At 42.3% G+C, this 288,358-nt stretch overlaps 2 protein-coding genes across 15 annotated transcripts; both read right to left on the bottom strand.

Annotated features, from left to right (window-relative positions):
* Positions 1–58,464: 58,464 nt before the first annotated feature.
* Positions 58,465–84,129, bottom strand: TEX29 (testis expressed 29). 9 transcript variants are annotated; one of them, XM_039503664.1, is made up of 8 exons: positions 83,921–84,129; positions 82,892–82,928; positions 73,899–74,009; positions 66,724–66,793; positions 65,089–65,139; positions 62,672–62,731; positions 60,263–60,402; positions 58,465–59,269 (listed from the first exon to the last, which is right to left on the bottom strand). In XM_039503664.1, the coding sequence occupies exons 1-8, from the start codon at positions 83,936–83,938 to the stop codon at positions 59,238–59,240; spliced, it is 519 nt and encodes a 172-aa protein (XP_039359598.1). In that variant the 5' UTR covers positions 83,939–84,129; the 3' UTR covers positions 58,465–59,237. The 9 variants fall into 9 exon arrangements, 8 of the variants coding, with proteins under 8 accessions (XP_039359598.1, XP_039359590.1, XP_039359567.1 ...); XM_039503656.1 differs by lacking the exon at positions 83,921–84,129 and adding an exon at positions 83,064–83,308; XM_039503633.1 differs by lacking the exon at positions 83,921–84,129 and having other exon boundaries at positions 82,892–83,308.
* A 7,753-nt stretch (positions 84,130–91,882) lies between these two features.
* On the bottom strand, positions 91,883–285,987 carry ARHGEF7 (Rho guanine nucleotide exchange factor 7). Of its 6 annotated transcripts, XM_039533501.1 has the most exons (22): positions 285,404–285,987; positions 259,017–259,103; positions 219,154–219,238; positions 213,485–213,615; positions 206,337–206,538; positions 185,456–185,544; positions 175,087–175,181; positions 174,605–174,700; positions 164,861–164,983; positions 149,654–149,792; positions 148,500–148,559; positions 147,019–147,165; positions 145,298–145,384; positions 137,963–138,041; positions 136,056–136,195; positions 127,790–128,014; positions 125,449–125,542; positions 116,727–116,816; positions 113,459–113,635; positions 100,435–100,534; positions 99,782–99,836; positions 91,883–95,454 (listed from the first exon to the last, which is right to left on the bottom strand). In XM_039533501.1, the coding sequence occupies exons 1-22, from the start codon at positions 285,566–285,568 to the stop codon at positions 95,332–95,334; spliced, it is 2,589 nt and encodes an 862-aa protein (XP_039389435.1). In that variant the 5' UTR covers positions 285,569–285,987; the 3' UTR covers positions 91,883–95,331. The 6 variants fall into 6 exon arrangements, with proteins under 6 accessions (XP_039389435.1, XP_039389394.1, XP_039389426.1 ...); XM_039533460.1 differs by lacking the exon at positions 113,459–113,635 and having other exon boundaries at positions 285,404–285,568; XM_039533492.1 differs by lacking the exons at positions 113,459–113,635; positions 285,404–285,987 and adding an exon at positions 259,189–259,478 and having other exon boundaries at positions 95,332–95,454.
* Positions 285,988–288,358: the final 2,371 nt, after the last annotated feature.

The following is a 288,358-nucleotide window of genomic DNA, read 5'->3' as shown; positions in this document are numbered from 1 at the left end:
AATCAAGAGAAGTATAGGTTGATTTTCAGAGATGCTGAAGTAAATGTAGGGTGACCAGACAGGGGTGGGGGGCAATAGGAGCCTATATAAGAAAAAGAACCCAAAATTGGGACTGTCCCTATAAAATCGGAACATCTGGTCACCCTAAATAAATGGGAGCTTCCAGTTCTCTGAACTTCTAAAAGTCAAGACACTAAGTTCATTGTGCTCACATGTTTTGACACATCAAAATCTCAAATTATATTTTGAGAACAGCCTACCTGTATTTCTATTACAGAATTATTGTGAGCAAAATCCTGAGGCCTAAGCAGGGCTCTTACTCCTACAGAGCAGAGCTCTGTTGCTGGGCTGATTGACAAACAGTCTCTCCAAGGTTGAATCCTGCAGAGCTTTACAAGGGAGACCATGTGGCAGTAATCTCCACGGAGCCAACCGAGGGGGAAATGGGAGGCTTCCAATTAGGCGGTTCAGTCAGAACCTCCTGGTAGGAGGGGTTAGCAGAATTAGGGGGAGCTTTGCACCCCTCAGTGCCCTGATGGAGAGCCCTTGGGGGCCTGATAGACATGACCAACAGCTGCATTTAAGGAAACCTCCCTCCTATTACATCCCCCTTTGCTCCCCTGCAGTAAGTCACAGTCATGAGTTCTACCTCCAGTCACCTTGATGATTACTTGTTTGTACAAACAGACCCTTTGCAGATTTAGTCCCACATGACATATTGTCTAAATCCCAGAGTATGAGCTCTCTGAAGCAGGGACTGTCTTTGTGCTTTTTGACTTGTGACGTTATTGATATAAATTGGGACCATACAGAACATGGGTTGCAACCAAGGTCCTGTAGTGGCACCAAATCTTAGATAAAGGGGGTCATCTAAGGTGTCTAAGACCAGATTATGGGTTGCTGGTTATAATTATGCTGTCTGTATGTCTGTATCATTTTTAGTTGAAGTTATGAATGTTGGCTCTATGCTGTCTGTATTTCAAGTTGGTGCTGTGCTTCTGGGGGAAGCATCCCAGACAAGCTGGTGTTAGCTCTGCTTAGCCTGCTTGATGGCCCATTAAGGACCATCAGCTACACAATTGACCCATGGAGAGAAGGCAGACATGCCTTGTGACTCAGCAAGGTATGCAGAGACTTGTCCATGTGACTTCAGACTCCATTTTGCGGTGATTTTCCACAGTAAGAACAAAGAGGTTCTTACACCTGGAAAAGCCTATATAAGGCTGATGCATCATCTCCATCTTGTCTTCAATCCTGCTTCTTACCTCTGGAAGGACTTTGCTACAACCTGAAGCTCTGCACAAAGGACTGAACGACCCATCCCAGTGGGGGATGTTCCAGAGACTTGATTTGAACCTGCAGTTTACTCCATCACTGCTGCAAGCCTGAACTAAGAACTTTGCCATTACTGTATGTAATTGATTCCATTTAACCAATTCTACCTCTCATCTCTACCTTTTTCCCTTTGTAAATAAACCTTTAGATTTTAGATTCTAAAGGATTGGCAACAGTGTGATTTGTGGGTAGGATCTGATGTGTATATTGACCTGGGTCTGGGGCTTGGTCCTTTGGGATCGAGAGAACCTTTTTCTTTTATTGGGGTGTTGGTTTTCGTAACCATTCATCCCCAGGATGGGTGCACTGGTGGTAATACTGGGAGACTGGAGTGTCTAAGGAAATTGCTTGTGTGACTTGTGGTTAGCCAGTGGGGTGAGACCGAAGTCCCTTTTGTCTGGCTGGTTTGGTTTGCCTTAGAGGTGGAAAAACCCCAGCCTAGGGCTGTGACTGCCCTGTTTGAGCAATTGGTCCTGATTTGGCACTCTCAGTTGGGTCCCGCCAGAACTGCCTCGTCACACTGAAGCAGGGACTGTCTTTGTGTTTTTTGACTGTACGGTGCAGTGGAGCCCTTTATCCCTGTTTTAAAGTCCTTAGGTGCTACTGCAATGGAAATAATTAAGAAATAGGGGCTGTGGCTTTGTGATTACAGAGCAGCTGCTTAGTCTGTGCCCAGTGAGGACCTTATGTCCTTTGATTCCCTTCCTGCACCTCAGGAGCAGAGCTTGGCCAGGTGACAGAGCTGCAACTGAGCTCTGCACCCTCAGAGGAGGGCAGTCCTGATTTGGCCCAGTGGGGTTATTTGCATGTATAAAGTGAGCAGGATTTAGCTTACAACATACATTTGGTACCATATTTGTAGAGTGTGGTCACATTTTAAGTGTTGTCTGGTTTTGAAAGATTCTGTTGGTGTGGCAGTGATACCCTGTGTTTAAAAATGGATGGAAATCTTGAAGTGCAACACAGAGAAAGCAGAATAGTGTTGGCAGAGAGTTGAACAGTGCTACGGAACTGGCCAGATTATAGTATTACTTTTTAAATATACAGTTCCATGAGGTTTACTCCAGTGATCTTCTGCAGTGACCATAGACAGAAATGGTGAAAAATATAGGAACTGGTGGTTATAGGGTGACCAGATAGCAAGTGTAAAAAATCGGGACGGGGTGGGGGTAATAGGTGCCTATATACGAAAAAGCCCTCAAAATCAGGACTGTCCCTATAAAATCAGTACATCTGGTCACCCTAGGTGGTTAGCTGTGACCAGAGTTGTACTATAGTGTACACTGAAAGTGGCATTTATCACTATTCTCCATTGTAGATGCTCCTATGGCCCGTCAGTCCAGCCACGCCCTGATAAATATTCACCCATAAAAATCATGGGTGTTGAATTATCACAGCTACATTGATAGAGCTCATTGGTTATAATTTGCCACCCCAAGGTACAGTTCCTCAATGGTATATGAAGTTTAGCTTTCTTGTGATTGGGAATACATAAATTACCCTATCCATTTTTTTTAAGAATTCTTCATTATTACAAAAAAACACTTTAGGTATTTCAACTTGAAGAATTTGAGAGAACTTACACCATATCTGCTGTTTACTTTTTACTCGTGTCGGGCAGAGAAACAAGACTAGTTTGTTGTGTTAGTTTCATTTTCTGATTCTCAGGCACCATCAGTATACTACAGGGTTTGGTTGCACTTGCAGATATTGCTGGGGAATATTGAATCAATGTTGAATTATTGCCACCATATTTTCAGAGAGGGTTGTACTAAAACACAACAAGTATCAGAGGGGTAGCCGTGTTAAAACACAACAGACATTTTATTTAAAAAAGAAGAAACTCATGAAAACATGTAGTATCAGGTTTAGTAAAATGTCAGTTTCTAATGGTAGGGCATTACTGTAAAATTATCTTTTTCGTGCTAGGATTCTTAGAGTTTGTAAAGTTGTATGACCATTACATTTTTTTTTACTTTTCTTCCCCCTAGTTGAGATATAACTATTGGAAACAAAATTCTAATTCAATATTTTTCTCACAGTAATTCTGTAATAGAAACACAGGTACGCTTTTCTCAAAATGTAATTTGAGATTTTGGTGTGTCTGCCCATTGATTACACTAAGGATTACCTGCGTAAAGGTAGCAGGATTTTCTCCCATGGTATCTCTCTAAATATTACATTTATGGTAAGTATACAGACTATATACTTCCCATATTGTTTAACTTATGGTCTAGAAATCGCTGTGAGGTCCAGCTCATATGGTTACCTCACACCAAACTATAAAAGCTCTACTGGGTGGGCCTCATTAAATAGAATAGCAAGGACAGGGTCAGTGGCTATCACCTCTGCTTTATAAAATCATCCTCATTTCTGGCAGGTGGAATCTAATACTGGATGAGCAGAAGTAGAACAGTCCTGAATTTTGGAGTTGGAAAGAGAACATCAGTACATGCCTTAGAAGAATTAAGAACTTGAATAAATGTAAATCTCCATTTTATTACCAGTACAATCAAAGATAACCCAGTATGCCGGCAAAAAGACTTGCAACAGAAATGTACCCATCCTCCTTCCTTTGAGTTCAAATGTGTCACCTCTATAGCATGACTGGTTTTCACTGGCCCATGGCAATTATAACACTGGTTTACTTCTCCCTGTCATGGAGAGACAACCATTGCCTCAGTTTTCCCCCTTGGTGGTGGTCTTTTCATGACTTGGGGTATGACTCTCTGGCCAAACCCTACAAGAATCCTCTCCCTTTTGGGGTTAAACAAAGAGTCCAAACACAAAACAACCATCAGCCCTTCCCCAGTTCTTCAGCCCTCCCAGGGTTTAATTAATAATCATTTCCCCATCAGGGTTTGTCTTGGTCTCACCCTCCACCCCTCACTGACACAAGGGTAAAAGAGGAGCTTCCCTCCTATCCTGTCTGGAAGCTATACCCTGGACCCCTAAACAAGGACCAGTACCAATGCTGATTCTCCAGCCCACACCAATGCTATATTGCCCCAGAATGTTTCCTTCGTTTGCTTCACCCCTTCCCAGATTCCTTTTAGGCTGCCTCCTCACAGACCTTCTCCACAGCCTATCCTGGGCTATGTATGAGCTTCCCCAGGTCCCCTGGTGGAGAGCCCCACATCAGATCTAGATTCCCCCAGCAAGCAGCTGCTCTCCCTCAGATATCCCTCCACTCCGGAAAATGCTGCCTTTTCTATCTCCCAACAGGGCAGGGCTCTCAGACCGCGGCTTTCTCAGTCATGTGATTTGGGGGAGGGGCAGGGAACCAGGCCCAGGTCAGAGGTAGGACTTGATCCCCTTTAAGGCCCATCTCACCATGTGACAGGAAGACTGAATGTCAATCTCAAATGCACGTCTGACACATCAGCACCACTGCTTCAGTAGAGCCAGGCTAGCACAATAACTTCACCATCAACAGAACAGCCAGTCCTCCTCCCAGTCTGAATCTATCATCAGCCCTCCTCTCTTTCAAGAGTGGGAAGCAATAGATCTTTAACAAAAACAAATATAAAGTATAGTAACAAAAAGGAAAACTTACTTTTAAGATTGATCAAAGGGCACGAGACACTCTCAGATACAAACAGCCCAGTGTAAAATTGTGCTGGAGAGCTATTCTGGGGCTGCTTGCCGCATTCGGTTTGAGGACTGGTACTGGATGAGCCCTCCTCCCCAGAGCTAAACTTGCTATTTTGCCAGCACTTTCCAATTGTGAGGAAAAGCTTTGTGAGGTGCCAACCTACTCTGATAAGGTTCAGGGGCAGGGGTGACCTGTTGTTCCTACCACCAATTTCAAAAGACAATGAAGAGGGGAAGTATGAGGGAAGACGGGGAGAGTTAAGTGTGGGAGATTACAGAGGAGGCAGCAAGGGAAAGGAAGGAATGGGGGAAAAGAGAGAGAGGAAGAGTGATGAAAAGTGGGGATATCATTTCTCCTTCCTTCCTCTCAGTCAGGCAAAAGAATCTCTTTCATATTCCAAACAACAATTCAGGTCCCCACCTCTGTCAGGGTTGTATAACACCATGTAGAAACTCAAATAAATTAAGCAGAATTTACTAACTTTAAAGTGTGTCCACCTGTTTTGCTCTCCCTACTCTAAAAGGCCCCCAGATTTCTGGCCCTCTCCCCTCCAAAATAACACCTCCTTGAGTTTTGTTCCCTGCACTGTGGAAATAGCCAGCAGACTGCATCTCTTTGCTGGGGAAGCTGCCCAACTCCTACACTCTGCAAGAGGTGCATGCAGATCAAGGAGCGCACATTATTCAAATGGCCCCACCAGCTAAGAAAGGAAATCTGCCTGCTGCCAGTCCACCCACCAGAAAAGAGCAACACCTATTCAGGGCACACACAGCAGAGGCTATTCAATCCAGTCCATGCAGAAGAGAGAAGAAAGAGCTTTAGGTCAGTGCCAGTTGGCTAAAAGCATGATGATGACAGTTATCCAGGAAAAGCCCTGATGAGGAGAAATGCATAACTAGAACAAATGTGAGAAACACAAAGAGGAGAAGAAATGAGGTCTAGGGGAAGAAAAAAAGATAAAGATTTTTGTGAACCCAAACTTTTGAGGCGAGGTCAGAGTATATAAATATTTATGCAGTGGATATAGCTAAAAATCTTTCTTTTGCCTTTTTTCCTGGTATCATCAGCCTTACCAAGTATTTCTATACCTGATAGGGACAACAGCTAGAACAAGTAACATCTCTTTAAAAAGAAAATTTCTTAACTGTGCCCACTGTAGTTTGATTAAACAATGACTAATGGGGCACATGGTGACAGACTACAAATAGGAAGGGTGTAAGTCCCAAAGGAGGACACGGAATGATCCTGCATAATAAAAGGTAGTGTAAGTAGAAGTGATGAAATTAAATTAATAAAGAGAAAATACATGCTGAATATCAGGAAATGCTTCCTGACAGTGAGAATTAGTGAACTGTGGCATAATCTCTCAAGGGAATTGCACAAGCTCGTTTCTTAGCACATTTAAAACTACAATGTGCAAAACATTAGTAAATGTACTGAAGCATGGGTGTTATTTCTGGAAGCAGAGACATTTAGAAGAGTCCTTGACTTGGTAACTAAGAGGTTTTTCTTGTCTATAGAGTCCATGATTTACAGATCAGAATTGGGTCACAAACTGACACTGGGAAAGAGACAGCTTTTATTCATGATGAAACATTAGATTGAATAATCTGTAATGCTTCTTGGTCAATGGCACTCAGGATGGAAGTTCAGATATCCCTTGCCTATCCATAAGACTCAAAAGAACATAAGAACAGCCATACTGGGTCAGACCAAAAGTCCATCTAGCCTAGTATCCTGTCTTCCATCAGTGGCCAATGCCAGGTGCCCCAGAGGGAATGAACAGAACAGGTAATCATCAAGTCATCCATCTCTTGTCCCCCATTCCCAGCTTCTGGCAAACAGAGACTAGGGATACCATCTTTTAGTTGCCAACCAGTGAGCTCAAATACTATTTTCAGAAGTATATACACAGAAAGTGTGTCAATTAATGTGATAAGGAAGATGGCCCTTGACCCCAAATATACTGCAAGTAGTTAGGCAGTGCAGAAATACCCAAATCTTAGCAGAGATAGAGGTAAATCTGGAGTGTATGCACATGCTCCACTCTTAAGTCAGAAATCCTGGATTCACTCCCTCTGTATCTATCATAACACTTTAGGGTTTAACCCAGACCAGTAAGGATTTGTGTCTCTATCTGCCTGGCAACTCTCAATGCCTTGAACGCTGTGCTACTGTGACGCTCAGCCCAGACACCAATAGCCACCAGACAGGTAAGCAGGTCACACTCTGGCTTCCACCCCCCAGTTACTTTTTCAGAGTGACCTCAACACTCTCCCCATCCCAAATTTCCCCAAAACCATTTGCCCTGGAGCGTCCAGCCCTCTTCCTTAATATTTACCAAAGTTATGAAATTCATTGCTCCTATAAACAGACAATACACTGCCACCTGTTATCTTAACAGAACTGGTTTATAGTAAAAGTAAAGCAAGTTTGTTTAAGAAAAGGACATAAGATTAAGTAATACCAAGTGTAAGGAATAAAGTCAGAAAGGGTTATGTGCAAATATAAAAATACCCTTCTAAGACTAAAACCTGATTTAATAAATTAGACTCACTTGTTCAAAGAAGGGTTTCTCATTGAGTCTGCTTTCCAGCATGGGTGACCAGACTCTCTTGCCATGATCTTCACAGAGCTCAAAGTGCTCAGTTCCTTTGTTTCTTCAGGTGAAGGATAACTTAGGAGTTCACTCCCCCTCTCTATATAGACCAGTAAACCGCTGAAATGTATTTTCAAGTAAAGTTCCTTTTCTCCTTCTGGGAAGAGACACTATGTGGTCTGGTGAAGACTTTATGTTGGCTCCTCCCCATTGGGTGATAGTTGGGTGGTTACTTCCTCCCCTGGTTAGCTTGATGGCTTTGTTTACCTTTGATGAACAAGCATTTGCAATGTCTCTTGGTTTACCTTGGAGAAACATTTAAGCAGGTGGAATCACATTCCTTTGTCTAGAGTGGGGTTATGCCATGCAACCTTATGTCTTGCCTGGCACACATTTTAAGAACATAATTTCAACACATGTTTATATCTCTTTGTACACACCTCATACATACAACACACAAGAGTATTAATGCTCATTGAGTTATTAGTTCTCCAATGATATATTACATGCCGCCTTTTGGGTATATGTCATAACAACAGTGTGCTAGGTGTAGTGAGTATGTCAGGCCTGACAAGAGCTGCTGACAGTGTAGTGAACCACCAATGGGCCTCTGCATCACAGCTACACAGCAAGGTAAGTAAATAAATAAAACTGAAGGCCTTAAAATGGGAACATTAAACCTTTAGTGAGAGTTAAATGGCAGAAGCCCATACAAAGTCACTGTACAATGTAAAGAAAGACTAGCTCTCAGGGGGAGGAATATTTTAAGACAACAATACGAAAAAAGAAAGCTTGGTTCAAAGGGAGGCTGTGGTAAGTGATTGCTTGAAGTAGATTTAAATTGAAGAAGGTATCTAAGAGACATAGTAAAAGACGATTTCTAAGTGAGGGAAGCATATCTGTTGTACAGCTGCACTGAAGCTACAAATCAAGGATAGTTCCAACTACAGTATTTTTAATACAACATTTTGGACCAATCCATACTTGGATTGTGACTCTGATGTGAAAGAAACTCAGAAGACAAAGTTACTTTCAGTATTTGGACATATTGGTGATATCAGTAAAATGAGGCAGCTATGACTCAGTTATTTGGTTCTTCCTATCATTGCATATTAGGTCTGCTCATTGTTAACATGCTGAGATCAAGAATGTTTGGGTAAATTTATTCAGTGTGGCACTAACACACTCTGTATCCTTCTTTGTATTGTCTGAAAGAATGAGCAGAATTCAGAATTTCTTTTCTACTTATATTTCAAAATAAGGGCTGAAAAGATATTCCCAAACATCATGAGCATTCTGTGTGACAGGATATATTTATATCTACTGTAGTGGCAATGGTAGGGTTTTTTTTTCTTTAAATGAACAAGGAGAATTAAACAGAAATGGAAAAGAAAGCTGATAGCAAAGGTTGAGAGAAACACAAAAGATCTATTGGACAGAATTTCTATTCTTCTCTGTATGGTGCATTAAGTGCATTATAGTAAAAATGAAGGGATTTCTTTCTCTCTCTTTAAAGTCCAACGTTATTGAACTTGAAACCTTTAACTGTGAGCAAAGCTGTGTTTTTCTTTAATACAATTCTGCTATTGATTTCCTCATGCATTTAATCTGAATGATTCTGACAGTTTTTTTAAAAAGACATGACCTTGGTGGAAGATACAATTTTTCTCATAGAAGGAAGGAAACCTAGATAGTCTTGTATGATATGCCATGCAACAGAATATTAAATTATATCCACATAGTAACAAAAAACATGGGGAAAAATCAGAGGGATAATTCCCTTCGATTATCCAGGATAGTAAGCAAACATGTCCCAAACTGCACCATGTCTCCTTACAACCCTCTTCCCACCTCTTGCTCGCCCAGAAACAAGGCTCTTCCCACCTCCGCAGTTCTCCCAGCCCTTTGACAAAGCACTTTGACCATGCCTTCTCATCCAAACCAATTTGTTCCCTCTCCCCAAGCTGCTCACCCAGCTCTTCCCCACTCTAGCTTCCAGCTTGTTTCCTGCATTTGTCCCTTGTAAGTCTTCTCTACACTAGGAAAGTGGTGTATTCTTAATATGTGCTAATATCCTAGTGTAGACAAGGCAAATTATAATGTTAACGTGTTAGTTGGTTGCAGTAAATTCCTAGCATGTGTCTAACGTACCCCCAGGGTACGACCTGAAACTGTGGGAAAACTAGGTCACCTTAACTCTCCAGCCTGGCCTGTCACTTGCAGTGCTGTGTTAGTGACATGCAGCAAACACCTCCAGGTGCTGTGATCATTCAGCGAACAGAATGCAGAGACACATCCATTTAAGTTGTATGAATGCTCTCTAAGACACTCATGAACTATACAGAGAGAGACACCAGCAAACACCCCCAGCTCCCAAGCCTTGCACCCCAGAAAGGTACTGGATTACACTGTTCAAGGCCTTCTCTTGAACCATGCAAGCTCATTAATTAGTTCGCAACTTCATGAAAGGATAATGGACATGCACCAGCCTTTGTAATCTGAGTACATTCCCCAAGCATTTTAGACAAACTCACTGGTAAGGATAAAACATTAAAACAATTTCTTTAACTACAGAAAAATATATTTTAAGTGATTTTAAGTGTTGGGCATAGAGGTCAAAGTTGTTTACATAAGAAATAAAAATAAAACCGCAGTCTAAATTCTAAACTTTATCAGACTAAGACAGATTGGAATCAAACAGTTTCTCACCCCACTGGATGTTTCAGGTAGATTATAGTTCTCAATACATTGGCTGAATCCTTTGTTCAGTCTTGGACCAATCTTCCCAGTTCAAAGTCTTTTCTTCCAAGCATTCTTGTTGCCTTCCGAATGGGAGGTGAGGAGAGGCCCTGGGTTGATGTCACAGACTCCAATTTATACCCCCAATCCATGGGCATGGAAAGATACTGTCTCAAACATGGAATCAGCAATCACATGTTCTATGTCCCCTGCTGAGTCACTGGGTTAAGGAATCCCCATTGTCTATGTGCTTTGTGAGGGGCCCACTAGGAGAGTGAATTCACCTTAATGGACTATCAACACCTGGACAGCGGGCCAATCTTGATGTAAATCTGTCTTGTCAGTGTTAGACTACCTCTACACTACAGCCTATGTCGGCATAATTTATGTCACTCAGTGGTGTGAAAAAACCCACACCTCTGAGCAACATAAGTTATACCAACATAAGCGCTCATGTGCACAGCGCTATGTCAGTGGGAGAGCTTCTCCTGCTGAAATAGCTTCCGCTGCTCTTGGATGTGGTTTTATTATGCCAATGGGAGAGCTCTCTCCAGTTGGCATAGAGCATCTTCCCCAGATGTGCTGCAAGCAGCACAGCTCTATCAGTGCAGGTGAGCTGCTGCAGCACTGGATGTATAGACATGGCCTTAGTTGCTCCTTTGTTGCCACTGAAAGGCTGGCTGTGGGCGTTTCCCACTTACCACATATTGCAGAAATAAACACCTAGCAATACTTCATAACTTCATATACAGTGATAGCACACGCAATCCAACAGGATAGTCATGTTGAACAGATCAAGACTTTTTAAACGATACCTCACAAGGCATATTTTGTACAAAACGTATCATAATCATATCATAGTGGTGAATATAATGGTTCCAGGGTGCTTTTGAGGTACAAAGTGTCACAGTGTGTTAAAACTAGACCTTCCTTTGTCTATGCTATGATTTTAACACACATTAAACATACATTTTTTCTCCTAGTGTAGATATGGCCTACATATGCCACCAGCCAACCCCCTATTACTTGTTAACTCCCAGCTTGTGATGAAGGATTAGCTAGGACTTGCTCCAGGCAAGAGCCCAGACCTGAACTGTATACTGTCATATTCAAACCATCATAACTGAATCCAGTCAAAACAGATTATGCATTGAATATTACAAAGTTCCTTTTTTCCCTACAGACACTGTCTCTGCCATATTTTAGCTCCCTACTACCACCCACTTTGGCATTAGTGTGATTCAAAGGAGGGCAGCTAAAAGTTGTATACACAATTATCTACAAAAAAAAACCCTACTTCAAAAGAATAATAAGTTTGTAAAGTCAAGCAGTCAAAAGTTAGAAAATTAACTTAATTTCGGCATTTTCTAACTGTTAAGTACTTGTCTTTGTAATCCAAGTGTTCTTTTAAGGTAGTTTATTTGTATGTAATTTCCTAATTAAAAAAAAATGATATCAATAGAAATTCCATTATGTGGAACCACATGATCTCCTCTTATGATCATCATCAGAATGGCTGGAACAAACTTTTACCAGCTCTGCTAAAGGAGTAACTGATCAAAGGAATAGGCTTTTATCCTCTATTTGGATCCATGTCTAGAGAAAGATGCACACTTTTTCGCTGACTTACTGAAATATAGGCTAGACCAGTGGTCTCCAAACTTTTTTGATCGCACACCCCATCAGTAAAAAAATTTTGAGCACGCACCCCCACCAAAGCAAAAAAAAAAAAAGTCAGAATCCCGCCCGAACTGTCGAAGCAAAAAAAAAAAAAAAAAAAAAAACACTCCTCCTGGCATGCACTCCCAAGGATCCCACTTTGGAGACCACTGGGCTAGACAGTAGAGGATTGTTGGGAATCAGGAATCCCAGGTTCTACTCATAGGCTTATAGATTTTAAGGCCAGAAGGGACAATCATGATCATCTAGTCTGACCTCCTGTGCAATGCACGCTACAGAACCTCACTCACCCATTCCTGTAATAGACCCATAACGTTTGACTCAGTTACTAAAGTCCTCAAATCATGATGTAAAGACTTCTGGTTACAGCGAATCCACCATTTACATTAGTTTAAACCAGCAAGTGACCCGTGCCCCATGCTGCAGAGGAAGGCCAAAACCCACCAGGGTCTCTGCTGATCTGACCTGAGGAAAAATTCCTTCCCAACCCCAAATATGGTGATCATATTGGACCCTGAAAATGTTGGCAAGTCCCACCAGCCAGACACCTGGGAAAAAATTATCTGTAGTAACTCAGAACCCTTCCCATATAGTGCCCTATCTATGGCAGTTAGGGATATTTGCTACTAGCAATCACAGATGGGCCACATGCCATTGTAGGCAGTCTCATCATACCACCCCCTCCATAAACTTATCAAGCTCAGTCTTGAAACAAGTTAGGTTTTTTTTTTTGCCCCCACTGCACCTCTTGGAAGGCTGTTCCAGAACTTCACTCCTCTGATGGGTAGAAACCTTCTAATTCCAAGTCTAAACTTCCTAATGGCCAGTTTATATCCATATGTTTTTTGTATCAACAGTGGCACTTAACTTAATTAACTCCTCTCCTTCCCTGGTGTTTATCCTTCTGATGTATTTATAGAGAGCAATCATATCTCCCCTCAGTCTTCATTTTGTTAGGCTAAACAAGCCAAGCTCTTTGAGTCTCCTCTTGTAAGGTAGGTTTTCCATTCCTCTGATCATCCACGTAGCCCTACTCTGCACCTGTTCCAGTTTGAAATGATCTTTCTTAAACATGGGAGACCAGAATTGCACACAGTATTCCAGATGAGGTCTCACCAGTGCCTTGGATAACGGTACTAACACTTCCCTGTCTCTGCTGGAAATACCTGATGCATCCTGGGATTGCATTAGCCTTTTTCATGGCTACATCATATTGGTGACTCATAGTCATCTTGTGAGTGGCCTCTGTTACTTCCAACTGATACATTCCCAGTCTATAGAAAAAATTCTTGTTGTTAGTCCCTAAGAACATGACCTAGCACTTTGCACTATTTAATTTCATCCCATTTCTATTACTCCAGTTTTCAAGGTTCTCCAGATGTTCTTCTATGATATTCTGGTACTCCTCAGACTGGAAATACTTTCCAACTTTGTGTCATCTGCAAATTTTATTAGCACACTTTTTGTGCCAAGGTCATGAATGAAAATTTTAAACAACATTAGTCACAAGACCAATCCCTGAGGAACTGCACTAATAAGCTCTCACCAGCCTGAAAGTTCACCTTTCAGTATGACCCAGTTGTAATCTCCCCTTTAACCAGTTTCTTATCCACCTTTCAATTCTCATATTAATCCCCATCTTTTCCAATTTAACTAATAATTTCCCATGTGGAACTGTATCAAATGCCTTATTGAAATCTAGGTAGATTAAATCAGCTGCATTGCCTTTGTCTAAAAAAATCAATTATCTTTACAAAGAAAGAGATCGGGTTGCTCTGGCATGATCTCCTTTTTGTAAAATCCATTTGCTGTTTAACCTCTGCATCCTTAATTACTTTCTCTTTAAAAATTTGTTCCAAGACGTTGCATACAACTGAGGTCAAATTAATGGGCCCGTAGTTTTCTGGATCACTTTTTTTCACTTTCTTAAAAATAGGTACTACATTAGCAATTCTCCAGTCATAGGTTACAACCCCCAAGTTTACAGATTCATTTAAAATCCTTGCTACTGGGCTTGCAATTTCGTGTGCCAGTTTCTTTAATATTCTTGGATGGAGATCATCTGGACCCCTGATTTGGTACCATTAAGCTGTCTGAGTTTGGCTTCAACCTCAGCTATGGTAATTTCTATTTCCTTATCCTCCTTTCCATTAGTCACCCTGCCACTACCCCTAAACTCCTTTATTAAAAACTGAGGCAAAGTATTCATTTAGGTGTTGGGCCATGCCTAGATTATTTTTAATCTCCACCACATCCTCTCAGTTTAGAATCTTTTACTATTTGTTTTAATTTCCTTTGCAAGGTTCAACTTTGCTTGGCTTTTGGCAGTTCTCACTTTTTTCCTGCACTTTCTGATCTCCAAGAGATAGCTTTCCTTGCTGATCCCTCCCATTTTCTATTCCTTGTAGGCTTTCTGCTTTCTCTTCATATCCTGTTTGAGATGCTTGCTCATCCAGTTTGGTCTGCAACCCTTCCCTATGAATTTTTTCCCCTTGCTTGGGATGCAGGCTTGTGATAGCTTCTGCAACCTTGAGTTAAAGTAATTTCAAGCCTCCTCCACATTCAGATTCTTGAGTTCTTCAGTCCAGTCCACTTTCCTAACTAATTCCCTTTATTATTTTCTCTGGTTCTGGGGGGAGTGTGATCTGGTGGTCACAGTCAGCATAGCCAAACATGTAGATCTAGTGCCTTCATTCTGAACAGCACTGAGACTAAATATATGAGATTTGTGTTGGCCATTAGAGACGGTGTTTCATGCTCAGCTCTACCAGAAATGGGTAAGGAGGAATTGGAGAGATATTTGCATGATTTGTACTGCAGAAAAAAACTGCTGGATTATTTGCTTGTCTTGTTCTGATGACTACACTAGTATCCAGAACCGTAACCACAGTATGATCTTTTCTTGTTTGTTTTCCCCAACTGGACTAGGTGGGAGGTCCACTTGTTTTCTTTTGTTTGGGCCTGTGGAAAAAGAAAGCTGCACCATTTCCTTTTCCTTTTCCTTTTGCTGACCAGAACTCTTTTTCTCCTTCTTGGAATCTGGCTTTAAGAGAGCATAATCCCCCAAAATACTAGGGATTACTTTTGTTTCCAATACAAAAAGCTTAAATAGCATCATACCAGAAATATTTTACTGCACCTTGGACCCTCAAAGGTGCTTGTATCTGCAGTGAGACCAAAAGTCAGGCTGACTGCCTCAGCTGTCACAAGCTGGCTACAAGAGGACAGGAGCTAAATCAGCAAAGTTTCTATCGATTTTCTTTAAGGTGGTTCTTTCCATAAATTAACCTGTTTGCAATCCACTCCAATAAAAATACAAGGAAATTCTGCTCCCAGCCTGGACACTCACAGGTCTGGTGAGTGGACATACAGTCATTTACCTGATCAAGTGTGACCCAAGGACTTCTTGATGTCAACTGGCAGAGGGCACATGGGTACAGGGATCACCTGGGTTCACCAACAGTGGTCGTGTGAGGTCCCCATTGAAAGCCTATGTCACACTGGTCATCAGGATCATTACAAGGTATATGTATGGAAAATATGTGAGGAGTTATGTACATATGCTGAAAATTATGTTCTCTAGGCCTTGTAATTAAAGGCAGGTCTCTCAGGGCTGGTCCACACTAGCTCTTTAAATCGAATTTAGCAGCGTTAAATCGAATTAAGCGTGCACCCGTCCACACCAGGAAGCCATTTAATTCGACATAGAGGGCTCCTTAGTTCGACTTCGGTACTCCACCTCGACAAGGGGAGTAGCGCTAAATTCGACATGGCTATGTCAAATTAGGCTAGGTGTGGATGCTAATCGATCTTAGTAGCTCCGGGAGCTATCCCACAGTGCAACACTCTGTTGACGCTCTGGACGCCAGTCGGAGCTTGGATGCTCTGACCAGCCACACAGGAAATGCCCCGGGAAAATTTGAATTCCTTTTCCTGTCTGGACAGTTTGAATCCCATTTCCTGGTTGCTCATCGGGGCGAGCTCAGCAGCACCGGCAACGATGCAGAGCTCTCCAGCAGAGGAGTCCAGGCAATCTCAGACTAGAAAGAGGTCCCCAGCATGGACTGACCGGGAAGTCTCAGATCTGATTGCTGTGTGGGGCGATGAGTCTGTGCTTTCGGAGCTGCGCTCCAGCAAACGGAATGCAAAGACCTTCGAGAAGGTCTCCAAAGCCATGAGAGACAGAGGATACAGCCAGGATGCAATGCACTGCCGCGTGAAAGTCAAGGAGCTGAGACAAGGCTACCAGAAACTCAGAGCGGCAAACGGACGCTCCGGAGCCCAGCCCCAGACATGCCACTTCTACGAGGCACTGCATGCCATTCTCGGTGGGTCTGCCACCACTGCCCCACCAGTGTGCATGGACTCTGAGGATGGGATAGTGTCGACGGACTGTTCCTCGGAGATGTTCGTGGACGGGGAAGATGAGGAGGACGAGGCAGTCGACGGCGCTTTCCCCGACAGCCAGGATCTCTTCCTCACCCTCTCTGAGATCCCCTACCAACCCTCCCCAGACGTTACCACGGACCCTGAATCGGGAGAAGGATCAGTCCGTAAGTGCTTTAAACAAGTTAACATTTATTTATTAAAAGCAGCTAAGACCAACGAGTTAACATTTTTTTAGTAACTAAACAGGGAGAGACATTAGGAGAACAGAAGGTCTACATACAGGGGGATGGAACTTTTATCTTCATAAGAGATCTCCAGGAAACTCTCCTGGAGGTAATCTGAAAGTCTATGCAGGAGGTTCCTTGGCAGAGCTAGCTTATCGTGTGCCCCGAGGTAGCACACTTTGCCGTGCCATGCTATAAGCTGGAACTCCGGGACCATTGCCCTCACGAGCATGGCAGAGTAGGCCCCTGGGTTGTGGTGGCTTTCTTCCAGCATGCGCGCTCTCTCTGCCCGTGAGACTCTCCTCAGGGTGATCTCTCTCACACACTCCTGCATGAAATTAGAGTAATTGGGGTACTATTAGTACTATTGGGAGCGCTTAACTGTTCCTTTGCATAACAAGAAGCCTCACTTAACAGCCACGTGCTGCAGTCTACAGAGTGGCAGCATACAGGGATCTTTCCCAGTGAACAGCCGCGAGGGGGTGCAACAGGGGCCGAGTTTATGCTTTCAGGATTGCCTGCATCAAGAGGACAGAGCTGTACATTCACTTCTATGAATCCAAAAGTGTTTGGCTTACCATGCCTTGCTGCTACACGAATTCTTCTTTCCTGCAAAGGTTCTCTGATCTGCAGCCCAATACACTAGGCAATGAAAGCGCATTCAGAGAAATCGAACTTTCCATTAGTGAGTGCGCATGAGACAGGTGCTGTGCATACTCTTGTTCACGGACACCGAGTAGACTATGTTTCTTTGTTTAAAAAATGTATCATTGTAAGAAATTCACTACCTTTTTGACATCACACAGGTGCAACTGTATCACGACCTGATCCACCATGCCCCTCACAGATGATGGCGCAAACTAGAAGGCGTAAGAAAAAGACAAGGGACGAGATGTTTGCTGAACTTATGGGCTGCTCCAGAGCCGAGGCGGACCAGCAGAGCCAGTGGAGGGAGAACCTCACTCAGCAGCACCGCTCATTCTGCGAACGGGAGGACAGGTGGCGTCAGGAGGACCAGCAGGCGACTCAAACGCTGCTTGGACTAATGAGGGAGCAAACGGACACGCTCAGGCGCCTTGTCGATGTTCTGCAGGACCGCAGGCAGGAAGACAGAGCCCCCCTGCACTGTATCTGCAACCGCCCACCCCCGCCTCAAACTCCAATCCCCCCCTCATCAAAAATAACAAGAAGGAGGGTCACCAGGGGCCGTGAAAACTGTCACTGCACCACAGGACAGTGTTAAATTACCCAAAAGCTATCAGTCACTACATTTTGAAAAGTCCTTCCCTTACTGTGTTGTTGATTATTAAAAGTAGTTTTTTGTTACTTACTTTTTCTGTCATGGTTTTTTATACAACGCTGTGTTAGATGTCTTGGGTGGGTCATTGGGTGGTTGAGGGGGTAGTGTAATGCATAGGACAGTCACCTTTAGCAGGGTACAGAGACGGGGGCTGGATCAGCAGCATGTCACACACACAGTGCAGTCAGAAGGCGGTTAGCTGGTATGGGAGGTGGTTTGCAGGTTTTCTGTCGTTGGGGGGGGGTACGTGCATTTGTAGCGGGGGAGGAGGGTTACAGATGTCATGCAACGGTCCCTGTAATGGACCGCAGAGCCACGCAGCAGAGGAATCTGTATCCGTCCTCCCCTGCAACAAGGCCACATAGCCCCCGCACACAGAGTCCAAAAAAGGAGGGATGGCAGGATCCGTTGAAACAACCAGTCCGGCACTGCTGACCAGTCTGGGAGCGGGAGCATGTCAAACCTCGACTTTAGAGGCGGTCTTTACATGACCACACACCCTACCCAGCACAGTGTGCTTCCCAGTTTCAACCCTTTAACGCAAAGTCATCAATAAAGACACCGTTGTAAAGCTACAGTGGAGCACGTACTTTAATTTTTAAATGTGTGTTAGAAGTTGGGGAAGTGGGGTGGACGGGGTATGTAACTGCAGAGGCTAGTCAACAGTAACTTGGTAAAGAAACAGGGGCAGGTTCAGCTTCTCTGTGAAGAAACTGAACAGTCACAGTTCACGCTGCTCGCTGGTACTTGAAGAATTCCTTGTCGCTGTGCAAGGTGCCTGCATAGGGCGTGACGAGCCAGGGCATTAGCGGGTAGGCTGGGTCCCCTAAGATCAGTATGGGCATCTGCACATCCCAAGCGTTATTTTGTGGTCCGGGAAGAAACTACCTTCCTGCAGGCGTCTAAGCAGACCAGAGTTCCAGAAAACACGCGCGTCATGAACTTTGCCAGGCCACCCGACGTTGATGTTGGTAAAACGTCCCCCATGGTCCACCACTACTCGCAGCACCATTGAAAATTAGCCAAATTTCTCAGCAGCTGACTGCGGAAGAGGTCGACAATAAGTTGCGAGGAGCTGACAGCGGCCACAACTGCAGCGGGATCCGTGCTCGCAGTGCTGTGGCGCCCGCGCTGTCACTGAGAAGAAAAGTGCATGAACAGATTGCCAGCTGGCGCTTTCAGGGAGGGATGCTGGGCGTGATTGACGGTTCAATGATGACAGTTACCCAAAACCACCCTCCACACAATTCCCCCCCCCCCCAGCATGCATTGGTGGGAAATCCCAGCATTCCAATGGGCGGCGGGGAGTGCGGGAACTGTGGGATAGCTTCCCACAGTGCACCGCTTCAAAAGTCGACGCTTCGTCCGTTACTGTGGACTCACACAGTCGAATTAGTGTATTTATTGTGGATACACAACTTCGACTTCATTAGGTCGATTCCAGAAATTCGAATTAAGATGAATCGAAATAGTCTTGTAGTGTAGACGTACCCTAAGGTGTCACAAGTACTCCTGTTCTTTTTGCGGATACAGACTAACACGGCTGCTACTCTGAAACTTCACACTATCTGAATTCCTGTACCAGGCCTGTAAACCAGAATAGGCGTCAACCCACTCATGGGGATAGTATTCCCCTTTCTCCTCACACAATGTGCAGCATGCCCCAATAACATGAGTGGCACTGGGCACAGTGGTGCCCAAACAGGTTTGCAGGGAGCACCATTTTGCCTTCACTCAGCCACTACCATCCTGCAACTGTTCAGTACGTGATTAACCCTTCTTCTATCATGTGCTCTCACATCAGTCTAGGCCTTCAGGAGCCAGGATGTCATGAGTAGGATGTGGGCCGTCTGGCCTAGCAGGTAGATCCAGGAGTCAGGCCTAGTAGTCAATGCAGGAGAAGAACCTGGTAGTTGGAGCAGGAGTTGGGAGTTAGGGGTCAGAACTGGAGCCAAAAACCAGGAGTAGGACAAATGTCAGAACCAGAGTCAAGAATAAGGAGTCTATCCAGAGATCATAATCAGAGTCCGGAATCAGGAGCCAGGCCAAGGGTCAGAGCCAGTGTCAGGAATGAGGAGTCAAGTCAAAGGTCAGAACCATGGAGCTGCCAATCATGTTTTCCGTGAGCAGCACATCCTGTGGTGTTTAGTCTCCCAGGGTTTATAGTGCATGGATCGTGGCTCTGCCATGGCTGCCAGGTGATAGTGTAAGTCGATCTGTAGACCCAGATTCTAGTCCTCTGGATCCTTACATTGGACAGTAGATGATAGGCTGGGTCCCCTAAAATAACCATGGGCACAGAAATCATGTTGGCATCTATATTATTGGGTGAGACTAATATCCAAGTTTATCTAAATTAGAAAATACCAGATCTCTGTAGTACCCTGGTGTCCTGCAAGGTTAGTGTTCGTGACCAAAGCCTGGAATATGAGTTAATACTATCCTTTCAGTTTACATATGCATGTGCATTAAAGCTAGCAGATCATCAGCCTATACTCAATCCATGTCTTGCCACCAGCTGGACAGAGGAGACCAACAGAAGTCTACTCCATGCCAAGCCAGAAATGTTTTACTTTACTGAATTGCTGGGCTAAAAACACTTCCACACAGTGGCCCGGAAAGGGCCGACATTCTCCCACAATACACTGAGAACTAATTCAGAGAGTGGAGCAGCTTAGTGCAGCACTAAGACCTACAGGATGTGCCCCCACAAGTCCTAGCACCTTACAAGGGTGAGTGCAGCACCAGTGTAGGCACAGCAACTCAGGCCTGGCTCTAGTGTGGCTTTCCAGTGTGGATGCTCACTGAGCTAGGCTAACCCAGGCATAGGCGCTGAGTTTTATTTTTCCCCAGGGGTGCTCCACCCCTGCTTTGCCCCAAGGCCCCGCCCCCTTTCTGCCTCCCCAAAGGCCCCGCCCTCACCCCATTTCTTCCTGCCCCCACTCCAACCCCTCCCCGAGGCCCCACCCACCATCGCGCACCACTCTCCGCCCTCCCTCAAGCACCTCTCCCAGCTACCAAACAGCTGTGGCTGGTGAATACTGAGCACCCACTATTTTTTTCCATGGGTGTTCCATGGGTGACTCAGCCCTGGAGTACCCACTGAGTCAGCGCCTATGAGCCCATTTGCCCAGACCCAGGTTTGCTCTGCAGTGAAGACATACCCTAAATGGGAGTGGAGCTCTTCTGAAATTCTGGACCCAAATGTGGCTGCTGAGCACTTAAAATTCTGGCCCTGAGCTCTTTTGAAAAATCTAGCCCTGAGTGCTATGTCAAGTGGGAGGATGTTCCAAGCATATAGCTGGCATGAAAGAACATGAAAAGTGGAAAATAGAAGGGAAATAATAGGAGCAGATGTTTCATTCTTAATTGTACAGAAATAAACAGAAAATAAAAAATAAAAACAAATGTCACTGGGAACAAACTTGTCATCAAAGTAAAATAATTAACAAGCAATTTTCTGGTTGCTGGCTCATTAGGGCTCTGATCCAACACCCACAAGAGGCAATGGGAATGTTTCCATTGTCTTCAGTGCACATTGGATCAGGCAACAGGTGAGCTTTTCTTTAGTTTACTGCCAAGTTTCCAGCTCCAGTGTCTCTGCAAGAAAAGCAAGTAAAAGACAGAGTTTTGCACTCAGATTTCTTAATGCACCAATCAGCCCCAGCTACATCATTTCCCTTAAGTGAAAACAGCCTGCTCTAGGCATTCCCAGTCCCAAAATCAGTTTTTCAGGTCAGGTGGGTTTACTTCAAGAAGAAAATATGAACAATTTCAAACCCCTGTTTAAAAGAGGCTTTTATGTTTCCAACTTCATTCTTACATCTAGCTCCTGACCGTCCCTTAATTTGTCATTATCTTTATCATCATGACTGAAAAGGAAACTAACTCCTCCTCAGGGGAGGAGCTCCTTGCAAACTTCCACCAAACCACCTCATAAGCCCACCTCAAAATCCTTCCTTAAAATTCTCCTTTGCTGTGATACCTACAAAAAACCTGACAGCAGTTAGGTGTCTCCCTAACACGCTGGCCAGTATTATCTCACTGTTACCTTGTGTCTGTATTTACATATTGCCTCTTTTCTTGGCAGGAACCAACTTTTCTCTGTGTTTATGCAGGGTTGAGTGAGGATTACCACATACACAGGACCGAGGCACACAGATACATTCATTCAAACTTTTATTTGAACCAGAAGCATGACCTTGCATTTTACAATTTTTATAAAAGCAATGAATGACAGATATACAGAAAAAAATATTAATCAATCATCTTCTCTTGGGGCATAGGTGGGCTACAATGGGTTCTCCTATGAAGCTCCAAGTATCCCCTTGCATTCTTTCATACTTATACCTTTCCACGTTATCTGACCATCCAAACAACATTAAGCATGGTATCTTATATAACCCATACAATATGCATGTGTAGTCTTCTGTTAACATAATTTTTGCTGCCCACACTTTTTTCAGGTCATCATGTTCTCTTTTCCAATTAGTTTATTTCCATTGCACACTGATTATGCCATCTCCCTCAATATAGGGACTTTCCTGTTTTTCCAAATACAGTGGTTTTTTGTCAGTACCTTTGTGTATTTATTGTACATATTTATTATGAGTATTTATTGTCCTGATTAACTTCCTCTTATCTATGTCCTTCAACACAGTACATTCTCTGACCAAAACATCATCTTTGTCCTACACAGCAGGTCCACCTAAGGACAAATTTAGCAAGTAACACTCAAGGCAAGCAAAGACTAGTCCAGGGGTCAGCAACCTCTGGCACGCGGCTCACCAGGGTAAGCAGCCTGGCATGCCGGGCCAGTTTGTTTACCTGCCGCGTCGGCAGGTTTGGCCGATCGCAGCTCCCACTGGCCGTTGTTCGCCGTCCCAGGCCAGTGGGGGCAGTGGAAAGTGGTGTGGGCTGAGGGATGTGCTGGCCGCGGCTTCCTGAGTCCCCATTGGCCTGGGATAGCGAACCGCGGCCAGTGGGAGCCGCGATTGGCCGAACCTGCCGACGTGGCAGGTAAACAAACTGGCCCGGCCCGCCAGGGTGCTTACCCTGGTGAGCCGCATGCCAGAGGTTGCCAACCACTGGACTAGGCTGAAGCCAGTTAGCTTAGCCAGAGAGGCCAAAGAAAGAGACAGTGCTGCTGCTTAATGAGACCAAGGGGAGTTACGGGCACAGGAGCCCAGTATGATGGGACCAAAACACAGCAGCCTGGTGAGTGTCCAAGCTGGGAGAGCTCTACCAGGGTTGTGACAACCCCACTGTGAAGGCACATTTCATTGGGGCAATCACTGAATCATTGAAGCAATCACATGCTCTACTATGATCACTCCTAGCTGACATTCACATGCAATATGGGTATATTTAATCTAGGGTTTGTGGCTGTGTTTTTCTCATGTTGATCGATTGTCAAAGGATTTGAATTAATTTGTATGATTGTAAATGGTAGTTTGTCCAGGACATAAGTGTTTTACTCTAGAAGGTAGTTCACTTGAGTTAATTGGCAATCAATTAACTCAAGTTAAAACAGGACGGCAATCTCGAGTCTCTGGACATACCCTAAATAGTCTATGTTTTATCACTGGAGTCAAGATAACATCAACTTTTGTCTGAGGGCTTGTCTTCCCTACAGGGATAAGCTAAGTTACACTACTCCAGCTATGTGAATAACGTAGCTGGAGTCGACGTAGCTTAGGTCTGCTTACCCCAGTGTCTTCTTGGAGTGCTCTGGAGTAGCAGAGTCGACTGGAGAGTGCTCTGCCATTAATTTATCGGCTCGTCACTAGACCCGCTGAATCAATCCCTGCAGCATCAATTGCCACAGTGTCTAGTGGAGATCAGCCCTGAGAATAAAACTGTCTTAACCAAATGTAACCCTCAAGCCTATGTTATGGAGAACTGGAAGGTAGATTGCACTGCCTTATAAATTTAAGTTCTTGATGGCAATTCAAATGAAAGATTGTATCTCTTTAATCAGCCATGTCAGAAATGTAGAAATACAGAACTAAAACAGAAATTACCAAGCAGTAAGGTGATTGCCAAAATGAGAGGCACATGTAAAGTTGGTGCCATATTTACTCAGAATAATATCAGGATAATAGTTCTTCCTGAACTCAGGAGAAAACTAAACAGACAGATTTGCCTACAGAACAAGGGCACAGATTATTTTTTTCCCATTGCACAGGTATTTTTTAAATCAGAACATTTCACAAACTATTGGTATTTAATTATTCCTTCATGATAATTTCAAAGTTTTTAAGAACAGAAAAGTAAATTGCCCAACAGGAATTGATGGAACTGTCACTATCAAGAAGGAATATCTCACCTTGTGGCCTGTTCCCAAAGATCTGAATGGTGTGCTTATTAGTATTAATAATAAACAAAAGTAAACACCTCAAATGGATTTTCTCTTTCTTTTTCTCCTAAAATAAAGTACATTCTTTTCTACTACCACACTAATTCAAAGGGCCTGATATTTGCTATAACACGTAGAATGTAATTATGGCATGGTGCATGCCTTTTAGTGACTCTGGGTTTTTTTTGTCCTAAATATATTTCTATAATAGATCTTGGGTAAATTTTTCAAAATCACCTATGTCTCATTTTCATGAGATTTAGGCTTCTCAGTAGATAAATCACTTTTTAAAGCAGGACTTACATTCAAAATCACTTTAGGTTCATTGAAAACAAAATTGCCCCTTGTTTAGTTGCATTTCCTTTTAGGAAATTAAGGGCTCTTCTGTTTCTACAGAAGATTTGTTCTTTTTTGTAATGGGCAATGTTTACTCAAGTGAAATCATTCAGATTTTCAATTTAGACAATGCTACTCTTTTTAATCTGTAGTCCTTTATTGACTGTGTTAGAAGTTCACAATGAGCATAAATACAAGAGTGGAAGCACTGTCGTTCTAGCTTTTTATTTGTGTTCACATAAACCAGCATTTCTTGTCATTTATTGATAGGAATTGCCAACTCAAACAGTCAGAGGATTATTAGACTAGCAACAACTTTTTGCTGTGAGGAATTTGCTAGTTATTCTGTGGATTAAATCACATTGTTGGTGCAGACAAGGCTAGAATAAGCATAGGCATTATATGCCCATACCTAAATCTCCAACTCCCAGAATCATGTGATTAAATCAGAACATCAGTTTTCATTTTTAAAAAGTAAATCTCTAGTCTTCCTGATTGCAAAATCCCTGAAAAGCATGATCTGAATGTGACTGATGCAGGATGTCTGTCTGAGACTGTATATAGCCTGAAACAATAGCTCTGAGACACCCATGCATCGGGGGGGGGGGGGGGGGTAATGCCATAATGTACTGGGCTCTCATGGTGTGCACCACATACAAGTGTTTAAGAAGTGCTCATTGCTGTAGTTGGGTTGAATAATGTTAATAAACAACATAAAAAATGATGGCAAGTTAAAATATTAAAACTGTAATGCTGAGTGTGACCCATAGGAATATAAGAACTGCCATACTGGATCCAACCAATTGTCTATTCAGTCAAAATCCCATCTCTGACCATGATCAGTGCCAGATGCTTCAGAGGAAGTTGTAAAACCCCAGTAATAAATAATTATGCAAAAAGACAATTTTCAAATACGATGTGGCCTCTTCTCCTCTGGATGCCTAATGTTAATGGTTGCTACATATACACATTCATGGAAAAATAGACCCCTGCATCATCAGGCATGTTACTTATGATTAATTAAACATTCAATACAAATATGGTCTTGTGTCTAAAATTTGCAAAAGACTTACTCTGAATTTTTTTAAATATAAGTTTAGATATAAATAATATTATTCCTGTTTTTTTCTGCCACAAACATACTCTCCAAACCTTCTACACTGACTGATTTTCATATCTACATTTTAGCTTTTTCAAATTTTACAAGTTAAACACAGCTTTTTATAGTAATGGGATAAAGAGGAACACACAGTAAAGAGGAGGAAAGAAAATCAGGACACCGAAATTAAACAATTTCTTACAAGAGTCCTTTTAAGTGTGGTTGGAAACACACAGTCATTTCAAAGAAAACAATCAATGAATATGTTCTGACAAGAAGTTATATTTTATAAACCTGATACAAACAGCCACACCTAAAATTCCACATTCAGATGGATTGAATGACTGACTGATTTTTACTGGCATTTTTTCACAGAAAAAGGACAGTTTAATAAAAGTGTATTATTCAGTCAGTGGTACACTAAGATGGATAAAGAGGTGAAAATCACAAACATTTAAATCCAACAAAAGTAAGAAGATAAGAAAAATTGTGAAAGAAAGTATAGGGAATTCATTCTTAAGTGATATCTTTTAGTCTTTTCTGTTGGTGGTCTACTTTAGAGCTAGTCAGAGAAAATAGCATCACACCCAGGAGGAAAAACTACAGTTAATATATAGTCAGTAATAAACTATTTTACCAATCATTGACGAATCAAGAAAAATTTATAATTCTTTATCCTGCACTAGAAAAATTAAAAATAAGTACATGGAAAATTACATCATACTAAGGACCCACTAATCCCCCCCCCCCCCACCAAATATGGAATTGGCTGTTCACTAAGCACTCTTCTTCCTTGTCCCTGTTTAATTTTTTTTTTGGTCCTTAGTTTACAGGCAAGAATAGGCCTTATTGCTTAAATGTTATATATACTAGACTTCAAGTCATGGCTTAGGCCTGGTCTACATCTAAAATTTAGGTCAACCTAGCTACAATACTCAGGGCTGAAAAAAAATGTGTGCCCTGAGCACTGTAGTTAGATTGACATAACCCTTGGTATAGATATGGCTAGGTCAATGGAAGAATTCTTCCTTTCAACCTAGCTACTGCCTCTTGGAGAGGTGGATTAACTACAGTAACAGAAAAACCCTTTCCTTTGTTGTAGAAAGTGTCCACGCTATGATGCTACGGCTGCAGTGTAGACCAGTGGTTCTCAATCTGTGGCCCAATCATAGGGTTGCCAAGTGGCCGGTTTTTTTACCAGAATGTCTGGGTGAAAAGGGACCCTGGCAGCTCATTAAATTAAAGTTTATTAAATTAAAAGTCCGGTCAGTGGTACAGTGGGGCTAAGCCAGGCTCACTGCCTGCCCTGGCTCCATGTAGCTCCTGGAAGTGACCGACATGTCCCTGTGGCCCCGAGGCGTAGGTGCGATCAAGAAAGCTCCATCCACTGCCCCCACAGCTTCCATTGGCTGGGAACCAATGGCCAATGGGAACTGCGGGGCAGCGCGCACCACGCAGAGCTGCGTGGTGGCGCCTCCGCCTCCATCTAAGGGCCAGACATAGTGGCTGCTTCTGGGAGCAGTGCAAAGCCAGGGCAGGCAGGTAGCCTGCCTTAGCCCCACTGCACCGCTGACTGGCGGCCATCTGAGGTAAGTGATGCCTGGCCAGAGCCCGCATCCCAAACCTCCTGCCCCAGGTTGGAACCCTCTTCTGCACCCTAACTCCCTCCCGGAGCCCGCACCCTACACCACCATCCACACCCCAGACTTTCACTGAGAAATGTTGTAAACATACAGATTACTTAAAATGTATTTGGGTCTCATTCTCTCTCTCCTTTCCTAGGACTTTTAATTCCTATAACCAGATCTAATTGGATATGTTTAATGGTTTCATAGATTGAATTATCTGAGTTTCTCATCTATAAAGAGGAGCATACTCATCATACTGGTGTAAGGCTTAGGGTAAGCTGTCAATACCCCCCGCCCCTTCCCATTGCTCTCTTTAAAACATAATTTCTGTTTAAACATATTACTGTTTCATTTAAAATTAAATTATGTTTAAATTTTAACATTTGACGTTTAAATTACGCTGACAGATCAGAGTGCTTGAGTAGCCTGTGAAATGTACTTCGTATGAACTTAGGAGTTTATATTGTTTTCAGAGTGCTTTTAGAAGGGTAGATTTTTCTGTTTTCTGCTTGTTACTTCAGTGCTTTATCACAGAGTACTCACTCATGTAGAGTGGATTTGGAGTGCTGGTTACCTGAACAGCAGATGTTTCATAAATTCTCCCCTCTATACATGCCTTTTTTTTTTTTTGCAAGGATGGTGTCTTGTTAGTTAAACATTCAGCTGTTGCTCAGGAGACTTATTTTACTGTCACAACAAAGTTGGATGCTAGAATTATAGAAATAAAAAAAATCAGCTTTTCTTTTTCTGCTCTTTTCAATTTTTATTTTTTTAAAATATACTGTCATGATAGCTGCTCTTAGAGAAAAAAATAAGGGAAATTCTTCTTTTGTCATAATACAGAGGGGTGTTGTAAACTGAGGTCACTCCCATTACTTCAGCATTTGGCCCTTAATGTTTATGACAATACAATTCTCTTTATGCTAAAGTGGACTCCTTCACTTTTTTAACATAACCTTGTACCAATAAACACAACAGCAGAGTCCTAAAATGTATTGCTACATGTACATACATTTTTGGTGTACTCAGTTTTGCTCTGTATTTTCTTTGTTACAGTAGCTGGAAATAGTAAAGGGGCACCTTTAATTTTTTTTTCCTGTCAGTTCTTGAAATAGAAACAGCTATTGCAAGCTGAATTTATTACCGAAAAGATCAAGGCTAGAGCTAGTCCGAAAATTATTTCAGTCCCATCTCCCCTCACAGAAAACACTGACTTTTCAGGGAAAAAAATCATGGGAGTCATAGAATATACTCCTTGGTCTAACAACTACTCCGAAAATGCACTAGTCTCCCATCTTGATGAGAGGAGGCAGCACACCAGGAGAGTCACATGGCAGCAGTTCATCATGGAAGATTAAGTTCAGTTGGGGAGCAGAGCCTATATACCAGACAGGGGCGGCTCTAGCTATTTCGCTGCTCCAAGCACAGCGGCATGCCGTGGGGGGCGCTGTGCCGGTCGCCGGTCCTGCGGCTCTGGTGGACCTCCCGCAGACGTGCCTGCGGAGAGTCTGCTGGTCCCGCGGCTCCGGTGGACCTGCGGGAGATCCACCGGAGCCGCCTGCCGCCCTCCCAGCTACTGGCAGAGCGCCCCCCGCGGCATGCCGCCCCAAGCACATGCTTGGCGTGCTGGGGCCTGGAGCCACCCCTGAGAGCAGAGTGGGGACATGAGGCATCCAAACTACAACTCTCATAAGGTACTGTGGTGGTATTTCTAACTCTAAATATTTCTGTTTTCAGCTGACATATTTTATTATTTCAACAAAAGATTTTTTTTTTCTGTGGAAAGACATTTTCTGTGAAAAATGCTGGTTAGTTGAAAACCAAAACAGAATTTTGATGGGAAATTTTTGACCACCCCTCATCAAGATTCTATATTCCTCCTAGTTTGGCATCTTGATCTGATGGCTAACAGGCAGTTTGTAGTGATGATGGAGTCCATCTGCTGCAGACCTGTCTAGTTCATGCTGCCATTTTCCTGACTGTTACCATTAATCAGGGCCGGCTCCAGGCACCATCTTATCAAGCAGGTGCTTGGGGATGCAACTCCGGAGCCGGGCAGAACTTTCAGGTATTCGGTGGCAATTTGGCGGAGGGTCCCTCACTCCCGCTCGGAGCAAAGGACCTCCTGCTGAATTGCTGCAGATCGCGATCGTGGCTTTTTTTTCTTTTTTTTTGGCTACTTCGGGTGGCAAAACCTCTGGAGCCGACCCTGCCATCAATAATGACAATTATTAGCTTAATTCTCCACAGGCTCCTGTAGCCATTTGCACCTGTGCAAAACAAACATAAAATGCTACATTAGTAGTGTTATGCTTATGGAATTTTCACGGAGAAGTTAGGGGGGAAAAAACAAATACTCATGCAGAAAGGTTGCTGCATAACACTATTTTATTTCTTAGAATCCAGAAGCCTAACACACAACAACCAAAACCAGAGGAGGCTGCTAACAGAGAAGTATCATTCTACCAAGCGTGTTCCAAGTGGTCTCTTTTTGCAAACTGCCCAAAGAGGACCTAAATAACATGTTTTCCCTCAGAGCCGCCTTGCCTGCCACTGTGACCAGGCAACTCCATGCAGTTTCAAATGATAAGCTTGTAATTTTCACACAGTTTTCAATACACCACAATAGCCTTTTACACTCACTTTGCACTGTTGTAAATGGCGACATGAGTTGCAAGTCAGTGGAGAATCAGGCTCATTATGTCATTTTATATACATAATTACACACTCACAGACAGCTACATGCATGCAACAGACACACACACACACACACTTCTCACAAGGTGTCTGCTGATTTCACGTAACAAATCATAGAAATGTAGGGCTGAAAGGGAGCCTGAGAAACCGCTTAGTCCAGGCCTCTGCACTGAGGCAGGACTTAGTGTTCTTAGACCATCCCTGGCAGGTGTTTCTCCAACTTGTTTTTAAAAACCTCCAATGACGGGAGTTCCACAGCCTCCCTTGGTAACCTATTCCAGTGCTTAACTACCCTTATAGTTAGAACGTTTCTCCTAATATCGAATTTAAATCTCCCGTGCTGCAGATAAAGCCTATTACTTCTCATCTTTCAGTGGACATGGAGAACAATTGATCACCATCATCTTTATAACAGCCGTTAACATATTTGAAGATTGTTATCGGGATCTCCCCCAGGCTTCTTTATCAAGACTAAATGTGCCCAGGTTTTTTAGCCTTTTCTCATGGGGCAGGTTTTCTAAACCTTTTATCATTTTTGTTGAGCTCCTCTGGACTCTCTCCAATTCATCCACATCTTTCCTAAAGTGTGATGCCCAGAACTGGACACACTACTCCAGCTGAGGCCTCACCAGTGCCAAGTAGAGTGGGATGTTTACCTCCCATGTTTTACTTACAGCACTCCTGTTAATATACCCAGAATATCTTTTTTGCAGCTGCATCACATTGCTGACTCATATTAAATTTGGGATCCACTATAATCCCCAGATCCTTTTCAGTAGTACTATTGCTCACCCAGTTATTCCCCATTTTGTAGTTGTGCATTTGATTTTACCTTCCTAAGTGAAGTTCTTTGCACTTTTCTTTATTGAAGTTCATCATGTTGATTTCAGATCCGTTCTCTAATTTGTCAAGATAATTGTGAATTCTAATCCTGTCCTCCAAAGCGCTTGCAATCCCACCTAGGTTGGTGTCTATCACATGCCAGAGTGCAATCCAGAGCAGTGAGAGACTGTGTCACCATCTGCCCCATAACCCTGGGTGCCTTGCAATGCTTTGCTGTTGTAAATCCCACCCTGAGCCACTTACAAACAGCATGCAGGTCATACCCTAAGTGTCTGTGTATAGCCACAGCCCTGGCCCAGCAGCAATAATCCCAGCAGCCTGTCAGCAACATTCCAGTCACAATCTGACATCCACTAGTCTTTGTTAACCCTGCAAGTAGTTTCATACCCCCAGTCTTGAATTTTCCCAAAAACGTGTGTTCTGTACAGTCCAGCCCTTTCTTGGACAGTTCAGATATTAAAGGTCCATTGCCCCTTTAAATTGTCAAAATTCAACAGTTTGCTATTTTAACTGGAGTTACCAAACAGTTCAGTTTAAACACCTCACTGGATTGGTTCAGACAAAAGAAATCAAACAAGTTTACTAACAAAAGAAGATAGGATTTAAGTGTATTCAAGTATCTTGGTGTTAAAGTCAGAAAGGGTTACAAGAGAAATAAAGATAACATGCTTTCTAGAAGCTAAAACTTAACAAGCTAGGCTTGGTTCAAGGTAAAATCCTTACCTCACGTTTCCAGTGACATGGCTGACCAATTTCTCAGATCAGGATCTCTCCCCGAAGTCAAAGGGCTGGTTCCTTGGTCATCTTAGGTGAAAGAAAGAGAGATAGCTTAGGGTTGTCTGTCCCTTTCTCTTATAGTCCTGTTAGCCTTTGAAGTGCATTCTTCTGAGGGTTTCCTTTGTCTCCTGGCATCTCCTCTCCCTGCTTTCTTGAAGACCCTGTGTACTACTTATACTTAAGTGGAGGTAAACACACATTTCTTTGTTCAGGATACTTCTGCCTGGACAGGGCTGTGTGGTTTTGAACATATGCTAAGAACATCTTACAGAGAGATTTCATAACTTTACATATAATGTTGCTACACACATTTCACCAGGATATAATTGACTAGTGAGTTATCTCAAAAGGCATATTCTGTACAAAGATTATTACAGGAGTATATAGGGTGTGAATACAGGGGTGCTTTTGGTCACAATGTCATATGCAGATATTATAAGTATGCTCTCTACTCTATTATCCACTCATTAACGAAAATATTGAATTGTACTAGACCCAGGACTGACCCCTATGGAACCCCACTAGATACATCCTCCCAGTTTGACAGCAAACTGTTGGCAACTACTTTTTGAATATGTTCTTTCAGCCAGTTGTGCACCCATCATATAATAATTGCATCCAGACTACATTTCTCTAGTTTGCTTATGGGAATGTCATGTGGGCATGCATCAAAAGCCTCACTAAAATCAAGATATATCACATCTACTGCTTTCCCCCTCCCCCACATCTACTAGGCCAGTAACCCTGTCAATGAAGGAAATTAGGTTGGTTTGGCATGATTTGTTCTTGAGAAATCCACACTGGCTATACCTTATAACCCTATTATCCTCTAGCGGCTTACAAATTAATTGTTTTAATCAATTGTTTCAGTATCTTTCCAGGTATTGAAGTTATGCAGAATGGTCTATAATTCACTGGGTCCCCTTCGTTCCCCTTTTCAAAGATAGGTACTATGTTTGCCCTTTTCCATTTCCTTTGGGACTGCATCCATCCCCCATGAAATCTCACAGATAATTGCTAATGGTTACAAGATTGCTTTAGCTCCTTCTTTAAGTGCCCTAGCATGAATTTCATCAGACCCTGCTGAATTGAATACATCTAACATCTAAATATTCTTTAATCTGTTTTCCCCTATCTTGGCTTACATTCCTTCCCTCCCCTATTAATTGTGTTGAGTGTCTGGTCACCATTAACCTTTTTAGTGAAGACTGAAGCAAAATGGGCATTAAACCCCTCAGCCTTATTGATGTCACCAGTTATTAGCTCTCCTTCCCCGATAAGTAGAAGACCTACACTTTCCTTCATCTCTCTCTTGCTTCTAATGTATTTAAAAAACCTTTTCTCATTCCCTTTTATGTCCCTTGCTAAGTGTAACTCATTTTGTGCCTTAGCCTTTCTGATTTTGTCCCTACATGTTTGTGCTATTCTTTGTACTCCCCTTTAGCAATTCATCTATGTTTCCATTTTTATAGTATTCCTTTGTTGACTTTCAGGTCATTAAAGAGCTCCTAATGGAGTCCTATTGGCTTCTTGCTTTTCTTCCTCTTTTTCCCCTCACATTAGGATAATTTGCAGTTGCGCCTTTAATATTGTCTCCTTGAGAATCTCCCAGCTCTCCTGAATTCCTTCATCCCTTAGATTTTCTTCCCATGGGACCTTACCTACCAGTTCTCTGAGTTTGTTAACATCTACTTTTTTGAAGTCCATTATACTTATTCTGCTGCTCTAACTCCTTCCTTTCCTTGGAATCATGAAATCTATCATTTTATCATCTCTTTAACTTCAACTGCCTTCCACCTTCAGATTCGCAACTGGTTCCTCCCTGTTGGTCAGAATCAAGTCTAAAATGGCTGTCCCCATGGTTACTTCCTCCACTTCTTGAAACAAAAAGTTGTCCCCAGTACATTCCAAGCACTTACTGGAAATTTTGTGTTTTGTCTTATGACCTTTTCCATCAGATGTCTGGGTAATTAAAGTCCCCCATTATTATCAGGTCTTGTGTTTTGGATATTCTGCTATTTGTTCTAGAAACCCCACCTCTTCCTGATTTTGTGGTCTTTCGTAGATGGTACATCTCATTCCCATACTTTATTGTTATGCTGGTGGGTAGGGGAAAACCTCATTGAAGCTGGTGGGAATCACCACCCCTCTTCATTCAGAATAAATGTAAGAAACAATCAAGCTCTTTTATGGAACCAGAGCGCTGAAACTATAGAAGCTACCACCCAAAACATAGGCACATGACAAGGCTTGAGTAGGAGCTGAACCATGTGGCCCAAGGGGTGTCCCTAGGGACTGGTCTACCAAACTCAGGGGCTGGGGCATTGATTAGTGGAATTGTGTGTCTATGTATGTGAGAGAAGCAGCAGAAACACATAGAAGAACATAGAAGGAGCAAAGGACACAGCCAAAGCAGCCCTGGTAGCATGACCCTGGAAAAAAGCAAAGAGAGCTTTTAGGTAAAGCACAAGCTGAAAGAGACTGAGTTTGTTTGCTCACAGTTCCCTCTCCTGTTGTTTGATTCCTACTGTTTTCAGGGAAACAGGACTTTGTACATTCTTTGTAATTAAACAGGACTGCATCAAAGAAATACCTGACTCCATCATCAATTTCTCCTCCTAACAGAAACAACCCACTAGGCTCAGAAAATTAGCTAACTGCTCAAATAAAAAAGAAGCAAAATTATATGTTGTATGTTTGCACATAGCTTTATTGCTGCCTTCGGGCCATTGCACATTATACTTGCACGCCAGGCTCCTTTTGTAAGTAAAGTTATAGTAAATGTGCTGCCTGTCTGGCTGCCTAAATAAATCACAAACCAGTTTACGTGCATAGACCTGAAAGTACAGTGAGCCATTTCTTTGTAAATTCGACTCCACAAAGGGAACCTGAGAGAGAGGATTTTGTCTAGCAACAACATTCCACTCAATATTCTTACATGAAGGCATGAAGACAAATACTGCATATGAGCTACATAAAGGAAGTATTTAAACTATACATCACTTAAGATCATATACAATCTCTCAAGGTAACATGCAATGCTCGTCGAATTATTTGTTTTGCTGTAGTGCATAAAAGCCAGAGCCCCACTGTGGTCAGCATTGTACATGCAAATTACAAAGAGATGGCCCCTCCCCTTAAGAGCAGACAAACTAAGTAAAAGTAAACTCTTGTCAAAAACGTCTGATTTCTCAGATAAAGTAATATGAAATTAAAATGTACCCTGTGACAATGATTACCTGCAAAGTGGGGCCAATGATACTTCCCTCCTTCGGAAAGCACTTTGAGATCTACAGATGAAGAGCACTATGTATTATCACTGTCATCATCAAGTGGAAAGGTTATGAAGTGAGGCCGCTGCTAAGATGTAAGGAAAGAATGCTATGTGTTGGTCTACTGTAGGTTCTGGGTTCTCTTGCACTGTTGCAATGTTGGAGCAACTGCGGAAGTAAGAAATGAAGTGTACTTTTCCTTCCTGGAAAGGCAGTATCAGTACTGGTCATTGGAGAAACAGGAAATATATTGCAACAAAGAGTCCTGTGGCACCTTATAGACTAACAGCTGTATTGGAGCATAAGTTTTCATGGATGAATACCCACTTCGTCAGATGCATGTAATGGAAATTTCCAGAGGCAGGTATAAATATGCAGGCCAGAATCAGTCTGGAGATAACGAGGTTAGTTCAGTCAGGGAGGATGAGGCCCTCTTCTAGCACTTGAGGTGTGAACACCAAGGGAGGAGAAACTGCTTTTGTAGTTGGCGAGCCATTCACAGTCTTTGTTTAATCCTGAGTTGGTGATGTCAAATTTGCAAATGAACTGAAGCTCAGCAGTTTCTCTTTGAAGTCTGGTCCTGAAGTTTTTTTGCTGTAGGATGGCTACTTTAAAATCTGCTATTGTGTGGCCAGGAAGGTTGAAGTGTTCTCCTACAGGTTTTTGTATATATCCATTCCTAATATCTGACATGTGTCCATTTATCCTTTTATATAGGGACTGTCTAGTTTGGCCGATGTACATGGCAGAGGGGCATTGCTGGCACATGATGGCGTATATAACATTGGTGGACATGCAGGTGAATGAACCAGTGATGTTGTAGCTGATCTGGTTAGGTCCTGGGATGGTGTTGCTGGTATAGATATGTGGACAGAGTTGGCATCAAGGTTTGTTGCATAGATAGGTTCCTGAGTTAGAGTTGCTATGGTGCGGTGCGTGGTTGCTGGTGAGAATATGCTTAAGGTTGGTGGGTTGTCTGTGGGCGAGGACTGGCCTGCCACCCAAGGCCTGTGAAAGTGAGGGATCGTTGTCCAGGATGGGCTGTAGATCACTGATGATGCATTGGAGAGGTTTTAGCTGAGGACTGTAGGTGATGGCCAGTGGGGTTCTGTTGGTTTGTTTCTTGGGCTTGTCTTGCAGCAGGAGGCTTCTGGGTACACGTCTGGCTCTGTTGATTTGTTTCCTTATTTCCTTGAGTGGGTATTGTAGTTAGGAAATATATTGGGTCACACACCACATCCCTAGAGGTGCACAGTTAGATAACTACTAGCTACATGCATTTCCACCACCAGCAGCCATCTAGTGACATAGCAGCATGTCATGGCTAAGGCTATGTTTTAGTCACAGGCATTTTTAGTAAAAGTCATGGACAGGTCATGGACAGTAAACAAAAATTCACAGCCCATGACCTGGCCATGACTTGTACTATATACCCCTGACTAAATCTTGGGGGTGGATAGACAAGGGGTTCCGCAGATGCTCAGGGGGGTGGCCTGGGGGTGCCACAGGTGCTCTGCAGGGAGCAGCCCAGGACCCCCACTGGTGCGGGGAAGGATGTTGGCGGGGCTGAAAGGCTCCTTACCCTAACCCGGGTCCGCGTGGCTCCTTGGAAGCGGTGATATGTGTCTCTCCCTCAGCTCCTAGGCGGTCTGTGCACTGGAACTGTGGGAGAGGAATGTCGCTGCTTCCAGGGAGCTCCCTGAGGTAAGTGCCATCCAGAGCCCTCACCTTCTCCCACACCCCAGCCCTGAGCACCCTCCCACACCCAAACTCCTACTGCTGCTGGGGGGGCGGGGAGGGGAAGGTGGCCTGAGACTTCCCCAGCAGCGGCTGGTGCAGCTGGCCCGAGCTGTTCAGGCAGCCCCCCAGGCCAGCTGCACCGGCCACTGCAGAAGTCACGGAGGTTCTGGAAAATCATGGAATCTGTGACTTCCATGACCTCCATGACAAACTCACAACCTTAGTCATGGCTAGTGTTACACACTGGTTCTGTTCAGAGCTGCAGCAATGTCCGCTCCACTATGTGTATCTCCAGGACAACTTTTCAGGTTGACTATTCTTTTAATGTTAGCGTTTGAAAGTCACCAGACCTAAGCTACAACAAGGATCACTGTATCATGTGACAGTTTACTTCTATCATGACATTTTCATGGCCATTTGAAATGTCACTGAATTAATCTCTCTCTCTCTACTGAGCAGAATTCCATTGGAGCAAATAAAGTGGTAGATAATTGCCTGAAATCAACATCTCCTGTCTCCCTAGAAGATGAGTGTGATGTGGGCAGTCATAGTGAAATCTCCCTACAATTATCTAGCCATCAACCTCCATCTTGACCTGCAGAGAGACCACTCCACCTACAGGAGAGCAGAACAGCAATTCGGTCAGTACCAGTACTGAAACTGGCACTTATTTAGAAAGAAAAAAGAAAAAGTGACGGTGGCTTTCAGAGAGACATTTCTCTGTTCAGAATCAAGCATTTGCTCCATCTAGCCATTTGGCCCCTAGAAGTGTTAAAAGCCTGATTCAGAGCTTTCTTGAACTGATGTAAAGCAGGAATAATTACAATGAACTCACTAGTACAAGGTCAGAATCAGGCCCCATATTAATTGAAATTGGAGTTTAAATGGCCTCCTGTTATTGAGATAAACTTTGTTTTCTGAACAATTCAATACTCAAGAACTAATGTTTATGGATACAAGGTGCTAGCACATTGTTAAAGTTGGCAGTGTGAAGTGTTAGCAGCCTGCACAAGCTGCTATACTACACAATACTCGTCTGGAAGAAGTTTTAGTATGATATCTATAATAGCACCATCTATTATTAAGGTTGCCCAACACTTCCCCTTATAAAATCCTGTTTTCAGTTGCTTGTAGCTTTGCCAGACTTTAATTGACTGGGATGAAGTTTTCCATGCTGGATGTCTGCCTCAGGCTGAATATTTTTGGAAAATTTTGGTCAAAACGATTCAACTGTTTCCTAGATAGAGGAAAGGAGAAAACACATTCTTTTATGCACATTGGAAAATTTCTGGTGACATTTCCTTTGAGAAACAACAACCGGCCCCTTGCAGCATAGACTTATCCTAGGACATGCTGAGCAAGGAGATTGGGATGAAAAGCCTAGGGAGTGGAGACTGGGACTGGGATAACGAGCTGGGGTGGGGAAGAGAAAAGACTGGGACAGGTTGGAGGGGACAAGGAAAAAGGGATCATGCTTGGAGAAGTGAGCACAAGAGTCTGTGACCACTAGAACACACTTCCTTCCAGAGCCTGGAATGGAACCCAGGATTCCAGAGTCTCGCCGTTCTGCCACTGTCAGCAAATATCTGTGAAACCCACTGGCAAAGTGTCTCCTCTGTCTCTAGTGCTGGTCTACGTGGTGGCTGACAATTATTGTTATCAGCTTCTCCACTGACTCAAGTGGCAGAGGTCTGCCCTGTGGATCTACAGGTTCCAACCCTGCTGATTAGCCATGTGGGTCCCAATATGATGTCACATGATGGAATTTCTATTTTTTCAGTTTGCTCTTTTAAAAACTTAGGAAATCTCACACACACAAAAATTTAAAAGAACATTATTAAGGTTGTAAAGTTAACCATTCAGAAGTTAAGACAGTGGCTACTTCTGCAACCTTAATTTGGCCTCCTTATGTGTATGCATTATGATACAGTCTTATAAATGATTGTTTGATAAAGCAAAATAAGTTACTTTTAAAACAAAATACGATGGTCTATACAGGGGTTAGCACTGATTTAACTTAATTTGCGCCGGATTATTTAACCCAATTTGTGCATAGACAAGGCCAGAGCCTGTGGTCAAGATATGTGAGGCTGAAGAGTACAGATTATATTTTGTATGCCTTCTTTACATCCTCATACCCATGTGGATGAAAAACAAAAGGCCTGGAGAGTTGTGTCACCCCATCCGCAAAATGTATAATAAGAATGTTGGCAGTGCAAAAGGCTAGCTAATCTGAAGAAGGTGATCCTGTCCTTCCTGATGATACATCTATAGGTGTTAATGTCGTGTGCATATGTGGGAGGTTGCCCCTTTTCAGCCCAAGCTGCTAGTCAAAGGTTAGCGCCCTGGGAATGTTCCAGGTGAAGTAGAAATTAACAAAGAAGTTTGATGTTTTCTTTGATGCAGTTTTGTGTATTTACAAGCAGTAGTGGTGGAACTAGGGGTGCTGCCACACTACCTGGCTTGAAGTGGGAATAACAAACAACAAATTCATAGTTTCCATTATCAGCACTCCCACTAGAAAAATTGTTCCAGCACCCGTTTGCAAGGCATGTTATTCCAAATGCAGGAGGAACCAAAACCAGGAGATGGCTTCTTTGCTTATTGCCCAAGCTTCTTTCAGCTCTCAACCCTGACCCAGAAATTTCCTCCAGGCTTCTTCCAGGGCTGCTGTTTGGCTTTCTCTCACACACCCCCTACACACACACACACAAACACCAGAACTCCTGGACACATTCACATAACCCCTTTGTCTTAGGTTGGGGCTTGTAACCAATTATGTTAATTGAAGGGTATGTTTGCGCCAATCAATCTCAATGAGGCAGTAACTTAAACCCTAGCAAGGTTTCACCCAGCTCATAACCTGGCAGCTTAACATTAGTTAAGGGAAAAATGCAAACATAGTGTATGGCATCCATTTTAATGGAATTTTCTATCGCTACCTGATAACCACTTACTATAAAAGAGCAATGGTGTTGTGTGCATGTTACTAGGATGGTATAATATCTACGTCAGTTCATTTTAATGCCGTTCCCAGACCTTCCATTGAAGTCCTTGAAAAACGTCCAAATTATGGTTTGTAGTGTCATTCTCTATAGCAGATCCATCAGCTCTGCTCATCTCTGGATAAGGATCTGATCCTGACTGGAAATGAGCATCCTTAAGTCCCAGTGAAGTTAACTACATTCAGTACCTTGCCAGATATATTCCCAAGCGAGGGATATAGACACAACTCCTAATAATGCTAATGGGGTTACACATATACATCTTCCATAGATCAAAATCAGAAGACATAGCCACAAATCAAAATGAGACTAGATACCAAACCATTTGAGATATTCATATTTTAATATGAAGTCCCCTACATAACTCTTACTTTTTTTTTCTCTCCTTCCCAGCTAAATTTGGCATGTACACTGCAGGTCTCTCTCTCTGCCATATATTCTACAGCATTGTCCAGCCACACTGGAAGGAGGACAGGAGACACCAGACGTGGTTTCATTAGGCCACAACTTTATTTCTAAATGTCAGGGAGTACATGACAGATAAAAGTGCACAGTGCAGGTAATTCCATAATAATTTACATATACCAAGGGAGGGGTTGCTGTTAGCCTCCACCCCCTCCTTTTACCCAGACTGGTCCCCAGTCAACCCACTGCTGGGATCTCGCAACACCCCCCCTTGAATGAAGGTTAAAGGGAGCTAAAAAGGAGGGGAGGATTGTCTATCAGTCATACCAGTCAGAGGAGCCCCAAGCCCACTCTGTGTCTGCTCCTTTAAATCCTCTCTCATTCCATTTGATCTGATCACTGTATCCCTTCTCTACAGGGTCCCTGCCTTGTACATCCGCCCCATGCTTACACAATGAGTGGTGACATCATAGTCTACCCCAGTTTTTTTGTGTCTACCTGCAACCAAGCCCCGAACCTACTGTGGGGAAGGCAAAAAAAAAAAAAAAAAAAGAAACCCACCTCACCTTGGCCAATCTGGTGGGGAGGGAAAAAATCCTTCTCAGCCCCCACGAGAAAGGAGCGACAAGCACAATGCCCCCAGCAGATCATGGCCAAACCTGGTATTACACTAATTACATGGGTGGGAGGGTTGGTGTTACTCTACCTGGTCGAGGTAAAAACGGCTTTTCCTGCACCAGCATCAACCTAAATAGTCCCCTCTCTCTCCCAGTCACCTGGGCAGTGGAGGGATGGCTCGGTGTCCCTATGCTGACCTGGTCCGAAGCTGCTACAGCAGGTTATGCTCCAGGTATCTAGCCCTAAAGGGGCCATACACCTTTTCCTACCAGCCAGACAACGCCCCTGCCGCTTAATGTATGGTGAGGTCATTCTACACCTGAGCTGCTTCTTAATTGGTAATGTAATTATCAGCATCATCATATTGCTTCCCACTAAGCATTTTCAACCATTTATCACAATGTTGATCTTTATTTTAAATATAAATCAGGCAATCATTTATGTCTTTTATGGTCTTTGTATTTATTCAAGAATATTTAACTGTAGACAAAAGGTGACTTATTCATTATTCATCCTGAACAAGGCAAGTATGGCAATTTGAAAAGCCTGACATTTGAGCTTTTTGCCAACACTAGCAAAATTATATCCTTCCCATTGTAAATCAATGAAGTAGAATCATTGTGCACAAAAGAATTAAATTGCCTTGTCACTTTAATAAGGCCACCTTATATACAACCTTCAACCAATGCCATTGTGCAGAGAAGGGGTGCATCCTTTGCCTCAGCTGCCTTAGATCTCAGTAGGCTTTCCAATTAAATGAACATCCTTTTAGTCTTTCACTCCACTCCACTCTTCCTCTTTATTGAGAGGCAATGTCAGAATGTCATAGGCATAACTTGCTATCAGTTGCGTGCACACATCAATGCGAATTAACTTCCCCCAACTCGGGCTTTCTTTTGGCAGCCTTTTAACTTGTTTATCAATTCCAAATTATTCCAGAACTCCAAGGAGAGGGATTTTTATTTTAAATCTTCTACTGTTCTTGGATAAAAACTACAAAGAAATAGACATTTGCTGAACAAGAAAACTATACAAATATGAGCATCCTTTGCCTGCAATGTAGATAATGCAAAACAGCAAAGAAGCAACATGCTCAATCAAGCAGAAAACAAGGGGCATGATCCAGAAAGGGAACAACTTTGTATATTGTCACTTCACAGGCTAGGACTCTATTATTATAATCAGACCTATTTTTTTCCATCCCACAGCCTTTGGATGCATTTCACACTGAGAGTGGAAACCTTTAGCCAGCCATTTCCAGTCTCTAATATGACTCTCCAGAACAGCTATTTCATAATTCAACAGCAGGCTGCTGTCTGCCATAATCCTGCTCCTGCCCCCACATCTAATGTATACTGGTGTCTCTACTGACTGAAAGAGCAATTTCAAACTCTATTTTTCCCAATAGGATAAAAAGGAAACTAGCAAAAGAAAGCTGTGTGTTAATAGCCAAACCACACTAACTTGAATAAATCTTTATATTTGAAAAGCATGTACAAAATGTAGTAACATTACAGTTGTTTAGAGTCTCAATATTCCGTCCTGTTTTGATAGTTTACTGAAATATGCACAGTAAAGAAAAAACACACCGGAGTATGGTAACCGGTGACAACAATATTCTTGATGCTGTTAACATTTTGAGTTTTAGTTGGGAAATGTTAATACCAAATGACCCCTTTTTCTGAAGGGTATTTTAAGGAGACCAAGCAATTTTCTGTAATATGGTTACCATAGTGATTGGCCCTTTAAAAAAGACTGGGGGAAAATGGATGTACGTCTGTAATCAACCAGCGACTTCAACAACAAATGGTTTAATACAGTAACACTTTTGATTTAATTTTTTGCAGGAAAGATACTGCGTTTAGAAAGTCAAGCATAAAAAACTATTCATGGGTGGAAAAATAGGACCTCTTTTATAGAAGATTTATGATGAGTTGGAAGGTCTGTTCCTTGAAAAAGATATTTGTCCACAATATCTATCCAGTTTTTTCTTTTTTAGAAACAACTTCATCATATATACTGTAGTGAATGAGCCATGCAGAGAACAAAGCTTGAGATACTTGTGAGATTAAAAGAACTTCTGCCTTTCATGCTGCTCCTCATCGTTGGCCTTTCACAAAGTCTACTTTAAAAATAAAATATTTTTTTTTAAAAACCACCAGTTTAAACATGTGCCTCCATCGGTCTTGCAAATTAGGAGGAAAATTCACAAGCCTACTTACTTAGCGAGGTTCTTGGGTGTCATGACCACGTGGTGTCTAAGTGCCTATATGAGAACCAAAATCTGAGTAGGTTGCTATTACCATTAGGATGTCATTACCCTACCTTGCTGTAAAGAAGAGAATTTTTAAACAGCTAATGGTATTTTACTTGCCATCACAAACATTTTATTCATGAGCCATAAGAATTCTGCAAATGACTTAAATATCACTGAAGAGAATAGACTCCCTGGGCTTGATCCTTCTCCTACTAAGTCCTTGATCCAAAACCATTAAAGTCAACCAGAGTCCTTTCATTGACTTCCCTGGGCTTTTGGTCAGGTTCTCATAATTACTTCATATCAGTGCAACTCCCACTGACTACAATGCAATTACTCCTGATTTGCGCTGATAAAGTCAGAATCAGGCCCTTGCTGATTTGCTTGTACTTCAAACTGAGAGTCACTATGTGTTTAATACCGTTTTCCCTATATGTAATAATGGTTACAATGTGAATCTGAGTTTAAATTAGAGCTGGTTGAAATTTTTTCAAAACTGTTTCCTTTCAGAAAATGCAGTTTCATCAAAATGGAAACATTTGGTGGGAATGTGTAGACTGCAACAAAATTTCCCACAGGAAAAAGTAAAAAATAAATCATTTATCCCAGAGCGAAGGCTGCATTGCTGTCCTTAATCCCCATCATCTTGCACCCCAATTATGGATTTGAGCTATGCATACACTAGAAGAGCCATGAAAGGAAGGGAAACCATAAAGACGAGCTGTTCCTCCCCAATTCTAGCTCCCCTTCAAGCCTGCAGGCATCCTATTCTACATCTCTTCTGTGGCTTTTCCAGCAAAGCACAATTTTGGCGTACGGGTCAAGGATATGATATCTACAGTTGATTCTTTATGACTGTAATGGACTCACAGTTGTGCCTCCCCCTCTGGGTCAGAGGGAAGCCACACCGCCTCACTACGTCACTGGGCTCATGGCCTAGTATCAGGGGGAATCAGCAAATTAGTGGCTAGTGTCCCAAACCTTTTAGCAGGCAGAGCAAATAAGCACTTAGGCAAGGGTGAGCTAGCATGCGGTCTATCGTCCTGGCTTTGGTGGGTGACAGACAAATGCAGGCTTCGTGGCCTATGGTGGGGAGGCTGTCACTGCAGGGGTGGGATGGCAGGGGTAGGGGGACGCAGGTCCACCCGATTCCACCGCGTCCCAGCCCAGGGCCCTAACAGTGGCGGGGTGTCCCATCACTGGGTCAATGGGGATCCTCCCACAATACGCTGACCGGCTGTTAAGCCACCACACCAGCAAACTGAAGTCTGGTTTCCCTGGGCTACTTCCTACCAGAGTTCCAGATCAGGCTCCATAGTCTCAGGATCCTCTGTTTCATCAGGGTACTCAGCCGCCGGCAGTTCCACCAGCTCCTCCCCGGCCTCGGTCCTCCCTGGGTCCAGGGCACCTCCTGGCTCGGCAGCAGAGACGGCAGGCTGTAGCGAGCAAGACACATCTGTCTCCTTCCCTGGCTCCACTCCAACTGAGGTAGGGGCTCCTCCTTTTGTACTTCCTGCCCCACCTCTCAACTTCCGGTGGGAGGGCTGAGCCCAGCCTGACTCCACCCACCCAGGCAGAGAGAGCGGTTCCTCCTACTCTGGCTCAGAGGGAGGCTACACCCCCTCACTACAAAAACCACTGATCTATCTGGGGCCTTACCCATACCCCTTGAAATTATGTCCGCTCTTGTTTGCTAAAACCAAGTAGAAGGAGTACCTGGGGACACAGGCAGCTAAAACATGGGCTCAAATGACCTGCTTTTGCAACATTGATTTATGCCTGTTTCAGACCAAAAGAGGAGGATTCAAAGATAGAGTAGTGTGGTCACAACTGTGGGGGGAAATTATGGTATTAGCCTCAGAATTTTGAATAGCCATTAAGAAGAGTTACAGGGATGAACAGAACAAGATGTTACCAAGTGAGACTGATGTTAAACAACCCTTAAGAAGGAAACAGAGAAGTATGGGGAATAAGGGAAGAAGTAAGAAGTAGTGAGACAGGATTAGGGAAGGGTAGAGATAACCATGATTGACAATCTATGGCCTTTTCTATCTTTGCATTTTCCATTAAATGACTGCCAATTAACACATGCTAACTAATAGAGACACCTCAAAAATATTAGCTCCAGTTGTTTTCAATCAAATAAGAGGTGTTTCTGCATAACTGAAAATTCAAGGCTAGACTAGGTCCTACAGGTCTAAGTGATTCCTAATCAGAATTATATCAAATCGGTTGCTAGGAAATCCCACTGTTTTCTGTTGGATAATCTCTCTTCATCAGGTGACAGAAACACACCTTTTTTGTTAATGCTGAAATTATCACCCCCCATTACCATTGTGATGTTATCTAGGAAGCACATACAATGGACAAGGAACCACATGTGACAGATGCTAGCCATGTCACATGGTACTACTGGAAAATTCCCATATATTACAGTGACAAGGACAGTATAGGAACCTGAATAAAATAGGCCACGTTGATCTCAGCAAGATAAATTTAAAAAAAAAACATTTGCAACTTTGCAGATAATAGTGCATCCATTATATGCCAAAAAGCAATTTAGTTTTTTCTGAAGAGTTTGCTTTCACCAATAGCGAGGATTAGCATGTTGCTAGCTCATCCAGATCAGTCAGTTTCATAAAAACCAAAACACCATTTTTCCCCAAATACCAGCCAATTGCTTGAACATTTGGCCAAACAAAATTGTTATTTTTTAAATCTCAAAGCATCAGTTCATCTTCAAGGCATTAAAGACCAATTTATAATTAGAGTGTTTTATGCTGCCAATGTTGTTGCATTACTTTGACTTTGATCTGATACCACTCTAACTTTGATCTGATAATCTGGTAATTTTATGTCAGGAACATGATAGGATGGTGGAATGTTCTGAGAATGATTACTAAAGTCTGCCTTTATGAAATGAGTATTGATTTTGTGGATTTGTTATCTGCCAGTAAACAAATCCATTAAATCATTTTTACCTTATGAGCTCCAGGTGAGTATTGAAAAGAAATCTAAATTAAATCATCAGGACGTTAAACTCTTTTACTACCATGTAAAATGCATTTCATTTTCCTAAAGGGTTCTTTACACTCAATAGTAAACAACACTCTACACAGATATTCAAGCAGAAACTCAAGGGAAAAGGAAAATTATGGGTGAGATTTTGAGAAGAGAAGTGGCTCTGTTATAAACAGAAGAAATTACAGAATTCTAAATAAATGGGGCAGTCCAAATGAATTCTTGCTTCAGGCCCTCTCTGGAGCTACGACGAGTCACTGGTAGGAATGCCTTGAGTTTGTAGCAACCCTACAGTGCCTTACACATAATTCTGACATTTTACAAGCATTTGGTTGTATCAATAGGTCATAATACTTGAGATGAAGAATTTAGTTTCAGGTCCATTTTAGCCAGCGGCAGCTATCTATAATTTCTTCTCTCCAGCATAAGTGAGTTGGTACAAGAGCTGCAGATGCAACAGTTTAGCCAGTCTCCCTGGCTCAATCCAGTAGCACAAAGTTTCATATTTGTCAATGATTCAAAGCCATCTGCTCCCATCAATAGTGCTCAGCACCATGGTACACATGCTTCAGAATGCACCAGAGCAGCCATAGATGTAAAGCGTGCTGCCCTGATGCAGCAAAGTGTGTGTGTGTGTGTTTTTTAGGGAGAAGGAAGACTGATAACCAAGCTTTCAGGCAACATTTTCTCACTTATGGACAAATTCAGCCTAGTTACACTATTGATTTCAAGTGATTAACTGCATTTAGCTAATAGCGTAGTCACACCCTATCGGTGGTGAGCCCAGGAGATGGGACACACAGGGTGCCAAGTCTACAAGCACAAGCAAGGGGGAAGATACAAAATGAGGCATTACTAGCCTAGTGAAAACCCATGGATAGTTTGGAAAGCCAGGTAGGCAACATATGGACTACATTCCGTGATGGATAAGTAGCTAGTTAAGGTGAAGGAGGATGAGTGTGACATACTCCCACATCTTAGAGTGAGAAAATAGTCAGTGTGCAGCATTTTGTATTTCCTGACGTGTGATAGAGCCAAGATTTTAAGAAAGATGAGCCTAAAGCTAAGCTCCAAAATCATTATTTCTCCTCCCAAGTGGCCTAGCAGATCACATTGATTTGCATGGGAGGTAGTGGGTGCTCCGCACTTATGAAAATCAGGTGACCTACTTAGGAGTGCTAAATATGGGTCTAGGAGCCTAAGTTTAGGCTTTTACTTTTTCAGTATTGGCCTAAGGATTTTGAAGCACAGAAGAGAAAGAGCATTACCCTAGTGTGACCGAGTGCACCTGTAACAGAGCGCACCTGGCCCTCCTGGCTCCTGCCTCTGCTAAGCTCCAATAAAATCACTCTGAGACCCTCGGGTTCTGAAACCACTGGTGTTTTTATTTACAAGTTTGTGCTCCCACCATCTTCTCACTATACAGCATGCACAGCTCTGGGTTCCTTGTGTCTGAATGAAGGAGGGCAAGGCTTTCTCTCTTCTGCACTCCCTCGCTCTCCTCCCCCCGCTGCCTTCTTCCCAGCCTCTTATATAGCCCTGGGCTAATTGGGCTGGCAGCTGGCTCTCATTCCCCAATTGGGGCAGGTTCTTTCCAGCCAGCTCCACTTTATTCACTTAAATGGGGCTGGCATGGCAGGGGGCTGATCCTGCAGCCCTCCTGCTCAGCACCCTGTCACAGCACCCCTGTATTCACACCCTACACACTATTGTAATAATCTTTATGCCTTGGGAGGTATCATTTGTAAACTAGTAACTCACCGATCAATAATATCCTGGTGAAATGTATGTAGCAACATTATATGTAAAGTTTTGAACATACACTGAAATGATGACTGAAATGTGTTTATCAGACCAGTCTGGGGCGTGGGTAAACCAGTTTCTCAAAGACAAAGGACAAGCTGATGCTTCAATGCTTCTAGTCAGGTGTCATCAAAGTTAACTGGCAATCACGTGTCAAGTGGCCATTCTTTGGCAATGGAGCAGGGTAGGAGCAGATCGATCTTCATTCTAACAAACAACAACATGGAACTTCTTTTACCGCAACACTGTGTATCCCCTTCCTCACAGCAGGAAGGAACTTTATCTAAAGGTAACGCTCAGGCAAATGCATTTCAAATGGTGACTGGACTATAAAAGCGAGGGGTAAAAACACCCCAGAATCTCTCCCCCTCTGCCCCCACCCCCAACCTTTCACCTCAGAAAACAAAGGAACAACCCTTTTGGCTTTGAGATAGATCCTGACATGAAGATTTGATTAGCAGTGCTGCTGGGAACTCTTGGTAAGGATTTTACCTTGAACCAAATCTAGTTTGTTAATTTTAGTTACTGGAAAGCCTTTTATCATTATTTCTCTTGTAACCATTTCTGACTTGAATACTGTATACTTTTACTAGCTTAAAATCTCTCTTTTTGTAGTTAAACAAACTTTGTTTTATTTTTTTTAACCAAAACTAATGCAGTGTTGTGTTGAAAATGAACTGTTTGGTAACTCCAACTGAAGTAGCATATTGTTGTAAATTGATCCCTTACAGGGGCAACAGACTTCTAATATCTGAACTGACCAGGAGAGGAGTGGACATTGCAGAACACACATTTGGAGGGGGTGTGGAATTTGAGACTGGGAGTGTGTTGGGGTCACCTTGCAGGTAGTAACCAAGGCTGCTGGAAGCCAGAATGTGGCTGGAGTGTTGCTGACAGGATTCTGAGATCAGAGTTGCTGGACCAGTGCTGCAGCTATCCACAAACACTCGAGGTGTGACCTACATGCTGTTTGGCACCCCAGGTGGGGCGCTACAACAACAAAGCATTGTGAGGCACCCAAGATTTGCAGGGCAGATGGTGACACAACCCCTCACTGGATTGCTCTCCAGAACATGACAACTAGTCCAGCTACAAAGTGATAAAGGCATGAATAAAGATGTTAGCAGAGGCAGAATAAAGGTAAGGACAATTCTGGCTTTGTTACAAAAGTGACAATTAGCAGATTTACAGACAAGGGAGGTTTGAGGGGAAAAGTTTGGGGTCAAGGATAACTGAGATTTCTGACCTTGGCATAGATGATGTGTGAATTAAGGATACTAACAGAGTCAGATACCCAAGACAAATGACTTTTTTTAGAAGGATTTCAGTCATTGAAGTAGGCATTTAAACATAATCTCTTTTCAACAGCCTTGTCAAGGATGAAGAGGAATCTCACACAAAAGTGATACATTCAGAAAAGTGAAAATGGCTCACGAAGGAAGGAAAATATGCAGAAGTAATGCACCTTGAACTGTTGAGAAGAGCTTGGCATGTTACTAAAGATTTCATTATCTACAATAAGTAGGAAGTCAGGGTTAGAAAATTTAAGAGTTGTGAGCATGAACAAAAAAAAGTGGTATGAATATCGCACTATGTATGTGGGCAACTTATTAGGATTTCATGTAGTCTGTGTTTATCACAATACAGATACATTTTTAAAAAGTGGAGGAAAAAGCTGCATCTACTTACTTCAAGCTTCAAAGAAAATGAAAAGATGGATCAATTGGAAGCTTCTTTTCTTTTGTTACGAGTGTGGGTGTCAGTTAGTTATTATTAAAAGTCACTTAAGAATATTGGCAAGAAGGAGAAAGAACAGATTCCTGAAGGAAGTAGGTTGAAAGAGGAGAATGAGGTGGCGAGGCTTGGGAGATAAGAGACAGACTGTTCCAGGCGCAGAGGTCAACACGGGAGCAGGTTTTTTAAAAAGCAAACTGAATAAAACAGAAACTCCATCATGTGGGATTGTATTGACACCTACATGGTCATCAGCAGCGTTGGAACATTTAGATCCACAGTACAGACCTCAGCCTCTTATACAAAAAGAGTAACTGAAAGCAATAGTAAATTGTAATTCTTTGTGGACCAGCACTAGAGAAATATAAGACACTTTGACACTGGGTTTCACACATATTTGCTGACAGCAGAGGAATGGTGAGACTCAGGAATCTGGTGGGAGTGTGTTTTAGTAGCTCAAGACCCCTCAGACCCTTCAAGCCTCTTTCTATCCCAGTCCTGTCTCTTCCTCCTGTCTTCTCTGGCTCCTCATCCCAGTCCCAATCTTCTTGCCCAACTAGTCTCAGTCCACCCTGGCTCTGCATCTGATCCTTTTAGTCTTCCCCTCAGCCCAGTTCCAGTCTCAGTCCCAGCCTCTGAGCTCCTCATCCAATCTCAATCTCCCCTTAATCCATTCCCAATTTAAGTTTACTTGTCCCAGTCTCCTTTCCCATCCAGTCCCAGGTTTTGCCCCCCAGGCCAACTTCCATTCCCAGTCACTCCTGCCTGCACAGGCTTCTTGTCTTCATTTCCCAGTAATTCTCTTTGTCAGCATCAGATTTTTTTTAGGTTACACTGTGGACTTCTCTAGCACCTTCTGAGAATTTCGCAGCACTTTAAAACATTCACAAATTTAAGATTCACTACTCACAAATGCACAAATTGAGCAAAATAAAGATTATGTGATATTCTCTTCCCTTATTCAGGGATGTTTAAAGCGTAGTGTTAATGGCTGAAACACTATTAATCATTCAACAGATAGACCAATACTAATCTAATGTGGGTTTAGTAGTTCCTGATCCTCCTCAGAATCCCCATGGAGGAATAAGAAATAACTCGATTTCAGAATTTTCAAGAAACATTGGCTTATTGACTGAGATTCAAACACAAATGCTAGGACTGGGAGGCAGTCTAGGTGATCCCTAGGGAAACTAAAATCATTGCAGGCTCTCTGAAGTACAGTTTATTTCCCTTCTTCAAAAGGATGCTGTAAGAATCAATGTTTCTGAGTACTTTTCCTCCCCCAAACAAGTGCACAGCGCTACCCAGCGTTATAATTATCAGCTGGTCACTGAACATCTGGTTCACAAACGGCATTTTTGAACAACTCTAATGTGTGGAGAATGCCTGGTAAAACATTTTTAAAAGGAGGCAAACCCCTCATATTCACCTAGCTCTTGTTCAATTGTCAACATGTGTTTTCCAATGTTTTAAACCCCAAGTGCACCTAGTCAAAAACACAGATGGGGAAAAAAAGAGACATTCAACAATAAATACTTGCAAACCAAAGAAAAGAGTGGGGTTTTACTGCTCCCAAAGAACCTTTCTTCTCCATATCATAAAAAATCTGGAAGGAAGAGTAGCTTAGTAGTCAAGACACACGAGTGGGATTCAGTAGCTCTGCCAAAGGCTTCCTGTATGACCTTGCACAAGACACTTACCCTCTCTCAGAGAAATTACGCATCCATAATTCAGGGATAATAATATTTCCCTATATCGTGAGGATAAATTCATTAATGTTTGCAAAATGCTTTGTGAAGCTTGAATAAAAGTCACTTTATAATGTGCCAAGTATCATTACTGTGCCACACTGTTCTGCCGCTCACACATTAAAAATCATGTATTGAATTGAAAGATCAGATTAAAATGAATTTAAGGTAGCCAGAATGTAAGATTTATAAAAGGCAAAAGAAGGTACTCAGTAAAGATAATGATAATGTGTCTGTATAGTTTACTCCTGAGGGAATTCTGCATCAAAAATTAAATTCTATGCCAAAAAAATTAAAAATTCTGAGCACAAAATTTTAAAATTCTGCAAATTTTATTTGTCAAATAAATGTGGAGGCTCCAACATAGTAGTGAGGAGCACAGGCCACTGGCTGAATGGAGGTAGAAGATCACCAGATCCTGACACAGCACAAGGGCCAGGCCTGCCCCAGAAATGCCACAGGGTCTCTGCCCCTCCATGCCAGGTGCACCAGGTGTGGGCAGACAAGCTCAGGCCAGCAGGATCCAAGTAGGATGACCAGACAGCAAGTGTGAAATATCGAGACGGGGGTGGGGGGGCAATAGAAGCCTATCTAAGAAAAAGACCCAAAAATCAGGACTGTCCCTATAAAATTGGGACATCTGGTCACCCTAGATCCAACTATACAGGTGTGGGGTGATAGGGTTCTGTGTGGGACAATCTGGGTGTGGGCAGCTCAGTGGTGGGGGTGGGGGGAATCTGGATGCACAGGGACACATTGGGGGTTCCTGGTGCAGGGGCAATGGGACCCAGGTGATGGTATTTGGGGCTCAGCATGGGAGGGGATGGGTGTGGGGAGACGGGGATCAGCAAGGGGGTCTGGGTGTGGGGGAATGGAGCTCAATGGGGTGGTGGACCATCTGCAAGAGAATGGGGATTGTTGGGTGGGGGTTCTAGTGGCAGGGAATTCAGCGGGGGATGGGCTGGGTCCAGGGGTGGGGGTCCAGATGCAGGTGGGAGGGGCTTCACAGGGGTCTGGATGCAGAGGAGTGGAGTTCAGCAAGGTGTAAGGTCCAGGTGCAAGGGAGGGGGGACTTCTTGGTGAGAGAGACTCCTTGGGGTGGTCCAAGTGCAGGGGGACGGGGCTCAGAGGGGTGGGAGTTTGTGGGGGGCTCAGCAGAAAGTGGGATGGGTGCAGGGATGGGTGTCTGGATGCAGGGGCAGTGGGGCTTGGTAAAAATGGTGGTCTGGATCCGTGGGGAATGGGGCTCAGCAGGGGAGTCTGGGTGCAAGGGGACTCCAGATGCAGGGGGTGAGGCTTGGTGAGGTGGGAGTTCAGGTGGAGGGGCTTCAGTGGGGGGTTCTGGCTGCATGGGAGTGAGGCTCAGCAGTGGGGACAGGGTATGATGGGTCCAGATGCATGGAGTTTGGGCGGACAGAGGAGCAGCTTCCCGTACAGTGACTGACGGATTGGATCACAGAAACCCCCTGGGTGGCAGCTCCCAATATGCCAAGACTACTTCTACCCCTGCTTTCCCTGCCAGCTCAGGACCCCAGCACCCTGTCTTATTGAGCCAGACACTCCCATCTGCTCCAACACAGACCCAGGGTCTGAATTACTTGCCCCAAAGCTGCAGACCTAACTGAAAGCAGCTCACAGAAATGTTCCTGTCTTTAACACTCAGATGCCCAACTCCCAATAGGGTCTAAACCCAAATAAATCCGTTTTACCCTGTATAAAGCTTATACAGGGTAAACTCCTAAATTGTTCGCCCTCTATAACACTGATAGAGAGAGATGCACAGCTGTTTGCTCCCCCAGGTATTAATACATACTCTGAGTTAACTAATAAGTAAAAAGTGATTTTATTAAACACAGAAAGTAGGATTTAAGTGGTTCCAAGTAGTAACAGACAGAACAAAGTAAGTCACCAAGCAAAATAAAATAAAATGCGCAAATCTATGTCTAATCAAACTGAATACAGATAAGATCCTTACCAGTTCCAGGATGCTCCCTTTTACAGACTAATCTCCTTTTAGCCTGGGTCCAGAAATCACTTGCACTCCTTGCACACTGTCCTTTGTTCCAGTTTATTTCAAGTATCCTGGGGGGTGGAGAGTCTGTTACTATTGTATAAGCTTTATACAGGGTAAAATTGATTTATTTGGGTTTAGACCCCATTGGGAGTTGGGCATCTGAGTATTAAAAACAGGAACACTTCTGTTAGCTGCTTTCAGGTAAACCTGCAGCTTTGGGGCAAGTAATTCAGACCCTGGGTCTTTGTTGGAGCAGACGGGCATGTCTGGCTCAGCAAGACAGGGCACTGGGGTCCCAGGCTGGCAGGGAAAGCAGGAGCAGAGGTAGTCTTGGCACATCGGGTGGCAGCTCCCAAGGGGATCCAACCTGTCACAGTAACCCCCTCCACCCATGACTGAGGAGCGACAAGGGCAGGAAGGGTGGGGGCAGAGCTTCCTGCAGTTGGTGGAGGTTTCTGACCCAGCCCAGACCACTCCTTGCAGGGGAAGAGCAAGTCCTGTCCTCCCTCACTCCCAGCCAAGCTGGGACTAGCAGCTGAGCCAAGCGCAGAGTAGGAGTCACCGGCCAGGGCATCCCCAGTCCCATCCCCCTATACCCAGTGATTTACCTGTCTGCTGGCTGCTCTGGGTGCCTGAACCAACATGCCCATGCTGCTGGGGAGGGGTGTGAGATCTGTCTTGTGGCTTCTCTTTGCTTCCCCATCAGTCATTTTTCTGCAGGGAAGCAAAGAAATCTGCAGAGGACATGAATTCTGTGCACACATAGTGGTGCAAAATTTAGTTGTAGCATTTAGCCCTGGATCTCATGGACATTGCTTATCTTAACATGTAGATGCAAAAAATTTTATGAACTAACTGTAGATATCAAGTTTTTCTATACCAGAAAGTAAAGAAACTTTTATATTCAAATAAGCAAAGAGGTATCATGGTGCAATGTATGTATATCACATACAAAAACATGTTAAAAGAATATTAAGATTACAAAGTCAAGCACTCATCTGGAAATGTCAGAGGGTTTCATTCTGGCCCCAGGTGAGCTTGCATTTTGATATGGATTGGCATTTCCCAAACTGACTAGTTCAATAGGAGTTGTGTGTCTAAATCTCCTAGGTCAGCTTTGAAAATCTCAACCCTAGACTTAAATGATATGACTACATGCTATTTTTCTCACAGAACCCCTCAAAAGCATTTATAACATAACGTGACAGACCCAGACCAGTGGGGTACAGGAGTCTGGTAGAGGACAAATATACTGGTCACTGGATGCGTAGTTTTCTGTTCCCTGAGTGACCAGAGCAGGGGCTGCACTAGAGTAATCAGGAACGTGCTAGAACCAATTAAGGCAGACAGGCTGATTAGAACACCTGCAGCCAATCAAGGCAGGCTAATCAGGGCACCTGGGTTTAAAAAGGAGCTCACTTCAGTTTGTGGTGCGCGTGTGAGGAGCTGGGAGCAAGAGGCGCAAGGAGCTGAGAGTGAGAGGGTGTGCTGCTGGAGGACTGAGGAGTACAAGCGTTATCAGACACCAGGAGGAAGGTCCTGTGGTGAGAATAAAGAAGGTGTTTGGAGGAGGCCATGGGGAAGTAGTCCAGGGAGTTGTAGCCATCATGCAGCTGTTACAGGAGGCACTATAGACAGCTGCAATCCACAGGGCCCTGGGCTGGAACCCGGAGTAGAGGGCGGGCCCGGGTTCCCCCCAAACCTCCCAACTCCTGATCAGACACAGGAGGAGTTTACCTGGACTGTGGGTTCCACCAGAGGGGAGGATCTCTGAGGCCAACAAATCCGCCAATAAGCGCAGGACCCACAAAGGTAGAGGAGGAACTTTCCCACAGTAAGCATAAGTTGGAGTCTGAATGATGCAAACTAATGTGTCTAAACTAAAGGCACTGTGGATTTTCTGAACTGATGTTTTCAAGGCTTCTGGTGAGGTTACAGCATAGTTTTTTTAGCAATGGACCAAGATGCTATTAAGATGAGAGGAAGTGTGTATATATAGAACACCCAAAAACTGTTCATGGGTTACACAGAAAGGACAGTGATGTTCAATCACACCTCTTTTGGACATTTTTAGATTGGGAAGGTGTGAACCCCTCAGTGCTAACTGGCAAGGGGATTGTAATAACCTGATCTGGTATGCACATTCTGGTTCACCAAAGTATGTCATAGGAGATATTAAATGAAAGTGAGGATCATGCCAGTCATCAAAATTGTTGTGAAATGTATGTACAGATACTATGTAAGGAGCTGTGTATGTATACTTAAAATGTGTTTTAAAGTCTGTATTAAGGTAGAGGTGACAAATAGGTTTTCTGTCAGACAACAGGCTTTTATTTGCCTATCAGCTGGCATGTAAATTAAGCATTGTACACCAACATAATAGCTGTCATCTACATACAAAATCAACAGGGGTGTGTGAAATCAACAGGAAAGAAGTGGGGGCTTATAAAAAACAACCCACTGTCCAAGAGGTGGACAATGAACTTTGGGGATATAAACGGAAGGCAAGGAGTTACCCTTTACTCTGCACCTAGGAAGTAATCTGGCGGTGTGATTATATTCATGAAAATTGGATCTCCACCAGGCTGAGCTGAAACACTGCAGAGGACATCAGGGTGAGATAAATGTCTTAGTTTAGACAGAAGAATAGCCTACCAAGTTTAGGCTCTAAAAAGTGCACTGTATTATGATTGTTTTATATGTAACTCTTTAGTTTCCATTATCCTCACTTGCTATGTCTTGAATCTTGAATATTTGATAATTCTTTATTGTTGTTGTTTTCCACTATAAATATATCTCAGTTCTGTGGTATTATACAAGGCGCTGATCATGAGTTGAATCATTTAAGCTGGTATGTACATTGTTCCCTGAGGGACAACAGACCCAGTATTTCTGTGACTGTTCAGTGGAGAAGAGGCTGGACACTACTAGGGAATGCTTCAAAGTAAGGGTTGGCATAGCCCAGAAGAGAGTGCTTGTGTGGCTAGCAAGCTGGTAGTGTCAGGGAGTGGACACCCAGTGAAGCACAAACAAGTCTCCCGCTCACTGGAGGGAGCAGTTAACAAGGTGATTCTCAGTCCTGGGTACCCAAAGAACTGTCACAAAAGTACTGGCATATTTCCAAGTAGCATCTTCAGGAGCTTTGGGAGATAACACACACCACCCTCACCTTGGGAATGTCTTTGGCTGTGGACTCTGGGGATATATATATCCAAGTCACAACCTGACCGCTGATGACATTGGACCACTGCCACTAGATCAGCTGGATGCTAAACAACATTTAATATTTGGAATTTTGGATATTCCCTCTCCTTTGCATGTCATTTTTGTACCCACTTTGTTCTTCTTCTTCTTCTTCTTCTTCCCTAACCATGTGTGATGGAACAGATGGGCCCCACCCTGACAACCAGAAGGTTAAGGAGAACCTGTAGATACAGTTGGCCTTGCCCTGCTACACCTGCACCAAAAGGTCAGGTATGGAGAGGGGAGTTAAAAAGACAAGACCTAGCTCACTTCAGGGCTGACCACCAGAGCTGCCCAGAGGGGGAGAGGGACAAAACAGGCAGTTTGCCCTGGGCCCTCCATTTGAGAGGGCCCCCAAACCAAATGGCATTGTGACCTGGCACACTGGGTCGCAGCACCACTCAGGGTTGTCCTGTCCACCCCTCCATCAGGCCAAACCTGAGTGGCACTGAGACACCACGCACCAGGTCACAATGCCTGGGTCAGGAAGCTGGGTCCAGCCCCACAAGACAAGGGTGAGAGCGAGGCAGACTCACTCTCCAACACACACACACACACACACACACACACACACACACACAGAGCCTCCCCTCAGAGGTAATTTTTGGAAGGGTGGGATTCAGTTTCAGATTTAGCCCCAGGTCCCCAAAAACCTCTGTGCAGCCCTGCTGACCAGGAAGGAGAGCAGAGGTCCACTTCTCCTGATGGGAAAGAAGCCTGGTTGCAACACAGAGATTGAGCTAGCTTACCAGGCAAATAAGCCTCTGCCAATAGGGACACCCAGATCCTTGAGACAAGTCCTAGCTAGAAGGGCAGGTTCCCATTGAAGGTTCAGACAACCCTTTTTGAGTTGTGTTTTTAGTTCCTGATTTGCTTTGGACCTTAACAACCTAAAAGGGGTAGGACTAAAGACCAGAGGGCCTCACAGAGAAAGTAACAGACCAGCAGAGACCCGCAACAGGGTGAATCATGCCCTGATAGGCCACAGGGGAGCGCCACAGAGGCAACCCTGTCACTGATTTATTGTAAGCCGTCCTGAGATAATTTATGAATGCTGCATTTTGGCCTGGTTATTGAGATGTTTACTGTATTAATATATTGGTTTATTTCCAATAGGAGGTTGCCTGGAAAAACAGACAGGAAGGGAAAATATGGTTCAAGACATTAACATTTTTGAGTTGTTAAGGGACAATGCAGAACTATTCGTTTTGATGATTTTTGCCTCAGTCTCCAGTCAACTTATAAAACTGATTTTGAGCAGGGAAGGAAAGGTCCATGAATGGCAAGGAACAACTGTAGCAGCATTTAAATAAGCACAAACTCTCAAGAGAGGAGCAGTAGATTCATAGATTTAAAGATTCCAGGGGAACCAGACTGAGACAAAGCTGGGGTGCCTGGAGAACCTAGGCCTGCTTAGGTCACCATCACAGGAAGGCCGGGCTTCAGCTAAGAGATAGACATGCACATGGGCGGTTGTTTTAAAATCCAACTAATAAAATAGACTGTGCTTTGGTTCAATAAGGTTGCCTCATCACTGCGTACCACTGGTCACACACCTAAAGGGAACAACTACAAGGTGCCCAAACTCAGCTGGACCTATGGGGTAACAACCATGGATACATAAGGTACCGTAGCCCGGGGTCTGGCTGAGGAATGGGAGAACTGCAAAATTCTGTCCCAAGATATATGAAGGTATGAAGCCGGGCACCTGAAGGGATGCATTCTGAGGAGGGGCGGGGAAAGATGCAGCTAGTCCTGCAACTATTACACTATCTTTTTGGCTTCTGTCTAAGTCAACTCTGGAAAATATCGAACCTCACAAAGTCATTGCCACGACGAGCACAACAAATTGACTGTTCTCCCCAAGGAAGACTTTTAGTATCAGCAGGAGACTTTTAAAACCCACCTTTTTGCCCTCTGAAAGACTTTGCTGACTGGGAATGAAAACATTTCCAAAATGAAAAAAACACTCATCTCTTGATTTCCATTCATTTTAATAGTGCTTTTTCTCTCTCTACACATGTGTTCCAGGAATACTTAAAAGGATGATTTTTGTAGTAAAATCAGGCCAGAGTCACAGTGCCCCCCAGACCACAGAGAAATTGGTCTAATATTGTAACAGTAAAGTGCAGGTTCTAGTGGGCATCTGACACCGCTGAGCCCAATAGCTCCTAGTTAAGGGCCTGGTCCAAACCCCTCTGAAGTCAACACACAATGACAACCAATTTGGGAAGTTTTGCTTTAAACTCAGGGCCGGTGCTTCCATTAGGCGACCCTAGGAGGTTGCCTAGGGCGCCAGGATTCGGGGGGCGGCATTTTGTGCGCTCCCCACAGGGCTCACGGGAGCTTCCGGTTCCGCTCCTGTCGTGCTGCTGAAGAAGGACCTTATGCCGACGTGCCGTGGAAAACAGTGGCAGGCAATTGAGCAGCTCAATGACTGCCGCTGTCGCCTGCAGCATTTCGGCGGAGGGTCCTTCTTCGGCAGCGCCGCTTCTGGCGCCGCTCCTGTTTAAACTCTTTCATACAGGGACTTACTCCTAATTGACCAAGAAATACTTTCCAAAAGTCTTCCTCCTCTATTGCCAGTTACAACATGTCAAATAAAGTATATAATGAAACATTAAAGAAAATGTATTGTTGTAAAGAATATTTTTTGAGGGCTCTAATGAGTGTTATACAATAAGATGCACTGCGCAAAATGGAGGAATGTACAATACCACAATTCCATATTACCACTGGATCTTTTTTTTCTTATTCCAGTTCTTCCAGTACCATCTTTCATTCATCTTCACCAGCATTTTGACTTTCACCTTATGTAAAAAGATTGCATTGTAAAAATAGCAATAGCCTTATTACTTACTTCAGCTTACAACAGTTAAACATACAGTAGGTAATCGGTTAAAGTCAGCTTGATGCTTATGTAATGCAAGAGTTTAGCCATAGAAGATATACAGCATGGGCAGTGGCAATATGAGCTTCACCACAAATCCCCTTTGAACAGCATGAAAGGACCACCTCTGGGTGAAAGAGGGAAGCTCAGTCTCTGTGTCAGTTCAAATTAAATAATGCTTGACTGGCATGGGAAGCTATGCAAGCGTTGCCCTAGTGACAGCACTGAAAGCTTTGTCGGCACCAAGTTTGACAATGTGTTTTTGTGACAGTCATTTGACTGAGAACATAAACTCATTTCAAGCAGTGAGCAAAAATTGGAATTTCTCAGCTGTTTTATGGTCCTGCAGTGAAAGTTTTAAAAAGAACAGGCCTCCCTCAGGAAAAGATCAAGACACTATGGCACCACAGTAGTGGACTTTGGTATCCGTTGCTGACAATATGGTACCTTGGAGAGCACTACATTAACTTTTTTTAAAATTTTAACAGACACTGCCATAGCCCAGCCAGAGGAAAGTTGGAATGCAACCATGATATTTGTTATGATTTTACAGACTGGGCCAGTTTGGTGATCCAACGGTAATGCTGTGCACTAACCAGGAAACCTGGGTCAGTTCCCAGTTCTGGTCTTTTGCCCTCTAAGCTAATCAGTACTAGAAGTGCTTCAGCGAAAATTAACTTAGTCTGTGCTGTTAGTGGAGAGCTTCTCATTTAAGTGTTTGCAGTGTTACTTGTTTCTCCAACTCTGTTCTCCTACCCTCCTTTCCATTTGCCCAATCTCATGCTTTTACATCAACCTAGCATTCTTCTATACAGCCATTCATTTTACTTTTCAAGCAGCGCTACTGCACAACATGCAAGGAGAGTGTCCAGGTATATCCATTATACTTAGTGTAATAAAAATATGGCCTTACTTTTTGAATCAGCAGAGCTAATTTTTTTTTCATGTAGTTGCTCTTTGTCTTCTTCATTAAAATCAGTAGCAGTGGGATACAGTTCTGGGGTATTTTTCTGTCGACTCATGTTCTTTCTTCTCCTCTTCTCTACCAGGAAGCTAAATGAAATGATTTCCTGATGTAATTGTTATAGCATTGTTAGTTTAACAGCACACTTCAGCCTACATGCAGGGAGAGAAAGGAGCATTGTCTCTTACTTAGGGCATGGGATTTTGAGCCAGGAATGCTGAATTCTAAGGCCTGGTCTACACTACGTGTTTAAACCGATTTTAGGAGCGTTAAACCGATTTAACGCCACACCCGTCCACACTAAGAGGCCCTTAATATCGATATAAAGGGCTCTTTAAACCGGTTTCTGTACTCCTCCCCAACGAGAGGAGTAGCACTAATATCGGTATTACCATATCGGATTAGGGTTAGTGTGGCCACAAATCGACAGTATTGGCCTCCGGGCGGTATCCCACAGTGCACCACTGTGACTGCTCTGGACAGCAATCTGAACTCAGATGCAGTGGCCAGGTAGACAGGAAAAGACCCGCGAACTTTTGAATATCATTTCCTGTTTGCCCAGCGTGGAGCTCCGATCAGCACAGGTGGCGATGCAGTCCCAAATCCAAAAAGAGTTCCAGCATGGACCATACGGATGTGATCGCTGTATGGGCAGACAAATCTGTTCTATCAGAGCTCCGTTACAGAAGACGAAATTCCAAAGCATTTTAAAAAAATCTCCAGACAGAGGCCACAGCAGGGACTCAGCACACTGCTGCGTGACAAGCATAACGGAAAGCCAAAGAATCAAATGGACACTCATGGAGGGAGGGAGGGGGGACTGAGGACTCAAGCTATCCCACAGTTCCTGCAGTCTCCGAAAAGCATTTGCATTCTTGGCTGAGCTCCCAATACCTGTAGGGTCAAACACATTGTCCGGGGTGGTTCAGGGCATAGTTCGTCAATTTACCCCCCACTCCCACCCCCAGAAGGAAAAGGGGAAAAAAATCGTCTCTTGACTCTTTTAAATGTCACCCTATGTGTACTGAATGCTGCTGGTAGACGCGATGCTGTGGCAGTGAACTGTAGCATCCTTGCCCCCCCCCTCCTTGGTGGCTGATGGTACAATATGACTGATATCCATCGTCATCATCAGCCTTGTGGCAGATGGTACAGTACAGAAGGACTGGTATCCGTCCTCATCATCAGCCCATGAGTGCTACTGCTTCCCAGTAGATGGTACAGAACGGCTGGTAACCGTCTTCATCATAGCAACAGGGGGCTGAGCTCTATCAGCCCCCACCCTTCATGTGTAAAGAAAAGATTCTGTTCTGCCTAGACTATCATAGCAGCGGGATGCTGGGCTCCTCTCCCCCACACTGTTTAATGTCCTGTCTGGACTATCATAGCAGCTGGAGGCTGCCTTCTCCTCATTTTATCTCACTAACAAGTCACTGTTTCTTATTCTTGCATTCTTTATTACTTCATCACACAAATTGGGGGACACTGCAACGGTAGCCCAGGAAGGCTGGGGGCGGAGGGAAGCAACAGGTGGGGTTGTTGCAGGGACACCCCCTGTGAATGGCATGCAGCTCATCATTTCTGCGGGATCTGACATGGAGCGGCTGTGATCTCTGGTTCTCTGATACACTGGTTCTCTAGTACACTTGCCCCATACTCTAGGCAGGACTGATTCTATTTTTAGATATCATAAAGGAGGGATTGACTCAGGGAGTCATTCCCATTTTTGTCTTTTGCGCCCCTGGCCAATCTCAGCCAGGGGCACCTATGACAGCAGCAGATGGTACAGCACAGAAGGACTGGTAACCATCATCTCATTGCCAATTTACAATGGCATGGTAGACAGTACAATATGAGTAGTAACCATCTCTGCTATCATGCAAAAGCAAATGAATGCTGCTGTGTAGCGCTGCTGAATCGCCTCTGTCAGCGGCATCTAGTATATATACGGTGACAGTGACAAGAGGCAAAACAGGGTCCATGGTTGCCATGCTATGGCGTCTGCCAGGGCAATCCAGGGAAAAAGGGCGCGAAATGATTGTCTGCCATTGCTTTCCCAGAGAAAGGAGTGACTGACGACATTTACCCAGAACCACCCACGACAATGATTTTTGCCCCATCAGGCACTGGGATCTCAACCCAGAATTCCAAGGGGCAGAGGAGACTGCGGGAACTATGGGATAGCTACGGAATAGCTACCCACAGTGCAACACTCTAGAAATCGATGCTAGCCTCGAACCGTGGACGCACACCACCGAATTAATGTGATTAGTGTGGCCGTGTGCACTCGACTTTATACAATCTGTTTTACTAAACCAGTTTATGTAAAATCTGAATAATCCCGTAGTGTAGACGTACCCTAATTCTTCCTCAGAAACAACTCCCTCTGGGGTCCTGAGCAAGTCATTGTTTCCGGGTCTATAGAGGAGGGAGTATGATTATACTAACCACTCTACTTCACAGGGACGGAAGGAGGATTAGCAATTCATATTTATAGAGTGCTTTGAAGATGAACAGCGCAAAGTATTACCACCACTCTGGGTCAGTGTGGTACTGTACAAGGTGGTACAAGATGAGACTCCTCTCTTTCTGCAACACAACACCCAGGCCTTGAGTCAATGCCCCAGTTCACCTCCCTGTCTTGAGTCTGCCTTCACTGGTAATACAAAACCAGCAACATAACATACATGTCCCTGAGCATGGCTGTCCCCTAGATTCCTCCCTCCAGAAAAGACTCCAGCTACCTTTTATCCCAGTTGGAGTTAATGAATCACATCTGCCACAAGTATTTATCACCAGGACTTCAGCATCTTTAGGCAGGTTTCTAACACTGGCTAAGAGGCTGGACAAAATAATAGCCCTGCCACAAGGGTGTTCTGACTACATGGAGAACACACTCACAGTATGGCTATCACTGAAGGTACGTAAAGATGTATGTTTAGTTTTTATACAAGTGTTTGTAATGGATACAGAAAGATTCCCTCTAGTAATAAGGGAAGAGGGTTCTAGATCAGGGGTAGGCAACCTATGGCACGCGTGCCAAAGGCGGCATGCAAGCTTATTTTCAGTGGCTCTCACACTGCCCGGGTCCTGGCCACCGGTCCAGGGATCTCTGCATTTTAATTTAATTTTAAATGAAGCTTCTTAAACATTTTAAAAACCTTATTTACTTTACATACAACAATAGTTTAGTTATATATTATAGACTTATAGAGAGAGACCTTCTAAAAACGTTAAAATGTATTACTGGCACATGAAACCTTAAATTAGAGTGAATAAATGAAGACTCGGCACAGCACTTCTGAAAGGTTGCCAACTCCTGTTCTAGATGAAGGCAAAGAGGCATTGGTTAGGGCAGTGGTTTTCAAACTTTTTGTCTGGTGACCCAGTTGAAGAAAATTGTTGATGCCCATGTCCCAACGGAGCTGGGGATGAGGGGTTTGGGATGTGGGAGGGGGCTCTGGGTTGGGGGGGGCTCAAGGCTTGGGCAGGGGGGTGGGGTGTGAGGCGGGGGCAAGGTTCTGGGCGGGGGGGCGGGCTCGAGGGTGGGGCTGGGGATGAGGGGTGCAGGAAGGGGCTCTGGGTTTGGGGGGCCCAGAATTCTGGATCATGCTCTAGCTGTTTAAAACTCAAGTGACTGTAACAGACCATCAAATCCAGCCCTCTGTGTTACTATTCCCAGGGCAGAACTTGTATGGAAGAGGGGAAATTTGACAAAAAAAGAAAGCTCTTTGCCATCCACCCACTGAACATGGCAGAGAGTATTTTCCTCAGTATATTCACAGAAAAATCCTCTACTAGAATTTATCAGAGAAGCTATCAAAGGCCTGGTCTACACTGAGGGGGGGGGTCGAACTAAGGTACGCAACTTCAGCTATGCGAATAGCGTAGCTGAAGTCGAACTACCTTAGTTCGAGTTACTTACCCGTCCTCACGGCGCGGGATCGAAGTCCGCGGCTCCCCCGTCGACTCCGCCACCGCCGTTCGCGGTGGTGGAGTTCCGGAGTCGACGGGAGCGCGTTCGGAGTTCGATATATCGCATCTAGATGAGACGCGATATATTGAACTCCAAGAATTCGATTGCTACCCGCCGATCCGGCGGGTAGTGAAGACGTACCCTGAGAGGTTGGCGTTTTCTGAATGAATGGGGGAGAACACCATATAAGGCTCTCAACTGGTTGATGTTTATTTTTCTTGAACATGTGATCAGTCCCTTTAGGTCAGAATTCATGACAATGCCCAGCTGCTCTTAATAGTGAGAAGGCTGTAGATGCCACAGCAGAACAAGGCACTGGGGCAAGAGGAGGGGCCCTTCCTGCAAAAGCATTCCCCAGAACAAATGGAATTACCAAAAGTGTTTCATTATTTTAGATCATTCCATTGTATTTATGTTTCTTCTCTTTCGCTACTTGAGTCCTTAATTGTCTAATTTTCTACCCTTCCAACTTGAGGCACGGAGTGATAATGGTCATATATTTTGCCTTAATGGATCAAATGAACCTTAGGTACCAAATCATATCATTTCCTACACATCAGCTGCATCAGAAATAAATCTAAAAACATCAGGGAGTTGTTTGATTATTTTTTTTTACCCTTCTCTCTTCCCAGATTATAATTAATGAAGCTGCAGGCAATCTGTCAGAAAACCAAGGTTAAGTGAATTGTGCTGATAGAGCAACTAACTATTCAAGGCTGATTTGCTTGAGTAAGCCAAATAATGCAAGTGATACATTTTGATAAGTGATCAGGTTTAACTAAATATTCCAGATGCTTACAAAGCTTTTGATGAGGTGACGGCTGTGTTGAAAATTCTCTTAATGCCCTTTCTAAACAGAAGAAATTGGTTATATGTTACAGACCCTATACACACTATATTTCTAGGTTTTTATGTCAAGTAAACAAGCTTAAAAGTATTGAAGTTTGATGTTACACTTACCTAAGAGGTACAGGGCTCTCTAAATTTAAATTCACAGTTCTTGGAGCACAGCTTTCTCCTTCTCCTCAGCTTTCTATCTAGGAACTCATATGGCCCATATCACCAGAACATCTTAGTCCCTCACAAACATTAGAGAGACATAAATGTCTCCTCACTCCTGTTAGGTAAGGTACAAATGAAGAACTGCACCTGGAGACATTAAGTGACTTGTCACTTGTCACACAACAAGACAATGGTAGTGCTGTGCACAAAACCCTGATCCTCTAAGTCCCAGTCCAGTGTTTTAACCATCCTTTCTCACCCTAAAATGTCAGCCAGCTATAGGCCACTAAACAGGTGGATACTCCAGACAACTCCAACAACCTACACACTTGTTGTAATGAATCAGAAAGTCACCACAGAAAAGGTAAATCAAAAGTAATATTATACAGACCCTAGCCTAAGCCTTCTCTCTAATCTGAGCTGGCCATATGGGACTATTTCTCCTTAGGACCAGTCTACTCAGACTCTGGCTTCATCTCCCCAGAGGCTATTCTCATCTTTCTTATGTACAGGGTGAAATCTAATGAACCATGCCTCCCATAGTGAGTCAGAAGTAATTCACCTGCAGCTCCCAGGAGGCTACCAATATCTTCTGTCAAGATGGAATAAGACAGTCCTGTCATCCTTCTCTTAACTGCGTCAGTTGCAATGATCTCAGGATACCATTTCCCACGGTTCTTGGCATATCTCCCAGAAGCAATAGATTCTGAGAGATTTGAAAAGGCCTCTGGTGCCCGGTAGGACAACTATCTGTCCTATTTCAATACAAACCATTTTTATTACCTTCTGCATTTGCTTGGAATAAGTCTAATCCTAATGAGTATGAGTATGCACATAAGCCAGCTGGAGCACTTCTGTACCTGGACACAAGCTGGTTTTACAAGGAATTGAAATGGATCATAGAATGGTTAATTTCTTTAGGCTTCCTATATTCCTAAAAGCTTAAGTCTTTAAAATAAATGCATACTATGATCACCATCTGGCTTTCTGCTTGTTTGCAGATCTTTGTTCATGTATTCAAGGCTTTTATGTAAAGCACAAAAAAAGAGGGATTTAACCTAGACTTCCTTAATACCACAAGTCTTCTATCATTTCTCTCAATCCCTCCTTCAGTGGTATAGAGTTGTAATCAACCTCTGTCACCCTTTCTTCATGACTGAGAGGAGTTAGTCTCAAAGAATCACCATCAAGCTTACATTGCACATTAAGGTGTTCAAAATAGTTTTGTTGTGATTCATACTATAGATAATTTTTTGAAACACAGTGGTGTTCACTGAACATTCCCTGGGCGACTAACAGTCTTGCCTGTAAATCAAATGCCTCGGCACCTCACAAAATTCCCATGTATTTTGAATCAAGTTATGGGGCTTTTTCATTTAATACTGTCCGAGTCAAAACAATTAAATTGATTTTATAACATCAAAGTACTCACCTGTGGAATACAAATAAAATGAAGGATCCCATGATGAGTAGTATCAAGATGATGAACACTTGCATGTATGCTGAAAAATAATTGCACCTTAGTGTCATCTAAAGCTGTCACAGATTTTTTTCTTCTTCTTTAAAAACTACTTGGGACAGCCTGCAGATTAAATACAGGAACAGCATGGAGAGTTCTGTACTAACTGCATGCACTAATCTTTGAAATAGCAGCAGCTTTTTGCAACCAATATATGCTCTCCTTTGTAAGGTCTAAGACACTCAGCTGGTCTCAGAAGCTACTGTTTGGAGTCTCGATTTTTCTGCTGAGTATTGACGCCATTAAACTAAGAATCCGGATTAGTTTACCTTTTTAAAAGATTATTCTTCACCTCTCTTCTTTGATTTGCAAAGAAGACATGAAAACAACTTCAAAATGCAGCCAATTTCTAAAGGAATTCCCCTTCATACCTTTTCTCAGACATGTAGACGTACAGTAGCCATTGATGGCAATGTGTTTGAACTCCCAAGGTATCACAATAAATGTATATACACTCACCCAGAACAAATTTTTAAGGAAGTAGTTTATTCTGACCAGAACTCTGTTGGAAGTTACAATTATTGTACAATTAAATATTCAAGGGAAAAGTTTTAATTTTGATGAATCAGCATTTTCCAACAAAAAATTTGTTGAAAATGTTCCAATCAGCTCCAATAAGAAGGAGATGTGCCCAGTTCAGCACGTTCTCAAGAGGACCTACGTTGGCAAGGCTTCTATTGAACCCTGATGTTAAAGGTGTCTTGAACCCTGCTGCCCGCACCTCTAGGAAAAAAATCCACAGGGTTATAGTGTACCTGTTGCTACAGGGGAGCATTCATCCCTAGGTCACTGAAAATAAACAGGGAGAAGTAAAAAAGCTATTTTTAACAAAGTACAGACCAAATTATCAGGATGAAGGACTGGAGCAAATACACGTGGGCTGGAGGGAAGGAGGAAGATAAAATCATGTAAAAAACAAACAGCACATAGGGGCAGAGAGTCTTCAAGTGAAAAGAATCTAGAAATGGAAAATTAGGTCAGCTAGTCCATCCCCTGCTGTTAATACAGGATCATCTCCAGCTGTATGTTTACTAGCCTTTTGTCCAGTCTAGATTTAAAGCTACCTAGTAAAAGTGATTCCACCACTTCCGTTATTTCACAGGCTAAACGATGTCACTATCAGAAAGCTTTTCTCAACATGGATCCCAAATGTCCCTTTTCTTAGTTTCGTTCCATTCCATTCCCCCTGTTTATCACACATACTCCCTCTCCGTTTTATTATTGTTAAAATAAAAAAAAATCCTCTCCCTTCTTGGTGGTAAACTTTTCTATAGTATTTTCAGATTCCTCTCACACTTAGTTGTCACTTAGCCAAGCTATTCATATTTAGCTTGCTTAATGGTCCATGGTAAATCAATGCATCTAGTCCCATTAAAAAAGTTCATTATTGCCTCTCTGAATACCTTTGACCATTTTCTGCCATTGTTTGCAGTGCTATTGTAGCCATGTTGGTCCCAGGAGACAAGTGCATGAAGTAATATCTTCTATTAGAACAGCTTTTGTTGGTGGAAGATACAAGCTTTCAAGCTTCACAGGGCTCTTCTTTGGTCCAGGAAAAAGCAATCAGTGTCACAGCTAAATACAAGGTGGGACAGATTGTTAAGCATAAGGGGTTAACATAAATTGCAGAAGATCACTTAAAATGAAGTGCACAATTAACACCTTTGCAGGCATAGGACAAAGGAGGGTTAGTAGGTTACAAATTCTTGTAATGAGCCATACAACCAGTTTCTCTGTTTAGTCCAGAATTTTTAGTATCTAGCAGAGATATGAATTTAAGTTCCAAGACTCATCATTCGAAGGTGTTGTGCAGGTTTTCTTTGAGGACGAGGACTGAGAAATCATATATAGTGATTGCTTTGTGAAAAGTATTTGCTGTTGGGTAATAGGGAATTTTTGTCTTATTTTTCTGTGTGACTGCATTTGAGAATGTAGTGATTGGTTTCAAACACATAGTTGTTGTGGAAATTGATGCACTGGATAAGGTACACCACATGTTTTACAGGTAGATGTAGGACCTATGGATCTGGAAAGGTGTATTCTGGGGTTATTGGTCATTGTAGCAGTGGATCTCTCTCTACAGGTTTTGCATCTATTGTTCTTGTAGGGAACACGTGGAGTTGGTGTGTCTTGGTCTGTGGGGAGCTTGTGTCTGATGACGAGCTTTGGAAAAATTTCTTTCAGGATGGGGTCCCCATCAAGTATGGGTTGTAGTTGTTTGATGATACCCTGTAGGGGTTCCAATGTGGAGTGGTAGGGGTGTGTGGTCAGAGGGAGGTGTATTTCTGTATTGAAGCAGGTTCTTTCAGGGTATTTGGGTGGTCTGGTCCATGATGCAGACCACCACATGTTGTGTAGGACCCATGGATCTTGAAAGGTGTGTTATGAGGGGTGTTGCTATTTGTAGAACTGGAGATACGTCTGCAGGTTTTGCAACTGTTATTCTGGCGGGGTCTGGTGCTGCTTTGAGTTTCTATCCTGATCTGTGAGGAGCTTGTTTCTGGTGATGAAATTGGCATTGGTGGGGGGTTGTGTGAAGACCAGAAAAGAGGGTTCAGGAAAGAGGGCTTCCCAGATGGGGTCCCAATCAATGGGTTATAATTGTTTGATGATCCCCCATATAGGTTCCAGTGTGAAGTGGTAGATGACAATTAGGGTGTGCAGTTGGAGGTGGCTTTTTTAATATATTGAAGCAGGTTCTCTTGAGGTATTTGGGTGGCCCATTTCATGATGCGATCTCCTGCTGTGGTGAAGTGTCTTTGTTTGGTGAAGGCAATTTTTCCTCTTATACTGTAAGCAGAGTCTGAATGAACTCTCCCCTGGCAGCTAGGTGGGGAGGGAGAGAGACTTCAGGAGCAAACTGTATTTATATGAACACACCTACTCTGCGTAAGTATCCAACAGACAGGAGTGTGTAGCTCCAAGTGATCAGCTTTAGCTGGTGTTGAGTTACAGATAACTTTAATACTGAATGCAGGAGTAATGAAATGTTATCTTCATTGTATGACTAAAGAGGAGTAGAACTGTACTGAGCTTGTCCTGATTGAGGTGTCATCCTCAGCAGAAAGGAACTCGCTAAGCCAGGAGCTTGAATCCCAGACCCCTGTGAAAGTAAAAGGAACAGGTGTCCCAGCCAGCAGGTCTGGACTCTCCCTAAGGGTCCCTGATCTGGTTTAACCTGTTCCTCCCAAGTGTTCAAAGACAGAGCTAAATAGGGTTCATTAGAAGCCTTTTGTTATTTTAAGTAATCACTTGTGCTGGGGCAGTGTTTCTGTCCCCCTGCTGACAGCTAAAAATCATGAAGAGATTGACCTACAGAGGTCACAGCAGGGTGGCAGCAGAAGGTGACTGATGGGTGGCTGGTGGGAGTGGCAAGCAGTCAGCTGGTGCGGCTGCCAGGAACAATGGCTGGCAGGGTAGCCAGGCAGCAAGGAACAGCAGTTGGTGAGGCAACCAGCCAGAGCAAGTGCTCAGATGGTGGAGAAAGCCAGGTGCCTTCTTCCCTGGGTGGGAGGTGAACTCACACAGATGCACTTCTGAACCCTGGGTCCTCACTGATCAAGGACAACCACTGTGAGTGGGGTGTGGTGAGGGAGCAGAGTGAGGCACAGAAAAGTTAAATGAGCTAACACAATGCTAGGAATCATTAGGAAAGGGATAGATACTAAACCAGAAAGTATCATAGTGTTCCTACATAAATCCATGGGGTGCCCACACTTTGAATACTGTGTGCAGTTCTGGCTGTCCCCATTTCAAAAAAGATATATTAGAATTAGAAAAAGTACAGAGAAGGACAACAAAAATTATTAGGGGGTATGGATCAGCTTCCATATGAGGAGAGATTAAAAAGACTGGGAGTGTTCATCTTAGAAAAGAGATGACTAAGGGAGGTCTGTAACATCATGAATGGTGTGGAGAAAGTGAACAGGGAAGTGTTATTTACCCTTTTACATAAGACAAGAACCAATGGTCCCCCAATAAAATTAATAGACAGAAATATAAGAAATAAGAAAATACTTCTTGACACAATGCACCGTCCACCTGTGGAACTCATTGTGGAGGCCAAAATTATAACTGGGTGCAAAAATGAATTAGATAAGTTTATGGGGGATAGGTCCTCAATGGCTATTAAATGGTCAGGGATGCAACCCCATGCTCTGGGTGTCCATAAATCCTTGACTCTCAGAAGCTGGAAATGAATGACAGTGTATGGATCACTCAATAATTGCCTTGTTGTGTTCATTCCCTCTGAAGCACCTGCCACCAGCTGCTGTCAGAAGATAAGATACTGGACTAGAAGGCTCATTGGTCTGCCCCAGTATGACTATTCTTATGTTCTTACATTTTAAGGTGTGTATTCCGGCGTTTCACCTGGTAGCATATTCTGTGGTATCTGAGTGCCTGGCTGTAGATAACAGATTTCTTGGTGTGTCTGAGGTGGTTACTGGATCTGTGGAAGTAAGTGTGGTGATCCGTGGGTTTCTTGTATATAGTTATCTGTAAGGTTCCATTGTGAAGCTGATCTTAGTGTCCAGGAAATTGATGCTGGTCAGGGAGTGTTCTAGAGAGAATCTGATGGATGGGTGGTGGTTGTTGAAGTTGTTATGGAACATTGTGAGGGAATTTAGGTCCTCTGTCCAGAGGATGAAAACACCATCAGTGTATCTTAGGTGTATCATTGGTTTCATTTTGCATTTGTCCAGAAATTCTTCTTCAAGGTGGCCTATGAAAAGGTTGGCATATTGGGGAGCCATCCTAATACTCATGGCTGTTCCCATGGTTTGGACAAAGTGTGTGTTGTTAAATGTAAAGTTGTTGTGGATGAGGATGAAATGGTTGAATCTGATGATGTGTTTGGGGTGGATGTCTGAGTGGGGTCCATTGTCTTGTAGATATTTGTGGTGAGGGACATTGAAGTACAGGGAGGTGACATCCATGGTGGCAAGGATGGTGTTCTGAAGGAGGCTGTGCTAGACATTAAGCATACTAGACTCAGAGACACTGATTTTATGGCTCATTACAACAATTTGTAACCTACTCCTCCTTTGTCCTATGACTGCAGAGGTGTTAATTGCCCACTTCATTTTATGTGGTCTCCAGCAACATATGTTAACCCTTAATGCTTAACAATCTGTCCCACCTTGTATTTAGCAGTGATACTCTGATTAATATTTTCCAGACCTGAAGAAGAGCTTTGTGAAGCTGGTCTCTTCCACCGGAAGAAGCTGGTCCAATAAAAGTTATTCCCTCACCCACCTTATCTCTCTCATACCTTTGACCGTATCTTTCTGACAATGAGGTCCTTCTAACACAACATTCAAGGTGTCATAGAATCACGTAAAAACAGTCTGTATTACAGGAGTACCACAACCATGGAGGCAGAGGCTATTTTCAGTCCACTATCTCACCTTTATGTCTTCTGGCATTAGTCATTTGAAGATTTTTCCCTCCCATTCAGCATGTGCTTCAAATTTCTTTCCTTACATTTTTGCAATCCTATTTTATGATTTTTCTGTCCATGTTATTTTCTACCTATCTTGTCCATAACACTTCTCTCATTTCTAACATGTCATCTTCTAGTGCTGTGGTTTTAAGTACAGGAAGCTGAAAACAGAGCTGAATTCTCAGAAATGCAAATAAGTCTAAAAAATTCAGGGTACCAATTGCAGAATATAAACATAAACATAATGGTGAAGGGGACTGAAACAGCTATGGCCACAATCCTTAATTCTCCTCCAAATTAGCAGATTTCTCAAAGATTAATAACATGCATAATTTAGTATCTAGGTCTGACATGCAGGGATTTCTTGTGTAATCTGGGATTGTAGTATCTCCCTCAAAAATCATATATTGTGTCAGAGCTACAGTTAGAGAAAGCTGGCACATCACTACCTGTCACAACAGATCCATGGAGATCACTTTGTTAATAAATGGTATAGTCAATTGCTTGACCACACTTTGGTTCATTATAAAATATACTCAAGAGACAAAATAACCAATGGCCATTAAATTTATTGCTATAAACCAATAATATAGTACAGGAAAAAGATGTGTGCCACACCAGTCTCCAGAAAGCCAGCTTATGCAGTGAAATTAATTCACCTCACACAGAAGGTGTGCTCCCAAAGTTACACATTTCAGCTGGTATTATTTACCTGATGATTTGAGTTACACATCTCTTTACACATCTCTAAAATCCAGCCTGTTTATCCCAGTTCCCTAACTTCTTGGTCTGTTCCTTCCTTGTCTGTCTTTTGGCTACTAGCATTTCAGGGAGCGGTCCATGAAGGTACTTCCCTAGCTTGTACTAAGACAGAGAACAAACGTATCTTGATTTTTGACAAGTTTCCAATCTGCTTATGCCAAAGCTTACTTCAGCTAATGCAAGGCATTATAGGATACTTAGCACAAGAGAATAGGATTATAGTAAAGCTATAGGTCAATTTAGGCTAAATAACCGCTATGTTATTTGTGCTTAGTGAATACTAATGTATATATGGTGCAGATAATACATATTATTTTAGTACATATATTATAGTCAAGGTGACACCTTTGCCAAATTAATATATGAAGCAGTAGTGAAGGCCTTCATATGTGATTTCAAGTGTTTTACCAAACTGCGTGAGCAACAATACATAATTAGCACAGCTAAAATTAATACACCTTGTAATACAAGCAAAGCTTTAAATGCAATTTCTATTCAATGCGGGAAACCAATATATTAAGATCCCCATCATAGATAAGGTCATTCAAGGCTTGTTTTGCCTTGTGCATGTCATTGCCAATTTGAATAATGTACATGTATTTCTGACCTAGTAATATTTTTAAATTTAAAGTAGGTGGATTAATATGCATATTAAAAACAGGTAGGTAAGTTTCAACGGCATCCTGATATTAACCAAGTCAATGGAAAGACTCTTGTTCATATCACTTGGCCTTGGGCCAGGCTCACAACTTGCTCCCAAATCCTGCCGCCTGAGGAATGCGAGATTTGGGCAAGGTACACAAAAGGAGAGTTAAGATCACTTTAAAATTACAAACGAGGTCTTGGATCTGGAATATATCATATTGCTATTCTAAATACTTACATGGCACCGCTTTCCTGTAGCAAATTTGTTTATGGAAGCAACATCCTAATACTGAACACTGGACTCTTGATACATTTTGGGAACATATTTCATAAAGAGGAAGTTCACATACTACAAAAAAAACAAAACACGAAAAATAAAGCAACAGACTTAACATTAGCTTTTAATGTAATTCTGTTGAAAGTAGCGTTTTTCATTACACCATTCAAAGTGAAAATGTAGCTAAGATATAGAATAAATTAAATTTATGAGCAAACAAAATAAGACTTCTGCCAGTGCCCGTCTGAGTACTCTGTGCACTGAAGCAGAAGACAGGGACTGAATACAACAGAAATTTTGGAATTCAGTTTGTAATGTATAATTATTTCAAATTTAAATGTACTCCAAGTTTAAATTATCCATATCATGGGATTTTCTTTTTTAAAATTTTAAGTGCATATAATGAGATAGAAATTTTTTATTCCAATTTTGACAGAAAAGATAGATAATGAATATGTGATGTACTACAGGAGAAGACTAATTTTAAAAAAAAGAAAGAAAGAACCAAGACATTTCCTGCTAAATGACATTTTCAATAAATTCAACATTTGCAGTAAGAAGGGGTTTAGGGGTTTGTATTATAAAGTGGAAATGTGAGTCAAAATCATTTTGACAAGGTAATAAAAATTCTGAAATAAAAAAAGACCCCTATATACAGACATATCAAATGGACTACATGGTAAATACTTCATAATAGGATGGAAAAGAACAAGCAAAATGAACCATAGACACTTCCCAGCTACAAAACAAGCACTAATAAAAAGAAAAACACTTATAAATTAAAACAAACCAACATTCATCTCAATAGAAGTTTTATAATAAAACATAATTGGAAGCATCCATAGCCCAGATTCATGGATTTGCTCACATCTATCTGTTCATAATCATGGTGCATAATGGGAATTCAAAATCCTGTTTTCAAATACCATTGTTGTTGCAGTCTTCCTCAAAAATAATTTTTAAATGATCCCAGGCTTATGAAAGATATTTGTATGGTTGCTCATTAAATCAGTGTTGCTTCACATAGGGTACGTCTACACTACGGGATTATTCCGATTTTACATAAACCGGTTTAGTAAAACAGATTGTATAAAATCGAGTGCATGCGGCCACACTAAGCACATTAATTCGGTGGTGTGCGTCCACGGTCCGAGGCTAGCATCGATTTCTGGAGCGTTGCACTGTGGGTAGCTATTCCATAGCTATCCCATAGTTCCCGCAGTCTCCCCTGCCCCTTGGAATTCTGGGTTGAGATTCCAGTGCCTGATGGGGCAAAAATAATTGTCGCGGGTGGTTCTGGGTAAATGTCATCAGTCACTCCTTCCTCTGGGAAAGCAACGGCAGACAATCATTTCGCGCCCTTTTTCCCTGGATTGCCCTGGCAGAGGCCATTAGCATGGCAATCATGGAGCCCGTTTTGCCTTTTGTTACTGTCACCATATGTGTACTAAATGCCGCTGACAGAGGCGATTCAGCAGCGCTACACAGCAGCATTCATTTGCTTTTGCATGATAGCAGAGATGGTTACTACTCATATTGTACTGTCTACCATGCCATTGTAAATTGGCAATGAGATGACGGTTACCAGTCCTTCTGTGCTGTACCATCTGCTGCTGTCATAGGTGCCCCTGGCTGAGATTGGCCAGGGGCGCAAAAGACAAAAATGGGAATGACTCCCTGAGTCAATCCCTCCTTCATGGTATCTAAAAATAGATTCAGTCCTGCCTAGAATATGGGGCAAGTGTACTAGAGAATCAGTGTATCAGAGAACCAGAGAGCACAGCCGCTCCATGTCAGATCCCGCAGAAATGATGAGCTGCATGCCATTCAAAGGGGGTGTCCCTGCAACAACCCCACCTGTTGATTCCCTCCTCCCCCAGCCTTCCTGGGCTACCATTGCAATGTCCCCCCATTTGTGTGATGAAGTAATAAAGAATGCAGGAATAAGAAACAGTGACTTGTTAGTGAGATAAAATGAGGGGAAGGCAGCCTCCAGCTGCTATGATAGTCCAGACAGGACATTAAGCAGTGTGGGGGAGAGAAGCCCAGCATCCCGCTGCTATGATAGTCCAGGCAGTACAGAATCTTTTCTTTACACATGAAGGGTGGGGGCTGATGGAGCTCAGCCCCCAGCTGCTATGATGAAGATGGTTACCAGCCGTTCTGTACCATCTACTGGGAATGACCAGGAGGCCAGCCAGGAGCACTCATGGGCTGATGATGAGGATGGATACCAGTCCTTCTGTACTATACCATCTGCCACAAGGCTGATGATGATGATGATGATGATGGATATCAGTCATATTGTACCATCAGCCACCAAGGGGTGGGGGGGCAAGGATGCTACAGTTCACTGCCACAGCATCGCGTCTACCAGCAGCATTCAGTACACATAGGGTGACATTTAAAAGAGTCAAGAGACGATTTTTTCCCCTTTTCCTTCTTGGGGTTGGAGGGGGAGTAAATTGACGAGCTATGCCCTGAACCACCGCAGACAATGTGTTTGACCCTACAGGCATTGGGAGCTCAGCCAAGAATGCAAATGCTTTTCGGAGACTGCAGGAACTGTGGGATAGCTTGAGTCCTCAGTCTCCCCTCCCTCCCTCCATGAGCGTCCATTTGATTATTTGGCTTTCTGTTACGCTTGTCACGCAGGAGTGTGCTGAGTCCCTGCTATGGCCTCTGTCTGGAGATTTTTTTAAAATGCTTTGGAATTTCATCTTCTGTAACGGAGCTCTGATAGAACAGATTTGTCTGCCCATACAGTGAACACATCCGTACAGTCCATGCTGGAACTCTTTTTGGATTTGGGACTGCATCGCCACCCGTGCAGATCAGAGCTCCACGCTGGGTAAGCAGGAAATGATATTCAAAAGTTCGCGGGTCTTTTCCTGTCTACCTGGCCACTGCATCTGAGTTCTGATTGCAGTCCAGAGCAGTCAGTGGTGCACTGTGGGATACCGCCCGGAGGCCAATACTGTCGATTTGTGGCCACACTAACCCTAATCCGATATGGTAATACCGATATTAGCGCTACTCCTCTCGTTGGGGAGGAGTACAGAAACCAGTTTAAAGAGCCCTTTATATCGATATAAAGGGCCTCTTAGTGTGGACGGGTGTGGCGTTAAATCGGTTTAATGCTCCTAAAATCGGTTTAAACGCGTAGTGTAGACCAGGCCATACACTGCAAATCACATAAGAATTTAACATTAGCACATCGGCACTGCAAGGGCCCTGGACAATCATGACAAAGAAGAAATAAAGCACAGTTTTTAAACAGTAGGGTGATTAACTACTGGAACAATTTACCAAGGGAAGTGGTGGATCCTCCATCACTTGAAACATTTAAATCAAGACTGGATATCTTTCTAAAGGATATGCTCTAGCTCAGCCAGAAGATATGGGCTAATTTTGTTGCCTTTGAAAGACTGAGTCCTGCATAATTAAGCCTTGTCTTTACCTCTGAAACAGGTAACAGTAGCTGTGCAACTCCCTATTGCACCCATCCAACGTGCCTAGAACCCTGGCTTCAGTGGATGAGATGGTAAATTCATTCATCTACCCATCCGTTCAGTCTTTTCCCTTCCAAAAAGAACCCCAATTATTGCTTCCCCTCTAAACTGTCTAGGTATTTTAATGACCCTTATCAGCACAGTATCTCAGTGCCTAGTATTTCCACTAGAGATGATATTTTTCAATGGCATATTGAAGCAGTAGCTATGTATGGCTTTTCAGTGATAATTGCTGGCACTAGGCTACCTGGGTAGCAGAGAGCCTGTTGAATTTCAGCAGACTTGTTCTTGAGTATCTGAGCACTACATAGCTCTTCCACTGCCTCAACATTTTTTTATTTTGGCCTATCTGGCTAAACACTTCAAAGTGAGCAGCACTGGCAGCCCAGATTATCTACCAGAGGAAGAGACTCAATGAGGAATCATAATATATTTACCACAATATTTTGGATTTTCTGTAAATGTTCAGATCATTTTGTTGAACTATTTTCCAGCTGATTTACAAATATGCCTTGATTCCAAGTCCAGAAGGGACCATTGTGATAATCTATTCTGACTTATACAAACCAGGGCATAGCATTTCCCCCAAACGATTCCTAAAACATTTTAGAAAAACATCCAGTCTTGATTTTAAAATTGCCAGTGAGGGAGAACCCACCACAATACTTGGTAAGTTGTCCCAGAGTTAATTATTCTCACTCTTACAACTTTACACCTTATTTCCAGTCTGAATTTGTTTAGCTTCAACTTCCAGCCACTGGATCATGTTATAACTTTCTCTGCTAGATTGAAGAGCTCCTTATCAAAGAATTTGTTCCCCATATACATATTTATCAACTGATCAAGTCACCCCTTAACGTTCCCTTTGTTCGACTCAAGGAGCTCAATCTACCCAAAAAGTTACATTTATCTGCACATTTTAATGTGCTTGATTTCACCCAAGGCAGACTTATACTTAATAGCCACCAGGGGGAGCTCCTCAACTATTTATAACATCTATGCAGCTTGCACAAAGAGCCTGATTTACAGTGTGCATAGGCAGATTTTAGGTGTGCAACACATACCAGAAACAGAATATGCTTTACAACTTTCCAAATAATACACAGCTTTTTTTTCTAAGTGGTCATTTTTTTTAAATGTAAAAGAATCAGCAACGAAAACAGACTAAGACCCAGATTTTTAAAAGTATGTAGGTCAGTGGTGGTCAACATGCGGCCCATCAATCTGATTGCAGGCTGCAAGACATTTTGCTGATGTTGACCATCTGCAGGCACAGCCCCCTGCAGCTCCTCATGGCCGCGGTTCATCGTTCCCGGCCAATTGGAGCTGCGGGAAGCAGCGGGTCACAGGGACGAGCTGGCTGCGGCTTCCCGCAGCTCCCATTGGCCAGGAACGGTGAACTGCCCGAAGAGGGAGGATGCATGCTGCAGGCTCCAGCCGGAGAGTCACTGAAGCCCCAGGCAGTAGATGCTGAGAACCTGGAGGATGCCCAAGGAGTGACGGAGCTGCTAAGAGCTGCACAGACAGAGGAGACCAGAGACCCCAGAGACGCCAGGACCACTGCACAGGGACAGAGTAGGAAGTAGCTCAGGGGGACTGGTCATTATACTGAGTGGTGTCAGCATGTTTTGAGCCGATTCTCCGCTGACCCAGTGATGAGCATACTTGCCACTGTCACGTCCTGAGCTGGGACCTGGTGGGACGGGGGAGCCTGGGTCCCCCTACCTGGCAGTCACCCACCCGTAGCCACCCACCCACTGTCCTAGCTGGCCAGCAGGCCACACAACCTTACTGAAGAGGGCCATTACACTGACTCTGGCCATTGTGCCACACAGCCCTACCAAACAGGGCAACCGTACTGACTCTGGCCACTAGGCCACACAGTTCCGCTGAACAGGGCAGCCACACTGCCTCTGGTTTCTAGGCCATACAGCCCTGAGAGAGGGCAGCCATATTGACTTTCACCCCTAGGCCACGCTATCCTGAGACAAGGGGTGATCATATGGACTCAGTGGTGGGGAGATAATTACCCTCATCCCGCCCCAAGAGGAGGCAGGGTGTGCTTGCCCCATGACAAGAGCCATGGTAAAAGAGTCTAGTCAGTCTCAGATGGATGGGCTGGTGAGTGGGACCCTGGATTCGGGGCAAAAGGAACTGGGAACAAAGTGCTGCTACTGACTCTTGGCTGGGTGATTCAAACATGATATCCCTGGAAAGGGAACTGGAAAACCACTGTCTTTATATGTTTATAGGGGGAACTAGAGAATGGTTTTACTACAAAGCTTTTGGGGAATATCTATATAATGGCTTTATATCAAACACCGAGAAACTATCATCCTTTTATGGCCAAACCAAAGAGAAACAGAGGCTGGGTGCACTTTTTGTGCCATGGCCTGATGCTAGAGCGCTCCCAGGGGGGAATCACCCTATGACAGCTCCCAAAACCCAAGAAAAAAAAATTCATAAGCATCTCAGGCACTTAGTTCTGGTTGTGCTTCAACCTTTGCAATCATTTCTTTTGTCAATACACACTCCTCAGCTGGAGACATCTCCACTGCAGCATCTCACTAGGGTCAGTCTTTTTCAACTCCCATCTCCCTAGTACTCACTCTCTCTCTCTCTTCGATATATTTCTATATACATGAAAGCTTGATTGCAGGCAGCAATGCCTGTAGCTAAGATTGCTGGACACTTCCCATTATAAGATTCTGTTTTCAGTTGCTTATAACTTTGTCAAACTTTAACCCTGCAGGCTGAAATTTCCCATGCCGGGTATCTGCAGAAGGCTGAATTTTTATTTATGTTTTAAATCTGCAGCAAAAACAGTTCAGCTGTTTCTAAGAACAAGGTTAGGAAAAAAATAGAATGTTTTTAAGACAGGCAAAACAATGTTACAACTTGTATAAGGAGAAGCTCTAGCATCCCCATGCTTTGGAGAAGTAACTCAAAATTTGACAGTGAGTGGGCCTTTATCAGGGATATCTGCCTTTTGCCATCCCCCTGAAAATCTCAGGAGACTAGGATATGGAGCCTTTATGTAAATAGACTATATCCTAATGCATATCCACAAGGGGGTTAAATGACGGTTACACATGCAACCTTAATTCCGGCATTTCTTAGCTTTTGAGTGCTTGACTTTGAAACCATAACCTTTTTTTAAGATAATTTTTGTATGTAATCCCTTAGCTGTTCAACCCTCTTGTTTATTCACTGCTTCATCCTCAAACTTCTTATTCCGTGGTAATTTCCCTTCAACTCACCACAACAAAAACTGTACATTCTACTAGCAAGTAGAGGCAGAAACCTCAACCACCAAATCACTACCTCGACCTCGTAAACAGCATTGTGGCAAAAGTGTGATTAATGCAAATGCTTGATATGAAACTCTCCATAAAAAGGCTAGTCATAGGCCCTGTTTACACACAGAAATTACACTGGTTTAACGTAAACCTTGTATTTAAGCTCCTTTAGTTAAACCATTACAAATCCCTATGTGCACACTTTTATTTCATTTAGGACTGAATTATTGCAGGTTAGCTAAGTCAACATTAGCCAGGGTGATATCTATGTGAGCATATCCATACAGCCTTTTGCACCAGTGTAACTAAATCCATTTGAAATCACATCTTTAGTTAAACCACGGCAACTTTGCATGTAGAGAAGCTCATAGAGGGGCCAGCTACAACTACCACTCCTGGACGGTGACCTAAGGGGATTGTGTGGGTTAAGCACTCTCTTGTCTGAACTGGTAGTAGCAGAGGAGCTGGCTTCATTGCGCATTTGGGTATAATCAAGCCTGTGTGAGCTCTCTATAGCAGTGGTTCTCAAACTTTTTTTTTTTCCTGTGGACCACTTGAAAATTACTGAGGGTCTCGGCGGACCACTTAATGATCTTGCCAAATGTTGTTTGTACCGTTAGCTAACTATTGTAAAGCGCTTTGGATAAAAGCACTATATAAAAAACCAACAATAATAAACATTTTCATTCTACAAATAAAGCACACAACTTGTATTTTAATATCAATAGTCTTACCTTTGTAATGCGATGGATGTGCCCTCTCTCCCCCGCCGCGGCAGCCCCTGAGCTGGGGCTGGGAAGTCACCTCTTTCTCTGGCCACTGCAGCCTTGCACGTCCCAAATTCCTCCCACCCCCCTTTTCTCACCCCACTGCCCCCATTCGCCCCAAGGCCACCACCTCACCCTACATGTGCATCTTCTCCACGGTCCAGGCACCTAATTAGTGGAGTCACACCGGCGCAGCTCCACTACTTAGGTGGGTGGCCCTTCACTCTTTCATGTGCAGCCACCCAGGCGCACACCTTAGAGGGAGCTATCCATGGACCACCAGTGATCCGCGGACCACAGTTTGAGAACCTCTGCTCTACATGCCTATAGAGCAGAGCCGCGTGCCAGAGGTTGCTGATCCCTGATATAGATATATGCCCCTTCTGATAAGAACCTAAGTGTTCTGTTTGACCCTGAGCTTTCACACTTGCCAGGTTTGTAAATTTACTCATCACCTCTGAAACACTGTATGTGTAAATAAGGCCTTGTCTACACTAGGGTTTTTTGCAGCAGTGCAAATTCTAGTGTAGCCACTGCATTGGTGGAAAAGAACGTGCACCAATGTGGCTTACCTCAAGTATTAACAATAAGTAGCTAGATCATGATGCTAGTCCAAATACTTAAAAACACTCTCAAGGTACCCCAGTATCCTGAATAATCTTACATCTTGACACATTATTGCCTACAGAGTTATTACTTGAACTATTTGAGCACTTCAATAAACTATGAAGTGGGTTTTCATGTTCTGTAAAATACTGTTGTGCTTGAAGGTGTTAATCACTGCCAGCAAGTGGATCTTTGATCTATGGACAATCACAGACCTGATGGGAGAACTAAGTACCCCATTCACAGAAGGATCTATGAAAACCCTTTATGTGTAGTGAGGTAGCTGGAAACAACAGAAGCCACCACCCAAAGCAATGGCCCACAAGGCAAAGCCTAAGCAAGGCTAAACAATATAGTGTGAGGGTTTTTCCTGGGACTGGTTGCAAATGCTAGGTGATTGTTAGGCAAGCTGTGTGTGAGAGAGGAGAAAACCAGCAGAAAGTGAGAGAAACAGTCTTGAGCGTGGCCCTGGGGGGAAGCATTGACAGAGCGCTCCTTGGGCACAGAACTGACTGGAAATGCAGACCTGGGGATTTATAAGCAAGGAAACTGACTGTTGCTGTTTGTTGCTACTGTGTTCAGAGAAACAGGCCTTTATACACTCTTCATAAATAAACAGGATTAAACAAAAGAAATTCTTGGCTGGTATCAATTCCTCCTCCTAATGGAAACAGTTCAGCCCTAGACCCAGATAATGGCTTACTGCTTGGGTCAAAGGGGCAACAGTACATTTATTAGCAAAAACATACAAATTCAGTCCATCATCTTACCTGCAAATCCATGCCGCAGAAAATGTGTAGATCTTTTCTTTAACAAATGAACAAAAGGTGCAGATTTCATTTTACTGTCTGAGTTAGGGGGAAATTTAACAAATGCACATGGAAGACAGCACACTGTGAGAAAATACAGGAAAAAAATAAACTGGGGATTCAGTCCAGGTACCTGAAGCCTTTTTGTTGGCAGCACTAAAGAGAAAAGTTTGTGGAAAGGCATGAAGACAGCTGAAAGAGTTTTCTAGCCCAGTCTTCTGTATGGCAAATGAAAGCATTCAAAAAGTCAAAGAGAAGGACATTTGTGGGCAATTCAGCAGGCAGACAGCAATCTAGTGCTCACAGTCAGGCAGATCTTTCTTCTTTCCCACTCACTTCCTGCCTGCCAAGATGCTGCCTCCTTCCGTCTCACCCACAGCTGTGAGCAACCAGAGAATGTGACATCACAGCAGGCTCCCTGTGTTGTCACAATCCTGGTTTGCCTGGGTAGCGGAAGGCTGGAGCATGATTCAGAAAAGGAATCGAACAGGAAAATGCAGACACAAGTTGGCATGACAAGAGAACAGACTCCTCAGTCTTCAGAAGGAAACAACGAGGCCAATGTTCTGCAGCCAAACCTTTAATAAGGAGCTCCCTACAAAAAATTTCACCTCTGGCAGTGACACGTGATAATCCCTGCGTAAAATACTTTACCCCTTACCTCTCCTCCTCCTTCCCTACCTCCCCACCCCCCAAAGCAACAATCCCAAATACATTAGCTCCCAGCTCTTCCCCTCACTAAAATCTACCAAACTGATTGAGAGAATCCAGACCGACCCTAGCCCTTCTGTCAGTTGGCATCTAGCTAGGTTTCCCTAACATGCTCATCACCATGGTATCTAAGCAGCTTCCAGCGATGGAAGGGGTTCATAACACCACAGTTGCTGCGGAGGGAGAGCCCAGGAGTTGCAGCAAACTCAAAGAACACCACTTTTTCCTCTATCAAACTAATGGAGGAAAGACACTAATTTTGACTGTTTTCCTGTGGACCTGATTTATTTCATCCATACTGCAGAGCTCAGTCCCCCCAGTGGCTCCCTGAACTCCCTTTTCTCTGCTCCTGTCCTGAAGAAGTTCAGCTTTGGGGCAAGAGCCAGTCAATTTGTCAGTATGCGGGTTGATTTGACCACTGACTCCCAGTACGAGCAGGAACCCAGCATTGGAGACATCGATAGCTGCCTCATGGCTGAACTAGCAGTTTCAGAATGTCTCCATTGCTTCTGCATCACAAAGGAGGAGACTCCCTCTGCCATCTAACCCCCCATGGGAGCACCTTGAGTCAAGCTTGGCTACCTGGATGCATCCAGCATCACACAAATGTAGCCTCTGTTGTTTTACTTAATGTTTTTGTTTTATTTACCATGTTATTTTCCCCCACCATATGCAAGAATTTCTCAAATTACACTGGTCTACAATTTTTGAGAAGTCGTCTGCTTCAGAGATAAAATGTGCTATTTATTATGTATTTTGATGTGCTGAATTCAAATATGACAATTAAAACAACTGATTGGCTACTGTTTCTAAGATATTTAAGTTTTTACATTTTATGTCTATGTATATTGTGTAGATAGTAGAGTTTTAATCATAAATTTTAAACCTAGGTCTTTTCATGTGTTTATGGTTGCTTTACATGATAATATTTCACCTGTCCTGTTTATGTAACACTTTAAAAATCAGCAAAAGGGTTATATAAATACAATTTATTATGAAACAAAAGGCTAAAAACTATTATGTACATAGTTTAGTCCTATTCAGTGTCTACTCGGCGCTTCTTGGCTTGTCTCTTGTATTCATTAAATGGAGCATCTCTTGTCACTGTCCAGCAATAGTCTGCAAGCATTGATGGGCTCCATTTGCCCTGATAGTGTTTCTCCATTGTTGCAATGTCCTGGTGAAATCGCTCGCCGTGCTCGTCGCTCACTGCTCCACAGTTTGGTGGAAAAAATCTAGATGAGAGTGCAAAAAATGTATCTTTAGTGACATGTTGCAACCAAGGCTTTTGTATGCCTTGAGGAGGTTTTCCACCAACAACCTGTAGTTGTCTGCCTTGTTGTTTCCGAGAAAATTTATTGCCACTAACTGGAAGGCTTTCCTTGCCGTCTTTTCCTTGCTACGCAGTGCATGGTCAAATGCATCATCTCGAAGAAGTTCACGAATCTGAGGACCAACAAAGACACCTTCCTTTACCTTAGCTTCACTTAACCTTGGAAATTTTCCACGGAGGTACTTGAAAGCTGCTTGTGTTTTGTCAATGGCCTTGACAAAGTTCTTCATCAGACCCAGCTTGATGTGTAAGGGTGGTAACAAAATCTTCCTTGATTCAACAAGTGGTGGATGCTGAACACTTTTCCTCCCAGGCTCCAATGACTGTTGTCATAGGTTTCCTTCATATGGACTGCATGACCAACTGGAATTGATGGCAAAACATTGCCATTATGCAGTAAAACAGCTTTAAGACTCATCTTCGATGAATCAATGAATAGTCTCCACTCATCTGGATTGTGAATGATGTTGAGGGCTGCCATCACACCATCGATGTTGTTGCAGGCTACAAGATCACCTTCCATGAAGAAGAATGGGACAAGATCCTTTTGACGGTCACGGAACATGGAAACCCTAACATCACCTGCCAGGAGATTCCACTGCTGTAGTCTGGAGCCCAACAGCTCTGCCTTACTCTTGGGTAGTTCCAAATCCCTGACAAGGTCATTCAGTTCACCTTGTGTTATGAGGTGTGGTTCAGAGGAGGAGGATGGGAGAAAATGTGGGTCCTGTGACATTGATGGTTCAGGACCAGAAGTTTCATCCTCTTCCTCTTCCTCGTCTGACTCAAGTGAGAATGATTCTGGTGCATCAGGAACCGGCAGTCCTTCTCCGTGGGGTACTGGGCGTATACCTGATGCAATGTTTGGATAATGCACAGTCCACTTTTTCTTCTTTGACACACTTTTCCCAACTGGAGGCACCATGCAGAAGTAACAATTGCTGGTATGTTCTGTTGGCTTTCTCCAAATCATTGGCACTGCAAAAGGCATAGATTTCCTTTTCCTGTTCAACCACTGGCGAAGATTTGTTGCACAAGTGTTGCAGCATATGTGTGGGGCCCATCTCTTGTCCTGATCTCCAATTTTGCAGCCAAAATAAAGATGATAGGCTTTCTTAACCATAGTGGTTATACTGCACTTTTGTGATGCAAAAGTCACTTCACCACAAACATAGCAGAAGTTATCTGCACTGTTCACACAAGTATGAGGCATCTCTGCTCACTTTGGCTAAACAGAAATGTGTCCCTTTGCAAAATCAAACACTGACAAATAAGAGAGCACGACACTGTATGATTTCTAGAGCTGATATAGGGCAATTTGTTCAGCAGAGTGATGTAAGCTTCGTTATGATTGCATCATCCATGACTTCTAGGAATAACATAATGAAATTCATATCATGTATGACGCAATACCAGCTTCAGATTGCAGCATTCATTGTTTTGCCTAAAAAGCAAGTACTGTCCAAACCCAGTCATAGATTTATTCATAGATCCAGTCAAAGATGTATTTTAGTCATTTCTGGTTTAAATTGAGATCCCTTTCCTTTATAACTCACTTATCCTCCGCTATTCCCAAGTCAAGAGTCGTATATACTGACCCAATAGCATATCTTGAAAACTAGAGCCAATCAACAATTTTAAGCATCATTTTCGTTCTCAGTGACCCAGAATTAGTAAAGTTGGACTACATTTATTTCAGAAGCATTTTGGATGTAGAGCAGTGTTACAGGTGTACCTAAACCCATTCTATGTGATATAATTATTGCAAGCATAATTGACTATATTTAAGTGATGTACCGTGATAAAACACAACAGTCTAAATGAACAGAAATCATCCTGAATAATCAGATTGTACAGAAGCTTTTTTTCAGTGGAATGGTTCCCTAGCAGTCATTTTTTAAAGTTAAATGTTATCCATGTTTGTTTCCAAATAAAATCTGGTTAATTAAATGTTACAAAACTTAAAACAATCTAATAATCTGCAACTGAAAAAGGCAAGAAGAGCTGTATGTTTTGTGTTCTGTGCCTTGGGGAATGCAAATCATACAATGTATACACAGCCGACGATTTCTGTCCACCAGTGATGTGCAAGCCAAAACCAAATATGTTTGTGCTTCTAAATGCTGTCGTTTGTGCATATGCGTGGGAGTGAGCAAAACGTGTGCACACAAGTGACTTGTATGGGCAAAGGCCAGAGACTGAAGTTCTCTGGTTACCCACAAAACTGGCACAACGTAAATAGAAGCTGTACAAGCTTCCCCCTCAGTATCCATCCCCTTTATTTAAAGTAGTAACAGGTTAGTCTGCTCTCCACAGCTGTTGAGTCCTTGGCTTCTCTGCTGAGATTGGCAACAAGGAGGCTCACTGTGAGGAGTGTATATTGTACTTTGAACACTTGTGCCCCAGGGACTGAACTATAACCATCAGCTCATTTCTTCACTCCTGTTTGCCTTCTGGTAAAATGGAGTGCGTGTTACTGCCTCAGTTGGGTGCTTAAAGAACCCCCAGGCCACGTAACGAACAAAGAAGCATTGACAGTGACCTCAGCCAGTTCGCAAGTCCCACTGGGAAGACAAAAAGGCCCAGTGCTGCAAGGGCCTGAACTCTCCCAGCACTGACGTCAGCTTGCAGGAAGTGCTCCGCGCCACGCAGCAAGAGTGCCACTTATTGCTGCCAAGGGGATTAAAGGTGAAATGCAGGGGGTGGAAATGCAGCTCCACATTGCAGAGAAAACAGCCCACAGTCAGCTATAAAAAAAGATTATCCTGCTTAATATTTCCTGGACAGAGCTATATCAAGTTTAGTGAGAATTGTTTATTGAGCAGCAGTCTGAAGGTGACTAAGAAATGATACTTGGGACTCCCCAATGCTGTGAAAGCACTGCTGACACGCCTCACCATCCACCTATATCGAATGCACAAGTATTACAGGCAGCTCGATAGGCAATAAACCTCTAATAATGGTTGAAATGATATGTTGGTGTGAAGTCAAATAGCTGAGGGTTTTGGTAGAGTCCATGCCTAGTATTAAACCCTTGAGTTTTTACAGATGGTTTATCAAATTCTTGCTTTTAGTTTGTAATCACTGAAAAAGTTCAGGGAGCAGCTCTCACAGCCACAGCTCTACCACTGTCATGCTCCCAGATAGGAGAAAGAATCAATCAATCAGGACACTAAGGATCTAGTGGCTCTAGTTGAAGCAATTGTGTACAGCTGAAAACTGCATTATAGTGTCAGAAACAGGACAAACAATCTAGTTAATCACAGCAATTACTAAAACAGTCAACTCTAATTCCTTTGTGACTACAGAAAAATTAGAGTTGGTCCTGAACCGGGAAATTTGGATGTGTATCCAAACTACCTGCAAGATCAGAAAGTTAATTTGGATCTGGATCCAGGCTCCATGTATCCCTCCAAACTGAGATTTGGATCCTGGTCTAAAACCAGAGGTTTTAGTAAGCTAGTATGGTCCAGTATGGTGTACCGGATCGGCTTCCCCAGGTGGCAATTTAAAGGGCCTGGGGCTCCCAGCGGTGGCTAGAGTCCCGGGCCCTTTAAATTGCCGCTAGAGCCCCGCTGCTGGAGCCGGTGGAGATTTAAATGGGCTGGGGCTCTAATGGCCCCACCTCTTCCAGTTGAGGCCCCGCCCCCTGCTCAGGATGCTGGCGTACGGGTAAATCCTTTAAGTTCCTTTCACTCCTGTCTAAAACCATCTTCTCCTCTACTCCTTCCACAATTCTGAGTAGTAAGGGGAATTGTTTTGATTCACACCTGGGTCTATTTGCAATAAAAGTTAGCTATTTTCAACAGCCACTCATAGAAAAGCATCAATCACAGGCTTTTAGCATTCTTCAGAACTTTACTCCATTCCGTGATTCACATCAACTTAAAAAACAAAACAGAAAACCAACCTCCTCATGTAGCAGTATTCTTTTTTTCTACAAAATATACAAATGTACATTAATATTGTTAAACATTCAAGTTATCCCTCAGTTCAATCTGGATGTTCAATTATACTTCTTAAAAGATGTTCAACAACAGAACTTCTTAAATGAACCAAGTGGTAGTGGCACTAAGAATCAGTGCCATTTAGTTATTTTCTAAAAAGCAGTATAGATATTTTCCTGGTCTTTGTTCAGTATTGCCTGTTCTGTTGGTGAACTTTTAGTTGTGGGACAAGCATGCTTGGGCTTCAGAAGAAGAGCTATACATTAAATATATAATATACACACACTACAATAGAAATGCAGAGTTAATTGTAGATTAAATGTAATTTTTTCTTCACAAAAATAATTATTCTCTTATCTTCCCAACTCTATACAGTCCCTTGATGTTCTTAATTTAACAATGATTAACTTCCAAAATGCATAGCCCCAAAACTGAACCAGGCAGGAGGAGGGGGAAGAGAAGCATTAGATCAAGCACAGATCAAAACAAAAGAAACTTGTAGTTTCAAGGCCAAAGCATTCATGAGATACAACGTGACAAGTATGTATCCACTTCCCAGATATCAGAATGGGCATTGCCAATAGAACTGGGCAGGAAATGGCTTGTGTGTCCCATGAAAATTGTCATTATTTCAGAGCAAGATCCCAGATTAGCCAACAGACACGCCAGTTCAAGTCTCAAATCAGGCAGACCATGGACTAGGACCTGGGTCTCTCACATCACAGGTCAGGCCCCGACAAAGAAGCTATTGGCTGTTACTGGCTTGCTCTCTCTGGTTTTGACCAGGCATTCCAGCCTGGAACTGAGAAACCTCTTTCAACAAAAGTTTCCCCAAAAGCAGAAGATTCCCTCAAAGTTTTCCAATTAAACATTTTTTGGAAGACTTCCCAACCAGCTCCAATTACAAATTAAATTCACCTTCAATTTGCTTTCAACATTTCTTCACTGCTTGCTGTCTATATATTTCTGGGGTCACCTCTGCAACCCTCTCGCCAAGCATTTTCTGACCCCAGTCCCATCACTCATTCTCCCTGTTTATTTCAGTTCCCTTTGGTACCCTCATAATCAGCCACTCTCATGCCCAATTCCAGAGTCTGATGGCCCTGCCCAGAAGAGGCCTCCCTAGAGAGAAGCAGCCATCTTCTCATCTGAACTCCAGGGTCAGGGGGCAGCAGAGCTCAAGCAATGATTGGGGAGTCAGGTGAGCCAGGAGAGCAGGGCAGCACCTTCAGGGTCACACAGAAACTTGAGTAGTTAAGAGTCCTCTACGCTGAGGAAGCTGCCTCAATACCCACCAGCAAAACAGAAGTGTCCCTTTCTCTGCTGTCCCTGCTCACTAACAAGCCATTCTACCCTAGATCAGAGGCTGGTGTTCCAGCTCTGTGCTGGTAGCAGGATACAAAATTCCAGCCTCTCCACCAGCCCCTTTAAATTTCCCTTCCCCCAACTCCATGCTCAGCATAGCCACCCCAAGTCCCGTCCCTACAACTGCTCAACTTCACCTCACCTCCATGTTCCCCCAACCTCCTCTTTGGCCCTCCAAGCCCCCCCTTCATTGCCATACTCCCCAGTTCCTTATGCTCCCCTATTCAACAATGTATTTTCCCACAGTACTGATAAGACTGTAAACTTATGAATGACATGCATGTTTTGGGGCAGCAGCTGTTTCTTCCAGCTATCTACTGTCACATCCTTGCAAACTGCTCCTAAGCATTTGGAAAAATGCTTAGTAAAAGTCTAACAACGTCTTAAATCTAAATATTCATGAAATGCTCAAAAATGTTCAGAAAATGCTTTTCACAAATTTATGAAACATGAACTTCAGCTGCTTGGACAAAATGTAAATTGAGAGGAATTCTAAGGATGGCTGAGAAATGTTTAATAATTGCATCATAATCCATTAAACAAAGAGCAAGGTGGCCAGTTTCCAAGTTCATATTTGTTTGGCTAGCTTGGGGAAGAACATTTCCACTTCTCTTCAGGATCCCATCTCTATCCTTCCTGTGTTTTCTATTTATACCCCTATGGTAACAAGCACCTCCTTAATCCCTTCTATGCCTACCTTAGGTCCCAATACTGCAAACATACAGGACTAACTTGACTCATGTAAGTAGTCCAATTTGAGTTAATGCATGGAGTCCCATAAATTAAACATGTAACAGATTGGGGCCTTTGTGTAAGGTTTTGTATACTGTTTATTTTTGAGACTTGCCCACCTCACACCCACCCCACCCCCAATTAAAAAGAAGGTGGAAAGGCACTTCTCAGCAACAAAATATGCTTGGAGTTGGTAGGACAAGCCATTTCTGAAGTTAGAACGAGCCAGAAAGGAAAAAAAATTAAAGTGAACTTCAGGCACAAATTTAATAACACTAACTTTAAAATTCTCTCTTTTTTTTTTAAACTATACATCCTAGAAAAGCTTCCCTGGGATTAGATGCATCCTGTGAAACTTCGGAAAGATTGGCTTGTTTTGGGGGTGTCCAAAGGAAGTTAAAAATTTGAAGTTAGCCCCAACCTTTGATAATTAAATAATCACTCACACTTTTCCCTGCCCTATCCCAGACAGATTGTGCAAATCAGTTGATGTTCTTGGTATGAAAGATATCCCAACACATTTAGTTTATGATAGACCTACCAAGCAGCCCCCCTTGTTTGTTATCTTGTATCCTTGTCTCAAAATGGCGAGTTGAGAATGCTTAAAATTGGCTTTCCATGCTGAAGACCATTCTAATCCAAACAGGCAAAGGTATTTTTTTCAGGATAGCAGACTGAATTATATACAAATATCTGAAATTATATTTTATGAAAATGTGTATCAATAAAGGCAGTTTGAAAGCTAAAAAGTTTTCCTTCATATTAAAATCATACATCACACACTAGATGAAATTTAACTCTTCATGGTGTAGGTGGAAAATATCATTGTTTAATTACAACAAAGTGATATAAAAATTGTAGTAGTCAGTATCAGGACATTATCTGTGATCTAGTCTATGGTTGAATTTCTCCACAATTATTGTAAATGGATACCCTAGATTCCTTAAATGATTGGCATAAAGAAGGTTTATACAAAGGCAGTCAGTTGTTTAATTTTTAAGATGTCATGATATGGTGAAACAAACAAGCACATACATCATTTTAAGTACACAGTAATGTTATGCTACATTTTTGAACAGTTTAGAACTGAAAGTGCTTCACATCTATAGGATAAGAAATGGCTTCACTTCCTCATCCCTAAATGATGAGAGCAAAGAAACAACCCTTTAATAAGTTAAATAACAGTGCCCCATTTATCCATGCGTATGTTCCCAACAATTCAGAAGGTCACACAGTGAAATTTACAATCTTTATACAGTATAACAAATTTTAGAAGAAAAAAAGTTATCTAGCCATTCCTTGGTCCCCAAAACCCTGATCTTGCTCTCTGTTGTAGAGCTAAGGACAAAATGCAACATACTGTATTAGCCTTTTGTTGTTCTTGTTTTTTAATACCAATTTCCTCATCCCAATTCATTTTAATCAACCAGTCATTAAATCATGATCATATTAACTGCTTAATTCTAATATCAAAGGCATATTCAGTAAGATACCAATATGGGGGTACTGTTAAAGTAAAAATCATCATTAGAGCTCACATGTACTTTCAGCAAATTTACACAGCAATGCTACTCTTTACAATACAATGTAAAATAAGATCATGTTATGATGGAAGTTGTTCCTGAGTTAAAATTTGCTAGATGCCGCTAGATTAAATGTCTTCCTTTGTCTTTCCTCTGGAATGTCTTTTCACGGGTACTCAACAGAAAATTAAAATTCACAGTAAAATAACGGCTGAGTAAGTCACTTGGATTTCAATGCCTGAACTTTACAACTTCAGCATACCTGAACAAAACTCAAATCGCATTGCTATTCCCAAATCTAAATTCAGGAAAAAACATGATGAATTTGTGATGTTTAGCATCACTTAGCTTACTCTTTTTAAAGTATTGATATAAATTCTGCTAAACAAAAAAGACTAATTAAATATATCAGCCCAACATTTTGGTTTGAATTCAGCAACAGGAAATAACTTCAAGATAAGACATTGTAATTAGTAGTGAGCCTTTGGGAAGATATCTAAAAATCTCTCACACACCTGAATGCTTTAACTTTTTCTCAATCTGTTCCTTTAAGAATATGGGACAGGGGACCAATTTTCAAATGTGAGCACATGGAATTAAGTACCTAAAAATATATTTAGATGTCTAAAATGGTCACTTAGGGATCTAAATGGACATGCAGATCCCTAACATTAGGTTCCGAAGCTATTAATTTAATCCCTTGTATTGTTAAGTGATGGTATTTTTAACCTATCTATTGTTAAAAGAATCTCCATCCATTTTTCTCGGACAAGCAATTTGAAAATTTACTTTTCAACAGAGATTAATTGAAAATTGTATATGAAAAATGAAGTTTGTAGATAAAATGGACTTTTCAGAGCGAACTCTAACAGTCATCTTGCTAAAATAGGACATAACAGTGCATGAGCCCTATGAAAAATTGTGAGAAACACCATCCATTCTACTTTTAAAATGGTTTATCAGATAAAAATATTAATGAGTAATAAATGTAAACAAGAAACAAATTAATTCTATTTGCCTTCATTTGGGCTCTGCTTCAACAAAGACCTTAAGCGTTTACGTCAGTTTGAAGTCAGTGGGACGTAAGTCCAAGCTTAAAAGTTCACCACACGCTTAAGTGCTTTGCTGAATCAGGGCTACAATAAGTACCACTAAAGTCATGGAACAACTTGAGTAAAGGTTAAGGCCTTTTTTATAACAATGATAAAGCCAGTGCTTGAACCTGATGTACAGGTGGTTACGCTGTACCTCCATTTCTGGCTGCTGTCCGCTGAAAAAAAGACCAGAGAGAGTTGGAACACATCACGTGAGAGGAGGATACACCTCTCTCCTCTAATCTGATGACTAAAACAGAGCAGAAATTTGTGTCTCCTAGTGCTTGATCCAAAGCTTATTGAAGTCAATGGGAGTCTTACTATTAACTTCAATGAGCTTTGAATAAGATCCTTAAAAAGGGCACCAGCTGCAGTTCTGTAGTGTCTTCTATTCTAAATCTAGGAAGACACTGCATTTACTGCCGTTATAAAACCTACGGGATGAATGTTTTTAGTGGTGCCTACTGGATGCATTGCTGAGCTTCCAATCTGCCAGAGCTACAAATTACAAAACACACTTATTAGTATAACAGATGCCACAAAAAGGCCAATTGTAAATACAAACCTTATTTCTAAATTTTCTTTTGTTTATTCATGCTGTGATGGAAACAATATTGTTTTACATGTGATAAGAGAAGGGGATGGGGACCGACAGACTATTCTTCCACTGAGGGTGTTCTGAATAAAAATATCCTGCCTACTAAAGGAAGAACAGAATTAGGCTGGCCTAACCTGAGTGGCCTATTTAGTTTGTTTGATTATCGTGACCATAAAATAAATAGCATTTTTATTCACAAAATTGAGATTAGGATTTTTTTTTTTTTGAAATTATCAGCCAGTGTAAATTAAAGTACATGCACAACAATAGAAAATGTAGTACATAAACACCTAAAAATCAGTCATAAAAAAGCAAGCAAGGACATCAGTCTTTAATTGGCCAAAATAGTGTTGTATATTAGTAGTGCTCCAAACAAGTGTAAATAAATATGTCATGGGGCCATTAGAATGAAACAAAAAATGGTGTCAATCCACAATTTATTGTATCTTTTTTTGATTTAATACTGAAAAGCATTTAAAACTGTGTTTAAATGTTTGCACAGACATAAATAATGTTAATTAAATGATTTAAATACATTGGTCAATAAGAAAAAATAGGTTTTGTAGATTTGTGCATGTGATATGAGTAGGGTAATTTGAAACAAACCTACAAATGATCCAAACACAGCATCAAAGAACTCTGATCTTTCTGAGGTGAGAGTGTACTGTTATTTCTAAAACTTGTGACAATTATAATAATGGGGGAAAAGTACAGTATAACATTGTATCAGCCCTGATACATCAATCACGTAGGCATTCAAAATTACAGATATTTACAAGAAAAATATATATATTTAATTAAAAAGCCACTGAAAAACATGGACTTTTAGTCAGCTGCTGCACATTCTGCAAAATGAGGTAATTTAGATGAAAACAAATTAAGTTTTGTAAAGTTCAGGATCCATGGTCTCCACACTTATAGATTGCTTCAGTTGAAAGGTTTGACTTGTTTGTATACGTTACAAGCAAAAACAATCACTAGATCCAGTTAAATCCTGCTTTGTAGTGCTCTTGAAGCAACACTGACTAGTCAGAAGGCTTCCCAGCGTGATTTGACAACTGGTCTTTCAATAGAAAGAAACAAACAATGGTAAATTAGTTATAAATTGGTTTCATCCCAAGAAGGATCATTCATGTTCTTTAACACTTTCCTAACAAGCTTTTCCAGGTCCTTGCGAGCTCTTTGTTCTTCTTCTAAAGATTTCTTCATCTTTTTGTTATCCTGTTAAACAGAGGACAAATAGTTTTTGGTAACTTTTTTCAACAACAAACTGATCTTTCCTCACCAAAGTGCATGCTGCTAATTGAAGGGCAGTGAGGGCTCTTTTAAATAAAAGTCTGTTACAGATTTTGCTGCCTGATGCAGCTATTTTGTGTTATACTTATTCAATATTCAAAAGTTACTTACACAATTACTTGGTACAGTGAAGCAGAAATGCCTAATGAAAACTAAAATGCTTCTCTCTCTCATACATAGTTATTATTGGAAACAAGTCAGAAATGGAAAATAGTTTTCAAGTCCCTTGTGAGAGTTTAAGCACATAAATAACTACTATGGAATATATTTGTAATAAAATAGAAAGAGAATGAAATAAAAAAAATTAGAATGAAAAAACGTGTAAGAACCACTTATGCCTTCTGGTATTTCAAACTTCTTTACATTGAACTCTACACACTGAAATAAGTTTCACAAACCTAAAACACTACTGTAGAGCTCACACAAGCTTTAATTTGCTTTACTAGGAAATCTAAATTGCTTTATTGGTCAGGACACTGACATTAACTATTATTCTTTCTGACACATGCTCTGTGACTTCACTTCCAGCTAGACAACCATCAGTCAAACAAAGAGGACTGAGGTATTACCTGAAAGACAGCTCCTCTAATTGCAGTTTCACCACTTGATTGTGAGTCCAAGTCCCAGCATTTTGCCCTGTGTTTGAAACTTCAACCCACAACCTTTGGGGCCATAAGTAAGGATGCTACCAACTGAATGATACTAATGCTTACATCAGGGGTCGCCAACCTCTGGCACGCGGCTCGCCAGGGTAAGCACCCTGGTTGGCCAGGCCAGTTTGTTTACCTGCCGCGTCGGCAGGTGCGGCCGATCGCGGCTCCCACTGGCCGCGGTTCACCGTTCCATGCCATTGGGGGCGGCAGGAAGTGCCGCAGGCCGAGGGATGTGCTGGCCGCAGCTTCCCGCCGCCCCCATTGGCCTGGAACGGCGAACCGCGGCCAGTGGGAGCCGCGATCAGCCGAACCTGCGGATGCGGCAGGTAAACAAACTGGCCCCGGCCCACCAGCGTGCTTACCCTGGCGAGCCACGTGCCAGAGGTTGCCGACCCCTGCCTTACATCATTCAATCCAGTGGAGACTAATATTGGTAGGGGCTGGGAGAAGCAACCAGAGGATACAACAAGGATTCCATTAAAGCCTCCAAGAACGAGGGTGTGTGTCTGCTGTTTGTCATTCAGATTTGCAATCTGGACATCTCACTGTACTCTCAGCATCTATCAGATGATTATATAGTGGCAGTGAGCAGTAACTGCTTTTTTCCCCCCCATCTGCATGAGTTGGGAGTGAAATCTTTTCTCTCAGACAAAGACCACACTTCTATCTTTTGTCACGTCAAGATTGGACTATAAGTAGTATGCTCTACTTGGTGCTATGATCTGAAATAGCTTAGAAACCGAAGGTGGTAAGGAGGGTGGCACCCACTTCTTAAGTGGTGTACCTCACCATGAGTACATGAAACCAGTGGTCTGGAATCCAGATGTGGGTTTCCAGATGAAGTTTAAATTCTTGATTCCTACCTAGTATAAAGCCATATGTTCCCTGAGACTTGCCTAGCTTAGGGATCACCCCTCTCCCTATATGACACTGCCACAGTAGGGGCCTTCAAGGGAACTCCCAAGGTGTGTGAGAGAGGAAAACATTTGCAGGGTGTTCTCCATGTGGGCCCCTTGACTTTGGAATTCACTCCCCCATTACTCAGAAATAGACCAGATTTGTTAACTATTAGACTACCTGAAAAGTCCATCTATTTGGAGAGGCCTGGGGTATTGGGGTGATACCAGATGAGGATGCAGATTTTTATCTAGGGCCATTGAGAGTTCTGCAGGAGTTAACGTGAGACATTTTTGTTTTGTGGACCTGCTGCTTTGGTGCAGAGAAATGCTGCTAGTTTACTTTTGATGTTAATTTAATTGTATTTTGAATGGTCCATCAAAGGTGCCTAGAGCCTGGGATAGGCATTCTTTATATGCTGAAATCAACCCAAACCCCCCCAAACATTTTATTTTACACAGCAATTGTGATATTTATGGGGACATATGGTAGGTGACTATTTCATTTGTTCTGGAACAAAAATTGAGAGAGAGACAGAGAATACAGATTCATATTTATATGTATATAATTGAATCAGCTAGGTTAAAAACCTGTTTTGTGGTACACCGGAAGGGAGATTTCATCTAATAGTCTCTAGCACTGGAAGCGAAGATCACTTAACTACTTTACATATAGGGAAAAGGGACTAATTTAATGGCTTTTTACCCACCTGCACATTAAGGAATGCAGACGTGCAGCAGCAGAGAACAACAGTTGGGACTTCTCAAATAGAACTGATTCTGTGTGTTGGTTACATTTTTAACAGCTCCAGTGAAAATGTGTCTGACTAGGAGACCAGATAAATTGCACCGGGCCCTCCGAGGAAGTGGTAGCAGAAGGGCAACCATGGCTTTAAGTAAGTGCACAGGTCTGACGTAGACAGTTCTATCCATTAGAGTTTAGCAAAGATACCTTGACAGTATTTGATTCTTGAGAATGCCCAGAAAATGATAAGCATATACTTGCGATACTTTTTTTTTACATCTATCTTCTTTTAGGTAGGCACAGCCAATCAAGATTTTTTAAGAACCCAGAGATTCTATGGTTACCCCCAAACAATAAAAGACCTTGTAACCTTGAAAGTGTGGGCTGACTTGTAAGATACAGAGAGGAGGATTGGAACAGCCCAAGGACCATGGCAGGTACACAACAGATATAAATACATCTACATGAACATTTTTTCCAGTAATACAATCAAGATCAGTGCTAACCTGGGTTATCTGCTATAAGGAATGTGTACACAATTAAAAGCCTTGTTTCAGCAAAGGACTAAAGCAAGTGAGTGGTCTGCTTAAGCTATGGGTATTATTTAGTACTCAGACTGTGGTAGCAGGTTGGGGCCCCAACCACAGATCAGGGCCTCCCCGGGTCTGAACAGACTTTATTTTGTACCAGCCTTTCCCTATTATTAAGCTTCCATATGCCTTCTTACCTGTAGGTGAAGCACTGAAAACGTGGACCCACACTGAAAGAAAGCACCCGCAAGTACACCTGGGTGAAATCTTATGTCTGAAACGTTCTTTTTTTATTTTTTTTTTGCCATAAAAATTGCAGATTCAGATAGATCAAAACATTTTGCAAATTCGTGTTCAATTTGCCAAATTTGGGGGGTGGAAACCTTCCCCATAAATTCTGGGGAAAAAAAAATAAATTTCCTTTTGACATTTACTAAATGAAACATTTTCATTCTAAATGTTTTTTTTTAAAGAAATGTACATCAATTTTATTTTTAAAAGGTTTAAGCTCAATAAAGAAACCAACCATTTTGTTTCAGGTCAAATTAAGTATTTTGTTTAACCTGAATTTTTTTCAACTGTTTGGATCACTGAAAATTTTGAAAAATTTTAGGTTTTGGGTTGACCCACAGCTAATTTTAATTTTCTTTTCATTTTTTTGAATGGCCAGCAAACAAACAAATAAAAATCAGTTATTTAGACAGCTCTAGTTGCACGTTCCATGCTAGTTTCTCAAGGGGAATTCTGCAAGATGTCTCACCGATGGGATAAAATAATATCTGAGCTAACTTGTGGCATGAATGATTATTGAATAGCAGTCACATGACAATAAGTGAGGGAAAGGAAAGGAAAATGGCTCTTCATCTCCTGAAATGAGAAGATATAAGAATTGATCAAAAGGAGGTGCTCAAGTGCTGTGGGGGGGACTGGAGAAGGGATAAAGGCCTAAATAGAATCAGACATATTTAAATCACTGAGATTATTATAGTCTGAGTACCAGTATCTTTGTTTTTTTTCTTTTTCTATTTTTCAGTTGGTAAACTTTTATAGTATTTTAAATTTCTGCCCAATATGTCACAAATTGCTGCAGTTTGAAAACAGGGCACGTTTCACTCAGTCAACTCATGGAGATAATATACCTAACTCCTTTCTCCTGGGTTTATGTTTTTGTTTTGTATTATCTTCCCTCGGTTTCTAAACTACATTTTTTTTAATTCAACTGGGATAGACCTCCTTTTTTGGACTAAAAGCTGAAGATTCTGAATCAAGTCCTAACCCTGCTACTGAAAAAAAACAACTTAATCCTACTAACTTTAATAATTATTTAAATTATTTAAATTATTATCAGCTGCAACTACAACATACAATCCGCACCCTCCCCCGCCATCCATAAGTGTTGATAAAACACAGTATGCATTATTTACCAACCTGTCGTAATTCCTGTACTTCATCCTTTAATGCATATACTGTATCAACAAGGCTTCTAAAATAGAAGATTAAGATCTATTACAATCATTTCATAAAGTGTAAATGGATTAACAGATGTATATATTATTAAAAGGCATTAAGTACCATGCAATAAAATTCAACACATGAAAAATGAAAAATCATGAAGCAAAAGACCCAGATAGCTCCTAATACTTCCCCAACCCTTTGCGTAATGTTATACATTCTTATTAAGACATAAACCAGACAGGAAAACTCCTTAGAAAAAGGACCTGTCATCGTATTTGTAACATCTAGCATAACTGATGTAATTTTATTTGTGTCTAAAACACCATGCATGCCTAGTAAATTAAGTTATATACACTGTAAAATAAATAATAAATACAGTTAGAAAGAAGCCTGTGATTCGACACTAAAGGAAAGACTATATAATTCAGCAACAAAATTGATCGATTTTCAGCTGGTAGTATACGCTATGAATAACCAGCAAAAAAAACCTCCACCTGTATCACTATTGCTGTTAAACCTACTGCTACAGAATATACAGAAATACAACTTCACAGTCAAGTATAATCACACAAATTACTTTTGTGCAAGTGTGACATTTACTGTTTTAAATTTAGACATTTTCTTACTTTTCTTCGATCACAGTCTGACCATTGCTTTTTGTTTCTTCTACAATAATTTTCTCTTCCTCTGGAAGCAGCACTTGGGGAGCAGACTCTTTACGGGAACCTATTACAAAAAAAAATTACAAAATTAATAACATGCAAACAACACCAGAGGACTTTCAAGAGATTATTGTTTCACCTCTATAATGCATGACACACTTTATGAACCAAGTATTTGCTTTAAATTGTTTTTCTCATGAACACACAGCTATTGACTTATATCCTTTAGTTCTTTAACAATGTTTTTCTGTAGACTCTGGAATTTTTTTTTTTTTAAATCTGACTCATTTTTTTCATTTTTGTTGGTGGTGGAATTCCCCGGTGTTGTCAGTGGTGATGCTGTCCAGAGATCAAGGCACAGAAAAATATCTGTCTCTGAATTTGTAAGACTCATATGGATTCACCGCAGTGAGGTAAATAAGAGTTTTATGTGTGTATATAAACAAATTGCAGTCAAGCCTTTAGGGCTAATTCTGAACTTATTTACACCAGTATAAATCAGGAGTAACTCCAGCAAAGTCAATAGCTACACCAGTGAGAAGTGAGATCAAATGCTGAAATTGCAGTTTCAGGGCACAAATGAAATCAATCACTTAGGAGTGGGAGTAGCAAGAAAAAATGAAAAGATTTGAAATTTTGTTTTCCAGAAAGCAAGCTATTCTTTATACAGCTGAGAAGTTTACAGATAACATCATTTATACATAAATAAATAAAAGATGGTACTTTTTAACTCATATAAATTACCAAATTACATTATTAAAATCATTATACAAAGTACACAGTTAAAAAAAATATAAAACCCGTTAACTATAAGGGAAAAAATGATTTCACAACAATCTCAAAACACATCTCCTCCAGCACCATTTTACAAAGAACATTTTTATTATGAATCCAAAATGATGCATCTCTAAGATAATTAGTGTAAATTGTGAAACAGGTGGCTCTGAACAGATACTGTGCTGCTTTGAAGGCATGTGTCTTTCATGAAGCAAACTGTTCTAGAAATGATACTTAATTAGGCTGCAACAAATTACTAGCATTTTTCAAAAAGGTTTGTAAATAAAATGCTTCCTAAGCATTTGTTTAGAACTACATGTTTAGTTAAATAGAGTTGATAAAGCTTTGGAACTGTTGTACATTTACCCAAAATGTCAACTATGAAATTATAGACAATACCCACTCATTTCCCAGTTCATTATCATGGTCTTCCTCTAACCAGGAATGTATTAATTTCAGCATGATTTCAGTTTACACCCAATAAATGTGAATTGTGGGGAGCACTTCTGTTAGTGGAAATTTGCTCGTTCTTGATGACCAGCTGCTTCATTATAATGTTGCCTTTGCTTCACAGATGGTAACAAAATGCTGTAATCTCTAAACACAGGGCAAATCATGTTGAAGAACGTGAGCCCAATGAAATACATTAACTATCAAACCACTGCAGTCATATGTTCTGAGAACAAATAAGCCAACAGGAGAAAAATAGACCCCTGCTTAGTGATACAGAAAGGCTCAAACTACTTTTCAGTAAATGAGGGCAATCAGTTAAATCAGTGGGAACAGTCCTTCAGCAGGCATTGAGGAACTAACAGTAGATTCACATTTCTATACAATAAGAATCACAAGAAAAGGATCGGAGAGCAGAATCTGGTCCTAAACAACCGTAAATCCTATATAATAAAAAAGGGTCAAATACTGTTTAAAAATGAACTCATGCTGTTATACAATAAGAAAAATCATAATTTTGCAAGGAAGGAGTGACTTGAAACATAGGCACAGCAGCGCTCTGCGTATGTGGTGAAAGAAATTTCTGTACTGGCATTGTTCATCATAATTTTGACTGATGCAAAAATTATTTGTCTTGTGCTTATCAATAACTAATAAGCTGGGGAATTGCCTGAGGTAGGTCAGGCTAATTGTGATATGGCAGGCTATTGTGCAGCAATGAGGTAAAAATAATTGTAAGAGGCTAGACTAATGATCTAGCAGCATCGGAGTTTGGGTCTGAGTGTCAGTTTTTAGCACCCCAAGCCAGTAGGGACAGAGAGTGGTGTTTATTTGGGAAAGAAGAATGTCTTGTATTTGTCTCCAGTGACTCCCTTTACCTAGTTGAAGGAATGAAGCATTTATCTCTAGACGGAGCTGCATCCAAGTCTCTCTGCTGGAAATAAGGACGCAGTGATATCGGGCCTTTGGAGGGGTGGGGATGGCATGGGGAGAAAGACAGCTAAAACCAGAAAATGTTACAAATATAACATTTGTCTGTTATAACATTATATTTGTTATATATAACATTTGTTATAACATTATAACAAATATAATATAGCTATTTCACAAATACCATATCTAATCCATGTATAATCTACACACACACTATATATTATATATATATTAATCATAGATAACCATATGTGTATATTAAATCTGAAACAGACCACATAGAAAATACCTTGTGACACTGGGGTGTAGAATGCTGAAGTAAAATTTAAATCACATTTTATAAAAAAGAAAATGTTCACATTAATAAACACTGTACACACGCGCACATACACACACACACGTATACCAGTTATGAAAAATATAAACTATTCCCACGTCACTGGTCTTTTGTGGGCCAGAGTGAATAATAATGATGAAGTCAGAACATCAAGAGCTTCATTGTCATTCTTATTGCATTGACAAGCTTCCTAATGTTGTAATTGCTTTTTATTGTTGCCACCATGCAGCTCTCACCGCTCTGGCCTCAGATAGCTGTGTTTATCTTGTTCCCATGAAAAAAAGTAATTTTGTATTTCAGCCTGTCATATTCTATTTGCACTTCACAAACACCTGCTGATAGAATATTAATAGAGGTATGAAGAAACAAAAATTTTTCAACCTGTACTAAAAACATTTTAGTAGGGCGACTTATACAGTATTTGCAGAAAGTACAGATTTGATGCAATAACCTACAAGAGAAAAATGCAAATCTCTATTAAACTGTTTTATTGCCCTGATGATTTTATTTTAAAAGAGAAATCATATTGACTTTGCTACATTTACTTGTAAATTTCCATTTGAAATAAGTTTTTATCTCAACCAGAAAATCTAACTTTGTTAATGGCGGGTGTGTGGCTAAATCCCCCGAAGGTCTTTGAAAATCTCAAAGGCCAAGAGTGAATAAATCCTCAGCCCCTCTCCAAACTGTTTTCAGATGACCTCCTTGCAAGCTATGGCATAGGGGGCATGCCTATGGCATAGGGGGCATGCCTATGGAGTGGGGCTGGGGGCAGGAGGGGTGTGTTGGGTGAGGCTGGGCAGAAGCATGCAGCATTGTAAAGATGCAGCAGTGCTGCACCTATATGGCAGACCTAAGAGGCCTGTTCAAATTATACCTTAGAGGCACAACAAAGAATCTCACCCCAAGTCTTTTAAATTTTAAAGACGGAATCTATAACAGCAGTAACCTGTTATTTTCATTCTTTAAAATGTAATAATAACTGGGACCTTCCCAGCAAAAATGTTTGTACAAAACTGCATTTGTGAACTGTCCCACTGAAGTCAACAGGACTTCTCAAGTAAGTACAATTACACACTTGCACTCTGCCAGATCGGGACATTTATAAATAAAACACTTTCATGATGACATACTGGCCTGGTGTAAATTGAAAACCATTACAATGCAATATATACATAAAACAAACCCTCTGAAATCTCAAAAAGAGCTCAATGCAAACTGGTGTGGTGTAGTACAAAAATGCTGACCAAAACCCATGAATAGTAGATAAGGGCAAAAGAGGTCATAATTGAAAAACAAACAAACAAAAATCCCACCTTTGAAATAATTTTTAAAATTCCTAATTATTTTTAGAAGTGGGGAGGGAGATAAGTGAAACAGATGTTGGGGAGCGTGGGGAGGTGAGGCAATCCAGCAGCAGACCACAACTGCTCACCTGAGATGAGATTACTGATATTCCAAAAAGGACAGTAGTTTCATAGTCAGATATACATCCAGACAAAGATCTACAACATAGCCAGGTCTACGCTATTTCGGTTCTTAAAGCTCCAAAATACCAATTTAAATAAAGAAAAAAATCAATCCAAACATTATTAGGCAGCCATTGCAAAAGTGCAGGAAACTTGTAATATTACTCCCGAGGGAATTCTGCATCACAGCACGTGCACAGAATTCATGCCCCCCCTCACCCCCCTGATTTCTTTGCTTCCCCACAGAAAAATGAGTTTCTGACAGGGAAGCAAAGAGAAGCTGCAAGAGTAGTCACACGCCACTCCCTAGTTGCATAGGTACATCATTTCAGGCACTCAGAGAAGAGGTAAATCACTTCAGGGCTGGCGACACCCCAGCCAGTGGCTCCTACCCTGAGCTGGAATCAGCTGCTAGTCCCAGCTGGGCCAAAGGTAGGAGAGGATGGGAATTCCTCTTCCCCTGCAAGGAGTAGCTGGGGCTCTATCAGACCCACTGCCAGAAACCTCCCCCAGCTGCAGGAAGCTCAGCATCCTCCCCTGCATCCTGCCCCCCATTGCCCCTCAGCTGCAGGGGGAGGGGTCACTGTGCAGGGAGCTGCTCCTCAATCCGCCCAACCCCCATGCATCTGGATGTCCCATACCCAGGCACTCCCACCAAGCCTCACCCCGCATACCCAGAACCCCACTATCCCTCCATACCCAAACCTCACTCCATTGAACCTCAACCCCTGCATCTGGAGCCCCCTGCACCCAGACCTTCCCCCACTGAGCTCCCTACACTCAAACTCCCACCCCTCTGCATCACCCTGAGCCCCCACATCTAGATTCCCACACCACTGACCCACAATTAGCTGCACCCAGATCTCCACCCCACCAAGCCCCACTCCCCCAGCATCTAGATCCCCATACTGAGACCCCCCACACGCATATCCCTCCGCTGAGCACCAAAAACTTTTGCCCGGAAGCACCTGCAGAGACCCATTGCCCTTGCACTTGGAACCTCTTCCTCCACAAACGAGCCTCTTTGCATCCAGATCCCCCCACACCTAAATCCCCCACTGAGCTGCCTGCACCCAGACTGCCCCACACAGAATCCTCTCACGCCACACCTGGATCACCCCACAATGAGCCCCTCCACACTTGGATCCTGCCTGGTTGAGCCTGCCTGTCCCACACCTGGTGTGCCTGGCGCAGAGGGCCACAGCCCCAGGGTGTTTCTGAGGCAGGCCCAGGCCTTGTACTGTGTCAGGGTGAGGTGCAGCCTCACCACTGAGTCAGTGTCTCCGGGGTGGGTGGTGGGGAGGCTGCAGGGTGATCTCCCACCTTTGTGCAGCCAGTGGCCTGTGCTCCCCACTGCCATGCTGGAGCCTCTGCAATTATTTATTAACAAATAACAATTATAGAATTTTGCATAATTTTAAAATATTGTGTGCAGAATTTTTAATATTTTGGTGCAAAATGCCCTCAAGAGTATAATATAATCATGGCTGTTTGAAATGTCCGAGCAAACGTTACTGCATTCTGAACAAGTTGTATATAGTGAAGCTGCCTTACCCTTCCTGTGAACAAATTACAATTAAGGCACATATCCTGATGGCATGTTTTACTATTGAGATGACTGTCACAAAATACAATTAGAGCATACATGATGCAAAACTGTACAACTGAAAAAAAGCCCAACACTGCCTGACACAGAAAACGCAGAGTTGAAAGTTATGCCAGGGTTATGAACTCAATTCACTACATCCAAACACACACAACCTCTGTCAACAAGGAGAGACACAAGCTTCTACCCAGCAGCAAGACTTCTGTTTTTTCCAGGGCTGAGGATGAAGCAGCTCTGATGCTTCCTTCTAGCGATATCCTCCAAGGCACAGGTTCCACTTCTAGAATCCACAAGGTAAGAGAAGTACATCTGTACATCAGCTCATTCATGGTACTCTATGCAGTATTAAGAGACTTCAGATGCACACTCTGTTAACATGGGAAAGGAAGATATATACTTGCAGAATGCACATATCACATTCCCTCAGTGATCACAGTGCTTTTAGTCAACACTGACTGACATCTTCTAGGCATGGATCATTCACATGGGAGGGCATTTTCAGACACATCTGGAACATTCATCAAGCAACAGCCTATGGCCACTCATATTAAGAGCCACTGAGACATCCACATGACAAAAATGGCCAGTTGATCTCACTCTAAAACCAGCAGAACATCATGACCATTTAGCACAACTCCAAAGGAAAGCCAGAATGCAGAGTGGAATTCACCGGAGTTCTCCCTGGCGTCCAGCTGCACCTATTGTTAATGCGATTGGGATGGACTACAAAAAGACACATGCAAGAACACATTGATATACGATGCAGCTCCACTGTCTTCAAAGAAGCTGCCTCGGAGATGTGTCTGACGGTTGGTTTTGAATCTGACATTAGGCACACTATATGAGGGTGTCTTGATAAATGCAAACATAACAAATTATATTTTAAAAGGAAAGTGCAAGGTTGAAAATAAAAGGTAAACTTTTGTAATAACCACATATTAGGCCTTTTCCTAGACTCAGTCCTTGGACTGGTTTAACTAAAATAGTTTAAAAAAAAATATTAAGAGACAAATACTCAATATACACTATAGTTTAACAGCTGTTAATTTACAATAATGGCATAAATTGGGAGTATCATTGATGACTGGACTGAACAACTTGTACAGATTTCATTCTGTCTTTAGCTTTTCATATTTTCAATGGCAAAAAAAAAAGTGGTGAGGGAGCAGACTTTTACACTGATCTAAATCTTTTGTAACTGTACAGTTTTCACATTAATGCCAGACATTCTTGTTTTCTACATCTCTTTCTACAAGATCTGATTTTTAATAGAATGGAAAAAAAATTCTATTCTAAGAAATTCTTTTAAAAATATCTACTAATAGAGTTGCTGGGCTTGAGTTTCAAGGTCTAGTTAATAGGGCTGTCAATTAACTGCAGTTAACTCAGCAATTAACTCAAAACAAATTTATTGCAATTAAAAAAAGTAATCACAGTTTTCATTGCACTGTTAGTACTGATTGTTGTTACCTGTTCTTGAATATTCCATTATTTCACAACATCCCAGAAACACTCTACACATGTTTCAGCATGATGTCTCTCTTCAGTATGCGTTACTGATAAAGCAAATGATTGCAGTGTCCATCCAGTATCAATCAGGTGTGCTGTGACTCCAAGATAGCTGTGATTGCTCAAGGATGTCCAGCGATCACCAGTCAAAGCAACAGCTAGGGCATTTTTCAGAAGCTCCAACTTTGTGGTCTTCTCGTTGTAATACAGGTCATGTATTCATGATGGAATGGCTCCTTGGGAGGGACAGGTGTATGACTGATTGGAAGATGAAATTTGAATAACATCTCTCAGCTCTCTGTTGTTTACAATGTTGAGTGGTCTGCAGTTCATAGCTATCCACTTTGCAATAGCATTGGTTAAGCTGTTGTACTTTCAGGATCGCTACAAGCCCTTGGAGCAAACAAACTCTGTAAGCGTACTCTGTTATGGCTGATGGGATTCATTTGCTGTTGGTATGTTATCTGTAGCACAAGATCTGGAGGCAAGAGCATGTTTAGTATGTAGGTGGTACTGCAGACTTGAAATACTTCGATGGTATTGGAACTTAGCCCTGCAATAGCTACATATAACCATCTTTTTATGCAATCAAAAACTGTGATTAATCTAGCCTAATTTTTTTAAATCTCTTGACAGCCCTACTTATCAAGCTCAGTCTTGAAATAAGTAAGTTTTTTTTGCCCCCACTACTCCCCTTGGAGGGCTGTTCCAGAACTTCACTTCTCTGATGGTTAGACACTTTCATCTAACTTCAAGCATAAACTTGTTGATGGCCAGTTTATATCCATTTGTTCTTGTACAACCACTGGCCCTTAACTTAAATAGCACATCTCTCTCCCTGACGTTTATCTCTCTGATGTATTTATACAGAGTAATCATATCGCTCCTCAGCCTTCATTTGATTAGGCTACCCCAGCCAAGGTCCTTAAGTCTCCTCTTGTAAGGTAGTTTCTCCATTCCTCTGATCATCCTAGCATCCCTTCTCTGAACCTGTTCCAGTTTGAAATCATCTTTGTTAAACATGGGAGACCAGAATTGCACCCAGTATTCCAGATGAGGTCTCACCAGAGCCTGGTACAATGGTAGTAACACTTCCCTGTCTCTACTGGAAATACTTTGCCTGATGCATGCTAGGACTGAATTAGCCTTTTTTCACAGCTGCATCACATTGACAGCTCATAGTCATCAACTGAAACACTCCTTCGTCACTTCGATAAGTCCCCATGACCTTTCACTTTGCACTAGGCCTGTCAATTAAGGATTAATTCACAGCATGATTAAGGCGTAAATATTTTTAATCCGTTAATTGGACTTCAGAGTCAGCGGGGGCCAAAGGCTTGTGCCCCAAGAGGCTGAATGTAAGGGATCACAATTTTTTTTCTAGTGGGTGGTGTCATGATTTTTTTCAAGTCCAACTAAGGTCACCCGCATAAAAAGTTTGAGAAACACTGCTCTAAAGTTTTACACTGTTTTATTTTTGAGTGCAGTTATGTTAAAAAAAAAATCTACATTTGTAAGTTATACTTTCACAATAAAGAGCTTGCACTACAGTACTTGTATGAGGTGAATTGAAATACTCTCATCTTTTTCACAGTGCAAATATTTGTAATAAAAAATAATATAAAGTGAGCACTGTAACTTGGTATTGTGTTGTAATTGAAATCAATACGTTTGAAAATGTAGAAAACATCCAAATATTTAAATAAATGGTATTCTATTATTGTTTAGCAGTGTGATTAAAACTGTGACTAATCGCAATTCGTTTATTTAGTCGCTTGACAGCCCTACTAGTTAGATATCTAACTGGCCATTTGCATGTACACTTGTGGTATATTCACATGCAAATTAGACCAGTGCACACTTTAAATGTTCAATTTTTCATTGCATTATTCACATTCTAATCATTAACACGGATGTTGCTGTCAAATCAGGTACCCAGTTGCCCATTGAACAAACTTTACAGAGTGTTCTACTATGAAGAATCTGTTAGCCCTAACAAATCTAAAAAAGAGTGAGCTGCAGGTCTGTGCTTTATTGTGCATCAACTGAATTGTTAACCAGGTTCCAACTGCAGAGCTAAAATTTTCCCTAAGTCTAATGTATCAAATACCATTGAAAACTACTAGGTTGCGATAAGCTTAAGCACAAAGGGGCTGCACAGGTGTAGTTATTAGCTAAAGACAGAATCTGACATGAAGAAACTTTGTTGCTGGTGGTTATGCATGAGTAAGAAAGAACCTAGCATGACTTTCCGATCACAGGTTGAGTTTGTAGGGCTGGGAACTAAAAACCCATCATTTTATTTGTATGCCAATATGTCAAATTCAGTAATTTTTTGGAGTAGAACCAATTTTAAAGAGTTTATAGACACAAGTAAATCCATGGAAAAAATAACAGGACGCACAGCTGGTATATATGAATGGAGTAATACTAAATAAGGGGCTTTCTACTTTTGGAATAATGACAGTATGAAGAGCCCTAAGAAAAAATTTCAAAGCATATACAAAGAGTACTTACTTTACATACAGAATTCCCCACATTTCCCTAACTGATACAGATGTTCATCAGAAAGGATTATGCTCACCATTCAGTTAGACGGCTGTGGGACTAGAAAATAATTGCTACATTAGTAGCAAAACTTTAAGACCATAGATATATGCACTAATTTGTACTTGTGTGCCAGGCCCTCTGCATATTTTATTCAATCTTTTTTAAACTGATCCAATTTTCTCCTGAGCAACTGCTTAGCCTGTTTTCAATTTAAGTCCTCTCATATTAAGGGGGGAAACACTACTTCCATAAATGGAAATGGGAAACATGTTCTCTAGATGACAATATCTCTAGAGATGGAAAGTTTTAAAAGAAGAAGAAAAAATCAGCAGGACACAGAATAACTTGTACTATGATGGATTACATTAGACTGTCTAGATTACATCACACACCAATCATACAAGAACACCTTCACTAAAGCAGGTTGGTTCTCTTATTTTAGCATTTGGCTTTCATTTTAATATGCTACTTTCAGAAAAGCCAAACAACAAATGTGAAATTGTGAGTTATGCTGTCTTTTCCCCTGTATAATGATTAAATATTAGTCACAGGCTAGCAAATGCAAAATTTATTTCAACTGTACATAACAGATGTCTTTTTTTTTATAAAACAAAACACTTAATTGCTATATGCACCACAAACAATAATAGGCATACTGTACAATACAATGCAACATTTAGATATACATCCAGTTTGTATTTTCAAAAGTCAGTCATCTACTAAAGATGGCTTTTCCCATTCACAAATGAAATGCACAATATATAGATCTGTCAATGTTTTACGTCACTATATACACATTACTGTGTTTTGGCAAGATTATGCAAAAAACACAATTAATATAGCTTGGTGTCAATTTATGTTAAATACTCATTTAATGGAAACACCATTTAAGCCACATGAAAAGGAGCTGACAATGGCTTAAACCTACCTTCTAATTCAGATTCTGCATTCTTTCAGTATAGTACTAACTGTACACATATATTTTACAGAATTGCATAAACATAAGGTACTATTATTAGCATGACTAAAGTTCCACAAAAATAGAAACACTGAACCTTTGGACTGAATACCATCATTTTCACACTGGTATTTTTTAAACTTCTTGCATTAATACTTCTGATTAGTTGACAATGTTCAATCTGTAACATTGAAAATGCAATGATTTTTAATTCTGCAGTGATGTTGGCACTGAAGATCATCATCATAAAATAACATCATTCTGATGACAGTTAATGATTTAACTGCTACAATAATTAATGGTGGTAAACTGTCAAAGCTTTGGTGCATAGAAAGTCAATAAAATCTTCAGATCTGGGTAACAAAAGCATTATTTTGTGTGATAAAGGAAAGTTTAAGTGCAGCAACTATTTCAAAAACTTATAATATTTACAGTACATAATATATGTAACATAGTAGTATTATGTAAATGAACAGGCATTTAACCAGTGCAGAAAACATCATTATTATTCCACCAGAACACTACTGCTTAAAAAAAAGAAAATCAGGGGGAAAAAATGATCCATGCTTTCAGCATTATAAATCGGAAGTGAATCCTCTATGTGACTTTTAAAATAAAAATGAAAGCTAAGTGGTTTACAGAGGTATTGTCTGATACAGCATAGAGTACATACACCATATATTTGTCCCCTCCGCAGTTTTTCCTAGTTAAAATTAGATACAGTGCATACATGTACCTTGTTGCCACAACAAAATGACTAGTACAATAATAAACCCCTGAAATTTCTTTCTGATAAGCATGTCAATTTTCATTAGCTACAGTAACAAGTAGGTTATCAAACACTTAAAACTAATAGTGAAGTTTTGGATATGAACTGCTTCTAACACAGCTTGTCCATTTTGACATCCTTGTGGGATCGTTCATGTGTAACCATTGGTTTCCTGCTTAAATCATCTGCAGGAGTTTACTATTGCCTCAGGATTTGTAAACAGTATGATCAAATTCCCAGGCAGCAACAATTGCACCTATCTTAATTTGTTCATACAGTGATATCAGAACACTGAGCACTGTACATGTTTGAAATACAAAGAAATCTTTAAGGAAAGCAAAAAAATGTTATCACCCTTTTAGGATGCGGCTGTTTTCTTAATGCTAATGCTAATAAGGATTTAGAATACAGAAAGGTTTCATTTCAATTCCAATTATGTTATCCACAATACAGAACACAACTTTCCCCCACCAACGTCCCAGGTGCAGAATATATATTGTGTCACATTTGGAACTGAATAGATAATGTGTCAAAGCTAAAGTTACTCTGAATGAAGAGCTGGTTGCTGAAAACCAATGTGCTTATGAGAGCAACTACAAAACACAATAAATACATGTCTCAGATGTATCCAGACTATGAAAACCAAAGCCAGGCATTCTACTTTTAAGGACTTCCTACAACCCATTTTGACCACAATTATACCAACAGTTTCAGATTCTGAACACTCAAGCTTTCATAATGGTAACCTTTCTGAATTTTTTTTTTTCAGATTGGATTTTGTGGTTTTCATAGAGAAGGACCGATGATTTATTGATAGTTGTGCATTTTACTAGGCAGATCAGCAACTAAAACCTGGAACCTTCCACACTACTACATGCAGTAAAGTGACAGTATGACTACTGGCAGAGTGAACTATACACTGCATTTAACAACACAGAGTTCCAGGTCTTTAAGACAACTGCTTAACTTGTGAAAAATGTATATTCTTCATCCATGTCTAAGCAATGAAAAAAAAAAGACAGCAATATAAACATTTTCATAGATTATCAAACACTCTGCCATACAGATTGCCCAGATAAAGGAGTATCTGAATCATTTTACAGTTCTGGTACTGCGTATTTTAAAAATTATTTTCTCTTGTTCTCCCTGCTTTATACCTTGTGTTTATAATACATAGAAAATTAGACCACTATAAGGCTAAAGTAGTTCCATATTGCTGGCACTTAGCTCACAAACCAGTATGGTTTCAGTACAAAATACAAAAACGTGCTGTATCGGGGGGGAGGAATTGTTGCTACACTGACCAAGTCAAAAAACAGTCTATTCAGAGCTACAAATCAATGGCTGTCACTTTTAAAAAACCCTAAAGGTATAATATCCTTAGCAGGATATACACTCTTGATTTAGAATGACTTAATTGTATATGTATTAAATTGGCAATAGAGCCTCCCACGAGGTACAATTGAAATATCAGAAATGCTCTCAAAAGTTGTTAAAATATCACATTGAAGAGACAAGGAACAGCAAGAAAACATCTAAGAAAAGCAGGCTGTGATACAACAAGCATTTGTTAAGAAAAGCTCAGAAGTGCATTAGTTCTGGTGAGAGATATATGAGCAACAGCTCTTACGAGATGTAGACCCCATTCTGTAACTATGGGCTGTCCATATACTGTCATAGTCAGAGTCTTCTGAGAGGTCTGAAGGCTCCAAACGAGAAAGGCTACTGCGACGACCCAAGGAGTCTAGACTTGATTGGTCATCATCAGCCAAGACGTGATTATGCATCAGGTCAGTGCCTTGCCATGCTAAGGATGTACGGGTGAAATGAAATGGTGGATGTGGATAGGCAGAGGTGGGATGAGGAGGGAAACGTAAGGAATAGCCACAACCAAAACACATGAAAACAAAAGCAAAAGGTGATGGGAAGAGAAGGAAAAGAGAAAATATTGTTAAAAAGGCAGCAAAGCTTTATTCTTATTTTTGGTTGGGTTTGATGTAAAAATTACACTTGGCATGTAATAACTTTTGAACTGTCACAATCTAATTTTTTAATTTGTTTTAAATTTTGAGCAGTTTTATTGAAAATATATGTCCTGACCTGAGTACCCCTGAGATTCTTTGATTATTATTATGAACAGGACAGTCAACTCTAGTTAACAGAGAAATTTGAAAGGGGAGGAGCACAGCTACAACTTAGCTATAACAAATCACCTGGAAATCTTTTTACAAAATGCAAAGTTGATAGGGCTAATCAAATGTTGCAAGCCACAGTAGCTATCTCAGATCAACTCCAAAATACTTTAAAATATTTTAGACTTACTGTACTATTTCCAGTTACCTTCCTGCCAAGACTAGCTATCCACAGTAGTCATTTTCATGACTGTGTCTAAACTTACCTTCTCAATATAATCACTGTAAAATGTTTAGGGTGAACAAGGGGGTATAAAAATGCTCTCTCTCTTCTATTTCTATTTTGAAGCTGGGTTTTTGCTTATGAAAGGTAAATGCCTGGAAATATTTGGAAACTGAAACTGTAGGTGGCCATAATGTGAGCTACTACACACGTTGTGTTACTAATGATGTTAAACCCTTACCTAGAGAACTAACCTATTTTTCTGAGAGCAAGAAAGAATGCACAGCAAAAGACCAGATTTATAAGAAAGGAAAGCCCCACCCTTCATTCTCGTCTCTTCATTTCTATTGCCCCATAATCTCTCCAGATTTAAAAAAAACAAAACCTCTTTTCCCCCCAAGTAGTAACAAAAAGCTGCTGTCCTACCTCTGATGTCACTGCCTTCCAATCCACTGGTGCCCTAGCCGTGCTGAATTTGCACTTCCAAAAGCAGCACTTCCTGGATGCCAAACAGAAGGTGCTACTAGAAGAATTGCCAAATCAGCGCTGTGAGGGACAGGCAGAATGTGAACACAGAGGTAAGAAAGGGGTACAAAAAGAATGTGAAAAATTTAATAAACTGTCTGGTAATTTTTGAAATGCACGGTTACTCTTACAGAAGCAATCCCAGCACCAAATGGAGTTTATCCACCTCTGATGGAAAGCTAGACATGGAATGGTAGAAAATCTAAAATTTTAATGCCAATACCCAGCCTTTACAAGAGAAGAGGTCGTGCATGTAACTGATACTTTCAGCTGTTTCTTAGTGCGGTTAAATGCAAATAAAAGCTGTTGATTTTTGATGTATGTAATGATATCTACTGCACTATGTATATTTCTTAAATATACATAGAAAGGGAAAAATAGGGGGGGAAAAGCAAAAATATACTTCGCATCGGTTGTATGTGTTTCTGTGTACACACACAACTGCATAATTAAAAACTAAATGTTTCACAAACCATTTCTTGTCAGATTATCTTTGAAAAATGATCAGCACCAACTGAGCACAGTTGTGACATTTAAAATAGCAACAGTTTAATTTAGCCTTATTTTGTTCCATAATTTATCTTTACAATTTTAAACAGTAAACTTGTTTCTTTCATTTTTACCAGGTAAGCCACAATAAAACAGAATGATCATAGGGCTAAAATCAAATTTGTGGAAACTGAAACCAGTCCAAAAGAGGGATGAGCTAATAAATTACTTCAATTTTATCACCTGGAAGACTTAGAACTTGATAAAATGGATCACAAAGACAGACCTGAAGAGTCCCTTTTCGTACACATTTTAGTTTGAAACAATGTAAATGAAAATTAAAAACATACATGAAATAACCTTGCAATAAATTCTTCCTTCATACAAAAAGCCAAATTCCAATATTAAGTATATTTGCATGCAACGTAGGATTTTTCAAGGTGATGAGAAGGCAGGCAACTGCACATGTGTTAAAGAATTTGTGCACTAAATTTCAAGTCATATTTTGTGACTTTCCAATTGCCAGTATAAAATGTTTTTGCTTGGAAATAAAGTATGCACAAAAAACTGTTTTGGTAATAAACACTGACAAATACTTGGAAATTAAACAATTTAAATGGGCAGTGAGTTATTTACAATGTCCACACTAATAATTGCTGACAATAATAAAATCACTAACTATCTCAGGATCATTTTACAGCATACCAGAGATATAATTCCTAAACAAGGTTTATATTCAATGGCAAAACTGTGCAAATTGGAGAAAACTGAACAGCATGCTCTCCTCCCTTACATAAACGTTAACGCATGCTGGTGGATTCCCCTATGTGGAGTGTTTTACTTACAACACAAAGAACCTCCACAACTTCAGCCTTGTTTTAGATTAAGTGAGGATGTGCACTGTAAGTACCAATTAGCTGAATGTAAATTTGAAAAACTGAGAATGGCAACCTTACCCAACACAGAGATCTAAGAAAATTAACAGTTGCTCCCTGAAATTATTATAAGAGAGGATTAAAATTTGTAATAGTAAATATTAAACAGCTAGTGGCAAGGAAAACTTTATTGCCCCATTTACCGTTCCACAACAGGAGTGAAGGTTTCCCAGAAGCCCTTGAGTAAAACATGTATCTTGTTGAATAGAACCATCACAGGCATAAAGCAGATATAGCCCCAAAATCTGAAATGAATATTGCTCTTCCATTTACCTCCACACTTACCATTTTCTCTCAAGAAAGTGTATTGCAAGTGTCATTAAATCCAGACACTTCCCATTCCTTGGTGCATGCTTGATACAGGTTTCATACCATGGCAAATTTAGTAATATGGATTATATTCACCAAAATTGGACCTCAGGCAGGGCTTCTGATGCTCTAAGTAGAGTGCTCAAGCACCCCACGTCGAGACCCACTCCAAAGGCTGATTTTCTTAGGACACATCCCATTATTTGCAGTGTTGGGACCCACCACTGTTTTTGTTATGTATCTAAATAGCATTTTGGTTAATTAATTCAGCCTTTTCTAACTTACTTGAATTTAGTGTTTGGCGCGTTTTGGCACTTGTGCAGTACGCTTCAATGACCTTAAGAATCTGAGCATCTTCTTCCAATGCAGCTGTACCTGAAGTCAACAGAAAAATAAATCTTTACCATGGCTCTAGTTATTAAGCCAGTCATGTAATTGTAAAGTCGTTTAACGCCTAGAGACAAGTACCAGATAATTCAACTAAGGTTCAGCTCAGTGATTCTATTTATTACCCCCACAAATTGTAGCTGATACCTTAATCTATATTCTGGAGTGAGTTTCAATGAGCGAAAAGAGTTTTAAAAAAAACAAATATATACTTAAATGTTGTTATAAAATGTATTGAAAGACACCTCAAAACTGGGAAATTAAGCCATACCAAAAGAAGGTTTCTGAATATTTTAAAGCTGCCCCTTTCTGTTTCTTTTCAAAGAGAGCTATGTGGAATATAAGTGTTCTGAAGAAGTACGTCTTCCCTCTATGGTATTATGCAAACACCAATCAGACACAAAAAGTATACCCAAACAGTTATTAGTTGCACCTTAATTCATATCACAGTTTAATTAGAGAAACACAAGGAATAGAATATTATCTTCTAGTAAATAAATCAGAGCATCATGTAGTTCAATAACTAAGTCTTTATTAGGGTTCACAAGTGAAACAATCATACAATTTTTCCAAAGCAATACTATGAAAGGAAGTCTAGCATTCTGAAAATTAAACTCAGCATAATATTACAGCATATACTGTTGTACAATTTCAGTCTTGTGGCCATCAGGAAAAGTGCCACTTACCATATGAGTACTTTTGTGAAATTTGACAGCTTCTGACAACTATTTTCAGACTGTGTTAAGTGAAGCTTGTTAGGTTTCTTAGCAGAGCTTAGAGCACAGAAAAACATTCCAGATACAAAGTTCTATGAATAGTTGCTTTGGAGTTAATTAAAAGAAAATCCATGTGAAGCTAAATCTGTTCTTCCTAGGCTTCAACTAGATCCTTTTATCAAAGCTGCTTCAGCTAAGAATAGGGCGTGAAATCCTGACCACGTTTGAAGTAAATGGGAGTTTTTAAGTCTTGACTTCAGTGGAGCCAGAATTTCACCAAGGTTGGTTGGTTTGTTTGTAAATTTTCATCCATTTTTTCCCATCCCCACAAAGCTTTATATACCATTGGCCTTGAAGATTTTCACTGAGAGCATATGAAGGTCTTTCAAAGTCAGCAATCTTCTCCTAGCAGGCAAGACATCCAGAAATTCCCATTTTTATTTTCAATTATTTATGATCACAACCAAACAGTACTCTATAGAATATCCACCAGTGATGAATGTTTGCAAACACCACTAAGAAGAGCTCATAGCAACATGATAGTTTCCCAATAACGTTTAAGATATACAAACATTTCTCACCTATTCCAAAACGATTTCCTTTTTTTAATAAATGGAAAAAATCTGTCAGCAAAGCAATTCCTCTACACAGGGTGTAACACCATTGTACTGTTTTGTACAGTAGAGATGGAGAACTAGTAATTATGTAGGCATTAATTTTCTTACATTATACCCAGGTTCATGGAAGTATTTGGTTGATACATCTCACGTATCTGATTTATTTGTTCAAAGCGCAATTAACACTCAAGGACAACAGCATGCTGGTGACTACTGAAGTTCCACACAAATATCTGATGGGATCTGTTGTATTGGGACTGCATTGCAGAAGTTTCTTTATTACTTAACTGATCTCCATTGGTCAGAACACGTCAAATTCAGCATTGTTTCTCAACATTGCTTCATTTCTATTCCTAATTATAGCAGCTGTGACAGATTAAAACATTTATGTTTCAGCAGTTCTTGAAATTAAAAGATGGTCAGATTAGTAGTGACTTGTTTGTTTTTCAGTTCTATTCTATCCTTTCTTCCATATTTTAATTCTTTATTTCTCACATTCTCCTCAAATAATCAAGTTTGTGACATAACTGCTTTTAAATGGCATAAAAGCAAAATACAAAGGCATTTTAAGATCACAGATCCATTTCCCACCCCCATCAGCTCATCTGTAACCATCATACCACTCACTTAAAAGGCATAGTAATGAAAAGGATGTTACAATTGTTTTTAAATTATGTGGCTTCTGCATCTCTAACTAGCCCACTGTATCAAACAGTTAGTACTAGTAATTAATATTTTACTACTGGGAAGCAGTAGTAAGCGCTACAATCTTTAAAATAAATACTTAAAGGAAGTATGCTTTGTAAATTTAAAGAGTAACAAGAAAAATGGTCTGACGTAATTATGTTGTATACGTCCTTTAAAATGGATTTAAAATAAAAATATCAGTAAAGATATACAATTCACTTGGATAAAAATGTCATTGCCATGTGTTGATATAACAGAACAAAACAGTCACATTAAAGAATGAGCTTCTATTGCTTACCTATTATTCAGTAGAATCTGATTAAAAAAAAGATTTCCCAAAATGTTCTCTTCTGTGATCTGGGAAGACTGAGAGAACAAAAAACAGCACCAACTTATTTTGTACTATGGGGAACCATTACTCTCTTTTGCTTTGAAGATTTTGAGAGGACAGTAGATTTAAATAAAAAGGAATGCCTCTTATTTGATCAGTCCAGAATGAAAGTCTTGTGACGATGCGGAGGGGATAAAGCAAATCTTGTTTTAACAATATCAAATAGAAAGTCTAAATACTGGGGTGAAATTGAGTGTCTAGTATTGAATGAGACTACTGATATAATAGTCATCACAGAAACTTGGTGGAATGACAATTAATGGGAACCGGTAATATCAGGGTACAAAATATATAGGAATTAACTGAGTGGGTCACGGTGGGGGGAAGACTGGCACTCTATGTGAAAGAAAAAATAGAGTCAAATATAGAAAAATCTTAAATGAATCAAACTTTACCACAGAATCTCTATGTATAGACATTCCATGCTTGAATAATAAGAGTATAAACAGTAGGAATATACTACCAAACACCTGACCAAGATGGTAACAGTGACTGTATAATGTCAGGGACATTAGAGAGACTACAAAACCAGCAAACCCAATAATAATGGGGGATTTAATTATCCCCATAGTGATTGGGTAAATGTCACCTCATGACAGGATGTAGAGATTAAATTTATAGACACCCTAAATGACTGCTTCTTGGAGCAGCGAGTCATGGAACCCACAAGAGGAGAGGCAATTTTTGATTTAGTCCTAACTGGAGCACAGGATCTGGTCCAAGAGGTGAATATAGCTGAACTGCTTGGTAATAGTGACCATAATGTAATTAAATTTAACATCCCTGTAGGGGTGAAAATACCAAAGAAATCCACCACAGTAGGATTTAACTTCAAAGAGAAAACTACACAAAAATGAAGAGTCTAGTTAAACAGAAATTAAAAGGAACAGTCACAAAAGTGAAAGGAAGCTGCATGGAAACTATTTATAAACATTATAATAGAGGCTCAAACTCTATGTATATGCCAAATAATAATAAAAACAGCAAGAGGACCAAAAATGCCACCATTATTAAACAGCAGAGCGAAAGAGGTGGTTAGAGACAAAAAGGTATCCTTTAAAAACTGGACGTCAAATCCTACTGAGGAAAATAGAAAGGAGCATAACTCTGGCATGTAAATATAAAAGTCTAATTAGGAAGGCGAAAAATGAATTTGAAGAGGAACTAGCAAAAAGCAAAAAAAGTAACTAATTTTTTTTTTAAGTACATCAGAAGCAGAAAGCCACAATCAGTGAGGCCCCTTGATTATCAAGATGCTAAAGGAGCACTCAAGGAAGATAAGGCCATTGTGGAGAAGCTAAATGAATTCTTTGCATTGGTCTTCACTGAAGAGGGAAGTGAGGGAGATTCCTACGCTCAAATCATTCTTATTAGGCAACAAATCTGACGAACTGTCCCAGACTGCGGTGTCAATAGAGCAGATTTTGGAATGAACTGATAAACTGAAGGAACTCAAATATGAAACTAAAGAACTGCTAATTGTGGTTTGTAACCTATTGCTTAAATCAGCCTCCATTCCAGATGACTACAGAGTAGCTAATATAACGCCGATTTTAAAAAAGGCTCCAGACATTACATTACAGGCTGGTAAGACTAACTACAGTACCAGGCAAATTGGTTGAAACTATAGTAAAGAACAGAATTATCAGACATACAGATGAACATGATTTGTTAGGGAAGAGTCAACACAGCTTTTGTAAAGGGAAATCATGCCTCACTAATCTATTAGAATTGTTTGAGGGGGTCAACAAGCACGTAGACAAGGGTGATCCAGTTTCTGGACTTCCAGAAAGCTTTTGACTCCAAAGGCTCTTAAGCAAAGTAAGCAGTCCTGGGATAAGAGGAAAGGTCCGCTCGTGGATCAGTAACTGGTTAAAAAGATAGGAAACAAAGGGTATTGATAAATGGTCAGTTTTCACAATGGAAAGAGTTAAATAAGGATTTGTACTGTGACCTGTGCTGTTCAACATATTCATAAATGATCTGGAAAAGTGAGTGACCAGTGAGGTGGCAAAATTTGCAGGTGATACAAAATTACTCAGGATAGTTAAGTCCAAAGCTCACTGCAAAGAGTTACAAAGGGATCTCACAAAACTGAGTGACAGAGCAACAAAATGGCAGGTGAAATTTAATGTTGATAAATGCAACATAATGCACACTGGAAAAAATAATCCCAGCTAAACAGACAAAATGATGTGGTCTATATTAGCTGTTGCCACTCAAGAAAGAAATCTTGGTGTCATTATGTAAACTCTGAAAATGCCAGCTCAGTGTGCAGCAGCAGTCAAAAAGGGAAGCATTAGGAAAGGGGTAGATAATAAGACAGAAACTATCATAATGCCATTATATAAATCTATAGTACACCCACACCCTGAGGTACAGTTCTGCTCACCCCATCTCAAAAAAGATATATTCAAATTAGAAAAGGTACAGAGAAGGACAACAAAAATAATTAGCAGCTTTCATATGAGGAAAGATTAAAAAGACTGACTGTTTAGTTGAGAAAAGAAACAACTAAGGGGAGAGATGATAGAGGTCCATAAAATCATAAATGGTGTGGAGAAAGTGCATAGAGAAGTGTTATTTACCCCTTCACCTCACACAAGAGGCAGGGATCACCCAATGAAATTAATAGACAGAAGGTTTAAAACAAACAAAAGGAAGTACTTCACACAATGCCCAGTAAACCTGTGGAACTCATTGCCAAGGCCAAATCTGTAACAGGGTTCAAAAAAAAGAACTGGTTAAGTTCATGGAGGACAAGTCCATCAATGGCTATTAGCCAAGACTGATGGGTCCCTAAACCTCTGACTCCCAGAAGCTGGGACTGGATGACAGTGGATGGATCACTCGATAAATGCCCTGTTCTGTTTGTTCTCTCTGAAGCATCCAGCACTGGCCAATGTCAAAAGACAGGACACTGGGCTAGATGGACCCATTGGTCTGACCCACTATGGCTGTTCTTATGTTCTTAAAGTGGAAAGACAGAAGGAAAAGAATCACTTCTAAAGAAGAAAATATTGAGGTCAAATGATGACCATTGTATATTATAATCTGTTTCAGGCTTTCTAAATTTTCAAAAAAAATTTTTTTTGCCATAAATCAAAAATTGTATTCAAAACCATATAGGCCAATATTTTCAAATTTAGTTAATTACTGTTTAGCATCAAATGCCATATTTAAACACCTAAACAAATAATGGCTTGGATATTCAGAGTTGCAAAGGCATTCTCACAGCTCCCATTAAAATGTTGAAGTGTTGGCCAGAGTATTTAGTTTCCTAGACTCCCAACAAGTTTCTTTTAACTTGCTTAATAAAATTATATTAAAACTACTTCAAACAAACTCACACAATGTGGATTCCTTAAAGGGCCGTGTATATGCTGTATTCAGTTACAACCACCACAGAATGCAATAACAAAACTAACTTCTAAAATATTTTATTGGGCCAATCTATAGTAAGGACATTGACAAGATGTCTTGGTATGATGTAGAAGACAACACTCTGGAATTGGTTTAAAAGGCCAAAGCCACAACTTTTATTGGAAAAGCTCAAACCTGGAACTCTCTAACTATATGTATATGTAAAAAAGGAAGGAATAAGTTTCTTCATGGGAGGCCCTGTATCAGTGCTTGGTAACAAGGTCCTTTCTTGAGGAGACCTTATGTCTTCTCCACTGTCTTTCATTCCATCCATATGCAAGGTTCTAGTGAGAGGGATGCTTGCTTATGCAGCTGTCACATTAAAAACAAACAGCCCGAGCTTTATAGCCCATGCAAGGAAACTTGCAAGTGAAACAAGTCAGCTATCCACACCCACATACTACTCAACTAAAGTTTCCATCAACACATGCAAACAACGTATCATTCCCTTCACTAACCTAAATTCCTACCATAGGAAATCCACAACACATCCTAGGGGAAGGGAAAGCTCCCACTGTATTCAGCAAGTGTCTGTGATGTTGCACTCCACATGCGTTATGAAAATATGCTTATGAATGTGAATACGATGTAACTGGAATATGCTTTATGCAAAAGGTCTCTTGTAAGGTATCATTACAAACCTTATAATCTACTGAGTGTGTTCATCCTATTTGTTTGCATGTATTATTTCTATGTCTGAAGTTAGGAGAACAGGATATAAACTTGAATTACTGATGTAAACATATTAAGTGGAAGCCATTAAGAGTGCTTCAGAATCAATGAACTGTAAATGGCTCTATTTACTTGCAAACCTTCCTGTGTACCTGTGGGCCAGCCCAGGAAGAATGGAGGCTGGGGTCTCACAGGACATGTGATCATGTCACCTGATACTGGAATCCATCTTAAATCTGGCACTTTTTCATTTAGAAGGAGGGGTGGGGACCCAGAGAGACAAAAAATTCCCACTTTTTGCCAAAGGTATAAAAGGGGGTGAAGCAGGACAAAGGTGGTCAGTCATGAGAAAGCCCCTGCTTTCCACCTAGGATGTCTGCTGGAACTAACAAGGACTGTACTGGGGAAAGGACTGGGCCCAGACTAGGAAGGAGTCTAGTCTGTGAAAGAGGCTTGTTGCAACATCTGTGAGGGTGAGATATTGCCTGTAATCAGCTTTTTAATGTATTAGGCTTAGACTCGCGTGATTTTGCTTTATTTTCCTTGGTGACTTGCTTTGCTCTGTTATTACTTGAAACCACTTAAATCCTACTTTTTATACTTAATAAAATCACTTTTGTTGATTAATGAACCCAGGTTAAGTGATTAATACTTGGGGGAGCAAATAGCTGTGCATCTCTCTCTCTATCAGTGTTACAGAGGGCGGACAATTTATGAATTTACCCTGTATAAGCTTTATACAGAGTCAAACGGATATATTTGAGGTTTGGATCCCATTGGGAGCTGTGTGTCTGCGTGCTGGAGATAAGTAACCTGCTGAGCTGTTTTCAGTTAAGTCTGCAGCTTTGGAAACGTGGACCAGACCCTGGGTCTGTGTTGCAGCAGGCTAGTGTGTTTGGTTCAACAAGACAGGGTTCTGGAAGTCCCAAGCTGGCAGGGAAAACGGGCTCAGAGGTAATTTCAGCACATCAAGTGACAGTCCCATGGGGATCTCTGTGACCGAACTCGTCACAGTGTGTCATGGGAAAAATTCCTTCTCAACTCAAAGTATGGTGATTCTTTATGACAGCATTCACTATGTGCTTCACATGTTCCATAAACTCAAGATAGACAGGTCTCTCTTCTAAGAAGCCCACAACTTAAGGATACAGAAGTAGACAAAAACTGAGGAAAGCAAATGTGGTTTGAGTACATGAACTAGTTCAATCTAAATGGCTTAATTATTTTAAGCACCGCACAGACTCCTGTTATCACAAATGTTACTTATCCATTCACACATGTGAATCAGGATATATTAGTACACACTAAACAGACAGAACTGGACTGAAGTTAAGATGGTAGAATAAAGACTTTTTTCCCACCTGGATAACACAGTTATTAACATTGATCTTTTCTTTCATCCTTCCTACTCCCCCACACTTCTATTATGCTGCCAATGCTCCCTCTATACTTGTTTAAGCTTTTGTTCTTTATGATATTTTTTATCTATAAACCCATCTTGTTCCTTGAAAACTTCTCTAGCTTTGCTATAGCCTATGGAACAGGACAGTCCAGATTTTTCACTGACTTCTGTCATAGATAAATGACATACAGAAAATACCCCATTTCTAAGGAAATATCAGTTCAGTTGTTAGACCTAAAAAATGACCTACCCTGAAAGACATCAGTGTCAGTACCAGGACCTGTAGGTATCTGCTTTCAAATCTCCAGCTCAATGGGAACTTTGAAAACAATCAATAGTCTACATACTTAATTATTCCTTGGGAAGGTAGGATACTATTTTTAAACTCTAAATTGCTCTTCACAGACCTAAAGTTACTGTACTCAAATTTACAGTACTTTCTTTCACTTCATGAAGGTACTGACAGAGTAAAAATTTAACCAGAGAGTTAAGAAATGATTTTCCAGTATATTGAGATCATTTCAGTACAAACGATTCCTATTATTTATTTATTTATTTATTGCTTGTTGCTAATTAATATAAACAGCAAACTAGAAGTATTGGTACCTAGAGAAAATTGCAACTTTCATTGGGAAAAAAATATATCATCCATTTCTCTGCAAATTTATTTTTTTATACACTAGCACCTCGTGAATACATAGATATTTCTTACTTTTTCTCAGTGCAAACTCTTCGTCTGATGGCTTCCGTTCAGGCTTGCGCTTGGGAAGCAGCTTTTTCATGGTTTTAGGGCTTTTACTGAGATCCTGGGTGAAAAGAAAAGAAAAAGTAAAGCTTTTTTTTCGAAAAAAGATTCCAAATGCTGAAATTTTAATTTGTGTTTAAGTAGCTGTTAATTGTAAAAATCTTATAAAGTTACATCAAAATTTTGCTGGCTGATATTATTTTTGGCATATTTCAGGTTTACTTGAATCCATTTATTCCCCCCAACCCCACTGGCTGTTTGCATGTTATTCTTCTAGTCCTATTAACAGAAATACACAGCAATGCTTCTGTAAGTATGCAGGCTGTCTAGGAACTAGAGCAAAGAGAACAATGGCAAGTGGGACACAAAGTATTTTTCTTAACTTCTGAGAGGTAGACCCATCTTATTTAGAAGTAGATAAAACAAGCCCTAAGGTGGAAGGTTGGTAGGTTATACACATCTATTTCTTTAAATCAAAATTTGAAGAGTGCTTGTTATAGCTTTGAACAGAGAGAAGTACAGCAAAAGAATACTGTGACAGAGATTTAACACTTCCACTCTATAGTGAGTCATGCTAGTGTATAGGGATACAAAATACATACTGATCTACCCCTTACCTTCAGAATACAAGACAGCCTCTATACATGTGTAGAACAAGAAAGTGAAAAGATGAATGAGCAGGACAAAGACCAATGAGGATGAAGATAGGTTTCAAACATTCAGTCATATACTAAGCACTGTAAAGATGAGTGAAATTTTGCCACATTTAAGAATTAAATAAATGTTATACATACCAAAGCATGAAAGAAATTCACTTATATTTAATTTAAAAGATGGACATGCACTGCAGCTGAATACGCTAATGTAGTAATTAAACCAAAATGTTTAACCTTCAAATTAAAGGCCATCGCTCTCCCCACATTCCTTTTGGGGTTTTTTGCTAAAGTGTTTCATGACAAAAGATTGACCCCATTTTTTAAACAGAGAGCACAATTTGTGTGCCTGCAAAAAATTCAAATTTCTGCCCATAAAAACTCATCTCCTGCATGCACACTCAAGATAGTTGCAGGAACAATTGTGCAAACTCCTCTGGGAACTATTCTTAACTTTAAATCAGAACCATGACAATGCATGAAACAAGCTTTTCAACACAAGTTTAATATTGCTTCTGAATAAAGTATAATACTTTTCTGCCATATGCCTATTACCTTGTCCTTTTCTACTGCACCCCCATCACAGGATCTCAGCATGCTTTACCAAAATGACTAATCCCTATTTCCCTCATTTTACAGCTTGTAAACAGAGAGACAAAGTGGCTGTGAGTTACCCATGGTCTCACAGCAAGTCAGTAATAGAATCTCTGGCTTAATTTACTAGACACAGCTGCCTCTGTCATCAAATTACATGCACCACCAAATTCTGCATAAACCAAACATTTTAAATATTCTTCATTTTTACAGACAGGCAAAATTTAGTGATCAGAACAAGTTTGTCTACCACTGCCATCCTTTTGTGGCTTAATAAAAATAATGTTGTACAGCCCAGATTAAAATCTGCAACATTAAAGATGCGGGGTGGGGTATAAAAAAAGAACAAAGAATCATTACGCGTCATCATAAATGATACCATAATCTGAAGTTGATGCACAAAAAGTCATATACTATAACTTCTAGGATTAAATTTAAAGGTTTACTAAGTGCATGTAAACAACAGTTTAATATTCAGGAATGAAATTAGTCATAACAATTGTAGATATTCAAAATTATTTGAGACTCCTATGCAGTAGGAAATGCTGGTTAGATTGCTGATTCTGGACTCTTTCTCCATTCACCAGCAAGCAGTGGCAACACTTTGATCTCTGGGGTTACTGAGAGAATGTCTCACTTTGCTCACTCATGACACTGACTGGACAATTTTAAAATAGCATTGTCTCACTGCAAAAGGTGTTTCTTGCGCCCTATCGTACCAGAGGGATGGTAAAAGTGGAGCAGGATATAGAGAACTAGGTATATGGGAAGTAGGAAAAAAAAACTAGGAGAAAATCTTCATGGCTCAGATAGGGATGCATGAATGCAGAGGATTTCCACTCCATCTGCCCAACAGATGATGATGATGATAATAATAATGAATACAAGTGGGCACTAATCAATTACCACTGTTTCAGTGTTAACTTAAATTAAGTGAAAACATACACAATATAAACACACATACAGAACTATAGAAGATCATGATATGAAAAGAACTGAGTTACACCTCTTAGTGTAGTCCTGTACTTTTATGGTAACATTTCTGGGTTCCAGTACCTCACCTCTTTATAACAGAGAGCTGCTGAAGGCCGTAGTGGAGGTGCAGGTCGTAAACAGCTCAAGCTCCAAGGTTTGGGAGTTTTAGGAGGTTCCAGAGGTCCCCAGTTTATAGTGGTATGTGGAGTCCCATGATGTGAAAGATGTGGAAGCGTGTGGTATGCAGGAGTCAGTGGTATTGGTTTGCTGTCTGAATGTTTGCTGGATGGTGTTACTGGATGAGAAGGAAGCTGCCAAATTAAAAAGTAATTTTCAAAAACAGAAAATCATTTACACCGGCTACCTAACATTTCTATTTATTACAGCTCCAACTAGCACAGTTTTAAAAGCTGAATAATTATTGACACAACAGAACATAATTTCCTTCAAGAAACTATTATTGTCTACCGCACAAACAGTATGTATTGAACCACAACAGCTATGAAATCCTTGCTCACACCCCTTTCACGCTTCACATTTAAAGAGTGAACGCAAAAGAACAATTTAGCTTAGCTCACTCAAATTTAGAATTGCCAGGAAATTACCTGCAGAGCAGATTGGAACTCAAAAGTTCTGGTTTGTGGCAACATTTGGAAATTAGTTTTTGAACTGAATCAGAACAAAAACAAATATTTTCCAAATTGCCTGCAAATCAGTTTAATACTTTTTCATTTCAGAATTTTGTTACAAATTTTGTTAACATGTTCTCCATTTTCCCATTATTTTTCCATTATTTCATAACATGTCCACTAGTACTACTATTAACATCATAATATGGCATAATAGTTGAAATATCTTATTTTATATTTTGTTTTTAAAATCATTGTAGACAGCTGCTACTTAGTGCAGACCAAAACATTTTATCTTCTTTTCTAGGTCCAAGTGTCTCCTCTGTGTTGTAATGAAACAATCTGACACAAATAAAATACATGAAATATAATAGTTAACATAAAATTTAAAATAAGAACAGAATGTCATATTATGACACGTCAAAAACAGCAATGTAAATTGTGCATGGCTCTTACTGACATACTATGAAATGATGTAAAAATAATATACAAATGAAAAAAAGCTATAAAATAAATTATAATTAAAAATGATACTTCAGAATTTCCCAAACGTAAGGTTTTTCAAAACTAAGCCCTGGTCTACACTACGAGGTTAAGTCGAATTTAGCCGCATTAGGTCAATTTTATAAACAATGCGTCTACACAACCAACCCCGTTCCATCGACCTAAAGAACTCTTAAAATCGACTTCTGTACTCCTCCACGGTGAGGGGAGTAGCGCTAAAATCGACCTTGCTGGGTCAAATTTGGGGTAGTGCAAACGCAATTCGACGGTATTGACCTCCAGGAGCTATCCCAGAGTGCTCCAATGTGACTGCTCTGGACAGCACTTTCAACTCCGATGCACTAGCCAGGTATGCAGGAAAAGCCCCGGGAAATTTTGAATTTCATTTTCTGTTTGGTCAGTGTGGCGAACGCAGCAGCACAGGTGACCATGCAGTCCCAGAATCTCAAACAAGCTCCAGCACTGACCGAATGGGAGACACTGGATCTGATTGCTGTATGGGGAGAAGAATCTGTGCAGGCCGAACTCCAATCAAAAAGAAGAAATGCTAACATATATGCCAAAATCGCACACGGTATGGTGGAGAGGTGCTACAACAGGCATACACGGCAGTGCCGTGTGAAACTTAAGGAGCTCAGGCAAGCCTACCAAAAGACAAAGGAGGCAAATGGTCGCTCTGGTCAGAGCCCCATACAAGCCGCTTCTATGACCAACTGCATGGCATTCTAGGGGGGGACCCTACCACTACCCCACCACTGTCTGTGGACACCTGCAAGGGGAGAGTCTCACACAACAGGGAGGAGGATTTTGTGGATGAGGATGAGGAGGAGGAGGAGAATGCGCAGTAGGGAAGTGGAGAATACGTTCTCCCCGCAGCAAGGACCTTTTCATCACCCTGGGGCCAATACCCTCCCAAGGCGGGATCCCCGACCCTGAAGCCAGAGAAGGCACCTCTGGTGAGTGCACATTTGTAACTACACTACAGGGTTTAAAAGCAATTGTGTTTAATATTTGATTTGCCCTGATGACTTGGGATGCATTTGCAGCCAGTACAGCTACTGGAAAAGTCTGTTAACGTGTCTGGGGATGAAGCAGGAATCCTCCAGGGACATCTCCATGAAGCTCTCCTGGAGGTATTCTGAAAGCCTTTTCAGAAGGTTTCTGGAGAGGGCTGCCTTATGTCGTCCTCCATGGTAGGACACTTTACCACGCCAAGACAGCAGCAAGTAGTCTGGAATCATTGCAGCACAAAGCATGGCAGCGAATGGTCCTGGGTTTTGGTTGCATTCAAGCAACATTTGGTCTATATCTTTCTGTGTTAGCCTCAGGAGAGTGATATCATTCATGGTCACCTGGTTGAAATAGGGGAATTTTTGTAACGGAACAGTGAAAGGACCCTGTTCATGCTGGGCTGTTTGTGCTTGGCTAAAAGAGATCCCTGAGAATAGCCACGTGGGGGGAAGGCGGAGAGGGGTGAAGGGCTCATCCCAGAGAATAGCCACACTGTGGGGTGGGGGGAGGGGTGTGCTGCACATCCACCTGAAAACCACAGCCCCTCCTTTTAAATGGCAAACCCAACCGGCATTGCTTGCTATGGGAAAGGAGGGCGCTGCTGTTTGAAACCATTCCCACATGTTATGAAGGCAGAAGAAGCCAACCCTGCATACCCTTTGGCTTACCGTGGCTGCTTGGAAACCAAATTCTGTTGCCCAGCCGTGTGTGATGTGTCACCAGACTGGAAGGTGCCCAATATAAAAGGCAAAATGCGACCTTGTACCTAAAGTACATGTGCTGTCTGCTGTGAATTGCTTGATTCACTGTGAAAGAGTCTCCCTTTTGTTCTCAGAAATGTATCTTCTTAAATTCTACTCTCCCTTTTTATCTCCCCGCAGATGCAAATGTATCTCCACTTCCCCTATCAACTCTGTCCCTGAGGTTATCACATAAGAAGGCAAAAAAAAACGCACTCGCGATGACATGTTTTCCGAACTCATGCAGTCCTCCTGCACTAATAGAGCACAGTTGAATGCATGGAGGCATTCAGTGGCAGAGGACAGGAAAGCATTAAGTGAGCACGATGAGAAGAGGCAGGCGGTGATGCTGAGGCTAATGGGGGAGCAAACGGACATGCTCAGGAGTCTGGTGGAGCTGCAGGAAAGGCAACAAGAGCAGAGACCACTGCTGCATCCACTGTATAACTGCCTCCCTTCCTCCCCAACTTCCATATCCTCCTGTGTGGACCCCGTCCGGGGAAACAGCTTGGCAGGGCTTGAGAGCTGCTGCTCTCAAGCTGAGCTGATTAGAGAAGTGGCTGCAGCTGGGGGCCATGCCCCAAACTGAGGAGCAGGGTTTTATAAAAGGCAGGGAAGCCAGGAGCCCACACAGTCTCTCTCTGGCGATAGAGAGAGATGGGCCTGGCTGCTTGGGAGACAAGGTACCTAGGGTGAAGCAGGGCTGGGGACAGGCTAAGGAGCTGGGGAGCTCTGGCCTGGCAGAAGGTACTGGGAGGTTGCAGAGGGCATTAGGCCAAGGCAGCAGGTCCAAACCCCTTTTGCCGGTGATGAGTGGGCAGTCTGCCCCAGGGTGTGGGGCTAGACCATGACTGTCAGTGGCCACTACTGAGGCGAAGTGGGGATAGTAGGGTGGAGGTTCCCGGAAGCCCACAGAGTGGTTACTGCCAGGGGCAGCAGGAAGGGACACGGGGCCAGAAGAACAGGTGGATCACCGGCCTGCAGAGGCGCGGCTGGACTAAGCTAAATTCCAAGAGCAACCAGCAGCCTCCTCACCCAGACACCCAAGAATGTGGGAGCGGGGGGGGAAGGGAAGAGGCTCAAGGCACCCAGCCACTCCACTCCAGAGGAGGGCCCAAGCAACAGAAGGCTGTCATTCAAACAGTTTTGATTTGTAGTGTGGCTACAATAAGCAATGTGGCCTTGTCACTTCCTCCACCACCCCACCCGGGCTACCTTGTCAGTTATCTCACTTTTTTTTTAATTAATAAAAAAGAATGCATGGTTTCAAAACAACAGTGACTTTATTTCCTTTGTGATCGAAAGGGGGAGGGAATTAAAATCAACAAAGGGGGCGGGTTTGCATCAAGGAGAAACACAAACAACTGTCACACTGTAGCCTGGCCAGTCGTGAAACTGGTTTTCAAAGACTCTCTGATGCGCAGCGCGCCTAGCTGTGCTCTTCTAATCGCCCTGGTGTCTGGCTGCTCAAAATCAGCCACCAGGCAATTTGCCTCAACCTTCCACCCTGCCATAAACATCTCCCCCTTACTCTCACACATATTATGGAGCACACAGCAAGCAGCAATAACAATGGGAATACTGGTTGCACTGAGGTCTAACCTAGTCAGCAAACAGCGCCAACGAGCTTTTAAATGTACAAAGGCACAGCCTACCACCATTCTGCACTTGCTCAGACTATAGTTGAACTGCTCCTTAGTACTATCTAGGCTGTCTGTGTACGGCTCCATAAGCCATGGGAGCAAGGGGTAGGCTGAGTCTCCAAGGATAACTATTGGCATTTCAACATCCCCAACAGTAATTTTTGGGTCTGGGAAGTAAGTCCCTTCTTGCAGCTGTTCAAAAAGCCCAGAGTTGCTAAAGATGCGAGCGTCATGCACCTTTCTCAGCCATCCCACGTTGATGTCGGTGAAACATCCCTTGTGATCCACCAGTGCTTGCAGTGCCATTCAGAAGTACCCCTTGCGGTTTACGTACTGGTTGGCAAGGTGGTCCGGTGCCAAAATAAGGATATGCGTTCTGTCTATCGCCCCATCACAGTTAGGGAATCCCATTGCAGCAAAGCCATCCACTATGACCTGCACATTTCCCAGAGTCACTACCCTTGATAACAGAACGTCAATGATTGCATTGGCTACCTGGATCACAGCAGCCCCCACAGTAGGTTCGCCCACTCCAAATAGATTCCCAACTGACCAGTAGCAGTCAGGTGTTGCAAGCTTCCACAGGGCTATCGCCACTCGCTTCTCAACTGTCAGGGCAGCTCCCATCTTGGTATTCCTGTGCTTCAGGGCCGGGGAAAGCAACTCACAAAGTTCCAGGAAAGTGGCCTTATGCATGAAAAAGTTTCGCAGCCACTCGGAATCATCCCATACTTGCAACACTATGCAGTCCCACCAGTCTTTGCTTGTTTGCCTGGCCCAGAATCGGCGTTCCACTGTATCAACCTACCCCTCTGCCGCCATAATGTCCCAACTGCCACATCCCGTGCTTTCAGGAACGTCTGTGTCCATGCCCTCATCAAAATCCTCCTCATGCTGGCGGTTCCTAGCCAGGTTCTGCACATACTGCAGGATAATGCGCAAGGTGTTTGCTATGCTCACAACAGCAGCAGTGAGCTGAGTGGGCTCCATGCTTGCCATGCTATGGCTTCTGCACAGGTAACCCAGGAAAAAATGCGCGAGAGGATTGTCTGCCATTGCTTTCATGGAGGGAGGGGAAACTGACAACATGTACCCAAAACCATATGCGACAATGTTTTTGCCCCATCAGGCATTGGGAGCTTAACCCAAAATTCCATTGGGCAGAAGAGACTGCGGGGATTGTGGGATAGCTACCCACAGCGCACTACTCCATGAGTTGATAATAGCCATGGTATTGAGGACACACTCTGCAGACTTAATGCGCTTAGTGGGGACATACACAATCGACTGTATAAAATTGCTTTCTAAAGATCGACTTCTATAAAATCAACCTAATTTCGTAGTGTAGACATACCCTAACTTTTTTTTTTTCATTTAGAAGTTTCTTTGCCCTGCAGAAACATTAGCCAAAATCAACACTTTCATCAAAAACAACATTTTGAAAAAGAAGCATTTTTAATCAGAAAAAAATGTTATGATGAAAAAAGGTTTCCACACCAGTCTTAACCTGCTTTGCCATCGTGATGCAGTATAAAAGACGGTTACTCACCGTTGTAACTGTTGTTCTTCGAGATGTGTTGCTCCTATCCATTCCACTTAGGTGTGCGCACCGCGCGTGCACGGCTCTTCGAAACATTTTTACCCTAGCAACTCCGGCGGGCCGGCTGGGTGCCCCCTGGAGTGGCGCCGCTATAGCGCTGGATATATATCCCAGCCGGCCCGTCCGCTCCTCAGTTCCTTCTTGCCGGCTACTCCGACAGTGGGGAAGGAGGGCGGGTCTGGAATGGATAGGAGCAACACATCTCGAAGAACAACAGTTACAATGGTGAGTAACCGTCTTTTCTTCATCGAGTGATTGCTCCTATGCATTCCAGTTAGGTGATTCCCAAGCCTTACCTAGGCGGTGGGGTCGGAGTGAGACGTGGCAGAGTGTAAGACTGCTGAGCCGAAGGCTGCATCGTCTCTAGATTGTTGCACCAACGCGTAGTGGGAAGCGAAGGTGTGGACAGAAGACCAGGTGGCCGTTCTACAGATGTCTTGGATGGGGACATGGGCCAGAAAGGCGGCCGACGAGGCTTGCGCCCTCGTGGAGTGAGCGGTGAGGCGGCTAGCTGGCACGCGAGCAAGCTCGTAGCATGTCCGGATACATGCAGTCACCCAGGAGGAAATCCGCTGAGAGGAGACCGGCTCGCCCTTTATGCGATCAGCAACCGCTACGAACAGCTGGGGCGAACGCCGGAAGGGCTTCGTCCGCTCTATGTAAAAAGCGAGGGCCCTGCGGACGTCCAGGGTGTGAAGCTGTTGCTCACGAGGTGATGCGTGCGGCTTCGGGAAGAAGACCGGAAGGAAAATGTCCTGGTTGAGGTGGAAGGCCGACACCACCTTAGGGAGGAAGGCTGGGTGTGGTCGAAGCTGCACCTTGTCTCCGTGGAAGACGGTATACGGTGGACCAACCGTTAGGGCACGGAGCTCGGAAACTCGTCTTGCTGACGTTATAGCGACGAGGAAGGCCGTTTTCCACAAGAGATAGAGCAGGGAGCACGTGGCCAGGGGCTCGAAGGGTGCTCCCATCAGCTTGGCCAGAACTAGATTCAAATCCCAGGACGGGGTAGGACGTCGTATCGGCGGGTACAAGCGGTCCAGGCCCTTAAGGAAGCGGGAAACCATCTGGTTGGAAAAGATGGACCAACCTCCTATGGATGGACGAAAGGCGGACACGGCTGCCAGGTGTACCTTCAAGGAGGAGACCGTGAGTCCTTGCTCCTTAAGGGACCAGAGGTTGTACAGTCTCAGTACTGGACCGGCTCGGGACCGCTGGTGCGCTGCGCGCCGAGGAAGGCTTCGGCGCTGCTCGGGTCGGCGCGGCAGGGCTAAGTGCCAACTCCATAAGGAGCTGCTTCAATCGAGAGTCCCGCTCCTTTCTCGTCCGTGGCTTAAACGCCGTACAAATCGGGCACTTGTCTGGCCGATGGGACTCCCCGAGGCAGCGCAGGCAGGAGTCATGCAGATCCCCAATGGGCACGTGCCGCTGGCAAGCCGAACAGGGCTTGAACCCCGGTGCCTTGGGCATGAGCCCGCACCGGTTGAGGAAAAGAGGGGCGAACCCCCCTAATTCCCCTTACTACACTAACTATACTAAACTATTTAACTAACTTAACTAACTTAACCAACTAAATATACTTATCAAACGGAGAAACACTAGGGTTGTGGAGGTGAACGGAGCACTCAACTGTTCCAACTGGCCGTCAGGGGCGGTAAGAAGGAACTGAGGAGCGGACGGGCCGGCTGGGGTATATATCCGGCGCTATAGCGGCGCCACTCCAGGGGGCGCCCAGCCGGCCCACCGGAGTTGCTAGGGTAAAAATGTTCCGAAGAGCCGTGCACGCACGGCGCGCACACCTAACTGGATTGCATAGGAGCAATCACTCGATGAAGAACCCATTATTCTAAGGACAATTAAAGGAAAATATCAAATGCAATATTCAGGCATAACAACAAAAAGCTAGAGATGGAGTCTCAGCCTTAATCACAAATTTCCTGAGGGTTTTCTTTTTCATCTCCTGAAGCCAAACTGTTAAATTACATTAATATATTTTGTATCTGTGCATGAGTGACCAAACCTTTCTTCTAATTTTGAAACTATATAAAGCAAATTGGGTAAACAACAAATTGGGTCAATTAAAACATCTGGTTCCTGTTACTGGTGAAAAAAAAATTAGAATGATTTACACAGTAGTATGAGATTTATAATCCAGATAATCTTTCTCATAACAACTCAAGAAAATGCTTGTTTGTTTCAGCCCCTATGACTAAAGTATTTCTTACGGTATGAGATGGCACAGAATGAGGTTTAATAGTGGGATTCCCAACAGTTGTAACTTTGGTTTGCTTCTGCAGATGATCCACCCATTCATGCAAATCTTGTTGGTTGTTACATGATACTAATATCCGCTCAATCATATTTCCTAGAAGAAAACACAAGATTTAGAAAGTCTAAAAAACAACGTAAATTTATTCTTTAGAAACACTAAAATAGTAATCGGTTTTTGTCACGCACTGAATCCTTGTAGTACCTAAGGGCTGAACAAAGACTTAAAAGTGTAATTTCTGTCCAAAGGAATGATATTTCAACCCCTTTCCTCACTGTGATAGATTTTTCTTCAGATGTCTGTCTTTATAGACACAGGCCATTTTGCAATCTTTATTAAGGAAAGTTTATGCAAAGAAATTGATCTAGCAATTAAAGTTACCTTGGTCTCTATTGAGAAACACAGATGAGGCCCCTCCACCAAAAACAATCAATCAAAAAACAGCATCTAATAAAAAATATTACTTCACCTATCTTGACTCTTTATTATCCTGGGACCGACATGGCTACAACTCTGCATATAGCATCTAACCTTAAAGTTTCTCCTTAGACTCTATACAGTTACAGAACCACAAGATTAAGGCACACAGTTAGTGAGGAGACATGGATTGCTGAATCTTCAGCATGCGGATGATACAGTTTAGAGTTTCCATTTCATTTGACCTAGCTAGAACAGTTGATTGCACTACTCAATGTTTAAGGGAGAGTGGTGGCACTGATCCAGTCTGGCTGCCTGACACTTAATCTAGATAATAAAACTGGGGTGAGAGTTGGTCACCTGGGGGGAAACAACTGGAGGGCATTAGGAGGACAACGTCAGTGCCGCTAGCTGAGAAGAGAGCGAGCGAGAGGGTGGGTGGATGGGCGGTCCTTGGTTGTTCTGGTTTGCTACGAGGTATGTGAGGTTAGATTTTCAGCTTCCTCTGAAAGCAGCAATTGGTAGCAGCAATAACTAGCTTTGACTTTTTCTCCCTCATCATATAGCCAGGAGGTTGTAATCATTCTTTTGGCTGTAGACCTTGTGACCCTCATGACATCTTCATCCCCCTGAGATTAAACTATTTCAATAGAATCTACTTGGGACTACATCTTAAATTTACCCATAAACTGAAGGTGGAGAATTTAGCAGAGCAGCCCACTTGCTATGCAGTATATTTTTCTGTGAGCACATAAAACTTGTCTTCAGTAACCTGCACTGAATCCTTTTGGTTTCTGGGGCAATTGTAAGCTGTTGGTGTTGACCTATAAAACAGTAAATGGCCAGGAATATATCTAAGCAACTGCCTCTCTCTCCACGACAAACCACCAGTGGAGAAACCTGAGCTGAGGCCCTTGGTGATGGGAGTTTGCTTCTGGTAGAAAGTTCTCTGTCAGAGACCCTCTAGAATTTTCTTCCTTTCTTGGTCCCAAGTAGTAGCCTGAATTTGCTGACTGTTAGAGACAGGCTGCAAGGCTTGTCTTTTCGTCCTTGCTTTTAAAGGGAAGAGGGGGAGAAAAGATTTGTGAGGGTCTAGGCAATTGTGTTGAGGGGACAGGGGCATGGGGGCTTATGTTTAATATAAAATGTGCTGCTTGGGGTACACAGGAGAGAACTGTGGAGTTAAAATTATACAAAATAAACTGAGTGTCAAGGGCACACACAGCTGCGATGGGCAGTCTTTTATTTTTTAATTTTAAACCTAGGAAGGCTGTGGAATCCCCATCATTGGAGGTTTTAAAGAACAGGTAAGATGAACTGGGATGATCGAGTTGTATTTAATCCTGCCTCAGTGCTGTGGATGGACTAGACCTCCTGAAGTCCCTTCCAACCCTATGTTTCTATGATAAACAAAAACAAATCAATAGAAATGCTCATGAACATTACCTGCTATTTCAAATGCATTTTTGTGATTTTCACTGTCTTCTAGCTTTGTGATGGTCATTCCTGTCATTGGCAGTTTTCCCTAGAAAAGTCATAACGTTTTTTTTCTTTTTCTTTTTAAAAACCCAAAGATGTTTAATAGCTAAACATATATACATTTAAAATATGCATAATTCAAAAAGGCAAACAGATGATAAACCAGTAAATTGAAACGCACACATTAGGTCAGCAATAATATTTAAAATTCCATGGAAAAATAACCAAATTACATAGCTTTTTGTGCCAAGGACAACTTCTGGGCTTAATATCATGAGTCAATCTGAAATCTGCCCAAGCTATGGGTAGTGCATGTAAATACATTACAATGCAAATTCACCAAGAGAGGACTTTGACCAGCTGTGGATTTGAGACCTACTAGGAACACATATTTCCACCCATGTTCCATACTTAGTGAAGTTGATAATTCAGTACTATAGATGGAACTTCTATCTGAGACTGTACTGAACCAAGACACCAGCATGATGCCAGCAGACCCTATGATACAGTGGAGGTGTCTTTCTGATGACATGTAAAACTGAGGACCTGTCCCTTCTTGTCATCAAAGGCTATAACATCACTTTATGCAAGAGTACCAAGGTTTTAAACAGAACTGGGCATGTGATTCACAGTGAATAACACAGTCAACAAATTACACTTCTTTTTCTAACCCAAAATGGTCTGCAAGCAGATTGCAGTTCTCATGTTTACTTAATATTAAATTAAGATGATTCACTAATTTCTGCACATAATTTTTGGTCTGTAGCTCATTCAAGTATTCAGTATTCAACATTTGAGCTATTTTGATGGGATATATAGGCCACGTGGTATGTTTCTGTGTGCTAACTGGATGACGAACTCTTAGAATCAGGTTTCCAGTGTAAATAAGTATATACACAAATGGAAATTCCACAAATATCCACCTATTTTTGCTTTTTCAAACACTGGTCCCTATGGTTATTCACTGTAGGCAACTCACAAGAATTGAGGAGGAGGGTGTGAGGACCCGTGCTGCACGACAGAATACGGACAGGACTGTTGAATCAAAGGATATATCTGCTGAGGTAATCTAGACCACTGCATAGTGCCCGGTAAAGGTGCGTAGTAAGCACCATGTTGCCATTCTACAGATTTTTGGAGAGGTGCACATTGGAGAAAAGCTACAGAGGTAGCATGCGCTGTATTCAAATGAGCCCTCACCCCTTGAGGAGGACGGGTTTCCATTTGTTCAAAACGCAGCCAAATACAGCCCAAAATCCATTTCAACAGCCTTTGTGATAAAATTTCATCCATTCAGTGAAGGAGATGAACAATCTTGGGAATTTTCTAAGGAGCTTTGTTCATTGCAGACAGAAGTTAACAGCTCCATGAACAACCAAAGAATTAAGGGTTCTGTCTTCTCTAGTGACGTTAGGTTTTGTGTAGAACACCAGTAGATGTGTGATCTGATTCAGGTGGAATTTGGAGGAACCTTTGTGATGAACTTGAGAAGTAACCTTAGGGATACTTTATCCCTATGAACACCATATAGGGAGTGTCTGCCATAAGCATCACAAGCTCCCCTATTCTCCAAGCAGAAGTAATTCCCATTAGGAAGGCTACTTTCCATGGAAAGATGGGGAAAGGAGTGGGGGCTAAGGGCTTGAATGGTAGATTCATAAATGCTGACAGAAGTAGATGGAGGTCTCAGTTAGGACTCAGTGCTGATACTGGAGGGAAGGTTCGGACTAGACCTTTTAGAAACCTCATAGTTGTAGGGTGGGTGAATATCTGTTAGAGGATGGAAAGCACTGATGACTGCCAGATGCATGTGCAACAAACTACTGGATAGTCCCAGTGACTTGAGGGAGATCAGATATTTCAAGATGGCACAGATTCCAGAGTCTAGTGGAGCTACCTGGCGATGCACCAGATGGAGAATCTCTTCCACTTAGCAGGATAGTATTTTCTTGTGGAAGCCTTTCTGCTGTTTTGAGAATGAACTCACCAGCCTCTGAGCACAATATTTCCATGCTTGATGCCGATCCAAACACTAAGCTGCGAGGTAAATGGATGTCAGGCTGGGATGAATGGTTCTCCCTTTATCCTGAGTCAGGAGGTTCAGCAACTGTGCAAGCAGATGCATGGACACAAGGACATCTGGAGGATGCTGGTAAACCAAAACTATTTCAGCCATGTAGGTGCTGCCAGAATCATTGTCAATTTGTCCTGTTTAAACTTGTTCAGGACTCAAAGTAAGAGGGAGGCAAGAGGAAAAGAATACATTAGTGACTCTCATTACTGAACCAGAAATGAATCCCCTCTGGAAATGTGCCCTTGAGCAGCACAGGAGCAGTAGGCTGGATACTTCTTGTTTACCTGGAGTGCAAAGAAGTCCCATGATGGTGACTCCTCCCTGACCCCGCAAGCTGGAAGATGTTCAGTACCACTGAACTGTGAAGCTTCCAATAGTGCTGCCTGTGGAAGTGTCTGCTGAGACTGTCTGCTAAGGTGTTCATTATTCTGGGAAAGTGCACTGCTGAGAGGGTGACCTGGTGTCAGGGGCGCCGATTCCAGAGCCTGATGGCCTCTGTGCAAACATGGGCAGACCTCGCGACCCCCTGTGCTTGTTTATGTATAAAACTGTGGTTAAGTTGTGCAACATGACCAGAACACAACAGAAATGTGGGAAAGGCAGAAACCTTCTGCAAGCCTCCTGCACTACTCAAAGTTCAGGTAGACTGATGTGTAGCTCAGATTCCTGTTGGGTCCAAGAACCTTGCGCTACTTGGTTGTCCAGAAGTGCTCCCCAATCTAGTAGGAAGACTGCATCTGATTAGTTTCTTTAAGGATAGAAGGGACTTTCTCGTTTTCCCACCAGGTGAAAAACAGAATGATCTGAGGGTTCACAACTCACTTATACTGTGCATAGCCATTCCTGAAAGCATGAAGAAGGAGCCTAGAGAAGGGTGTTCTGTACATGCAGCCGCCCATATGGTCGAGAAGGATCAGACAGGACAAGCTGTCGTTTGGGGATTTAGTCAGAGCTGTGCAAGGAGGTCTGTCATCATGAGGAACCTGTCCTGAGGTAAGCAAGCTCTGACTGAAGTCAAGCCCAGAGGCACTCTAACTGAAGTGGACTTTTTCTAGCTTTACTTGAAGCCCTAAGGACTGCAAGAAGCTGAGGAGGGAGTCTACCGGACTTCCTGAGATGATTACTCTGCGAGAAGTCAGTCATCAAGATAAGGAAACACGAGGCTGCCCTGGCAATGAAAGTGTGCTGCTACCACAGAGAGTACCTTCATTAATGCCCTTGGGGCCATCAAGAGACTGAAGGGAAGGACTCTGTACTGGTAATGATCTAGGCCCACCGTACAGCACAGAAACTTCTTCTGGACGGGGGCATATCTATATGAAAATAGGCTTCTTTCAAATCAAGAACTGCAAATGGGTTGCCTTTGTTGAGGGAGGGGATTGTAGAGACTAGGATGGTCATCCCTTAATCTCAAATGGCTATGAAGATGTTCAGAAGTTTGAAATCCTAGGATGGGTCTATCTGCCCTTTTTCTTGGGAACGAGGAAGTATCTCAAATAGAAACCTTGAAGAGGGATGGGGTCTATGGCTCCTAGCTGAAGATGGGAGCCTATCTGAGAAAACTCTCATCAGGTGAGTCCCTGAAGAGGGATGGGGAAGGGGATTTGAGTGTAGGGACAGAAGTAAATTCTGTCATGTACCCATGGAGATGATCTCCAGGACCATCTTGTCTGCTATGTTGCCACACTGGGAAGAAGCAGAACAGGCGGCCACCAAAGTGGGTGGGAGTATCCAGCTGAGTGGTGACAGGCTAGTGGCTCTCGATGATCCCATCAAAATGACTTCTTGGCAAGGGGTTGCTGATGAGGAGGAATTAATGACAGGGGTGGCTCATAAGCAATGTCAGCCAGTCCTGGGTGGCTCATAAGCCCATTGATGGAAAAAGTACTAGGGAGTGGGATGCTGTCTGTAAGGAGGTGGTTTAGAGTACTTCCTCCAAGGAATTGGAGCGTAAAATCCCTAGGGATCGGAGGGTAGCCCAGGAATAAGTGAAATGATTCATCCTTTTTTTCCCCTGAACAGAAGAGGAGATCTTCCACTGTTGCTCGGACATTTTTAGGGAACCCCAGGGAACTAAACCCAGAAGCCCACCTGATGACTACCGAAGTTGTCATGGAGCGGGAAGTGGTATCAACTACATTTAATGATGCCTGGAGGAACAACTAGGCTATGAGCTTCCTCCCATCCAGGATAGCCTGAAACTTTGATCTGAGCTCATGAGAAAGTATGCTAGTGAACTCAGGTTATGATAATTAATAAAGTCATATTATACTATCAAAAATAGTAAGCTGGTGGAAGAGAAATTCTTTCTCCTGAGACGGTCCAGTTATTTTTGCACTCTTCTCGGAAGGGGAAGACCAAAGCTAGTATAGACAACTGTGCTCTGTAACAGCCTGTACACTGGTGAATTTGGGATGTGGTGGAAAAAAACAGATATTGTGTCCCCCATTTAGGTGAAACAAAGTATCTTTTCAATGTCCTTTTTGGAGCTGAGGCGTAGGCTGCTGGAGTGTGCCAAACAGCCTCAGACAATTCCAGTATGGCCTTTTTTGATGGGAAGCGCCACCTCGACAGGGCTTGTAGCTGGAGAATGTCTAGAAGCTTGTGTAAGGTCCTGAACTTCCTCGAGAAGAACCTGTACATTGAGCCTCTTCAAGAGGTATAATTATTAGGTGGAGAAGGGTGGAGATGAATAGGATGAACCATAGCTGGTTTGGGCAGTACTCACTGGTTGGGCTGTTCTTCCTCATAGAGCTCATGAGGGAATTGGGGCTCTTCCACTGAGGTGATCTCTGACCATATTCCTGCTCCAATCCTATGTAGCCAAAAGGCCTACTGTAAGGATCCAGAGCACCCTAATAGGACAAGAATGTAGGGTTGTATGGGCACAGAGGTAATCCTCATGTGGGAGTACCTCTGGTCCCGAGCCCGACAGTATGACTTGTGGGAGGCGACAGGGCACCCATGAGACTCTGGAACCCCTGTTGGGCTAGTGTATTGGCTTGAGACCATTGGAATGGCCAGTGCATCATCCTCTCTTGCAAACTCACTAGAGGAATAAGAGTCCTCAGCATCCATGGGTGGAGACTTTTTTACCACATGCCTTGATATGCCACGGCTGGCAGATGGAATTGGTGAGTGGTGCATTACTGGTAGTGGCAGCTTGATGCCGTGGCTGGTGGAAGGGACTGGTGAGTGGCATACCAACTGTGTAGGAAGCTGTTTGGAGATTACCAGATCTGAGAGAAGCAGCAACTCCACCATTAGGTCCTTTCCAACCTTGCATGCAGCCATCTCTCAAATTCCAAATTAGGACGTATCTGACGGAGCTCTCCATGAAGCCACAGCCAGACCCTAGGACTTCTGACTCCCAGTGGAGAACAGAAGGGGCTTCTATGCACAGATAGGTCCAATGGTACAGATTTGGGATGGCAGTAGGTGTTGGCAGTGGCAAATCCCTCTTCTTCTTGCAGTGCAGAACTACTTGTGCAGAGGTTGACCACTCTCTCCTCTCCTTTGCTGATGCTTTGCACATTCCCTTACATAGGTGGGACGGTGTTTGAGTGTCCTGACTCTCAGTACTGCTGGTACTGGCCGATGCTCCCAGGGAGCTCCAGACACACCCATACTGGGGCACAAAGTTTCTGTGCCTGACTTAGAAGGGGTAGAAGGAAGGCAGATCTCTTAGAGAATTTAGGAGGGGATTTCTCTCACTTCTTATGAGGCTGTTTTTCCTTTCTGTTTTCTCGTCTCTGCTTGCTAGACAGCTTAAGTCTGGACTCAGATAACCCAGGACTGGGAAGCGCCGGGTCTGGAGGAGTGCTAAAAGGGAGATCACACCAATGGACAGGGAAGTCAGAAGTCCCAGGGTCTGGCTGTGGCTTCATGGAGAGATCCATGAGATGCCTCCTAACTTGGAATTTGTGAGATTGTGCCAGACAAGGTTGGAAAGAACAACAAAGTTCGCACTTGGCGGAATATGAGACTCCCAAGACAGTACAGGCAGGAGGCCTGGGAATCGCTAACCAGGAAGACCGGAGGGCAGCCCAAACAGGAATTGAAGCCAGGAAACTAACCTCAAACTACCTAACCACATTAACTAATTAACTACAGAAAATAACTGTTTACAAAGAAACCTGAGTTGAAGGCAGGAACACTAGCAAAGCTGAGGACACTGGTGAAGTTCCATCTTGTACCATGAGCAGTAGAAAGGAACTGGAGAGGCGGTCAGTCCTTAGTTTGGAGCACAAGGAGGTGCAGCGTGTAGGCACGGCCCAATGCCCACTGCTAGAAAAGAATCTTCCTGTCTTGTGTGCCTGCAGAGTGTGCACACCCACTGTGAATAGCCATTGGACTCACCACGCAAAGAATAACCAAACTTTTCAAAGGAGGTCACCAACTGCATGTTCCTTATTTTCAGTGTGCCTAACATGAGACACCAGGGGCCAGATTTACAGAAATGCTGAGCACTCGCTGCTGCAACTGAAGTCAATGGAAGCTGAGCTTCGAACATGTGTGTTGTATAATGCGAAGTAAATTCAGTCCTAGGTGTCTACCTCACTTCACTGGGATATTGTGAAGATAAATTCATTAATGACTGTTAAGCACTCGGTTATTATGGTGACAGCATCACAGAAACACCCATACGGAAGTTGTTAATTTTTTATGCAGTACAGAATTTGGACAGTGAATGTTAAATAAGGCCTGGGGCCACACTGTGAATGTGGACTATAAAAAACACTGAATGAAAAAGGGGACAGCTGGGGAAAAAAATAGTATGTAATTACAGAATTAAAGACTGCACCATAATGCATACACGTAAGGAGACTGAATGAAGGTTGCGTGGACAACCTTAATTTTGGCATTTCCTGACTTCTGAGTGCTTGACTTCTCAACCTGGATGCTTAACAGTTTGTGTATTATTATTATTAAGTTCTTATATCACGTTTTCCTTTATAAATCTAACAGCACTTAACAAAAGAAAGTATCAGTAGTGGGGAAACAATAGGACAGAGATGAAGTTACTCGCCTACGTTCATATAGCAGATCAGTGGCAGAAACAGAACTTAGGTCTCCTGACTCTCAGTCCAGGATCCCAATAGCTGGACAATTCTGCCTCTCAGAATACATATACAGACTGAATACATATAGAAAGAGAAGTGAAAAGAAGTTTAGAAAGCTTTTTTTAAGTTTGCTGTAAATAACCACGGTTAAAACATCTGTTTTACCTGATAGATAAACCCACTCATCCTAGGGCTGGCAGACAACATAAGCAAAAGATTAGGGAAGAGAAGAAGATATCTTTCATTCTTTTCCTTATGAAAAAACAAAGAAAATAATTAAAAAAAAATAAATATAAGGCAGTAGACCCTAACTTTTTTTTTATTTAAAAACATTCACTGGTGTAGTACCAATACTACTGTACTTTTAGCAAAATTAAACCTATATGTGCTCAGCAATAAGAGGAATCAAACAGCACTCAATTTTCTGTTCAAAAAGATCTTGTATTCAGGTTTTTATAATGCAAGATCTTGTATTCAGGTTTTTATAATGCAAGTTACTTGAAGAAATAAACCTCAACAGTAGCAACCGACTATACTGCCACTCAAGGGATTCCTGTTGCATATGAGACATTCCATTCATGCTTGCTCTCTCTATTTAGGAGTTGTCTTTCTTTTTAAGCAAAATATTTACCATTTTCCCCTCTCTGCCCCTCCTAAAAGTTCTCTTAATCCAAAGTATTCTAAATGGAGTTTTTCAATATTTGTGTATACTATGGGCCAGTTCCTCAGTTGGGATAAACTGCATAGCTACTTTAAATTCATGGCCAATAAGCTAAGTGACCTGAGCTGAGGATCATCCAGCCCAATGTTTTCATATGCATTTGATAAGAGATAAAACATATGAGAGTATCTGAGGGAGTCTGGGGTTTTGTTGGGTAAGACATATGTTTATGAGTGCTATAAAAGAACCTAACCTGCTACAGTGGCAAGTTGCCCTATGGCAGAAATCTGGATTTCTACCATTACTTTTTTTGGTGCAAGCTTTGATTTTAAATGGTTTTAAAATCTTCTAAAATTCAGGATAGTGCATCTGATATTTTACATTTTTCTATGCAAAAACTTTGCAACCCCACTCCTGAGCTTTCCCCTGCCTTCCCATTTCAATTTAGTTTGCTATAGGTCCGGCCTCAATCGTGACACAGAGACCACCTCTAGAGAGTAACTCATAATTCAGGTCCAGACAGTTCTTTGGCCTCTCTGCCAACAAGACTGTCAATTAGTGTCAACTGTGGTGATGGGTTTTGTGACGTGATTGCTTGTGTATTAGGAAACTGAGACAACGATCTTCAACTATTTTATATAGGACACTGCACATGGGTCAGAAAGTAAAGATTTCCGATCACTACAAAGCAGAGCTGGCATTAAACCAATGACCTCAAGGTGAAAGGCATTACAATTCCCCAGAGTCACTCAGTCCCCTGATTTTTGTCTTTTTAATATTTAATATTTGAGGAAGGTGTCTAAAAACCCCATCAACCAAGGAGGAGTATGTCTGGGACAACAGCAACATAAAATAAGTATTTCCAAATTGTCTTTACATATAGTAATAGCTACCGTGGCAAATTATTTTGTGATGTAACCAATACACAGAGAAAATTCTCTTTAGTTTGCACTTAACCCCTTAAGACTTTATAATGTTTCCAACAACTCTATCTGGCTATACGATTTAGTCAGCTTTTAGCTGAGCTTGTACATCTTAAAAGTAGTTTCCCCCGTTTATAAGGACACTTAGGTTAAACAAAATACTACATAAAATTTGTTCAGTCTATATTTTTTTTCTTGGAGTGGTCTTCTTGTTTCTACCACGTACAATCCATTATTCATTGATAATTGTAATTGCAAGAGTGGAACAGAAAAATATTTAATGAAAACTTGAACTGTGTTACCTCACTTCCAGCACACTGAATCATGACCTGGGACATGTAAATTACATTGCCCAATGTTTTAATGTCCTCTCCCTCCCAGCAGCGGATGGCTTCTGTCAGTATTTGGAGTTCAAGTTCTTTTCTTTTCCGTACTTCTTGACATTGTGCCTGTTAAAGATAGGGAAGGTGCTAATAAGGTGGTGTCTGTGTGAACATTGTTAATTACAAAACTACTACTTTTCTCTTAATTTAATGATCTCAACATCCCTTTAAAAAGTCACCACCTTGTTCTTCTTCAAGGCTCTCCTACAGAGCCACTTCTAATGTTATGCCTACTATTCACTCCCAAGCAATAACCGGCTAGCCCAGCAGAAAGCAGGAATACAGATCTAATTCACACCCCCTCCCTTATCCTTTCTGCTGTGTGTTCTCCCACTTGTCTCATCTGGGCTGAAACTCTTGGGGGGGAAGGGACTGTTTCCTCCTACTTGTTTTTACAAAACCCAACAAAAAGGGACCCCAGGTCTCACAGTGGCCACAAAATATATATAACAAAGTCACACTAATGGCACAGCCCCATCCAACAGGAAACACACAATGCTGACTATTTTAGTAGCTACAAAAAGTGTTAGTGGGTTGCACACATATGTCACTAACAAGCACACCTCTTATTTCTTTGCTTGCATACCCACGTTAGAATGACAGGTCTTAATCCCCATCATCAGAAGCCTCTCAGCTCGTCCATTCTGGGCTTCAGTGATGTAATGCTCATTTTTACTCTAGTGCCCTTGCACTAGGGATGTACACTATAGGCTGGACTCCTTAGCCCACTATCGCCACATTCCCTAAGTGGCACAAAGAGGTCATAAACTGGCTGGAGGAGGCCAGAGACAAGTTCTTGGTGCAGATGAGGCCTCTTCTGGTGTAAAGCTAAAAAAGGGATGATCTGGGAGCAAGGAGTGGACTGGAAAGGCAGGAGATAAAGCAGAGCTCTGCTACACCTAATTTTCAACTGATATTAAGTTAGGGTTGCTAATGTACTGCCTTAATTTCCAGTGGGGCTGAGCAAACAAGAATGAAGGAGCTGGAACAGGCTGCCAGAAGACACCTCCCACACACTTCACTATGCCTGAGCCAGGGCCGGCTCCAGGCACCAGCTCAGCAAGCAGGTGCTTGGGGTGGCCAAGAGGAAGGGGCGGCACGTCTAGCTCTTTGGTGGCAATTCGGCGGCAAGTCCCTCGGTCCCTCTTGGAGGGAAGGACCTGCCACCGAAGAATTAAGCGACGGTAGACCTGAATTGCCACCGATCGCAGCTTTTTTTTTTTTTTTTTCCCCCACCACCGCTTGGGGCAGCAAAAACCCTGGAGCCAGCCCTGGCCTGAGCATAGCATCAAGCCCTACATTTCTAAAGATTTCACATGTCAAAATATTAACTTTTACAGGGCATGAAATTAGCAAGCATTCTCCCAAATAAATACACATCTACTCTTCAGAATTCTTACGGAAAGGTTTTTGAAGGCTGTCATGGATTTCTGAATGTCTGGTCGATCAGGATGATAATCCTAAAGACAAAAACAATAGTACTGTAATTCCCGGTGATGGTAACGAAATGTTTCCTAGGAGGCAGAGTAACTACAGTATAGACAACTTTATAACAACCCTTTTTGTTCTCCTCTTTATGCCCTCTTCGTTGCCTTCTTCCATTTATATAACACTTGTAGCAAGAATGCAGAAACTCTCATGATGTTACTACTACCGCTATTCTTTCATGAACCCATGAGGCAGTGTCTGGAAAAATATACCTGTCTTAGATTTCAACAGATTACTTGCAAACTTAAGTTTCTGCCATTGGTACTCCTTTAAAAAGGCTAACATACATCTTACTCTTATATTGCTCTTTCCTATTGTCACAATTAAACCTTCTTTTCAGGTTATGTTAACATGGAACACTATCAGAGCTGGCAAATCATAGACATGACACACCAACTCCACCTCCTCAATTTTTTTTTTTAAATAAAACATTTAAATGCAAATTTAGGCCCTTCAAACACCACCACATTAGAATACTTCCAGGTCTCATTGTCAGGCATAGTCCAACGGAAGTAAGTGAGACTAGATCAAGTAGGGAGCGTTTGAACGACTAGACCACTACTATGAAAAAAAAATCCTTTTTTGTAAGGTAAAACCTAGAATAGTCTTAATTACAGTTTTTAGGAGACAGGTTCAGAACACAATCCACCTGGAGATCTTGTGAATCAGATCAATCAGTGAGAAATTCAGATTCCTAAGTGGGTTTTGCTTTACGCTTATTGAGTTTTTCAGTTAATCTGATTACACTGAGTTGTAAGCCTACTGCCTCTCCTTATTTTAGAAGCAGGGCTCAAGTCGTGCCGAAATGCCATTTTGGCACTTTTCATGGTGTTCTGGTACCTCCAATACTATCACTTTATGAGTGATAGTGCTTTCTTCTCCTCCCCTCCCCCCCCCCCGCTTTTTTTTTTTGTTTTTAAATGACTGGAGCACTGTTCAGAAGGCAGAAAGGAGAGAAGGAGAGACAAGGAACACAATTTGGGACCCAACATGCTTGACATGTACCTTTAAAATAACTGTTGTCAAATCATCATTAAGATGGAACATAAATGCTGATAAGATATACCTCCATGTGCCTTTCAAGCTCTTTGAGTAACGTGGGGTATTTATCCAGGCGCATGAAAGGTTTGCTGAGGCCAGTGGTCAATACAAGGATCCCAGGGCTGTTGGCACCTTTCATTTCCATAAATTCTCCTAGTTCCTCACTGCACATGCAAAATATTTAAACAAATGAAGAATTAATTATCAACAGATGAAAAATAAATTAGACTCTTGATTATTCTGATCCTTCTGCTCAAGGGAATTTTGCCTGAGCCAGCAAGAGATGAAAATAAACAAGAAGTAATTCAAATACAAAATATGTATTTTTATTTATTTTTTATCGTTCCGAGATGAAACTCTGATGAACTTGTAATACAAGGATATCCATAGGGTGATGTATTAAAAGACTACACTTGCCAGAGCGCTTGAGAGAGCTCGGATGAATTCTGATAAGCTTATTAGCATGCATGCAGATTCTTGTATTATTTTTATGTTTTCTCTGTAATGTTTTGTACCTAAATTCCCTGAAAGTTGACATGTGGATTTGGGAATTACTGGGGTTCCCAAATGAATTTCTTTTAAATAACTAATTAGTCACTATCAGGTCCTGTAACTGGGCAGTCTGAACTAGTGATCAGAGCCGGGGCGGAGTCAGGATCAACGTCAGAAGTCACGCCAAAGGTCAAAGCCAGAGTCTGAAGCCATATCAAGGGTGAATCCAGAGTCAGAGTCAGGAGACACATGCAGTGTCAGTGCCAGGGTCACACCAAGGGGTAGGTTGGAATTGGGGTCAGAAGTCATGCTAAGGGTCAGGCCAGAGTAAGTCACTGGAATTAGGGCAGGGACACAGGAACCAGGAGCAAGAAGCGGAAACCATGTGAGGAGACAGGAACTAGGATCAAGGTGTGATAACACAAGCAAGGAGAGGAAAGCAGGTAAGAAAGGAGAAAGTTGTTCTCAAGGATCTAGTCAGCACCTGGTCTAGTGACTAGCTGGTCAGACAAGAGGTGGGACAGGAAGCTTTATGCCTGGTCCAATCAGCAGTCCGTTGCTAGTCACCTGACCCAGCTGAATCAGTAGGTACAGCCTCTGCCTTTGGGGTGTTAGATCAGTTCCCTTATGTGACCTTGCAGCGTGGTAGTGCAGGGGGCAGCTGTGGTGGAGCCTTCCAAAAAGTGGGAGGGGCTAAGGGTCCCCTCCCCCTGTGGCCCCTTCTGCCCCAAGCCCCGCCCCCAGTCAAGCCACAAGCTGGAGCTGACCGGGAGCCGCAGACCCTCCACCTGCCTGGGATGGGGTGGGGGCTGAAAGCAGCCCCCAGCTCATGTCCCAGCCTGGGTATCCCCCGCCCAGGGCAGGTTCAGGGTTTGTGGCTCCCTACAGCTGCCCATGGGCTCTCCATGACCCGTCTCTCACTGGGGGATGGGGCCTTGGAGCCGCAGCCCAGCCATGGTAAGAGCCACATGGCCAGTCAGCTGTGGGGAGCTGTGGTATGGCCCTGGGTGGGGGGCCGAGAGGCAGGGACATGGGCTGGAAGCTGCTCTCGCCCCTCCACCCCATCCTGGGCAGGTGGAGGGTCCGCGGTGCAGTGCCCCATGCTGCCCGGGCTCTCCACCCAGGCTCCAGCTGCCAGCTTGGCCGGGGGGGACTAGTGTGGGGAGGCCTGTAGAGAAAAGTAGATGGGCCATGGCCCCCTCCCCCAATTCCAGAACCCTTGGCAGGGGGTAACATTCTCACTTGACAACTTCATGGGCTTGGGTTCAAGACCTGCAGCATCATCAACTCCCCATGTCTCCCAAAATCAGTTAAATGCACAAACAAGTCCTTGCCAAAACAACAACAACAAAAACCAAAAAAAAACCAACCCAACCCAATAGATTCAGACTAATGAGAGGTTTCAAGGCCAAACTGTGTTGGAGTTATAACAAGGCAAAATTGATAAATAATTTAAATAAAACTACTTTCTGAACATTTTCAAGAAGCAGAGCTACCTGATTTTAATATGTGATTGTCCAGAATGCCTCATCAGACCTGCCTTAAACTTCCCAGAACAATGTCTAACCTGGCATAAAATCACATTGATTTTAGTAACTGATTATTATTTGTGTCTGATAGTACTCAAGATGTGCTATTATGTTTTCCAAACAAAAATAAGGCTCAATTCCTGTCCCAAATACAAAACAATTTAGAGTCAAACAAGTTAGCAAGGGTGAGATTGTCAAAAATTGATCTTATGTAAAATTTCCATTAGCAGCTACGGAAAGTGTATAGCCTTTCCATACTAGCAGTTTTGTTACTTACTAGTTCTAGACTCAGTATAAACTCCATTTGGAAGGGAAACTATGTCTTCATACTTGCCTGGACAATGCCATGCATACCCGTGGATGGCACTATACCAGTGTTTCTCAAACTGGGATCGCCGCTTATGTAGAGAAAGCCCCTGGCGGGCCGGGCCGGTTTGTTTACCTGCCCTGTCCGCAGGTCCGGCTGATCGCAGCTCCCACTGGCTGTGGTTCGCCGCTGCAGGCCAATGGGGGCTGCTGGAAGTGGTGGCCAGTAAGTCCCTCCGCCCACGCCGCTTCCAGCAGCTCCCATTGGCCTGGAGCAGCGAACCGTGGCCAGTGGGAGCAGCGAACTGCGGCCAGTGGGAGCCATGATCGGCCGGACTTGCGGACGGGGCAGGTAAACAAACTGACTCGGCCCGCCAGGGGCTTTACCTACACAAGCAGAGCCCCCAGTTTGAGAAACACTGCACTATACATAAGTGACCTTTATCTAAATATGAACAAAGTGATAGCTATTTCCTTTATTGAATATCAGACAAATGCGTAAACCTGTTATTTACCTCTTTACTCAGATCTTGTTCTCCCCATTTATGAATGCTATCTACCTTCTTTGTCCTGCTCCTCCCTTATAAATTACTTCCTCCACATTGTCTGCTCCTCCACCCCCCTTCATGTAACACTATCCAATTCAATGTTTGGGCAGCCTCCCTTTGCTCCTCAAAAAAACTCATCTGTTCCATGATGCATTCCAACTACAAAGATCACAGCCCACTCTTTCAGCTGTATCGTATTGGTCTGTACAGCACCAACATGTACCTATAGATTATACTATACACAAATCCTTGCCCCTCATCATTCAGCACATTATAGGCACTGCACACAGTTGTTTACATTTGATGGCATAATATAAATAATATTTGCTGATCCATCTTCAAGTACATCTTCAAGTAAGTCCCTTACTTACCAGGTCCTCTTACTATAGAGCAATTATGATCACTGAATCCCTTTCCCACCACCAAAACACAAACTTCTGCTCCTTGTGCTGGCCAAATATTTTGGGAGAAAAGTTTTCAACTAGCAATAATCGCGCCTCGGATTAACCTCATTGGATACTATTGTTCCAATTGTGTCTGACTTTGGCACCATGGAGGTTTCGATGGGCCACAGATTTGGCAGGGTAGTCGGGAAAGAGCCAGTATGAAATACTGCCCCATACAAACCCATAACATCTGAAATAAAGACATATATTATCCTTAACTTTTTCCATAGTATGCTTTGTGATTCCTTCCTGTATTTGTTGACTTCAACAGTATTTTCTGAGTTAGTCTCTGTTCTTCAAAACAAAAGATATCTTGCAGAGTGTTGCATCAGTTTATTTGCTCAAAGCATGAGAACACAAGTTTTAAACCTAAACGAATTTTAAACAGATTCAAAACTTGGAAAAATACGTTTATTAACGGAAGCATCAAAAGACCATTTAATAAAGTGGTGTTAATAGATGTAATTATAATTGAATTACACTGTTTTGCTCCTAACATTTCTAAAATGACAATGTTTTCTTTCACACAGTACTTCTCTAAACTTTAGTCTTGTAAGATTTGTCACGCTAACTTGTACAAACAGCAGGATTTTAAAAGACGAGTACAACATTATTATTTTAATGTAACTGAAACTGAATTATTCAGACAAAAACGTTCTATCATGCAGACCCTATTAGGAGTCTGTTCAAGCCCATCAAAGAGTCTCCTACATGTGCAGTTTCATGAATATCCTTGGATTCTTCATGTCTGATAAAGACAATGCAAACAAAATGGAACTTCATTCAGATAACAGAACAATCTACTTCAGTGAAATATGCCTTGTTTATCCAACATATTTTTCAATGCTGGAACACAATACTACTGGAACTGGGGAACAAACTGCAGGTCATACATCAGTTTTATTTACTTTTTCACCGGATCATGAGAACTAAAATCAATGCCGTTAGCTCAAGATCACAGCTGTTTTGACAAAGACAATGGCTCTTTCATATCATGCAATTTTAACTGGCACTTACAAGTTTAGCACAGTGTATTGCCTCTGTAGTTACTGAAATGACACAGTTAAGAAGCAGAGCACACACAAAAAGAAGCATCATTTAACTGAGCACAAAGTAACAATTATGCTTTTGGAATAATGTATATTTTTAGAAAGGCTAAATGATCAAACCTATGATTTATTCAGATCATGAATACCTGCTTTTTGAAGGACAACAAATAGGGTTATTTCAATATGCTACCTGTGTCATTTTACAGAATTAGTATATGAATAAAAGCATACTGGAGGCCTTTGTTCTATAAAGTGATCATTACAACTGCTATGCTAAGGTCTGCGGTTCAAACTAAGGCTATCTTAGCAATGTTTTTAGAAATCAGCACTACAACTTCTGTCTTTAAAATTTATCAATATTCACACCTTAGTACGTATAGCTCCATAACAGACTCAACAGTTACAAAACAGGCAGTTTTACAAAACAGATGAGAAAAAAGCTAAAACAAGAAAGAATCACTCAAAGTTCAGACTGCCTATACTAATTTGGAGGGCAGAAAAAGCGACACAATATATCAGACACAAAAACCAAGAGCTAAACATGTACTTTTAAGACTTTTTTTTAAACTTACACTTCTGAAGCAGATTGTTGTTTATAGTAGATAGAACATGAACTCTCACTGCTGAGGGGTCTGAAGACAGCACATAAACATCGCATTCTGACAACGTTACAGCAAGACCTTGGCTCACTTAATGAACCTAAGTCTTACAGCTTCTACTTCTCTAGTGCTGAATTTCTCAAAAGAGCTCCTTACTCTGGGACTGTTGCTTAGAGTATGACATCAGCTTGCACGCTTGCAGGCTCTGGGATACACAAAGCTGAGGAGGTACAAAGAGTTTTCTGACTCAAACTTATCCGCTCCAATTATTTGGAGTAACTAATGTACAAGCTCCACAGCTTTATCCAAACTGCTATTAAGGTGAGGATGTAAAGTATAAATACAGCAAATGCTTGACAGGCATGATCCAATAAAGCTGAAGTCACAAGATGTAAAAAAAATTGATATTGTTTTGCATATCTTTTAAAAACTTTAAATTAAGGATAATTTCATCTACCATTGAAAATCGACTCATTTTAAGTTTTGCACTGGCAAAGAAACAAGGTAAACATATTTATAATAATAATAATGATTCTGGCTTCTTTGGGGGCCTTTAAATAATTTTCGGTATTGAAAATGTTATTGTGTCTTTTTTCCATTTATTTTGAGATTATGCGCTATTCACTATCTAATAAAGGAAACTGTAGTTTGTTTGGTTTTTTAATATGAGCAAAAATTCTTTTATTTTTTTCAGTCCGTTGTTCACAAGTTTAAATACATATATCACACTTGACACCCACATACTTAATGTTATATTAAGGTTATGCCTCTCATATTTCTTCAGAACAATTACACAATAATGACTGAGTGTAACACTTAAAGCGATTTTTCTTTTTAAAGATGTCATCACTCCTTCCCACCCTCCAATAGGTTATGTTTCCTTCGGTTTATGGATAGGCCATTTAAAGGTCCAACTCCAGCTCCCTGCTTCTTTTTTTACATTAATTCTCCGTGGGCTTTTTTGCTGGAGTTTCTCTCACAATATATTTGGTGGCTTGGACTCCTCCCCAGGCCCACACACATCCCCTCATTCCTCCGATAAGACAGATGCCATGTCTTGACTATTTTTCCTGTCCATTCCCTTCCCTGACAATTATGTCTCCATTCTTTACCTCCACTTTTCCTGCCCTCCCTCTCCCTTTTTCTTATTATTTTGCTCCATTCCCCTACTTCTTCCCCCAGCGCCTTCCCTCACAAGAAGACAAGCAAGTTATCAATGTGCAGTAATGTATGTAAGTAGTCTCATTAAAGGCCAATGCTACTTAGTAGGCATTGAATATGCATCTTTAAATATCCCTCACTTTACTGCTACTTCTATATACTGTACATTCAAATACCTCCCCCTGGAGCTGGAAATTTTCTGTTTATCTAACAACGTCTCCAAATACATAAATGTCCACCATATGGGGATGGGATTTTCAAAGGAGCCTAAAGGAGTTAGACACTCAACTCCCACTGAAATGAAGCCACGCAGACAAGATCATTAAGGGATAAGGTGGAGAGGAAGAAGGGAACTTAGAGGATGCTAGCAGGCACTAAAAGTGAGAGACAAGAGTAGCAGACAAGGAGAGGGGAAATGAGGGAGAATATGAAGTACTGATTTCCAACATAGTCTTCATGTCAGAGAGTTCATCAAACTTATTTATGTCTAAGTTGACTGCATCCTTTAAAAATCTAATCAGTATCAAAAGATTGAACTTTCTGGTGAGACACCTGCATCTCATCAGCTAGATAGGTGGGGGGAAGGGATAACTCAGTGGTTTGAGCATTGGCCTGCTAAACCCAGGGTTGAGAGTTCAATTCTTGAGAAGGCCACTTAGGGATCTGGGCCAAAAATTGGTCCAGCAAGGGGCTGGACTCAATGACCTTTCAAGGTCCCTTCTAGTTCTAGGAGATTGGTATATCTTTAATTTAAAAAAAAAAATCTAGACCCCATAGTTCTAAAATAATAATTTCCTATTTTTAATATTTTTTTCTCTCCCTTGTTGACATTATACATGAGAGTAGCTAAGGGGTTTATACACATGCATAAAATTCCTGCAAAGCACTGTCAAACATACAATGTAAACAGAAAAATTACAGGGAAATATTTTTTTTCCTCTAAGCTTGTACTTAGTCAGCTTACTCATTATTTGTATAGATTAAAAAAAACTGAAGCTGATAAATTCCCCCCTGAACAAAGACTCAGGAAATTTTTAAGAAAAAACCTGGTTAGGTTTATTCCTGGGAAAGAAGCTGATTGCTCTGAAATAATCTTTTTTTGTGGCATATAAAAACACTGGCCCAATTTCACAAAGAACGGTATTCACTGGAGGAATAATACCTTGGTTAGCGACCCTAATGCTTGGATAAAGTTACACTCCCACAACTGAAACAGAATAACAGGACTAGTTTAGACTATCCAAACTTAATGGAGGAGGTGAAAAGTGAGAGTTCTTGTCTGAAAGCAAGCAACAACTCAAGAACAGATGGCCCAGCAGTCATACTTAAGCATGCATTACACGAGATATTGCCCCCATTTTTGCACGTTCATTCATGAAAATTTAGGATTCAGGTTTTTATTTTCATTTATTTCAATGGTTTATTTTTGACGACTTTAGTACTTTGAATTGAGAGAAAAGAAGAACAATGTATGTTTGTGGCTTTGTAAATTTGAACAAGACTCTTTTATTCACAATGAAAGTAATAATATAAAAAAAAAAGGCAGACAAACTACCCCAAAGCTTTTTTAAACAGTCGTTTATTGTTTGCATCCTATATTTCAATACCGTAACTGTACAAAAAAGCCTCTTTTCATGCTGATGCTATCTATATGTGACTAAGAAGAAAACTATGAAGAACATGAACAGGAAGTGATACAGACTGGAATTTACAGTGGCTGGTGCAAACAGCAGGTTAACTCCACTCAATTTACCTTTAAAATAAATCTTGTCATTTTCTCGCTCTCGCTCTCTTTTTTCAACTGATGCTTGAAAAATTACACTTCACCCAGACAACACTACATTTCTAGAGAGCAAGAAGTCTGTTGGTGTGAATAAAAGAGGGTACACCAGCATGAAGCAGGAAAAGGATGATCTAACGGGTGAAGAGTGTGCTAGATGTTGGAAATGCCTCCAATAGGACTCAACAGTTTTTTATACTGTGCGTTAAAGAAATCTGAATTAGCTTATTTTTTTCATTTGTTGGACTGAAGCCTGAAATGCATGTGACCCTGAAAGGGGCAGAGCACCTTCTCCTTCCACTGTCCTCAGTGGGAATTGAGGGTGCTCAGCACCTTTGAGGATTAGGCCTTATAAATCTTCTCCATCTCTTCAAAACATAGATGCAGCCTCAAAACTCTTGCAGACTTCCTCCCTTCTGAGCCACTATGGAACCTCCCCTCCAAGATTTGAGGGATGACTGAGCGCAAGCCAACAGACGTTCTCAACATCTGACATAAATGATGAAAAACTAAGCACATATATAGGTCTCAGTCCTGCTCCCACTGAAGTAAACGGCAACACCCCTTTTAGCTTTAATAGGATCAGGTTTGAAGCCCCCACTTCTTAAAAATTGGTATGACTTCAGACTAAGGTAAACACAAGGAGATGGGTTTCAGCGACGAGAATATAAGAGTGACCCAAAAAAAATCACAGCAAGGGGAGCTGCTCTCGACATTGGGGCTAGAAGAGTTAACTCAATAACGCTAGTCTGAATTGCATGCTGAACATTCAAGGAAATTAAAGCCAATGTATGTCCTGATAGGAAAGTGGTGTTTTAACATATATATTTTGGCAGTGTTCACCTCAACTGTATCTCCATCCCTTAACACTTTAGTTGAATTTTAACAGGCATCAGGATACCAGCTCACTGCAATTTACAGCTTGATATTTCTTTTGAAATATGAAGCAGTAGTAGCCAGCTACCTAATGTTTCCTTCAAAAGGACTGGATGGACACTTATCGTATGATCTTGATATTATTTCATTCAACTGGTACAAATGCTACAATGAAGGCTGTAAAATGGTTTCTATTATAACCCATATTTTTGCATGTTTGTGACTATGAAAAATTCACCTTTATGGATGAACTTCTTCCTGATCAATTTTTATCATTATATTTTTTCAAAGCTAGAACAAAATCCTTCACAAAAAAACAAAGAAGTGAAAAAAATACCATTTTTAACAATTAAAATAATCCTTTTAAAAAGTCTTAGCTACAGTAAGAATATCCTAAATGTTTTTTTATAACTTGGCATGGACTTAGTCCTCTTTGAGGACCAGTGGCTTTGATAAATTTGCAGAAAACTTGTTTTAGTTTTTTTTTACGTAGCAAAAGTTATGACTTTAAAATTGTATACTGAGCACATGAAGTGGACCATTTTGTAGGCAAGCGCTATGCACAAGTGTTTAGTTACTCAAGCGCACAGAGGCTGAGTGCAAGGAGGGTACAATCTCTGATGGAAAAGCTGTAGGGTGTTAGTTCCAAGCCATTTTCCATTTTTCTCTCTCAAATACTATTAAATCAGTTGCACAATATACAATTCAAATCCCAAAAGTCAGTGAATGAATTCAGAGTACACATGTAATATTCTCTACCTTTTTCTTGTTAAATATATAGCTCAATAATATTCATGTTTCTTCTGTTAAATACATACCATAAACATATACAGGCTTTGCAATGCAACTGAGCATTGCTTTTGCAATCTTAACTTTTCCATTCTCTGATTTAGTGTAAATTTAACTGTGCAATCTTAACCTAGTTTTTGGCATTTAATAATTGTAATGAAGTTCCCTCATTTACTATTTTAGATGCTGCTATCCCTCAGTGTAAACTAAACATCTCGCACAGATCTTTATGTCAACAGAAAAAGTTCTATATAACTAGGGGTATGTCTACACTATGGGATTATTCCGATTTTACAGAAACCATTTTTTTAAAACAGATTGTATAAAGTCGAGTGCACGCGGCCACACTAAGCACATTAATTCGGCGGTGTGCATCCATGTACCGAGGCTAGCGTCGATTTCTGGAGCATTGCACTGTGGGTAGCTATCCCATAGCTATCCCATAGTTCCCGCAGTCTCCCCCACCCATTGGAATTCTGGGTTGAGATCACAATGCCCGATGGGGCAAAAATCATTGTCGTGGGTGATTCTGAGTAAATGTCGTCACTCAATCCTTCCTCCGTGAAAACAATGGCAGACAATCATGTCATGCCCTTTTTCTCTGGATTGCCCTGGCAGATGCCATAGCATGGTAACCATGGAGCCCATTTAGCCTTTTTTCACTGTCACCGTATGTGTACTGGATGCTGCTGACAGACACGGTACTGCAGTGCTACACAGCAGCATTCATTTGCCTTTGCAAGGTAGCAGAGACGGTTACCAGCCCTATTGCACCGTCTGTTGCTTTGGAAATTGGCGATGACGGTTACCAGTTATATTGTACCGTCTGCTGCTGTCATGGGTGCTCCTGGCTGGCCTCGCTGAGGTCGGCCGGGGGTGCATGGACAAAAATGGGAATGACTTCCCAGGTCATTCCCTTCTTTATGTTTTGTCTAAAAATAGAGTCAGTCCTGCCTAGAATATGGGGCAAGTCTACTAGAGAACCAGAGAGCACAGCCGCTCCGGGTCAGAGCCCCAGACATCCTGCAGAAATGATGAGCTGCATGCCCCTGCAACAACCCCACCCGTTGCTTCCCTCCTCCCACACCCCTCTTGTGCTACCGTGGCAATTATCCCCCCATTTGTGTGATGAAGTAATAAAGAATGCAGGAATAAGAAACACTGACTTTTTAGTGAGATAAAATGAGTGGGAGGCAGCCTGCAGCTGCTATGATATTCCAGGCAGGACATCTCCATTACTCATTAAAGGGTGCGGGGGGAAGAGGAGCACAGCCTCCCGCTGCTACGATAGTCCAGAATCTCCATTATACATGAAACGGGGGGGAGGAGGAGCTCAGCCTCCAGCTGCTATGATGAGGACGGTTACCAGCCCTATTGCACCATTGGCCAGGACTGAATCTCCAGGACACAAAGCTTAAAGAAGGGAATGACTGGGAGTCATTCCCATTTTTGCCCAGGTGCCCCCGGCCGACCTCACCGTGGCCAGCCAGGAGCACTCACAGGATGATGACGAGGACGGCTATCAGTCATATTGTACCGTACCGTCTGCCACCGGGGAGGGGAGAGGAGAGGATGCTGCTGTTTAGTGCTGCAGCACTCCGTCTACCAGCAGCATCCAGTAGACATACGGTGACATTGAAAAGAGGCGAGAAACGATTTTTTCCCCTTTTCTTTGAGGGGGGAAGGGGGGGTAAATTGACGACACATTCTCTGAACCACTGGCGACAATGTTTTTGACCCTTCAGGCATTGGGAGCTCAGCCAAGAATGCAAATGCTTTTCGGAGACTGCAGGAACTGTGGGATAGCTTGAGTCCTCAGTCCCCCCTCCCTCCCTCCATGAGCGTCCATTTGATTCTTTGGCTTTCCGTTACGCTTGTCACACAGCAAAGTGTTGAGTCCCTGCTGTGGCCTCGGTCTATCATAGCCTGGAGATTTTTTCAAATGCTTTGGCATTTCGTCTTCTGGAACGGAGCTCTGATAGAACAGATTTGTCTCCCCATACGGCGATCTGATCCAGTATCTCCCGTACAGTCCATGCTGGAGCTCTTTTTGGATTTGTGACTGCATGGCCACCCGTGCTGATCAGCGCTCCACGCTGGGCAAACAGGAAATGAAATTCAAAAGTTCGCGGGGGGTTTCCTGTCTACCTGGCCAGTGCATCTGAGTTCAGACTGCTTTCCAGAGCGGTCACAATGGTACACTGTGGGATACTGCCCAGAGGCCAATACCATCGAATTGCGGCCACACTAACCCTAATCTGACATGGCAATACCGATTTCAGCGCTACTCCCCTCATCGGGGAGGAGTACAGAAATCGGTTTTAAGAGCCCTTTTTATCGATATAAAGGGCTTCATTGTGTGGACGGGTGCAGGGTTAAATCGGTTTAATGCTGCTAAATTCGGTATAAACCAGAAAGTGACTGCAGTATCTTTTACCTGGGTGATATGTAGACCAGGCCTAGGAGACAATAGATGGCATTATTAGAATTTTTACATATTTATATATTTTTACTTTGTGCAATCACTATGTTCAGTGACACTCAAGGCAGAAAGAGACATGTTTCCAAACCTTAAAGTTTTATAATCTAAGGGGTTTCTGTTCTATAGGAAAGGTGAACAGTTTTGGAGCTGCACTGTTTAAATGTAACTTCTTGCTTCTTTATGGCAGATTTTGAAAACAGTATTTTGATGGCATACATTGCGGTCCTGCTATCGCTGTGATTAATAAAAGAAAAAGCACTTAAAATTTTAAATGGAGGTGTAGCTAGGTGGAGAGACCGCCCACCGAGACTCACAGGGACGAACCACTCCCTGCCCACTAGTGGGCAGAGCCAGGCTGGGCCTGCCCCTTGTGTTGGAAGCAGAGGGGCAGAACAGGAAGTATAAGAGGTGGGGTCTCCAGCTCAGTTGGTCCAGAGCCAGGGAAGGAGTTGGATGCCTCTGCCTTGCTGCTGGGCCTTGGGCCAGGGACTGAGCTACGCCAACCCCTGCCCTGGATGAGGACCCTGAGGGAGGGGAATTGCTGAGGCTGCCATCAGCCGAATACCCCGAGGAGCTGTCGAGACTGCCGCTAGACGAATACCTCAAGGAGCTGCTGGGAATACCAGCTGCCGAGTACCCCGAAGAGACTGAGGACCCACGAGCAACGGAGCCCTTCGAACAAGTAGGGGGTAGGAAGTAGCCCAGGGAAACCAGACATTAGTCTGTCTGTGTTGTCAAAATCCACGTTGACCCAGTGGCAGGACCACTCGCTACTGGTAGGGCCCTGGGCAGGGAGGCGGTGGAGTAGGGTGGAGCTGGGCCCCCTACCTCCCTGCTGCCAACCCCACCCCTGGAGTGGCAGCCTCCCCACCATAGGCCGGACACCCTGTCTGTGTTTGCTGTCTGCCCCAGCAAGGGAGCTGGACTAAAGACTGCCAGTTGCCCTGCCCCATACCTAGGGGCCAGGTGCCAAGACTTTTTGCTGACACTGTGCTAACCCCCTGGCAACAGACTGTCAGCCGTTAGGTGGCATAGCAAGGTGGAGTGGCCTCCTTCAGAGACTGAAAGGGACGACCCACTCTAAGCCACTAAAGGATGCAATTACAAATCCAGGGTTCACATTTCCATTGACACATCTAATTCAAACAGATAATATGACATGCTAAACAAGAGCCCATTCATCAGGACTTGCTTCCCTTTGCAAGATTACCTTGAAACTAACTGCATGTCTACAGTGTATTATTTAATTGTTCTATGATATTTATGACGACTCCTATAGGGATTCACAAAGTTGATTTTACAGACCAGAAAGTGACTGCAGTATCTTTTACCTGGGTGATATCTTCCAGAAGCACTGGATAAATCTTTCCCCTACGCATAGCCAAATCTTAAAAAATGTATCTGTTCAATTACCACATCCTATTTACATGGAATCCCAACCTGGAATGTGGGAAGATGGCAGAGGCACCAACTACTTAGCAGAAAATGTGAGAAAGTACTTAGGCTGAACAAGATTATTAAAAATCCTTGACGCGTATGTCTGAATACTTCACGTTATACAGAGATTGCCTGCTGAAACTAATCACCAGCAAGAAAAAAAAATTACAGCATTTTATACATTTTGTTTCGTATTCCTTCCTCCTCACCTCCCACACAGAGTACTCTGTCACTGTTGCTTTCACTGTAACATGTAGCAAGCATTTCAATTTGTTCTTTCACACACACAAAAAGTTGGAAAACCTTAGGTAATGAGGAAGTTGGGGACAGATCACCTGTATCAAATGATTCAAAGGTTTATATTTTACATGATTGTGAATGAATAAGAGGCATGACTAGACCATAGAACGTATTACTGAAAAACTAATATTGTTGAAAATGAAGGCCTCAGTCATGCCTGACTTTGCACAGGGAAGATGGAGAGGGTGTAAAGAGCCTTTTCCCTGGCTCATTGCCTAGGGCAAAAATTCAGGGGGGGGAAGTACAGGCTGTGCTCCCTGCTAGCTCCCCTATGGCTTCTAACTTCATGGAGAAGGGCAGAGTAGGGTGGCTATAGTTCTCTGACTCACGCCCACAGCAGCCACCAAAGCTTCTCAGAGTTCCAAGCCAAACACACACTCAGCCCCTTGAAAAATTATTAGAACAACTGCCACAGCATTTGCTTCTCAGGAATCCTTAGGAGGAGATCCAGTTGCAGGACAGCTCCCCCACCTTTACTCAAGTGCTGGCTGCGGCTTAAAAGCAACAGTCTAGCTCCAAACTTTCTCCCTCTGTAAGACACGGTGCCTGCAACTGTGCTGTACATGAATAGCCAAAAAACCTCAGAGGCTAAAGGTAGTCATGTTACCTCAAACACTTATTTCTGACAAACAAGAGGTGCTCATTTTGTAAACTGTGCAAAATTAAGGCCCTGATCCTGCAACACCTATGCACATATTACCTATAGTCACATAAATCATCACATTGACTTCACTGGAGTTGCTCATTAGAGTGAAGTTGAAAATAAATATAAATGTTTTCAGAACTGACTATTAAGTTAACATTTTCTGAATGCTTTCTCCATGCAAATGAATTGCTCTCAAAATGTAAGATCCAAGTTCTAATTCCAATATGTGGAAATGCACACCACCTATTACTGTATTGAAAAATTAGCATTGCACGTGTGTGTGGAAAGGTAGCAATTTTTTCAAGGCATGTGGTGATTTATGCTTATGCATCTGAGATTAGACTCTAGTCCTGCACTTGGTCTTTCAGAAGCTGGAAGGTTAGTTCTCCAACACAACTCTTCAAAGGTTAAGATACAGATGGCAGACAGAAGAAAGTTACAGAAACCAAAATCAGTCATGCCACACTGATTAAAAATCAACATATTCACACAGATGCTCTCAAAACTAAGATAATATGTACTATGGTTTCCTTCACATGTTCACAGTTTATGTGCATTCTTTATGTTATAAAAATCTTCTCAAATAATAGTTTTCCGATGAGTGATACAATGGTCCTGCCTGCGCAAAATAGCTTTGGTTTGGTTAAAACAGGCTACAATGCTCTGTGTACTCACCAAAAAAGGCTGTAGGATATTTCAAGTGCACCTATCAGCTTTTTTAAAAAAATACATACTACTTATTTTTAATCACTTTTTCTGTAGGAGTTTTAATTAAATATAAAATAAACATACCTGTGTTCTGTGAGAACATTTACTGCTGACGGGTGGTTGGCACAGTATGCAAGGTATAAGTTTTTCATTTGTGGCATTAAATTTAGAAAGCATCCGCCGACCCTTTGCTGAGCTTCAGGCAACCTAAAGTAAGTAACATAAAGGAAGATTAAATTATAGTAACACTATCAAGACAAAACCAAAGACTTAAGCAGCAAGAACATGTTACACTTTGAGAAATGTGACCTCAACCCACTTCATTTAAAATTACTCTACAACCATCAGTCTATCCTAGAATCAGTAACTACAAATATCTTCCTCTCCCAATGCTTCTACCCTGTAATCTCCATATCCTGCTATGCAAAGCTATGTCACTGTACTGTAGGCAGAATGTATAGTGACACTTATAATTAAGGCTACGATTCAGTCATGGGTATTTTTAGTAAAAGTCATGGACAGGTCACAGGCAATAACTAAAAAGTCCCAGGCTGATGACCTGTCCATGACTTTTACTAAAAATACCCCTAATTAAATCTTAGGTGCTGGGGTGTGTTGTGTTGTGTGTGTGCGCGTGCGCTTCTGGGGATGTTGCTGATCCGGGTGGGGGGAAATGGCCCGGGGCTGCTGCCACCACTGCTATTGCTCTGGGCAGGGGGTGGCCAGGGGCCCTGCCACTGCTGCAATCCATGCTGGAATCTGTGACCTCACATGAAAGACTCGCAGCCTTACTTATCATTAAAGGTCGTCTTTGGTGGGATCTTCACATCAAAGTTGTACTGGTATGATAATGTTGGTCAGGGGTGTGATATTTTTGCCAATATTGTTATATTTGGACAAGCCCTAGTATGGATGTAGCTATATCAGCATAAAGGTGCCTTACACTGGTATAGTTACCCCTCTCCCCTCAGTGGAATAGTTATACTGGTATAAAGCACCTTTACACAGATATAACTGCGTTTACACTAGTGGGGTTGTACTGCTTTAACAACAAGTTGTAAAGTGGTACAACTTTCCAGGGCCGCTCGGGCGGGCGGGCAAGTGGGGCAATTCGTCCCAGGCCCCAGGCCCTGCAGGGCCCCCCACGAGAATACAGTATTCTATAGTATTGCAACTTTTTTTTATGGAAGGGGCCCCCGAAATTGCCTTGCCCCAGGCGCCCTGAATCCTCTGGGTGGCCCTAAAACTTTCTATTGTAGTTAAGGCCTTTGTCAGTTGCTCATAAATCTTTTCAAATCGTTTACTTTTTAGGCTGGAATTTCCCATGTTTGGTTTCTGTGTGAGGGTGAATTTGGCTGAAAAGTTTCAACAAAAACAACTTAGCCATTTTTAAAAGAGATTTTTTTTTAATTGCGTTAGCCTCAGCATGGGCAACAAAGTTGAAATTTGTCAGGGAGTCAGCCCTTTAGGAGGAAAATTGCTTTTCACAATGTCTTGGTCAAGATCTGTTTAGATATGTCAGAGAGATATAACAGTTATATCACATACAGGCATAATACACTTTTAATAACTTTTTTTGCATAATTCTCTCTCAAATTTCTATTAGCAAGGGGCTGGAGTGTACATGCCTTGAAGTTAACCGTGTAAATTTGGGGTAACTCAGTGAAGAATCAGGCCCTGAATTCTAATAATGCATACACACAAAGGGGGCAAAGTTAAGGTTGTGTGGGTAATCTTATCTTTGTCACTTCCTTACTTTGAATATTTCACTTCACAATATTAATATTCATTAGTTTGATCCCTGGAAAATATTAATGAGCAACAGAATAATTATACTAACTCCCTTTCAACTGTAAAGTCATTTCAATTTGAGGAAATAGACATTGATGGGAATTAGGGGGGGGAAGAGTCCAGCTTCACCAGTTCAATTTCTTTTTTCCTTCACTGACTACCAGCAGGCCTGCTCGCAATAATAATATTATAACAATTTACATCCTACCTAAAAAATACATTTTATTGACAGGCGTGTGTTGTTATTCTGGGAGAAAATGATATACTTTCAATTTTAAAAAAAAAGTTGGAAAATTAAATTTTGTCTCAACTAGAAAACTGACCTGTTGGAAGTGGTTGTCAAAATAAATTGGTTTCTCCTGAACTGGTGCTAAAAACTTTACTGATACTGTAGATGGGGTAAAATTTTTCATCATCATTACAAGATGTGCTTGCTCTTGACACTTAAGTTCACTTCTTCCAGCAGTCTCCTCATCAATATTCTTCCATTTCCCTGAACAGTTACTGAGAAACGTGACTTCCCCTGAATTGTACACCTTGTCTCGCTCAGCTTGTAAACTCTTTAAGACATGTTCTTTGCTCCAATCTAACATGCTGTAAGTTTACAGCACTATGGGGAAAAATTTAAACTAAAACACAATAAAGTTACTGTATGGCTCTTTAATCAGAGTGAAATGAATAGTCTACAACCCTTTTCCTCTGGCTATATATTCTGTAGCTTTTTAAAAATGTCAGTGAAATGGAACACAATGTTAAAATTCAGAATTTCCTATTACTCCAAAGCAACACAGGCTCTCTGGTAAGCATTAGGAAAATGACCCATTATTAACATTTGGCCCAGTGCTGACAATAGTTTAACAGCTAGCACAGGGAGAACATCATTTTCACCAAACCTCAAAACTGTTTTCTGTAATGGTGCTAAAAACAATTTAGTCCTATCAACAGTAGCAGTTAAAACACTTTCAGCAGCAGGTAAGAAAAGCCTGTTTCTGAAAACAGTGATTAGCAGTGGGTCACCTTCCTGGTGTTAGAAGTAACATCCCAATCCTGCTATGAAAGATAACATATACTACAAGCCCCCGAACATTTACACTTACATACAAATAGACACGCACACCACGCACTTCTCAGAGTGTGGCTTTAATGATAACTAAACACTACAAACGTACTACAGCCTAAGCAGTGTTTCTCAAATTTTTGAAAATTGACCCCTCCTTTAGGAAAATAAAACCAACTGCGCCCCATTTCAGGGCCACTGTGTGGAGTTAAAAATCCAATCCTAAAAAAGCAGTTACTCAGACTGAAATGTGTAGATCTGTATAGCATACGTTAACTACTTCACTTCCTATCAAAGCAATGTAGACATTAAAAGTCTTAAGACTGGCATGTGAGCTAACACCCCCTAAATGAATGGAGCTGTTATTTCAGGCATTCTGCAAGCTCCGGAAGATGCAGCTGCATAAGCTGCACTCAGTTCACATTTTTAAGTTTTTTTCCCCACAACCACAACAACCTGAGACTGAACTTATTTAAACAGAAAAACAAAAACTTCTGACTGTCACAGATCCTAGTGAGCCCCCATTCCTGGCCACCCACTAGCAGGCACACATTTTACAGTGGGGGTGCTGATGATGGAACCCATGTATTTGGTGTGTTATTACTACTTCAAGCCAGGGGGTGCGGCACCAACCCCAGCACTAGTTCCAGCACCACTGCCTACCAAGACTGCTGTGATGGGAATCCAAGCCTCTGCCACTCTGGATCTCCAAGTTCCTGGAGCCTGGACAGAGCCCAACCACTGCCCCAAACAGGCAGTTCCCCGCTCGGACTCCCTCCCACCATGGAGGGCGGCGGAACATGCTGGGGGGGCAGGCGCAGCAGGAGGACAGAGCGCCCCCTATAGGTAATGTGCGGCGGGGAGAGCGCGGTGGCCCCGGGCTGGGTGTGTGGGGGTTGCTGGGGGTGGGACTGGGATGAATGACCGATCATGTGACTTTCCCTTTAGATTGCCCCTCCCTCCCCCTCCCCCCCCCCTATGGGGAGGCACCATTCTTCTATGGCGGGGTGCGCTCAGGGAGGGGGCAGGGCGGGAAGAGGCAGGGTGGGGCTTTAGGGGAAGGGGTGGAGTGGGGATAGGGCCGGGGACAGACTGGGGGTGGAGCACCCCGCGGAAAATCAGAAAGTCGGCGCCTGTGCTTCAGACTCGCTGGTATTTAAAACACACCCCTCTCCCAGAACTGCACCCCAAAGGTGGCAAGCTTCGGGTTTACAGCTGAACTCTCTCAGGTGTACCCAGCAGTTGGTGAGGCACAGAGCACACACACTTTGCCCAGTTTATGCTCTTTGTATCCTTACTCATGTAAAGCACAAGATAGTACAAAGCATAGTACAAAGTAAAATCAACATCTGAAATCATAAAACATCCCTCACTTCCTACTTCAGCCTTCCCTTGTGCAACCATCCAGGTCCAGGCAGACAGCCAGGGTCCTCTACTCCTTTGCCTACCTACCCTGCCCCTGCTGTGCCTCCCTCACCTTAATCTGGTACAAAATGGCTCTCTCCCCTAGTTCCTTCCTATGAGTCCCTTAACACACTTCTGCTTCTTTCATTCTACCTCCTGGTAACTTTCCACTGCTTCCAAATCCCCTTCTCTTCAGACAAGAGGAGGAAGCATTTTTTCCCAGCTAGAACAAACCCACTGTCCCAACCTGTTTTACTCTGAACAGACCATCCTTGTGGGCTGATCCCTCACTATTGTCTCTGACCAGGCAGAAGCAGGACACAACTTTGCTAATTCATGGCTGATCCACATACTTACAGGCTTTCCATGACAGTAAGTTCATGATGCAATTTCATAAAGTCATGCACAGTTCAGAAGTGGTACAGACAGTACCCCAAACAGTCACAACGACTTCGGAGAATAACTGAGACGCCTGTCTGCCCTCCTCAGCTAGCTTTTGAGGGAAAGGGGTGCATCCCTCAACCGTTTGAAGAAATAACAGCTGTTCTTGTGGATTTCCTTGTAGCACTTTTTCTGTCTGGACCCATGTTTTCTCTAATACGTCTAATCTGGAGTTAATTGAACACATCTGATCACAAGCACCAACTTCCATTTTTCTGGGTGGGTGCCCCAGCCCCCTTCCACTCCGAGGACCCGCTCCCACTTCACCCCTTCCCCTAAGGCCCCACCCCAGCTCTGCCTCTTCCTGCCCCTCTCCCCAGCGCCTCACACCCGCCACCAAACAGCTGATTGGTGGGGGCCACCAAACAGTTGATCAGCGGGTGGCTGGTGAGTGCCGAGCACCAATTATTTTCTTTCTGTGAGTACACCAGCCCCAGAGCACTCCTATGCAGCTCCTATGCATCTGATCTAACCTCAGAGTGCTCAGCAAAAATCTCAAAGCACCTAATACCAAGATGACTCAACAGCAGACTTCTGCATCCTCGTGGGAGTACAAGCATATGTCACCCTGTTAGCATCCTATGTGGATTTGCGATAATCTAAAAACATTCCATTTAAGGTATGGTAGTTAAATAGAAAATAATATAAAAACGATTATATATAAACTTGGTGGGGTGGGAGGAAGGATGCAAATAGATAACAGAATGTTTGAAACATTATGAGGGGGATATGTTCAAAAGTAGTAGCCTTCAGGATTGTCTACACTGCCTCACAACTCCCCCAAGTGGACACTGCAGGTGCAAACTAAAAGGTTCCTTGTTCACGTTAACATAGTTCTGACTGAAGATGACTTTCTTAATAAGAGGGTCATACCGTTAATATGAGTAAAATCAACATTCCTATCCAAGTATAAGGACATATAGTGAAGCAACAAAAATAATCATAACTACAGCATAATTTTTTTCACATTATTTCAAAGCCACATAGGCTTGGTCTTTACCAGGAAACTTACATGCCACTAACAATGTTTTTAGGCAACAGGCCACCCCTCACCCCCTGAATTGCTGCTGAAAAAGGATTTCTCTGTCTCTCTCAATATTGTTTTCTGTTTAACTGATACATTTTTGATAATTTTTCCACACAGCGACATCAAATTACCTGTACCTTCCCCTCACATATTCTGTACTTTTACCAAAAGACCATTAAATTATTCTCTACTGTACATTTTTAGAAGCATTGTAATATTAGACTATTCATTCCCCACCGACATGAGCTAATTAACACACAACACACTATATGAGGCAGTTGGTAATCCATTTACTTTCACTTTTCTAGCTCATGCATCAGTCATTAATATTTTTCTATTATTTTGCAGGAGCAATGAATGCATTAACTATTGTAATGAGCATGTCATTTTTATCTCCTTTAGCTGTCTGAAGAACAACGGTTAATATCTATCACCACATCGCATGAAGCTATTAGCAATTAACATGTTCAAATCCAATAAAGATGATAGTTATTTTATATAATTTTTTCTTAAGTTGACATTCCATCAGTATTCTCATATTTTTGCTGTTGTAATTAAAAAGCAATTACAGGAATTAAAAATACTCAGCAGATGTATGTATATAACATACACACAAATGACTTTAGAAATGACAATTTTTCTCTGCTAGCAAAGTTACAGTTAAGGGTCTGACAATATATCCATTATAAATGACAGTGTTAAGGTTTTTGGTTTTGGTTTTTTTTAGCTCTATGAAGTTTCAAGATGATACTTTAAAAATTATATTAAGTCTCAGACCAACAGCTAGTTTATTTTCAGATAAATTTGTAATTAAAGTAGTGTGACAGTTTGAGTTATAAGAGGACAAAAAACATGTATTTACTCTGCATATGGAATTATAAGGTCTGTAATACACAACCTGCATTGTTGCACATTTACTATACAAGCTGACATATGAATGTATCTGTAGATTACTGTTATTCATTATGATATAGCCTCAATGATATTATTTAGGTTTAAAGTGGAACACTATTGCCTGAGTTTTTGAAAATAGTGACTAGAAGTGGGATATGCACTCGATCAGTCACAATCTTTTGATGAGTCTGGACACCCAGGACCATGAACTATATCCAAGACTAGACTGGCAGCCAACATAGAAAGTAATATTAGTATTATATAACACTAAATCCTATATTTTGCAGAAGACTGGACCTAAATTCTGCTGCAAGGACCCTGGATACTGCAATACTCTCGTGAAGATCTTAGAAATGTGGTAGCGTCAGACACATTTTTTAAAATTTAGTTTTTTATAGAATTCAATATAACAATAAATACAACCAGTACTGCAGACCCATTGTTATTAATTTATGCTGTCCCCACATTTTCAGTTTTCGAAACAGCACAGATTTGTCTACGACAATACACCTCTACCTCGATATAATGCTGTCCTTGGGAGCCAAAAAATCTTACTGCATTATAGATGAAACCGCATTATATCAAAGTTGCTTTGATCCATCGGAGTGCGCAGTCTCCCCCCCCCTCCCCGAGCGCTGCTTTACCGCTTTATATCTGAATTCATGTTATATTGGGTTGCGTTATATCGGGGTAGAGGTGTACCTAGAATTGTCCTGTACAAGATGTCAGAGGAAAGCTGGAGGTTTTGGCATTGAGTAAGGCTGTTGGCACTCGAGGATGCTGTTTGGGATCGTGGAATAAACACATTAACTCAGAGGTCCCCAAACTGTGGGGCGCACCCCCCAGGGGGCACAGAGGAACATCTGACAGGGTGTGGCAGGGTCTAGGCCAGCTCCCATGGGCCCTGCTCTGCCCCTAGCTCTGCTCTGGTCCTGCACCCAGCTGTGTCCCCGGCTCCTGGCCCTGTCCCCAGCCTCGGCTGCTGGCTGTGGCTCCGTTCCTGGCCGAGGGCCAAGGCTGGGGGCGGGGCCGGGGGCAAAACCCCACCTGGCTGCAGGTCCAGCTGCCAGCCCCCACCACAGCCTCAAACCCACCCCCAGCTGCGGCCCCAGCCTCAGCCCCCCTACCCCTGTCCAGAACCCCCTCCCCCCACAGGTAAGGGGAGGGAGCGACCCTCAAAAGTTTGGGGACCACTGCATTAAGTGGTTGTTGATGTTTATAGTGTCATGTTTAGGTTTCACAATTAATAACTCATTGAGAGAAATGTAGAGAGGCATTTCACACTGCTCCAAGCTATCGTTTTAGGCTGCCTACAAACTCAGGAAGAACTCTATTAGTTTACAATTCAATTCACATTTTCAAGGTTTCCTTCATGACTATGAGAAGGTTTCAGTTAAAGCCATCCCTCTTCAACCATCACCCTTACTGGCCCCTCTACTCCTCCCTCCCTCCCTCTCTTCCTCACACACACAAAGTTAAGTGTATTTCAGAGACAGTTTGTGGATCTCACTCAGCTCCACCCAATAATCATATTCTCACTTCCCTTAGATATTATTCAATTAAACGAAAATGAGACGACAGGCTGGGCAAAATCTGTAGAGACAGAATAGTTTAACTTAATTTAAATCTAGCACTAGGAAGAGTCCTGAGGTGTAGGTTTGTTAGGATCCCTTCAAATACTGCACTTTACTGATGAAGAGAGAAGTAACCTTAAAAGAATTTGTCTGATGGCACCAACTGCCCAGGCAGCCAGACAAGAAATATCTGTGGGGAACCACATTGCCTATGCTGTAATATAAGTGTCTGGAGGCAAGTTTAAGGAGGACAAACCTTCTACAGAACACAAGAGAAACTTCCAGAACGCTGCAAACAAAAAAACAAACTACCCTGCAAAGATTAGGTTCCAAAACACTGGAGATTTTGCCATGCTAAAAAATCCTACAACAAACCACAACTTTATCAAGCGGCTAAGGCGTGTGTGTTCTGTAATAATCTAATTTACACCAGTAGCAGGATTAAACAAGTTAGACGGAAAGATGCCTGAAAAGACACCTAACAATGCACTGGAAAATATCTGTTGTTGAGATACAAACCAATGAACCTTTTGCAAGCAACTCGAAGGGCAGAAAAAAAAATGACCCTACTTGAAAAGAGGAAGTGATAGTCAATTTATTTCCATTCTCAGGCAAGTCAATATGTCACATTATTTAGGCTCGCAATACTATAACATAAAAACTATTTAAAATTTCTGGCAGAGTGTCTGCATTTGGTCATTTGTGTACATCACATCTTTTCATTGTACACTGCAACACAAAGTGCCTGAACGATGAAACCTTAAGGTTCCTGCCAAAAAATAAAATGGTAAACCTATTTTGAGCCTAGAAGCTGCTATCAGTTTGTAGAGCAGGTTTGCCAGCCAAAACAACATGGCAAGTTGACAAAAATCAAGACATCATGGCAGGCATTCTTCTACACTACAGGAGTTATGATGGATTGGATTGAAACAGCAGGAAGTCAGCAACTCAAGTCAGTACACTAGGATGAAAATTAAATTGAAAATACAAGTTGGCATTGCCAATGTGTTTATGAGGAGAATTTAATATAAAATATTTGCAAGTAGTCCTGGGGCACTGTTTCCTCTGCCCACCTACCAGCATCCATTATGGTCTCAATATATTACACAATAGCATTATTTTAAGTAGCAAGAACAGGAAATAAAGGACATTACAGGAAGGTGGTCTACTACAGTTTAAATCAGATAGAAAAGTCTAAATAATTATCTTCATGTAAGTTTAAATGCTGAAAATCATCACACTAATCTATATGTCAGAAGTCCGCAAACTGGCATTATTATATGGTAAAGGAGCTTCCTTGTGTAAGGGAGATTGGTATTCTCCTCTCTTATTAATTGATATATAATATCTTAACTGTCAAAATGCATGAAGAATTACAATATGTACATGCGAAACATTTCATTTAAGTGACCTCCAAAATTCAGCAACCATTGTATTGGCACCCACAGAACTCGGTAACAGAAGTGAAGTGACAAAGTAAAGAGGCATTTCAAGCCTAGATTGCTGTAAGAAGATGAACCAATCCTTGGGATGACAGCACTGAAAAATGAAAGTTTCATTTTCCAGAAACAACAGTGTCCCCCAGAATATGCAGAAGAAAGAACATCCCAACTTTAATTCTGCAGCCTGTTTGTACTTACTTGGTGCATTCTTCTAATGACTGTACAAGCATCTGCTGGTAAGAACTGATTTCTTCCAGGTTTCCCATTAAATATGAAGTATTTGCAGAGTTTAATCTGGAGCCAAGAAAAATAAAGCTCAGTAAGCAGCTGCAAACTCAAAAAACCAACCTACATATAATTTTACTTCTATTTCTGCTTTCCTCAAAGTCACATTTTTGTTGTCAAATCTATATTTACTATTATTATTTATTTGCATTACCATAGCGCCTAGAAGCCCTGATCATGGATCAGGACCCTACTGTGCTGGGCACTGGACAAAGAGGACAAAAAGACAGACCCTGCACCAATGATCTTACAATCAAAGTCGAAGAAATTATAGGCAAACATTTCAATGCCAAGCATCTACTTAACTGAAAAGCTTGTAAAACAGAAGTTTTGATCATATGAAAAACAAAATCTAAGCCTTAGTTAATTTAAAAGAAAACAAAAAACTCACATACTTTTCACTGACTTGTAACGGTCGCAAGTAGTTTGAAAGCATTGTCTGTAGTTCCTTAGCATATTCATTTTCTGTTTCTAAAATATTTTGTAGCACCTACAATAAATATGACAGTTAGTGACTACTATTGTTATTTTCAAAGAGACATTACAAAAGATTAAAACTTTTTTGAAATATTCTTTTTAGTATTTACTGTAACTAGTATACTGTAAGACCATAAAGCTTACACAAAGAGCTAATAATCAGATACTGAATTAGATTCATACACTGACAATGAGTTGTTAAATATTACACAGTGCAGCTATGAAAAACGCTTTTCCTTCAGATGTCTATGTACCACAAAAGGAGTAAGCCCAAAGGAAGGTTTCATTATACTTAGCAACAATGTTTCCTGTAGAATTTAAATACCTACACACCGAGCTTTTTCAAAAGTAGGAGAATATTATTGCTTCTATACACTTTAAACCGGTTGAGGGGTTATCAGAAAATTACAAAAAGTACCAGAAGTGAGCACTAGTCTTTTGAGTCCCTTGTTGCCATCTATTTTTCTACTGGGATTATTTCCTCAATCTTAATGATTAAGACCAATGGAGTCACCTAATCTTGACTCAAAATTTGTTACTGAGTTTACTTGGAAGTCCAATTCTGTGTCTTGGAGGACCGCAGGTAAATTTTAAATAGACAACATGATTATTTTAAGATAATTCTGTTTAAAAATACATTACAACATGTTGACTGAATGTGAATGTAACAGCAGTAAACTGCTGCAGAAAAGTTACCACAGTTTCAGACATAAAACAAAGACAAACAATATGGCAAATGCTTGTTTTTTACGTCACATTACCACATGTAAATCAACAGCAGTAATTTAGAATAACTTGCAATGTATACAGGAGATCATTCTTTATTAGGCAACCTCCTTCAAAGAGACTGCCCCAAAATATCCTAAAATGTATTCTGCTCGGTTCTAAGAACATAAGAACGGCCATACTGGGTGAGACCAGTGATTAAGGCTACGTTTTAGTCACAGGTATTTTTAGTAAAAGTCATGGAGAGGTCACGGGCAATAAACTAAAATTCAGAGCCCATGACCTGTACATGACTTTTACTATATACCCCTAACTAAAACTTGGGGGGGAGGGAGAACAACGACACACGTCCTGAGACGCCACGGGTGCTGGGGAAGGCGGTCTGGGACCATGCTGGTGCTGGGGGGGGGGGGGGGGCTCGCAGGCGCCCGACCCAGCTCCGCCTCATGCTCCTGCAGCTCCTAGGTAGCGGAAGGGCCAGGGGGCTTCGTATGCTGCTCCTGCCACAAGCACCAGCTGCGCAGCTCCCACCTGTCCAGGAACTGCAGCCAATGGGAGCTGTGAGGGGAGGGCATGTGGGCACGGGCAGCACACGGAAACCCCCTGGCCCCTCCGCCTAGGAGCTGCAGGGCCATGCCAGTGGGAGACGGAGAGCCCCCCACCCTGAGAAAAGCACCCCCCCTACCCCTAGCCCACACACCCAAACTGCTGCTGCTGGCCCCGTGGCTGCTCATAAGAACATAAGAACATAAGAATGGCCGTACCGGGTCAGACCAAAGGTCCATCTAGCCCAGTATCTGTCTACCGACAGTGGCCAATGCCAGGTGCCCCAAAGGGAGTGAACCTAACAGGCAATGATCAAGTGATCTCTCTCCTGCCATCCATCTCCATCCTCTGACGAACAGAGGCTAGGGACACCATTCTTACCCATCCTAGCTAATAGCCATTTATGGACTTAGCCACCATGAATTTATCCAGTCCCCTTTTAAACATTGTTATAGTCCTAGCCTTCACAACCTCCTCAGGTAAGGAGTTCCACAAGTTGACTGTGCGCTGCGTGAAGAAGAACTTCCTTTTATTTGTTTTAAACCTGCTGCCTATTAATTTCATTTGGTGACCCCTAGTTCTTGTATTATGGGGATAAGTAAATAACTTTTCCTTATCCACTTTCTCGATACCTCTATCATATCCCCCCTTAGTCTTCTCTTTTCCAAGCTGAAGAGTCCTAGCCTCTTTAATCTTTCCTCCTTTTGGGACCCTCTCCAAACCCCTAATCATTTTAGTTGCCCTCTTCTGAACCTTTTCTAGTGCTAGAATATCTTTTTTGAGGTGAGGAGACCACATCTGTACACAGTATTCGAGATGTGGGCGTACCATGGATTTATATAAGGGCAATAATATATTCTCAGTCTTATTCTCTATCCCCTTTTTAATGATTCCTAACATCCTGTTTGCTTTTTTGACCGCCTCTGCACACTGCGTGGACATCTTCAGAGAACTATCCACGATGACTCCAAGATCTTTTTCCTGACTCGTTGTAGCTAAATTAGCCCCCATCATATTGTATGTATAGTTGGGGTTATTTTTTCCAATGTGCATTACTTTACATTTATCCACATTAAATTTCATTTGCCATTTTGTTGCCCAAAAAGATCTCACAAAACTAAGTGATTGAAGTTCTTCACAATCTGCTTTGGTCTTAACTATCTTGAGCAGTTTAGTATCATCTGCAAACTTTGCCACCTCACTGTTTACCCCTTTCTCCAGATCATTTATGAATAAACTGAACAGGATTGGTCCTAGGACTGACCCTTGGGGAACACCACTAGTTACCCCTCTCCATTCTGAGAATTTACCATTCATTCCTACCCTTTGTTCCCTGTCCTTTAACCAGTTCTCAATCCATGAAAGGACCTTCCCTTTTATCCCATGACAGCTTAATTTACGTAAGAGCCTTTGGTGAGGGACCTTGTCAAAGGCTTTCTGGAAATCTAAGTACATGCTCGGTTCAGGCCACTGTAAAAGCCACTGTAAAAGTCACAGAGATCATGAAAAGTCACAGAATCTGTGACCTCCGTGACAGACTCGCAGCCTTGCCAATGATCCATCCAGCCCAGTTCCTGTCTTCCAACAGTGGCCAGTGCAAGATGCTTCAGAGGGAGTGAACAGAACATGGAAATTTATCAAGGAATTCACCCTACCATCCAGTCCCAGCTTCTAGCAGTCCGGGGTTTAGGGACACCCAGAGCATGGCATTGTTTCCTTGACCTGATGCATTTATAGTAGAAGGCCCTCCTTTGTTAAGCAACCACCGTTTTGTAGCCCCTTCAGACAGGTTTCATTGTCTCCAAAATGTCAACAGACACGCACAGTACAGAACATGAACTTGATTTTACTCACTGGCAATTCAGCAACAGAATGGCCTTTCCTGCTTGAATTAAACATACTTCTCTACATTTGTTAGAATATTTTATATGCAAGGAAACAGGCCAATTTTTAAGCTTTTCTGCTTTACAGAATCACAATTAGATTTGTTCTTATTTTACATATACCAATGTAACATGGATGTGTTCTGGATAGTTCTGTGACTTAATGCATTGCATGTAAGATGCCACATTACTTTCTCTCTTGTGTGTTATAACTGTCTATATTAATGTCTAATTTTATCATTTATAATAAGGACTGCACTAAATGCATTATTCACTGTTGTAGTCTATACTCTGTTTTAAGACATAAAAAAGCCATTCATGTCTAAATGCAAACCTGATGAAACAAATGACATCTGAACTATTTAAAATGAAGAATTCACTGTTTCTTTCATTGGTGTCATTGAATTCTGCTTTATTCTCTGAATGGTTCTATTCATCTGAAGGAAAAGGGACCACTTTCGAGTTCATTCTCTTATTGGAACTCTGAATCCTGACCCAAAGATTAAAATGTCTCCATTCTTCAAGACACCATGTCAGAGGAATGCCACAGAGAAAGCATTAGCTATTAATTGGGCAGCTAGCACATACAGTACAACGTTAGTGCACAAACTGTAAGTGGGAATAAACTTATTAGTTTTAATGTATTTGGAAAGGGACTAAACAAAGATAAAACAATAGCTGACCCTTACAGAATCACAAAACAAGAGTGAACAAGGATTCATGCAAAAATATAACAAAAAGAGTGCTAAAATAAAATGCATAATACATATAGCCATTTGCCCTCTCAGGGCTAACTCCAAAATTAATTTTCCAATATGGTTTTCCCATAAAACAGAATGTACACACACAAAACTTTCCAAAGCTGAGGGGAAGGAAGGAGATGAACCGATAACAAGAACATGCCAGCCTGTTGAAGCACTGAACCATTTTATAAAGTGCTCCAGTACCAAAGTGAAAGAAATCTGCAGGAGACTTGAAAAAAGCCTCAATACCATGGTAGTCTCTAAGACACAGCAAATACTCTGAATGTACATTCTGTTTCATGACATAATAACTGCCTGAAAATCTGACGACTAAATAATATTAACCTGTACACAGATTGCTTGATTTTTTGGGGGGGGGAAATCATTTAAAAAGGCAGCAAATATTTCAACATTTTTAAGAATCAATATTCAGCAATACCCCCAGGAAACTGAAATGCATTGAACAGTAAATATCACTGTGCTGTAAAGCCCTACTCAAAAAGATGAGTTATCATATTCACCTACTTTGCTTTAAATCATTCCAAAACTTTACTGGTGCGATGCAATGCTATTAGACATGCACATATTATTAAAAGTCATTTAAAATATATTAAACTTCTCCTTTAGTTGACTTTCCTGTCTGCATAAACAGTGATGACTGTCATTGTAAACGGCATTTTTGTTTCTACTTTGAGAAGCATTTTTTTAAAACCTGGTTCACAGAGATCTAAATGCCATTTTTCTGTGTCACCCTATCCCCAGCAACTTTCAGTATTACTTACCTACCTCACAAAGAAGTTGTGAGGATTAAATGTCTGTACAGCACTTTGAAGATGTAAAGTTCTATAAAGTGCTCCATATTACAAGTATGAGTATTTACAGTGCCTCTCCAGAGCACTTCTGAATTCCTAATCTCACCATCATGCCTGTATTCTCTAATAATCACCTTTCTTGCCTTTCCTGCTTTCTGCATGTTCTGGCTGCTGCAAGACCCCATTAGACCTCAAAGACCTTGTTCTCAAAGCTCCATCACAACATTTGCACAGATAAGTCTGGGTACCAAAGGAACGGGTCGTTTTCATTGAAAGGGCAGCTTTTACAATACATAACACTAATGAATGGCATACAAAGCTGAGCTCATCCAGTGCAAGCTTTCCCTTAGTCACAAGGCATGGAAAAATCAAGCGTGGTTAACAGTTCTGTCACACAAAACCCAGTAACCTCCCTAAGGCAAAAACTATCACCCAAAAATGGATTTAAATGACCTACATAGAACTGAGCAACTTTCAAACCACATGAAAAGAAAGTCAGATTTCATTACAACGTTAGGGACATGCGGCACATTCCCATTTTGTCATCAACTAACATCACTCATTTAAAAATCCCCTCATTATAACGAATAAGAATCATAGTGTAATTTGCTTGCATCACTGGAACTCGACAAGCCACATCCTCAAACATGGGCTCCTAAGCAGAGCATGCAAATGTTACACATGCACAAATTCCACATCTACAAGCAAACGAAGGGTACTTGGCGTTTTGCACGTGCAAATACCAGCTGATGCAGCTTGGAAAGTTTAGCCTTATAGAGGGACTCTCATTTTAAAGCATACAGGAACAAATAATGGAAAATTAGAGTCAGAAAGTGAACTATTTCTTTACCTCCTTTTCCACCCCTAAAAGAGTCACTAGAAATCCTCTACTTGAATTTGTGCCATCTGCATATAGTAGACAATTAGCTTATAGACTTACATAATAGAGAAATAAAACTTGACACATTAAGCTTTATTATTCTATAATGGTCAACTAGCAAAATGTGAAAGTACAAATATTTTATTTTTTTAAAAGCCTGTCCTACAGGGATGTCATGTGATAACATGCCCACTTTGCAGCAACTGGTTACTTATTTATCTTTCGTTTAAAGTAATTTATTTCATTGTTAATTCTACATCTGGTTCAGATTATGTAGTTCTTTAGTATTTATATGCCAAGATGGACGGGCTTTGCATCAAAATAATTCTCTGCTATTTATTATTTATATATTCTCCTGCCAAGCACACATCTTGTCCTGCATACTCAGTTACATAGTGTAATATGTACTAAATCAAACTTACTTTGAGATCAGAGTGTATGATAAGAGTTTATTAATTGCAGATGGTGCTCTATAAATTGATAAAATAAAATAACATGCTCAGGGAGGAGTGAGTGGAATATTGTGGAAAGAGCCCCCAGGTCATCAGATTATGAGATTTTCCACTGTCCAGTCCCATCCTGGAAGAGGAGTTGGCAAAGTTTCACCCACCATATTCTGAGCTTGCTCTAAACTGTACTTTGACTCCTTCTTCCTTCCATGAGGACTGTCTAGTATCACAACTCTTTCTCCAAAAGCCTACTGTGAGGCTTGAACATAAGAACAGCCATACTGGGTCAGACCAAAGATCAATCTAGCCCAGTATCCTGTCTTCCGACAATGGCCAATGCTAGGTGCCTGAGGGAATGAACAGAACAGGTAATCATCAAGTGATCCATCCCCTGTGGCCCATTTCCAGCTTCTGTCAAACAGAGGCTAGGGACACCATCCCTGCCCATCCTGGCTAATGGTCATTGATGGATCTATCCTTCATGAATTTATCTAGTTCTTTTTTGAACCCTGTTATAGTCTTGGCCTTTCCAACATCCTCTGATAAGGAATTCCACAAGTTGTCTGTGTGTTGTGTGGAAAAAAATACTTCCTTTTGTTTGTTTTAAACCTACTGCCTATTAATTTCATTTGGCGACCCTAGTTCTTGTGTTCTGAGAAGGAGTAAATAACATTTCCTTATTTACTTTCTCCACACCAGTCATGATTTTATAGACCTCTACCATATTCCCTTGGAGATTCCCACCATGCATCAATACATTACTAGAATCCCACAAGCACCACCACATCCAAGCTTGCCAGTTTCAAAACACCCATACAAGAGCTAAGATTTTAGGGCAATCTTGTTCAAGACCAGAGGTTGGAACAGTGGCTATGGGTCTATTGGCATTGTCACACCCTGTCCATAGGTTAAGCAATGATTCCCAATCTTAACTCCCATGCCCATGAAGAGTCCATTTACGTCAGCTTTCTGTGGAGGGGGGATTTTATCCCTAATACAGATTGACAAATTGTAAAAGTATTTATTATTTATGAATGAAGTTTCATTCCCAAGATAAAATTTTCGGAAAGCTTCAACCAGGTCAAATTTTGATTTATGTTCATATTTGAAAACTTCATACTAATTAAAACACTAGTAATAAATCTAAAATGCTGATCAAAACAACACAGAGCAACAAGCAGAGTGAAAATAACTTAAAAAAAAACTAGACGTGCCCAAAAACACAAAATGTATGTGATGTAAACTAACAGCACAACTGCAAAGAATGCTGAGGCTTAGATACTAGCTTCTAAAAGATTTAGTCAAAGTCTAGAAAACTGAATTTCATACCTTGATTATTCTTTTCCCTTTAGTCTCTGCCAATATTAAAGTACCATTTACTACTATTTATGAAGAAATAAAACTAGAGAGATACAGGTTGCACCTTTGTTGAACATAAATGTTTATACTCTAATAACTTTAGAAGGATTAATCCTCAGTAAATGCAAAATGTATTCTAAGTAAAGGCTGCCATGTTGACAGACCCATTACCTTGTGCCTAAGGTCACTGAAGAACAAAGCATGATTTCATGAAAAACATCTCTGGTCCTATTTGGGTGTAAAAATTGCAATTTTGAAAATAAAAATTTTGGAATTTAACTTGGTCAAAGTTTGAATTTCTGAACCAAAAAAGATAAGATAGGTAATCTGCCCCAGCGCCCCACCCCCTTCCCCTTCTCCCATACTTTGAACAAAGCCAGCCCTTTCTCAAGCGGCCCATTTGTGGATCATAAAATGGCTGGAACAAAAATCTGAATACATTATTGTGAAACTGAGTCAGATTTTTTTCCTTCCACTTTTTTCATTTTCACATCAACTAACTATCTAGACCCAACAAAATGAAATAAAATAGCTGGAGATAAGAGAGAAAAGGCTAAGAGAAATGGCACTAGCTTACTGACAACTTCAAACCATAACAGGATCATGCACATTTCCATGGGATGGTATCGAGAAAATCACTTTACAGCTAAAAATTTTAACATTAACAGGAGTGAAAAGTGAACAATGTTTTAAAAACCAACAGCAACATTGCCAATTTTTTGAAGTTTTGTATTTAAGATTACATACCTTTACACATTTTAAGAAATTATTAAATAGCAAGTTGATTGTCATGTTACATTTAGATCTATAAACAAGTATGATTCCTTCAGATTGCAGAGGGTAAATGGCAGAACCGTTATTTTTCATCCTGGCTAGCAGGTATCGAATGCAATACATGATCCATCAGCAGCCATCCATTCCCAATAATATTAACTATTGATAGAGGCACTCTAGGGCAGTGGTTCTCAACCGAGGGTCTGGTTTAAAGCTGGTTTCAGGGGGTCCGCGTGCCCCAGAGCCCTGACCTGAGCCCACGGGTGGAGTTTGGGAGAGGCACGAAGACGTTGCCTCTCTCCCCCTTCTTCCCCCGCAAACAGCAGTGCAGTAACCAGAGCTGGGGCAGCCCCAGAGGTGGCTCCATCCCCACCCCCTCTCCCTGACCCCCTGAGGCTCTGCCCCCGGGCAGGTTGGAGGCAGGAAGCCATAGCCCAGCAATGTGGGGCCAGGCTGCTGCCCTGGCTGGTACCACAGAGTGGGTGATGTGGTCCTGCCCCATCTCCTCTGTCTGCTGCTGGTACGTGGGGCTGTGGCTGCTCCTTAGTTCCCAGCCCCCTCTGACTGCTCATGCAGCCGGTAAGAGCCGCCTGGGGGGGGGACCCAGCTCCATGGCCGGCAGAGCCCTCAGGGAGCAGTGACCACAGTGGGGGGCCCTCCTAGCATAAAGCCCCTAGCTACCCCCCTCCCTGCACCCTGGGCAACTCCCCTGCCTGCACACAGCCCCTAGCTACCCCCCTCCCTGCACCCTGAGCTACTCCCCTGCCTGCATACAGCCCCTAGGTATCTTCCAGCCTGCACCTTGAACAGTTTTCAAACTTTTTGAGCTGAGCCCCCCGCCCCTTCGAATTATAATTTTTGGTTGTGCGCTCCCCTCTCATGCCAGACAGGTTGGGGGGCCTGCTGAAGTGACTCAGGGGATGGAGATTGCACTGCCTCCCTGGACCCTGCCACGTGGAGCTGGCCTGAGCCTGCTCCCCAGATATAGAAATCAAACTATGCTTATGCCCAAGCGCCCCTCCTCCCCTACAGCTGAAGCCCAAAATGGGCCCCAGCATTTTTATAGCATGTTGAGGGAACCTCAGGAAGAAAAAGTTTGAGAATCCCTGATCTAGGGTGAGAGAGAGAGAGAGAGAGAGAGAGAGAGAGGTGTGTGTGTGTGTGTGTGTGTGTGTGTGTTTTTCAAATGATTGAGCTATGTACAAACATTGCATTCTTCGAGGTGGTCCTACTTCTTCACAAAACATAAGAAAATCAAACTAATAACTATAGTCTCTACTTTAAGAGCCCTGCTGAAAATATATTAACAACACATAAAAAAAAAATAATAGCTGAATCAAAGAAAAAGACTTGATGTTTTGACATCAGCAAAGAGCAGTAGTTAACAAAAATGATAAATGTGTTCATTGTAAACAAGATGACAGAACTTTCATAAGTACCCATATTTTATAAATAAGGGATGAAACCTATTGAATTCATTAAAAAAAATACCAAGAGTTTTTTAATATTATACCTTGTATCTACTAAAGAAATGTCAGTAATGTGCTAAGAAAATATATAAAATCTATTAAAGGTTAACCATCTCGGTCTACACATTTCCTGTTTCTGAAAGTTCAGATAAACGGTGTAAATGAGAGGTCCCAGCAGCTCATTACTCAGTTACGTAGGTTGATTAAAGAGCACAGCAAAGTAGACAGGGAGGACAAGAAACTTCTCTGCCGAAATGTTTCACCTCTTTATTTGCCCTTTGTCTTAAACCAAAGTAAAACCTTGTTAATTTAAAATGACCGGAAGAGATTTACTGCAAATAGCTGATTTTTGCAAATTAACAAGTGAACAAAAAAAGTATAAAATGCACTCCAGAAATAAACTTTCTTCACTTACTCTGACACTGTTTAGTTCAACTTATTTATGATCACACTTTACAGCATATTCATAAATGTACAATAGTATATTTTGTAAAAATAATGAAGGCCTTGGTAATGTGAAAATTCACTACAGCGCTTGGCTTTTTAATTTTGGCTAAGAGGTGGCACTTTTTATACAGATTCTAAAGTGAGCAAATTATTGAGGTTCTATTATATACAATTCTGAATAAGGAAAGGGATCACTCACCACATTGTAATAGCTTTTGCTAATTGCAGACGTATCAAAACCTTTGGGAGGACTCTTCAGTGTTCCTGATTTGGGGGAGACTGGTTTTTCTGAAATGTAAAATGTTTTGTCACTGGGATGCAATTTCATAGTTCAACACTAGAGGTCAAACAAGCTGTTCTAAGATCATTGAAATGCGATACAGTGGAAACAATGCTTTCCTGAGAAATGTACAGAGATGTGTTTAAATCAAGTCTTACTTACGAATGCACGATCAAAATGGTGTATATGTTCACAAAAATGAATGTCCAGCGCCACTGAAGTCAATGGCAAAACTCCCATTAACTTCATTGGGACCAGGATTTCAGCCAATCAGATTAACTTGACCACAATATCTTTTGAAAAGTGAACACACTATCACAGGCAGGCTGTGATTTTAAAATTAGACATTTGCAGTAGTCTAGAAGGGGTCATATGTTTAGACAAAAGCAGTAAATTACTTTTGCTTTCACTGAATTAAAATGGATACAAGCAGAATCCACAAAAAAAGTCTAACTTTACTATACTTGTAGTTTGTTAAAATAAAATATAAAAAATTGTACAAGTTAGTAGAGAAATAAAATGATTTACCAGATGATCTTCTGGAATATTAATTACACTTATCTATGTAAAACAAATGCCTCTTCAGCTGAAAATAATTTCTCCATCAACACAGAATATGTGCAATTTTCCAAAAATAAACAAAACAAAGAAAACCCCAAACAACATCCCCGAAAAATGCAACCCAGTAAAGAATCTATTCCTCAATTATGCTCTCTGTAGAGAGACAACATATGTCTGCAAGATTAAAATGACTGTCCTGACAGCTTGCAGCGCAAGACCGAATCACTTAATGAGCTGTTCTGAGAATTGCCTCTCTCAGCAGTACATACAGACACAAAACAAACACTCCCAACCCTCCTTCCACCACTCCTCTGATTTAACACTAGTGGGATGCAAGAATTTCAAATATAAAGCTGCTCGCCGCCAAATCAGAAGATGGGATGTACAGTAGAGTTTCCCCCCTGACCTCGTGCACATGACTGATGTAACAGATCTGAATGAGTGTGCTCTTTTAGCAATTGCCAATTATACTGTAAAAAGGCTTTATTCATCTGGACATGATGCTCCTTTCACTTAATATTAAACCAGACTTGTTTTATACGCAGACTTCAGACAAGTACTTTAGTTATTAATACTAGATAGCAAAATGACTGATTGTCTGAGATGAACTGTAGTAGGATCAAAACACTCCTACTGAAAATCTAGGCATGCCTCTATTTTGAAGACAAACTCTTCTGTTCAGTCAAGCTTTAACTCATAAATATATTTGATTTAAAATTTAACTTTAATTCTGGTTAGTTGATTTTTAAGAATCTGGGAGGAGACTCTCAGATGCAGAGCAGCACCTTACATCACATGAGGAATCTGCCATTGAATTGGATAAACCAGGCATGGGAGGGGGATTCTCAAGTGGCTCTTTTGCTACTCTCCATCACACTGCCATCCGGGAGGAAGTTTCAAGAGGAAAAGGGGTGTGGGCCAGGGCAGACCATGCTGCACCAATACCCAGCTGTGGCTTTGGGGCTGGACAGCAGCTGTTACATTATAGCCATCCACAGGCTGCTGTGCATTATGCCCAAGGCCTGGCCACGCACACAGCATCCCCAGGATTAGGCTGAGTGAAGAGGTGATGAGATACTCTTTTTCCTCCGCACCGCACAGCTGCCATGTGCACGCTTTGGCCTGACTGCAGGATTTGGTGCAAGTGATAGCTTTGTCCCTCAAATCTTTCTTTGTAGTTCTTTGCTATGACCTCAGGGAAACATGTACTACTCCTTAGCAATGCGTCCATGAGAATAGCACAACCACGTAGAGACAAAAATCAGAAAAGCTAAGGCACCAAAGGAGTTATACCTGGTAAGGGATATACAAGGCAATAAGAAGAGGTTCTTTAAACACATTAGAAGCAAGAGAGAGATGAAGGAAAGTATAGGTACTTCTACTTAACAGCGGAGAGCTAGTAACAAACAACACCAAGAAGGTTGAGGTGTTTAATGCCTATTTTGCTTCAGTCTTCACTAAAAAGATTAATGGTGAGCACACAACACAATATTAACAATAAAGGGGAAGGAACGTAAGTCAAAATAGGGGAGAACAGGTTAAAGAACAATTAGGTAAGTTAGATGTACTGAAATCAGAAAGGCCTGATGAAATTCATCCTAGGGTAGTTAAATAACTAGCTGAAACAACCTCCGAACTATTAGCTATTATCTTTGAGAACTCACAGAAGATAGGTGAGGTTCCAGAAGACTAGAAAAGGGCAAACACAGTAGCTAGCTTTAAAGGGGGGAAATGAAGAGGACCCAGGGAATTACAGACCAGTCAGCCCAGATACTGGAACAAATTATTAAACAATAAGCATGTAAGCACCTAGAGGAGAATAGGAATACAAGGTCAAGGACAAATTATACCAAACCAACATAATTTTCTTCTTCGACGGGGTTACTGGTCTAGTAGATGGGAGAAGCAATAGATTGGTATATGTTGATTTTAGTACAGCTTTTGACACAGTCCCACATGACATTCTCATAAGAACTAGGGAAATTGATTCCAGATGAAATTACTATAACGGAGTTGTACAACTGGTTGAAAGACTGTATTCAAATATCAATGATTCGCTGTCAAACTGGAAGGACATATCAAGTGGGCTCTTGCAGGGGTCAGTCCTGAGTCTGGTACTATTCAATACTTCCATTAATGACTTGGATAACGGAGTGGAAAACCTGCTTATAAAATGTGCAGATGACAGCAAGTTGGGAGAGGCTGCAAGCACTCAGGAGGATGGGATTAAAATTCAAAATGACCATGACAAATTGGAGAATTCGTCTGAATTCAACAAGATGAAATTTAATAAAGATAAATGCGAAGTACTATACTTAGAAAGGAAAACTCAATGCACAACTACAAAATGAGGAATTCACAAGCTAGGTTTCAGTGCAGGGTGATAGGTTGTGATGACTGTGAAATCCTTAACAAAACATCACATCCACCACAATCTCACTGCTCCTGAGAGGACAGCTACAGAGTCTCTGAAATCCAACCACCAGATAGCGATCAAACCAGCAGACAAAGGGAGCACCATCGTGGTCCCAACAGTGCTGACGAGCCCAACCAACAGCTCTCTCGGTGTACATCTACACTGCAATAAAAGACCCACGACATGGCCACAGCTGGCCCAGGTCAGCTGACTTAGGCTCATGGGACTCAGGCTGTGGGGCTAAAAACGACAGTGTCGCTGTTGGGGCTGGTCTCCAGCCCAAACATGTACACGGCTATTTTTAGCTGCAGAGCCTGATCCCTGTGAGCTCGAGTCAATTGACCGGGCTCTGAGACGCACCACCATTGATTTTTTATCCAGTATAGATGTACTCTCCGACACCATTTACTATAAAGAACTCAAAGAAAATCCCATACCTCAATGCACCCAAGAATATGAGGATATCATCAAATTTTTCTCCAAAGAACTCCAAGAGAAACTCTGCAACCTCATGCTACATCACATAAGCTTGGCAAGCTGGTGAACTGAGCAGACAAATAGTGTCCATTGATCACCTATTTGTTGTCCATGCTTAATTATTAAAAAATATTCCAGCGAGAATGCCCTGATGTAGACAGCAGCCTACCTTTTTTCATTTCATCTTGGTGCCATCTGTTAACAAGACTACTTAAATGCCTTCCTTGATCATTCACTATACCATATGCTAATGCCACCTGTTAGGAAAAAGGTGATCAAATGAGAGTTGAGCATCTTGACTGGCTGCAATCTTCTGGAATTAACATTGCATGGGTGTGTATATAGATATCTTCACTTGTATACCAGGACATTAACATACATGCTGGTTTACATTTTAAAGACACAGTTCCTGCCTAAAAAAACTTACAGTCTAAACTGATTAGACAAACATAGGGTATATCTACACTGCAGTCAGACACTTGATTCAGGCTTGTGTTCCTTGGGCTGTGGGGCTGTTTATACAGTCTCAGACAGCAGTAGCCTGAGCTCTAGGACACCCCGCCCCCCAACCTCACAGGGTTACATCGTGAGCCCGGAAGTCTATGCTCCAATTAAAAAGCCCTGCAGCCCGAGCCCAAGTCAGCTAACATGGGCCCAGCCACAGGTTTATAACTACAGTGTAGACATAGCCATAGAAATTAAGCCAGAAGGGAGTGAGGAAGAGAGTGGAAAGTTCACGGTCATTAAAACTCCTCCCCCAACAAAGAGAAAAGATGCACAGTCGTTAAGCTGCTAAGAGAGTTGGCCTGCTGCTTACCTACCATAAGTGCATTTCAAAATGACTTTTCTTTTTTAGCTGTTACATTTGTTTAATTTAATTTAATTTTTCTTTCCTTTTTGTAACTGTTCACCCTTGAATAATGTTCACATTTAAATGCTAGCCTAACATTGATAAAAAAGTAGTAATAATTATTTTCATTTTTTAGAACTTCATTGTGTTTCAGTTTTTCTGAGTTAAAACAACTCAGTTATGAAATAACTTTTTTTTTAAATTAGGCCTAAGTACCTATGGCTAAGCCTACTACGACCATAAAGTCTTGCTCTTTTTGTTACCGATGTTACTGTTCTAATAAATTAGTGCTTTAAAATATTTGACCACTTTTTACATTAATTTGATAAAATTAGACCAATCAACCAACTATTTTTTTGACTGGTCAAATGCCCATTCAAGTAAGTAAAAATACATTACTTTCCCAATTTTACTTTTCTCTTTAAAAAACTGCTGTAAGGTACTAGAGATTTTTGTTGGAATACATAAATAATTAGAATTTCAGACTATGAACTACTCAGCTAAAACAATTCTTATCAATTAACCATAGAGCCATAGGATCAAATTCAGATATTCCCAAATCACTTGGTATTTTGAGTGAATAGCCCTAAACAAATTCAACTTTTAAAACCTTTTAAAATATAGGATTTGTTTAACTCTAGAACAAGGATCGGCAACCTTTGGCATGCGGCCCACCATGGTTAGCCCCCTGGTGGGCCGGGCTGTTTACCTGCCGAACCTGCGGATGCAGCAGGTAAACAAACCGGCCCGGCCCACCAGGGGGCTTACTCTGGTGGGCCGTGGGCCAAAGGTTGCTGTTCCCTGCTCTAGAAATATAGGATTTGACATAGCACATCAGATGAGCTGTCAAATCACGTCTGGTATTCTGCCTCTGGTCAGTGCCTTGCTTCATAAGAAAGTATAAAAAGAGCCACAATGGAAATGACCAACTGGGTGATGCCGCATGTGGAGGTGGAAGCAAGGAAGTGTGAAATTAAATTACTCTCTTAGTATGAATAATCATAAATAACAAAACTTCATTTTTGTGGCCTCTTTCATCAGAGGATCTCAAATAATGGGAGATATACCAATCCCATAGAGCTGGAAGGGACTTTGAAAGGTTATCAAGTCCAGCCCCCTGCCTTCACTAGCAGGACCAAGTACTGATTTTTGCTCTAGATCCCTAAGTAGCTCCCTCAAGGATTGAACTCCCAACCCTAGGTTTAGCAAGCCAATGCTCAAACCACTGAGCTATCCCTTCCCCTCTAATGTTAAGAAACATTATGATGCATAATTTATTAACACAGTGGTTCCAAAACTTTTTACTAAGCCAACCCACCACATTTATTTTGTCTTTTTTGGGGACCCATTTTTACATGTAAAGAATGTGTGTGTAAATATACATACATACACACACACACACTTTCTTAAGTAATTCAAACACAAAAGAAAAAAGAAAAAACAAACCATTACATGCTTTCCACACTACTAGTACCCCCGCCCAACTCCATTTCCCTCTCCCCTCCCCAGCTAGGCCCCCTCAGCTACCTACTCAGTTTTCCCCAGCCCTGTAGCCCAGGCTAGCAGGGGAGGCCCTGAGGAGGCAGAGGTGATTGGAGAACAAGCCCGCTTCACACTCACTTGCGGCAATGGCTCATGTCCCGCAGTGCTGGGCCTGGCTACTGGGTGTTGAGACCCAGCACACGAGGTCACAACACCATGTAGGTTTGGCCTGGCCCCCCTCTATCATGATGGAGGAGAGGCCATGCTAAACTCAGGTGGTGCCATGACCCAGCGCATGTCATAACGCCACTGGGTTTGAGGATCCTCTTAAATGGGGACATGGGGCAAACTGCCCCTTCCCCCCTGCTCCATGGCCCTGGTTGGGGCGGGTGCTTCTAGGATGTGTGGGGCAGAGAGTGATATGGGGGGCAGTGACTGGCAAGACCCTTTCCGCAACTGAATCGGGACTCACTGTTTGTGAAACACTGTTTTAATACATCTATGAAATAGGTACCAGCCCTATTAAACATATGGGGAAACAGACAGAGGATATATAATTCACCCAAGCAAATCCAGTAATTCCCCAAGTGAGATGGTGTCAGAACCAGGAATAATACCCTGGAATCCTGTCCGACACTTGTCACCAGGTAACACTCCCCTCATTATTATGTGTCATACAGCACTGAATGTCATAACCTCCTGCGTGTGTGAGCCTCCTGTCATAATGAACAGACTCAGAGACCATTTCTTGATAAGACTCAATGCCCCCAGGTCCCAGTTTTGTAAGTCCCAGTTCCACTCTCAGTGAAAATATGTAAAAATCTAAAAACCAAATCGCATAGAAACTAGCATCTGACCCAGCACTCAAATCTAGAACAAGGATGGGACAAAGAGGTCACTTGTTACTGAAGTTTCCATTCTGAGTAACCAAGAATTATATTCCTTCCTATCTAATTCTGCTTAAATAGAGAGCTTGCACCAGTAATCATCATTATCATCAGAGACCTAGTTCCCAGAGCCTGATTAAAACATTTTCTTTAAGCTTCAAGTAAACTCAAAACTCCCCCCCCCCCGCACCTACCCCCCACATTCTTGTTATAGCCCATAGTACCTGTTACATAGAGTAGAAATGCTCACCCTCATGCTCATGATCACAGCTAGGAAGACTATTTGAATAACCTTCTATAAAAGCACATAAAACATCTCAGACTGTCTGAAACAAAGAGGGAAAGGGATAGCTCAGTGGTTTGCGCATTGGCCTGCTAAACCCAGGGTTGTGAGCTCAATCCTTGAGGGGAGCCATTTAGGGGTCTGGGGCAAAAATCTGTCTGTGGATTGGCCCTGCTTTGAGCAGGAGGTTGGACAAGATAACCTCAGGTTTATTATCATGGGGCAAATTATCTCCTTGCCCTCCAGAACACACTTCTTCAGCAAAACATTTCAACTTCTGCAAGATTTTGTCGTCATCTTAAATTCCTATCACTAGACTGTGTGTGTTAACTGTTCTATTTACACCTACACTAGAGTTAAATTCCTAGTTTCCTTATATGTTTGTACAGCACCAAGCGCATTGTAAGTGCTCAACAAATCTACTTGATAAGTCTACAGCTGATTTGAAAACGAATCTAAGTAGCAGGTTAAATTTTAGAAACAGAAAGAGGTAAAGATATTTTATGGGAACAGAGTGGCAGGAAAAGTAACAAAAAATTTTCAGTAAGTCAGCAGTGCATAAAAATAAAGTTTGATAAAACCAGACCTTCTCTCCTCACTATTACAGCCTGGATACAGTGCTGTCTCCAAGGCTAAGAATTTGAATGAAAGAACAAGCAAGCAATATCTCTGCTACAGCAAAACAATCAGAAGAACTAGTGCACAAATGAAGGCAACGGGAAGAAGCAAACCATACAAGTGAAGAACAGCTGTTGGACAACAAACATTAAGATAGAACATACTATGGAACTAGCATGGAGAGAAAAACATGATTTTTATTGCTTCTACTGTCTTCCCTTATGTCAACTCGCTGTGAGAGTGATCAATGCCAAATGGTACCAATCCTAAAAGGTTTCCATAAGAGAAAGCTTACAGGGTCATGTCCAGTAACAGTTCATAGGCAGGTGAGACATGGCCATGCTTTTTTTCCCTTGGAAATGAATATGCTACATAACTAAGCATGTCCAGCAACTGACTACAGAGTATTTTTTTTTTATTTCGGGTGTAATTAGAAAAGAACATTAAAGTTTTACCGAGTGATTGCATGATTGATTAAAGATCTGTGAATCAGATGACAGTCACATGTAAGTATCATTGCCAAGTATGATTTTTTATTCATCTCAAATTAACCATCTCTTAAAACAGTGGTCCCCAACGTGGTGCCCTGGCGCCCACCGGGGCATTTATGTGCGCCCGCCTAGTGCCCAGCAGAGGACAGAAGCCGCGTCCCTGCACCTGCCAGGGACAGAGAACTCCGGGGCTGCAAAAAGCTGGGAGCCAGCCCTGGCAAGAGCCCTGCTGCTGGAGAGCCAGAGCCCGGGCTGCGGCAGTGAGAGGGGCTCCCAGAGCGTGTGAGGAGCCGGGGAGGGAGGGAAGCGGGGCCCGGGATGCAGGGACGGTAGGAGGGGTCCTGCTGCCACCACCGCTACCGCCACTGCTGCTGCAGTGAGTCTCCCCAGGGCAGCGCGGCGTTTCCCCACCCGAGTGGGCTGTGCAGGGCACTGCTGGGCTGGGCAGGGGGCGCGGATCCCAGCTCGCGCACTGATGGAGCAAGTGGCTGGGCAGCCCGAGCTGCCAGGGAGCTGCCCCCTCCTGCCCCCAGACCCAGCCTGCTGCACACCTCCCCCACCTCAGCCCCGCACTGCTTGGCTCGGGCCCCCACAGTGCCACGAGTGGGGAGAGGCAGAGCCTGGTTCTGAGCAGGGCAGTGGGGGATACTGCCCTGCCTGGGGACCCCCGCGGCTCAGGCACCTGGGAGTCAGTGTCCATCCTCTCGGCTCTGCCTGCACGGGGCTGGGGAAGCAGCTGTCAGCACCTGCTCCTCTCAGCCCTTGCACCCCCCATCCTGCTCACAGCCTCTTCACTTGTACCTCCCCCCATCGCTCCTTCACCACACCCCTTCCCCTTGTACTCTCCCTTCCCCCGCTCCTCCCCTGGTGCCCTCCCCAGGCCTCTCCTCCCGCACCTCCCCTTCCCCTGCACCTCTTCTCCCACAACCCTCCTGATACCCCCTCTCCTCCTCCACCCTCCTCCGCGAGTACATCACACCCCACTGCTCTGCCAGTGTAGAGTCCCCAAGCACCCCCAGACCCGCTCCTCTGCCTGAACCCTCTTTACTAGATCCCCATCCCTTTCCAGGTACAAGGTTTGAGGGTTAGTCCCTATGCCTTCCATGTGCATTTGGGTGCATGTGGGGGAGAGCCCAGGGCTGGAGTAGGGGGCAGCCAAAAATGTTTTTGCTTGGGGCGGCCAAAAACCTAAAGCCAGCCCTACCGCAGCAGGCGCGGGGCCCGTCTAGTGCCCAGCAGGGGAGAGAAGCCGGGGCCCCGCGCCTGCTGGGGACAGAGTACTCCAGGGCTGCAGGCACCGGTGTTCTCTGTCCTCACGGCTTCTCTCTGGCTTCTCTCTGGATTCATATATTATGTAATATTAAATATGATGTGTTTCGTATTATTTAACGTACAAATACAAAATAAGCCTTAAAAATTGTTGGCGCCCGCCACACTCTTCTGAAAACATGAATGTGCTACTGGCCACAAAAAGGTTGGGGACCACTGTCTTAAAACAAGTCTCCAGATCTATCCTTTTACTATACAAGACACATCACTGCCTATGTGAAACAGGGTGGATAAAAATCAAATGATTTTTTTTAAATCAGATTTTTTTTAAATTTAAAATTGGATTTTTTTGATAAAATGCTTTTTAAAGGAAAAACCTATCTAAAAATAGTTTCAATTAAGATATCTTTGAGCTATAATGTATCTCATCATGGAATAGGGATTATAAATTATAATTCTATAGTATCAGACAATATATTCATGTAATGTTGATGAAAGGAACATGTCTGAACATGCAGGATCTTCAGGTTGGTAAACTTTTTTATTTCATACTTCTTTCTTAAGGACTGCCTATCTTCTTTCTGGATTATTCTTGAATTCTCATGTTTGAGCAAAAATATATAGTTATTACTCTATGGTACTATCATTTTAGATGCAGTTGTGATAAAAAAATAAATAGCTGAAATAGGCAGATCTTCCTGTTACAGTTTTCCTTTAAAATACAGTAGTACTGAGTGTCAGTGAATACAATGAGTTATACTGAAGGAGCAGTATGGTAATAATAGTTAAATAACAGCATTGACTTATTCTGCTTAGGAGAATCCATCCTCAACATACAGCATTCTAAAGACTATCCACCTTCAAGATCACCATCATTTTCTATACTTTCAGAATTATCTGCCAATGGTAGTGTTTCAGTCACATCATGTATGTCACAAAGCCACAGTATATCACCTGTAGCAAAAAGAAAAAAAATCTCCATCATCCAGAAACATAGATAAGTTTGTGATAAGAACCAGCAGACTACAAAAAAGAGGTAATTGATGAAAAAATTGCCCGGTTTGTTTATGCAACAAAAACTCTCCTTTCCGTATGATTGAGAACCCACACTTCATTAACATGGTTCAATCATTGAGACCGGGATACAGTCCACCCAACAGAGCAGATGTCGCAGGCAAATTGCTGGATAAAGATTATGAAAGAGAAATTGAGCAGTGTGCAAAAGGTCAATAGGGTAAAATTGTTAACCTGAGTCTTGATGGGTGGAGCAATGTCCACAATGATCCTGTTGTATGTGCTTTGTGACAACAGAAGAAGGGAATGTCTTCCTTACAGAAACAATTGATACATCAGGAAATGCACACACATCAGAATACTTACAAGAAGTAGCAGTAAAAGCTATAACAAACTGTGAAAAAAAATTCAAAATGTCTAGTACGCAGCTTGGTCACAGACAATGCAGCAAATGTTTCCAAGATGAGAAGAAATTATTTAGAAGAGAGTCCCAAGCTAATAACATACAGGTGCAGTGCTCATTTGATGCACCTCCTAGCCAAACACTTCAATGTTCCAGAAATAAAGGCTAATTTTGTTAAAATTGCAAAATACTTCCATAACAACCACTTTGCAGCAGTGAAAAAAGTGGGAGGAACCAAGCTAACTCTCCCACAAGATGTGCGATGGAACTCAGTAGTGGACTGTTTTGAGCACTATATCAAGAACTGGCCTAATCTGACGACAGTTTGTGAACAAAATTGTGAAAAAATAGATGGCACTGTCACAGCAAAAGTTCTCAAGATTGTGCTTGTAGGTCCTGAAAAGGTTACAGCCAGACCTGGGAGAGGGCTGGGGCTGCGAGCCAAAGACTAGGCTGATGGGAAAGGCAGCCACAGGTGGGGTCATGCCCCAATCAGGCCACAGCTGGCCCTATAAGAGGGCTAGCTGCTAAAAACAACACACTCTCTCTCTCTTTTTGAGGAAGGAGGAAGGACCTGGCTGCTGAGCTGAGTCTCTGAGGTGGAGGGGGTGGGGGGGGAGGGGGGGGGGGACCTGCTCCTGCTGCCCCCCCCAAAGCCCCAGGCCAGCAAGGGCCCACAAAGGGGGGGGCTGGGGAGCAGGGGGGGAGGAGGAGGATCAGGCAGAGGCAGAGTCCCCCCCCCCCCGTGGATGGTGTGGTTTATAGACAGTTCTGCCCCCCCAGTCTGGGGGGGGGAGTGACACTAGAGCAGGCAGCAAGGAGGGGAGGAGGAGAGAGGGAGGGGGGGATTCCCTGGGGGGAGGGGGGGGGGTGTGGGGGTTACTGTGGGGCAGACCTGACACAAAAAAAAGGCACTGGGGTCTGACACGGAGGAGGGGACAGGAGAGAGAGCCAGCCTGGCCTGGAGCTGCTGGCTGGACTGGGCTGCTGGACTGGACAACAACCAGGAGGAACCAGTGCGCCAGTGAGAGTCGCAGGGCTTAAGAGAAATGTTGAACACATGCTGAGTACCCTGAAGCCTATTTCTGTAGCCTTGAACAAAATGCAGGGAAATGGCTGTTTTATTGCTGAAGCTGTTGAAATTTGGAAGGAACTGAGTGAGATCTTAAAAAGAGAAATATACAATGACAGAGTTAAATTACAAGCACTAAAAAAACAAATGGGACAAATCTATCTCCAGCTCATTTTCTTGCAAATATTCTCAAAACTCGGTACCAGGGTCAAACCTTAACTGCTGAAGAGGAGGAGATGGCTATGACATGGACATCCAGCAATCATCCCTCCATAATGCCAACTATAATAAACTTCAGAGCTAAGGGTGAGCCATTCAAGAAATAGATGTTTGCTGATGATGTTTTAAAGAAAGTCACACCAGTGAACTGGTGGAAGTCATGTAAGCACTTGGATTCAGAGGCTGTTGAAGTGATAATCTCACTTTTAACAGCAGTAGCTTCTTCTGCCAGTGTCGAAAGAATATTTTCTTCCTTTGGACTAATTCATTCCAAATTGAGAAATCGTTTGGGACCTGAAAAATCAGGAAAGCTTATTTTTCTTTTCCAGAGTATGAACAAACAGGAAAATGAAGGTGAAGACGACTGAGTTAGCTGCAGAAGCCAATATTTTAAGTTTCTCATGTTGACCTGGCTGACATAGATTAATTTTTTTTGTTTCATTTTATAAAAATATTTCATTAACTATTTTAGTTTAAAACAATTTTAACAAAAACAAACTTGATCTTAAACTTGAATGTTTAACTAAATTCAAAAATTCATATGCTTGTTTTGTAAAAATATTGTATGTTTGCAGTTGAAGAAAAAAATCCAGAATACGTAACGTTGTTGTTGTTTTAACAACTTAAATGTCTGTCTGGTGATGTTCTCCCTCCTAATACAGCATAGCAAGAAAATCCTCCAAATATTAATGATTAACCTGTTGAATTGGAGATAGTTCACCTCTCAATGACTTCATAAATATCTGCTTCAATTACCTTTGAAAAATGAAATAACCAATCATTCATTTTCTGATATAGCTGTAAAACTAATCTGAAAAGTTTTCAAAATAAATCACTTCAAAAATCTTTAGTGTGTAACTTCTAAAAATGAAACCTACATCTGAGTTGTAAAGAATATGTATTAAGGTTATAACAATCAACAAGAATGCACTTTTATGTAGAAATCGTGTCTTCCTGACTAGTGATTTAAATTATTTAAATTAAATCTACCCTGTTGTGAAATGACACATTTCGCACCTTCTCAAGTTCACTTTTGTGATTTTTTTTTAAACAAAAAAGACATGCTATAAAATAACGCTACCCAGTAAATCTTTTTATCCAGCAAATCTTTTTTGCCCCATCATATGTAGTAGTTACACAGAGGGATGAAAATAAGGATAGTCTCTCACTTCAAATAACTTGCTATCTGCTGCTCAAAATATCTCTTGGAAGAAAAATAAGTATTATGTAGACTTTAAAGGGGACCAAAGGGCAGGGGAGGGGGGGGGAATATGTGCCCTTCTTTTTGATTCTTTAAAGTGTAAACAAAAGGTTAAAAGGGGTTCATTTTTCTGACAGAAACAAAACCTGCTTTTTGTTTTTTCTCAAACAAGATGCCAAAAACAGTTTTAAAACTGCAATGACAAAATGGAGAATAACCGGTGAGGCAATAGTATTGCTGAAAAGGACCTGGGGGGTTACGGTGATCAATAATTGAATTTGAGTCAACAGTATGACACAGTTGTGAAAAAGGCTAATATTCTAGGGTATGTTAACCTGAGTGTCATATGTAAGACAAGAGAGGTAATTGTCCTGCTCTACTCAGCCCTAGTCAGGCCCTTAGCTGGAGTACTGTGTCCAGTTCTGGGTACCACACTTTAGGAAAGTGTGGCAGGGAGTTGGTGCAAAAGCACTTAATTTCCCCTGCTCAGCCAGCTCCAATGAAGAGAAATAGGTTGGCGCTGATGAAACAGACCTGATGCTTGGTCTGTGGATTGGCTCCACCTGCGGGCCTGACAAGCCAGCAGTCATAAGGGCTGGGAGCCAGCAGAAAAGCCAGCCAGGAAAAGGTCAGTCTCCTAGCTGCAGGCTGACTGCAGGAAAAGAGGGAACTAACCCTGCAAGCTTTGTATATAGCTCAACACTGGTGGTGGGAGAACTGTGTGTGTAAATAAAGCCACGGGTGCTGCATAACTGGAGGCCTCTCTGCACTTTATTGGGACAGCCAGCAGGCCCAGGAAGAGGGACGGGGCAGTGGACTCGTCACAGAAAGATATGGAAAAATTGAGGAGAGAATCCAGAGGACAGCAACAAAAATGACAAGAGACTTCGAAAACCTGACTCATGAGGAAAGATTTTTAAAAACTGGGCATGTTTAGTCTTGAGAACAGACTGAGGGGACCTGATAAGAGTCTTCAAATATGTTAAGAGTTGATCAATTGTTCTCTATGTTCACTGAAGGTGGGACAAGAAGTAGCGGGTTTAATTTGCAGCAAGGGAGATTTCAGTTAGATACTAGGAAAAACCTTCTATCTATAAGGATAGTTAAGCACTGGAACAGGCTTCCACAGGAGGTTGTGGAGTCCCCATCATGGGAGGTTTAAGAACATGTTAGGCAAACATTTGCCAGGGATGATCTACCTTTACTTGGTCCTGCCTCAATGCAGGAAGCTGAACTAGACAACCTCTCAAAGCCTGTTCCAGCCCTACATTTCTATAGGCTGGTTTACACTACACAGGTTGACATAAGGCATCTTATGTCGACCTAATTATGTCAGCATCTACACTACAGCCTTGTCCTGATGATGTAAGTGCCCTATGACATAATAACTCCACCTCCACAAGAGGCGTAGTGCTTACATCAGTGTAGTTAGGGCGACACAGCGTCTGTGTAGACACAGTGTCCCTTGCATGGGCTGTTGCCTGTCTTGTCAATTTCAGGGCTCTGTGCTGGGGGCCATGAAATTGATGAGGCTGCCCGACTCCCAGCAGGGAGCAAGAGAGGCGAGGCTGAGAAGCCGGGACAGCTGAACCTCACTCCCCGGGGGCAAGAAGCCCTGGGCAGCTTCCCCACCCCACTCCTGGCAAGGAACAGGGAAGCAAGAAGCCGCAGGCGGCTTCCCCTGCTCCCAACAGAAAACAGGGGAGAGAAAGAGGGGCCAGCCCACTGGAAGCCTATGGGGTAGCCAGGCTCCCAGCAGGGAGCTGCCAATGGAGCTGAAAGATGGGGCTCTCAGCTCCCGCACTGCCCCTCTTAGATTGGTGGGAGCGCTCATGGTGAAGACGCACACCACCGACCCAAGGAGCATAGTGTGGACATGCACCACCATAGTGATTACTGTGGTGGCTGCAAGTCGACCTAATGTAGTTCAACTTATGTTTCTAGTGTAGACATACCCTTCTATGAGTCTATGAAAACAAAATAAAAATAATTTCCCTTCTCAACTGATAGATTTCCTTTCTTGGAATCTGCAAAGATGTAATCCTATTATTTCTCCAGAGAGTAGACAAAACGTGATTTTTCTCATGTTAAAACAGCAAGTTCAGACTTTCTTTGCACATCATATAGCAAGAAAATTTGGCAGCAGATTCTTTTTTTCTTTGCAGATCATATGATGCACCATACAGGTGTTAGTTTCGTTAACCACCCTAAACTGAACATCACACTAATTACAGTGCAGTTAGCAACTGAATTGCAAATCAGAAGAGGCAACAACCAAAATTTAATCTCAGATTTAATCCCATGTTCTAAAATTCCATATTGTTCTACCTTTCCCTCCAGATCTCTCTTCTCTCACACGCTACGTACTATACAAGGGCGGTATTACAAGTTAAGATCTAACATTTCCTATATCAAAGATTAGAGACTAGTTTCATCCCTGACTTCAGCATAAATTTCAACAAATATACATTTATCTTTTTTTTTTTTTTTTTTTACAAACTTTAAAGCATATATATACTTTTACAAGTACTCAGTCCCTGACCACTGGATACACACAGAAATCCCAGATTCTCTGTTCCCAGGAAGGAGCTCCATGCGGAGTGGGGAGCTGAGTGCCTGGGGGGCAGCCAGGCTTCAGATGGGAGCTCCATGCACAGCAGAGAACTGAAAGCCCAGCCCAGGCTCCAGACAGGCTCCAGCTGGGACCTCTGTGGGGAGCCCACACCACAGGCTCTCAGCACCAGGCAGTGAGGCTGCAGCTGTCAGCACTGCTGGGCTCACAGTTGGAACATCCTCCACCCAATTTCAAAACAGGAACCCTACCAGCAGAATTCTTGTCAATTTCACTGCTTTGGCTGTCAGCCACCCTGACAGCCAACAGATACTTGGTTTCTATAGAGACACAGCAAAGCCCGAACTACATTGACCTAAGCCTTACGCCGCTCCTCGAGGTGGATTTACTAGGTCAGCATAGCGGGTGAGCTACAGCAGCGGGACGAACACTGTAGTGTGTACGCTTACATAGTTAGGTCGACGTAAGCTGCCTTAAATCGACTTAACTTTGTAGTGTAGACATGCCCCTAGTGACAAAATCCACTACCACCAATATACTCTTTTTTCCTCTCTGGGTAGCCTTGGATAGTGGGCCTCTCATGTCCACGGGCAACAGTGTGAAATGTTTCCTTGATTATTGGCAAGGGATGCAAGGGACCCTTGCAGCGTCCCACAGGCTTTTTCCATTTCTGACATAAGTCACAAATGCTGTAGTATTCCTTTACCTTATTTTGAATATCAGGCCAATAAAAATTTTTCTTTAACCTTCCATATGTCCTCTCTGCACCCAAATGACCTGCAACGGGACAATTGTGGACTAGTAACATTAACTCCACATGATGCTCTGAGGGCACAAACAATTGTTTGTAGGGTTCCCCAGAACTTTTATTTTTCCCCCCCCCGATAAGGTCTTCTCTGCACACCCTTCCCTCTCCTGAAAGAGCTTTCCCTTGTTCTCTTTATCTGGGGCATTATTGAGGACAGCCGCTTTTATGCTTTCTAGGGAGGGGTCTGCATCCTGCTCTGTAGCAAAAATCTGTTAAGCTTTTGCTTTCAAAAGAGAGCTGTCGCAGGTGAAAAAGACCCTCCCTCCCTCTGCCCTTGTGATAAACTACACCTCTACCCCGATATAACGCAACCGTATATCACAGTGCTCCGGGGGGGCGGGGCTGCGCACTCCATTATATCGAATTTGCTTTGATCCACCGCGGTTTCACCTATAACAGCGCTATATCGAGGTAGAGGCGTACCTCTCTCTGCTGATAAGGGGGAAGCAGCTTCCACTCCCTTTTCCCTCCTCAGCGGTTACTCTGTGTACTTAGGGACATACTCCCTTTTACTACAGGTCACAAAATCAACAGCTTTGGGCAGTGAGATTACATCATTCTCAACCAATGCATCAGATGGTAAATTCTTAAGAAGCCCCACCTTCAAAAGTATCCCTCAAACTTTCCCATGCCAATCTGATGCAGGCTAAAAGTATTGTATCTGTCCTAAAGCTAGCAGCTTCACCTCTCCTCAGGAAGCATACTACTCCCCACTGAATCACATCCCTCCTGACCAGGGAAATCTGAGCACCAGTGTCTCACCACCACGACACACTTTACCATGTACTTTGGCATTTTAATGAACTCTTTTGTCTCCCTCCATGAAGACAGACCTGACAACATTAAACAGGGCTCCCTCTGCCACCACTGAAGTCTGACTCAAGGGTAGCTGCATTAACCCGGATAGGTTGGGGAATGAACTTGGAACCCCCATATTTAGGGCATTGCCTTTTCATGTGATCAAGGGACCCAAGAGTAAAACCTTCTTTGGCCGGGGTCCAATAATTAGAGTTACTAGGAGGAGACCAGTACTGAGGCAGTGTGGACTTGGCTCCCTCAATCCCTTCTGTATTCCCACAGACAAACTGGGAATCCACTTTTACTCCAGGTTTCTGGCCTTCCCTGTGCAGCCTGAGTTCCTTGAATAGTCTCTCGTTTGTACAAGTCAGCTGTTTCCGCCGCTGCTTCCACTAATGCTGGAGCTTCTTCCCACACAGCAGTTCGCATTTCCTCAGAGCCAACCTCAAAGAACTGCTGCTGGAGAAACTGATCTATCAACTCATCATGGCTGTCTGCATCTTTACTCTTTATCCATGTTCCCAAATAATCTACCGTCATATTCCCCATGACTTAACATATCAACTTTTTTGAGGTTTCTGAATTTGAGGCGACATTCCTCTGGTGTAATTTGATACCATTTTAATGGAGACCCCTACATAGGGTGACCATATTTCCCAAGGAAAAATGCGACACCGCACAGGGCTGGCCCGAGTCTCCCTGAAGCCCACCACTTGGGGCTGTAGTTAAGAGCCTGAGGCCCGCTGCCTGGGCTGAGCCTGAGAGCCCCAGGCCCAACATCTGGTGTAATCGCTCACCCCCCAAACATTCCTCTGTACCCCTCAGGAGGGAGGGGGGAAAACAACTCACCTTTTTGGCTGCCTCACTGAGAACTGTGTCATCTTGGTCCTCTAAGCCTGTTAATCCCTTGAGCTCGGTCCCCTTTGGGTTAATCAGTCTGATCTTTGCCATTTATTCTATTTACTCATCTTATAATTTATTTCCTTTATCCTAAATAAACAAATTAATAAACTCCAACCTTTACTTTATTTGTTTCCAACCTTTTTACTTCTGAATCTCCGAGTTTCTGGCTTATAAATGCTGGAAGAGCGATTTTTGGTTAGCTAGCAAACAGGGTACCGATCCTGCCGACTACGCCACTGTGACTTTTTTGGGGGTACTCAGGGCTAACAGTCACCTTGCTACCACCTGCCTCCAGCATCAGGCAGTCTTGCATATTTTTAGGGCCCTACCAAATTCATGACTGTGAAATCTAATCTCCCCTGTGAAACATGGCACCCAGCTAGGGCTTCTGCCCTGCAGAGCTCCAGCTGCTAATCCGCTGAGGATTGGAAGGGAGGAGACTTCCTCTTCCCTGCAGGGGCTGTTCCTGGGATGGGTCAGACCCACCTCTGGAATCTCCTCCAGCTGCAGGAAGCTCGGACGGCTCCAGCTGTTGCCTCCCCCCGCCCCACAAAGCTGCGGTGGGAACTATAACCCCCACATGGGGAGGCTGCAGCCCCAACTGTCAGCCCCCCACTGGGACAGGAGACTGCCAGGAAAACCAGATCAATAGTAACCCATCCCCCATATCCTGCGACCCTCACTTCTGCACTGCTTCTGGAGGTGATGCTGGCTTTACAGCTGGTCGCCCTGCCAGCAGCCTTCCTCTCTGACTGCCCAACTCTGAAGGCAGCACCCTTGCCAGCAGAAGAAAGGGTAGCAATCCCAATAGCCTTGTGAACCCCCTCACCCTGACCGCATTTTGGGTTAGGACCCCTCACAGTTACAGTGATTAATTTTAGAATCCCCTGGCTGTGAAATTGACCAAAATGGACCATGAATTTGGTAGGGCACAACCTATATTGCATGGGTGTTAACTCCCTAACAAAATCAGCCTATCAGCTACTCAAGCACTCTCCCTCTTAAATCAAGGGGAATATGTGCATAAGCCCACCTGCAAGGCAAAGACAAGGCTGGTAAGAGATGCACCCCTTCAAAGTGGCTCCCTGTGGAATCCAGTCCCTGATCACTGGATGCACACAGAAATCCCAGATCCTCTGTTCCCAAAGGAATAGCGTATCTCAGTTTATCAGTTTTACCTTAGACCACCACGCCTGTATGACACAAGCACTTGACCTCAATTATAAAATGAAAAGGAAATTTATTTAAAGGAAGAAGAGAGATTTAATATAAAAATCAGTGTGACAGATGGGAACGGTTACATGTATATCATCATAACATGCATCCAAATTTAACTAACAAGTTATCCTTCTGTCTAAAGAAGCTAATCTTGCCCAAAATTTATGAATATTAAATATGTGTGTGCACGCTCACCAGTATTTTTCCCTTTACACTGTATAAAAAAATGTATATAAAAAAAATCCAGTGCGTGGAGACAATTTATTGAAATACACAATGAAATAGAAAGCCTGTCTCCTCTCAAAATAATATGCATATTTTGAGCAGGAAGACAGTCAGAAAGAATCATTTTGAAAATGTACAAAGGCATGCTTAAAATATATAGCTAGCAACATAGAAATACAATTATTCATACTTACTTCAAAAAGATAAATGTTTTATGAAAAATACGACATGTTCCATTTAAAACTTTCAATTCCATATTGTTGGAGATTATCTTTTAAGAACACTCTGGCTTCTTTAGATATTATATGCAAAGTACAGAACATTAAAAGTTAAGGGTTGTCCATGCAGTGGTCAATAATAAAAAAAGCACAAAGGGGAGGGAGGGATAGCTCAGTGGTTTGAGCATTGGCCTGCTAAGTCCAGGGTTGTGAGTTTAATCCTGGAGGGGACCATTTAGGGATCTGGGGCAAAAAGCTGTCTGGGGATTGGCCCTGCTTTGAGCAGGGGTTAGACTAGATTAGATGACCTCCTGAGGTCCCTTCCAACCCCAATAGTCTATGATAATTTCCATGCAACATCTATGTACTAACCAGCCTAGGTAGATGATAAGACTTTAGTAGAGAATGTGGAGAGCCTCCCTGGAAAAGTTATTGATCAATAACAGAAGTCAACACCAGAACAAACCCCCACCTAACACACACACACCCCTCACAATACTGAAATCAATAGTTATAGGTGACAAAGGCAAATGTGATTGTAAACATAGTGGATACAAACAGAGATATGTCTACATCTCTATAGCACACTCTCTCAGCACCTTGAAAAATGTTCCTCCCCCATGCACTCAATCTAGGAACAAAAACTGTGTTAATAATTTGTAAGAATTAAGGATTCTTATGGCTGGGACAGATTAAGTGTACATACTGAACACTAATCACACATTCATTAGCATTAGGAAACATAATCAGTTATTTCCATCTCTTCTTGAAAGCCAAGAATCACATTTTGCAAATATGCACTCTTTCAGACTTACCATTTGATTTTATTTCTCGGACATAGTTACTAGGAAACCATCCTGTTTTGCCATTGTGAGTCCCTTCCCACCAGCCTCCTTCTTCCACTCTCGTAACATGAATAATGTCTCCTTTAGCAAAAGAAAGTTCATCTTCATTGGTCTGTTGAAAACTGAATTTTGCTCTCACCACCAGCTGATGATTGCTGTTATCTGTCATGTCCTAAAAAGTGAAAACGTAAATGAAGGACAGAACTTTAGGTGCGTAAGGGTTATTTCATGACCAATATACAAGTCTCTTCATCAAAAAGAACCATATTAAAATTAAAACACCATTTTTATCAGAAGCTGTACAACAAGACCTGCAGACCTCAATATGCAAGCGTTCATCTATCTCGCCATTGTATTTCTGTGATTTGTGTCTATCAATCTAGGCAGTACTTTATCCCACTCAGACTTCTTAGAATCAGACAAGGCCAACAAAAGTAAAATGAAAAAGATTTGTGCTCTTCAAAGACCAGATTCAAGATCTCTATGAATAGCACAAATTGAAAATGTCTTTGGTAACTACCTAGGGTTACCCTGTTTCAAGTTCCCAAACAGAAGACACTGCAGGGGGAAAGAGAAGGGGAGCCGGGGGCAGTACAGCTGGTGGGCTCTAGGGGGCGTGTGTGTGTGTACAGGGAAGGGGTATTCAAGGGTGTTGCTGGAGGCATTATTTGGGGGGTGCTGGAGGGCAGTGCATACAGCCTCATACTCTAAGTAAGGGGCAGTGTTGCGCTCCCTGACACAGTGGCAGGATGGCTGGTACAGGCCCAGGACACAGCACCAGCCCATCAGTCAGCGCCTCCCTGCGGGGGTGCTGGGGCCTAGCTCTGAGGCTCAGCAGTGGGGCAGGCAGCCCAGCTGAGAGGTGCTGGCCAGCTCCACTTACCTGGCAGGCCAGGCAGGATCCAGCAGCTGCGGATAAAGGGGAGGGACCAATTGGAGCGCGGAGGAAACACAGGGCCGTAACCAGGCCAGGGCAAGTGGGATCCAGGGCGCAAAGCCACGGGAGTGGAATAATGACAGGGACTCAAAGGCAGGGAGCTCACATATGCTTGCTTATACCTATCTCATAGAACTGGAAGGGACCCCAAAAGGTCATTGAGTCCAGCCCCCACCTTCACTAGCAGGACCAAGTACTGATTTTGCCCCAGATCCCTAAGCGGCCCCCTCAAGGACTGAACTCCCAATGCTGGGTTTAGCAGGCCAATGCTCAAACCACTGAGCTATCCCTCCCCCTGCTTGCCCCAGGAGCTAAAGAGCCTAGCTATGGCCCTCCGGAGATGGGTCTCTCTGATCTACCACAAGCAAGGAAAAAATCCCAGACATTTCTTCACATTTCAAGAGATCGGAGGACCAAAAAAGAGGTCATGTCTGGGAAAACCCGGAAGTGTGGTAACCCTACAACTCCCAAGAAACAGAACTGCTTCATGGAAAAATGTTCTTTCCAAGACCGAGACTGGAGGGGTGAGGAAGGGAAAACAGATGGACCCGAACCAAAATCTTAACGTTTAGATTTATGTCAGTGTTTGCATCTCAAACTTATTTCTGTAATACATCATATTAGGAGATTCAGACCTGGAGTGTTTGGATTGAAGTGTTTGAATTCTAGTTAAACTGGGGAAAATCATGACAACCCTGCTCTGGAAAAAACCCACAAAGGTTTATTGGAAGTAACACAATTACTGTGTGAGACATTTATTAAAACAGTCATTCTTCAAACATAAGAATGACTATTGCAGATGTATCTTGGAACATTCACAATGTGTTTTAGGTTTGTATTAGGTGTTACTCTTCCTCATTGATATTAAATAGTCCTTGGCTCAGAAGTTTAGGTTGACGACACTCATGAAAGTCTCTTTTTTTCATTCTATTTTCATTGTTTGAGCAAATGGTAGTCACATCCTGGTCATATTTTTCCTCTGCTTTCTGGTATGGTGCTTTCACAAAAACCTGGACACAATAGTTAGTGAATTTATTTTGAGACACAGAATCCATGGCAGTAAGTAGTAACAATATTTGCCTATATGGATGCTTATAGCCATTATCAGGTCATAGTTTGTATTCAACTAACCATCTTGCATTAGTATCAGTGCTGATTCTTTTTTCCTCTGTTCCCTCACTTGCAGCATCTATTAGCAAACCTGCAACTTTAAATCTAACTGGAGGAGTAAATGCAGGGTGAAGTGTTTCAATCATTTCTGTTTGATTTATGCCACATGCAAGGCAGTTCCCAGGGGAGAAGAGGGGGTGAGAGGAACCTAACTTGTTTCAGGACTGAGCTTGATAAATTCACGGAGGAGACATAATATAATGTGACTGCCTAAAAATAGCAAGTACTTCCAACGGCCAGAGATAGGGCACTAGATGGGGAGGGCTCTGAGTTACTACAGAAAATTCTTTCCCAGATATCTGGCTGATGGGTCTCACCCATGTGCTCAGGGTCTAACTGATCACCAAATTTGGGGTCAGGAAGGAATCTTCTCCCAGGTCGGATTGGCAGAGACCCTGGGTTGTTTGGGTTTTTTTGCCTTCTTCTACAGCATGGGCCATTTGCTGGTTTGAACTAGTGTAAATGGCTGGTGCCTATAACTTGAAGTCTTTAAATCAAGGTTTCAGGTCTTCAGTAACTCAACCATAAATTATGGGCCTATCAGAGGAGTGGGTGGGTGAAATTCTGTATCCTGGGGCTGTGCAGGAGGTCACACTTCTAGTCTTAAAGTCTATGAGTGTATGTTATTCGTTTCAATGGCTGCAACCTTCTTGTCAAAGTGTTTGCCTTTCAGTTGTTTTTGGTATAATTACAGAACATTTTTTTTGCTATTGTTCTTATGTCGAAGACTAACAGAGACTGCTCCAGAATAAAATTTGTTTAGAGGCTGTGGAAGGCCTAGAATTGGGATGGGACTTAAATTATCATTGCAACTATGTTTTAATAACAACAATGGCATAAAAATTCACCATGAGTGTCAGTAAATAGTTCCAATGGCTAATTATTCTCAGCATTAAAAATGTATGCCTTAATTGCAGTCTGAATTTCTCTAGCTTCAACTTCCAGCCACTAGATCATATTACACTGTTCTCTGCTCCGTTCTCTGCCCATTATTAAGTATTTGTTCCTCATATAGGTAATGATAAACTCATCAAGTCATCCCTTAACCTTCTCTTTGATAAGCTAAACAGAGTGAGGTCCCTGAGTCAATCACTATAAAACATGTTTTCTTATCCTTTAATCATTCTCACAGTTCTTCTCTGAACCATCTCCAATTTATCAATATCCTTCTTCAATTGTGGACACCAGAACTGAACACAGTATTCCAGCAGTGGTCGCACCAGCGCCAAACAAAGAGGTAAAATAACTTGTCTATTCCTACTCAAGATTATCCTGTTTATGCATCCCGGGACTGTATTTGCTCTTTTGGCCACAGCTCATGTTCACTTGATTATCCATTATGACCCCCAGATCTTTTTCAGAATCACTGCTTCCCAAGATAGACTCTCCCTTTTGTAAGTATGGCCTACATTGTTTCTAGATGTATGCATTTATATTTGGCCATATTAAAACGCATATTGTTTGTTTACACCCAGCTTACCAAGCAATCTGGATCTGTCTGTAGCAGTGTATTCATTATTTACCACTCCCCCAATTTGTGCGTCATCAGCAAGCTTTATCAGTGATGTTTTTACATTTTCTTCCAGGTAACTGATAAAAATGTTAAACAGCATAGGGCCAAGAACTGCTCCCTCCAGGACCCCACTAGAAACACACCTGCTCAAATACTATTCCTCATTTACAACTGCATTTTGAGACCCATCAGTTAGCCATTTTTTAATCCATTTAATGTGGCCTATGTTAATTTTATATCTTTCTAGGCTTTTTTTTCTTTTAAATCAGCGTCATACACTACCAAGCAAAATGCCTTACTGACATCTAAGTATTGTACATCAGCACTATTACCTTTATCAATCATGTCACCTCAGCAAAAAAACAGTAACAAATTAGTTTGACAGGATCTATTTTCCATAAACTCATGCTGATTGGCATGAATTATATTACACTTCTTTAATTCTTTATTAATCAACTCCCTTGTTAGCCACTCCATTGTCTCACCTGGGATCTATATCAGACTGACAGGCTTATAATCACTTAGGTCATCCTGTTTACTCTTTTTAAATATTGGAACGTTATCTTTTTTCCAGTCTTCTAGAACTTCCCTGGTGTTCCAAGTCTTATTGGAAAAAACTCAACATGTTGGTCCAGCAAGATCCTCAAGACAGCTTTTCTAAAATGCTTGGCTACAAGTTATATGAACCTGATAATTTATAAAGATCTAACTTTTAGTAGCTGCTGTTTAACATCCTCTTGAAATACTAGTGGAATGGAAAGAATGCTGTTATATGACATCATCATCTGTTTTTTCTCCAAATACAGAACAAATATTTATTGAACACATTGCTACTTTTTCTGCATTATTATGGATAATTCCACCATTTACATCTACTAATGGAACAATACCACTGTTAGTAGTATTTTTGTTCCTCATATACTTAAAAACTCATCATCATTTTCCTTAACTCTGCTGACTATAGAGTTCTGCTTGTGTCAATTTTCTCTCATTTATACCTTCTGATTTATATTCATGACTATCAAATTCCCAATTCTTCCATTTTTGAGCGCTGCTTTCACTTACCCTCTAAACCAATTCTTTTTTTTTTTTTAAACCAATATGGCCTTCTTTCTCAGTTGTGGGATTGTGGCTTTTGGGATATTTGGTAACATATTCTTAAACAATTCCCAATTATTCTTCACATTTTTCTGATTACATTTTCCTCCTAGCTGATTTGGCTCGTAATTATTTTCAGTTTTGTGAAGTTAATCCTTTTAAAGTATGAAGTATATATATCACTGGTATGGACTTCATTCTGTTTGCACATTATAAATTTAATCAACTCCAGATCCTCTGTATCTGTCAAGAGATCTAATGCTTCATTTTCTGAGTTAGGAAACTATCATCTATAATATTTAGAAGTTCCCAGGCTATTTTAATACTGGAAGCATGAGACCACCAGCATGTGTGATTCAAATGGAAGTTCCCCATGATCATGCAGATTTTTTTTCCTATACAGGCCTATACAGGGATCCCCTGGGTTGGATGAATGCGTACTAGTTCACTGAAAGATAGCATGTGAGATCTCTGAGAGCCAGTAGCCCACTGGTTGGCATAATCATGCAAAACATAGGTACCGATAATATTTAAGGAGTTAAGTATCTATACTGAAAAGGTCAAGATCTTAAGATCTTGACCTGGTTTAACTCCACCAGAAGGTGACATACCTCGGGAATGTTTCTTTCAGGCAGGAGATAACATAACTCTCTCACTGTCTGGTCATTTGTGTATCGTATGCCTTATGGAGTATGCCCGTTTACATACTGAGCCACATACAGTAAGAGATTGCAAAATCTACAACAGAGGAAGTCTACAGGATGGAACAAAGAGCAGGAGCATGTCCTACTTTAAAATAAAGACAATGGATTGTTTGGGTATATCTTGGAGTGCCAAGCGCCACACTGGATCCTTCATCCATGAGGCAAGCTGACAGCGTGTGTGGCTCATGAAAGGAGGATACAACTCAGAGGGCTTGAGGGTTGGAGTGTGCCTATCACTAACCTGTAGAGACTGAGAGGTCTGGGAAGCCTAGGAGAGAATGCTTGGGGCCACCAGAATTGGGGAGCTGACCCCCAGCAGGCACAGACAAGGCTTCCTCACGTGAAGGGCAGGTGACAGTGAGATGTCTCACAACGCCAGGTTCCCCCTGGAAGTGTCAGAACAGGAAGGTACATTTTGGTATATGACTTCTCTGCTGGACAACCTGATTTTGGAAAACCAGTGGCGAGGGCAGCCCATACAGCCCAGTGTGTTTTGTGGCATGTCTCCACATTTGCTCTCTCTAAATCTGAAAGTGAGTCCAATGGCCAAGCCAGCCAATAACTACCACTACCTTCTTTATAGGACAGGCTGTATATTCCTAGACAGACCAAGTCAGTTTTTATACCATGGCTTCAGTAATTAGGAGTCTTATAACTAGAATTCCACTGGGTTGGGATGTCCTGCAACTGATGTTCCCACAGTGGAGTTTTAAGAAAAAGCTTGAAAAAATTGAACCTGGTCTCACATGTCCCCACCTGCAAGAGGGTACTTTTTTTTACTATACACTGACTATAATGTGTTCAAAACAGAGTCGGAAGTCAACTGCTCAGAGCATGTGACATATACACAGTACACTCACATAGTATCACAGTGATCCTATAGCTATTGCTGAGGAATCAGTTATTACAAGTGCACAAAGACAGACCCTCTCAGGCCACCATACTTTGGGGATAAGAAGGAACTAGGAGCTATTTGAGGACTGTGCTGTTGTTAGCAGTCTCTTGTCCTCTGTGTATCCAGTAAAGCTACAAGTCTGTTAACTATGAGATTCTCAATTTGGTGGCAAACCCCATATTAAGTGTTGCAACACAGATTCTTAAGATGTGTATACCCGAAATGTGGTTCTGTGTATGGAGAGAGAGAGAGAGAGAGTGTGTGTGTGTGTGTGTGTGCGCGCTCAGAAAACTGGGACACAGGGTCTCAGTGTACAAGGCTGCCAACACTGCTAAGTGGCTGGGAGATCTTCCAAACTGCCTTCTCTGGGATTGAGTGAGCAAAGCTTTAGAGGCGGCTCCCTTCCGTTGGAAACCCTGGAGAGCTGGGATGACACAGTCCCCCATTGGAGGAGATGGAGAATTTGCCCTTTTGAGAGGTGATTCTTTATTTAAAAAAAAAGAAATAAATGAAAAAATATGTACACATTCATACAACAACAAGTGCTTAGTGTTACAACAGAAATACTTCTGGCTGCGAGCATGCAGAAAACTGACTATTTCAGAAGAGAATGAAAAAAAAAGGCCACTGAAACATAGCATAACTTCTGAGGCACCAGTTACATGTATGCAAGAGCAAAAGAGCAGTCAAGGACTCGTGAAATTGGGTTCACCCATTTTGGCTTGCAAAACTGTTTTAATCCAGATTGATAAGAAGAAAAAAAAAAATCCTTGAACATGATTAAATTCCAGCAGAACTTACCAAACTTCGATACTGTCCCTGAAAGAGTTTTGAAGTTCTACTGTGCAAAGACTGGGATCCAAGGGAATCAAAAGATTTTATCCGATGAGATGAAGGTCGTGCACATACGGAATCACTTCCTAGTCCAATGTCTATAGAGATGACAGCAAAATACTAGAATTGCAGAAATTATATACACTTTTTACACACCAAGATCAAGCTTGAGTGCCTAAAGCAGAACCATGGAATTTGCGGGTGCTCAATACCTCTGAACACAAGAAATAAGATCAAATATACCTAAATATGGATTTAGGTGTTCAGTCTTAAGCACACAAGTTTGAAAATCTTGGCCTAAAAAGAAAAAAGAAAAAAACTCCACACAACCATAATGTAGTCAGTCATTGACCTGGACAATGAAAACTAACTAATTTCCCCTATTATATTTTCAGAAAATTAAAGATTTTGGAAAAAAATTCATACCAGCCCTTTTCCGTTATGAAAACATATTTCTGAAGTTAAAATATTTATTCAAACAAAACAAGGTACATTAGAATGTCAATTAAAAACTATGCTTAATACTTACACCGGTTACATGATTTCAAGTGATTCGAGCCATAATTCAATCTTCAGTCAACTCCCACTACTTACAAAGGGGCTAATTTAATCTAATCTCTTGTGACAGTGGCAGTTTTCTTCATACACATTCTTATGGAGGTCAGGAAGGGTGAGGGATGGAGTCCAAGATTTTAGGAGGAGAGAAAGGATTGAGAGTATTTCTCATTTTCTATCCGCTACCAGTCCAATTAAAGAGAGTCTAATAACCAACATCTTTTCAGTTGATAGTCAAAAGAAACTCAAATACAGCTTGCTTAAATATAGGCAAAAATAATGTATCTGTTTCTTTGCCCTCTTCCTCCTACCCACTCATTCTCTCTTTGATACCTGGATTTTGCTCATTTAGTTCTTCATCCACACCCTTTATTTCTGCCCATTCATCATTTAATTAAAAAAATAACATTATCCACTGCTCCTTTTTTCTATATTAATTTGTCTCCTTTTTCTCTCCGCCGAGGTTTAGGTTGTTGCTGGGGATGGAGGGGTGGTGTTGTGGTGGGCTTTTTGTTTGCTTTTTTAAACCTCTTCATTTGCTTCCCTTCTCAACAGGCCACACAGCTGAGACCTTCCATCCAAAGGAAGAGTGCCACACTCAGCTTTCTTTAGAGCTCATCAGTGCTGCTCCTTCATCAGACAGCAACACAAAGTCACTTCTTATCTCAGCTTTGTTTGGGCAGAACTCCTGGCCTAGTGATCCCAAACAGCAAGGTAATAGATTTCATCCCAGCTCTGATGCTGTACTAGTAGGCTATCAGGCAACTCTTCCCCTTTCTTTGGGCCTCTCTACCATCGTTCCTGTTTGTTTGTAGCGTGGACGTACTGTTGGTTGGTGGAGAAACAACTATGCTCCTGCACATGGCACTTTCTCAGCAGCAGACTGAAACTAGGGTGACCAGACAGCAAGTGTGTAAAATCGGGACGGGGGTGGGAGGGGTAATAGGAGCCTATATAAGAAAAAGACCCAAAAATCAGGACTGTCCCTATGATATTGGGACATCTGGTCACCCTAACTGAAACAGACACATGGCTTGTAATCTGAGTCTATAGCTGTTGCACTTCCCCAGCAGTGCCATGTACAGAAACAAAAGGAAATGCAAGATACCCACCATTCCATGTCAAATTAAATCTGAGGGTAAAGCAACTCATTTGGTGTGGCAGAAATGTAAAGATGTGTGTATGTATGGTGAAAGATGAATGGAGCAGCAGGGAAGCAGAGTGCTGTCGTATTCATAGGATGCTCTAGTTCCTTCAAGAAGTTATCCTAATACTCTTATCCTGTACCAACGACTCATCTTTATCTTTCAGAAAGATCATAAATATACTATGTTACAAATGCATAGTGTTTAACTGGTGCATCATTAGAGTTATTTTTCTCTTTTCTCACTAAAATACACCTCTACCCCAATATAACGCTGTCCTCGGGAGCCAAAAAATCTTACCGCGTTATAAGTGAAACCGTGTTATATCGAACTTGCTTTGATCCGCCGGAGTGCGCAGCCCCACCCCACCCCGGAGCGCTGCTTTACCATGTTATATCTGAATTCGCGTTATATCAGGGTAGAGGTGTATACATTTTATTCAGATTGACATCAACATTCTATAACTTGAAATCAATGGAGCACTTATATTCCAAACAGTTTAGAAATTTCCTACGCTAATTTTTTTTTCTTTTTTTAATCGCTGTGTTAATATAAGAGCTTAAAATAGGTTTGAGGTTTTCTTCCATTTGTAGTATGCCTAAACTCTAAAAAATTTTTATGATACATTGGAAGCACGAGGGACTAGACAACATTTCACAAGATAGAACATTTCACTTATGGATCACAAGTTCACTACAAATGTAGTTGTCTTGGTTATTTTAATACTCCTTATAGTCAACTTTAAAATTCCAGATATGAGGACTGTCAGAGACCAAGATATTTTAAAGAAAGGATAACAGTAACCTGAAATGTCTTTGTGATGCATATATTACCATGAAAAAAGAAAACATATATTTGTAATTTGCAAATGAACTGAAGCAGAGGAAATCCAGTGGTAAACCTGGAGGCAGTTCATCTCTGTTTCCAGATGGAAATCCCTACCCCCCACTTCCTGCTTTGCAAATGGAGATCATCAGGTATTTCCTCTTTAATATATTGCTTTGTTATCCAGCTTGTACTGAATGTGGTGGAAAGACCACTTTGAAACCCTCTTATCTGGAAATCCTGTTTTTAAGAGATGTGTGCTGCATCCTGAAATTATCTCTTCCATGAAAACAGGGTCAGGACTTTTGCTGAGATCTGCAACTACCATATCATAAGAAAACATTGCAGTTTTGCTCTGGTGTGGTACTTGCATAATATCTTTAATATAACAAAGTTTCTTGTATCCATATTGTAAAGATTATGATAACATTCGCTTTGCTGATAATGTTTTCAATGTTCTTTTCTTTTCTTAGTTTAGTTTGGACAGCCTATGGAATGCCTGTCACTCTCTATTTTTCCATTGCAAAATATTATCCAGTACACGACAGCAAGGGCAGTGCCAGAATGCCCTGTCCATATTTCCCCAATGCCAAACAGGAGGGACCACTCATATCTGGTACGCTGAGCTGACAAAAAAAGGAAAATAATTCTTTACAATTTTCAAAAGTTTGAAATTGTTTCGTAGTTTGCAGGATTTGAAAAATTGATCAATTTTGTGTTTAATTTGTTCATGATTTTTTTTAACTCCCCCTGCCCCATTTTCTTTTGCAAAACTGAAAAAAAAAATTCAAAAATGGACAAGAAACAATTATTTTCAGCCACTGCAAAAAGGGAAAGGCAAAAAGAAAAATAATAGAAAAAGGGGAAAAAATAGGAGGCTCAGTTTTCCCCCCAATTTTTGAGTTAGTGGAAACAAATTAAATGCTGCAAAAAATGCTCCATAGAAAAGTCATTTTTCCACTAAAATCTTTTGAAAAAAAGTTTCTGCTAAACTTGCACAAATACAGAAGTTGATGGAATACTGTAATTTGCATATTTGATAAAATTACCTCGTTTGCATAGACTCTCACCACCTTATACATACCACTTCTCTGACTCCCCACTTTCACTCCTTCAACTTTTCCCCATCCCTGATTCTCCTCTATCCCCTTAGAGTTTTTCCTATCTTCCTGCAATGTAATCTGTGATCATAGGACATTGCCCGGAGTGTGCTAATCCCCACCTCATGTGTGGTTATAGAAATACGGTTGGAGTGAGTGTTTGCATAGTAGCATTCTATCTCACTGACTAGTACTCTAGCCATATCCCTGTGCCTGTTGGTAGGCTGGGAACTGTGCTCTTGGAAAGGTCTGTATGGTTAAGAGTCTTTGAGGGAGGCAGTGTGGCCTAATGGCTAGAGCACTAGACTGGGACTCCAGAGACATGGGTTCTATTCTTGCCACTGGCCTGCTGGGTGAACACTGGCAAGTCACGTCACCTCCCTGTGCCTCAGTTTCCCCACCTGAAAAATGGGGCTGATACTGACCTCCTCTGAGGTCTACTGAAAAGTGTTATATACCAGCTACATATTAATTACTATTAAGAACTCATTGGAGATCATGACAGTAATCCATCGTGATTAACCATTGAAATACTGCCAAGAGTGCCTCCCTCATACTTTCCCCATCAAAATAGGAAAAGCAACTGTTTGGACGAGGAGCCAGCCTCAGATATTTAACAGCTCTGGCCACTTCTACAAGTAAAAGGACAGTTCAGCTTGCATGAGCATCCAGTCTTTGTTCTCCCTTTTGAAACACGAGCACCAACGTACAGTATTTAACACACAGACCACCACAGCCACTGGATGGTAGCAACTTTAAAGGGATACTGAAATGGTCCACATTCACACTTGTGACTTAGACTGAAGGTCAGCTGGTGACTTCATTGAAGCTATGCCAGTTTACACCAGCTGAATATCTGATCCTAAATGTTCTTACTAATCTACTAAACCAGTGCAATAAAAATATTTTCTGATGTAAAACAAAAACACAATTTTCCTTTTGTAATACAACAAATGAGTATGGTATATTGAGGGCTGTGTTGGAACTGCAGTCCATTACTGTCAGAGTGGGGGAGAGGGTGTTTCCTAGTTCTGCTTGCAAGTTTGGGAGCTCTACAGGGAAGAGTACGACCTCTGACTTAGTCTGCAGACAGACAGAAAGCCTATATAGTAAGGTGGGGTGGATCGTGCCTCTCTGTATTAGGGAGCAGACTGTTTTGTGTCTGTTTTAGGGTTCTTGTGTTATTGTTCTGATTTCTAAGAAATAAAGTATATTCCTACTTTCTATCTATCTAACTTCTATATGTTTATGCCATGGACATAACAATGAGCACAATGAAAAATGAGAAACTGCATTTGAAGAGTTACTGTCATACTAAGGAAAATTCATTTACGGCTGATTCCTCTTTACATCCATTTATACAAACCTTTTATCTCCTTAAAAGTTTGGAGTGTTTAAATAAGGGCCTTTGTCCTAAAGCTCGTCTTCTCTTCCTTGTTTTGATACCTAATATGATGACCTAATGATTACTTCGTAACATTTTCGTGACAAAACAGTGTCCTGTCATAAATATAGGATTATGGACTCCACGCAGGATCAGAAAGAAACTTAAAAAGGAAGGAGAAAGTCTTTAGTGGCAATCAGTCCAATCCTGCAAACCTTATTCATGTGAGTGGTATCATTTACTTCAATTAAGTTAGTCACACCAGTAAAATTGACCCCTTGTGTGAAGATTGCAGGACTGGACCCAATGTGTATGTTTCTAGCATCTAAAGAAAAACACACTGATCAGGTACTTTTTAAAAAAAAAAAAAATTAAAAACCTCCACATTTACTTCACTGAAACCTCCTCTAAAAAAACCCTGACAAATCCTTACAAGCTCCTTTAAATCAATGCAAGACTAATACATGGGAAGATGAAGAAAATATAAAGAGAAAGCATCTCTGCAAAATGACCATTGGCAGCATTTTTGGAAATGTCAATTATATTAATTTATTCGAGCTGCTTAAGGATGATATCATAGATCCCCTTCCCCACAGTATGCACCAAAGCAGAACAGATTTTACTTACCTGCAGTTACTTTATTTAGAGCAACTAGGGAGCTGAGAACCTTGCTGAAGTTCTGTCCCTGATACAGATCATTTGCGTCAAAAGTCTGAAAAGGAACATGAAAATAACATTAGGACACCAGTCACCGAGAAAATACTACTAAAAGCTAGGCAAGTCTACAGTTCCCAGTAATGAGAAAAACAAACACTTCTTACCAAATTTTTGTACTGTTTTTTTTTAAGCTACAAGGTAAGAATTAGTGTGCATGTTTTTATTTTATTTTAAACTACAGACAGGGTACAGATAGTTCTATTTGGGCACAGTGAGATATGGAAGTGGGAGTTTAAGATAGCCGAGTGTTAATTATAATGATGCAGAATTGGTCCAGCTTTGGCAATTACAGTTTGCCTACCTAGATTCTCACTATAGTTTTCAAGCAGAAAAAGTTATTCTTCCCATCGTATCTGATGGGGGATTACGAGGTTTGAACACACACGCTGATCCCCTGGGTGCATGGGACCCCAGTAACGAGCAGGAATGCGGAATCAGCACTACGCTCGGCTGATGCAGCAACTCATGGTATCGGACACCATCAGGTGGTTGAAGGACATCTATCTAGAACACATCACCGGACATCAGCAATACCAGGAAAGATGAGCTGGAGTGCCATTGAGAAGCAGCTGGGAAACTAACTGGAATACTTCTCTGATGGATTATATCTACTGATGGACAACCTATCCTAAATGCTCAGTTACTGAGGGACAATCTACACTCATTGCTATATCTGTTTTCTACAACCAACTCTCTGTATTAAAATTCTCTTGAGGGTACCAGAATATTTGGATGCTAACATCTAAACTGCATGGTTAAATTTATTAATCTAAAGTTGAGTTATTCCTGATTATGTAATATATGTATGTTTGACTTTTAAACCAAACTTTGTACTTTTGGATAATTTAAGCGTTGCACGCAGATGTACAGAGACACGCCTTCCTTAACTTGTGTATTATATAATTCTAACGTTAGCGTCAATAAAAATTTTAAATCTATTCTTACTGTACTGTTAAATGGCTGCTGTGTTTTACCTGAGATATGCTTCCACTACAGTGGTGACTAATTAATGTATGTATACATATTACACACACACACACACACACACACACACACACGTTCATAAAGCACTTTGCTCTACAAAAACACAGAAGACATGAGCCCCCAGACAATGCATCAATAAAGTTTTCTGTTCTGAACAGTCAAATCACTGGAACTTAGCAGCTAAATCACATTCGGACAAAAAAAAAAATTTTTTTTAAACACAAACTATTGGAGAGGAATCTAAATTCACAAAATCCGTAATTAAATATAATTATTCGTTAGACAAAACACACTTGAAACTTTGCAGAACTAGGTGAGGACATGAAACATCTGGATTTGCAGACAAAAATGACCCCGAACATTTGCTTGAGGTAATGGTAAAACTTAACTAAAACCTCATGAAAACAGATCTTGCACATGACCCTATTCATGTTGAAAGGAGTTATGGAATTCTCATGCGCAAGATCAGAAAGAGAACAATGCCAGCACTATTACAGTTGCTCTGTCTGATGTAAGACAGGGAGAGAATCTCAGTCTCCTGCAGCACAGCAGTTTTTATCTACAAAGTCAACAAGCTCCTGTTTATTTTCCTGATAAGATACCCACCCCACAGGCATGTCAGAAAGAGTCTGTACTTCCAAAGAGAGAACTCAGATAGAAGGGAAATGAAAAGATCATGTGTTTTCGAGGCAGGGGAAGAGAAGGAGAGAGGAATTGAGAAATGAGAAGACATGCAAGTCAGGCAGACTGAAACTTATCTCAAGTGACTATTTATGGGACTGACAACGCAGTTTTTTAGCTCGGGGATTCTCAAAACTTCATTGCACTGACTCCCTTCTGACAACAAAAATTACTACATGACCCCAGGAGGGGGGACCGAAGCTTGAGGTCACACAAGCCCTGCTGCCCCAAGCGGGGGCAGGGCCAAAGCCCAAGTCCCACTGCCACGAGAGGCAAAGCCAAAGCCCACGGCTTCATCCCCAGGCAGGGGGCCTGTAACCTGAGCCCTGCTGCCCAGGGCTGCAGCCCTTTTGCTTGGGCTCCAGGCGGTGGGGCTCGGGTTTCGGGTTCGGCCCTGGGTCCCAGCAAGTCTAACACCAGCCCTGGTGACCCCATTAAAATGGGGTCGCGACCCACTTTGGGGTCCCAACCTACAGTTTGAGAACCGCTGGTTTGGCTGATTTTCTAATAAAGGTGGAACAGATTTCGGAGGTTGTGTTAGCCAGGCAGTCTCCTAATAAAGAAAGTCTTTTGTAAAGGATTCACTATATTTAAGACGTTCTTAGCTGCACTGTTGCTTAGATTACCAAAAAATAAAAAAAGGCTGCCAAAACAACAGCTCGTCCTTGACTCTACGTGCAGCCCAACAGCGTTCAGCTCCAGTTTAGCTGCACTGGTGCTGACACCAGTTGTTAGCAATGGATCATTTTCATAGTGTAGTGCAGTGGTGCTCAACCTTGGGGGTACGCAGAGGTCTTCCACGGGGTACAGCTACTCATCTAGATTTTTCCTAGTTTTACAACAGGCTACACAAAAAGCACTAGCGAAGTCAGTACAAACTAAAATGTCATACAGACAATGACTGGTTTATACTGCTCTATATACTGCACACTGAAATGTAAGTACAATATTTATATTCCAACTGATTTATTTTATAATTATATGGTAAAAATGAGAACATAAGCAATGTGTCAGGAATAGTGTGGCTGTGACGCTTTTGTATTTTTATGTCTGATTTTGAAAGCAAGTCGTATTTAAGCGAGGTGAAACTTGGGGTACTCAGGACATCAGATTTGTGAAAGGGGTACAGTAGTCTGGGAAGACTGGGAGCCCCTAGTGTAGTCAAGGCTCAAGAGCTCTGTGTGCCTACAGAATCAAGCTGTTAGTCAGTAGCTAAGTACTAAAGTCCTCCAAGCAAGGACAACTTGTATAAAATATCCCAGAGAACCTCTTCTTTAAATATCACCATACCAGAGACAATTCAAAGGACATCTAGGCTTATTTGAAGTTGGAAGAAATAATAAGGGGCTCTCAAGAATCCCCCAGCTGCGAGTCTGTGATGCCAACTATGAAACATGAGATAAAGTATTAAAAAAAACCCAACATTTACATACATAATATACAATGTAAGTGGACGAGACACTGCCAGCCTCTATAAGAAGGGAACAGAGAATTTGTTGATTTTGCCCTTTTGGCAAAGTTGCATTTCAAGCTAAAGAGAAAAGAAAAAAGGACACCAGGATGACACAGTATTAAGAGGACGACATAGGTTGTATATATTCTACTTGAAATCAACTTGCTGATGTGTGTGTTTGGTTTTTTTTAAAATTTGGCATCCAATTTGGAAAAATAAAGAGTGCCAAAAGAGTTACAAAGATTCACGCTTCCTGCAAGTATGTGTTTACTGAGGTAGCTTTTAAGTGGACATAAATTACGAAGTGTAATAGAGGTATGAAACTACAGTGTGCTGATCCTATAAGAGGATCCACAAGAGCACACTCTGACTCCCACACAGAGTCCTATTGACTTCAATATGACTATAATTTGTGCTTTCAGAACCCTGTGTTGGACTGGGGATTCTAACAATAAGTAGACATCAGAAATGCTTCATAACCCGGTACCACAAGGAAGGACTGTTTTATTAAGGCAGTAATTAAAATAAAAGGATGGGAGGGTATTGCTTACAAATAGTGACTCAATTTCAACTTTCCTAATTTTTTTTTTTTTAAGTAAAAAGTAAGTCTTTTGCTCATAAAGATGAGCCCATGTCCATTATACACTGAGGAACAAGAATTCTCTGCTTCTATCCTGCCATGTAAATCAACAGCGTCAGAATTTATGCCCTAGGCAGACATTAGATCAAATACAAAGAATTAACTTCTCTTTCTTAAAAATACAGTTTAAAAATGTGGACAAAGATTGGAAAACAAATGTATGCAAGTCTCAAATAAAAAGCATAAGTATATTTAAGCTCACCTTCATTGTGGATTCTCCTACAGCAAAAAGCTCTGCACCAAAACTAGTTTAACTCAAGAATAGCAGGAAGTAAAAAAGCCTTAAGTTTCCTGTTATGCCGAGACTTATATGGGATATCGGGAACAATTTAATGGGTCATTCCAGCATGCATAACATCATCTAGAAACTGTAACTAGGAAGCACATCTAGTCTGTATGACTTCACAGGAAGACAGACAGACAATGAGAAGATAGAGGAAGATTTTGCTGGTGAGTAATACATAATTTTACTAGAAGCAAAGCAGCCCTTATAAAGGCTGTCTAGCCATGACAAAATACAGTTACTAACCTGTTCTGTAACTACTGTTCTTTGAGACATGTTGCACGCGTCCATGCCACTCAGTGTCAGTGCACCCAGCGCATGGCCATCAGAAACTTTTTCCCCTCAGCGGTACCTGTTGGTTGGCTCAAACTCCTCCTGCTGCGATGCAGCACTAGGCCTTAACCCCCCACCCCTCCATTCCTTCTTGCTGGAAATCAGATACAGAAGGACAGGCGGATGAGTCATGAAACAGACATGTGCAACACATATCAAACAACAACAGTTATGGAACAAGTTAGTAACCATTTTTAATTTGAGTGACTGCACAAGTGCATTCCACTCCTGGTGACCCGGAAGTAGTAAGAATAGGAGGTGGGATCGGTATCTAGATTGGAGAAAAACTCATCCAACTCTAACATAGACTCTGGAGTCTTGAGCCACAGCATAGTAGGAGACAAATGTGTGGACAGAGGACCAGATTGCCACTGTACAAATGTCAGCAATTGGAATTTGTGCCAGAAAGGTTGCTGAGGCCGATTGTGGCCTCATCAAATGAGCTGTGACTCTGTCTGACAGAGCAACATTAGCCAAGCCATACTACATGCACATACAAGATACAATCCAGGAAGAAAGTCTCTGGATGGACACTGACCAACCTCTTATTCTGTCCACCATTGCTACAAACAGCTGGGAGGATTTATGAAAGTGCCTGATTCTGTCCAGATAAAATGCTAAAGATCGCCTGACGTTCAAGATATGCAAACGCTGTTCCTTTCTGCTCGTATGTGGCTTTGGGTAAAATACGGGCAAATAAATTGCTTGATGTGTAAAGAAGAAACCACCTTTGGGATGAACTTCGGATGAGGACACAGGTAAACCTTGTCCTTAAAAAAAAAAAAGAAAAAAAAAAAGATTGTATATGGAAACCCCGACATTAATGCCGATAATTACCCTACTCTTCTGGCCAAGGTAACATCCACCAAAAACGCCACCTTCATTAATTGCTGCAGCAGAGAACGGAAACAAGCTCAGATGGATAACCTAATTCTTGACAATCTTAAATTTAGATCCTGCAGGGAACTGGGTCTTGTCTCTGAGGGTATAATCTGACTAAGCCTTTTAAAAATCTTATGCATATGTCATTGGAAAAAATAAAGTGATTGTCCACTTTAGACTGGAACACTGGAATAGCTTCCAGATGATGGAACTCACTGCAAAACCTTGGTGTTTCAGATATGATAAAGTAGTCCACAATATGTTGAGCTGAAGAACTGGTCAGTGATACTTCATACTGGCGAGACCAGACAGAAAAACACTTCCACTTAGAGAGGAAAGTAGCACTTGTAGAAGGCTTTCTACTATTTAGCAGGATCTCTTGAATGTCTTCCAGTAGGCCTGCTCTACAATATCTAGCCATGGAGTTGGAGTATCTAGCCATGCAGGTAAGTGAAGCGATTGTAGGCACAAGTGGAGTAGGAGACCATGATACTGGAGGATTAGGTTCAAATCTAGTGGAACAGAAATTGGAGATATCACTGACAGTACCAAGAGAGCGGAGAACAAGTGCTGATGGGCCTATACTGAGATAATAAGATAGGACCAGGCCAGAGTCATACTTATCTTTAGTAATACTTTGTGAATGAGCATGACTGGTGGGGAAGCATAGAGGAGCCTGCCTGACAACATCATCCAAAAAAAAACAAAACATGTTTATGATGGAACCTGGACCGTGATCCCATAGGGAGCAGAAATGCTGACACTGTCAAATGGACTTCGTTGCAAATAGGGCTATCTGGGGAAACCCCCACCAGTGGAAGATGTATTTGGCCACAATTGAGCAAAAAGACCACTCGTGGTGAATCATAAACCATCTGCTCAGATGAGGGGTGGTCAAACTACAGCCCAGGGGCCACATCCGGCCCACTGGATGTTTTAATCCGACCATCAAGCTCCTGCTGGGGAGCGTGGTCTGGGGCTTGCCCTGCTCTGGCACTGCAGCCAGGGAGCGGGACTTGCCCCACTCTGCACGGCTCCCAGAAGCAGCGGCATGTCCCCCATCTGGCTCCTACATGTAGGGGCAGCCAGGGGGCTCCACATGCTGCCCCCATCCCAAGCACTCCCCCCGCAGCTCCCATTGGCCGGGAACTGCGGCCAATAGGAACTGCAGGGGCGGCACCTGCGAACAGGGCAGCATGCAGAGCTGCCTGGCCATGCCTCTGCATATGAGCCGGAGAGGGAACATGCTGCTGCTTCTGGGAGCTGCTTGAGGTAAGCAACCGCCTAAAGCCTGCACCCCTGCCCCCCTCTCACGCCCCAACCCCCTACCCCAGCCCTGATCCCCTTCCTGCCCTCCAAACCAGCCCGGAGCAACATCCTGCACCCCCAGCCCACACCCCCAGCCGGAGCCCTCACTCCTCCCCTCCCCGCACCCCAACCCCCTGCCCCAGCCCAGAGCCCCCTCCTGCACCCTGAACTCCTCATTTCTGGCCCCACCCGAGAGCCTGCACCACCAGCCAGATCCCTCAAGCCCTCTCACACACCAACCCCCAATTTCATGAGCATTCATGGCCTGGCATACAATTTCCATACCCAGATGTGGCCTTCGGGTCAAAAAGTTTGCCCACCCCTGGCTCAGATGGTCTGGTAGGTCATTCTGTACCCCCGGCAGGTAAGAAGCTTCTAGATCTTTCAAGCTGGCAATACCCGCTATTAAAGGGGTAGATCATCCTGTTACAGTAACATTTAAGTTTAGAGGCATAATGTCCCTGTCAGTGCGGCTGGTCCCTGTAAATAAACTAGTTCCAGCTCCCCTGTGTCAGCACAGGTACTCCCATTTAGCCAATGAAGAGGGTGGGGCAGCATCAGAGGCTATAAAGGTCAGGAGTCCTGGTGAGAGTCATTCAGGGGACTGGAGGAGCTCTCTGGCGAACGCTGCCGAGCGTAGCAAGTTCTCTGCAGACCCTCCCTGGGAAGAGGGAGGAATTGGCTAAGAGACTATATGTCTGGGACCTGGGAGAAGGCTGAAGGCAGGATAGCAGCAGGAGGAATGTGCTGGCTGGTGCACCCAAGCCTGAATCAGGTCCACTGGACTGAAGACAGGGGGAGAAGCAGAGAGAGCTGCCTGCTGGTTCTAAGCAAGAGCACCACAGTTAAGGGCAGAGATAGCTAAAGGCAGGGGAGCAGAGGAGACATCTCCAGGGCCTGAGAGCTGGAACCAAGGGAACAGTGAGCGATGCTCCCCTGGCAAGGCTGCTCGTAGCAGAGAGGTGTTCCAGCTGGGAAGAGCGGGTTTGCACTCCACTTGAAAGGACTCGTGTGGCTGTCATGATACAAGGACAGAAAACGGCTGCACTGGAGACTCGGTGTGGGGTGACAGACACCAGGGCTGCGCTGGAGAGCCAAGGCATGAGGAGGGGTGCCAGGGCTGTATGTTGCATGCAGAGGCAGTGCTAGCCCATTAGGGGCCCTAAGCAGAAATATTTTGGAGGAGTCTCCCATACACACAACACATTAAAAAAAAGTGAATGGAGGGGCCCCTTGAGCTGCTCAGGGTCCTAAGTAATTGCTTAGTCTGCTTATGCCTAGTGCCAGCACTGGTGGCGTGTACTTTTTGGACTGTGCAAGGGGGATTCTGGACTATGGTTGTGGGACCTTTGTAATAAGTTAAACCCACAAGGGCTGTATTTATATTTGGGGAGACTCGGGGGACTTTTTCTGGAGACTCAGAAAAAGGGAAACTGAGGCACACAGACCTGTCATGCTGTGGCCTACTGCAGGAAGATGCCTTGGATGGGGCTGAACAATGACAGTCCCATAGTGACATCCTGAACTTGAACATTATTTGTAAATCTGTTGAGGTTTCTGAGGTCCAGAACAGGTTTCACACAGTCTCCCTTCTTGGGTATCAGGAAATATCTGGAGCAGAACCCCTTCCCTTGATGTTGTGGAGGAAGTTCCTCTATAATCCTTCTTTTAGGGGAGGGGGGAAAAAAGAAAGGTTTTTTTTCCCCCCTGCTACAGGAGTTTCTTGTGAGAGAGGTCCCCAAAGGGAGAGTGGGGTGGGGGGAGGGAAGTGAGGGGACCCAGTGGAAAATTGGATTAACTGTCTGACGGTATCTGGTACTCAGTAATCCAAGGCAATCTCACACCAAGCACTGTAAAATGATGAGAAGCAGAACGAATTGCAGAGAGGTGTGGGGTTCTCCAGGGGCATATCAAAATTGCTGTTTTGCCAAGACAGTAAGTGACAAAGGACCCTGCTTCTGTATTAAGGCCTTTTTTTTTTTTTTAAACTTTTAAGAAAGGATTTTTTTAAATTTAAAATTAGGTTTTTTTGCTAAAATGCTTTTTGAGGAAAAAACCTAAAGATAGTTTTAGTAGTTTTTAATTAAGATACATTATGGCTCAAAGATATCTCATCATAGAATAGGGATTATAAATTCTAATTCTATAGTATGAGACAATATATTCATGTAATGTTTAAGAAAAGTTTTGTAAATGAGTTCCAAAAATTCATGGATTAGGAACCCAATCTTATGGGGTTCCAGGGGTTTCTGTATAGATTATTTAGGTTAATCTTTCTATCTACCGAATAAGATTCAGTGCTCAGTCTAGAAGATACCATCAGAGATGTTTAGTTTTGCAGTTCTCAAACTCTGGATTTGTGTCTCCAGAGATAACATGCTTGTCAACAGCATAAATGTTTATATACTATTTATTTAAAGCGGTGAGAAATAACAGACCTCAACCCTATTGACCCTCTGCAAATTTGTGTACACAGAGTCAATCCCTTACCTCTCTCTAAAAGTGCTAAGTTTCAAAAAGTTCAATGAATAGAAGATTGCTGGGGACGCAATAGATCTGGTCAAGAAGTCTGGAGATAAATGTGAGAAAGGAGGGACAGGCAGTAGAAACAAAAGTGAAACTGCTTGAGCAGCATATTCCAGAAGTCATGAGGTCTTTCTGAGTGTGTAGCCTTCATTGATTTGAGATCTACCATACCATTCTCACTAGAAGGGAAAACCTATAATGGCAGCAGACCATAAAAGAGGCGCAGTTTGGGAATATTTTAATGAAGTTCCTCTCCCGGTGGGTAAGACAGGCATGCGTGCAAAATGCAAACAGTGCAACAGAGACATGCAAGCCTTGGTTGCCCAAATAAAACAACACCATGAGACGTGTTCCTTCTCAAGAGGAAGCTGCACTGAAGATGATGAAAGGAACATGTCTGAACATGCAGGATCTTCAGGTTGGTAAACCTTTATTTCATACTTCTTTCTTAAGAACTGCCTGTCTTCTTTCTGCATTATTCTTGAATTCTCATGTTTGAGCAAAAAACATAGTTGTTACTCTATGGTACTAGCATTTTAGATGCAGTTGTGATAAAGAAATAAATAGCTGAAATAGGCAGATCTTCCATTTACAATTTCACCTTTAAAGTAGTACTGAGTGTCAGTGAATGCAATGAGTTATACTGAAGGAGCAATATGGTAATAATAGTTAAATAACAGCATTGACTTATTTTGTTTAGGAGAATCCATCCTCAACATACAGGATTCTGAAGACTATCCACCTTCAAGATCACCGTCATTTTCTATACTTTCAGAGTTATCTGCCAATGATAGTGTTTCAGTCACACCATGTATGTCACAAAGCCACACTATATCACCTGTAGCAAAAAGAAAAAAAAAATCCACCATCCAGAAACAAACAAAGATAAGTTTGTGATAAGAACCAGCAGATTACAAAAAGTAGTAACTGATGAAAAAATTGCCCGGTTTGTTTATGCAACAAACTCTCCTTTCCGTATGATTGAGAACCCACACTTCATTAATATGGTTCAGTCATTAAGACCAGGATATAGTCCACCCAACAGAGCAGATGTCGCAGGCAAATTTCTGGATAAAGATTATGAAAGAGAAATTGAGCAGTGTGCAAAAGGTCTAGAGGGTAAAATTGTTAACCTGAGTCTTGATGGGTGGAGCAATGTCCACAATGATCCTGTTGTATGTGCTTTGTGACAACAGAAGAAAGGAATGTCTTCCTTACAGAAATAATTGATACATCAGGAAATGCACACACAGCAGAATACTTACAAGAAGTAGCAGTAAAAGCTATAACAAACTGTGGAAAAAAAATGCAAATGTCTAGTACGCATCTTGGTCACAGACAATGCTGCAAATGTATCCAAGATGAGAAGAAAATATTTAGGAGAGAGTCCCAAGCTAATAACAATCATTTGAGCAGTGCTCATTTGATGCACCTCCTAGCCAAAGACTTCAGTGTTCCAGAAATAAAGGCTAATGTTGTTAAAATTGCAAAATACTTCTGTTAACAACCACTTTGCAGCAGCTACTCCGAAAAATAGTGGGAGGAACAAAGCTCACTCTCCCACAAAATGTGCAATGGAACTCAGTAGTGGACTCTTTTGAGCACTATATCAAGAACTGGCCTAATCCAATGACAGTTTGTGAACAAAATAGTGAAAAAATAGGTGGCACTGTCACAGCCAAAGTTCTCAAGATTGGGCTTAAGAGAAATGTTGAACACATGCTGAGTACCCTGAAGCCTATTTCTGTAGCCTTGAACAAAATGCAGGGAAATGGCTGTTTTATTGCTGAAGCTGTTGAAATTTGGAAGGAACTGAGTGAGATCTTAAAAAAGAGAAATATGCAATGACAGAGTTAAATTACAAGCACTAAAAAAACAAATGGGACAAATCTATCTCCAGCTCATTTTCTTGCAAATATTCTCAAAACTCGGTACCAGGGTCAAACCTTAACTGCTGAAAAGGAGGAGATGGCTATGACATGGACATCCAGCAATCATCCCTCCATAATGCCAACTATAAGAAACTTCAGAGCTAAGGGTGAACCAATCAAGAAATAGATGTTTGCTGATGATGTTTTAAAGAAAGTCACACCAGTGAACTGGTGGAAGTCACTTAAGCACTTGGATTCAGAGGCTGTTAAAGTGATAATCTCACTTTTAACAGCAGTAGCTTCTTCTGCTGGTGTTGAAAGAATATTTTCTTCCTTTGGACTAATTCATTCCAAACTGAGAAATTGTTTGGGACCTGAAAAATCAGGAAATCTTATTTTTCTTTTCCAGATTATGAACAAATAGGAAAATGAAGGTGAAGACGACTGAGTTAGCAGCAGAAGCCAATATTTTAAATTTCTCATGTTGACCTGGCTGACATAGATTTCTTAATATTTCATTTAACTGTTTTAAAAAACAATTAACAAAAACAAACCTGATTTTAAAATACTTGAATGTTTAACTAAATTTTAAAATTCATATGCTTGTTTTGTTAAAATATTATATTTGCTGCTGAAGAAAAAAATCCAGAATACACAACGTTGTTGTTTTAGTTAAATAAAACAATTTAAATGTCTGTCTGGTGATGTTCTCCTCCTAATACATCATGGCAAGAAAATCCTCCAAATATTAATGATTAATCTATTGAATTGGAGATAGTTCACCTCCCAATGACTTCATAGGTATCTGCTTCAATTACCTTTGGTAAATGAAATAATCAAACAATCATTCATTTTCTGATATAGCTGTAAAACTAATCTGAAAAAAGTTTTAAAAATAAATCACTTTAAAAATGTATAGTGTGTACCTTCTAAAAATGAAACCTACATCTATCTCTGAGTTCTGAAGAATATGTATTGAGGTTATAACAATCAACAAGAATGTACTTTTATGTAGAAATTCATGATTAAATCAAGTCTTCCTGACTAATGATTTAAATCAACTTGATTTAAATCAAATCCACCCTGAACACAGTATTCCAATAGCAATTGTACCAGTGTTAAATACAGATGTAAAATATCCTCTATTTCCTATTCAATATTCCCATTTATACAGCTACGGATCACATCTGCCCGTTTTGCCCAGTGCAATGCTGTGGCTCTCTCATTCAGCTAATTATCTATCATGACTCTCGACCCTTATGCAAACTCTCTGCTTCCCAAGAAAGAGTTCCCCACTCCTGTAAGTAAAGCCTGCAATCTTTGTTCCTAGATGTCTGACTTTACATTTGGCAATACAAAAAAAACCACATCATCATCATTTGCTTGGGCCCATTTACAAGGGGACCCAGATTGTTCTGAGTGACCTGTCCTTTTCATTATTTTCCTCTCCACATTGCAAATATGTTCTGGTGGCTGAAACTAAAGCAGCAGCTAGGCTGGAGCTGCTGGGGAAAAAATACCTGAACGTTTGAAAATGGTGATACTGATAAAAAGCCACCAAGAAAAAAATCCCTCTCAGCCCCTCCCAGAATTCCTATTCCTTCCCCCACTCCCTGCCTTTTTTTTTTTCTTTTTTTTTTTTTGGACCAGCTGTCTTGGTGGCTCCCTGAAAGCCACTTGTTGTTCTGACTCTGCTCCTGCAGATGCCACTAATGCGGCCTGCCTTGGGAGCAGACCAGGTGTGCAAGACTGTAGCCTAGGACAGAAGTCCCTCTGCTCAAGCTTCTCTTTCTTCCCCTACCATTCACAGCAGCCTTTGAGAACACAAACATAGCTGGCCTCTTTTAGCCAACAAGTGACAGCTCCCACCCTGAACAGCGCATAACCTTGAGCAGCCCAGAAGGGAAAACAAAAACCAAAAAAAGAGGCAGACAGACAAGGAAAAAAGGGAACCAAGACAACAGGAACAGAGACAGGGGAAAGAAGAGATGGTGACGACAATTTGCTGGGATATGACATGAGGAACACCGCTCCCACCCACATCTGCTAATTAGCTGCAAAAAGTTGAGACCCATAAGACTTTTTTTTTAAAGAAGAAAAACAAGAGTTATATGTGACTGGGAGGCCAGGCAGATTCAGCGTAGGAGTGCCACATGGTTTTGTAGCTAAAAAAATATTAGTATTAAAATGTAACATTGTTTCATGTGTGCAAACATCAGATGGGGGGGAGAACCTAGGATAAAATCTCACCCAGATATAAATCTAGTTCTTCAGAGGTAAAACTTCATTGGATTAACGCATTGCAAAACCTAAACAGTTTTAATTCCAATATTTAGTAATACATCTTTAAGAAATCTACAGGAGTAGGCAATACAAATACAGACTACGTAGACAAAATGTACATATTGGTACACACTAAACAAAAATTCAAGAGGTACTGTAGTGAGGTGAGAAATTTCATTTTTTTTAAAGCCATCTGAAAATTCTCTGTTAAAGCCCTTCCAGTCGCAGGGTGGATAAAAATGAATGATTTAAATAAGTACATAAAAATAAAAAAATCTGGTTTAAAAAAAGTTTAAATTAAATAAACCTATTTAAAATTAAATTTGAAATTCACAACTCATGTTAAGGCTTAAAATTATTATACTGTATTAAAATAACAAATTAAATACAAAAAAAAATTAAGCAGTACATGTTTGCTGCCAAACTTTAAAGAAAGTCAAACCACTGAACTAGAAGAAGTCACTGGTGACACAGAGGCCCATGGTGACAACTGGCAAAGGGTTCACCATTCTTTCCAAGCAACTCCTGTCTTAGACCTGACAAACTCACTACACCTAATACATCACTTCCATGGTATTTATCCACAAAGGGCGGCATGTGAGGTCTCTACTGAAAGGTTGTACCTTATCAGTACTCAGTCATTGTGAGAGGTATGTATGAGTAATATTTAAGGAATAGTAGGACCATACTGAAAATTATGCCCTTATGGTCTTGGAGTGAAGGTGAGTCACCAGGGAATAATGGCTCAGTGATAGCCCATTTGAATTGTCACCTCTCCCTGGCTAGCCAATTATCTAATGTATTGCTCAACTGTCTACCTTTGCACCACCCCAGAAAAGTCAATGAAAACCAGCAAAGAAACCATCAACATCAACACCACTTGAGAAGGATAACATGACAGTGAGGGGATCCCTCTGTGTGAATAGAAGACAAAACTACTTCAGGATATCACAAGATGGAGAAAGACACTACAGATCCATTCACTGAGGAAATACCTTAATGAGTGGGAGTGCTTCATGAAACTCCTTAGGGCAAGCAAGCACTGCAAAAGACTGAACTTTGGGAGTGAGAATCCACTTTATTAGATAGGGAAGATAACTATTAATACATATAGGCCCTAGTTCACATTTTATTATTTTGTTCTGTATGTAACCATTTGTATTTATCAATCACATTTGTTTTGAATCTCCATTCTTTCTTGATTAAATCCCCCTATATTTGAATGTAATTGAACTCAAGTGCTGGGTGTATGCAGGAGTGGTAGTCTAAGGTAAAACTGGGATTTTTGGAAATATAGGATCTGGAATTTCTATGGGTCCATCCAGTGACTGGAGGCTGGACATCACAAGGGGACACTTTGAAGGGGTTCCGGGACTGGGAAGCCTTCCTTGGTTGTCAACCTGCAGTGAAAAGGCAGGGCTGGTACAGCCCAGAAGAGAGTGCTTGAGTGACTGGTTGTGTAATGAGCTAACACTCAGCTGGCACAGGTAAAACCCTCTCACACTGGTGGGTGGTGGCAACAAGGTCACTCTCAGCCCTGGGTGCCCCAAGAAGCATTACAACATGCATCTGGAACCAGAGTTTGTTGACGTGCTAAGCCAGCTTTTGACAGCAGTAGCCTCTTCTGCAGGTGCAGAAAGAATGTTTCCTTCATTTCAGTTGATTCAAATATTCAGTTCAATTACTAGTTCTTTAAACATTAGAAATCAACTGGGAGTTGAAAAAGCAGGAATGCTTGCTCTCCTCTTCCAATCTATAAATCAAAATGAGGCCTGAGAGGATGACATCTACTGAAATCTTGAAAAGCATGGTGACCAGAAACAACCAGTTCAACTCACTAGTTATGGATAATGCTTCCTTTGTTTAATAAACAATTACGGTAGTTTTAAACGGCAAAGATGTTTTGATAAGAAAAAAAAGTTTATGTATCAATTAAAAAACTAAATGATTTTATGCATTTTCATTTTGAGTTTGACACGAATCACAAGTAGAAAATTAATTATCTAGTAAATAAGAAATGCATCATTCACCATTTTCTTACAATCAAAAATTGAAAAATTAAGACTCTGAATAAATATAAGAGATGTAATTGCTTAAATCTGTATAACTAGTTTATCATCCTTGTTAAAACAAAAAGTAGCACCAAATTTAGTGTAAAAGTTATATTTAATTGCAAATCATATGATTTAATGGTTACCAGCCAATGAGAATCAACCCTTTTTTAAGGAAAGTAACTAAAAAGTACAAATAAAATCGATGATTTAAATGAAGGTTTCCTGATTGCTGATTCAAATCATGATTAAAATTGGCAATTTAAATCACTTTGATTTCAGTAATTCACATTGCCAAAATCCAAGCTACTTTTCCAACTGTCTTTAGCATTAGGACTCTACTAGCTATATCAATTATGCGGCACATATTTGCAGGTTTAAATGCTAAGTTATATTTTATTGCATAAAGGGTGGCAAACCCCAGGTCAAATTTTAACATTAGTGAAAGTATTGAAGGCACACTTTACAACTTGCATTTGTGAACTCCAGCATGGATGGCTCCAGAAAATATAATTTGGGCAGACTTCAGGTAGTATCAGATTCCCCTCTCAGACACAGACAATGCAACCGCCTAGCTTTTCTGAATCTTTGTTTGCAGCTAGGCCCTTAAAATGGCATTGTCAGGTTTGCAGGAGGGCTTTTTTGGTATTTTACAGTGAGTTCTTAGTAGACTTTCTTTGAAACCTAAAACTGAAAATCTTTCAAGAATATTTCAAGTCTTACTAGGCTTAGAGTTATTGGAAGAAGCAAAGGAGACATAAGATTAAAAAAAAAAAAGTGAGGAAAGGTTTGAGAATGCAACTGCATTTGTACTTTCACATGAAAAAGCCTCAGCATCTTCAAGCACCTACCTGCTCGGCTAATTATAATAAACAAACAGAGTCACACCTTAATCCAGATGCATTGCAAATTGCTTTATAAATTTAAAATAGTGCCCACAGGGATAATCTCATCCACCTCTGAAATGTAGCTACGGTATTTTACCGTAAACACTTAACAGTTTGCAACAACACTACAAAATGATTTAAGGCAAGAGTTAAAGGATATTTTTTCCAGTTGGAACTGCAGGTGGAATGTGGTTGTCAGAATGCAATTGCCGGAGTTGTAATTTGACCAGAACACTAGGCCTAAGAATCCTCCTCTTGCAAACAAAAACGTGTGCACTGAATGTTTAATTTGTGAAAGTGGTAGGACCTCAGTTTTAGATCTCATCTGAAAAATCAGTGTCTTGAGCAGCTCACAGCCGCCTAACACCACGCTGTGGAATTAGTTTAATATTGACTGAATGGAAAGAATGCCACATGCAGAATCATTAATTCCATGTCTTGCAGCACACCCAGGTGTGCCTTGGAGGTCTCCTAGCAGAGCAATGACTCAGCCTCACACTGTTTAGCTTATAACATGGTGGCATGACTGCACACATATCAGTGATACAACATTTATACAAGAGAATCTTAAAATTGATTCAGTCTTTTAAAAAATAATCTGATTTCCTTTGGACAGACAAGTGATCAGACCTAAAATGGCCTTAACTCCATGAGGACAACATTCTGATCAAACAACAGTTACCACATTATCTTGCTTCACAAACTTTCTCTAGAAATAGAGAACAAAATAAATGACATTTCTATCATGTATTTCTTATGCTTTTGTAAACAGGCATTCAAAATAAAGTATTGTGCCACATCGTGACTGTCTATTTCACCTTGGACCACACTAAGACAGCTGTCATGCATAACGCTCCAGGTACAATTGATGTTTTCTGTCTCAATACGTTAACAAAATACACAAATCCTGTCAACCTGTCTGACACCAAGATAAAAATATGAACATTATAGTGGTGGAGTGTAAGGAATACTATTAGAAGTCAAAGGTACTTCTCGTTCCTAAAGATACAGGCATGGATCCTACTTTAGGTTTTGGTCCACTGGAAAAAGGTTGAAAACGGGGGGAAGGGACAGAAGTTGTTGGAAGTAGAGCAGAAATGCAGTAAATTACAGTATTTTGATGCATTAAATTGAAGATATTGAGATCTGTTTCCTTTTTCGTCCCACCTTTAAATGGAGTGTTTGGACCTGGGTGTGTATCTGTTTTGATGACGTTCTCACTCATGTAACAACTGCATGTACTGGGGATCAAAACTAGGCACTTAATTTAGTAAGTATACATTTTCCCAACACATTGAGAACAGGGAAGAAAGGTCCTACTCCAGTACTTCCCTCTACCCTCCACTAAAAGATCACAGCAACTCACCCACAGCTGGACTTCTGGAGACTGTTAGTGCTTCTTTGCAAAAAAAAAAAAAAAAAAAAAAAAGCAGCAAGTCCCTTGAGAGAGATATAAAATCTTGTCTCTAGCCCAGAGAATGAATGTGCTGTCTTGGCCGCATAAGTGATAAAAACACCTATGCTGACAGAGAATGCAGCATGTGTATGTTACTATTAAACTTGTCAGTAAGTCTTTTGCTAAACACAGGCTGCCACCTTAACATCAATGTTATCTTCAGCCACTGCATGGCACAAACACTTAAAAGCACATGGTGGCTAACGACCAACATTGTAATTAGTATTAGATACAGAATCCTAGTTAATAAAACTCCAGGCCAATTTTTTCAAACCTAGGCACCTAAACTTGGACTCCCAAATACTGAGGCTCCTCAACAGAAGTGGCCAGTTTGTCAAAGGTACTGAGTTACAGGAGGAAAAGGGATGAGAATATCAGTCGCTTTTTATTAAAGATGTTGTGAGACCTCTGCTCAAGAAATCATCTCTTGATGCTGGTAATGTTGCTAGCAACCCACCTGTGTTCAATTTGCCTTGTTGGGATAAGCTGGAGGAAAAAGATTATAGCAGGGCAAATCTGGTGTCCTCAGACTCTCTCTCAGGTTTGTAGGCCTGGGTCTGGGACAGAAATTGAACTGGTTGCACTGTCTGATTATTCTCATCTGAAATTAGATTAAGTCTTCATGCTCGTTCTTCTAAATTTATCATCTGTCTTTGATAATGTTGACACATCTGCGGCCCCTGGCAGGTGTGAATGGAGTCCCTCTTGAGTAGGTGTATTCATTTGAATGTAAGGTCCCAGAAGGTAGTTTTGGGGAATTGATCATCTGTCCCAAAGTTTTTCCCATGTTGAGTACCCACAGGGTTCCATCTTGTCAGCCATCCCGTTTAACATGTATAAAAGGCCATTGGAAGGGTTAGCATGGATACACAGGCTATAATGCCTTCAGCATGTTGACAATAACCATGTATGCCTGTATCACTCCAATCCTGCCAACACAGTGAAACAAATGACCCAGTGTCTGTACAAGTTCAGAGTCTGAATGACAGCAAGCTGGCTAAAACGCAATCCAGACACGACTGAGGTAATGCAAGAAGGTTGGGGGAAGCAACTGGAATAATTGGAGAGGAGTATGAACATTATCCTGATTGAAGGAGAACTCCCCCAAACACACCCCCGACAGAAGGGAAGACAGGTCTGAAATTTAGAGGTCTTTGTTATACACTGGGCTTCTCCTGGGTACAACTGTGGGGCCAAGAGCACTCACTCTGTCTCTGGTAATTAATGTCAGAATTAATTCTATGTCTAAAAAGCAAGACGATTTCTGTGAAATTTTCATGACCCTATTTCCAATCTGAAAGCATAAAGCAGTATGAATCAGTCACAGGCAGCTTCCCAGAGATAATGTCTGATAGAACAGATATATTTTATTTAAAAAAAAAAAAATCAAGATTTCTTCCACAGTCTGGATGTTATAAAACAAATGTCTAAATAAAGTTGGAAAACAAGGGGGGGGGAGTTAACGCACAAGAACAGAAACAATTACAAAGCCATTTTTTAAACACAGGTACAAAAATTTGTGCTCATAAAAAGAATCATGTTACCTCAAACAGACCAGATATAACTGTAACACAAATCAAAACATATGACTGGACTCTGTCAATCATAAACTCTTAAGATTAGAGAAACAAACCACCCAGCTGGTCTCCAGCAATGAGAGAAAATAGTCTTCTTGCTCATTCAGTTCAGCATGCTCGTCCTGAATATAAATATATGCCCAGTCATGTATGTACATGCTGTTTCTGCAATATAAACTATTGTTCATTAGTGGCTGAACAGAGGAAAAACTCACCATACTTTTATAAGGGCCAGGAGTCAGAATACAGATTCTGCTATGGACATAAGAGGAAACTTTAAAGCTATGTTTTAGGAAACCAACAATTAGGAAGAATGGTTTAAAAAAAAAAAAGACAAACAAGAAGTTGTCTCATTTTGGGGGGCTTTTAAAAAATTAATTTTAGATTTGTTACACAATGCAAAGAATGGGAACATATCAACTAAACTAAGAGTAGTTACATATTCACACCTCAAACACAGGAACAAAATATTTGCCATAATGGATCAGAGTCGGACTGTGGCCACAGATTTCATGTGTGACCTTGAGCAAGTCACAGTCTCTTTGTACCTCACTTCCCCATCTGTAAAATGGGATAAAAAACACTTTCCTACTTCACAGAGGTGTTGTGAGGATAAACACATTCAAGTTTGTGAGGAACTCATATTGCAGTAGTGAGGGTCACATAAATACCTTCAGCAGAATAAATGTGAGCCCCTTACTTACACTGGTGGGTAATTACACATGCAAGCAGTCCCATTAACTTCAATACAGCTTCTCATGCGGGTAACTCCGCCTCCCAATTTGAGTAAGAGGCTCACATCCTGACCCCAAGTAATTTTATTATACATTAAGATGTCTTTCAATGTATCAACAACTGTGGAAACAAGGAAAATTATACAGTAAGGTAATTCTGTTCATAGAATCATAGAAAAGTAGGGCTGGAAGAGACCTCGAGAGATCACCTAGTCCTGCAGGGACACATAACCAAGTAAACCTAGACCATCCCTCACAGATGTTTATCTAACCTGTTCTTAAAAACCTTCATTGACAGGGATTCCAAAACCTTCCTTGGAAGCCTATTCAGGTACTTAACTATCCTTAAAGTTAGAAAAATTTTCTAATATCTAAACTAAATCTCCCTTTCTGCAAATTAAGCCCATTACTTCTTGTCCTACCTTCCACAGACATGAAGAACAACTGATCACCATCCTCTTTATCACAGCCCTTAACACATATGAAGTCTTATCAGATCCCCCTCTCTCCATTTTCTTTTCTCAAGACTAAATATGCTCACTTGGGTTTTTTTTTAACCTTTCCTCATGGATCAGGTTTTCAAAATCTTTTATCCGGTTGTTTCTCTCCTTTGCACTCTCTCCAATTTGTTCACAGCTTTCCTAAAGTGTGGCACCTAAAATTGGACAGAGTACTCTAGCTGAGCCTTCACCAGTGTTGAGTAGAGCAGGACAATTACCTCCCATGTTTTACGTATGACACGCCTGTTAATATATCCCAGAATGACACTGGTTTTTTCCCCTCCAATTGCAACACATTGTTGATTTATATTCAGTTTGCGATCCACTATAACCTCCAGATCCTTTTTAGCAGTACTACTGCCTAACTAGTTATCCTCCATTTTGTAGTTGTGCATTTGATTTTTCCTTCCTAAGTATTTGCACTTTTCTTTATTGAATTTCATCTTGCGATTTCAGACCAGTTCTCTGATTTGTCAAGGCTGTTTTGAATTCTAATCCTGTCCTCCAAAGTGCTTGCAACCCCTCCCAGCTTGGCATCAGCCACAAATTTTGCTCTCCACTCTGTTATCCATTCAAAGAAAATATTGAATAGTACCAAACCCAGGAGTTGGCACCTGAGGGATCCCACTAGATAGGCCTTTCCAGGTTGACAGCGAACTATAACTACTGAGTATGGTTTTTTAAACCAGTTGTGCATCCACTGTATAGTAATTTCATCTAGTTTGCTTATGAGAATATCATGTTGGACTATATCAAAAATCTCACTAAAATCAAGATATATCACATCAACTGCTTCCCCGCCATCCACTAGGCCAGTAACACTGTCAAAGAAGTACATTAGGTTCATTCGGCATGATTTTCTCTCGACAAATCCACGTTGGCTACGTTTTGTTACTCTATCATCCTCTAGGAGCTTACAAATTGACTGTTTAATAATTTGTTCTAGAATCTTTCCAGGTATTGAAGTTAGGCTGGCTGGTCTAAAATTGCCTGGGTAACCTTTTTCACCTTCTTAAAGGTAGGTATTATGGTTTTCCCTTTTTCAGTCCTCTGGGATCGCACTCACACTCAATGAGTTCTCAAATATGGTTGCTAACAGTTCTGAGATTGCTTCAGCTAGTTAATTAAGTACCCGAGGATGAACTTAATCAGACTCTGCCAACTTGAGTACATCTAACTTATCTAAATATTCTTTAATCTGGTCTTTCCCTATTTTGGCTTGCACTTCCCTCTTGTTTTTTCCAACGAGTGTCTGGTCATGATTAAACTTTTTAGTGAAGACTGAAGCAAAAAAAGGCATTAAGCACCACAGCCTCCTTGATGTCATCAGTTATTAACTCTCCTTCCTTACCTAAGCAGAGGACCTACATTTTCCTTGTGTAGCCCACTCCATAAGAAAAAGGGCTGGAACAGGCCAGAGAGGCCGTGCAGACCAGCAGCCAATCAGCAAAGGCCTGTGGAGAGCCAATCGGGGCAAAGAAAGAGGCACGGAATCGGGGCTGGGCTGGGCCCTATATAAAGGCTACCTAGCAAAGGAGAGGGCAGTCTCTCCCTGACTAACAAGGGAGAGACTGCCCTGACTGGCTCTTGAGGTAAGGAGGTAGCACCTTGGACAGAGCAGAGCAGTGCTGGGCAGGCTCCGAGGAGTAGAGGAGAGCTCCGGCCCAGTTACCTGCCAGGCTGCGGCCCCTACTAAAAAGGGCCGACAAGGTGCAAGGGGCCAAAGAGGAAGTGGCCCAGGGAAGATAGGCGGACAAGAGGGGAGAGGAGGGCAGAGAGAGGCTGCCGCTAGAGGGTCCCTGGGTTGGGACCCGGAGTTGCGGGTGGGCCTGGGTCCCCCCACTTGCACTGCACCTGGCCACAGAGGAGTGTGGCTGAGACAGACTTCAACTTGCCCTGAGGTGAGGGGCTAGACTTTGGGGTTGGAGTTGGCCACTAAGGCAGGTGCAAGCCAAAGGACTGTCATTACCCACCCCACCCCGGAAGGGGTGAGAATGGAGTAGTGGGAGCTGCCAGAGGGCAGTGTCCTGAAGCGGACACTGCCAAGCGGGGAGCAATGCGGTTCCCAAATCAGCAGAGCAGACAATGAGTGACACCCCATGCACAGAGGGCGCTCCACAGCTGACAAGAGCTAATTCCTGGAGCAACCAGCAGGAGGCGCCAGCGGTGGTGAGTCCTGATCCTGTTACACTGTAGTTACATGTAGGCGGATTCTGTGCCCCTGCGCGTGTGCAGAATTCATTTGCTTCCCTGCAGAAAGAGACAAGGAAAGAAAGGGAAGCCATGTGGGGGTGGGGGTGGGGATAGGGAAGGGGAGGTGTAGTTTGGGGGTGGGATATTGCCCCCCCATAAAGGTGAGGCGGGGGGGAATGCGGGGTCACATGCCATTGGCTCCCCCTGCCCTTCCCCCACACCATTTCTGCAAGTGCAGAGATGCCCAGCTGAAGGAGGGTGCTGCTTGGCTCCACTGATTCTGAAGTTGGACACTGCCTCTTGGGTCCTAGCACCGCACCAGTCATGCTCCTCCTCTGTGTGTTGGGAGCCATCCTGTTTTCTGTACAACAGTGAGTGCCCGCGGTGGGGCAGGGTAAGAGGAGCAAGGTCGGGGGAAGAGGGAGTGGCAAGGAAAGAGGGTGGGATAGGGCAGGAGGACGGTGATGTGGGAGTGAGGGGAGAGGGATAGGGTGCAGTGGGGATAGAGAAAGGGGAAATCAAGGGTATAGGGGAATTGTGTGGGAGAGTGGGAGCCTGGTATGGGGTGTCCCAGCAGCAGCTGGGGCTCTCCTGTTAAGCAGGCCCATCAAACCCACACTCTGATGAGCCTCACCCCCCGGCCAACCTGACAAGCTCCCTGCACTTGGACCCTCACCCTACTGAGCCCCAACCAGCTGCACCCAGACCCCCACCTCACCAAGCCCCAGAACCCACGACGCCCCCCACTGAACCTGCCCAGACCCCCCCTGCTGACCCTCATGCCCCCAAACTCAGAGCCCTCCTGCTGAGCCCCAACTACCATCACCTAGAACCCCCTGCAGAGTCCTACTGCCTTTGCACTCGAAATCCCCAATGAACCCTTGTGCATCCAGATTCCACGCAGCATCTGGACCCCCCACTGAGCTGCCCACACCCAGACTGCCCCACCCAGAACCATCTGACCCCACACCTGGATTCCACCCACACTAAGCCCCTGCGCACTTGGATCCAGATAGGCTGAGCCTGCCTGCCTGCCCACATCTGGTGCTCCTGGCACAGAGGGGCAGGGCCCTGGAGTGTTTCTGAGGCAGGCCCAGCCCTTGCGCTGTGTCAGGGTCCGGTGTACCCTCACCACTAAGTCCCTGCCCTGGGGCTGGGGGGGATTGCAGGGCCATCTCCTGACTCCATGCCACCAGTGGCCTGTGCTTCCCATTCCCATGCTGGAATCTCCACATTTATTTATTAACAAATAAAATTTACAGAATTTTGCATGATTTTCAAATACTGTGCTCAGGATTTTTACTTTTTTGGTGCAGAATTCCCTCAGGATTACTTAGTCTCTCTTGCTCCCAGTGTACTGTAACCTCTTCTTATTGCTTTTATCACCCTGGCTAGGGGTAACTCATTTTGTGCCTTCGCTTTTTTAATTTTGTCCCTATTATGCTATTCTTTTGTACTCCATCCCGCAAATTTCCACTTTTGGTAGGATTCTCTTTTGATTGTCAGGTCATTAAAGAGCTCCTAATACAGCCATATTGGCCTCTTACTATTCTTCCAGTCTTTCCTTCAAATAGGGATAGTTTACTGTTGTTCCCTTAATCTGCTGCTCTCACTCCTTCCTTTCCTTAGAATCATTACATCTATCATTTCTGATCACTTTCACCCAAGTTACCTTCAACCTTCAGATTTGCAACAAATTCCTCACTGTTAATCAGCATGAAGTCTAAACTGGCTACTTCCTACACCTTCTGAAACAAAACATTTAGATTACTAACTGGGGGGCAGGGGGACACGAAAATTATTTTCACATTTCTGACATAGGACAGGATTGGTTTATGAGGAGATGGAATGCATAAGCCCTGACAAATCTAGAGCAAGGGAAAAAGGAAAGCTATTTAAAGGATATTTTAAAATGCAGCAATAGTCATACAAATACAAAAATAAGTGTTACTGAACAGTCTTCTTGCAGATGGGAAGAATTCACTGTGTTCAGGAAGAAAATTAAGATCCTTGTTAAAGTGCCAGAAACTAAAAGCACGGCAAGCATGGAGTCTCTCAAAGCCACTGCACAAGTAGACTCAGAAAGATGATGTTCTGAGGTGGGATGAGCATGCTCTTGTCCAGTTTCATAGCTATGAACAGGTTCCAGCACTACAACTAAGATGTGGTAAATGGTAAAGTTTTTAAAAATGAGATGCATGAACCAGCCAGTGAAGGTAGGAAATTAACCTTCTTCCAGAAGTGAGCAGCTACCAGAGTTTTGTCAAGATCTGAGATGGATAAAAGCTGAAGGATTGCATGACAGAGGTACCAGAGACAAAACAGTAGTAGCTGGAAAGCAACCGGACACATGAAAGGCATTTTACAAGTCTCTTGAGGCAAGGAAGCTCACTATGGGCACTGACTAAAAGGAAAGGGTGTTGGACTGCTGAACCACTGGGGAGCAACGTAACCATTCAAACTTTACAATCCAGAACAGGACAAATTCAACTAAGATGCCAAGCAACACTGAGCTAAGAGAACTGAGATCCTGCCTATAACTAGTGATAAAAGTTCTCCAGGGAATTTTATGCCACAGTTTATGAAAGAGGAGAGAAATTCAGAACTAACTGATTAAAATCTCTGGCAGATTACAGTGAACAGAAACAGCCAAATGAACACACACAAAAACTGTAGGATCTCAAAGAACTACTAATCCATTTGTCCAAGGGATATTTGGCGGGCAGTATTGCCCTCTAAGAAGGGGAGACTTTCCTGAGCAATTGGCTATTGCAGACTTAAGAGCAAATAACCCATAACTCTGATCCTTGTTACCCCAGCTGAAGGTAAAGAACACCATCGAGTGAGGTAGATAATGGCATAGAGTGTGTACTTATAAATCATTGATGAAGATATTGAACAGAACCAGACCCAGAACTTGAATTCACATAAACCATTTAGAAAATGTTGATATGGGTTAATCTCTAGTACTTCTTCAAAAAACAGCTACCAGTCAATGTCAAGATGAGCACTGACCTAGAGATGGTAAGAGACAGAGGAATATAAGAAAAATAACTCCATGTATGATCTTATACTAACAAGTGTCAATGGGGTGTTTTCTTTTTGTTTGGTTGGGTTGGGGGGGGGGTAGGGGTGTTACAATTATGATGTACACTACCACTTACAACAAAGGAAATTCAGAATTAAGGCTGAAACACTATCCTGAATTCATTCTACCATGCCTAGGAGTGATCTTACAAATTACAGGCTATATATTGCTCTCGGTTCATAGACACAACTGACATTAATGGGACTTCTGCAGGTGATTCAGGGTTATCCTTTGACACCAAATACATCAAAGCACAAGAAGCCCTAATGGGGAAAGGGAAGTCATACTGAAAACATATCATTTAAATACAATTTCAAAAAAGAAAAAAAACCTCATGGAAATGCATGAAACTATTATGTACTTATAAACTCTTACCATGCATCATGTAAATCAACATGAAGGCATAAATGGCTAAAATATTCAGTCATTTAGTGAGCCAAAACAAGAAACGTGTTAGGCTGATCTCCGGTACACTCATATAACTCTGATGCAACTCCATTTGAAGTCAGTGGTGTGATCAGAACATGGCCTCTAATGCTAAAAGGAAGGTGGGAGGGGGGGCACAGTAGAGTAGTTAGCATGTGTTGTTGGAGCTACGTATTAAACAGGAGACCAGGACTATACGATAGGATAGATTAGGTGGGATGTTAAGGTAGTGCTGAAGAGTGGAGGGAGGTGACATTGGAGAACAAGGGGTCACACTGAGGCCTGGTCTACACCTAAAAGTTAGGTCAGCCTAGCTACATCACTGAGGGGTGTGAAAAATACACATCCCAAGAGACAGTTAAGCTGACCCCCAGTATAGACACCACTGGGGTTGATGGAAGAACTCTTCTGTCAACCTAGCTACCATCTCTTGAGACAGATGGATTTAGTACAGCAACAGGAAAACCCCTTCCGTCGCTGCAGGAAGTGTTTACAATACAGCCGCATAGCGCAGCGGTGCTGCAGCTGTGCCATGACAGTGCTTGTAGTGTAGACACTGCCTGAGTAAAAAATTATTTGTGCATCAACAAGCTACATGGGCAAGAACCCCATTTTAACTAAAACAGAGTAGATCCAGATAGAACTTAATTTTCCATCGAGTCTTAGAACCGTTCAATGGGACATTCAGCAAGATGCTTTGTAAACGTCAAACTCTGCCACTGTGCCCCGCAACATCTGAGGGAGCGTGCTCTCTCATTTGAAGTGGGAAGAGAAGCAGAACTATGCGTAGTAGCAATTAATGTCAAGTTTGCGTACAAAGTGAAGTAGCAGAAGAAGGCTGGTGTGTCTGCAACACACTCAAAAGGACATTAGAATTTAACTATGCAACTATCTAACACATACTAACTAACCCGTCTTTAAAAGTCTAGCGTAGACAAGACACACATGCTACATTGGGAGAGTTAAAACTTAGGCTTCCCCCTGCAGGTAGCTTGGCAGATAGCAGAATAAGCGCTCTGAGACATCAGAATTCTAACTGAAGAGATTGCAGGAGCATTATGGGATCGCACTGGGAGGATTAGCTGCACTGGTGCACCTACACTGCCAGCTCTTTCAGTCCAAACTAGCACTGCAGTGGTGTAGAATGACCTGCTGCAGGATGCAATTATGGTGAGACTTGTCCTGAGCAAATACAGTTGCTAGCAAAGTCTACACACCACTGTGACAACTTCTGCATGTGAGCACCAAGTGAGTTTCAAGTCTGCCGGATACCTGGAACAGAGCTGGCAATACCAATTCCTCTAACATGCCATATGCGTCTACATTTAATCCTACTCTTCCTCCCCCACAAGTCAAAGTATCAGGAGTTAACAGGTTATTATCTATTCTCTTCTTCTTCTGTGCATGTGCAATAAATGCTTAGGGACTTTGAAAACTTTCCAAAGTCCTATAGGTTGCTCTCATGTGAAAAAGCAAAATGACAACAGATGCGACAAATAAAAGAAAATGAAATTACTTAGGAAAACATCATGGAAAAAATAAGCAACCCTAGAAGTAGGTTGAAAAGCCAAACAATAAGTCATTCAATAGGATGCTGCTGGAAACTTTGATTAAATCAAAAGCTTAGCTCCAGCAAAGTGGAACTGTTTTACGATCTCTGGCTACAGACTCTCACACAGTTGGTGTTACAAATTACATCATTTTCCAGAATGATGGCCATAACTAACTGAATTAGGTTCAGAAGACTGAAATTCCAGTCATTTCATGGATAAGTTATTTCAGATAGCTATGCTGCAAAAAAAAATTAAATAATAAATAATAATAATAAATAAACCACTACTATGGTACAAATTTCCTTTAATGTGTGTCTTAACTACAGTTCTGGCAAACAACTCAAGTGAACATTCTTTCTTTTCAACCTTTTGGAGGCTGAAGAAAAAGGTATTTTTATGTGCATTCATACTATGTTTAGCAGCCTGGAAGATGCCAATCAGATACACAGTAAAAAGATGAGCATAAAGTCAACATTATCAAACCATTTTCAGGGGGTGCTGAGTGCTCAGATGGGTAAGACTTCATGATTGAATCTGCATGCATAGGTGGTGTCTGAGATGAGCCAAAGACAGCAATATGACAGAATCTATCTTACCCAAATATTAAAACGTCAAATGAAAAACCAGGAGATTTGTTTCTAACCTGAGACATACCTAGAAAAACCTGTTCCACTTGTCTGCAGCCTCACCTTACACACACACACACACACACACACACACACACACACACGCCACATTGATGACCTGGAAAGAACAGAAACTCACAAAATAAGTAAACCCAGAGGGCCGTTAGTAAATGCTGCCCTCTATTTGAGGAATACTATTTCAATCTCTGCTATACCATTGTTCACATGCTAGCCACTGGCTTGCCTTAGAGATCTATATTTTAGGGCTGAGCCTGTGGCTCAGCTGCCTGGTCCTTTTCTCTCCTACAATGGTGGTCTGTGTCTCATTCCCCTTATCTAATCAGCTGTATTCCCTGCTTGTCTGTTTCCCATGCCACTGCCCATTCTATAGTACTCTCACTCCACCCTGTACATGGTGTGAATACAGGACTACTGCCATCTGCGGAAAAAACACAAAGATGTGGCAAGAAAGATGTGGACTGGAGGGACACAACATTCAAGGCAATCAAGTGAAATTGGGCAGAACATACTCATGAGAGAGGAGTGAAAACAGGAAAAAGTGGCAGGTTGGGAAACAGTGTGTATGGCATTGAAAGGAGGCAAGTAGGGATAGTTAATACCATAAACTAGGGTGACCAGATAGCAACTGTGAAAAAATGGGACAGGGGGTGGGGGATAATAGACACCTATATAAGAAAAAGTCCCAAAAGAATGGGACTGTCCCTTTAAAAACAGGACATCTGGTCACCCTACAATAAACCAAGATATTAAAGTGCAGGGTAGAACAATGACAATGTAAAAGAGCCAAGTCATTTCTAATTTATCCGATTTAGAAGTCTAGGACAATGATTTGCAAAAGTTCTCTCAAATATCTGAAGTGTGGGTGCAAATAGCCAATGAAAGGCGAGGGGATTTTGCATACAGCTACACATCTGCTTTGTGCATACACTCATGACATTTACATGTGAGCAGTAGGCATGCAATTGCACATGCAGGGTTTTGAAAAATCAGATCCATAAACAGGGGACTCCACAAACGCAAAGCTTGATTTTTAAAGACTACTTGTGCAGCATAAGCATTTGCTTTTCCACAGACATAAGATACATCTAGAGTAGCCTGCATACATTCCACACAGGAAATGGCATATGGCCCAACGTTCCACGTATGATGAAGTAATAGTATACATGCAGTACACCACCTGAAATATTGACTGCCGTGCTAACTTTGTTCTGCATTTCACTGACCAAATCAATACGTAGGGTTTTGACGTTTTAAAAGATGATTTCTTCAACTCTGATCTAGTGTGTGTCTACCATTTGTGATGCATATGTTGGTGGATCCCCAAGCTGCTTTTAGATCAGGGATCGGCAACCTATGGCACGCGGCCCATCAGGGAAAGCCGCTGGTGGGCCGGGTCGGTTTGTTTACCTGCAGCATCCGCAGGTTCGGCCAATCGCAGCTCCCACTGGCCGCGGTTTGCCGCTCCAGGCCAATGGGGTGTGCGGGAAGCAGCGGCCAGCACATCCCTCAGCCCACACCACTTCTCGCAGCCCCCACTGGACTGGGACAGCAAACTGCAGCCAATGGGAGCGGAGATCGGCCAAACCTGCAGATGCAGTAGGTAAACAAACCGGCCCAGCCCATCAGTGGCTTTCCCTGACGGGCCACAGGCCAAAGATTGCCAACCCCTGGTTTAGATGATCACATAGCAGTAGTGTCTAGGAGCACTTTTTACCATCTGCACCTGGCTAGGAGATTGTGATAATATCTTTCACATACGGCCCTTTCTTTTGTGATCCAGTGCAAAAACTGCATGGACATAAGCCCTGAATTATAGGCTGCACTTTGCTTTTCCCATCTAATATTTGTACTTTTAAATAATTTAGCATCTGACAAAGTGGGTATTCACCCACGAAAGCTCATGCTCCAATACATCTATTAGTCTTTAAGGTGCCACAGGACTCGTTGTTGCTTTTTACAGATCCAGACTAACACGGCTACCCCTCTGATAAATAATTTAGGGTATACTATACCTTCTCTCTCATTTCTGTCTCTGCAAGGAAGAGTCCAGAACATCCAGACTGCTCTGGAGCCAGGAAAATATTGTTTTGATGATAATAGCAATAAAAATAGTTGTTACAATCGTTTACGGCCTCCTGAAATATCTGTTGATTTTGTTTGTGACTAGATGTTCATTGCATCTAAAATGTAATTTGAACTAAAGTAGTAAAGCAAAACACTGAACTGCCTTGACTAATAAGCAAGTATAGGCCAGAGAGATGAACAAGGTGACAGGCACCTTTGAAATAGCAGAGTCCTCCAAGCCAACTAGTTAACTTAAGAGTTAAACTGACCATCTCTACATATTATTTATGACCTATCAGTTTACAATATCAAAGTCCGCTAGTTAAAATAGCTTCCCAACTTGTAACACTAAGGCTCTGTCTACACTACAGTTATATTGATTTATATGTCAGAATATAGCCCGCAACTTTTGTACACCATTCAGGCACGTGCACCTCAGCTATTCACATCAGCACTGCATGTCCTCACCATAAACGTTTGTGTCTATAGAAAATGCACTGCACCATGGTTAGGCATGCCAGCATGCCCCACAGTGCAGTCCTGCACAATGTTTTGTGGAACATTTTTGCACTGCTTTGTGAATACTAGCAATTAGCCCCAGGATTTCTGGACTAGGGGTTAAAAATCCCACAATGCCACTTTCTCCATCCCATAGTGCTTATTCCATCCCATATAAACGTCACATCAATTTTAAAATTCACACAGTCCTGTGCATTGCTTTTCCATCTCCGCCATCTTTCGTAGAAGGAAGGACCCTGCAGAGCTCAGTGCAATTCTCAAGACCGTTGCTAATACAGGACACACTATTATCCTGTATTTGTGAAACTTCAACGACCACTACTACAGCTTGTGGTAGGATATGGAAGAGATGTTTGAGGACTACAGATGCTAATGGACATAGCAGATAAAAATGTCAGGTTGCTACTGGGTTCACAGAGCACTCCACATGATGGATTGGCTCTTCTGAACCCAAGAAACAAGCACTGATTGGTGGGATCACATCATAATGAATGCCTAGGATGACAAGCAGTGTCAGCAGAACTCTCAGATGCGAAATACCATATTCCTGGATCTATGTGCCAAAATCGCCCCAACCCTCCAGCACAGGGCCATCAGAACAAGAGCTGCATTGATAGCAGAGAAGCAAGTGGCAATTGCATTCTGGAAGCTTGCAACACTGGATTGCTATTGGTCAGTGAGCAAATCAGTCTGGAGTTGGAAAATCCACAGTAGGGGCTGCTGTCATTCTAGTGTGCCAGGCCATCAAGCATACCCTGCTGCATCAGACTGCGATTCTCAGCAATATGCAGGAAACAGAAGATGGATTTGGAGCAACAGGTTCCTGAACTGTGGTGGGGTGACAGATGGGGTGGTGGCAGGATAGGGACATATATCCCATCTTCCCAGTGAGTACATAAACCGAAAAAGGTACCCTTCTCCAGGGTTATGCAAGTGCTGGTGGATCACTGGGGGCGCTTACCGTCATCAATGTACACCACATACACTTAGTTTTAGTTATATATTCAAATTGTGACTACATACAGAAGTAGATTAGGAAGTTAATTTAGGGTTGTTCAAATGAAGAGTAAAATTGCAATGTAATGCACGTCCATACATAACTAAAGTCTCATCCTCTTGTTCCAAATCACTTCGGATCTTTTTCTCATTGTCTGTCAGGTAGTTCTTAACACCACAACCATACTGTTCATTGACTACTGCTTTGGGTTCTCTTGCCAGCATAGCACAGTCCTTTCCAGTCTTATTGCTTCTACTATCAACTGTGGATACATAAGCCACCATTAACTGTCACTGGGTCATTATGCGCATTACTCCAGCCATCTTGTATTAATTTAACTGCTTTTCCGTGTAATTTGTTGTGTGCTTCCACCTTTAAACCATCAGTAACCGCATCTAACAGTTCACCTGCTACCTGCTTTCGACTGCATGCTTTGTTGCCTGGCTTTAGGCAACTGATCTATGCTTGAAAAGTTGGCTCAGATTCAGAGACTTTAAGGTCAAAATGGACCACTGTGGTCATCTAGTTTGCCCTCCTGCACACTGAAGGCCACAGAACCTCGCCTGCCCATTCCTGGATCCTTAATAATGGAAAAGGAAATATTACAACCATAAAAAAAAGCTGCAATTTTCAAACCTTTTGTTTCAGTTTAGTTTCCTCCTCGTTTTCTTTGGCTGACCTAGATCCAGCTTTCTTTTGATGTACTTAGTAAAGGCAATGCAGGTATTATCAGTACTTTCATTCGCAGACTGATTCTAATACACACGTACATTGAGCTAACGTCAGTGGTTCTCGTGTCTTTGTTGTTCCACTGCATTTTTTCAAAATGTTTCCTCGTGCAGCCTTTCTGCACCATCTTCATTAACTTTCTCAAAATAGCCATGAATTGGGTCAATTGGTTTTGCATCTTTGCTCATGTTGAAATATTTTGACGTGAGTTACTGTACTCACTGAGTTTGGTTGCAGTTACACTCCAGCTAGCCAGATCAAGGCCTTGGCTACACTGGCGCTTTACAGCGCTGCAACTTTCTCGCTCAGGGGTGTGAAAAAACACCCCCCTGATCGCAGCAAGTTACAGCGCTGTAAAGCACCAGTGTAAACAGTGCCCCAGCGCTGTAAGCTAATCCCCACGGGGAGGTGGAGTACCTGCAGCGCTGGGAGAGCTCTCTCCCAGCGCTGGCGCCGTGACCACTCTCGCACTTCAAAGCGCTGCTGCGGGAGCGCTGCCACGGGAGCGCTGTACAGCTGCAAGTGTAGCCATACCCCAAGAGACAGAGCACTGGACTGGGCAGTTAGTTAGGCAGTTTACCTCAAACAGAAACTTCAGCTTCTGAATCTGGGAATTCTCCTTTGTTTCCTTATCAAAGAAGGGGAATTCCCAAGTTCATATGTTTCAGTTGCTGTTTGAGGTAGCTAAGCCAATAGCACACAGCTCTAGGCTGAAGCTTTGCTTCATCTTACTTTCTTGAATAAAAAATTAAACAGACCATATTACTGAAAAATTAGTATCAAATTGCTAAATGTGTGTCAGGAACTTTCATTAGTATAGTCTAATAATAATTTTATTTTTTCCCAGTTTCAACCACTATTTACTAGCACCCTGTCCTAAACTAATTTTTCCGTGGGGAAAGAGCAAATCTTGAGCCAATTGATACTATGTTGGAGAGCTGTTCTTCCATAAACTCTGGATCAAACTGTTCCCTTAATGAGTTTCCCTGCTCTTGCGGCTAGCACAGATTTCTTCACTAACTCTCTCCCTTTCTCAGGTACCATGCCCTCCAAACACCCCTTAGCAACAGAATAAGGGACAGTTGGAATGATGGAACCCAGAAATTAAGGAACTTCTGGGGAGGACACATGTATTGGTGCAAGAGACAATCATTCTGATCCAAGGCAAAAAGCAGCCTGAGAGATGTCACTGGAAAATAATATTACATTGTGACTTGTAACCACTAGCTTCTAAAACCCGTCCGTTGATAGACATAAACGTCTGTAGAGCTTGCTATCGACGACAACTCTGATAAGTAATATCAACTGCGTAGAGTCATTTAGCTCCCAGTGGGGTTGCCACATCCATGTTATTCCCGAACAGAATCGGGGCTGCATGGTGGCTCCTTTCGACCTTTTGCAGGAAAAGTGTTCCAATAAGCAGGTCAGCTTAGAATTGATAAACATTAACCCTTTTCTGCCCAAATAAAACACGTTAACTAGCACTTTGGGAAACACCCTTAGAGAGGCGGTAAAGCAGCATACTGATAGCACTGTGAGTTGCATGTGAAGCAGAGATGTATCTTATGGGAGATTCACATAACAATGTGTAGATAGGTACTCTTCAGATCTGTTGCTAGAGAAACTGAAGTCTTCCTTTGGGGAACTGCTGCTTTGGTGGAATTTAGGTCCTTCATGCTGAACTGTGGCTCCTGGAGGAATGTGTTCAAAACACCTGTTCGTCTGTGTTTGGAACACTCAGACAATAAGAAGAGGATGGAGAAGAATCTTAAGCCTTCTTGATTCGTTGATTTACCCCAGCCTGAAGCAGTTATATTGCAGTCTTGATATTTCTGTGTTTCAGCTGGTTGGGGTAAGAAGGGATGTCAATAACCTGGGGTCTGTAGCTGCATTTAATTCTGAAGTGCAAACTTGGGTGGGTATATTGCTACCTGTGCTTTTTTAATTTATTTTGTAAACATATTATTGATCCAACACTTCAAGACTTCTGGCCACTTGTCCCATATTTGGGGAGCCACATCATACAGAGTCAACCGGCATGCTAGAAGGATACAGATGGTTTTCCTGTAGTATCCTCGCGCTCTCTGATGCCACTTGGTATATTCAGTCATCTAGTTGGTTATCCCTCTTGCAATTCTCAGTTGGATCAAGAGTAACAAGACTTGTAATAGGGTTTATGTTTCCTTTTGAGCTACAAAGGCCTTCTGAGTAATTATTTTTAAAAAGTTTATTTTTATTTAAAAGGTTTCCATGGCAGCTCTCTATAGTCACTGAAAAGTCTCCCTCCTGAAGAGCCTGGTGAGTGGTAACCCAGTGCCTTCTTTGCCTGGGGATTGGTTTTCCATGGCCTCAGGCAGGGCTGATGTTGTGACAGAGGGCTGGTCTACACTAAGGGGGAAAATCGATATAAGATACGCAACTTCAGCTACGTGAATAACGTAGCTGAAGTCGAAGTATCTTATATCGATCACTTACCCGTCCTCACGGCGCAGGATCGATGTCCGGGGCTCTCCATGTCGACTCCGCCACCGCCGTTCGCGGTGGTGGAGTTCCGGAATCGATAGGAGCGCGTTTGGGGATCGATATATCGCGTCTAGATGAGATGCGATATATCGATCCCTGAAAAATCGATCGCTACCCGCCGATACGGTGGGTAGTGAAGACGTAGCCAGAGTTAGAACTCATTGCTTTTACTGTAAATCCCCTCCCGCAACCAATCTCCCACAACAGACACTCATAAGGAAACCTTTCTCAAAGAATGCTCCCAGACCAGAGATCTTCTGACCTCGAATGGCAGTGTGGGCATTAAGGAGTCTGATTATGCATGCATAGCTTTAGCCACAATGTGGAAGAATCAAATGCATGGATTGCTACAGTGGCTTTACTTGGTTTATTGTTATTTTAAATGCACACTTTCCATTTCTTTACCCAGACTTCAGGGTTGTATGAACTTTTTGGAAGTATAAATCAAGACATATTTACTTGTGAGTGGACTCACTCCCCTTCTTTTCCGCTTCCTCCCATGCTTCCCCCTTCAGGAGCTCATCTGGAGAAATATAAAGTCTGCACACTGGTTTAAAAATACGCCTTCTCAAAAGAAAAACTGATTCTGCGCTTTCTCCTCTGTGAGCTCTGGCTACAAGTCCAAAAAGCCTGCCCTTGGTCCCAGGAAGATTAATATAAGGAGCCCTCTGCAGTTTCTGGGCCCTTTCTTATCAATTTTAAAAACTTTTATACTGGAAAGGTTGGTATTATGGTGAACTGGAAGAGAGTCCTGCACCTCTTGTTCTTTATTTTACTGGAAAAGACCTGATGAGCAGAGTCCCATTAGCCCAGCAGGTGTGACATGGCTGACCTGCAGCACAAGCAGAGTCCCATTCTAAATTCAGATTTAGAAATTAATTTTCTTTTCATTTCCTCCCAACCCCCTATGTTTTTTCTTCATTTGGAGTTTACAGATACATTGCAAAATAATATGTCCAGAGCGCACACACAAAATTAAAACTCCTGCTTGCTTTAAATAGATAAAAAAGATGAGTGGGAAACCCACAACTGCACTCCATGAAAGAAAAAGACGGACAGTCTGGTTGTTAGGGAACAAGCCTAGGATGTATAAAATCTGGGTTCAATTCCCTCTTCCAACAACTTCCTGTGTTACCTTGGGCTAGTCACTTAGCCTTTCTGTAACAGGCATTATGAACACTGCCCAAATGAGATGTCCAGCTGCTAGAAAAGGAGAACAATGCTGAATACTTACTACTGTCCATAAACCTAATACTTCACCTTGTACAACCCCTTCTGACTGATAAGCTTCAAGAGCTTCTATCTCTCTCCCTCTACCAAACCCAAGAGGGTTGAGAGGTGGGCAATGGAGCTCTAAAGCCTGTCTTGACTGATAACTTTTTCCAAGCTGAAACACAGAAATTAACATGATTCTTGTAAATTTCATTGATCCTCAAGGGTTATGAATAACAGCAGCAAAACTGACCATGGGCTTGCTAATTTCATTCCATTGCTGCTTGGCAAAACTATGAGCAGCACCACAGGCACTGTACTGATCTATGGATTAATGAAGACAGCACTGCATTGATTTAGATTCAGAAGCTATTCTTTATAACCATATGGGATAAAAACTTTTTTCCTAATGAAAGTTTAAATTCTACATAACTATTGCAGGTCCACTCAATTGCTAAGGAAAGCTTCTCAGTCACCAGGGCTAAGGAGACGTTTCAACCCACTGTGATGTCACATGAACACTAAATTTTTGACATTACTGAAGAAGTCAGACGGCACCAGGGATTGGTTATATAGCAAAATCTACAAGTGATATGCAAACATCCTGGTAATCTGCAATGACAGGAAAGGAAATATAGAAAATGCCCATGATAAATATTTACCTAAAATATAATTAAATTGTTTTTAAAAATGTTAGACCAGGGATTGGCAACCTTTGGCACGCAGCATGCCAGGGTAAGCCCCCTGGCAGACCGGGCCAGTTTGTTTACCGCAGTTCGCTGCTCCAGGCCAATGAGGGCAGGCACCGCTTCCTGCAGTAAGGTTCCTTAAGAGTTTATTAAATTCTACACATCAAAAACAAAAAACAAAAACAAAAACCACTCATTGGACTTTTACTGAATTAAGTCCTATATGACAAGTCCTCATCATCTAAAAGCAGTTTTAGTAAACAAAATTAATACAACTTGAATTTTATCATTGAAACACTACACGCAGGATCTTTTCACCTGCCAAAATAAACTTTATATCTACATGTCAATAAAGCCATAAACAAATCATATCAAGTCACTGAACAGAATTTTGGCAACTTTCTGCAAATATCCCTCCCATTCTCTTTTATAGGTAATGAAATAGTACGCTCCCACACTCCTCAATACTTCTGAGGAGGAAACAAGACAAGAAGTTAGTGTTCCCTTTGTCGATCCAAATTCACAGTTTTAAACAACATGTAACATCACCAGATGAAATTCTCCTGCCTTAGAAAAGGCACCACAGGGCCTACTCTGAGCCTGTAAATACTGTTTACGGTCAGATACAATATCATTTTAACTGCTTCTGTAAACTGGCTATGGGCACTCACTTCTAATAAACTCTTTGTTAGACTCTAAGGTGCCACAAGTACTCCTGTTCTTTTTGTATACAGTGTTTTTAATCACATAGGACCCTATGCATTATACACATTTAAAATAAATCATGAACCATAGGGCCCTACCAAATTCAGGGTCCATTTTGGTCAATTTCATGGTCATAGCATTTTAAAAATTGTAAATTTCATAATTTCAGCTATTTAAATCTGAAATGTCAGAGTGTTATAATTGTAGGGATCCTGACCGAAAAAGGAGCTGGGGAGGGGGACGTCACAAGGTTATTGTAGAGGGAGTTGTGGTACTGCGACCCTTATTTCTGTGCTACAGCTAGCAGCTGCGCTACTTTCAGAGCTGGGCAGCTGGAGAGTGGAGACTGCGGGCCCAGCTCTGCAGGCAGCAGCACAGAAGTAAGGATGGCATGGTATGGTATTGCCACCCTTAGTTTTGCAGTGCTGCCTGGGCCCTCAGTCAACAGCCGCCACTCTTCGGCCACCCAGCTCTGAAGGCAGCAGCGCAGGAGTAAAGGTACCATGGTATGGTATTGCCACCCTTACTTCTGCACTGCTCCTGGCAGGGTGCTGCCTTCAGAGCTGGGCACCTGGCCAACAGCCGCTGCTCTCTGGCCACCCATCTGTGAAGGCAGCGCAGAAGTAAGGATGGCAATACCACAATCGCCCCCTAAAATAACCTTGCAACCTCCCTGCAACTCCCTTTTGTGTCAGGACACCCAATTTAAGAAACTCTGGTCACCCTTGTGAAATCTGTATAGTATAAGGTAAAAGTATACAAAAAAACCAGATTTCACAGGGGGGAGACCAGATTTCACGGTCCGTGATGTGTTCTTCATGGCTGTGAATTTGGTAGGACTCTAACTATACACAAAGTTCATCCTATCCACCACTGAAGTGCAGCAACCTCTATGGTGGAATGAATACCCCAACAGAGCACCCGGCTACAATAAATACCTGAGAACAGGAGTTTAACCAACATGGCTACCCCTCTGATATTCAGTTTGGAGAGTAAATTTAAGTAGGAAAAACAAAACTTGTCAGATCAGAATCTGGCCAGTGGGATCTTGAATGATCACATGAAATCAGAAACTTGATATAACGTCTCACCCAAAAACCCCTTCAAAGTGCACTCCAGCACCACGCTGAGTCATTTGTTCAGCCTGGACTCAAGAGAAGACAGTAGCACCAAAACATTCATCACCTTTTACAGATCAGTTTTACCTTCAACGGCTACCAGCAGCATCCACTTCCCCATACAGAAATGGGAACCCTTTTCAGATCACTGTTCAATGGCTCCCTCACCTCCTGGGGCCACAGGCAACTCCAAGGACCCCACCAGTAGCTCTAGGAAATCCCCCAGGACCAGAAAATGCCAACATAAATCACTTCAGGCAGGGCCGGCTTTTGGCTGATTCCTCCGGATCAGGCCCCATGCCTAAGAGGGCACCACACCCTAAAGAAGAGTGCCTAACTTAGGCGCCTTTTTAATTTTTACTCACCCAGCAGCGCTCTGGGTCTTTGGCGGCACTTTGGCAGCGGGTCCCTCACTTGCTCCAGGCTTCGGCAGCGGGTCCTTCGGTGCCACAGAAGACCCGAGCGAAGATCCAGAGCGCCGCCAGGTGAGTCATCCCTGCTGGGCCCCCGTTGAAACTATTCGAATCGGGCCCCGCACTTCCTAAAGCCGGCCCTGACTTCAGGCCTAGGTGCTGGAACTATAAGTGCAGAGGGTGCAGTAGAACCCCCTGGCTTGAAGTGGTTTCCATCATATACAGAGTTTAGAGTTTGGTTCAATGGCTCTCAGCACCCCCACTATACAAATTGGTCCAGCCCCCCTGGAGGCAGGAAATTTAACCCCAAGATCGGGGTGGGGGGGGAATATGGGAGAAAGGGAACACACTCTGCAACTTGCCCGGAGCACTGAAGGGGCACCAGGGACACCACAAAAGCCTGCGTGCCCAGCCCGGCCCCAAACCCCACTGCCCAGCCCAGACTCACCTCCAGGCGGAGGGAGGCGCCGCAGCCGCGCAGGAACTCGCGGATGTTGCTCAGACACTCGTTCTCGGTCCGGGGCTCCGGATAAACCTGCAAGAGAAGAGGCGCTGGGTGAGGGGGCTGCGCTGGGAGCGAGGGGGCACCTGCTGCCCCCAGCTGATCCTGCCCCACTCACCCCCCTGCTCCCTCCGCAGGCGGCGGCTGCTGCTCGGGGGCCGTGGAGGGGCTTTGACCCGGGAAGTAAACACGGAGCCAGGAAATCACGTGCGGGCCGGGGTGGGGCCGAGGAAGGTGCAGGGCCTGGCCCCTGCCTCCTTCCCCCACCGCTGTGCAGCGCCGGGTGTTGCTGCCCCCGAGCCCGAGGCTGGGGCTCAGCCCGGAGCCAGGCAGGGGCAGCGCCTCCCCGCCCGGCAGGCTGGGTCCGGGGCCCGGCTGCGCTCCCAGCCCCCGGGGCTCGGGCCGGCTTCGGCCAGTGCACAACATGAAGCGGGAACGGGGCAATCGCGCTGCTGTGGTCGCCTTTACCTACTGGACAAACTCCGCGGGCAGCACCATCAGCGACTAACCCCGCCGCCACCCGGCAGCCAGCCACTGCCCAGCGCCCCTGCCGGGGGTGGGAGATAACATGCCTCAAACGTATACAGCTAACAGCGCAATTTGCTCCCTTTGTAAAAAAACGGCGACTTTGCCTGAGCCCCATGGAAAGGAAGCCCTGCCTTGGAAAAGATACTGGGTGCAACACAACTTCCTGCTGCACAGCTTCTTTCAAACACACTGAATCTGCAAAGAGAGTGGGCTTAGATCCTAAAGTGAATGCAGCCAGGCTGTTCTGCACCTCACTCAGATTTTTACAGTAGTGCCCAAGTAGGACCCAGAGGCCCATTGTATTGGGGCGCTGGCACTAACATATAGTGTAAGAGAGGGTACTTGCCCCCAAAGAGTTTTCAACCAAAGGCACTAGTCCTGCAGTCTGAGCCAGACAGACAGACCACTGTACCTGTGCAAAGGCCCATTAAATTGATTTCCCATTGAAATCAAAGGAGTCCATACACGTGTAGCAATCTGGCCACTTGGATTAGATTGCAGGATTGGTGCCCAAATTAAGACACAAGTGGGTGTAACAAATGAAGCAAGTGAAAACAAGGGTAACAGTGACAGAAATGTGTGACAACAAAGAGCAGATTTGCATGATCTTTATCGTTTTCAGTAATGGCAGATAAAAAATCCAGAGCACACAATACAAAAAACGTAAAGAGATAATAGTGACCACATGAAAAACTGATTGTACCATTAAAACTCTTTACCTGCAAGTAAAAAAGACCAAATTTGAAATCATGTCTGCTACAATGTCTAATCCTGCAAGATGCTGAGCACCACCATCTCCCACTGAAGTCAATGAAAGTTGAACTCGGGGAGAGGAGAGTGATCAGCGCCTCTCAAGAGGTGCTCAGTACCTTGTAGGAGCAGGTCCTTTATTTCTGAAGACCAAGACCTGGAAATCCCAATGTGTTCGCTGGCTCAGAACCAAACCAACATCCAAAATTCTGACATTTCAAAAAAAAATTTTTTTCATTTTATTTTTGTAATGGCTCTACAGACAAAACTTTAATTCAAACGTCAATTAAGAATGCAATTTAATGTCAGGGAACATAAATGTAGTCTGCTCTTTGTTGTGTATGCAGCACTCCGTTTGACTCCAATTTGCACTTCAAAATCAATCCCTATGTGAGAGGAGAATATGGCCCTATGCCTTAAAATCATGAGTGGAAATCCCAAGAAAAACTTTATAGCAAAGCATCAGTATGTGCTTTACTAGTTATCAAAAAGCTAACACCAGACAGTGGAATTTAACAGAGATTATTAACTAACTTTGTTTGCCCATAGTCTACCAGACAGCTGTGATTTCTGAAGCTTGCAAAGGGGAAAGACTTGATTGAAATAAAGATTTTTTTAAAAACAGAAGTGCCTGTGCTCCACAGCCAATTATCACTTATTACAGCCCCCTTACTCATAGAGTGGTAGCCTAGACACAGTCCTGTAAATGCATAAGCACATGCATACCTCCACATGTGTAAACAGTCCCATTAGCTTCAATAGAACAACTCACATGAGTAAAGTTCTGCATGTGCTTCAATGTTCGCAGTACCAGGACCTTACTTCACAAATAATTCTATTGATTTCAATGGGAAAATGTACCAAGTAAGATACTGCTCAGCTTGAGTAAGGATGGGCAGAATTGAGCCCTGAATACGTAGCTCTATTTGGAAGGAGGAAAAACATTGTATGCAAGTGCAACATAAATGGGAGTTGAGAGGGCTCAGCACCACACAAGAATTGTCCGTTGGATTATAAATGACTTTAGGCAGTGACTTTTAAAAAAAAACAAGTCATCTGTCTATGTCATGCATGCTTATGTCACGATAGACACAAATATAATTCTTCCATTAGACTTGAGGTTTCCCTTAGAATATTTAACTCCTGAAATGCTGACATCAAGTTCTTTTGGGCAGGGACTGTCCCTTTGTACAGTGCCAAGGACATTTTGGGCTCTATGCTAATTTAAGTAAAAGTCAATAAAAATGGATGATTTGCTTGAATCAGGAAAATCTGAATTATTAGAAATACTTAGTCACAATGAGCTTCCAGATTTAAAGTTTAAATTGTAGTGAAGTCGGCCTGCAGTTGGGGAATGACCATAAAAAACAACCAATGCCAACACCTTTAGATCAGGATTCAAGTGACATCAAGCAAGCTGATTTGAGGTTTAAACCACGTGTTAAATTTTTAGGGAATTCTGCATCTAAACTTCAGCGCTCTAAGCCCTAAGCCCTTGAAGATCTTTAAAATACAAGGTCTGTAAAAACTTCAGGAAGGTGCTTAAACTATTGTTTTTGCTAATACTCTATTAGACATGATTGCCTGTTTAATGTTTTTACTTTCATGTTTGCTTATCTTTCAGCAATCAAAGGTTTTAGTGTTTCTGTATTACATTCACTGAGTATATTCTATACCAGGGGTCGGCAACCTATGGCACGCATGCCAAACATGGCACACGAGCTGATTTTGAGTGGCACGCAGCTGCCTGCCGCGGTCCCGGCCCCTAGCCCCACTCAGCCGCCCCGCCCACAGCTCTCCCCTGTGGGGGCAGGAGGCAGACAGCCAAGCTTCCCCCTCCCCCACTTCTTCCCCCAGCATGGTGCTTTTCTGCCCCGCCCCGTCTCCTTCCCTGTGCCAATCAGCTGATGGCCCTAGCGAGGGGGAGGAGTGGCAGCATGCACACAGCTCCATAGAGGATGCAGAGAGAGGTAGGAACGGAGCCTTGGGGAAGGGGCTGGAACAGGGCACATCCCTTCCAGCCCCCTGCCATGAGCCGCTCAGAGCAGGGGATGGGAGCACCCCTACGAGCTGAGCACCCCAGCCCTCTGCCCTGACCCCCCCACACACACACACAGCCCTCTGCCCTGACCCTTGACCCCCACACACACACCCAGCCTTCTGCCCTAATCCCTAAACCCCACCCCACCCCCAGCCCGCGGTCCTGACCCCTGAAACCACTCCCACCCACCCCCCCAAGTCTGGGGTCCCTGCCGCAGGCCCTGCTCAGCTCGCTGCTGGCCTAGATGAACAGAACCCCAGGCTGGCAACGAGCTGAGCAGGCTAATCAGCATTTTAATTTAATTTTAAATGACGCTTCTTAAACATTTTGAAAACCTTGTATACTTTACATTCAACAATAGTTTAGTTATATAATATAGACTTATAGAGAGAGACCTTCTAAAAATGTTAAAATGTATTACCGGCATGCAAAACCTTAAATTAGAGTGAATAAATGAAGACTCGGCACAGCACTTCCAAAAGGTTGCTGACCCCTGTTCTATATCTATTGAAAATCAAAAATATAATTTAAAAACAAGAACATTTTCATAATGGACTACACCACACTGATCAGGAACCCCAGCAAGTAATTCTTTGGAAAAGGAAACAACTGTAGAAGAAAATGCCTGAAAAGGTTCATTAAGTTCATCCCTCTTGCATTAGTGGACTGTTTATTACACCTCCTAATTGTTTTGCCTAATTTACTTTTGGACAACTCTAACGACAGTGCCTCAAACTCCCTCAGTAAATTATTCCATCACCCAAATGAACACACGGTTAGAATATGTTTCCTAAACTCTACCTTTCCCTTTTCTCTCCTATGTCTATGCTCTGTATTGTGCAATCTTAAATATTTTCTTCTCCGTGTTGTCTTTCAAGTATTTATAGCATGATCATATCCCCCCGGGTCTTTTCTCGAAAATGTATACATATTAAATTCCCTTAATCTCTAGTCATAGTTTGTATCTTCTAATCCCTTTATCTAGAGTAACTATACATTCCGTTTCGGCTGGGGCAGTCCCTTTTTTAAACCCGGTCCTGGCCATCCTGACTCTTTTTGGCAAAAGTGGGTATTTGTCCACTTTGCTCTTGCTAAATTGGCAAGTGGCTCGGGCCAGCTCTGCGTGGGGCTCGGGAAGCAGCGGAGGCCAGCCCTGCATGGGGGAGGGGAGGCTTGGACAAGTGGCTTGGGATAACCCTGTGCAGCAGGAGGAGAGGCTTGGGCTAGCCCCACACGGTATTCCATTTTCCCTTTGGGAAATGTGGTCACTGTACCTTTATCATTTCTTATATCCTCCTCTAGATTGTCTCCATTTTATCAAGATCTCTTTTCATAATAAGGAACCCCCAAAACTATGCACGGTGCAAAAATAAGAATGACATGTAACAAGTCACTATAAATCCAAGTTTCTCTCGTAAGAAACAAATTCCTTATCCATCAAGTGATTCTTGTCTTGTGACTCAATCAGGATTATCTCTTTAACAAGCAATAATCCTTATTCCTAGGCCCTCAGCTAGCTAAACACAGGATTCAGGAGTTTTAAAAGTCAGATATTAGTAATGGCAACATACAAAAACCTGTAGGAGAACACGTCAGTCTCCCTGGCCACACATTAGCAGATCTTAAGGTGGCCATCCTGCAGCAAAAAAACTTCAGGACCAGACTTCAAAGAGAAACTGCTGAGCTCCAGTTCATCTGCAAATTTGACAGGATTAAATCAGCTCAGGATTAAACAAAGACTGTGAATGGCTTGCCAACTACAAAAGCAGTTTCTCCCCCCGTGGTTTTCACACCTCAACTGCTAGAAGAGGGCCTCATCCTCCCTGATTGAACTAACCTTGTTATCTCCAGACTGATTCTTGCCTGTATATTTATACCTGCCTCTGGAAATTCCACTACATACATCTGACAAAGTGGGTATTCACCCACGAAAGCTTATGCTCCAACACATCTGTTAGTCTATAAGGTGCCACAGGACTCTTTGTCGCTTCTAACCCAGTGTAGCTGGCCCAGAAGTCATAGAAATTATCTCATAGGTGGCTACAGTACCTGGTAACAGGACAAACAAAGAGCTCAAAAAGGATGCCATCAAATATGGTAGTATGGAGACAACTGCCAACCAAGGCTTTGCAAAAATGGCAAAGGATTCCCTCCACCTCCGGAAGTTTAAACATGGGTCATACGGCATTTTCAGAATGTTTTAGACTTGCCCAGAAGTCTCATCCATGTCAAAAACATGCACCTTTCTAGCTGACAACTGTGCTTCCCTCAAAAGAAGAAAGGCAGTTAATAAACCCTGGCAATTCTTTAAAAAGGCAGTTCCCTTTCTCTCAAAAAAGGGAATACATTTCAAAGCCCTGCTTTACTGTTTGTCAGATCAATGGCACAAACAAGAAGCTATAGGAAACCTGGAAACTTTACCTCTCACACTCAGAAGCAGTCTTGTCCATTGATTATTTAAAACATGGATAGGAAACAGTAAAAATAAATAGCCAATTCTCAAAGTGAAAGGAGGCCAACAATGGGCTGCCTTACCAATTATTAAGAAAGATGTTGTTCAGTTACATTTGCTAATTATCTAGAAGATAGGAGGCATAACAGAGGCAGCAAAATAGGTTCATGACACAAAATTATTTAGCTTAATAAAGAATGAATACTGTGCACACCTAGTCTGAGAAAAAACATATTTGTAATTCTGTTATCACATCCCCCCTCCTTCCCCACTTTTGCCCATTGGATTATTCCCATCTGTTATTAACCAAGGGACTATCTTTCACTACATGTTTGTAGAACACCTACCAAATGGGGCCCCTGTTCCCTGAGTGGGGCTTGTAAGTATTACAGTGATACAAATAACAGAGAATAGTAATAATTAGAAACGACAGGAATGCCACAAGGATCTAACAAGGTGACACAAAGGAATTGGGGTGACACAAAGGAATTCAAAGAGATAAGTGCAAGGTAAAACATGTAGCAGGTGCAGCAGGGACAATTTAAACCATACAATGGGTTCTGATTAAGTGTTAATCGCTCAGAAATTATTATGGATAGTTCAATGAGAATTTCTGCTAGATGCACAGCACTGATCCAGAAGTGAACAAAAGTTTAGTATGAAAAAGATGGAGAGTAATGTGGTAAGTAATAGAATACTACATGATATATATAAACGGTACATATTCACCTTAAACTGAATATTACATTCAGTTTGGTGAATCTCCATCTATGCTCTTCAGACAAAAAAACTCATCTAAAAGGACACAAAAGAGATAGATCATATCCAAAGAAGGCACAGTAGAGCTTCCATGCATGAAGAGATTGAACACATTACAATTATTTAATTTGGAAGGTGGAACAGTAAGGGGAGCTGTGGCATAAGTGTAGAAGACTATTATAGTTACAAAATGGAAAGAAAGCACTCTCATTTTAGTGAATGAACATTAGAAATTGCAATGAACATCTTCCTGAAGACCCACTTCTTACTTTTGCTATACCTATGAAGAACCAAGTAAGTCATATACTTATTTCATTTATTTATCTTATGAGCAAACTGCTTATTTATAAGGCTGTCGATTAATCACAGTTAACTCCCGTGATTAACAAAAAAAATTAATCACGATTAATCACAGTTTTAATCACACTGTTAAACAATAGAATACCAATTGAAATTTATTAAATATTTTAGATGTTTTTCTACATTTTCAAATATATTGATTTCAATTATAACACAGAATACAAAGTGTACAGGGCTTACTTTATATTATTATTTTTTATTACAAATATTCACACTGTAAAAATGATTAACAAAAGAAATAGTATTTTTCAGTTCACCTCATACAAGTAGTGTAGTGCAATCTCTTTATCGTGATAGTGCAACTAACAAATATAGATTTTTTTTGTTATATAACTGCACTCAAAAACAAAACAATGTAAAACTTTAGAGCCTACAAGTCCACTCAGTCCTACTTCTTGTTCAGCCAATCGCTAAGACAAACAAGCTTGTTTACATTTAAGGGCGATAAAGCTGCCCACTTCTTATTTACAATGTCACCAGAAAGTGAAAACAGGCATTCGCATGGGACTTTTGTACCTGGCATTGCAAGGTATTTACGTGCCAGATATGCCAAACACTCGTATGCCCTTTTATGATTTGGCCACCATTTCATAGGACATGCTTCCATGCTGATGATGGATTCTGCCTGATAACAATCCAAAGCAGTGCAGACTGACACATGTTCATTCACTCTTCCGAAAATGGAGCCTGCCACCCTGGGCATGAGCTGCCTGCTGCCCTTGGTAAGCCACTTTTTTCCCCAGATGGGAGGAAGTTTGTGGCCAGGGCCTGTTATGTGACTCCCATGGGGAAGGGGAGCACAGCAAAAAAAGTTTGGGACCGTCAGCTCTGTGGGAACTATTGTAGCTGTATTATCCTCCTGCCTGCTCCTGTGTTCGTGTTCTGCAGGGATCAGTGCTTATGAATCTACACAGTGGCAGATTCTCCAGCATGGCACCCCCAGGCTTTCCCAGTCCTCCAGTGACTGCTGCACAGGGTCATGTAGGGAGCACTCCATAGAGCTGAGCTGGGGAGACACCCTCCACAACCAGGGAGGAGGAAGCTGCACCTGCTTCTTGGTAGGTTTCAGAAAATAATTAGACTCTTCCCGTATAGTAATAATAATAGCATCTGCAGCTACAGTTAAAGTGCCAGATCCTCAGCTGTTGTAAATCAGCAACATACAGCACCTGAAAGTCTGGTCCAAAAACTACAAGGGCTGTCCATCCTCTTGCCATTGACTTCAATAGGCTTTGAATCAGCCCTTATATATGTAACTAATTTTTTAAAATGTAGGTTAGGGTTTTCAATGGGGTACAAGATGGTTAGGCACCCAATTTCCACTGACTTTTCACAAGAATTGGGCACCAAACTCCTTTAGGCGCCTTTGAAAAATCCCAGCCTAATTCATTCATTTTAACAAATAATGTACTTAACAATTAGTTCTCTTTTCAAATGCAGTGTCCTACCACATCTTATGGATAAAACTATATTGCATCTGTGGTGCTATAGTTCTTTAGTACTGATTTTAAGTGACCTGGAAAGTATATAAGAACATGTGTGTACACAGAGTTTGCAGAGATAATATGCGTATCAGATATGCAGCAATGACTGTGTGCTGCATACTTGCATTTCTGTATGGGAAAGCTCTGAAAATGTAGGCTCAAGCACAGCCAGTGTAGATAGCGAAAAACTAAGTTATAACAACATTAGTAAATTAGGGATAGACACTACCATTTTACTAAAAACTCTGTGCCAGCCTTAAAAGATTGATTCTATGGGGCTTGCACAGAAATTGGACCCATTTTTAATTTAATCTGATGCAAGAAAATTATACTTTAAGACTGACACAGCAACTTGAACTCACCTTGTTAATTTGCACCCATGCTAACATTAATCAATATTCAGAAAAAAACACAATATACTGTGCAGTAAGTAAAATACTGTGTTTCAATACCTGTTTCACAGCCGGATCCAAATCCCACTGCAGTCAATGGAAAGTCTCCATCTGACTTTAGTGGACTTTGGTTCAAGCCCTTAAACACAACAGAATGAACTAAAGATGCCATGACAGCTTTAGCTAATAACATATTTGTTTTCATTTGTTTCCATATATGTTCAAATTATACACAAAAGTACATTCAAAGAATGTTATTTAAGTTGCAAAGTCAAGCTCTTGAAAGTTAGGAAATATAACGTTTACAGTTGCCCATGCAACTTTAATTCTGCCCCCTTGTGGTTCCATTCTGTGTACTTAGGCAGGAGTCCTCTGAAAAAATTAGTATGTGATTGTATAATTAGTTACTGTATTTTAATGCCTACACCCAAGGCAGTCAAATTAAGGTTGTTCTGGCAACTTTTATCCTTTGCATTTCCTAATTTTCAAATGTTTGACTCTGCAGCCTAAATAACTTTTACATTGTAATTTTCTAAATGTATGGATTTTTTATTTTGTACAGCTGTCAGAAACCCCCACCCTGAATCATCAGCAGGGTATGAACCATAACATCTGTCAGCATTACAGCTACTACTTGAGCTACAAGGACTAACATTAGCTGCCAGCTGATTAAGGTTTATTTTTCCAGAGCTGGCACGTGAGGAGAGAAGTTGATGGGTTGCTGCTCCAGCGAGTGGTTGAAAGGAACCCAGCCTGTCTCTCCCAGACCAGGAGTTGAGGGAGATCCTACCCCCTGTGGTGCCTCCCTGGAGGGGCACTGGAGCCATGACCTAGGCGTTAGGGTTTATTGAGCAGGAGAGCCCAGCCCAGTTATCTTCCCCGCCTGCGCCTCTCCTTCTACTAGGAGTACCCTGGTATTCTCTCTACAGAGTGTACTGCTGCTTTTGTAGTGGCATGAGCCCAGCCTCAGAACGTTCAATGATTTAGGCAGGCTGACAACATTTTCCTGAGAAATGGAAGGAGAGAAGGGAAATGACAACTGTTAATATTTTATATCTCAGCCAAATCTGAATGGAATTTCACAGGTCAAAGAAAAGGCACTTCTGTAGCCTGGGGCGATTCCCCCTGATGAACAGTGAAAAATTGGAAAGAGTCCAGTAGAGAGCAACAAAAATGATTATGGGGCTGGAGCACATGATTTATGAGGAGAACTGGGATTATTTAGTCTGCAGAAGAGAAGAACGAGGTGGGATTTGATAGCTGCTTTCAACTACCTGAAAGGGGGTTCCAAAGAGGATGGATCTAGACTGTTCTCAGTGGTACCCGCTGACAGAACAAGGAGTAATGGTCTCAAGTTGCAATGCGGGAGGTTTAGGTTGGATATTAGGAAAAACTTTTTCACTAGGAGGGTGGTGAAGCACTGGAATGGGTTACCCAGGGAGGTGGTGGAATCTCCTTCCTTAGTGGTTTTTAAGGTCAGGCTTGATAAAGCCCTGGCTGGGATGATTTAGTTGGAGTTGGTCCTGCTTTGAGCAGGGGGTTGGACTAGATGACCTCCTGAGGTCCCTTCCAACCCTGATATTCTATAATCAAAGGCCTACTGCAAACACTGAAGATGTGAGAGCTTCTCAAAGAAAAGGTAACAAGAATCCTTTATGATGGAAAGTGTTACACAACATAAATATTGTTCCCCTCATCATTATTTTAACACCTTGTAGGTTGTATTTACTGCCTCATTGTTACTTTGCGACCTAACTTCCATTCAAATGAATTCCTATTTCCTCCCCTCAGGCACTTGAAAGTAAGGACTTTTTATTGTAATGGAAATATTTTATATAAACATGTTAGGGGATATCTCTGGCTTTGGGGTCAGAGATAAGATTAGCATAACTGGTATGCTCTGTGATTCTTGATCAGTGACATTTGCTGCAAATTTTGAAATTTTGAAGGAAGCGGCAAAATTCAACATTTTGGATGCAGAATTCTCCTTTTTGCAGCAGCCAGACACCCCACATTTTGTTTTCCTTCTCCATACCCCAGCCTGCCCACAGTTGCCTCTTTGTCTCCAGGTTTCCTTGAAAGGAAGAGCTATTTGGATTATTAACCTATGCTCCCACTCTGTTGGCCTTAAAAGGGTAGCCAGAAGGAAAAGGAGATTTCTTTCCAACCTTTGCAGCCATTAGCCCATCCAGAGCAGGACAGATCCAGCACATCATACAGTTTGCTCTGAAGAGCATGGGGCACTGGAACCACCACTGCACTTCTCCGACAAGGTCTGGAGGGAACTATACACTGTTCCATGGAGCCAAGCTTGGATCTTGTTAGTGAGGCCAGGATTGCCAAATCTGACCAGGAGCCAGGGAGCGGAGCTCCCAAGGGTGCCAGCTGGAGTACATTTCTGATTGGTTGCCAACTTTCATGATTTTATCACAAGCCTCATGATATTTTGTGTTTTTCTTAAAGCCCCTGCTTCAGAACCAAGTGGCTGCATGAAAATCTCAACTTTTTTTTTTTAAAGTCATTTTTTGGAGAAAAGCTTGAAAAATGTGACCCCGACAGGCTCAAAAGCCAGAAAGTAAATAAAAAGAACCCAAACTGTATTATTTTTTAAAATCTCAATTTTTAAGTCATTCTCATAAGTTTTTGAGCTTGATTTTTGAACGTCTGGCATCTGCATACCGTGGTCTGCCCGCCAGTGAGTTAAGGAGTCAGGACTATAGGCTGGTTTAGGGAGCCAGGCAGCTGATACTGGCTCAAAGCTCCCTCTTTTCCTCCCACAGATGGAGGGTGATCTGAGTTTGAGCTGGGTAACACTGGGGCAACTGAGAACCCAGGAGCTAAGGAGAGAGGATCCCGTCTGCCCTTCTGGCAGGGAAAGGAGATGGCTGAACCAGGCCTGTCTGGAAAGCACTGTGGCAACCAGGGTCTAGGGAAGTAATATGAATGAGAACAATACCAATAAAATAATTTGTCTCACAGCACAGGCACCAGCTTCCTCCTTTCCCTGGGGGTGCTCAACCCCCAGCCCCACCCCCACCCCTTCCCCCAAGGCACCGCCACTGCCCTGCCTTTTCCTATCCCCACTATGCTCCCGCCCAGTTCCACCCCTTCCCCAGAGCGTGCCCTGTCCCTGCTCCTCCTCCCCCCGCCCCAGCGCCTCCTGCATGCCGTGGAACAGCTGATTGCAGCAGGCGGGAGGCGCTAGGGGGCGGGAGAGGAGTTGATCAGCAGGTCTGGCAGCAGATGGGAGGTGCTGGGGGTGGGGAGGGGAAGCTGGCTGCCGGTGGGTGCAAAGAACCCACTAATTTTTTTCTGTGGTATTCCAGGGCTGGAGCACCTAGGGAGCCAGCACCTGTGTCTTGCAGTATTTGTCACAAAAGTATTTTCCTCACTCAGTATTTTCATTGTTTGGGGAGGTGGGTTTCTCCATGACTCCCCAGGCCTCAGCAGCCCTGATGTTACTCAAGAGCCACACCCACCCTTCTTGACAAGACCCATTTTTCAAAGAAGAGCCACCAAAGCTCCCTTCTTCTCTGGCACACATACAGTGCTTCCTTGGCTGACGCCACAGTTGCCTAAGTCCAGGGAACCATGGAGAGGAGCCACTGTGGAAATGGCAATGTACCACCCCTCTATCTGCGTCTGCTAGAATCTCATCCCCTCTAGCCGCTGGGATGAAGGGGACAAAGGGGCCTTAAATGTGTTATGAATGAATCCTTAACAGCACCAAGCTGTCATTTTTGTTAGCCTTTGGAGCAGCTGTAAAACACAGGCAATAAAATACGTTCTCTGAGTAAATTATGTGGGCCACACTCTGGCCAATGCAGGAAAAGTGGTAACCAGCCCTCAAAATACAGCAAAAGCAGAGCTAATCTGCACAGGGAATCCTGGTGCACATTATTCCTGCCAGAAGCACAAATAACCTCCTTGGAAGGCTAGTAAGTAAGGACTATTGCCAGGAGAGAGACCACATGTGCATAAATACGCAAACATGTCTCCTGTCCCCTAGGCCCAGCCCTGCTATGTCTCTCAACTACTGTGACGTGGGCCTGCAAAGTGTTTCTCTGTGGATTTAAACGGGGGGGAGGGGGGAACAGAACATCCTTTTGGTGCTAATCTGCATGGTACAGACCTCAGGTGGTGATACTCTGATGCCCTGATTGATGTCACAGGGACCAACCTGCTCCACTGTCTGTGCCCCCACAATCTGCTCTCAGCTAGCACTATAAACTCACACTATGTACAGCAGTACCCGGCTTCCCCACCAAAAATGTCATTGCTTTCTAGCTCAGTACACCTCCAAATGCCATTCTCTTCTGATTCCTAACCACCTTCTCTTTCTTCCTCCCAAAGCCTCAAAACACTAGACTCTGTCCTCAGACTTGCGTAACTGATAGAAAAATGTGGCCCCAAGAATTCAGTGTGAAGTCAGAGACAAATGATCATTACCGGTTTCAAACATCATTCTCATTTTGCCAATCACCGGGGCTGCCTGCAAGGAGAACAGTTAAGGGAAAGCAGCTGCGCGTGAATGCTTGGGCTCCCTTTGTGGGAAGTGATTGTGCATAAATGTTTGTGCTCCTATTCAATGTACACCCAGTGCTGCATTTGTTTTCTGTGGGTCATTAGAAAATTAAATTATTTTTGTTCCAAAATTAAAACTCGAGGCATTTATTTAGGCCAGAGCTCTCACTCCTAAAGGGATTAAGAGGACTCAAATGTATTGGCCCCCTCAATCCTGATATTATCCCTTTAAATAACCAGATTAATTTTACTTTGGTGTCTGAGCTTTCCCATGTAGAAAATAAATTCTTATGAGTATAAATTTCCCTCGAGTCTCAACCAGCAAAAAAGTGGCTATCTATTCTTCCTAAACCAGACTCTGCTCTTCCCACCACTATACTTCTTCCTTGATGCAGGAACAGAAGGGGAAAGTGGCAAAGGTGGCTTTAAGTCATCTTTGCACTGCCTGTATTCTGGCCCTGCCTCCTACATAAATCAGAGCAGCTTCAGGGTTGCTATAACTTACACTCAGCTTCAGGAACTCACTAGGGTCTGTTCCACAGATAACAGCCAAAGCGTGCTAGGCTTCAGCCATACCCCTTCTCTCCCCAGCATGCCTCCTATTCAAAGGGCTTCAAAGAGCCATCCCACGTATGAAACCCCATTACACAGAATCATAGAAATGTAGGATTAGAGGGGACCTTGACAGGTCATCTAGTCCAGTCCCCTTCACTGAGACAGGACTAAATATTATCTAGACCAGGGGTCGGCAGCCTTTCAGAAGTGCTGTGCTCAGTCTTCATTTATTCACTCTAATTTAAGGTTTTGTGTGCCAGTAATACATTTTAATGTTTTTAGAAGGTCTCTTTAAAAAAATACAAATAAATAAATACATCTCATAGAGCTGGAAGGGACCCTGAAATGTCATTGAGTCCAGCCCCCTGCCTTCACTAGCAGGGCCAGCTATTGATTTTTGCCCCAGATCCCTAAGTGGCCCCCTCAAAGATTAAACTCACAACCTTGGGTTTGGCAGGCTAATGCACAAACCACTGAGCTATCCCTCCCCCTGTTATATATGAGTCTATAATATATAACTAAACACTTGTTGTATGTAAAGTAAATAAGGTTTTTTAAATGTTTAAGAAGCTTCATTTAGAATTAAATTAAAATGCAGAGCCCCCTGGACTGGTGACCAGTTCCTGGGCAGTATGAGTGCCACTGAAAATCAGCTCGCATGCCACCTTCGGCACTCGTGCCATAGGTTGCCTACCCCTGGTCTAGACCATCCCTGACAGGTGTTTGTCTAACCTGTTCTTAAAATCCACAACCTCCTTAGGTAGTTTGTACCAGTGATCAATTACCTTTGCAGTTAGGAAGTTTTTCTTAAAGTCTAACCTAAATATCCCTTGCTGCAATTTAAGACCATTATTTCTTGTCCTGTCCTCAGTAGATATAGGGAACAATTTATCGCCTTCTTATTATAACAAATGTTTATGTACTTGAAGACTGTTTTCATGTCCCCATCTCAGTCGTCTCTTTCTCCACTAAACAAACCCAATTTTTTCAACCTTTCCTCATATGTCATGTTTTCTAGACCTTTAATCATTTTTGTTACTCTCCTCTGGACTTTCTCCAGTTTATCCACATCTTTTTCAAAGTGTGGTGCCCAAAACAGGACACAGTACTCCAGGTGAGGTCTTATCAGTGCTGAGTAGAATGGAAGTATTACCTCCCATGTCTTTATTACAACACTAATACATCCCAGAATTATGTTCACTTTTTTTGCAACAGTACTACCTCATTGGCTCATATTTAATTTGTTATCTACTATACCGCTCAGACCTTTTTCTGCAGCACTCCTTCCTAAGCAGTCATTTCCTATTTTGTATTTGTGCAATTGACTTTCCTTCGCAAGTAAAGTACTTTGTGTTTGTCCTTACTGAATTTCATCCTATTTATTTCAGACTATTTCTCCAGCTTGTCAAGATCATTTTGAATTCTAATCCTGTCCTCCAAATGTTTGTAAACCTTCCCAGCTTGGTAATGTACACAAACTTTATACGTGTATTCTCTATGCCATTATCCAAATCATTTATGAAGATATTGAGTAGAACCGGACACAGGACATATCCCTGAGGGATTCCATCAATATACCCTTCAAGCGTGACTGTGAACCATTGATAACTACTCTCTGAGTACAATTTTCAAATCATTTGTGCATCTACCTTATAGTAGGCTCGTCTAGACTATATTTCTCTAGCTGGCTTATGTGAGACAGTCTCAAAAGCCTTACTAAAGTAGAGATATACCACATCCACTGCTTCTCACCGTCTTCTTTACCTTGTCAGCAAAGGATATTAGGTTGGTTTGACAAGATTTCTTCTTGACAAATCCATGTTGACTGATACTTATCAATTTATTATCTTCTAGATGATTACAAATTTGATTGTTTATTTACTCTTTTATCGTTCCGGATACCAAAGTTAGATTGGTCAATACCCTGGGTTGTCCTTATTCCCTTTTTTATAGGTAGGGTACTATATTTGCCCTCTTCCAGTCCTTTGTGGTCTCTCCTGTCCTCCATGAGTTCTCAGAGATAATCGCTAATGGCTCAGAGATCTCCTCTTCAGCCAATTCCTTAACTAGTCTAGGATATATTTCTTCAGGCCCCGGCAACTTGAAGATATCTAATTTGTCTAAGTAATTCTTAACTTGTTCTTTCCCTGTTTTTGCTTCATATACTACCCCATTTACATTGATGTTCACTATGTTAGTTTTCCTATCACTGCCAACCTTTTTGATGAAAACTGAAACAAAAAAGGAATTTAACACTTTGGCCGTTGCTGTGTTTTCTATTATTGTCTTTCCCTCCTCATTGAGTAATGGCCCTACTCTGTCTTGGTCTTCCTCTTGCTTCTAATGTATTTGTAAAATATTTCTTGTTACCCTTTATGTCCCTAGCTAGTTTAATCATGATTTGTACTTTGGCCTTTTTAATTTTGCCCCTACATGCTTGTGGTGTTGGGGTTTTTTAATATTCATCCTTTGTAATTTGACCTAGTTTCCACTTTTTTGTATGACTTTTTGAGTTTCAAAGTTTGCTGAAGAACTCCCGGTTAAGCCTGGGCGGTCTCTTAACATATATCCTATCTTTCCCATGAACTGAGATAGTTTGCTCTTGTACCCTTAATGTTTCTTTAAAAAAACGTCAACTCTTCTGAACTCTTTTTTCCCTTAGACTTGCTTCATGGGCTCTCAATGACCAATTCTCTGAATTTGCTGAAGCCTTCCTTCTTGAAGTCTTTTTTCTTTATTCTGCTGTTTTCCCTCCTTCCATTCCTTAGAATTATGAACTTAGCATTTCAAGATCATTTTCACGCAAGTTGCACCCTCAAATTCGCAACCAATTCCTCCCTATTTGTCAGAATCAAATCTAGAACAGCCTCTCTACCTTTTGTAATAAAAAGTTGTCTCCAATGCGTTCCAAGAACTTGTTGGATAAGTTGTGCCCTTCTGTATTATTTTCCCAACAGATGTTTGGGTAGTTGAAGTCCCCCATTAACACCAAGTCCTGTGCTTTGGATGATTCTGTTAGTTGCGGGGGAGCACAATAAAGGTGCCAGATCACAATGAGGAATCCCTATGTCTTTTCCTCAACATGGCAGTTAGCTGAATAAGAGTCTCTTTAGAATAATGCTCTTTATAAATAGGGACATCAAACTACAAGCGAAAGTACAACAAACCTTAGTGGAGTATGACTAAGCATCTAAGGTGCCACAGGTACTCCTGTTCTTTTTGCGGATACAGACTAACACAGCTGCTACTCTGAAATATGACAAGGAAGGTTCCCACTCTAGTTTTAATCCTTATATACAGTATCAAACGTGGGTCTGCTGGTCTGAGATAGAGCAACTTATTTAGAAAATGTTTCCTATAATGAAAGGCATCTCCACTGCAACTTTTATGAATAGTTCCCTCCCTCCCACTATCATCGTAACTCTAATTTAAAACACGTGGTTGAAATGCTGTAATTTGAAGCCATGGCTTTTCAGTCAAACAATTTCTAACATTGATGGTGATACATGTGATAAGGTCCCTACTCTTTAAAAGAGAACAGCTCCCCAATATAAACATATGTGCTCCAAAAAGCTTGTAACAATTTTCTTTTAAGAACTGTTTTTTCTTTCGTTCATTTCTCATATTCAAGTCAAAGTTTTCAGCAGAACCAGCATGCTAAAATTTCTGTTTAGCATTAACATGTTTTATTCTGAAATGCAGAGAGTAACATGATCTCACATGACTGCCTAAAAATAAGAGACACAATCTATAGTAACAATGCTTGCCTAATTTTTTCATTTTACACTTCTGGAAATCTAGTAAGTTTAGAATCTTCTTGTGTTGAAGAGCGAATATAGTTTTAATGTGAAAATAATTTAACCACAGCTTTCTGAAAGGAACCTCTCCTTGTTATTCTGTGTATGAGGTAGTGTATTTAGTGTAAACAAAAAGGTCAGACCACCTAGTATCAAAATCCATTGACTTGTTTCTCTGCTTAATACAAACCTGTTCTTTGAGCTTTTTGCCTTTTAATGGGCACACTGCCTTTGTTTATTATACTTCTGTTTTCACTAATTTTTATTATGGTGCCCAAAGGCCTTAAAAGCAGGGCATTAAAACATATTAATACTGTTATATGTAATTTCCTCTTCAATCCCTCTCCCCAGATGTCTTATAAACACATACTATTTTCTAAAAGCATTTTCTAAAAAGCAGCTGATTGACAAACATTCTATTTAGATCCTCTCCTGCTGATCTGTCATGTATTTTCTGTATGTCCCATCTGTTTTTAATTACTAGGGGTATTTGCATGAAAATGAGGTCTGTTCATATTGTTTATGCCTAGTGAGTCACAATCCTAACTCTTTGGGGAAGTGAAAGAGTCTTAGGCCTTGTCTCCACAATAGAATTTTGTTAACGCGAGTTAAGCCAACAATCAAAAACCGGTATAATTATATCGTTTGTGCATGTTCACGCAACGCTTATTCTGTCAGCAGAGCATGCCCACAATTGGTGCTCTAGCACTGACAGAGAGAGCAGTGCACTGTGGGTATTTATCCCACTGCGCTACTCACCACCTTCTGTAGCTAGGAGCTGTGGGAAGGCAGAATGGATTGCAATGCATCATGGGTGAGGGCTCAATGTCCTATGATGCAGTTTTTTTCCATCCCATGATTCCCTGGGCTTCTGACTGTGTTTCACAGTATTTTTCAACAGCCCCTTTTTACTGTGCGCCCACCTTCTCTGTCTGAAACGATGGATCCTGCACTGCTCTCTACTATTGTAGTCCCTGTTATGAAAACATCACAGCTGGTCCTGCAGTATATCATGAGGACCAAATCTGTTTGACCTGCTGTGTGCCATGGAAAGAAACAACACCAGATTACTTTTGGCATTCACGGAGAAGCTGCACACACTGGACCGTCACTTTTGGGCTCGGGAAACAAGCACTGAGTGGTGGGATCGCATCATTATGCAGGTCTGGGATGACGAGCAGTGGCTGAAGAACTTTCAGATGCAGAAAGCCAGCTTTCTGGAACTGTGTGCTGTGCTCACCCTCGCACTGCAGTGCAAGGACACCAAAATGAGAGCTGCCTTCTTGGTGGAGAAGCGTGTGGCGATCGCTGGGGGAAGCTGGCAACTCCAGACTGCTACTGGTGGATCACAAATCAGTTTGGAGTTGAGAAGTCCACTGCTGGGGCTGCATTAAGGCAAGTGTGAAGGGCCATTAATCACATCCTGCTATGAAGGACCCTGGCTCTTGGCAATTTGCATGAAATAGTGGATGGCTTTGCAGAAATGGGTTTCCCCCAACTGCGGAGGGGGGACAGATGGCACACACATTCCAATTTTGACACCAGACCACCTTGCGACAGAGTACATCAATAGGAATGGGTACTTCTCCATAGTGTTACAGGCGCTTGTTCATCACCGTGGGCGTTTCACTGACATCAATGTGGTGTGGTCAGGGAAGGTGCATAATGCATGCATCTTCAGGAATACTGGCCTGTACAGGAAGCAGGGACTTTCTTTCCAGACCAGATGATTCCAGTGAGGATATTGAAATGCCCATGGTGATCCTGGGGTACTCAGCCTACCCCTTACTCCAGTGGCTCATGAAACCTTACACAGGAAGCCTAAACAGCAGCAAGGAGTGCTTCAACAATAGGCTGAGCAGGTGCAGAATGACCATAGAATGTGCCTTTGGCAGATTAAAAGCACACTGGCGCTGCCTTTATGGCAGGTTAGACCTAAACGAGGAAAATATTCCCATGGTCATAGCAGCCTGCTGTGTGTTCCATGATACTTGTGAAGCTAAGGGGTAGAAGTTTCCCCCCCAGGTAGAGCATGGAGGTGGATCACCTTGCGGCTAATTTTGAGCAGCCAGATATCAGGGCTATTAGAGGGACACAAGAGGGGTCTATCTGAATCAGGAAGGCTTTGAGGCACCATTCTGACAATCAGCTCCAGTAATGAGTCATTCTATACAGCACTCCTGCCATGCTCTGTTAACTTGCCACCTTGCATTAAAATTTTGATGATTCCTGACTGGGATTTTTACTCAGCAAATTATTAAATTGCCACTGTGTATTCATTCCAGCAACAACCACCATGTTTTGGAGACAAATAAAGATTGGTTATCATTCAGCGAGTTTGTTTTTATTAAATACACATAAACAATACACACAAAAGCTTGGTGGGAAGGGAGATAACAATGAAGGGCAGTGTAGGCTCTCATAGCTGTGTGTAAGTCCCGATATCATTTTGGAAGCAGTCCGAAGAGGTGGAGTGACCAGGTACCAAGATGGGCCAGGAAGTTGCAAGGAATGTGTGGGAGGAATTTGGGAAGGGCATGGAAAGCAGTTCTGTATCACCTGCAGGGGGGTCGAGCATGCATGAATTCTGCCTGCAGTGTGATTAGGGACTCTAACATCTCTGTTTGCTCCTCCATCACTTTTATCATCTGCTCCTGGTTCATTAAAATTCACTCCTGGCTCTCCTTTCTGTCCTGCCTCTCTACTTTATCATTTTCTTTAAAAGTCTCTCTCCACAACCTGCGTTCTTGTTTTTTGGCCTCTGAGGATTGGAGCACCTCTCAAAACAGGTACTCCTTGCACCTCCTTGGTTGCTTCCTTATCTAGCACAGGTGTTCTGCTGGTGTGTAGGGGGTTCCACTGAAGTCCACATCTGCAGAAGCACAAGAAACAATAAACAGAAGCATGAATTTTAGTGCACGCACCGCATCAACTCATTAGAGTAAAATGCACCTTATAAAAAATATGAATCAGTTTCTCACTGTCTCTTTTGGCAAGCACACAGCTCAGCGAACACCCTAAATATGGTGAGTTCAGCCCGGGTCAGCAGGGGCGGGGGAGGGCGCTCAAGATAGGGCAAAGGGTCTCGTTTTTTTAAGGGGATCACTGCAGGTGACTAGGGCCAATATTGTAAATTCTGCCACCATTTTCCAGAGGCAGCGGTCATTGAAGACGATATCTCATTCCTGAGGGTAAGGAAGGATGCAAGGGTGCATCTCTTGCATGAGTGTGGCTTCAGACCAGGTCCCTATGCTTCTCGCCTGTGTGCCACTTTGGTTACTGTACAAGTGATTACTGACTGGCACGGGAAAATTTCCTACAATGGAGGAAGGAACAAAGCAGCTATGCCAAGGAACCTTCAACAGAGGATTGGCAAGAACCTCCAGGGAAGCTTCCTAGAGATCTCTCTGAAGGATTCCCGTGAAATCTCAGTGTGCATTAATACACTGTTCCACCGCACTGCAAAGCTGCCCAGGGGAACATGAGGCACACGCCAACACAGATAGTCTTGTACATTTCTATCCCGTCACCCATTTCTAGCATATAATAAAGCAAAGGACAGCTCTACTTCATATAACCGAGCAGCAACAACTCAAAAAGATCACTTACCAGAGCTCCCCTCTCCTGCATCATGCACGCCAGAGACAGACTGCTGGGACTGGCTAGTCCCCTCCAGAGTGGAAAAGAGTTCCTGACTCGCCGCACCACTGGATTACAGTGCCGGGTGCTCCACATCATCCTCCAACTCGAACTCCTCGTCCACCACTTCCTCATCAAGTTGAGTCCACTGTCTCCAGCCCCACCAAACTATCCACAGGACTCGTGGTGGTAGAGATGGGGTGGCCACCAAGGATGGCACCCATTCCTTATAGAAGCAGCAGATCTTTGGCCCAGCACCGAAGTGACGGTTTGACTCCCTTGCCTATTGGTACGCCTGCCTCAGCTCCTTTACCTTTGCACGACATTGATGTGTGTCCCAGTTGTAGCTCTTATCCAACATGCCACAAGAAATCTGACTGTATGTATCAAAGTTCCTACAGCTAGAGCGGAGCTAGGACTGCACAGCCTCCTCTCCCCACAGCGCCAGCAGATCTAACAACTCAGGTGTGCTCCAAGCGGGACAGCGTTTGCTGTGGGGAGCAGCCATGATCAGCTGGGAAGATGTGATGTGAACTGTCCATGCCAAACAAACAGGAAGTGCAATTTCAAAAATCCCCCGGTCTTCAAAGGGGGAGGGGCGGATGCCTGTGTACCTAGGTGCAGGGCAGCGGAGTTCGAACTGCTGCCCAGAGTGGTCAGGATGGACATTGTGGGACACCTCCAGGAGGCCATTTATAGCAACATAACCAAGTTCAGTGTCTACACTGAACCTTTGTCGATATAATTTGCCACAAAAAGTTTTATGCCTCTCATTAAGGTGGTTTTATTTTGTCGGCAAAGCAGGAGAGTTTTGTCAGTGGAAGAGGCATTGTAGTGTGTACACCTCCACTGTTTTGTCAATGAAAGCTGACTTTTGTTGACAAAACTCGGTAGTGTAGACAAGGCCTTAGTTTATGGACCCAATCCTACATTTCTTGGGCCTCCAAAATGCCCATTTAAGTCAGTAAGCTTTTGGGTGCCAAGGAGTAAAGTACCAAGGCCCAGATTTGAAAAGAACTCTGCATGTGTCTCATGCTATATTAATTACTGTTGGTAGTAGTAACAATGCTGCAAACAGAATGATAACACTAGGAGAACATTAACTCTTAAAAACAACTATTCTGTATTCATGCAGATGGTTCTAGTAACAAAGAAACAAAATGAGTATTAGAGAAAATGGAGCCAATCTTGTGGGGTACAATCTTGTGTAGACAGTGAACTTGGTTATGTTGCTATAAATGGCCTCCTGGAGGTGTCCCACAATGTCCATCCTGACCACTCTGGGCAGCAGTTCGAACTCCGCTGCCCTGCACCTAGGTACACAGGCATCCGCCCCTCCCCCTTTGAAGACCGGGGGATTTTTGAAATTGCACTTCCTGTTTGTTTGGCATGGACAGTTCACATCACATCTTCCCAGCTGATCATGGCTGCTCCCCACAAGCCATTTCTTGTGTACCAAAACTCCTATTGCTGGCAATGTGTGATATGTGTTCGGAATTTAAACAGAATCTTTAAAATGTTGACATGGAGCATTAGTAAAGTTTTTTGAGTGTAGTTTTTTTGGATATGCAAGTGCAGTATGAATGAAAGTCATCCCTTCCCCCATAATGAATAAATTAATGGGATTTATTCAGGAAAGTATCTGAGGATTAGGGGGATACAATCCACACACACCCCCAAAATGAGAAAACCACAGCTCCTGTATGGCAGCTATTCTAGTCAATGAATTGAAACAGTGTTTGCAACTGCTGTACAACCCCCTAGACCAGTGGTTTTCAACTTTTAATTTGCGTACCCCTAAAATTTTTTGAATTGAGGTGCGGACCCCTGTGGAAATCTTCGACATAGTCTCTGGACTCCCCGTGGTTCGCAGACCACTGGTTGAAAACCACTGCCCTAGACAGTGGCTCCAAGCCACTAGATCTATCAAATATCAGAGGGGTAGCCGTGTTAGTCTGGATCTGTAAAAGCAGCAAAGAGTCTTGTGGCACCTTATAGACTAACAGACGTTTTAGAGCATGAGCTTTCGTGGGTGAATACCCACTTCATCGGATGACATGCATCCGATGAAGTGGGTATTCACCCACGAAAGCTCATGCTCCAAAACGTCTGTTAGTCTATAAGGTGCCACAAGACTCTTTGCTGCTTTTATAGATCTATCAAAGTGTGGGTCCAATAGGCTCTTCCTGAGTCCCTTAACAGAGACCTAGTCACAGCTAGTTCAGCACCCAGGGAATGTGAATGGCCCTCTATGCAGCGGACCAAGTACTGTGCCTTACTGCACAGCCCTACTACAGAGCTTAAGTGTCATGGTGAGCCTTGAATGGGCCCTCCATGGGTGAGTGAGTTTCATCCTGTCTGAAAAGTTGTGTGACTTTGCTGGTTCTAGTTACTCTGGCACCTGGTATAAAAATGGCAGATAGTCCGTCATTTGCATGAACAATTCAATCCCCAATTCCGTGGCACTCGTGTAGAATTAATGCACTCTCTGAAGATACTGTTCTCATGCTCTCTTCCATTCCACTTTCTTAATTATTATTATTTATATTACAGTAGCATCTACTGGCCCCAGTTAAGTTCAGGGCCCCATTGTGCGAGGCTCTGTACATACATATAGTAAGAGATAGTCCCTGCCCCAAGGAATCTAAAGCTTTGACCCAGCAAAGACTTACTCTGGGATTACGCACAGTGTGGAAAATTAAACCAGGGTGAATCTCTGCGGCACTGGATCCAACACAGACAAGATACAGGGTGGGAGAAAGGAAGTACCATCCCCTCCATTTTACAGATGGGCAACTGAGGCACAGAGCGATTAGCTCGCTGATGTGCTGTGACCATTGCTTATCACATTGCTCATATGCACCTCATTGATATTTTGTGCTTCAGCCCTCTGTATGTCACTTCCCCTTGATGCCATGTCTCATCATTAGATTGTATATTCTTTGGGTCAGGGACCAAATTTTTTTTTTTTGGTTATGTGTTCGTACAGTGCCTAGCACAATGGGATCTAATCCCTGATTGGGGGCCCCTGGGCACCACTGCAATGACAATGCAAATAAAGAGTAATAGTAGTCTGTAACAGAGACAAGAATTGAACCCAGATCTCTTCTATTTTAGTTCAATGCCTTGACTACTAGACCATTCTGCCTCATTTATCATACTGTATTTTAAAAAACAGGGGTTTCCCATTGGCCCACCAAACGCTCTTCAACATTCTTTTCCTCGTTATCTTGTATGGTATAAAGGCAAAGTTTTAACTTAACTGCTGATATATATATATATATCAAAGTTTGCATATGTGCTCTGTAGAAAAAATAATATATGTAACACGGTGTCCATACAAACACTAATTCCTCTAATATTCTGAAGAAAAATTGGTAAATAAAACCCCGATGTTTCAACTTGAACATTCCAAGTACTGTAGCCTCTTTTGGGCATGGAATAAATCCTCTCGATTTGGAATACTAGAGGAATTATTGTATATAAGTGTACATGGTGCATGGAAGTTATTTCACACCATATGTTTGTATTTGTCACACAATGCAAAATAAAACTGTAATGCCATTTTTATGTCACTTTGAAGAAAGTAGGATCTTCTGAGTCATAGGTAAACAATAAAAGGCCCAAACAATACAAAAACAAACAGTCCTCCTGAAAACTATTTCTAGTATTTAAAAACATTCCTCTAATGTTTACTGAGACTGGGTCACAGTGCATCCTGTGCCGTTTGAAACATTTTTTGTATTCCAGACATTATATGGACTGGTTTTGGAATATCCTAAAGGAAGACTGAAACGGATACATCTGATCCTGTATACATTTCTCCTTTGCATACAGCTAGGATTTTAATATTGAGAGGCATTTTCTCCCCTATAAAATAATCTCACAAAAATTGTGAAACTCAAAAACCTATGTACTAACACAGCTCACCATTTGAGCACACTACTTGTCTCATCCACTCTCCCTGCTTATGTTCACCTCTACTTTAGGCCCCAATCCTGCAATCGGGTGGATCCCTGTGCCTGCACAGAACCACTGGGGCTCCATTCAGGTGCACCCACAGGAATGAAATCGGGGCTTTTGACTGTAAATTACGCAGGACAAGGACTCCGTCTTCACAGCACCTAGCACGCTGCCAGTACTTCAGAACCAATAATGACCACAGTGTATATTTAATACACTCTTCTTTAGCATTTTCCTAAATAACCTCACGTCACGTGGTTCCCGCAGGACGACGTCTGATTGGGAAATTGTTTTTATCTGGCCATTTTAATACACCAGGACTGAGGCTCACACATTACAGCCACATAAAAATAACCTCATTCCTATCCACTGGGCAGCATCTCCTCTTCTCCCTCGCCCGGGGGTGGGAGGGTGACTCCACAGCTGTGGACTAGCCCGCCCCAGGCTCCTGTCCCTTTAAACGTAGAGTCCAGCCTTGCCTGCGCCCCCTCCACTCCCCCAGCCCCGGGCAATGGCGCCTCCGCCGCGCTCCCCGCGGGAGGAGGTTGCCGTGCGGCGGGGCTGGGGGAGGCGGCCCGTTTCCTTGGCCGCTGCCCGGGCTTCCAAGGGTGGGGTGAGGGGGGATCGCTGCACAAAGGAAAGCGCGTGAATCTAATCCCGGCTCGGTTCGCTCCCCGGCAGGGGAATCAGGGCGGGGACGCGTCTTCTCGGGTTCCTCAGCCCATGTGGCTGCGCGCAGCCCGCCCCGCGCGCTCTCGGCTGGGGCGCTTCAGCTTTGCCCCACCCGGGCGCCCCTTCCCTCCCCCCAGAGCGGGCGACGTTAGTGTCACAGGCGCGTTGTGCACCTTGGGCTTTTGCAGTCACCGGCTCAGCGGCCACGGGAGCCGGGGTGCGTCTGACACCCTGCCGGGTGGATGCATTATTCAGCACCCGGTGCAGGCTGAGCTGCGTGAGCCTAGATCCTGTGGGACCGTGCACGCTGCGGGGGGGATGGGGTGTGTGTGTGTGTGTGTTCTCTGGGACAAACACACGCCAAGGCTGGCTGGCTGGGTGGGGGTGGGATTGAGGGGCAGAGGAACGTGCACTTACTTTATCGATGGTGCCCGGGAGCAGGCGGTCCAGCAGCCGGCACAGCACCACCCCGTCTTTCAGAGACGATTGCAAAAACCCCTCGGGGTCCGAGATGGTCTTTTTGGGCGACTCCAGCACGCCCAGGGTGATCAGCCATGTAACGGTCTGCTCCGCGGAGTTCATGGCCGCTGCCCTCGCCGCCGCCGCCGCGCGGAGGGTAAATCCCGGCGAGGGGGGAAGCGATCGCGCGCCGCGGGAGGCTGTATTTGGCCTGTGCCCCCCCTAGGATCCCCCACCCCTGGCTCGGGGGTTCACATTGAAGCAGCAGAGGCCGGGGCCGCCGCTCCCTCCTCCCTCGCCATGGAGCTGCTGCAGATGACGACTCGCTTTGCGAAATCCAGTGGGTCCAGTTTCTCTCTCTCGTGCGTTTTGGCAGCTTGTCAACTGCCTTTTCATTACATACACATGAACCTGCAGCGCCTCCTCCCCCCGCCGCGGCGGCTGCCTCCGCATGACATCACTGACAGCCCCGCCGGAGGAGAAGAAAAGACGCGAGGCCCCTTCTCTGCACACAAACCTGCGGCGGAGCCCGCGCCCCTCCGGCGGGCATGGCTCACTCGGGGCACAGCTGCTGCGGGCAGGGCTCCTTTGTAACACGCATCGAGCGCCGCTTGCACATATGTGGGGAGCTGCCGTCTCGCAGAGCTTGGCATCTGCAGCACGCGGGATGCAAATGCAAACGTCTGAGCTATTGTACAAATGCATCCTGCGTAGGTAATGGGGACAATGTGTGTGTGTGTATTATATAGTCACACATATTACATGGGGATGTGTGTTCCCATGCACACAGTGGCAAATCATATACATATTAATACACATCCCCAGTATCCACGGTCAGATTTAGGCAGACTGTCTGGGAGACCATTTAAATCCCCCTCTCTCCCCAATATACATGGTGGCTAATACTGGTAATGTTTATACTGGCATTTTTCACCTAGAGGTAAAGTGGATATTTGATCTTCAAATCGTGGCATCCGTCAGGATTTTTTAGCATTCAAATAAGTGTGTGCGCCATGTACTCTTTTACTACCCAGCAAGCCAACAGTTGCTGAGTGAACAATTTAATTCAGGATGTAACCAGATGGATCCTAAACAGTGCAGAATGGACTCATAAATCTATCAGGAATAGGTTTACGGTGTATTGTGCTTGACCTTGGTAACGTTAACAACGATCTAACGTTGAACAAACAGTTTATGTTGTATGTGCCCTCTAGTGGAGGGTTGGTTTATGCCACTTAATTGCAATCTGAACTCGCCATATAAAAGAGAACAGATTTATAAATAATGGTTTTGTATCATTCGATATTTCCAAGTGAAGGTGTTTTACTACTATTACATTTGAAGCAGTCACTGACAGTGTTGCTTCTGGAACCATACAGGCACTAGAAGAAAAAGAAACCTCCTGAAATAGCTTAACAAAGACGTCCACAAGAAAACTGCAGTTTTTTGAAGGAGCAGAATTGGTTAGCTCAAGTCAGGCCTGGTCTACACTAAAAAATTAGGTCGAAGGAAGCCACCTTAAGTCGACCTGTTAACGTATGTGTCTACACTACTGGGTCCTTTACGGCGGCCTAAGTCGCCTCTAATGTCGACTTCTGTAATGCAGCTCTGCGAGAGGCATAGCACTTAATTCAATTTTCATGGGTCGACTGCGAAGTAGTGCAGCCGCAGCGTCCGCGATGTGCTGGGAAGGGCTCTCTGTGCACCCTTATTAACATTCTACCACCAAACAGAGAAGAGGATTGGGATGCTCTCTCTACTTTTGATAAAGCTGACCCATTCTGAACATTGTCAGGTGACCCTTAAAAAATATTCCTGAAGAGTAGATTTTTTGTCTTTGGAATGTACCAAATTGTAACTGGTTGCAAACGTTACCAGGGCAGGATACCCCTAAACTCCCTCACAAAGCTACACACATCTGCCTATTTCAAATTACACAAGTTTAACACAGTGTATTGCATAAGCATTTTATATTATATACAATTTTAATTTGGCATCTTTTGCAAGAACAAAGGAAAACATATAAAAATACACTTGGCTGTGGTCAAATTGTTTTTGTTTAAATAGGAAAAAAAAGTGAATAGTTTCATCAGTCCCTCGTCCTCTCTGCAAGTACGCTCATGTGGGTTTTATCAAATGTGAGTTTTATCAAAGGCTAAAGGGGAACATTTTTATGGGCATTCCTTCTAGGAACATTGGCAGCATATTCCTGCCCCAACTGATCCCATTTGGACATTTTACTCATTTGCTTGCAGTTTATATGAGCAATGAAGCCAGTTATTAAAACAATGTATGGTAGGGTGAAGATGTCCCGATTTTATAGGGACAGTCCTGATTTTGGGGTCTTTTTCTTATATAGGCTCCTCTTACCCCCCCCCCCCCCCCCTGTCCTGATTTCTCACATTTGCTATCTGGTCACCCTAATGTATGGTGACTGAAGTGTTAGCTTCCCTGGCTATGTTCATTTCCAGGCATCATGTCTACAGTCTGCCATATGTGTCACTGGTTTACTTTGTGACTTTCCACAATTCTAATTTATGGTAGTAGTTGCTAAGCCAGTGTAAAGTACTTACAAATATTTTGAAAATGAGCCTGTACAAAATGGTTTATAATGTATTTGTGCCCTTTTCCCCCGTTAAACTACTTCTATGTTAAACTACTTCTATGAGTGAAATTATTCATGTGCTTAAGGCCTTGTCTAGACAAGACCCTGTCGAGGAACTTCAGGTCAACATTTTTCAAAGTGTTGAAGCGTCCACACTAGGTGCAAAGTTATGTTCAGAATTTGGTAGCTAACATATTTTCAAACACAATCCATTTTCTTAGCCTAGACAAGGCCTCTGTGGTTGCAGGGTTCTCTCCATCATTAGTGGCCCATCACACGTTGCTGTATGTTGCTGCTAAACTCATTGT

The sequence above is a fragment of the Mauremys reevesii genome, linkage group 1 (assembly GCF_016161935.1).
Source record: "Mauremys reevesii isolate NIE-2019 linkage group 1, ASM1616193v1, whole genome shotgun sequence".
NCBI lineage: Eukaryota > Metazoa > Chordata > Testudines > Geoemydidae > Mauremys > Mauremys reevesii.
Note: the sequence above shows the minus strand (reverse complement) of the source record. Positions and strands in the feature narration are given on the sequence as shown.

What these genes read in the sequence shown, in the direction of transcription:
- TEX29 (XM_039503633.1), bottom strand. Translation starts at nt 83,114, where the DNA reads ATGCCTTTCCACAAACTTTTCTCTTTAGTGCTGCCAACAAAAAGGCTT. An exon ending in CTACAGGAAAGCGGTGCCAT is followed by an intron (nt 66,794 to 73,898) that starts GTAAGTATTTAG and finishes ATTATTTTTCAG; the next exon opens with CATACATGCAAGTGTTCATC. An exon ending in GTCACCTCATCAAAAGCTTT is followed by an intron (nt 62,732 to 65,088) that starts GTAAGCATCTGG and finishes CCTCCTCTATAG; the next exon opens with ACCCGGAAACAATGACTTGC.
- ARHGEF7 (XM_039533501.1), bottom strand. Translation starts at nt 285,568, where the DNA reads ATGAACTCCGCGGAGCAGACCGTTACATGGCTGATCACCCTGGGCGTG. An exon ending in AATGTTCTCACAGAACACAG is followed by an intron (nt 149,793 to 164,860) that starts GTATGTTTATTT and finishes TTGCATGTGCAG; the next exon opens with TGAGGAACTAGGAGAATTTA. An exon ending in TGAGTGGGTTTATCTATCAG is followed by an intron (nt 138,042 to 145,297) that starts GTAAAACAGATG and finishes TGACTTTTCTAG; the next exon opens with GGAAAACTGCCAATGACAGG.